Raw genomic sequence first — 235,733 nt, forward strand, 5'->3', positions numbered from 1 at the left:
GGAAAGACTAGCGGTTAGGCGTAGGTGTCATCAAATGGGAATAGAACGAGAATTAATCAGTAGTTGTAGTAAAGACAAACTTAATCCCTGTCCTAGCACTTAAGCAGGCCTAGCATTATTTCGTAGGATGATTTTGTCGTGTCCAATCAAATGTTAGAAAGACAAGGAGACATTGTTGGTTGAACATCCCGATCATGATGAACAGAAACTTATAAAAACCACGAATATAGGCACGGGCGAAGCGGCTGAAGGAGTGCCGTCGCACCTTCTACGAGGTTTTACCTGTTTCCGAAGGAGTTTGTTGCAATTAATTTCCATCAACCTCTAATCTTTAATTACGTCAAAAAAATCTTAAATTCATTACATTAATACCAATTCAATTCTAAATCTTTTCACGGTTTACTAATTGTGTCCATCAGACCAATTTAGATCGGAAATTACTGGATGTTGATGCCGATTATTCTATATGGCACGACTGACGTTAATGCGGACATTTTTTATAATTTTTTTCTTTTTTTCCTTTCTTTTCTTCCATGGCAGGCAAAGCCGACCCTTGCCGGGCTAGTGCGGCCTCGCTGGCACTTGCCCCGCTTGTGGCGGAGAGGATGACCCTCACTCAGGCGAGGCCAGCCCTTGTCAGCCTAGCACAGGCCGTAGAAGAAAAATAAAAGAAAAACCTTATAATAAAAATGTCAACATTAGCATCAGTCGTGCCGCGTAGGACAGTTGGCGTCCACGTTAGCAATTTCCGGCCTAAATTGGTTGGATTGACTCAATTGACAAAACGTGAAAATGTTAGGATTAAATTTGTCCAATTGAAAGGTTGAGGACCAATGCAATATGCTTAGAATTTTCTTTTTTTTGGGTACTTTTCCCTCCTATTATCTTGAATAATGATTGATGCAAGAAGCATCGACTTTATTTAGCGTTAGTTAGTCGATTGAATCTCTTATCTAGAAAACATAAATTTATCTTTTATAGAAAATGCTAAAGACTATGCTTAGACTCTTATTATAATTTATTAAATACACTTTGCCATATGAATTATTAGGAGTTATCGGTTCCCGGTCCAATGCGGTCCCATCCCGGAACCGGGAGGACCAGTTCCTAGTTTCTGGGATTGGGGATTGGACCGGCTGGTGTTGGGACCGGGAACTGAATCGGAACGCCGGTCCGGTTCGGTTCCAATTGAACCAATCACTTATTGTCATTACATTGAATAAAAATAAGTATTTAGAACCCACCCATGGATAGCTCAGTTGGTTAGGGCGTACTTGGGATTGTGTGGTTAGGCGTACTGGTCCCAGGTTCGATTCCCCAGCTGAGCACTTGTGATTTAAGTGGGGGGCCATGGCGGTGGGTTGCTGTGCTAGTCTCCCCGGAGGAATAGTCGATGTGCGCGCAAGCTGGCCCGGACACCTCAATTACCCAAAAAAAAAAGTATTTAGAGTAAAAATTCTAGTCACAATTTGGGACACTTTTTTGCTCTTAGAAGATTATTGGTCCCGCTTTATAAAATTATGGTCTGGGCATCCCCCCCATCAGGGCCATTACCACACTCCACACTTTCCCCCCCAGTCGAGATATTGCCTAGTGTCAGGTTTCTTCAACCAAGAGGAAGTCAGACATTACATTTGAGTAACCATGTATAAAGCCAAATTCATCTCATGAATAATCTGTGCCTTTTACCACGTGTAACTGCATCAGAGTCCACAGAACAATCCATCTCATTGGATTCCAAGCAAAGACATCGAGTTGTCGACGTCGAGCGAGGCCGTGAGAGGGAAAGACATTCGAGCAAGCGAGGGGTTAGGCAAGAGGGAAAGGCAAGAGCATTGAGAGGGAAAGGCGAGAGCATTGGGAGGGAATTGAGGAAATTGGAAAGGTAGATTAAGGTTTCAATTTCTGCTTTCTTCAAAAATTTAAAAAAAGTTAAAAATGTATATTCGGTCCGGTCCGGTCGGTCCGGTCCGGTCGGTCCGGTTCTCACCTTGGAATCAGGAACTGGACCGCTTGGACACCGGTTCCACTTTTAAGATCCGGGAACCGTACCGACACTTTCAGGAACATGATCAAACTGGCCGGTTTGGTCCGGTTTGGACAGTTCTCGATTTAGGCGGTCTATCTTGCTCACCCCTATGTATTATCATTTTGTTTCTATCTAAAGTGGGTAGATCATATTATAAATATTTATACTTTGTGAACTTCCAAAATATCTCCAAGAACGTTGTGGTTACTCCAATCTAACTATTGCCTCGAAATATTCGTCATGAATTACGTGATTTTATATATATTTCTTGATCAATTGATGCATGTAACTAAAGTTAATGCTGCAAACCCAGGAAAATAACAGGACCGACTGGTAATTAACGGCCCAACCTGTCCTTCTTAAATAATCCTAAGAAAGAAATAGAAAGAAGGATTAACGCCAAAAAAAAAATATTTAAACTGATACGGTTGTGACAAATTTATCTCGAACTAATTTTTTTACCACTAAAAATTTCAAACCGATACACTTGTGATAAATTTACCCCAAACTAATTTATCCTCAGTTAAATTGGATTACTACCACGAACAATCACAAATGGATAAACTCGTGACAAACGGAGGGGTGAAACTCAAACTGGTACACGCATCAATTGTCACGTATCATTCAACTCAGCAACTTGACGGTAAAATTTTACAAAAACTAACAAAGGATAAATCTGTGACGGGTGTATCAGTTTAGATTTTAATTTGAGGTAAATTTATCACAATTGTACTGATTTTGCAGTACTAATCCAAGAAAGAAAAAGAAAAAGCTAACTAACGAACGATGAAGAAGAAGAAGAAGAAGAACTGCCACCACTTCACGTCGGTCTTTATCTCCTGACGACAATGTCAAATGTCGAATGATAGACAAAGCAAAGCCGCCATTACAGCCCCGCACGCCCTCTCTCTCTCTCTCTCTTCATTTCATCCCCTCTCGATAAACCACGAGCACCACCCGAAGCACGCCTTCCGTTCCTCTTCATATCTTCCCAAAGCTTGATGACGACCCTCTCGATCCGCCGATCCTTCGAAGACCCCATGTTCATCCTTTACAGTAACGCTTGACACCCCACTTCGTCTTCTCGAATTCGACAGCCGAGCTCGAGCTTCTGGGAGATGGGCGGCAATGGCAAGTACAAGTGGCGGCTCTCGTTCTCTCGCTCGGCTTCCCCTTCGAAGCCCGATCCCCCGAAGGAGTTCCTGTGCTCCATCGCGGGCTCCCTGATGGCGGACCCCGTGGTCGTGTCCTCCGGTCAGACCTTCGACCGCGTCTCCGTCCAGGTGTGCCGGGACCTGAGCTTCGCGCCGGTTCTTGAAAATGGGTCGGAGCCCGACTTCGAGACGTTCTTCCCCAACTTGGCTATCAAGTCAACAATCCTCCGCTGGTGCGAGAAGTGGGGCGTCGAGCGCCCGCTCGCGCTGGATTACACCGCCGTGGAGAAGGCCGTCCGTGCGAAGATGGCGGCCCGGCAGCAAGAGGAAGGTGATGGCGGGGGGCTTATCAGGGTTTCGGAGAGGGAGCTGCTGAAGAACGTGGCGGGGAACCCGCCGTTGACGTACAAGCACGCGGCGAGCGAGTTGACTCGCCGGGTTGACCGGTTCTGCTCGAGCTCGTCGGAGGAGTCGGTGGTCATTGCGGCCAGCCCAGAGACTCCTCTGCCTCTCAAGACTCGCCCCTGTTGCTATTCCTCCTCCTCCTCCTCGTCCTCGGAATTTCAAGAAATCGAAAACCCTACGCAAACCCTAGCCCCGATTTTAAGCTCTCAAGAAGAGGAATTGTTGTTGAAGCTGAAGAGCAGCGACATCTTCGAGCAAGAACAGGCGGTTATTTCGCTGAGAAAGATCACTAGAACACAGGAACATAGGAGGTCCGCTCTTTGTACTCCAAGAGTGATCTCTGCCCTTAAGCCGCTTCTTGTTTCCAAGTACTGCAATGTACAGGTGAATGCTGTGGCTACGCTGGTCAATTTATCACTCGAGAATTCGAACAAGGTGAGATTTGTGAGGTCTGGTGTCGTCCCTCTTTTGATTGAGGTGTTGCAGGGCGGGTTTAATGAAGCCCAAGATCATGCTGCTGGTGCTCTATTTAGCTTGGCCATAGAGGAAGATAACAGGATGGCTATTGGGGCTTTAGGTGCTTTGCCGGCATTGTTAAATGCTTTGAGATCTGATAGCGAGCGAGCTAGGCATGATTCTGCTCTCGCTCTGTATAATTTGACTCTGGTTAATAGTAATAAGATGAAGTTAGTGAAGCTGAATTCCGTGCCGCGGCTGCTGGAAATGGTGAAAGCAGGAAATTTGGTGAGCCGGGTATTGCTTATCCTCTGCAATTTGGCTGCTTGTGTCGAGGGAAGGTCAGCTATGCTCGATGGTAATGCGGTTAGAGTTTTGGTTGGGCTTTTGAGAGGGAACGAGGCAAAGTCCGAGTTGGATAAGGAAAACTGTGTGGGCGCGCTTTATGCATTGAGTCATGGGAATTTTAGGTTTAGAGGGTTGATGAAAGAAGCGAGGGGAGAGGATGTATTGAGGGAGATCGAGAAGAGAGGGAGCGAGAGGGCGAGAGATAAGGCTAAGAGGTTGTTGGAGATGGTGAGAGAGAGGGATAATGGGGAGGAAGAGAATATGGCCTGGGAGGCGCTCCTGGAGTCTGCTCAACTTAGTGGAACTAGCTGCAGAGTTGGTGGGAGGAACGTCTATAGTGCAAATTCATCAGATTTCTGATTTTTGATCCTATGATCTATGTTATCTCTGAATTTCATGATGTGGATACGGTAATGACTGGTGTTAATGAAGGCCTGAGGGAGGAAATTCGGCGGCGATTGAGAAAATGATGTTGAAAAGGTATGGTGGTGATGAGCAGGCGAATCTACAGCATAAACGATCCCAGACTTTTACTCCTCATCGTGTGCATAATATTTTGGATCATGGCAATCTTAACTGGCATCCCTTTGCGCAATTGGTGGCTCGGGCTATGGACAGAGAGAAACCAGTGCCAAGCTTCTTTGGTTGGGGGAAAAACTATCGGTTTTGATGATTGTTCGTATTAGAATTGGAGGCAAGAAAAGTCACAATATCGGGATCCTGGCAAAGAACAATGCAGTGCATTTTCCTTTGTAATTTAACACACAGACGGCATAATTATCAAAAGGGGTCAAATGTATAATGATATTCTGCACATTTGTCTTGTCCATGTGTATTCTGCTTACGTTGTTGTTTATGGTGTTGTATCTGTGTAGTTGTACATAGAAAGGAAGAGTGATTTTGAAGAGCTTGTTGAGCTTACCTTTCCTTACTATTTTCACCAAGTTTATCTTACTGTTCTGTGCTAAGAGCCGTTTGACTCTTTCTTCTGTTGTTTTTTTTTTTTTTTTCATTTACCATTTCATGGCCCCTGTTTAAGTAAGCATGATGATGGCTGTTTTCTTATACATGCCAGCGCATTGGTTGTTGATTGTCCAAGTTGACCGAAGACTCGGTGTGACCTGCAAGTTGGAGATGGTGGTGTGAACAGATGGTGATGGGGTTGGACTGTCATTATATATTGTGGGACACTAAAAACTGCAAAACTATTACTAGTCAGCTGTCCCTTTGTGATTAATGCTGGCATTGAGTGCGACAGTATTCTTGCCTGCTTTTGCTCTCTGTTCCTTCTCCCCAACCTGCTCCAGATGCATCTTGATGATGTTATATAGAAAGCTTGCTTCGATTGCAATTTCCCAACATTCTTTTTTCGCTTCTGCCGAGCAGAGTCTTATTCTTTAGTCTCAGCAAGTTATGCATTGTATTAAGCTTTTGGCGTTTTCATGCCTCAGTTGTGGGCATTGGTGTTGAAGCATGTTGACCGCAAATCTAACATAGCAGACTAAGCCCTCCTATTGGTACTTAAAAGCTTCCAGCCTCCAATCGTCGTTCAATAGAAAAGGAAGAACAGAGGAGGGAGATTGGCCCCCGGGGATCGTGCTCATGAAGATGCTTTTTCGAGTTGCTTTTTCTTTCTTCCTTTTCAATTCACTCAAGTAAGTTCTGCTTTTTAGCTTTTTGAAAGAAATCGAACTTTACGTGTTATCCTGACAGGCTCACTCGCCTTTTGTTTTTCTCCGATGCTGAACTTGCCCTTTCTGTACCTAAATGCCTGAAACGAGAAAAGTTGGGAGGAAGTGGAGAGGATGAAAGTGAAATCACCAGCAGTTTCTATATGATTATTGTGCTGACCAAAGGCACGAGATAAACCATTCAATAGTCAAGTACACGATCCAATGATTGCATATAGTCCAATCGCGTGCCAACCTTTTCTTGGTTCTTCTAGCCAGTTTTTCCTTCTTGCCTAAGTTTTCGAGCGACGGACGAATTTGCGTTCTCGACGCCAATGGAGTTTATGAGCTGCACAGTGATTATTATGACTGAGGTTCGAGAGGTAAAAGATCGCTCGGGACACTCTATCAAATGACTTACAATGGTATGAACGAGATAAACAAATTCGGGAAAAAAAAGCAAATTTGAATCCGACAAAATTCGAACACCGTACGACGCGAATCACCTCCCTAGTGAATATGTGAGGTGACCCTCAAATCATTGCTTTTCATTTTCGTCTTTTTTTTTTTTTTTCGTCTTTCGCGGCGCGATTCAAACACTCTTTTGAGAGGAAGAGTTGGCCACCCATATAATTCAAAAAAAAAATCCTAAATTGCATTTGTTGTGACACCAATATCCGATATCCCTAACTTTTCTTGGATTTCCAAAAATCCTAAATTATATTCACCGTGATACTAATACCCTAAACTTTTTTTGCGTCACAAAAAATCATAAACTCTGTCGATTATGACACTCGATATCGCAAATTCTTTCTTGTGTCACAGAAAACCTCTAAACTCGTACCAGTGCAACAAAAATACCTTTCGTTAACCACCAAAAACCCTAATACAAGTTTGGGGTAATAGTGACACGAGAAAAGTTTTGGAGTATTAGCATGTGTCGGAAAAGTGGTAGACAAAGGATACTTTTTTGTCACACTGGCATAAATCTGAGGTATTCATGTTATAGTGGGCAAATTTTAGGGTTTTCGAGAGTAGACAAAAGGCATTTTTATTACACCGATACAAGTTCGGGATTTTCCCGGTCTTTTATTTATTTATTTATTTTGGGGGGGGGGGGGGGGTTCACACTTTGATCCTATTGAAATCGCGCGGTCTTGTTATTCTGTCACAAAAACGCGGGGACGATTACCAAAGTGTAGGCCCGCAGGCATTATTATTACGGCCCATTTGAGAAAGCCCACAAATCCGACCCGCAAGGCCCACGACAAAGTCCCGGCGTCTTACGAGATTGGTCCGTCGCGCATCGTCTCCTCCTCCTCCTCCTCCTCCTCCTCCGGCGGCGCTTCCCGGGCAAAAAAAATGCAGACGCAGCGAAAGAGGAAGCTCCAGGACCGCCGCCCGCGCTCAACCTCCCTCCCGAGCAAATCTCCAACACAATCCTCTAAACCCATCCACGACGGCGATCCGTACCAAACCCACCATCGACCCACGCCCGAGGAATGCCGGGCGGTCCGGGACGATCTCTTGGCCCTCCACGGCTTCCCGCGAGAGTTCTCCAGGTACCGAGAGCAGAGGCAACGGAAACTGGGTCTCGTCGTCGAGGACGAAGGCGAGGGTCGCGAACAGAGCGAGGCGGAGACGGCGCTCGCCGGTGAAGAGGAAGCGGAGGAGGAAGAGAGCGTCCTGGATGGTCTGGTGAAGACCGTGCTGTCGCAGAACACGACCGACGTCAACTCTCAGAGGGCTTTCGCTTCCCTCAAGTCTGCTTTTCCCTCCTGGGAAGATGTGAGCCTTTCTGGTTTCTCTTTGAACCCTTCTTTGGCGGTGATTAGCGCTGGAGTTGTCTGATCGGTGCTGTTGGCTTCATGGGTGCGTGTAAAGTTTCAACATTGAGGTGGATTTGATCCGTTGTTGTGTTGATCCAGCGACCGGACTGCTCGCTCAAGTGTTCTTGGGCATGAGCTTTTAAAAAATGGGGTTGAATTTGGACAGTGACCTAGGTTCATGTTTGGGGGTTCCAGTTTGTCCTGATTTTAGTACATGCATCTTTAGATTGCTCCTGAGTCATGTTTCTGAATAGTGATCGTTTTCTTTAAGGAGCGCGGAGTATTTGGATTGATTAGTTTCTCTCAGGAACTTAGTAGTCTCGGCAATTTGTTCAAGAAGAAAATCACTATTGTTCTATATGATTCCATCAGTTTCCCATGAATTTTCTTGTGGATTTTCCAAGGTTCTTGCTGCCGAATCAACATGTATAGAGGATGCCATAAGATGCGGAGGTCTAGCCCCAACAAAAGCAGCTTGCATTAAGAACATTTTGACTTGCTTGCTAGAGAAAAGGGGCAAACTATGCTTGGAATACTTGCGGGATCTCTCGGTTGGTGACATTAAGGCTGAGTTATCCCTTTTCAAAGGCATTGGTCCGAAGACGGTAATTATCCTTTCTTTGTCCATTCTTTAGCTTCTTATGATAATGTTGCTGAGCTCATAAGCGTGAAAAATTTCTGGTCAGCCCATCATAGGATGTCATGGATATTATACTTCAAGGACATGAATATGCCATTTTCAGTTTTTTGAAATGTCTTCATTTCTCCTCTAGCTTGAATTGTCTAACTATCCTATACTAGGAAAAGTGGTTGTAGCATGACCCCCTTCTCTTGGCTCTCGCTGGAAATGATATCAGAGTTTGAGGATGACAGATGTTGTAGTAGGGTTCTCGATTTGATTAATCGGAAATTACCCATTTTCAGTTTCCTGCATCTTATTGCTTTCAAATTTCTCAATGTCATTATTATCCCATTTGTATTACAGGTGGCTTGTGTCTTGATGTTCCATCTTCAGCAAGATGATTTCCCAGTGGATACACATGTGAGTACTTTACATTACACAAGGCAGTCGCTATTTTAGCATCACTATCAAATTTCAATGCTAGGCACACACGTTCAGGTCTTCGAGATTGCAAAGACTATTGGATGGATCCCAACTACAGCTGACAGAAACAAAGCGTATCTCCATCTCAACCAACGGATTCCAAGCGAGCTTAAATTTGATTTGAATTGCCTCTTGTTCACTCATGGTAAGATGTGCCACAGATGCGGCAAAAGAAAGGATAGCCAGCAATGTGGCAAAAGGAAGGATAGCCAGCACAGGGAGGAATCTCCCGGCAAAGCTTGTCCTCTACTGAACTACTGTAAGAATTCATAGCACAAGCCACTTTGCAAATGGCAATCATGGTTTTTCAATCTTTCAATTTCTGTATCTTATGTCTTCCTCTTCATTGACAATGCCTCTTTTGGTTTCACCATGGTTCTTCTTTTTCTCTGAAAGCATGTTTTAGGGCAACATGGTGCTGTTTGTTACTGGGTTTAGGTAGTTTACAAGATCGATTAATTTTCACAAGCATAAGCATGCGTCTTTCGCGAGTCTCCAGGATTTTATAGGTGAAGACTTCACCGTGAAGTAGATATACTACTAGTGGGGAAACAAAAGCAAAAACGCCATGGCTGATGGGTTGCCTGTGACTTTGGACCCGTTAAATTGGTTCAGTTACATACTATCCTCCTTTTTTCTTTTAATAGGAAAAAGGGAATGGATGGGTGGCCATCGCTGGGGACCCCTCTGGCCTCACCACAAGGGTCCTACACCCGTCACAAAATGTACGGATTGAGTCATAGATTCTCACCACCCATGACCCAAAGATCTGATGCCTCCTTTTGCTGAGTCAGTTTTTGGTATAATCTCACCTCCTTAGCTTTACGACTGGACCAGATTTAGACTGTTATGTATATAGCCCATCTATGACCCAAGTTGGCTCGCTCTGAAAGATGGACACATAAAGGCAAATCGGATCTGATCTTGTTCGTGAACGGGTCTGTGCAGCACTGTTCTGCTCTAAAAGTGTTGGTGTATTTTAGGAGAAAGATCTTATGCACTGGTGTGCTACATCTTGCCGATCAGAGTTAAGTTTGGAGAATGTAGAGTTTAAAAATAGATTCGTCATATTTGTAAAACACATTCATTTTACTGTGAGAGAAGTGTTTGGCTTTTTGCAGTGAAACCATTGCTTATAATACTTACTCAATGGGGAAAGCACTGTCGGTTTAAGATCTACCATTCTAGATAGTCGTATATATCACAAGATATATAAAGCCTTTTTGGAATGCTTAACAAATATCCCGATATCACTTTGTTGACAAACTCATTAGAGAAATTAGTCATTCACTCCTCAAATTTTTGTGCCGGTGCTTCACAAAATCTGGAGCTTAAATTGATTGACATCCCAGTGGGGAATTCTCCTTTTCTTTTGCTTCTCAATAGATTTGAATCGATCTGGGCCATGTTTGATGTTCTGTATTCGCTGCAAATCATCGACTCGCATAGAAAAGCCAAGCAAGGGTTAGAATCATGACACCTTTGCCAACTAGAGAACTTCGGAAAATGGATTTCGTTAAGACTGTTGTGAGAGCATTTGTTGAGAAACTAAATAAAAGAAAATCCCTAACTAAGATACTTTTCAACAGAATTATCACATTTGCCAACTAGAGAACTTGATGCAGCCCTTGAAAATTTGCAATCTCAACTTACCTTGTCACAAGTGAAATGAATAGATGTGATCACAGTATCAACCTAGCTTAAAGTTCATTTCTCTTGAATTACCCTTAGAGAAAACGGTTTGGTTTTTTCCTAGTTGGCTAGAATGCAATCTCATGGTTTATGCTAGTAGGTACAATGTCAGTTTTAAACACCGTGATTTATCAAAACCGACTGATAAATGAAGCACTCTGTTTTCTTGATCTTTATGCATTCACGGCTACTCAGAAAATATTCAGATACTCCCATGTATAACAGTGTGAAATCGGTCCCCTCTTTCCTCGGGCAACGCACGCTCCTCTTAACATGTTTTGGGGACCTTAATTGTGTTGCATTTCGTACCTATGTACTCGTGGTTGCAATGCATGCACCTAGACCATGCGACAACAAGGACTTCGCCGAGTTGGTGATGGCGCTCGCCTGCTGAAACTTGAAGAACGTGAAGTGCGCTACGCTGTTAATGGGAACACGGGGGTCCATATTCCGTGCGAAAGCGAAAACAAGCGCATGACATTTGAAGATTTGATTGAATTCTGAGGCAACATGATGAAGGACGCCTTTGTTTAACGGGTATCTTTGTGGCTTGAAATGCCTGAGGTTTCAATCACGTGCGGTCACGGTCGGAGGTTGCCTACTTTTTCAAGCCAAGTGGTCAAGATGTGGTCATGAAACGAGCAAGCAATAAAAAAAGATTCCTTCAAATCTTTTGAGCCGACAGCTCTTCAATGCCCTTTTTGTTTGCCCGAAGCATCAATGTGAAACACACACAGCTTGTACGGTTTCTTTCAATCATATGCTTATGTGGTTACTATTGCAGATGCACGGGAAAAAGAAAATCAAAAGAGGAAATTTTGAATTACTTTGAAAAAATTGAACTTAAAGGAAGGTAAATGCTAGATTTTCAAATTGAAGGGTGTGTTTGTTTGGAATAAAATCATTTCCAAGAAAATGTTTCTAGACTGTTAACTTGTTTGGGTACCAAAAAATGAATTGGACGCCAGAAAATGTTTTTCATCGACCAAAATTGGCATTTTTAAGACTTTGGAAAATGAATTTCCCTTCGAAGAAAGGGAGAATCAATGTCCCCAAAGAGACGCCGATGTGGTGCTGCCAATGCAACGCGACTAAGCCCCTCTCTTTTTCTCTCTACTACAATTACTACTACTTCTTCCCTCTTCGTTTTCATGCTCACAACCCAGTAAGGAAAAATCAATCGCTCGCTTTCCTTGAAAAATGAAGTTTGGGTAAAATCATTTCCTTCAACATAAAGTTTTTCATAAAGCAAAAACACCCAAAGTTAACATTGAGAAGGTGGAAGACATATACAATATTCATTTGATGGTTATTGTTAATCCGACCGTACTTTGAATTGTGATTCTCTTCATTAGGCCGAAGAAATGTACATTCATTATGACTAACAATCTAAGATTGAGAGCCATATCTAGATCATAATATAAAAACGAATGGTGGGCAGGACTACTTTGGAAGTATACTTAGATTTTCAGACTTTAGTGAGTCGAGGCTGTGGATTTGGTTTGACGGCTGGACGGAGGAAGATTCGAGGAAACCAGGGTGACAAGAGGGTGCACTTGCTGAATATGACATTCTACGTGACCCTTTCCTACCAATTGAGATAGTGACGAATTGTAATCTTTAACTAGTTAATTTGGCAACATAATATTTGTCTAGATCAATGACTTGTCAAGCTCATCCTTTCACCATTTTGTTCGAGCGAGATGTAACATGCTCTATGATTGATTTTTCTGGGGTCCTACCTCAATGATGAGAAATTGCTAGGACACCAATTATTGTAGGACCGATGATGTCGAGAACCCGCTAGCTCCTCCTTATAAACCCTTCGTTACAAACTCTTGAACCTGCAAAAATCACTCGAAAAGAACAAGAAAGGTAATATCTATGTTCTTTAATGTCATTTATCTAGCTGAGGATTGATTGATGCGAAGACACTACCATATGGTTCCAATTATATCATGTCATTGCTCCTCGTGACCTACATTCGTACATTTGTGTGGCTATGCTGGGACAAGATTCTTATCTCACGAAACATCCTCTGACACTAGTGTCACATGTGGTTAGGCGTGTGTGATGCAAAATTTCCATATTCTAACATCGTGTTTTCCTGCCGAAGCGTTGAACCCACTAATAATTCAGACTTTAACGGATCTTGCAAATACAGATTTTAAGGGAGCCCATGGCCGATGTTTTTCACGCTTTGATTGGACAATATCTCGATTACTTCTACTACCCGTTATACCATTCCATCACCTTCCAAGCTTGGTGAAAAATCGAACTGATTTATGCCGAGATGAGTGAATTTCAAGAATCACTTCTAAAATTCTTGAGATCTAAATCAAATGAATATGCAATTTCAATCTTCAAACTTGGCTAATTGTTGGGTCTTGACGGCGCATTAGTTCACACCTACAAAATAATAATTCTTTTTTGTAAAAAGAAAAAAAAAGGGGGGCGGATTATGAAATTATATTTCTCTAAACCGATCCATCAACGGATACTACCTACCTAATCTAGGTGATCAGATCAAAGAGTAGGCGGTCAAGAAATATGCAGTCACAGAAAGGTTTGTCCTGATTAGCAAATCCAGCCTCCCGCGCTGTTGAGCTTGACAGTTTCCCGGAAAGAGCAGTCGTGTTTTTAATTCGATTTGTCGTGATTAAGTTGTTAACCCCAAATTAGTGTTTGGTATACCGACTTCTTTTGATAGAGAGAATCTTCCAATTTTTATTCGCGATGTATTAATGGGAATCTTAATCAATGACAGTCTAATCGATAGGAGATGCACGCTTATATTAAGTTCTCTGAAGGCGAAAATGAATTTTGCTATGTGATCCGTTTGTTTAGTGGAAAAGGGACGATTTGAAAAAGATTTTCCAAAAAATGATTGGTTATTTCGCTTATAAATATGAATAAGCGAAAAATATTTTCATCGTCCACAAAAGTATTTATATGTAAATTGTTGTTGAAATTGGAAACATTTTTCATTGGCTATTTCTTTCAAGCAACACAAACGACCATTTTTTGGAAAATATTTTTCATATTTTTCATTTTCCACGAAACAAACGGAATCAAAAGTAACTTTGTATTTAAAAGTCGATAAACGAAAAAAATAATATTTCTTAACGTTCAAATTGACCAACGAAAGTCTCTAATTTACACGGTCCTGGGATTAGTCCAACACTCAAACCCCTCGGCACGCCTTATTTTAACGTGCCGGGGCTCGCACATCTCATACTCTCCAATTTTCTACCGATCTTTATCTTTTTGGGAGAGAGGAAATACCGTCTACTTGTTTTATATCTTGAGGACTTCGAGGCACGAGCTTACCTGAAGATGAAGCGTATTCAGGGGTTACGCAGTTACTGTAAAAAAGAAAGTTTTTGAATCGCTCTGCAGTTGTCCCCAAGGAGGCGTTTTGCTGGTCGGGCTATTTAGAAATGTTCTTTTTATTTTAAATCCTAAAAGACTACTAATTCTTTCTACTTTATGATTTTTTTCAAACTCAAAAGAGTAGTGGAAACAGTTACGTAAGCTTTTTAGATATCAATTGCAAATTGAAATACGTTTCTATAAGTTCCGTGCCAAAGTGCGTGATTCGTAGAGTTTTCAAAACAGAAAAAGCCGAAAATACAAGTCACTCAAAACATGTAAAATCATGCAATGATTACTTTTGTGCAACATAGTAGTCATTATTTTTGAAAAAAGTGAAATTAATTTCCGAATAAATATCCTTAAGAAGGGTTTCGGCAAACATAATCACATTTTACTAATTTTTGTCAATGAAGTTCACTTAGGTTTAATTCACATTTTACTAATTTTTATCAATGAATTTATGATAATGAAGTTCACTTAGAGTTTAGTTCACATTTTATTAATTTTTTTAAAGAAAAAAATAACAAAAATATATATTAAATAGTCGATCCGATCTGGTCGGTCCGGTTTCCCTTGGAACAGGGAACCGGACCGCCGGAATCGGTTTCGCTTTTAGGAACCGGAACCGGACCGATAGTTCCGAGAACCGGACAAACCCGCCATCGTGGTCCGGTCCCGGGTTTGGGCGGTCCAAGTTGTTCACCCCTAATACAAATCACTCAAAACATGTAAAATCATGCAATGATTATTTTTGCGCAACATAGTAGTCATTATTTTGAAAAAAGTGAAATTAATTTCCGAATAAATAACCTTAAGAAGGGTTTCGACAAACATAATCATATATTATTTATGTTTCATGGTATGTTAAAAAAAAATTCTTTCCTTTCAAAATCTTAAGGGATAATGACACGAACGGTTTATGAATTTTGGCTTAATGTGTAACATTTTTACATAGTGAATTTTGGCTTAATGTGTAACATTTTTACATGAGTCGGATGACACGTGACAACTAACGGGCATACCAGTTAAGGGTTTTACCCTCCGTCTGTCACATGTGCACCATTTTGTGATTTTTCGTGATATTAATCAAATTTAACGGAGAGTAAATTTGTCACAAACGTACCAGTTTGCGATTTTTGATAGTCAAAAAATTAATTTAATGTAAATCTGTCACATATGTACCGATTTGAGATTTTTTATGGCTAAAAAATTAGTCTTTGATAAATTTATTACACGCGTACCAATTTAGGATTTTTCTTGATATTAATTAATTTTCTTTCCAAATCTTAAAGAAGGGAAATGTACAAATGAGGGAAGGGAGGTTAGAACCACTCCCATCAATCTCACGTATCCGGGATTCCAGATGCAGTACGAAACTGCGAATCTCAAAGACCAAGGAACACGGTCGCGTAACACGCCAAGCAACGAAAACGAGAAATGGCATTTCCTCTCCCCCTTCGTCACCTGGCTCTCCACCCGGCGTCCTCCGAGGTCCCACCGCACGAAACCACCACCACAACCCACCACTTCTCTTCTCCGTAAGCAATCCATACCGTACGTGGCTCGGGAGACTCGCTGAGTCGCTGTACCCCATTAACGAATCCGTGCACTGCCTCGGGAGTGACGAGACGGAAAGCCTCTTCTTGCCTCCGCTGCGAAGCATCCCGCACCCGGCCAAAGCTCGGTTTACGGACGGTTGTACTAGTGGTAAGAGGAAGACGACGCGGGGCCCGTTGTTTTCTGTTTTTTGGAGCCTTGCCATTCATTGCCATTTATTGATATCTGTATATATAGGCCTCAAGATTTCGTCTTTTTTCCTCCCCTAATAAGTATTTGCTCTTGCCCGCGCGCTTGCAACGCGTGTGGGGCTCTTTAGATGATTTCTGTAGTCGAGATTGTCATCTATCACGGGTTTCTCGAACTGGGTTTTCTCGATCATGTCGCAGAAGAGGCAGCAGGAGGATGGCAAGGCTCGATCGGATGGGAATTGCCCCGATGATAAGCGAAGACGAATACCCACCTTGAAGAAGTGGGTGGGAATGTTTGAGATTTATTGGAAAGTGTTTTTTTTTTTAAAGCTGTTGACTGCGTTTTCTGGTCCTGTTTTGTGTTTAAAGTGTCAATCTTGATGAGAGAGTATATGGAAATTTTTGCGGATGATGAAATATTTGCTTGCATGTGTTGTTGGTAGTTCCATAATTTCCTATCCGAGTAACATTTGAGGGTGGGAGTTCCGTAGAGGAACGTAAGGAATCACTGTTGTTTGAACTGGAAATCGCGGGCCACAATTTTCCATGACTATGCTGAGTACGAAATTATGAATTGGTTTCACCGCGGGGTATTCAGAAGTGTGTCAAGTTTTGTCAAGTTTCGTATAGTTCGGCTTTCTAGACAGGTTTCTATTTCTCGAATTTGAATGAGTTGAGAAAGAACAACATGTGTAGTTCGAAATGTGTCATGCCGGGCATGCTCTTTTTCTACAGCTTATCTGTGAATGAGAGATATGCGGGTGCAAACACGCCATTAGATAAGCATGGCATGTTCTCGACCGAGAAATATTTGGCTGACCAAGCAAAAGCCAAGTTGTTGCTTCCCCATTTATGATTGGCTGCTACTTTGGGCAATTTTCCCATCCCGGTTTCAACTTACAAGTGTTGAACTTTTTTTCTATGTGATAGTCTTCGAATATGTTACTCCTTTTGAGGAGTCAGAAAAATGGAGTAGCCAATGAATTCTTCTGGTCCTCTAATGTTTACATGATGTAGTTTTTGTCCACCTTTCGTCCTTATATTGTTACGGAAGGATCAAATATTGTTTTCTGAGGCTTGCTGCATGGTACTCCATTCCTACTTATCTTGGGAATTAACATTGATATTTGCTATGTCCAGTGTGGTTCTTGAAGTGATGAAGATGCAACCTGTTCAGCATCTGCTGGAGCCAATTCTAGAGCCTTTAATTCGAAAAGTTGTAAGTTTATTCTTTTGGAAAGTAAACGACATCATTTGTTAGTCATTTCGAGGTAATTGTCTGATTTAATTTGCTATTGACCTTGCTTCAACTTAATGATGATGGAACATGCTGGTAACATTTAATATGTCTTTCCAACTACAGCAGTTCATGCTTACCTTTACTTGTGTTCTTTAGTGGGATCTTTATCTAACTACGTTAAGAATCTGTTTGTTTTTGCTTTCGGGTGTGTTTAGTTGCTTTGGTATTGTATTTCTTATCAGCACTTGTTGTAAGCTTCAGTATCGTTGGGCTTTTGAAACGATGGTTAGTACCTACATGAAAAGCTATTGATTCTTATTTTGGTGATTGTGGTTCTTTTAAATGCTTTTGTGCTTGAAGGAAACTTTTTCATCCTGTTTACCTAGAACAACGCATGATGCTTTAAGTTGTTCGTATAAAAATCATGTAGTTGTTTGCGCATATTAACATCAATTAGAGTTGACTTTGTTGAATACAGGTTAAAGAGGAAGTCGATATTGCCTTGAAAAAGTACATGAACTCCATGAAATGGTAAGCATAGTCAAATCCACTTAATCCAGGAGTTGTCTCACCTGGGGTTAAAACAACTTCTTTTCCGGGCCATTATTCATCAGTTTAAGCACCTTCTCGAATAAGTATATCTAACACAAGACACTTTCTGTCCAGGAGTCATGAGAAAGAGGTACCTCATTTCGAAACAAGAAGCTTACAATTGCAGTTTATGAGCAATCTCTCTCTGCCTGTCTTTACTGGTGCCAGAATTGAGGGGGAAGAATGTTTCACTCTTAAAGTAGCTCTAGTTGATGCTCTTAGTGGACAGATCGTTGATTCTGGGCCTGAGTCTTCGGCCAAGGTTGAAATTGTTGTTCTGGAGGGTGACTTTGACAGCGATGAGACCGATAATTGGACAGTTGAAGAATTCAAGAACAACATTGTCAGAGAAAGGGAAGGAAAGAAGCCTCTTCTTACAGGAGAAGCAATTCTCAATCTTAAAGATGGTGTGTGTTCTTTGGGTGAGATTGCTTTCACTGATAATTCAAGCTGGACTAGGAGCCGTAGATTCAGAATAGGGGTACGAGTTTTAGATAACTTTGATGGGATTAGAATAAGGGAAGCAAAGACAGAATCCTTCATCGTCAGGGATCACCGTGGAGAACGTAAGTGCATATAGTATGACATCTTTCTATGATTTGTAGAATATTGATTCACAGAATTTCCTAATACACCATTTCCGTAGATGAGAAAGTTATCGCTTGTATGCATATTTTCGTTTGGTTTTGTTTTATGCAACTTTTAGTATTAAATTGCCAAAGCGAAGAGATTAATCGAAATCTCTCCATGTCTGGTTCTGCTCGCAGTGTACAAGAAGCACCACCCTCCCTCCTTGCTTGATGAAGTATGGAGATTGGAAAAGATTGGGAAAGATGGAGCTTTCCACAAACGCCTCAGTCGGGAAAACATCCACTCTGTGAAGGATTTTCTGACATTGCTACACATTGACCCTTCAAGGCTCCGACACGTAATTAATTGATCTCTCCCAATTTAAGTTTTACTTGGAATTCTTGTGAGCAAAATTCATCTTCAAAAGATGCATGATGTTCCTAGTTGGCAAATGTGATGATTTAAGCATTAGTGCACATATATTGACATATGTGGGCACAATAATCATAGTTAATCAAGCATCTCCTTTCCTCTCTGGAAACTTATTGGTTTTGATCATGTATGTCCAGATTCTTGGCACTGGTATGTCTGCTAAGATGTGGGAAGTTACTGTAGAGCATGCGCGTACTTGTGTGATTGATAAGAGGGTGTATCTATACTGCCCTCCTACCTCTCAGCTGAAAACTGGTGTCGTCTTCAATCTTGTGGGACAAGTGATGGGATTACTTTCAGATTGTCAGTATGTTCCTATCGAAAAGCTCTCCGAAACCGAGAAGGCAAACCCTACTTTTCACCTTGGATGTGTTCCTTATACCTGTTATACTTTTTTAATTGCTTTTTTGAGTTAATGTTAGCGTGTCTTCTATCCAGGTTGATGCGCACAACTTGGCTATTTCTGCCTTTCAGCACTGGGAGGAGGTAGTTTCTTTTGACGAAGAAGCATATTTCATCGCTGGCTCTTCACATGTATCAAGCGCTCCATGCAACTCGAGCTCACCCAAGACCGAGGGTTCGAACACTTGTAGGTTGTTGTCTTGTGAAAGGATAGGTGGATATGACTATGCCCAACCAAATGCATCGTCCCCAGATATTATCTCATCCATCTATTCCACGGGGGTTGTTAGTAGCTTAGACGACTATACATTGCACGGTATAGAGAACATGGGCCTTGGATACGATCAAACTCTTAGTTTCCCCAGTCAAGTTGCCAATTCCATGATTTGTGATGCGAGGTCTATGAGCCAAGATTTCTTTGATGAGGATCATCTGCAATTTTTCGATTCTGATTGTCCCCTTCCGTCTCAGAGCACGAATTTCGAATCACAGGCTGATCTGCAATGTGCTGTGAATGAGTTTCTGCTGAAGCCTTCCAATGCACAGAAGAGATGGAAGAAATTATTTAGCGTGTTGAAGTGGTTCTGGGTTAGAAAGATTGTTGTCATGAGAAGAACTCGTCAGCGGGAAATTCAGAGATGGTAAAGTCTTAGTGAAGGGAGGTTGGTCATGTTTCAAGATATTGCGACACCGGCGTTGCCTCACTAAATATTTGTGCGCATTTTTTTTTTCTAAATGTTGTAGTTTCAAATCAATTTTGGTGCACTTTTAGGTAGTGGGAAAGTTAGGTCTCTCCATTAGCTGTACAGCTAATGGCCGAGTGGATAGCATCTATTTTCCATGAACTTAATTTACAAGAGCAACCGGCCTGCCCCCGGCGAGCGGTCGGCGAGCCATCGCCACCTCGATCACAAAATCGAACCAAACGCGCCTGATGTAGGTATTCTCTTAGAAGACTTATGCAAACTTGCAGTGGTTGGTTTCCACAGATCTTGTGAATGACAAAGTTTCTTGATATTTACTGGAAGTTATAAAATTTGTTACAAAAGTATAATTGAGTCCTAAAATTTGTAAAAAGTGCAATCAAATCCTAAAATGTGTCAAATTGGTGCAATTGAGTCTTCCTGTTGACTACGCCCAACTTGGTTTACGGAAAATGCAGACGTGCCTTTTATTTATTTATTATTTTCTCTATCAAATGTGGTGATGACGTTCTTGGCGATGGTGGGGAATGGTCGGTAGGAGTTACCGGGCCCCAGCTAAGGGTTGGCAACCCTTGCCGACCGCAGGCGACGGCTGCCACTAGCGATAGGGGTGAGGTTTCAAGTTTCGTACAAGTTTCACCTGGAATCTATCAATGGGAATAAGTTCCTCATTTTTTTGGAACCTGAAACCTACTCTACATACGTATCTTGTCACAGGTTCTAGGGTCTACATAGGTTATACTTGTATTATTAATTGAACAATTGCAGTGAATTATTACCTTTAATGACTATCACTTGATGCTACGATCTACTGAAAATAACTTTTATATATATATATATATAGACACACGAAAAATATGAAATATTCCTTACCAAAAAAAAATATGAAATATTAACAAGTCATAAAATGAAAGTTAAGACTAGTGGTTTCAGATTATACACTAATTATTTAAAGTCATGAGACACCGCAAGATCACTCGAAAACATAGACAAAGAATAAACGCAAAAAACTTGTTTAAGCTTCCAGGTTCCACCTATCTAGAACCTGGAACCTACTCGTTAGGTTCCTTAATTTTTGGAATCTAGAACCTACCCTGCTTAACTTGGACCGTAGTAACTACAGGTTCAGGTTCCAGATTCTACCCTAGAATCAGCTCACCCCTAACTGGTGGCCCCAACTAGGTGGCGTGTTGTCTAGTTCTAAATTCTTTTTGTTTTCTTTTAATTTTAGCTTATTTTTGCAATTTAAATTAAATAAAATTTGTATTAAAAATCATATAACGATGTCATTTTCGTTTTATCTTTCGTGTTTTAGCCACGTTATAGAGAAAATATTTAAAAAAGTCATGTCAGCATTTTCCGTTAGTTAAGTTGGATGAAGTTAACGGACGAACTCAATTGCACCAATTTGATAAGTTTTAAGACTTGATTAAGCTTTTGCAAGTTTTATGATTCAATTGCACTTTCGTGACAAGTTTTAGGACTTTCGGTGTATATATCCCTTCGCAATAAGACTCTTTTAGGGGAAAGAATAAGTTGGAGCCGGCTCTTTTACAATCAAAAGAAATCAACTTTGGATTCCCTAAAGAAGCATCACTAACTTGGTTTGCTAAATTGATTACCTTATCTTTGAACGAAATGCCAAGCCGTTTTCCGTTTTTTCATTTGCTAGGAAAAAATACAGATCATAAGCAGAACATATATTTGTGCATATCACCTTTTTTTGGATGCAGGTCTTCAACACGAGTCTTGACTTTTGACTTTTGAGCCAGGGATGCAAATACTTGCTGATCACGGTCAGATTAGTTTAAGAAGAAAATGCTTCTTTCTACGATCAAGTTACCTTTAAAAACCAAACAAAGCATAAAGTCCATCCTTGCATCTGGCAAGGTAAACCACTCGTAACAACAAAGAGGCGCACATGGAGAACCAGAAAGGTCATGTCCTCGTGCTCACATATCCTGCTCAGGGCCACATCAACCCGCTTCTCCAGTTCGCCAAGCGCTTGGCCTCCAAAGGCCTCAGGGCCACTCTAGCCACCACCCATTACACCATTGGCTCCATTAAAGCGGAGAGGGTGCATGTCGAGCCAATCTCCGATGGCTTTGACGAGGGTGGCTATAAGCAAGCTCCTAGCACACAAGCGTATGTAGAGTCGTTCAAGAGAGTCGGCTCGAGAACACTATCCGAGCTCATCTCCAAGTTCTCTAAAACGGACCACCCTGTGAACTGTATTGTGTATGATTCATTGCTTCCGTGGGCTCTTGATGTGGCGCAAAGCTTTGGGATATATGCAGCTGTTTTATTAACCAACTCAGCTTCTGTCTGCTCCTTTTACTGGTACATTCACCAGGGTCGGCTGACTTTGCCCCTGTGCCCCGATGCGCTGCCCATCGTGCTGCCCGGCCTTCCTCTGCTTGAATTCTCTGACTTACCGAGCTTTCTTGCGGATTCCAAGGGTCAGTCGGCTTATCTGGCTTTGATTATGGAGAAATTTGCTCGCCTGGAAGAAAATGACTGGGTGTTCTGCAATTCCTTTGAAGAGTTGGAGGCTGAGGTGAGCATGTACCTTTCTCGTCCGTGGAGCTTTTTAAGATCTTGAGAAGTAATTACCTATTTCTTCCAAGAAAGTTACCTGGTTGTCTGACGCTGATCACATGGAATGGAAACTTCAGTGCTTCTGTAAGGGCATAATTCAATCAAAATGATATACGCTATTTGTGTGCTCCATCATCAATATTGTCGAGATTATCAGACAAGAAGAGAGATAGTAGAGAAGAATTAGAGCAACAGGTCCTGATTGTGATATTATTTGAAAATGCCTAGGCAAGTTTACGAGGAGCTAGACATGCACCACACCTTTTCTGGTCTGAGATTAGGATTGTCTGAATTCCAATCATGCGCTTGGACAAAATATTTTGGTGGTCCTATTCATCTAGATTGGATTTGCAAATGAGTGATTGCTTTTGCAGCCCCTTTTCTTCAGTTAATTTTGTTACTTCGTTTCCATTCATCAGCTTGTGAATGCCTTATTTGGAATTTGGCCATTGGTGATGGTTGGCCCGTTGGTACCATCAGCTTATGTCGACCGGCAGATCGATGGGGACACATCATATGGAGGCAGTCTCTGGAACCCCACCGGTGACCAGTGCTCGAGATGGCTCGACAAAAGACCGCCGGGTTCAGTGATATACGTATCGTTCGGGAGCATGGGAAACATTTCTGCGGACCAAGTTGAAGAAATAGCATCTGGCTTGAAAGCAACCAACAAGCACTTCATTTGGGTATTGAAGGATTTCGAGCACAAGCTGAAATCGCCCGTCGAGTTCCTTGATTCGATCCAGCAAAGAGGGCTAGTTGTGGAATGGTGCAACCAATTGGAGGTGCTAGCTCATCGAGCAGTGGGCTGCTTCGTGACGCACTGCGGGTGGAACTCGACCCTGGAGGGATTGAGCCTGGGCGTGCCCATGGTGGGGGTCCCGCTGTGGAGCGACCAGCCGACCAATGCCGAGTTTCTGGAGGAGAAGTGGCGAGTCGGACTGAGAGCCAGAAAGGGCGAGCAAGGGATGGTGACCAGGGAAGAAGTAGAGAGGTGCGTGAGGGAAGTCGTGGAGGGAGAGAGGAGCGAAGAGTTCAAGAAGAACGCTTTGAAATGGAAAGACGAAGCTAAGAGAGCTGCGAGTAAAGGCGGGAGCTCGGACAAGCATCTCGATGAGTTTGTGGCGAAGATAAGGGAAGGAGGGGGAAGATGCATTGCAGAACCATGATCTGAGGGTTTTTTTTAACTTGCTTGCTTGTATCTACCAATAAGTGCATCTATTGTGCTTGAAACCAAGATCAAATGTCCTATGCAGCCTTTTATGGTAAAGTATTTGCCTAGCGTTTGCGACCCATAATAATTGTGCATGTTTACGGTAAAGCGAACCCACAGTTGCGAATGTTTCATGACTTGGAAAGCAATTGGGGTAAAGTCGACAGCTGCTTTGGCGACCCACCGTGAGAAAAAAAAGTAGTTTTCAGTGATTGAGTTTGTGGAATTTTTGTTCTTTGTATCACTTTTGGCAGTGCAAGATGCTTCTCTAGTCAGGTGGGCTTCCTGATTTTTTCCTATTTATAATACTAAGTTACTCTACCATGTGACATCGAGTAATACATATATAACATGAGAAAGTGTTCATTCGGAAGAAAGTAAAAAAATTTGTTAAAGGACATGAGGATGCGAAAGCTCAAAAAATATATCCTCAGAAGATTGATAGAATGGTTAAACGATTAATATGAATGCATCATATTTGAATATCGCCTCTTATTAAAAGTAGTCTCGGCAACCATAGCCATTTTCAATCGGTAAAATTTTACTTGATGCAAAGTGGATAGAGCGTTTTGGGTGTATCCATGAAAATTGATTGAGTAAAGAAAGTTTGGATTTTTAAATTATTTCAATGCCAATAAATGATAATGTGACTTGGGCGACCATGATGGCTTGCTCTATCTGTCTTTTCGTGCATCTTTTAGGCATAGGTATGTAGCAAAAGCAAATGTGGGCCATCTTTGGAGCCTTTACTTTCGGTTCAGGCTGCACAGAAAGTTGGTGTCTAATTCTTGAATTTCAAAACGACCCCACACGAGTTTTTCAGAAGAAATTGTTGTTACCTGTCATGGATGAGACCCTTTAGAGGAAAAATACAAAGAATACGTGTCAGTGTCATCCTGCCCTCTGAAGTTAACGATTAGATAATGTCTTACATTCGCACGCCAAAGGTTCCTTAGTTTCACCTGGATTGTGAAACTTATGGCTTTCAACCTAATTACACTTTCCGGCTTATGAAAAAGTTGTAAACTCGTGATGAGTTTAAGATTTAGATATCTACCAAATGGAACACAAACATAGTACAAACATCTGCATCAGTCTTTTTGGGTGATTACAAACATCAGATCAGAGGTTACCTCTTTTTACAGCTAGTTTGCAACAGATGCTAATTTTGCATGTTCTTTAATCAAGTGGCTTTGTTGTGCCATCATGGTTATAATGAGTAGGCATCATTACTAAAATTGCTCATACGAAGAAATTTTGATTTTTGTCGAAGAATGATTCATGTCGTGTTCGAGCGATGTTCACGCGACACAGTACAAGACGCCGACTCATTGGTGCCGTAATCCATTCTTCTTTCCTGACCCATAGAGTTACTCCTACGTGCTTCTTTAAGAATAATGTGCATAAAGAAATTGAACATAGGGAAGTAAATTTCAAAAAAAGAAAAAAAAAACAGGGAACTGCCCACGTTGGAACTTAGAATTCTGTGTTTGTAGTGGTCAGAGAAGGAATTTTCGTAGCAGTCAACTTTCGCCAGCGAATTTACAAAAGGACCCTCGTGAGTACACAACCTTCTTTTTGTTTTCATTTGTCAAAAAAATGAAAAAGTCTTAAACAAAGAATAGACTATGCTGCTAGGTTGCCACCATTTCTTTAATCTGTCTTGACTCTGTCTGAGCTGGTTCAAATCTCGTACTAATAATCTCTGACACAATCAGAGAGAGAGAGAAGAGAGAGAGAGAGAATTGGTCTCTGTCTCATCATCAAGAACCAAGAAAGCACTTCAAGATTTGTGTTCTTGAATCTTGACCTGTTTGTTGGGTCTGAGTTTGAGGATTGAGGTTTCTGCTGTTTCTTCTTGTGGGTGTGTCTGGAGTTTGAAAGATCTTCAGATAGATAGATGGCTACGTTTTCAGGGACCACACAAAAGTGCAAGGCATGTGAGAAGACCGTCTATTTTGTTGAACAGCTTACAGCTGACAACAAGGTCTATCACAGGACTTGCTTCAGATGCCACCACTGCAAGGGCACTCTAAAGGTATATGAACCAATCTCTAGTTCCTTTGCTTTCTTTTAGTTGATCACATCTACAGTGAACCTCTTTTGTTGGATTTTCTCAACTCTGGTTCATCTCAGTTTTGATGGAGAGGTGATGGATGGGGATCGAATTTGTCTTTACAACTTTCAGCTTGGTATTCGTGTGAAGGTTGGAGGATTGGCAGAGGTGGGAGCAATTAGAGATGCGTATTGATTTACACAATATTTAATTATTGAATCACCTTATCATCATAAAGCTTAAACTTTAGATCGGTTAGAGGAATGATTGCACAAAATTCTACTTGTTATCGAAGTGGGAGGCCCAGTGTTTGAATTTTTAAAGGCGCAGTAATCAAGACCCGTGTTTCATTTTTAGGTCGAATCCTAGCCTAGATGTAAGGAAAGTGTTATAACGTATGGTATTGAATCATGCCTTCGTTAACAGCTGAAGTTCTGTAGGTTGCTATCATTATTTATAGTGTGAACTAAAAATTGAGATTTCCCTTCTAATGAGGTACTGTGAATTAAAACCTGAGCTTCTCATGGAAGATCAAATAGAATTTGTCGATCCGAGGATTGGTAGATAGTGATCAGCAAATGGAGCTTTCTATTAACAGAATTATTTTCATCGATATGTCCGGGGCTTGTGGCTCGTGAGCAAGAAATGAGGTTGTTATCAGAGAATGCTGGAAGATTGTTGGGACTGGTGTTGTCTCAGTCATTGGAGTATTGCTAGGAGCTTCTTGACAGGGTCGAATGCTCTTCACCAAGTGATCAAATTGCCTATTCTTCAAGACCGCATCGAATGTCTTTTATCTCTTCCACTGTCCATGCCGAGATTTGACGCAAACATTTGATTGATCTCATTATCCTTTGCTTTCTAATGGAATTTGGTCTAGTTGGATCAAGTTCTGCTCATATTTATCTTGGTTTTGCTTCTGTGATGATTACCTCTCTAAATCTCTAATATTCTTCTTATTTCCTGCAGCTGAGTAACTACTCCTCCTTTGAGGGCGTATTATATTGCAAGCCCCACTTTGATCAACTGTTTAAGATGACTGGCAGCTTAAATAAAAGTTTTGAAGGTAATTGAAAGTCACTAACATAGACATTAATCTCTCAATGATTCACTTGTTGATCAGTTCATTTTTCATGTCTATGTAGGTACTCCGAGAACTGTTAATAAATCTGCTGATCAGGTAACCTTTATTTGCCAAGTCCCCATTCAACTAGCTTCACTATAAGAGCTAGATTTTGTTAAATCAGTTGCTTCTGCGATATATTGTGTTCTTAAGATTATGTTAAGATGCTTATAATGGTTGATTTTGGACAGGTACAAACAAACAGCAAAGTCTCAAGGTTCTTTTCTGGAACCCAAGAGAAGTGTGTTGCGTGCAAAAAGACTGTTTATCCAATTGAAAAGGTAAACATCAGAAACATGCTGGCAAGCTACTACTTTTTATGGAGTCATATTTTGGTATCAACCAAACACTAAGCCTGAATTCAAAAGTAATTGCTTGTGACTGAGGCTGGTCATCATGTTAATTGATGATTGATCTACCCTTGGTGGCCCAATGATATTCTCATTACCTTACTGAAATTGGAAGCCTGTGTGATCATTCACTTCTTCTGCAGCCTCTTCTGTCATGTTTTCTATTCTAAAGAAGTTTTATGTTAGAAAATTGTAAGCGATGTGGAATAAGTACAGCACAATCATCCACCAAATTCAGAGTAAACCCGAGTAATTTGGCAGCATAATTGATGTCGTTCACATTGTGATCACACAAAGTACAAAATGAAAAACTCCAGTGAATGACAGTCATTTTAGCATGAGTTTTTGTATTTCCTTTCCGTATGACTTCACCTTAGCTATCCTTCTTTCTATATATAATTGTTTTATAGGAGGATCGGTGATTTGATGCAATTTACATATGAGGATAATTTATCTCGGGAGTTCATTCTTATCCGTCTTGTAGCTTCTTAAATTTATCTGTTGGCTACTAATTTTTTCAGGTGGCAGTTGATGGAACATCATATCATAAAGCTTGTTTCAGATGCAGCCATGGAGGTTGTGTCATTAGCCCATCGAACTACATCACTCATCTGAATCGCCTCTTCTGTAAGCACCACCATAACCAACTTTTTAAGGTTAAGGGGAATTTTAGCCAGCTAGACAAGCATGCAAAGATAGAAGAGGTGCCTAAGTTGCCTGTTGCAGAAGTTGCAGAGTAAACTCCAATGATATTCTTTAATACGCTCCTCTAAGTGACTAAGTTGGATAGTATGTCTCAGTCAACGTGTGGATGATTAGTAAGGTGTCCTAGAGGAAACAATGAATGGCCATCGTTTCCTCCTAAAACACGAACCATTTCATTGTTTGTTTACTCACAGGTTTTACAGTTTGTGGCTTAATTTTTTGGTTTGAGAGTGTGGGCAAGGTCAAAGAGGTTTGGAAAAGACAATGATTAGGGAGACAGTATTGAGATTTTTATATTATAAATTTGAGGTTTTTGTATTATTGTAGTGTGAAGTCGTTTCGCTTTCTCCCAGTATGAAACCAACTCCCTGAGGCCAACACAGACTTATCTGGTTTGTTATTTTTGCTCTCCATTTTCGATGCTTGCTCTGATGTTTCCATGCAGTTATGGACATGATCTGATCTGATTAAAATGTAGAGAGTTGCATGGGACAGATTCTGATCAAATGTGACTAGTTCACAAGTTAGTGTACTTATGCATGTTAATGTCTTATAAACACACTCTTCTCCATCAGTTCGTAACAGTTTTTTCCTGCACAAAGTCAAACTCGTAATCGAGCTGATGAGAAGCAATCCTGCGTATAAAGATGCAGAAAATGAAATGTCGCGGAACATCAGAACTCAAAAGAACACGTGAGAGAAGTAAATAGCTTTATTGCCTTTTCAGTAGACCTCCCCTGCTGAATATTCATCATTTAGTCTCTAATAGAAGGGAAAGATAGTGGTTCTTACTTGTTATAAGCAAATAGACCAGTATCATGCTAAAGACAAACTAGAAATCAGTTGCTGAGTGCAGAACGATGATACAGCATGTGGTCAATCAGAGTGATGTAAGTTACACGGATGGGAAATATTTGTTTAGGTTGAAGGGCAGTGAGTAGAATTCTTCACTTCTTGTATCGCCTTTGAATGACTTGAATTTGTCCCACCACTCCTTGCCCCGGTCTTTTCTGATTGCACCATCCTTCTTATGCAATGTATTATCCAGGAAATATGCCAAACAGCCCGCGACAAATGGTTCCGAAGACAGAGGAACGTTGATCATGTCATTGAACTTGTAAAATTGAGAAAATAAGAGAACTTTAGTCAAAAGAGTAGTCATCCACAAATAAAGGCCTACCATTCAAACCGCATACACGACTATACAAAATGTAGAGATATATATGAAAAAGAAGTTTTGCATACCCATCGTGCTCCAGTGTGAACTGGACCATAACCATTGATTGCAGTGTATTCATTGAAGTACTGCGGCACAGACAATCCCATGAAGACAGAGAAACCTAATATGAACTTCGTCCGAAAGCTATTTAGATTGCAAAACTGAAGCAAGCTCAGACCGACAGACCCTGCACATATAGAGTAGATGATCATCACAAAAGAAGACTGATCAACTAACATAAGAGATTACATGCTTGCCATATCGTCAACCTGAGAAACTCACCCACGTATGCAAAGAAAAGACAATAAAGAGCAGCGACAATGGGTGCGGGGATGGAAGCAAAAACTGCTCCAAATTTTCCTGCACAAACATGAAAATGTAGTTGTTTGTAAATAGGATAAGTTCCTATTAAAGGAAAAGACTTGCTTTGTTTTGCATTTTCATTTCACTCTTGCAGAAATGTTGTTTTGAAATCCTTTATGTGTGCATGTGTAAACCAGATGTCATACGTGTAACACATACCCAGAACAGAGAAGAAAATCATAAATCCAGCCGCTATCTGCACAACCCTTCTACTGCCAACACGCGTTACAGCCAAGAGGCCGGCATTTTCTCTACATTAAGCAGAAGAGTTTCATGTTATGTTCTCTTCCTCGTCTTATCTGTATGCCATAGAGAAATGTTTCTCATAGTGAAGTTCTTACACTGATACAGAGGAACCATTTACTGTCCCAAACACGCCAGATAACAGGATGCCAAAACCCTGGAAAGGATATGAAAAATCGATTAGCATGTAAACGCCAGGATAAAGTAGTCATCAAAAGACTTATTCACCCAAAAAAATCCTTGAAAGCAATAACCAATTCCAATGCTGCTATTAGTCGGTGAGAAAACCTGATGTGTAATTACCTTTATGAGGATTGTTCACGCCAAGAGTAAAAAGGAAAACACCCAGATAGTTCGAGGAGTTCAGCTGAATTTAGGGACAATGGATATGAGAACAAGACAGCGCTATATATAGAGGGAAAGGACCGCGTATTTCCTTTCATGGTTTTACAGCTTTTGCCTTCTTTCTTTCGGATGTTCACATATTTTCAATCTTACTACTTAAGATAATTTTTCGTTTTCCTTGATCTAGCAGTTTCCAATTAGGTGGCTAGAGGTTATCATTCTCCATCCCGAAAATTATAGTTCCCACTGGACTCCAGGACAGCGGGAATAATAATATGCTTATTCTCATATAAGCTCGGTGTAGTCTTCCTATTTCTTTTTTTGCAGGTCAGAGTCTTGGATCTGCAGGGGTGTTGTACAGATCCCAAATGACACAAAGATGTGGAGACTTCATTCTCTTGAAAATCTAGCATTGTGCGGTAAAGACAAGCCATTGAGGTAACATGTCCCTATTCGCAGATCAGATGCGAAAACTTGAAATGTCCCTACTCCAAATTACCAGGTGTTGTAAATTTCACGTTAGTACATGTAAAAAGAGTTACAGTAAGGAAATCAGACGCCAAAAGTGCAATAAAGGGACCATCCCCAGTCCTTGGGGATTCCAAACTATGCATTTGTAAATCTATGATAAGGAGCAATTTCTTACCTGCCAGCCAACACCACGACTGAGAACGGACGGTGGTAAAGGAGTCGCGCTTGCATATCTTGAAACTGCCATGAATGCGCCAGTAGACTGTGCAGAGCCATGCATATATTTCTTTAACTAATTTAAAATATTGAAGCATATAAGTTCAAGAGAAACCAACAGTCAAAAGACATACCTCCACGAGAGCAACAAACGAAGCCATCATCATTGCAAAGGCTTCACCAGCATCGAAGGAAGGTGCTCCCCATTGAAAAGGATACGGAACTCTTATCCTACCAGCCCAAATTTCAGTCAGGATAGTAAACTTGAAATATAGATAGATAATTTACTTTTATTAGGTCCTGTTTTCTTTTCACACTTCTGTAGCAATGACCATATTCAGGTGAGTGGCAAAAGAAAAAAAGAAATTTCAAAATAGAAAGCACGTCAGTCAAGTTCGTAATGTTTCATCCACGTTATCGGTCAAAGATCATTTTCATGAGTTGAACTCGATAACATATCATGTCCACAACAGATGAAGTCCTCACCAATCTCTTATTGATGAACCAATATAATTATCAATAACTAGAAATGAAATAGTTTACAGCATCTCAAGGTTCTCCCAACTTGTCAATGTCAGCAATTTCATTAGTGTTACGTCCACAGTGGGCTTATGTGTAGAAGACAAGCATGATACATTGAAAAGAAGAAAAAGAAACTGACCATGGAGCAGCGTCTATGAGTCCAGAACGATCTGTGCGGCAGCTTAATTGCGTCTTTGGTGCAGCATTGTTATAAGCCCCACCAACAGTTAGTAGATGAGCATAGATCCACACAATTACCACCGAGAATATGACACAAAATCGATCGAACGCATGTTTTCCTGATTGTATAACATGAGGCATGTACTGCAAAGCCAAAATTTACAACACAACTTCAACTCTGTGAAGTCCCTCTCCCAACTCATATAACGATGAAATTGTAAGGATTTATTGGAAATTGAAGGTATAAATCTTGGCATGAACATTCGAACATGCCTTTCAAAGGACAAACCTGGGAAATGAATACTAAAATTATGAGCTCTGGAAGCCCAACTTCCACGCATTTGGCGACCTGAAAATACAAAGCTAATGAATGACGATGTCAAGGATATACTGTCTATAGGCATGCACAGCTTGCACGTAGCAAGAAAGAACATTTACCCCAGGAAAACCCAACTCATATAGCCCAAATCCTAGTACAGCCACCAATGGGACAGTTGAAAGTGGACTCAAGAACCTGAAAATTGAATAGCAATTGAGCAACCGTTGTTTTATGGACTACAATGGGAAGGCACTCATGGTCCTCCAAGTACTATGCCTGATCGTGCAAACTAATGCATCAGTACACGCACTTCAGAAATCATCTTCACTCAGACTACAGCAGAGATTACTCCCATTTCGAATTATGGTGCTAGAACTAAGTGAGTTTTTGTAGCTCAGAGAGATAGAGAGAGAGTACCTTGTAACATTCCGCCAGAGGCCACTGAATCCTAGGACAATCTGAAGAATGGAAGCAACAATAAGAGATCCCTGGATTGCCCTCATAATTCTCTTGAATCTCTGAATGCATCGTAACAGGATCACAATGTCATATCAAAGAAAAATCTAACAATAATGCTGACCTGTGCACTGAAATGATAAGCAACTTTAGTATAAAAACCATAATAAAAGAAGATGTGTTCAGATGGAAATACATCAACAGGGTCTGAATTATCACTGAATCGACCGGCAAGGATAATGGAGATTGTAGTAGGAACAAATGTATAAGACCCTCCGATCACAGCAGGCAATCGAGTCCCAAACAGAGTTTGCTGCAATGTGTTTATACCAGCCACGAAAAGTAGTGTCTGGATCACCTCCGCCTTCTCCTCCTATTAAATAGTGAGATCAATCACATAGTTAAACATTTTCTTGAGACAATTGGCGAATTTTAGCCATCATGTTTTCAAATGGAGCAACTCCTTACATTTCTACCTCCCATTTGCGGGACAAGGGCAGTAGGTATGAGCACAGTTGTACCCAGCATAACTAGAAAATGTTGGAAGCCAAGGAGAATAGCTTCAGCTGCATACATCCCAAACAATTCATACAATTAAATCAGAGCCTCTTCTAGAGCTGAATTCAAGATATAAAAGTTGGTACTAAGTAATAACAAAAGAAGAGACATTAAGTTTCAAAATAACAGATGAGAATGGAGATACAAAAATAACAGCAAAGTAGGATTGCAACGACTTCTGCAAATCAGCCTTCTATACCACCACAAATTCATCAACAGAAAAATCGTTCTTCCTGCCTAATAATAAAAAAAATGACAGGAGAAACAGGGGATTCTTACCAATAAAGTGACTCACTTGGCAAAAGCGACCATAGACTGGATAATTCGACAAACTTATAATCTATACACACGTGATGGAATTCACTTACGTGAAATTCCAACACATTAATTACCATCACCCGTGAAGAATTACCAATCACATATAAAAGTTTTGTGATCTCAGCTCATATATATATATATATATGAACACATAAAAAGAACTTACTCTGATGCATCACATGGAATCATATGAACCATACTTAAGAAAACTGGCAGAACTGGCCTGGAATAGTGAGCTTGAAAATGAGCTCCAGAAACCAATGGAAGAGGATAATCAGTGAAGGAAAAGAGTTACTCACGCCATGGAGGAGGACTTGTGATGCAGTATGAAACATTGGGCAGTTGATCCTTTGGTGGGTGTGGTGGCGGCTCATCAGCTTTTGCAGCCATTTTTCTTCTACTTCTCTACCCTCTCTCTCTCTCTCTCTCTCTCGCTCGCTCTGACACTGTTCTTGAAAGAACCAAGAACACACCCAGCCCGGATTTCAAGAAGCACACAACAATGCACGAAAAAAAAATGGACAAGCCTCAAGATTATTACAAAAGACTGAATCACTAGAATCAACCCGTCTGGAAAAAGATGGTAAACGGGAGGAATAAAGAGAAAGTAGGAGGATAAGAGGTTCGAAAACAAAAGTGAATCTCTAAAGGGTTGGAACAGGGACCAAAAAGACGGGAATCACTGGCTCGAAAAAGTTCGAGGAAAGAAGCTAGAGAGATAAAAAGTGGCCCCTTCACTCGCACAGCATTGGGAAGCCAGATCAAGAAGCGTTAAAGCTCAAAACTCTACTCGAGAAACCGAGCAGCCAAGAGGTTTTTCATTTTGACACAATGCGGGTGAGAGACACCGAGGACGTGAATGCACCTGAAGAACAGTCGAATGTGTGAGAAACGTGAAGTTGGTGGTAGAAACTAGAAAGAAGAAGCAAGCATGGAGCCAAAGACCATGCGAAACTTTCTTTATCCAAGTTCGAAATAATTTTCATTTGACAAGAAAGTCATGAACTAAATTAAAAAATAATAATAATTTTACGAAGTTCGCAAATCTCAGATCTGTAAATGAACAGTGGCATTTACTAGGCAACAGTCTCAGGTTTCCATAGTTGATAAAGCAAATCGTAGTTTTTTTATTAGAAACAAAAAGAGTAAATAAAAGGGCATTCTAATTTGTCCCCTTCTTAATAGCTTTCTTTTGTTTTCATTTTTTTTTAATTTTCCTGTCAATTTTATCCATGCCCTTCAAGCCATGCATGTCAAGATCATGGCGGTGAAACAGCCTCAACAAGATCTGCTCCTTATCAGTTGCCACCTAACCTTAAATTATTATTATGGTCTTGTTTCGTGTAAACGAGTCACCAGTAAGAACTGAGAATGGACAGCTGAGGGGGAGAAGGAAATGGAGTTGTCTTTCCCTGTCAATTTTATCCATGCCCTTCAAGCCATTTATGTCAAGATCATGGCGGTGAAGAAGCCTCAACAAGATCTGCTCCTTATCAGTCACCACCTAACCTTAAATTATTGTTAGGGTCCTGTTTCGGGTTAAAAAGTGACAAGAAAGAACTGAGAATTGACAGCTGATGGGGGGAAAGGAAATGGAGTTGTCTCTTTCGTTTTGGTCGCTCTACGAGTCAATCTCCTCCATGGTAGGACCACAGAGTTACCAGATTCTCTAGCCTTTCTTTTGGGCGCTTTTGGATGCTTCCATGGGATCTCAAATGGTGGTTTGGCACATCCATCTCTCTCTCTCTCTCTCTCTCTCTCTCTCCCTCCTTTCTTGGTTCGGTGGATGTTCAACTTCAATCCATTTTAGGGGGGAAGTGATAGGAATTGAATAATTTGCAGACATTGGACGTAATCAGACCCAGATGCTACAGCTAGCAAATAATGAAAGAGCCTAGTGCCGCTTCTAGCACCCAAAGAGCGCGACTAGGAGTAGGCATGTTTGGCAATGGAAAGCGGCAAGCATTTGCATCGTCTTTACTGACATTATTGGGGTTAATTCCAAAAAAAAGAACAAATTTTAGGTCGATGGATAATTCTGGCCCGAACTTTTTTTTGTCCGGTAAAAAAGCACTAACTTTAGGTCAATGGACAAATTTGGCCTAAACTTTTTTTTGTCTCGTAAAAAAGCATCAACTTTAGATCGAGGGATAATTTTGGCCCTAACTTTTTTTTGTCTAATAAAAAAGCATCAATTTTCACTTAAATCCAAAATCTGGCCCTCATTGACTTAGAACCATTGATTATCTAACTTGACTATTCCACCTTAGCAATAAATTCACGTGGCTTGCTGACTGGATTTAAAGCAATATTCATTGTCTTATTCTCTAAGTCACAATTTGAAGAATAACGGTGAAATTGTTTGTCTCATTTGCTTCACCGGCAAGTAAAAAATATCTCCAGATTGAATCTCTTTGGGCAAATGTAATCTGAAGCTGACCATTGCCTGTCGACGGACGCCATGGACAAGATTCGCCAAGCTCACCACTATAACCTTCTTTCTCAAACAATGGTGAAAGTCAATGGGGGGCCAGATTTGGGATCATGATGAAAGTTATTGATTTTTTATGAGACAAAAAAAAATTGGGGCTAGAATTGTCACTTGACCTAAAGTTTGTGTTTTTTTATGGGATAAATAAAAATTCGAGCCAAAATTGTCCATTGACCTAAAGTTAGTGCTTTTTTATGGGACAAAAAAAAGTTCGAGTCAGAATTGTCTCTCGACCTAAAGTTGATGCTTTTTTTTGGAATTAGGCCGACATTATTGTACCGAAGTTCAAAACACAATAAAGGGTTTTTCCAGAGGATTTTCATTATAAGCGGAAGTTATTCTTCTTTCCATAAAATAAAAAGTTAATATTACGAGAAACTCCAAATTAGTACACATATAATAAATTTACCTCATTAATTCTTTGATCATGAAATATCCCAAATTGGTATATCTGTGAAAAATTTATTCCAAACTAATTTTTTGACCACAAAAAACCTTAAACAGGTACGTTTGTGACAAATTTACCTCCGTTAGTTTCTATTAAATTGTATTAATACAATGAAAAATCACAAACTAGTATGTCCATGACAAACGGAGAGTAAAACCTCAAACCAATATACCCGTCAACTGTCAAGGGTCATTCAGTTTAGCAATTTGACGGTAAAATTTAACGAAAACTATCGAAGGGTAAAATTGTCACAGGTGTACCTTGTAGTAAAAAAATTAGTTTAGAGTGATCAATGCCAACAAAAGCTGCCAGTTATTGCACAAATGTATCAATTTGGAGTTTTTCGTGATATTAACCCTATAACAAAAGATCTTGTTCTTTTTACTGTGCATTGGAGACTTGGCAATATAACCTTGTGAAAAAAGAAGAAGAAATTCATAGAGATGGATTTGTTATTATTTTTTTGGTTAATACCATGAAAGACCTCAAACTGGTATGCCTGTGACAATTTTACCCCAAACTAATTTTTTGACCACCAAAAACCCCAAACTAGTATACATATGACAAATTTACTCCAAACTAATTTTTTGACCACTAAAAACCTCAAACTGGTATATTTGTGATAAATTTACTCTCCATTAGTTTCCATTAAATTGGATTAATACAAAAAAAAAATCACAAATTAGTACACCTGCGACAAACAGAAGGTAAAACATAAAACTGGTATATAAGTCAACTACCGAGTGTCATTTAACAAGCAATTTGACTGTAAAATTTAATAGAAACAAACTGAGGGTAAATTTGTCACAAATGTACCAGTTTGAAGTTTTTGGTAATCAAAAAATTAGTTTGGGATAAAATTGTCACGATTATATCAGTTTTTGGTTTTTCGTAGTATTAACCCTTTTTTTTTTTCAGCCTTCCTTTAAAGACTCAATACAGTGTAAGAGCACGTCAATTTTGAAGTGTAGTGACTATTCAAACATAATTTCAAATGTTACATCTCCTCAAAAGGTCGCAAGTGAAACATCTTCCGCGCATCATGCTTTTTGGAACAAAATGGTTCCTCGCACCATACTATCTAACAATGACATCATTGCCCTTTTACAGCCGATTGAGTCAATGGTCTTATTTTGACAACCCATTTTCTCTTTCTCCACCAAAATAAAATGCATACAAAGAACGACAATTCGAAACTATAAGTATGAAATCATAGTAAATATTATTAGAATATACATCATATAGGTTTATATATACACATACAATAAACCCATTCTTAGCTCCGATTTGAAATTGCTTCTGTAAGTGCCAACTCAATTGGATATAATAAAACCCTGTTGGTCCTAACACAAATATCTAGAAGTAATTTCGTATTCGACGTTGAAATAATACAGTTAATCGGATTCAGGTTCTAGGAGGCTTTCATACATACATATTTATGTAAATGATTTTGTATATCTACTTTTAATAGAACAATGACAGACTTTTGACATTTAATTATTTTGCAATGTTTCGGATTTAGCATGACGAGGTTTAGAAGACGTTCTATTTAACAACTATGAGGTAAAAACTTAAATAGTTAAGCTTAATAGAGGTGAAAATCATATGGTTCTCTTCTCTTTCATAGCATCGTTCTCATGGTAATGCGAGGAATCAAGTGAATTTAGAACGGCATGTACTTTTTGTATTTGGGATTGAGATTACTATCAAGCAAATTAGATTTTGAAAAGTATAAGCAAGATATTCAAAGTCATTTGAGTGAGATATCTTTATAATTTATTTGAAAAATTAAGATAACCTTTTCGTACTTTAACAGAAATATTATAGCATAAATGGTTCGTGAACTTTGATTCATTGTGTGATGTTGTCCATGAATTGTTAATTTGTGAAATGTGATCCCTAAGCTTTGGCCCAATGTGCAATATTGCTCCTAAACTTTTAATTTATTTGATGTGATTTATAAACTATTGATAAATGTTCAATGTAGTCCCTAAATTATATGGAAAATGTTTAAAAGTTCAGAGACCACATTAAACAAATTAAAAGTCTAGGGACAACATTGCACATTGGATCAAAGTTTAGTGACTGCATTGAACAAATTAAAAGTTCAGGGATGATATTGCACATAAATTAAAAGAAGGGAAAATTTCAAAAAGGGGCCCGAAGTGGAGTAATTTTCTCAAATAAGGGTCTAAAGTGAACATATTGCCTTCAACTAAGGCCTTTCGGTGACGGTCGCCTCGCCGGAGATGGGGTAGTTAGTATGTTCTTTGCCCTTCCATCCCGAGAGGGCACCCTCGGCTAGGCCGAGGTGAGGGCGGGCCTTGCTTGACACGCGGTGAGGTTAACCCGCCTCGCTCGCCCAAGTGAGGCAACCCACTGCGCGCGAGGGTCGGCAACCTGCCGGGTGGCGACGACCTCGGAGGGAAGAGAGGAAAAAAAAAAAGAAAAGGAAAAGAAAAAAACAGAAAAAGAAAAAAAGAAAAAAAAAAGTAAAAAGACAAAAATACCCCCTGCTCGACGGAGGGAAGAGAGGAAAAAAAAAAAAGGAAAAAAAAAAAACAGAAAAAGGAAAAAAAAAGAGACAAAAATACCCTTTACCCATGAGGTTAGGTCCTTATTTGAAACTAATATGGTTATTTCAAGTCCTTATTTGAGATAAGATTCACTTCAGACCCTCATTTAAGAAAATGAGGGCATTTTAGGTCCTTATTTGAGAAAATGTCCATTTCAGGCTCTTATTTGAGAAAATAACTCCACTTTGGGCTCCTTTTTATATTTTTCCCTTAAAAAAATTTACTATTTGTGTCATTTTCCCTAAAAGATATTATCTTTTAAATTTTTTTAGAATGTGAAGCGAATGGATGGACCCCTGCTAATATTCACATGGGCTTTAAGTAGCCAGTTCCATAGCCTTCAGAAGGCCCAATGAAAGCCCACTTAATTTATCATCCTCCGTTTCTCTTCCCTTCTTTGCTCGGGTAATTTCCCACGGTGATTTCATTTACTAAAGTTTTACTTGTGAATAATGACCACCAAATATTGGAATTAGGTCATTAAATATGATTTTCAATCACTAAAACAATTAAGGTAATATTATTAATTTTATGGGAATTCAGTAAGTGCTTTGTCGAAAAACTAGTGAATGGATAAACGGGCGGATGCAAAGCTTTAATTTGAATATCGCAAGCTAATAACTTTAGTAAAATCTCAATTAAAGACGAGATATATCGATATTACATGCAAAAATAGAATATTGCAAATATTACATCGAAGAAATAGCGGTGGGGAGAAACAATGACCGCTCTTAGCCCCTTTGATCTGTCCTTCAATGGACGTGTAGTCAATTTTTATGGTGGTAATGTCCTAAACAAATGAGGGTTTGTGATACGATACAATAATATGCCTCAAACACGACATAGAGTTAACGAGTCTAGGATGTAACCTTGTCAACTCATTCAACATGATTAATGAACGGGATATGTTTTAAGTTCAGCCCATGCAACTCGAATTTAACCCGTTGGAGTAAACGAGGCACGTCAACTTTATTAATGGAAAAATTTCTATTGACCTCTTTAATCTAAATTAGCTTTATATTTCTTTTTTTTAGTAGTAATGTTTATGATATAAAATAAGTTGACATTAATTATTGCTATAATCTGACTAAGTTAAATTTACAATGTTTTCCATATTCTAAGCAAAAAACAAAAAGACATTCATGATAGAGTGACCAAATTCGACCAGTGTAATTGAATTCGGGTCGAAATTTTTTTGACATGATTAATAAACGAGTCGTGTTCGAATTGACCCATTTATAGACTTATTTTTTAATCGAATAATAGCATTTTATTTTCAATCGAATATATAGTCGGTACTTTTCCTATGGCCGAAAAAAAAAAAGAAAAAAAGGAAAATACCGAAAAAGCCCCGGCCCGAGCCTCGACTTCCATTCGTCTTCTTCATCGTTCACGCGGCGACTTCGGACCAATCGGAACCGCTCCGATCCGATCCGATCCCATCCGATCATCCTCGAACCGATCGCGGACTCCAAACGCCTTCCACGCCGGCGATTCCGATGCTGTACGTCGCCGCAATCCTCTCTTTTGCTTCGCGCGTTGTTGCGGCCATTCGATGCTTCTTCTTCTGCCGATTTTTCTCCCAAGTCCTGGCTCGGCGATGGCCGTCGCTGCTTGTATCCGAGAAATCCGGAACCATCTCGCTCCCGTCGCCGTGTTTCCTTGTTGCAGCAGCTTAGGTTCGATCGATGTCGGAAAGGCGCGTTTGGCCGGAGAAACCGACACGCGCGCGCGACGAAAGTTGCATTTGCCCTACATAGATACTGTAATTCCCAGCTGCTGTTCAGGAGTTGTGCTGTAGCTTTGCGAGTTATCATCGGCGGTTGTAGAATCAAAGGTTGTCGGGCCTCTCTGGTCTGGACTTTGACTCATGGTTGTATTAAGATGACAGTTGCTCTTTTTCATGGTCAAGAGAATGGTAGGAAGGGCCGACCTGTGTGGCAAGCTTATCTGTCGGTGTTATCACGGGCGTGTCGGGTTGGTGCCATAGCTGCTTGACCCGGCAAGGACAATGACAGTTTGGACTTGAAGGGGCTTCTCTTTTTTTTCTTCAAAGAACAAAAATTTCTGCGACATATGGTTTTAGTTTGAGCTCCTTCTGCAAACTTGCAGTAGACGAGTTGCTTGTTCTGTCGGGGGCTCTGATCAGAGATGTTGGTTAAACAGGTGCAGTAGCTCAGTCTGTTTCTGCTCAAGGTGATGTCTAGCAATTTGCAGCTTGAACCTGAAAGTGAGTACCTGTGAATGTCATTTGCACTGTAGATCGAGCCCTATTTGGTAGGATGCGTTCTTGTTCGATGGTGTCATGCCCAGTGGGACCGTTTATAAGCGTTAAGTTTTTCTTTTTGGGTCTAGCATCTTTAGCGCAAGCCTAATGATTTCCCACATTTCGGAGAAATTTCCTGCATTTCAACGTGTTATAAAGATGTGCTCTATGCTTTGTCTGGAAATTGACTCGCGAAAGATTCTTATGACTTATTTTTACAGGGAATCTGCTTTTACTAACGAAACTGGAAACCGCTTCTTTTGCTGGATGTGGCTTAGGACTTCCAGAGGAGGTGGGAAAGTAGGTTGACTGAACCTGAGTCATGGGACAATCCTCATGTTTTAGTGCCATGTTCTTCTCGGGAGATAATCATTCCGACGACTCAGCAACACAGCGTATGTTTGCTTGAACTTTATGAGTAAGTGACTGCTGATCAATCTTTTCATCTAATGTGCGGTTCCTTACACAATTGGTAACCGATAGATTTTCCAGTTCTAGAAGTGCTCTTGGGAGATAGTGCATCAAAGCAATTAGTTAAATCAACAGTTCCGTTCTTTGAGGTGCTTATCCAATTAAACTGGCTTTGGAAACAACGAAAAGAACCAAACCGTATCATTTCATTCCGCCTTGTTGGGCTCCCATTTTTGTCTAGTTTTTGACTCGAAATTCATTGATATGCTCTTTGGCAGCTTCTTACTTTTCCTATATGTCTTGCTGGCAAATCATTGCCTAGTGAATTTTTTCTTTCCTCACCTTTGAGAACATTTTTTTGCTGAACCAACTTTCAGAACTCAACTGGAGACGTAGATATGTTGCACCAGGACATTACTTTTCGAAGAGCAACTACAAACCCAATGACTTCTTTGGGATGATTTATACTCGAGTGCTTGTATTCATAGTTCAAACTTCGATCTATTGTCACAATGGTCAATGGGTGAAAATGGAAAATTGCTCTGCATAAAATCAAGGTGATTTATGGAAGTTGAAGTATGTTGGAGCTGGTTACCGGTGAACAGCTACCAGCTTACGCCCCTTAAGAGTTCATATTGAGATCTTCTCCTGGTAGAATTGTCGGTATCGAAGCAGATTTCCATACAAAAGGTCCATAGATGCGCACAGCACAGCACGCTCACCCATGCCGTTTGATTCCACGTCCTTAAAACAGTTGCTTTGATTTTTTCCTTTTTATAGATCTATTCATCTGGTTATTCTGGCTAGGGGGTTCTTTTCTATTGCCTTGAGGGCTAGCGAATGCAAGATGATGTTTTGTCTTTATGATGCTCTGTCCGTTTGCTATCTGCAGGAGTTTTAATTGAAGTTGGCTTCTGGGGCAGGGGATGATGTCGGAGCACCGAAAGTGACGGCGGTTTTTCTTTTCCAACTTGCATTTCAGGTGGTTCACCACGCCGATCACTCAAATCTCATCAAGTCGCTATCGAGATTCGAGACAGAAGTCTGTCTTTCAAACTGCAGACTCGTGCAGCACAAGAAAAAAAGATCCTTCATCACACGGAGCTCAACCTTGCAAGTCATTCTAACCGGGAAGTGTTGTTGCGAGAAAAAGTTTTTTAAGTTCCGTTTCGTGGTGAAAGAAGAATGATAGGTAGAGATGGAGACACACTCGTTAAAAGACAGTCAGTGTGTCAATGTCTCAATAATTCCCCATCGCAGCAAATCGCCCACACAGGGGGCGATGATGTTAACGCGCGTGATTTAACCCCATCCCATCTCTCTCTCCCTCTCCCTCTCCCTCTCCCTCCTGCGCACACAGTTTTGCAGACACTACTACCCACATTTGGAAATCTCCATTGGCTCGACTTTCGGACAAAAGGGTCATATCCTGCGCGAGTGAATTCGACATCCCCTCTTGACCAAAAAAAAAAAAAAAGTCGACATCCCCTCAAAGGAGGAGCAACATCGCCACTTGCGTAGTTGGTCGTTTGCCCGGAGAGAAGCATCGTACTTTTCATTATCTGGGAAAAAGGGAAAGGCTTTTTTTTTCTTCCTCTTGTGGTTGAAAAGTACACCTGAATCTTTCTTCACTGAAACCCAAGGCCGCTTCTGAGGATGCTTACCGAAGCATGACCCCCTTCCCTGAATTCAATTTCTATTTATCCTTTTCCTCTTTCTTTTCTCTTTTTGTGTTTCCTCCTCCCTGCTATAAAACAGAGTGCATTTATGTTAGAGAAGCACCACAACTGTCTTGGCTTGGGTGGTGCATGTCGGGACAGCTCGGGACAACCTTAGCTGTCCTCCTTCGTTCCCTCTTCTTTTTGTCAAAGCGCCGCACCTCGCACCCTTTGACCATCGTACCCTCGGCCCCCAAGTACTGCTCCTCCTCCCTTCATCCATCTAGCCCTCCACTAACCCACACAATCTATGCTTGTGAATCGCGATGCTGCTGTGATGCTGCTGCTGCTGCTGCTGCCACCACCACCCCATATTGACACCAAGTAAGTTGAACTTGGTTGTCCTCTCAAGGAGCTTGAAGTATGAACGAGCGGCCTTTGATTAGGTCCGGAAAAGATTGACTTAGCTTGCTGGAAACAAGCTAGGTTAAGAGTTAGGATATGGTTTTGTCTGTATCGAAAAATCGAAATTGGATGGCCATAAATTGTTCCGAAATTGATGTCGTCTATGTGCACTAGGGATTGCGGGAAAACACCACATAAGAGCTATGCATCACACAAACATTGGATGTGATGGGGCTGGCATCGAATACTGTTGTGCCCTCCGTGTGCACCTCTTTAGAGATGATCGGTATCGATTCAAATCGTTCAAATGATAATCCCCGATTAGATGGTTGTTCATCACATCAGTCGATAAAAGAGAGGCGAGCGTCTTATCTTCTTGTCCTTGGGTACAGGCTTGAAGCCTTTTTGTTCGTACCGGACTTGCTTGGAGGGCGCGGGAGCGAACACTCTCGCAAGTAATCCTTATTCTCGCGAGACATTCAGGTACGCCAACAATGATAATGTGGGAGGAGCACTGCATGATCATCATCATCATACAAACAAAAACAAAAAACAAAACAAAAAACAAGAACACGGAAAAACAGTCGCTGAGCGATATGCTGCATTTTGCCTCGGGCCCCACCGCAACTTTTGCTTGTAATCTCGGACAGACAACAAAGTTGTCAAAATTTTTTTTTTTCCTTAGTTCATTTGTTTTGTTTTTTTTTTTTGCGGGGCTTAAAAAGAAAAGGCTTTCTTCATTAGAATAAGGAAAGTCAAATGGGCAGGGATCAGTCAACACCGGATCACACCAATCCAGTGCGGTCGCGGTCCATGATTACGCACGCGTCACCGCGCCCAAAGTCACCGCTCCGTCACGTTATCGCTCGCCCTCTGCCCGTGGCCCCCTGCCCGATCCGTCCGTGCCCCCCTCCCCCTCCTCCCCTGCCCGAGGCCCCTGCTAAGTACCAAGTACGCCTTTTCCTCCCCCTTGCCGTCTCTCCTTCTCTCTCTCTCTCTCTCTCTATATCCAATTTTTTTTCGCCCTTCGCACCAAATTCTCACGTTTCTCTCTCTATCTCTACCCCTCTCCCTCTGCCTCTCTCTCTCTCTCTCTCTAGATCGAAGGCCGTTTCAAATCGCTTCGGATTCGGCGGATCGGATGGCGAATTGATCGGTGGCCCGACGACCCTCTCCCGGAATCGCTAATTGGGATCGCTTCGAGGAGGGTAGGGTTTGCGGGATGGTGGCGCGGTGGCTAGGGTTTGCGGATGGTGGCGGGATTTAGGGCTCGGCATCGCGGCTGACGGAATTGACGGACGGGGGGGCAGGCAGCGGAGGATCTTCGTCGCGGATTAGGGGGGGGGGTTCTTTTCCGCCGCGGGCTTTTTAGGGAAGGGAAGGGAAGGAGGAAGAGGAGGAGGAGGAGGGATTTCTCGCCGGAGGGGTTATTGATGGTAGTCGCCGGAAGTGAAATAGGGATTGTTGTTGCCATCCAGGGGGCAGGAATAGGGGAAAATGCAAGGCTATGCATGGGAGAGAAGGTGAGGAGAGGAGGGGAAGGCGGAGTTGCAATTGGCACATGCGGACGGTCCCCACGCGTGTAGGCGTTGCTGTTGCACCCGATGCTGATGGTTCTTCTTCTTCTTCCGCCTCTTCGTCGCCTAATTTCTTTCACAAGGTATTGCGGCGTCCCGGGTCTCGATTCCCGTTTTTCTCGGATTTGGATTGGGGTTGTGTGCGCCGATGGGGGGGTTCTTGTCTTGGTCTTCGCCAATCGCCGGCCAATTAGTTCTGGTTAAGTTTTCCTGGTAGGGTAGATTGGTTGGGCTATTTCCTGTTTGTTGATTGATGATGAATTTGGAAAATGATGGGGACGCCGGTTTTTTTGGATTGGTGAATATGCAGTGAATTTTTGGCTCCGTCTTTGCTATGAATTAGTTCTCGTTGGCTTTCAGTTATAGGGAAGATTGGTTTATCTATATCTAGCTTCTCATTAATCTAATTGAGCAGACAATTGTAGGTTTGTTTTATGTTTAGGTGACTTTCATTTTTTTTCTTTTAGAAAATTGTGGGTTATGAGGATGTTTCGACGTCCATACCAGCAAAAACTGTGGGCCTATGCGATTTTGCTATCAGTTTTATTGAATCGTTATGGAGACTGTGGGATTGTGGAGTTTTGGTCTAAACGATCTTGAATTTAGATTTGGTGGCTTGAATTGAATTCGTTATTTGTCTTTCCGTTGTTATTGCTTATCAATTATAAGTGGTTATTGGCCATCATACTGGAAAGTGGATATTGGGTGCCCAGAACTTTGCTGGAGAGGTGTCTGTGATGCTTGGCTTTGTATCTGTCCTTCTAATTGTGAAACATATATGTAATTGAAAATGCACAGACATTTTCTGTATAGTCAGGATCTCTCCCCCCTCCCCCTTTCCCTTCCTGTCTTTCCACCTCCTCCGTCCTTCCTATTTTATTTTTTATTTTTTTTGTCTTGGGGGACCATCTGGATGATAATATTCTTGATGTCTAACTGCTTTTGTTTTAGCAACAAGCCTTTTCTTTTTCCGTTAGCCTTTTGCCAATTTTTTGGGTTTTGGTGGTAAATGGTCTGCGGCTTGTATATGTTGTTATGGTGGACATCATTGCTGTTTTGCCAATATATGGCCGCTCACCAATTGAACAGAAAAGCAGTTCTTTTACAATTTCACTGTTGTAGTCGAACAATGTTTGTTTCTGTCATTTTGTTGTCAAAACTCCGATTGTATCATGATGCCAATGTTAATCAATGTAAATCAGATTTTGAGTTGCTTGAAACAGTGAGGTTTTGGATTAGTTTTCAAGCTTCAGTGTGCCATTGCTGAATGCATCTTTTGGTACGGCTGAGATATATAAGGAAAAGACTTTCTGCTAAGATTGTTCTAGCTAAGATAGTGTTCGTTGAATATTTAATGTCAAGGTTGTAAAGTCCAGCGAGTTGAAGGAATTGTCTTCAGGGTTAGCAGTTCACCGGAAAAGATGCAATTGGATAACTTTTTAGCTTCCCAAATTGGTTTTATTTCATGCTCATGCCAGGTCACAATTCATAAAGTAATTGATGTTTGAGACAAATGTTCACTAGATGGGGCTCAGATTAAAGTTTTTTTGTAACTTTTGTTGGATTGGTCTTTTTACTTTTTTAAGCATTTTATAGTTTCCCTTTTCTGTTGTAGCTTGCTTTTATTGAATGCTCAATTTTTTACCTATTCTTTTCCTTTCAAGAGATTGGGAGAGTGCAGATTCTGTTTCTGTAGGTTTGCAAGTTTCTAATTTCCTCCCTCTCTTTGAAAAACTGCTAATGCTTCTGTAGAATGGTCATGGTACAGTTATGAAATGCTCAGTTCTGCTCTTCTACATCTCCACTTTTGCAAGATTCTGCATCTCCACTTTTGCAAGATTTAGTTGCTTGTATGGATGAATGAAGCTTCGAGCTTTCCTCTTTTGTAGGACGGACGCAAGATCAGTGTTGGTGATTGTGCCCTGTTTAAGCCACCCCAAGATTCTCCACCTTTTATCGGTATAATTCGTTCATTAACTTCAAGTAAAGACAACGAGTTGAAGTTGGGTGTAAATTGGCTCTATCGGCCTGCTGAAGTTAAGCTTAGCAGAGGCATCCTGCTAGAAGCTGCCCCAAACGAAATCTTTTATTCCTTTCATAGGGATGAGACTCTTGCAGCATCTTTACTCCATCCGTGTAAAGTTGCATTTCTTCCAAAAGGTGTTGAACTTCCATCGGGGATCTGTTCTTTTGTTTGTCGACGAGTTTATGACATTTCCAACAGTTGTCTTTGGTGGCTAACTGACCAAGACTATATTAATGTGAGCTTTCTTTCCGTGCAACTTCAGTTTGGTGCCCCTGAGTGTGTTTGTCTGACTAAATTTGACAATTTTTTGGCAGGAACATCAAGAAGAAGTAGATCAGCTATTATATAAGACTCGAATAGAAATGCATGCAACAGTGCAACCAAATGGTCGTTCTCCAAAACAAATGAATGGTCCGACATCAGCTTCACAACTAAAATCTGGTTCAGATTGTGTACAGAATAGTGCTTCGTCCTTTGCTTCTCAAAGTAAGGGAAAGAAAAGAGAGCGTGGAGATCAGGGCTCTGAGCCCATTAAACGTGAACGATCTATCAAAATGGAGGATGGGGATTCTGGTTACTCTAGATCAGAAAGCTTTTTGAGAAATGAAATTGCCAAAATAACAGATAAAGGAGGCCTTGTGAATTTGGAAGGGGTTGAGAAACTGGTGCAACTCATGCTGCCAGACAGGAGTGAGAAGAAAGTGGATTTAGCTGGCCGCTCGATGCTGACAGGTGTGATTGCAGGCACTGATAAAGTAGATAAAAGAGATTGCCTCAGCCAGTTTGTTCAACTGAAGGGTCTGTCTGTGTTGGATGAGTGGCTGCAGGAGGTTCATAAGGGGAAAGTTGGTGATGGCTGTAGCCTTAAAGATAATGATAAGTCAGTGGATGAATTTATTTTGGTATTACTTCGGGCGCTGGATAAATTACCTGTTAACCTTCATGCCTTACAGATGTGTAATATAGGCAAGTCGGTGAACAATTTGCGTTCTCACAAGAACTCAGAAATTCAAAAGAAGGCAAGAAGTCTGGTTGACACCTGGAAGAAAGGTGTTGAGGCCGAAATGAACATCAACGAGGTTGGTCATGGTGGGAACAGAAACGTAGGTGGCTCGTCTGAGGCTGCTACAAGGAGCTCTGTTAGTCTTCCTGCATCTAGAAGTCCTTCGGTAAAGCTTATTCAGGGGGAGAGTGCCTCTAAATCTGCTGTATCTCCTGGGTCATTAAAATCAGCTCCTTCACATGCATCAATTGGTGGCAACTTGAAAGATGGACAAGCCCGTAGTGCTGTGGTTAGCAGTGTTTCCGATCTTCCTATGACAACATCGAGAGACGAGAAGAGCAGCAGTTCTAGTCAGTCTCACAACAACAGCCAGTCTTGCTCAAGCGACCATGCAAAGACTGGGGGTCCTCCAGGAAAGGAAGATGCTAGGAGCTCCACGGCTGGTTCTGGCAGGGTCTCTAGTGGTCCTTCACGCCATAAGAAGTTGGTTAATTGCCTCCCTGGATCGAGTGCATCTGGAAGGGAAATGGGTTCTAGCAGAACTTCCTTGCATAGAAATGTGGCTCCAGAAAAAGTGTCTCAGTCTGGATTGACTAGTGAAAGGGCAGTTGATGTGCCTTTTGAGGTGAATAGTCACAAATTGATTGTTAAGATTCCAAACAGAGGCCGTAGTCCTGCTCAAAATGCCAGTGGTGGATCCTTCGATGATCCATCTGTCATGATCAGCAGAGCATCCTCTCCAATGCGCCCGGAAAGGCCTGATCAACTTGATCCTGCTCTGAAGGAGAAGACTGATGCATGCCAAGCTAATGTTTCGTCTGATGTGAATGCTGAATCATGGCAGAATAATGATTTGAAAGATTTGGTGACTGCTTGTGATGAGGGTGATGGGTCCCCAGGAACTGCTCCTCAGGATGACTGTCTCAAGACTGGTGAAAACACTAAGAAGGCATTGGAAACATCAAAAACTGCTATGTCATCATCAGGGAGTGAATTCAAATTGGGGAGATTGCCTGAGGCATCTCCTAGCTCCATGAAGGCTTTGGTGGAAAGTTGTGTCAAAGTCTTTGAACCTAGCGCTTCTGATTCTGTTGAAGATGATGTTGGAATGAACTTGCTTGCTAGTGTGGCAGCTGGAGAGATGTTAATGTCCGAAATGGTATCTCCTGTTGACTCTCCACAGCGAAACCCCTCTGCAGTCGGGCAGTCATGCGCAGGCAATGATTCCAAAATGAACTCATCACCTCGGAACCATTGTCAATCCAGCGGTGCTGCCAATGATTGTGTGCAGAAGGATATGGTTAATGATGGCGCACTACTGACCAGGAAAGCAGACAATAAGGTCTCTCCATTACCATCCGAAGATGTACTTTCGGAAGAGCAGAAGAGAAACCCGAATTCATCCTCTACCGAAATGCTACAGGCTGCAGAACCATGTCCAGAAAGCAACAAAAACGTAAACGACTTACCATTGGTCACTTCAGCGGCTAGATCCCCTGCAGTCAAACTTTATATGACTGTTGACAGTGGAAATGATGACGAGTCTAATACAGCAATTGACAGGGAAAATCAGGATGCTGTTCCTGATTCTAAAACGAAAGCCATTGTCTCTTTGTCATCTGGGAACAAAAAACCTGATGCTGTTTCTAGCGTTGAAGTAGCATCAGTAGCTGCCGAGTTGGGATCTTTCTCCAGCCAAAAGGATGGAAGACAAACAAATGAAGATTCAAAAGATGGCATGCAGGTGGACGAGAGGCCTACTGACACAGTGGTCTCTGAAGATATGAAGCCAAAAGAACAGGTAACGAAAAATGTTGATGCTGTGAAGGCTGAAAGGACTGATGGGACAGATGTTGGAAATCGAGATACCCACATGGAGCTGCGATCCGTTAGTCAGGAGGTTTCGGTAGCCACTTCTGGTGCAGGCTTTGCTAATTACAAGGGTGGGGGCATGGAGGAGAATAAGGAAAGTAGAGCAGATTGTGAGCGGAACTTGTCTTCATCTAAAGGGCTGTCTGACCTTCCTGTGCAAGTAAAAGACATGAGTGCAAAGTCTAGGCTGAGCAAGTTGACAGGCAGTGGAGCAGATGAGATCAAGGAATTTGCTTCATCGGAGGTTTCTTCTCTGGCTGTCACTGAGGGTGGTGCTGATAAGGATGCAAAAGTCAGGTTTGATTTGAATGAAGGACTCAATACGGATGACGTGAAATATGGTGAGCCAGCAAACTTGGCTGCACATGCAAGCGCAGCTGTTGTTCCTTTAGCTAATCGGTTGCCTTTTGCTACCTCTTCCGTGTCGACCAGTCTTAGTGCACCAATTCCAGTCGCTGCTGCTGCAAAGGGCCCCTTTGTTCCTCCTGATGATCTGTTGAGGACTAAAGTGGAACTTGGATGGAAGGGCTCTGCAGCCACGAGTGCATTTAGGCCAGCTGAACCCAGGAAACTTCTGGAGATGCCCCTGCTCGCAACAAATCCCCCTCCTAATCCTGATACTGCTTCTGCCAAACCCAGTCGCCCTCCATTGGATATTGACTTGAATGTCCCTGATGAAGGGATTGTTGAAGATGCAGTTTCTAGAAATTCCATTCTGGAGAGTACTTCTCTTCCAAGTTTTAAAAGTAATCGCGAGATCGGACGTGATGAGATGAGTAGTTCTGCCCCAACCCGTGGCTCTGGAGGTCTTGGTCTTGATTTAAATCAGATTGATGAAGCTACTGACTCATGGAGCTACTCGACGAGCAGTAAATGCAGACTAGATGTCAACTTTTCATTGGCCAAATCATCAGCTGGTAGTCTTCCCAATGGAACAGACACAGGTGCCCACAGAGACTTCGATTTGAATGATGGACCTGCTGTTGATGACTTGAGTGCTGAACCATCGATACCTAATCAGCATACAAGAAGCAGTGTGCCATCTCAGCAACCTGTTTCGGGCCTGAAGATGAACAATTTGGAGGTAGGGAATTTCTCGAGTTGGTTTCATCCTGGGAGCACATACTCAGCTGTCACTATTCCATCAATGTTGTCAAGAGGGGAGCAATCTCTACCTGTTGTTGCAACTGGAGGACAACCTAGGATGCTGGGGCCTTCTACTGGTGGAATTCCATTTAATACTGAAATCTACCGTACGCCAGTGTTGTCTTCTTCTCCTGCCGTGGCCTTTCCACCCCCTCCATTTCAGTACCCTGTCTTCTCTCCTTATGCTGCGAGCTTTCCTTTGCAGTCGGCAACCTTTTCAAATAGTTCAACGACGTATGTTGATCCATCATCAGGTGGCAGGCTTTGCTTTCCACCTGTCCATTCGCAGCTACTAGGTCTGCCTGGTGCAGTATCCACCAATATTTCCAGACCTTTTATTGTTAGCCTTCCAGATGGTGGTAATAGTTACGAGAACAATAAAAAATGGACCAGGCAAGTGTTGGACCTTAATACTGGGCCTGGAGGGCCCGACTTGGAAGGTAGAGATGAGACGTCGTCGCTTGCACCCAGACAACTCTCCGTAGTGAGTTCACAAGCGTTAGCAGAGGACCAAGCAAGGATGTACCAAGTTTCAAGCGGCGTTCTGAAAAGGAAAGAGCCTGACGGAGGGTGGGACAATTACAAGCAGTCCTCTTGGCAGTAGGAATGCACAATAGTACAGTTTGGTGACCTGTAGATGCTTGTAAGTTTTCATGATGCATTATCGAGGTTATAAGTCTTTGTTTTCAGTGGAATTGCTACTGTATATTTGAGGAGCATGCATTCTGGGCATTTGCTTTTGTCATTTTTGTGTAAATTTACCGTAGAGTCAATCCTAAGAAAGATATCTGAAAGAATGATGTAGGATAAGATGGAGTTGATGGGTGATTGAAGTATGTTTATCCGTGTTTTACCTTAAAGGTAGATAAGAATAATGATGCCAAGTACAGTGCAGGACCTGCGGATCTGATATGTATCAAAAGTAATGAAGTAGAACTGCAGGTTTGCACAATTGTATCAATGATTGCAAAAAGACGGCGCATGAAAGGAAGCCTACTTTTATAAAATGCCTTTGCATTACTGTCTGTCATTCCTCCCTTTTGGTGCTGTTGATAGTAGAGATGGGCTTTCTTTGGAGAGAAGGAACACTTTGAGGTCATTTCTTGATGATGTTGGTTTTGATAACCGAGGCAAGGAAATGGAGACACTTTATCAGAGGGCGAGGTGTGACCGAGATCTTGTCACTTTACTTTTCTAGAAATTCACTTGGGCATCGAAGGTGGATGAGTTAGCATTAAAACCATTGAAAGTGGATTATGTTGCATGTTCACTGGTTGATGTAAGCGCCTCACTACATCCTCTTGTTTGCCTCTTTAAAATCAACATGATTTCAGGCGTACTTTATAATGGGGCCTGAGTTTTTGTGGCTATTATGCTGCGCCTCTCTCTGTCTCTGTCTCTGTCTCTGTCTCTGTCTCTGTCTGTCTGTCTCTCTCTCTCTCTGCCTTTGCTCTTTGGTGTTGCTATTCTCATTAGCAAACATCTAAGTTTGATGTCTAGATTATTCACATGTTTCTTTTATGTGCAGTTTTTTGAGGGTGGGCATTGGCCACCTTCCGGAGGTCGTCATCTAACCTGGGATCCTCATTGATGGGTGGTGCAATTTACGTTGTTCATGGTCTCCAAACCCCCGCTTCTTTGCTGTATCCACTCTAAAGGAAGAGACAGTGTCCGAGATCTGAAGACCATTGGCTGAATATGCTCTCTGGGTGGCTGCGGATCCATTCCCCCGATGTAGATATTTTGACTGACGGAAAGCATGTCATTTGCGTCATCGAAAAAGTTGGAGAATTGGTTCGGTACTGGTGTTGGGTGAATCAACTCTGCGAAAAAAAAAAATGGACCCCAAAGATCATCCATGCTTATCCGGCTTCTGATAATGGCAAAATTGGTTTTGAGCTGCTTTATACAGAAGCTTTTGTATTGTGGTTTAATTTATCCTTTTTAAACTCTCTTCAGTCGCATATATGATCAAAATTTCACCTTATTGGGGTATTGTGAGCTTGTCTTAATCTGATGTGGGTTAGTTACTGCATCTTTTTTTGCATCTCTCTTAGTTGAGGCTTCGAAGCCTCGTGAAAAAAGGTCGTTTACTCTGGTCCTGCCGATTCTATTGCATCCTCTACATTCTGATCTGTCTTTGCTTTCCGTTCCAGAAATTGCGGTTATCCAGTTGCCGCGGAAGGGAGCTCTCTTCACTTCCAATGTCTGCTTTTAGGAAAGTCTAAGAGGGGGAGGGAGAGAGAGCTTCATGTATGATTCATTGATTCCTATTCTCCCTGAAACAAAGGCGTATTTGTATTATAATGAGGCTGTTTGTTTCGCTACTTTGTTCTGTACGCGTCCTCGCTGTTTCACTTTTTCTAGAGTTATCAGATAATTTCTTCAAGGGGATTGGAAACTACACATATTCTCAATACCATGGTTTAGAAGAATCAGGACAGGGGTTTTCTATCGTACTTTGAAGGAATGATCTGTCGTTCTGAATGAAATGACAGATCTATTCTTCTGTGGTCTAACTATCGTTGATATCCGAGGGCCAGATCTTCGGGAATTTGTAGAAACCCTTGGTGAATTGCCATGTGATTCATGCAATCCCAAGGTAAACAGTTCAGTCAAGACTTAACCAAGCAGGTTCTTACCATGACCGTCTTGAATTTGGTCATGCCAGAGCTTCCGATCCAGAGGTTAACGCTCTCAAGTGGAAAAGATGAAGTACCGTTTTTTTATCTGAGAATGGTGGCGTGCTTACTCAATTAAAACTAAATACACTGAAAAACAATCCGAATCGATGTCTCATAGAGAAGAGAGACGATGAACAAAGAGATGTGAAACATTATACCAAGCAGTTCTCCTTTCAGGGACATGCTAAAAATGAAGAGAACTGAGACAAACAGATGCAAATCATTGTCAGGTAGAACCGAGGCGGCTCACTATACAACGAATCCTATGCAGAAGTTCAAAAACCATTAATGTCCTGTCCATCAGATCTGATCATATGGGAGATTGAGGATCTGGCATGCCTGCGAGAGTTGAATTGCAAATCCCACACCGTCGTGGTTCACATGAGACACACAAGGCTCCTCCCAGAAAAGATGTTTCTGCAGTTAACACAAAACAGATTATGCACCAAAAACATCTGGTCTTGATGATGAGCAAAGGTGCTTGTAATTTTCACACTGAAATATCTGTACTCTTATGAGGAAGGGTTGATGATTAGGAACAGTCTGATAAAAGGGTATGGAGAAGTACATCTAATTATGCCATGTCTGCGAGCTAAGAACAGATTGACAATTCTATCAAGAACAAGTGCACCTAAGCGTTGAGTTTAAGACCCAGCAGATTTAAATGGTACCAGTAGAGAGTTTTATAGTTCACAGAACAGAAGTTCAACAAAGGATTTTATAATCAGGGACAAGATCAAAGGCCTACTTTCTCAAAATGAAGAATGAGCAAAAGCATGACTTTTGCAGACAGTGATCTACTACCAGGCATTACAGACATTTACGCAGCACATGAACCAACGTGAATTAGAAAAAAAAAAAGGCCGAATAAAGGATAAACCTTAAAACTGGCAGGATTTGATACGTTTTCATCTTTTTTACCACGAAACCAACTTCTTATTATATTAGTTAAGAAACAGGCCATTTTGACAATGAGACGACATGACACATTGCTTAACAGACCACGACAAGAGCACATACAGCACCTCTTATATGAACAGAAGCATCTAACTTCAGCTCTTGCGTTATCACCCTCACAATTTTCCAGTTTAAGTCTCTTAAAACAGTCATCATTACATTTGTAACTGCTTTTCATTGAATAGATGCTATTTGCAATGAACTTAACCAAAAGTCATTTGGCAATGACTCAGTGCCTCAGCTAATATCATCACCCAACTGGATGAGGAAAAATCAATGTATGCACTCTTCAAAAAAGTAGAGAAGGATTATTAGAAATGAAGGTACTGACTGGAGGCATCCTCGGCGGGGCTTTTTCTTCTCCTTTTGTTTCTGCGGTGGTTTAATAACTACCTTGATTGCTGCATCAAAGACTGCTTTTACATTCTGCAATTCAATAGAGCAGTTATTAGAGTGATGACCAAGAATCATGAGGTAATAATGAAAAAACCACAGGAAACAGAACCGCCAAGCCAGATAAAATATGTTTAGCAGTAAGGGAGAAAGAACACTCGTTTTTTCTTATTACGTGTTGGAATCCAGTTATAACTCTTAGTCAGGTCAACTTGGGAGCTTCTTGTTTATGAGAGTACCGCACAATCAAGTGCAGAATTATCAGATACATTTTGCTGCAGGAAAATTATTATTAAGCCAGTTAAAGCTGATTGAAGTGGATAAAAGCAAGAAAAGATGGCCGAGCGAACATAATAAATGTTGATAAACCACCACAAATTCAATGTTTGTAGCTTTTGTATTTTCGCAATAGAATTCTAAGTCCTCAGCCATATCAGTGCTTATAGTATGTCTAGTATTGTTTGAAGTATAATCACTCACGTATCAGTCAGGGACTGTACTAAAGGTTATCTGGCACTTCATTATTCGTGACTTTCTAATCTGTTCGGGAACAAAGCTTATCATTCAGAAAGATAAAGCAGTTGTGTAAGTTTGCCAGGATCCACGATCCAGAATCAGAACTTACTACCTTCTAAATGAGAAAGTTGAAACATACAATGGGAAGGTAAAACTTCCATCTCATATTGCTCGAACAGCTGTGCTGATTGAAGAAGGATAGCAAGAAATGGAATATCCTGCTTGGAGAGACTTCTTTTGTTTGTCTAAAATCAGTAGGACTAGCCTAATTTGCTTAGACACATAATTACATGAGAGGCTATTTAACCTTAGGGAAATTCTCACGTATTATCAATGAGGTCTAGACTTGTTGAAAGTTTGGACTCCAAAGAAGAAGATATTAATTAGTTGACTGGAGAGGGGGAAGAAAGAGGCAAAACAAGAGATCTAAACCAAGTAATGCACTACACATATAAATGAAGTTGATGGTTTGGACAATAAAGTTAAGAACAAGAGTGTATAAATTATTGAAAGAAACTCTTAATTAGGACAACCAAGTTCATTTTGTGCCAGAAAAGTCAGCCATGAAAAAAACTTGTTGCATAAGTTTGAAGAACAACATAAGGACGAACAATTTGCATATGATTTTTATTGAGGGGCGGAAGCCATATGACAAGATCTTTCAGAAGCCGCTTAAGGGTTTCCTTGACGTTGTTGCATATAAGCTAAAGAATACATGCATGCCAGCAAAGTTGTAAGTCACGATTTCAGTAAGGAAACTTTCCAGGAGCAACGGATGATGCCCCAATAACAAGAAGTTACATCAAGATATGGCTTGTACTACTCATCTCTTTGCTTTATACAGCACATGCCTTTTGCTGACACTATGATACTAGCTGAGGATTTGAGCAAATAGAAACTGGGAAGATTAAAGTCTGCCAAAGACGGACCATTATAAGGTGCAAATTCAGCAAATGAAAGGTTCCACACGAAAGAGGGATGAGTATTCATAAGAAGTATTAGAAAGAGTGGTAGCAGTATCTTGGATCTACTAGGCAAAAGGAAAGAGGATTTGTGGGAGATGGTTTGCACATCTGCAAGGATAGCCTATGGAAGCTTTGATGATGTGGATGCAGGTGAAATACACTCAGAGAAGGCTTAAGAAGACAGTGGAAGGAAATTTCAAAGAGAGATGTTTGTACTTGAATATTACAGAAAACTTGAAATTATACGAAACAAAATAGCGTAAGACGATCCATGCAGCGGCCTCTTTTGGCGGGAAAAGAACTTGATTATGTCTGGTTCTTTCAGTGAATCACATGTCCATGATCCATTAATATCCCAACAGAAAACTTAAGTGATATGCCTTGTTTCATATAGGTTAAAAGGTTTAATTACGTCTCCACTGTGGCATTTGAAGTTTTTCGCAGTATAGTGGCATGATTCAAAATGTTGGAAGTATAATGCAACAAATGAAACGAACTGGAGTTCAGTGTTCAGTGTGAAGTACTCCAAAACTGACACCTTCCCTTTAAATTAGCATTACCCGGATAGACATGCTTGTTATTCAAAGAGCCACAAATCCATTTGTTGCCATGGCGGTTACGAGGTAGTGTACCTCTACTAAGGACATTTGTTGATTCCTATTGCACAAATTAAATGGGTGATTTTAAGCACCTGTTGTGTCTTGGAGCTGCACTCAATGTAATATGCAGCACCAATTTGTTTGCGAAGCTCCTCACCCTGAAAGCATAGATCCACCACTTTAGTAGACTAAGTCTTATTCACTGTTGATGCATGATGAGGTGCTGAATAGAGACCAAACCTGTGCAGTGGTAACTGGCACTAGACCAGGATGATCGGCTAAATAGTGCTCGTCCTCGCGAAGATCTACATATTTCAGATAATTCATTAAAATGGAAATAACCATTGCCTAGTAAGACTGTATTACCATGAAAAAAAAACTCTGGATTCCCTAGAATTTAACAGAAGCAATGAAAGTTTTAACCCTCTAGATTGAGTCTCTTGTTAGAATCACTTCATAAGCAAAGAGAAGGACAAAAGAGTTAAAGAACTCAACAATGAACGGAGGTACTGGAAAGGGAAATTTATGCAAAATTCTCTATAAATAAGACATGCTGTTTGTGAATGACTCATTTGGTGACTAATGATACAAATAACTGGAAGTCAGAACAGGAAAGGAAGGATGAACGTTCTCTACGTACTGATCATTAGAAAAACCTCTTTGCATGACACTGAAAAGTAGACCTGTTTCAGAAGTCGTTCACAGAGAATCTGTTTAAAAGTCAGTGTTTTTACTTCGATAACCCTAGCCTAGTAAGTGTAATAAAATATTCAACAATCTTATGGTAAAGACGGTTCAATCGATGCCAACTCCTACAAGATTTTTATATCATCTAGATCCAACAACCAGTTCCCTACGGTGATGCCATTAAGATTTTCTATATCCCGATCACTTTTATATAAACTTAATGCTACTATCCATTATCCATAGAAGGTGCAACGTGTCAGCACTCCAGAAACCAGATGGTAATTTTTTTAATGGCCAGGGGTGCCATCAGTATACAATGCACAGCACAAATGTGCACCAATGCCACAGCAAACAGCCGCAACAACCAAAGTTAGATGAAAAATCGATTAACAAGTTTCTGAGTCCTCAATATAGAAAGTCTTTAGCAAATTGATTTACTGGCATTCTCTTAGTCATCTCTAAGCAATACAGCACTCCAAGAAACGCTATTAGACCAATTATGCTTCACAGAGCCTAACACAAGAGCAAGTGATCTCCCATACTAAGTTAGTTGAAGTCAAGCCTGTTGCATAAAGGCATGATATCTACGAACAGGTTGACTTAAAGGAGTCGCACTTCAGGACAGGTTCAGAGAGACAAAACTAAGATGGTTTTGCCAAAATTAGAATAACAACAAGCCTGGAAATAATTTGAGACTGCCTGAACCAAAATGAAAGGTACAGCAAGGGCAGAAGAAGGCTACATCTACTAGGTTCTCGAAGCAAATATGTGATCATTTTAGAGTATTGAACATTATTGCATTACAAAGAGCCGAAAAAGTTGAAAACGATTGTGCACCAGAACGCCATTCTGTGAACTTAAGGCTTCAAGAGTCAAGTCAACTTGAGAAGCTCACAATCTTAGGTGACATGGGAATATACAAGCTCTGCTTGACATCACTCCAAGCTCTCACAAAGAAATTGTCACTAAACCCGACTTAAAGGGTTGCTCCTCTATGGTGCTTGCATAAAAATGCTATTCCGAGCAACTAGCAGTCAGACACTGAAAGGAGTCCACTTAGTCAAGTCAACCGCCCGCTTAGAATATCACAAAGAACCAGAAAAATATCAACAACCAAGACAAGGATTCTGGGAGAATTGAAGCCTTCTCAGTATAGATAAGTTGTTTAACTTACCTAATTTGGTACCCACAAGGACCAGAGGGATTCCAGGCGCATAATGCTGGAGTTCAGGGATCCACTGGCCAACAGATGATCGTCAGAAACTCAAAACTTAACCATTGTGTAGTGCAACAGAAAGTTATGGAAATAACAATTTGGAAGTGGAACCTTTTTAAATATGTTCTCGTAGCTAGCTCGACTAACTAAAGAGAAAGCCAAGACAAAGACATCTGCTCCTCTGTAGCTCAGGGGTCTTAATCTATTGTAATCTTCTTGCCCTGGCATCCAAAAGCATATGCAGCGCAACAAAACAATGCACACAGCAAAATGATTACAACAAGCAAATCGAATAGGCCCACTAGATCCAAGTACGATGGCCTTTCAAAGCTGTAAACATCAATGAAAGCACCGAATTCTTACCAGCGGTATCCCAGAGTCCCAGGTTCACAGTGGTACCTTCAACTACTACATTTGCACTGAAGTTATCGAATACTGTTGGTATGTAATCCTGATCAAATTACAGATAACCGGCAAGATTTAGATGCAACAAAGATATAAGAAAAGTAAAAAGCCGATAATGCAAGATATATTCCATCTCTTCCAATGAGCATGTAAGATAAAGAACCACCACTTACAGGAGTAAGAAACGCAATTTTGAGGGGTTATAAAATACTGGCCATAAAGCAAAAACTCTGCACAGGAATCTTGATGAGACAAAAAAAGGCACTAACTCTTGTAAGGGTATCACCAAAAAGCAACAAAAACAAAAAAGGAGGCGAAACCTAGAATCAGGAAAACACAGACAGTACAAAAATCAAAAAAGGCAAACAATTTATCTGTGCCTGGGATACCCAAGAAGTCCCAATGAGTCAACAAACCATTTACTCTCTGTTTTTTTTATTTCCTGCTGTACTTTTTGGATAAAAAGGGGAAGAACATACAGTTGGAAACTTGTTGCTGGTGTAGCAGATGAGCATGCAAGTCTTGCCCACAGCCCCATCGCCAACCGTCACACATTTGATGAATCTTGACGCACTCGCAGCCATTGAAGAAACACCCCCAGGAAGAAAGGAACAAAGAAGCTACCTTTGAATCTAAAATGCAGAAATTCTGGAATTCTGGGTATTGTGAACTCGTTTTTTTTTTTCTGCTTTTGGGGCTATGTTTCGTCGCTGTTGGAGTAGAACCTTTTTATGATTCCAGCAAGCGTCTGTTATGGCGGTGGATCACATGATTCTCACTCATTAGCTGTTCTTTATACTTTATTGTGCTGTTGATATCTGCTTGGCTTGGCTTGGCTAAACATTGCGGGGTTTATTACATCTGTGACATCAAGAACAGGAAACTTTATTGGCCTGGTTCAAGGAGACAACAACTTGGGAATTTTATGAACCAGCTGATAATCCCCGAAAGATATAAAGGAGACATTTTTCTGTCGACATTTTGCATTGAATAATGGACTTAGTTTTGACGGTCTTCTTGGACCCCGGCGTGGACGGCCCGCGGTCAACGGTTCACTAAATTTCACAGCCCTCACGCAGCTAAACCAATTAAACAATTGGGGTTGGGCAATTCTTGGAAACTTATATCTGTCTTTATCATATCTGAAATATAGCTTATGTTAAAAGAATTCTTTAGTGCATTTACTACATAGTGGTAAATCAAAATGGGAGTGCTTTGAACGTGTAAAATATGGCGATCCAGAAAAAATTCTTCGAATGTTGGATTGAAAGAAATTGTTCTTTTGTAACTTTTCATGTCGAGGATTTCTTGGCTAATGTATTGAGTTTGCTTAACAAACTTCTTGGCATTGAATTTATGAAACGGTAGGTTTCTGATTTCTTTTTTCACATGGTTTTGATGGAAAAGAAAGAAAAAGAGAAGTGGGGATTCATGCTAGCTAGTGTAGCAGCTATATTTTACTCTTGAAGTGGGTTGGTTGAAGACATGAGTAAAGATGAAGCAAGAATGACAAAATGATAGAATTGCATACACATAAGTTAAAAGGAAAGTCATAGGAAAGGAGATTCACTTGTTTAGTGAAACTTTGAAAGAAGGTAAGTTTTTGTGAATAGAATATAAATATATTTTATAAATATATCTGTAATCGGTAATACTTATTAGTAGATTTTCATAATAAAAGGACTTTTATTATATTTACCGGTAGTAATTTGGATACAAGAATGAACACTTTTCGACCGAGCTACTAATTACTTGAGAAGCAATAATTTATTTTTATGCAATTTTCAGCTTAAGGTATTATGGAACCACCATTTTTCATTTCCCTTCTTCTTCTTCTTACGCGAATAGCTGCCGGAGTAGTCATTCCGATTTCCATCATAGACTAAAAAAAAATAAAAATTGTCGCTTAAAGGTATGTTATTGAGCTTATATTGTGCTCTTGGTCCATCATGAATGTAATCTTTCTCTGTGCAAGATTGCTTAGCCTTCAATGCTGATCGCCATGATGGTTGTTTAAGAAAATGGCACTTTTGATTTGATGGGGGTATAATCCATTGTGTTGGTGAATTTGAATTGTGGGACAACTTTTTCATCTGTTTAACTTCTGTTTCAAGTTTGTCTTGACTAGGGTTAAAAGAGCTGTGCCTTGGGCATTGTCTTGAGCTTCCCCGCCAACGGCCTACTGATTTCAAGTTTTTTTTTTTTTCATTTTGTCCTATTTATGGCACGCTACGCAAACTCTTGCTCTAAACTCGTCTTTTTGACTTCCTTCGGCTTGAACGGTCCATATTATTGTCTGCAGCCACATCGACGTCGATTCCTCTACATGAAATTTGTTTCCTAGAGCATCCCTTTTGGTCGTGATAAGACTTTATTCGAATGACCCGAGGGCATAAGTGCAAAGGCCTAACTACCTAGAGGTCTCGGGAACACTCTGCAAGCTCATGAATGGAATAAGTTGACCCTGCAAGTAGCATTGACCTAGGGTATATTTCTTAAGATCCTTTTGGCAAGATATTTCATGGTATATATTTCATAGTCTCATATTATGAGACTGTCACACACATTGGATCATGAGATTAGTGCAAGATGCATCGATCTACCTCACAAGGAGGTATATCATTTCATTGATTAGGTGACTAACGTGGCGACACGAGCTAACCGCAACACCTCGATACATGTGAATTAGCTTTTCGTCCTTTACTTTTTTTTTTATTAAAAAAGTCATTCATTACTTGAAGAGTAAATGGAATCTCTAAGTCTAAGATAAGAGATCATCTTACCACTTAATCTGGTATGAACAAAATAATTTGAATTTAAGATGAGTACAAAATAATTATGTAAATTATATGAGTAAATGCACCATATTTCCTATTATGATATGCCGGTGAAAACCATTGAACAATGTTGCATAAGATTATTCACTTAAATGCAAGTATAAACATAATATTTTGCGATGCACAACTACCACATAGTAATGCACCAACATACACAAGTGACTATACATATATATTGTCATAATTGTTACTAGGAATTCATCTCGACTAACGAGGTATCCCGACTAATGAGGTATCATCACTGCTGATATAAGGGAGACGTGATTATAACATGATAATTTCCATATTCAATCATATAATAACAATATAAATAACATCACTATAATCTTTTGGTATTCCTTGTATCAACAAATAACCCAACACCCATTTACTGTCTCTTGCACATCCATTCTCAAAAATCAACATTCTATATTTAACATTATCTTATGCAATCCGTTATTGAAATACAATTGCCACGCCCTTTTCGATAATCACATACACAAGCAATAATAACATACTTACCGCATTTCCCATGTAAACAATGATAATTTGGTCAAAAGAATCAGTAAGTTCGTCAGAAATCAACAACGTAGAAAAATCGACAACTTAGAAATGGGCAACTTTATTTAGGATCGGCAACTTAGATATCGACGGCTTTGGTCAAAATCGATAAGTGAGAAAATCGACAATGTGATTAGTCAACCAACACTTAGTCAATAGATTGGTAACTTAGTCAGAATTACGAAAAATATCACTTTCCAGTTTAGTTTCATCATCTCGACATTTTTTACACCTAAAATGCCACCAAATCTTATGGAAATCAAGTAATCATATCCTAGGTATGTAAAAACTCATCGATTCAAGTCAAGTAAACACAATGATTCAACATGCTATTATTGAACTTTCTCACACTTAACGTCAAAATTTAAACAAATTAACAAATATCAACCAACCGAGTTAAGAGTACTAAGTAAATCAATATAATTTAGTCCCTTCCCTAGATTTTTCACTTATCTTATATAAAAGACTTGAACAACTCCAAGGTTTAATTACTTTCGAGGCAATATATTCAAAAACAAAAATTAACAACTCTCAATTTTTTCTAAAAAACAACAAATTTAGTTTAATAAATGAAAATAAAGTCAATAAAGTCACATTTTAAAATCTTGGGATGGAATTAGAAGTTTCAACTACACAAGTGTGAAACCTTTAGTTTCACTCAAAAGGGTTGAAAAGTGAGATTGAAAAAAGAAAATTAAAGGCTCGAAGAATTTTGGGATGGGATTATACGGTCAAGATGGGAATGTATTTGGAAGGTTTGCAAAGAGTTATAAAGAGATAACAACTAAAAAGTAATGATGATATTGGGTTTAAATTTTGTGGTAGGAGATGTGGTCAAGTAATAATGCTCATATGATTTCAAAGTAGATATTTTATTAAATTATTTTGATATATTGCATTTCGGTACATAAATAAGAAAATCGGTGTTTGTTTTGAACATCAATAATTCATATAAATATTTTGAACCCACTGAGATGTTTAGGCAAAGTTGCTGATACTAGGCAATTCTCAACTCAGTAAATTTTGACTTTGAAAATTATCTGAAACGTACTTCGGATCATATCAATTCCCGTCAACAAAAAATGACAATACGTGTTTCCCCATCACTCTATATAATCAACTTATGTATAAATTCCCATTAATTTAATCCTAACGGAATCGCATTCGGGAAAACCACGGATACAAATAATATCTTTTGGATTTTCTAGGCTTCACAAAGTCACTAATCCAACTAAGATTTCACACGTGACATTTACTACCTTTATATCTTATATATTATTAATTAATGTAGAAAATCCCGGGAGACAGTGCGAAATCAAATAAAAGGATTATATTGAACATTTAAGCATAGTTTAAGGATCACATCGAGCATTAAAAGTCTGAGGATAAAATTATGCTTTGGACAAAAGTTTAAAGACCATGAGCTATTTTACTTTCTTTACGAAAACTCATCTAAGTTGCAATCCATGTGAACATGCCACGGTCATGTCATAACAGCGAATCAGTATCCAACTCTAGAAGCTCACATTTGTCCGAATTATACCATAGAGAGATAAAATTGCACAACAAAAATCATTCCCACGTCGATCGACATTCAAAATGGTCCGATCCAAGTCTTAACTTATTATACTGTCAATGTTTTCAACCGCACTATGAGCCATTTTACTTTCTTTACAAAAGCTCATTTAGGTCGAATAGCTAAGTTGCCATCCATGTGAACGTGCCACAGTCAAGTCACATCAGCGAACCAATGTCCAACTCTAGATGCTCACATTTGTCCAAATATCATACCGAAGAGAGATAAAATTGCACATGACAAAAATCATTTATATGTCAACCCACATAAAAAATGGTCCGACCCAAGTCTTAATTTATTATACAGTCAATGTTTTCAACTGCACTGTGAGCCATTTTACTTTCTTTACAAAAATTCACCTAAGTGGAATAGTTAAGTTGCAATTCATGTGAACGTGCTGCACTCAAGTCACGACAGCGAATCAATATCCAACTCTAGAACCTCACCTTTGTCCAAATATTATACCAAAGAGAGATAAAATTGCACATGACAAAAATCATTACCATGCCGACCCGCATCCAAAATGGTTCGACCCAAGTCTTAATTTATTATACTGTCAATGTTTCCAACCGCACTTAAATCATTTAATATAAGATACTTCTCCTCTCGAATCCGAAAAGGAGTAAAGCCAGTAGCCACCAATAATTCAAATTCAGATTATTTTAAGGGAAAATTTCATTTTGGTACTCAAAGTGGGGCCTTTTTCTCAATTTGGTACCCAAAATGCCCATTCAGTCTCAATTTGGTACCTAAGTTCGCCGGCCGGTCAAATGCTCACGGGCAAGAAATTTATTGTCCTCTCTTGGAACAATATTTTTTTACTTTTTTTCCTTTTTCTTTTTTTCTTTTCATTTTTTTTTTTTCCTTCTTCCTTTCTTCCCCCTAGGAGTCGGCGTTGGCCTCGCCGGGTTGGCCCGCCCGCGGCGGGCGACCCCTCCGGCCGGCGGCCGGCGCGGCAGGGTCGTCCCCTCGCCCTCGCGGGATCGGTGAGGTTGGCCTCGCCGGCGAGTCGACCCTCGCCCGGCAGCGAGCGCCGCACGGCGAGGCCGCCCGCCGACGCCGGCGAGGCCGCCTCGCCCGCCGGATCGCGAGGTCACCCCCGCGGCGACCTCACGCCGGCCATGGTGTGGCCAGACGGAGGGAAGAAGGAAAAAAAGAAAAGGAAAAGGAAAAAGAAAAAAAAAAAAGGAAAAAAGAAAAAAAAAAAAAAAAAAAAAATCTTGTTCCGAAAGTAAATTTCTTGTCGGCCGGTGAGCATTTGACCGGCTGGCGAACTCAGGTACCAAATTGAGACTGAATGGGCACTTTGGGTATCAAATTGAGATTGAATGGGCACTTTGGGTACCAATTTGGGACTATATCCATTTTGGGTACCAAATTAAGAAAAAGACCCCACTTTGGGTACCAAAATGAAATTTTCCCTTATTTTAATTTAACAACATAGCTTAGTGCCCAAATAAAGCATTAGCTTCTACAAACTATCGACCGGTTCTTTGTCGTCGCTACTACCACGATACAACCGTCGGTTGTCTCCCACGCATTCGATTTCTTATTTCAGTCTGAACCTGGGAATTTTTTTATTTTTAAAAATGGATAAACGAACGGAAAGTCTTAAAACTTGTCACCAATATGTAATCGAATTCTAAAATTTTCAAAAAGTGCAATCAAGTCCTAAAACTTATCACGAAGGTGCAATCGAGTCCTAAAACTTTCAAAAAGTGCAATCAACTGCACTTTAATAAGTTGTCACGAAAGAATTTGATTAGATCAATTTGATAAATTTTGGGATTCAATTAAAATTTTAAAATTGATTGTACTTTCGTGATAAGTATATGACTTTACTTTTTCAAAGTTTTATGCTTTGATTGCCCGTTCCGATAAGTTTTAGCACTGTTAACGCATTTAGCCCTGAAAGGAAAAACAAGAAAGAAAAACAAAGTCATCGCTTTTTCCTGTGTGCGTCTCTGCAACTACCGTGGACGAGGGGACAAAGGAAGATTCAACGAAAGATCCACGTCATTTCCCTCCATTTTCCACCTCCGCCGTCGCCGCTCTTTAAATCCGCCGCCCGCCGCCGCCGCCGCCGCCGCCGCTCGTTCCGATCGATCGCATTAGGAATCGGAGACTACCGCCGACCGAGAGAAGACCCTCTACTGGTCTGCCTTCTGCTTCGTTAGCACGGAATCGGATGGGCGAGACCAAACGCAAGAGGGGCCGCAAATCGAAACCCGCCTCCCAAGCGGCCGCCGCCACCACCGCCGAAGCCGCTGGCTTCCACCCGGCCGCCGCCGCCGACGGCGGCGACGCGGAGATGATGATCGAGCCCGCCAGCAGCGCCGCTGGGCGCCGCCGCCGCCGCAGCAGGAATCGCCACAAGGCGTCGGAGATGCCCGAGGCCTCCTTGCCGGCCATCGTGCCCGCGCGGAGCGTCCCCGCGGCATCGAGAGCGGCGACTTCGCCGCGGCCCCGAGCGATTCGCTGCGGCGCGCGGCGGCGGCGGCGGCGGAGATGGCGGAGGAGGCTGTGGCGAGGGTGGTCCCGGCGATGGAGTCGGTGGTGAAGGTGTTCTGTGTGCACACGGAGCCGAATTTCTCGCTCCCGTGGCAGAAGAAGAGGCAATACAGCAGTAACAGCAGCGGGTTTGTGATTGAGGGGAGGAGAGTGTTGACGAATGCTCATTCGGTGGAGCATCACACGCAGGTGAAGGTGAAGAAGCGGGGGTCGGATACCAAGTACGTGGCCAAGGTGTTGGCAATTGGGACTGAGTGTGACATTGGTATGTCCTCATTGAACTTAGTCTACTATGTTCTCCTTATCAATATTTTGAAATCTTTAAAGGTAGGCTGTCCGCGCCTCGGTGATCGTTTGTTATGATACGTTTTGTGGTGATTATGATTAGGCCGGCTTGCTAGCATTCTCGACATCTAGAAACAGGTCTTGGGTACTCATTGCTTAAGAAAATACCTTGAGATTATAGAAGTTCGTCAAATAAAGTTTCTAGACTACTTGTAAGCGCGCATGCTGCGTGGTAAAATGATGCTGGTTATCAGCAGAAGTATCTTTTTTTAGGGACATTAGGTGATATCATGCTCGTGGGGTGAAATGAAATTGAAATATGGCAGTCCTTGCATTTTGGAGTCTTATGTTCGCTCTGTGGTATGCAGCTATGCTTACAGTTGATGATGATGAGTTTTGGGAAGGAGTGTCGTCCGTGGAACTTGGGGATTTGCCGGCACTTCAGGATGCTGTGACTGTTGTGGGCTATCCTATTGGTGGAGATACAGTATCTGTGACTAGTGGCGTGGTATCACGTATTGAGATCCTGTCATATGTCCATGGTTCCACTGAGCTGCTCGGACTGCAGGTTTTCGTTTAATATGTTATCGGTCTTATGATTTTTTAAACATTTCTGGCGGGCAGTAGTTTCTGACACATTAAACATTACCTGATACCTTTCTATGGTCATGGTTCAAGATTGATGCAGCTATAAATTCTGGCAATTCGGGTGGCCCTGCCTTTAATAATAAGGGCAAATGTGTTGGTATTGCGTTTCAGTCCCTTAAACAAGAAGATGTGGAGAACATTGGTTATGTCATACCAACACCAGTAATAATGCATTTTATTCAAGACTACGAGAAGAATGGAGCATATACGGGTACTTTTCAAACCCCCCCACGCATGCAAACCCGAAAAAAAGAAAACCCAAATCCCTCAAAAAACATTCATGGGCCTTCTCTGATGTGATTTCCTATCTTCTTGACTTTTTCTCTTGACAGGGTTTCCTATTCTTGGGATTGAGTGGCAGAAGATGGAAAATCCCGATTTACGTATGGCAATGGGTATGAACACTGATAAAAAGGGTGTGCGCATTAGAAGAATCGATCCTACCTCTCCAGAATCTGCAGTCTTGAAGCCATCAGATGTCATTCTCAGCTTCGATAGGGTTGATATTGCCAATGATGGAACTGGTAAGCCTAGAGCATCTCTAAGAGCTAAGCATCTAAAAGAAGCTTTTGAATGCTATATGCTGTATTTTAAAAAATTATATATGGTCTTACTCTGTTAGATTATAGTTCTGACAATATAGTAGTATTAACAACCGACGAATCTGTTAATTATTTATCATCTATTTTGTCTTTTGCTGTTTAAAAGGACATGTTTAACTTCTATTTTATCATATGCATGATTGTACTTGAAAAAGTAAGTAGTTTAAGAGAATGATTATGAAGTTGAAGAATCCTGCTTCTTTTAGGGGACATGTTGAGCTTTCAATACGAGGCTTTGTTGCTACAACTTGCAACCTTGCAATGGGGGATCATGATGAGTTTCAGGTTGTGAAAAAAAAAAATGCACACACACACACACACACACACATTTGAGTCTTGTTAACGAGTGCTCGCGGGACACATGTTAAGCATTTTTAATGAGGAAATATTCGAATTTCAAAAAACCAATTGTGCATATTACGGGACTATTAGTGCATTGGAAATTGCAATATCTTCTTATTTGATTGCTTAACAAGTGCCCTATTGACAAAACCCATTTTTTTTGTCCCTCTTTACAATGACTTGGATTTGATGTATGCTTCGTGTGATCTGACCCTTTACTACTTGTTCTGGTTGTTCTGTAGTTCCTTCTCGTCATGGAGAGCGTATTGGCTTTAGTTACCTTGTCTCGCAGAAGTACACTGGGGATAATTCAGTGATCAAAGTCCTGCGCGACTCCAAAATCTTTATATTTAATGTGAAACTCGCTACTCACAAGAGGGTCATCCCATTGCACAGTGAAGGCAGACCACCCTCCTACTATATAATTGCTGGATTCGTTTTTAGCACCGTCTCTGTTCAATATCTTCGTTCTGAGGTGCGTTTTTGACTTGGAGCCCTTCTATGTATAAATAAGTCCCGTGTGTAACTAGCTATGATAACATATATATTCATGGATGTTATCATCATTATCTACTTGTTGTGTAACGAGTACCCCTCTGTTTTTCGTTGGAATTGAGTCTGATCTATGTTAAGATTGCCACCTTTTCATCAGGGATTTTAAATTTCTTGTTTATTTATCACGTCTCTTACTAATGCCTGCAATCCCAGTCATATATTTTCAGACTATTAGATCTCTTGACCTGCTATCCACATTTTAGCCTTATAGATTCAGTGGTAGATTTTACAAGGTATGAACATTATGCGCATTAATTTGTTCATGCTTTTGGTGTGTTTCAGTATAAGGATAAATCTGAAACTCCTGTGAAGCTTTTGGACAAACTCTGGCATTCAATGCCACGGTCACCAGATGAGCAGCTTGTTGTGGTTTCTCAGGTACTCTCCCCGTAAACATCCACTGTATCCTCCTTTATCCATTCAACTATCAACCCATGAAGCTTGAGAGCCAAATTGGGGAAAAAAGTTGTAAATAAAATAGAGAAAAGATGGAAAAAGCTGTGGACGAAGCATCATTGGCATCGTCATTGCTATACTTATGTATGAGTCTATACACCGTAGGATCTGATTCATTATTCTGTCCAACACGTGGTAGGTTCTTGCGGCTGATATCAACATTGGGTACGAAGGCATTGTAAACACTGAGGTTAGCTTTATTACTTTTTTTTTTTTCTGGAAAGTGGAAATGAAATGCTTTAGTATGCCAAGTTTTGAAGCCATCTTATTGGGCGTGTTTAGGTTCTTGCTTTCAATGGTAAACCTGTGAAAAACTTGAAGAGCTTAGCCAGCATGGTGGAGAGCTGTGAGGAAGAATTTCTGAAATTTGATCTTGAATATCAACAGGTCTGTCTGTCTGTCTGTCTCTCTCTCTCTCTCTCTCTCGCACACACGCACGCTTGCACGCACGCACGCAGGCATGCACACACACACAGATGCACATTTGTCTGCTCTCTAAACAGGCATGCCAGTGTGATTTAACGACATAGCTTACAGATAGCGGTAGTCCATTATTATGTCTGTATAATTGTGCATGTGTAGCATGTTTAATGACTGGCATCATGTCCTCACGCTGGTTTGTTTTGTTCTCTTTATATGCATCCTTTTTTTGCAGATTGTAGTTCTTCGAATGGAGACTGCAAAAGCAGCTACTCTGGACATACTCAAAACCCACTGCATACCATCAGCAATGTCTGATGATCTGAAGAGCTGAAGCCCATATATGGTTGCATGGTATTGTTTTTGTGTCTTCCAGATTCATTGCACTGCTTCTGGCGGCCGTGAACCGATATCAAAAAAAGGGTCAGGTCTTACACGTGGGAATGCTCCTATTTGATAGTAGGAAAGTGTTTTTCATTTTTATCTGGACTGCTGTAGGGACATATTTCGGGCTGGGAATGGGATGTCAGCATGATCTCTTATTGTACTGCAGAAACCATAGGATGCATTTTTGCTTATGATCTTCACCTCTGTGATTGTTTCATTCTTGTGTACAGATGTACACTGCCCGCTGTTAGAGAATTCTCCAACGTGATGGGTGACTATGCTTCTGTAATTTACTTATTCTTTTACGAGTTATCCGTTGCTTTCAATGACATACACGAGGATTGGAGAAGGGCTTCGCAGCACCATGCTTCTCCTTGCTGAGTTTTCTCAATATGGATTGGGTTTCAATGTTTGAAACTGAAAGTTCTCCTTTCGTGTGTCTCTTATCTCAAGCTGAGGCCGCTATATCTAACTAGACCGGTTTTGGGATTGTTTCCATTAGCTAGCTTTCGTCATGCGATCTTTTTGCAGCTTCGAGTCCTCCTCCACCTACGAATGCATGGTCGCAAGATTGGTCGTGTCTGGAGATGCGCCGAATGAATGAGAGCATAGACATTGATGTTTATAAGGAATCACAGTCGAGATGTCTGCGATGATCTATCATGTCATGATAGTACCAAATGAGGATGTTTTTTCTTCCTCCCCACAATCTTCTCTCTAACCTCTTACCATCAATTCCATTACGGGCTACATTTTTTTCAATTACAACTAGAAATGACTTACAAGTATCAAATGACAAAAAAGAGGATGTTTAAATTGAAAAAATATGTCATCGTATTTAATATACTTGATTAATGGTAATGGACACCTTTTAACTTTGTTGTGTATGGTACAGTAGAATAATAATATCGAATTCCACACTATCAATTCGATGTGCTTTATGTTAGCACATTATTTTTTCTTGAATATGTAAAAGACATTCGAATATACGAGTTTTTTTGCAGGTGGTTATAAAAAGACATTCGAATTACAAATTTTTTTCCCTTCAAATCTGTCAACATCGCGCTCGCTAAATTATCTATCATTTATGGGAACTAAGGTTTTACATAAATCAAGGGTCTCTTGTGGATTATTGGTGTTTGGTTAGAGATTAACCTCATATCATAAAAAGAGCCTAAACCCCCATAGGGGCCACTGTGGCCTATCTGTTTGATAAACAGTGACGGTGGACTCCATGGATACGATCCTTACACGGGACGCTCTGTGTCCCTAATTCTCTCCATATCTTTTTCTTCCTCGGAGAGAGAAATATCCTCCGAATTTTTCACATCCCGGGAATCTCGAGATCCATGAATGAATCCTTTTTAAGGACATGCTTAGATATGTGGGAATTTAGGTTTTATTCAAAATCAAAGGAAGGATGCTATGAATTGTTAAGTTTGTCAAATTTATGCTTTCATTTTCTTGTTGAAGGTGATAACATTCAAGCATATGTAAGAGGAAAACTAAATGGTGAAAAAGGGAAAAACATAGAGACCCCTTATTTAAAGAGGTCCTCCGCACGATACAAAGTCGCGCTTCTCCTTCTCGCTCGCTTCTCGGTCATTCTCCGATTTCACAGAAAGAAGAAGAAAGAAGAGGAGGAGGAGGAGGAGGAGGAGGATGGGTTCGACGGAAGACGACTTGGAAGAGTTCTTGCAACAGAAGCAGCGCGTCAGGAACCCTCTCGTACCAGTAGGCAAGTCTCCTCCCCCGCTTCGTTTCTCGCGAATGGTTTGTTTGTCCTTTAATTTTTGCTCCTTGGTCGATTTTTAGCGTACGTGAATTGTATAGTTGCTCGTCGATTTGTGGGGGACATTTTCCCTCTTCTTGAAATCGGCGAGCGAGTCGGAGGAACTGAGGTTGAGGTTTAATCAGGGGGCGATTTCGCAATGCCAATGAACGGGGGATTCTCCATTTGGGCATGTGTTTGCGTGCTTTTTCCAGGGATCTTTCTCGAATTCGATTTTGGTCTAGGAAGCAGTGGGACTCTGCTTTGTGTTTATATGCAGTGTGAGAATCTGAACAGGTGTGTTCTGCCTCTTTTTGGTCGAAACGAAAGATGGGTTTTTCCTCTTGAAGTGCCGTGGACGCACATCGGAATTAACTTCGTTGTGAAAATGTAGCAACTTGTTAGAAAGATTGCTTCTTGGCATGCCATGTTATACCAATGAAGCAACTTGATCTAAAAGCTGCAAACTGGCTTGCCCATTACCCTGGTTTGTTAGTATATATGCTCTTGCGAATCTGTCCAAGATTTGCAGTCGCACTTTGATTAAGAAAAACTGTTTCCTCGGACCAATGACTTTGTAGATCTTCATGTTTATCAGGAGAGTTGGTCTCTCCTTCTTTTCTGCATTGCAGTTGTGCTTCAAGTGAGATTAGTAATCGATCTAGTTCAATGCATCAGCGGTGAAAGCTGATAATGTTGGCTTTTACTAGTTGAGACCGAAAATGGTTGTGGTTTGGTTTGGCCTTAGAACTTTAAGACTGAATAAAGGTGCAGCTCTAGACATTTGTTTGAAGATGATGGTTCCTTAGATCATCTGGTGTCACATGGTTGCTCTTTTTGTATTGAGCATGATGGGATTTAGATAATAACTGAATTGACCAAAGTCTGTCGTCAAACTGTTTATTATCGGAATTTAAATGCTCGGTTTTTCCATAATTACTGGTTTACTTCCTAGCGGACTATCTAACCCCCTCGTGTTGAGTTATGGAAATTTCTCTCAGTTTTCTGCAGTTGAATTGCTGTTGCTGTCCTACTGTGCTTTTGTTTAGCTTGTGTACTGGTTATTCTGTCTGTTTTAGGTTATTGATTTTAGGACTTCTTTCGATTGTTTTAGGTAACTCCATGTTACGTTTACTCTCGCAAAGTCATCTATATATGATTAGAAATGGGGCATTTAAAATTTAAGCCCATTCAAAACAGGAGTAGATGCATGGAGAAGAGTGATTCCGGACTACTTTGTAAACTGATCGTGCCTTTAATTTATGGATCACTTCAGCGTTCACTTTTTTACTTTCAGTGCCCTAGGATGAAAAGATTATCGGTTTCTTCGTTACTTTTCCTTCTTAATGTTAACTAGTCTTGTCTAACACAACAAACTTTAAATAGGTGCTCTCATGACTGCTGGAGTGCTCACAGCGGGTTTGATAAGTTTCAGACGAGGGAACTCTCAGTTGGGACAGATGCTAATGAGAGCTCGTGTGGTGGTCCAGGGTGCAACAGTTGCGCTTATGGTTGGCACTGCCTATTACTATGGAGGAAATCCCTGGAAATCACATTAAAACATGAAAAATTTAGTCTCTCTTACCTCATGATTTTTTTGTATCAATGAGGGGCTACTTCATTAATCTGAATCAGCTTTATGGCCACAATCAGTGTCATTTGTTAATGTAATAACATTCGGAATGTGGTGAATAAGCTGACTTGCAAAGTGAAATATTGATTCATAAATAACTTTTATGCAACTTCTTTTCCTACTATTCTTTCCCAACCCCCTGTGGATAACTGGATCCGTAAAGTACCTGTTCGGGTTCTCTTTGGTTTTTGGATCTGGAAATTATTTGGATTGAGTTTGTTCTTTTCTTTGTAAGCTGGGAAGAGTTGAAATCAGGTGAGAACATGAAAAAGAGTGTTTTTTTCCCTCTTTTGTGCAAAGATGAATCAGAAAGATGAAAGGGAAAAAAGGTACGGTTTGGATGAGTGGTATGGATAATCGTCTAACGAAACTTGATGACTTGTGGTGTTTCTTTTTATCTTCCTGTAGTGTTTCCTTCTTCTTCTTCTTGTCGGTTGAAGTCAATCATGCAGGAATTCAGAAGAAAGAACCCGGATGAGTTCTTGAGCTTCAAGCCATATTATAGTGAGTTTTCAGACAGTCTTTGCAAGTTAGACGCCCTTGCGAGAACATAGCCTATTTGATGTTCATTTACCCTCCTTTGTGTGTCGATATCAACGGAGTGCTCTGATTCTACAGAAGCTAGAGTGCGGGTTGGTGAGTTTGGCATTATGATTCTTCGGCTATATCCTAAGATACGTTGGTTTACAAGGCATTTTGAGAACAATGCGGAAAGTGAACTTGACATCAAGTAACCACGGGGCGGCATTATGTATGGGTTAGAATCATGCAATACTTTGCTTCTGTGCAGGGATTCATGAGTAGGAGGCCCTCTCTTTTGAAACTGGATCAGTTTGCACCTTGTGCCTGCTCATGTGTAAACCCCCTTCTGATCCGATCAATGATTTGGGTGCCGTATATGGCTTGAGTGCTTGTGAATTTTCAGGCCGCGAGTTGCCTAGGGCAATCGCATGGGTCGATAGCTCACGGAGATGATGGTGGCGGCACAAATCTATGCACGCGAGAGAGGGACGGGTGTCAGAATTCTGGGATTTGTGATGACAGATGCGTTGCCTATCGCCCTCTCGGAAGAACTTGTGGCCTTTAGATGGTGCGTGCTAGAGTTGCGAAAGCACCACGCGAATTGCCAATGGCCCCTTCATAACTCCAAGATGGCCATATCTCTCTCTCTCTCTATTTCTATTGAAGCAAGGTTCATAAGAAAGAACTGAGGAGGCATATTGTATATCCACATGAGCACGAAAGAGGAAGTGGAGACGCGATTGGCAAAAGCAAGTCATGTCATGACCAGCAGCAAGAAGATGCAGAGGCTTCAAGAGGGTGGTGGTGGTGGTCCCAGGTGCGGCCATGGATTGGGAGCAGAGAAGCCTCACCTCCACCACACAGCCCCATTTCATCAACCACCTGACATTGTAACTCCCATCTCTAACTCCAAGCCATTGTCATCTTGTATTTATGGGATCACCACACATCAATCCGAATCCCCCCATGCATCTCTCCTGTACATCAGCCGCGAAATCGCCCTTCGCTTGCTTCTTCCCAGCTTCTGGTGCTTTAGCTTTCTCATCACAAATATCATGATTATACACGATGACTTCCGACCGTGGAAAGCTGGAAACTAAAGAAAGGGCCTTGAGCTCTTGGTCATTACGTACCCGTGCATTGCCTTGGCAAAAAAATAAGATTTTACTTCTACGACCATTTTCTGTACACGTATGCTCTATTCGTACCAAACTCAAATTGCATCCCTTTTATTTTATATATATACAATGACCGATGGGACGACGAATCTTGTTTAGATTACAGTTGTAGAGCGCTCAGCTGTGAATTTCTAAACAGAATAAGGGCGCCCGTTGAATAATTATGATAAAATGCGAATTAGCTCGTAACTAAATCGAGACGAAAATGGAAAAAGGTAAGTGAAAAGAGTAACGAGCAAAATTAATATATATATATATATATATATATATATATATATATATATATATATATAATGGGGAGGTTCATAAAGCATTGATTCGTCCTTGTGCAAGAACAGGGGATCGCTGATTATGTCGACATGCAGGAACGCGCACCTCTCTCTTTCTCTCTGTGCCTCCCCCCAAAAAGGTTAGCTATAAATTCTCTCCTCTCACCTTCCTCGTCGAATTCTCTCTCTCTAATCTCTCTCCATTCTCTCTGAGTCGCATCTCTTCGTGCCTCTCGCCTCTCTCTCTCTCTCTCTCCCCGATCACTCCCACCCACCCACCCACCCACCCACCACTCTCAAGTGCTTCGATTCGAGTGCTTGCCGATTCATCTCGTAAGATCTCCATCTCCCATCTCCATCTCGTTCCCTTTCTCCGCTTATAGGATCGTCGTCGGACGGCGTTTGTGACGGGAATTCCGGGCGGGGGGGCGATCGATCCGGTCCTGCCTTGTCTCTTTTGGTTTTCGCCGCTGCTGCTGTTAATCTATCGTTCTCGGTGATGAATAGAGAGAGCTTGGTGCTGCGAATCGAGCGGCAGTGGCATTGTCGATGCCGAATCGTGCGCGCCAGCGCGCTCGCGCTTTGATGAGAGCAAACGTGTCCGGAAGTCGATAGTCGAGGATAACGTCCGCGGAAATTCTTAGTGCGTCCAGCTCAATCTAGGGGGTGGAAGGGTTCTTTTGACCACCAAATGACGGCTAAAATGGCGTTTTCGAAATCAATGTGTCGGCTGCAGGACTTTCTCGTATGTTGTTTCGAATTGATCGCGTCGGACGGAGTGACTGTCGAATCTGTCCACGGGGTGATAGCAAATGCTGTCATCAACCTGGGATCGGCTAATTGGGCAAGTTAGCACTGCCGCGCGGCGGCGCTTGAGATAATGACATGCTCGACGAACTATGGTCGCTTGATTGGAGAATATTGTTATGTTTGTGCCCTGTTTTGCATTTGCGTATGATTGGGCTTCTATAGTGCTTTCCTAGCTTACCACTTTGCAACTGTTGATGCTAACATCTCCAGTCCGACTATTGCAGGCTTCGAGTAATAAGGACTGAAAATGTCTTCTCCTAGTAAGAGGAGAGAGATGGATGTTATGAAGCTGTAAGTCCTTAGTCTGTACTACACATACTGACTGATGTGCTCTATCTTAATCTTTCGCTTCTTCTTTACATGGCATGGTACACGTGTTGCCATTTGGGTCTTAGAAATGAAAAGGCAATCCTGTTTTTGTTTTGCATCCTGATCCAACATGAATTGCATAAGTATGTCACGGAACGTGATATGAATAGAATGGAGGAGATGTTATCATCTGTACATCAACCGTTTGGTTCCTTGATATGATCTCTTTGATAAAAGTGGTGATATCATGTTTGCAAATGGTTTTACGTTTTTTGGGTTTTTGATCATGTTTATTGGGGGAAAAATTCACAACGAAAGTTTAGAAATTTCCAGCCTCTTCTTCTGAAGGTGCACTTGACTAGAAGTTGTTTGCATTTGCTAATTGGTTCCCATGGGATCTTACAGAAGTAAGCCCAGATAATTGAGTCTTTCATGAGATTGGGCAACCTTGAAAATGCAGTGAAGATCCGATACGATGACATTAATTAACAGTGGGGAAAAGAAAAAAGGTAAAAGTGGCATGTTGCCTCATTCTCAGAGAAATTGTTGTATTATCCTTCTTTGAGGAACTAGATATAACCCCAGGGCATGAACATGAGTTAGAGAGGACATAGCTATTACCATGTGATGGTAAACTTTAGAGGTGATGGTAAACTTTAGAGGCAATGGAAATATTTACAAACAAAATGATGAAGCTGTTGCACTAAAGTTACAGATATTATCAAATTCCATGTACGTCAGTATGTGGTTGTTGATGCGATTTTTTCATCTGAAGCATGGTTATGCATTATATGTATGGAAATTATTGTCAGTCATGACTGTAAGCTGTTTGCTTAGATTATGTTTTTGTCAATCCTAGGATTGGCTCAATCTAATTGAATAAAAAGGTACTAGGTCTATGCACTGCAATCGATGATATTCAATTGTCTTTCTGGCTCCTCAAAAGTTTGTTTGTAGGCACCACATAGCTATCTGGTGGATTAGTTTTCTAGGGTACATCTGTACTCGGTGCAGTTAACAATGCCTTTTGATATTCTTTTGCTTCATGTTTATGTTATCCAGGATGATGAGTGATTATACTGTGGAGACAATCAACGACGGACTTAATGAATTCAATGTGGAATTTCATGGGCCAAAAGAAAGTACTGTCTCTCTTCCCTCTCTCCCTCCATCACCCCCCCCCCCCTCTCGTTCTCTCTCTCTCTCTCTCTCTGAGGTGAAAATATGATTAATTCTAATATATCGAAGCATGTTAGGATGCAGAAAGAACTGTTCTGCTTAGGAAAATAGCTAAAAGAATCAATCAGCATATAATCGTAGCATAACGTTGCATATTCTGCAGCTCAATAAACTGATAAAAATTCTTGTGCCACGGGCCCGAGGTCTTTTGAACCGCTAACTTTACAGGGTAACACTTTAAGTCTTAATGTTAGTGCAGAGGTGCAATTTTAACAAAGTCAGTAAAAAAATGATTGTTCAGCTTTTTCTCCCTAGCATAGTGACAATTAGACGAAAAAGTCTCTTGCCTTTAGACTAACTTCTCTGCCATACTGGGAATAATTTCTGGCATACTTCTGATGATACATGGATGAGATGCGGCTGGATGATTTATTCATACCAACGCTGTGGTGCATGACTTCTCCTCAAAAGATGCTTACTTTTCCATATGTCCTCGCTCCCTCCCCCTTCTCTCTCTGTGTGGAGAAGTAAGGGAAAAAAATGCGGGCAGGGGGGTTGGGTCTCTTCATATGATTTTCGAGTTATTCACGAATGTTTATGTTTCATTGCTGTAGCTAATTAAGGAAGTTATCATATATTAGAGTAGTTACCCAAAACTTCAAAGAGCTGCCTTTGAGGAATTCGACTAGTTCTCGGAATTCTGTTGTTCAGCAAGCTTTACTTAATAAAATGATTCCAGGTCTATACGAAGGTGGTGTTTGGAAGATCCGAGTGGAACTTCCTGATGCGTATCCCTACAAGTCTCCTTCCATTGGATTTGTGAACAAGATATATCACCCAAATGTTGATGAGATGTGAGTAATTTTATACCTGTTAAAGGGAACATCTATGTTCTTGTACTACTTGTGTCTTGAATGGTTCGACTACTTTAAGTGAGTGAGTGCCACAGTTGATAATGAATGACTGACATTTTCGTTATACCAATGTAGACTGCAGTATAGTTTATGACGTGACTATTTCATGTTGGTTGAAATTGCAGGTCGGGGTCTGTATGCCTGGACGTTATCAACCAATCATGGAGTCCAATGTTTGGTTAGTACAGAGCGATACTATGATTTTCTGCTTTAAGATCGTTCCTCTTCTTTGCATCTTTTATTACTCCTTTTTGTTATGCTCATCCAGTTTCTTTCATCTCCACATGTCCTTCAATTGGCCATAATGTGCACGAAGTCAGTATATGCGCATTTTTTTACTTTCTGCGTCTTGGTTTGTTGCCTTGCATTGGGTTTAAACATGATCCCTTCTATTCTGCTATTGTAGATCTTTTGAACGTATTTGAGGTGTTTCTTCCTCAACTCTTGCTTTATCCCAACCCTTCAGACCCTCTTAACGGTGATGCTGCTTCACTAATGATGAAAGACAAGAAGCAATACGATCAAAAAGTAAAAGGTGACTTTCGTCTGCCCTTTTTACTTTTACGGCGTTGAAATGCGATGAATTGAGTTCTAGATCGAGAGACATGCTTCTGAAAATGCTCTATAGAGCTGAAGTATCTCGAGACTTGCGCTGTTTAGATAATTTGCATTCCAAAATTTTAGTTAGCTTTTCATAGTATTTACTGGCAGTGCATTATTCATTGTATTTTTTCGTTGCGGATATAGAGTATTGTGAGCGATATGCAAAGAAGGAACATATCAGCAACTCCAGAGCAGAAGAAGACAGCGACGATGAGGAAATCAGCGTCGAGGGAAGCGAATCGAGTGACGACGAGATAGCTGGACATGCAGACCCATAAATAAGTGTAGGATCAATAACTATTCAAATTATTCCATAATTGAAGGCGCAACCCCCATTCTTCATGTCCACCTGTCCAAATTATATTTAATTCAGAGTTGTATGCTTGTAATATCATGAGACTGGCCATTGTTGTGAGGAAGCCCAGAAGAACTTTGTAGTGAACATTTTCATTGGAAGATAAATGGGATTGTCACTCAAGGTGGAGCAATTCTTTCACTTGATATTGAATTTCTGGTTCATAAAAGTTTTGGCTAAGATCGGTAAAAGCAGAGGACTAGATAAACATGCCCTGAGAATGTAGGCTTGCATGTCTACCGATCGCAATACATGTTGCGGAATAGTGCATACTCCTCATCGGCAGGAATGCACGAGGGTCCCGCTCTTTGCTGAGCGGGCGGGGTTCGGGGGCTGTCCCCGGGGGTCGCGGGGTTTTATAGTTCGAGCCCGAAGTTTCGGCTTGGGTCCATAAATAGATGTTGCATATATATAATGTCTTTATCTTATAATTGAAAGTTGCAACAGAAATAATGAAAGTCTTTGCTGGATTTAGCCTTAGTTTAAAGGTGAATTATGATAAATCTTTTGTTTCGATTTCACTTTCTTGCATTTACTTTCTATTTGTTGTGTTTATGCGCCTAATTAAAACAATATACATCGAATTTTCAGATCTTGTATGCACGGTCCATCAGATTACCAATACTTTTCACCGTGGCTTCTCTGTCAGTCACTTCTCTCTCACGGTGGACACAAGTTTCTTACATCGGTACGCGGATTCTCTCCGACCTGTCTTTAACTTTTATGAATTTTGAAGAGGCTTCGGTACCAAAAATTTACCACATGGAAGACTTATTCGTCGCATGAGGTTTCTCAGTGTCCCCCTTCAGACAGATTCGATAGGAATAACTGAACCCAACTTACTATGCTTTTTCTTATTATTTACCAGGAATTTTCCTTATCGTTGTTGCCCCAGTCCTGTACGGTTACGCCATTCACAGGTCTCCAAATTGTGCCATAGTAACAGTGGATGGTTAAATTAATGCCCCATTTGGACCTTTAAAGACCAGTTATTGCGCAGAGGACAACTGATAAAAGGACATTTGGCCGTTTACTCCTGACCTCTTCAAATTGCCGGCATCCAATTTTTAAAGAAGAGAGGAGGACACAACGGCTTGTTGAGCTTTTTGGCTCATTACGAAGCACTTAGTGACAATCCCGGCCACAATGTCTTCAGAACTATTGCCATTGTAAGTTCAGCCAATTGTCATTCACAGCTGATTCAAACACACATCATCACCAACCTTCTTACCACCCAAGATCACACTACCTTCATTGTATTATAAACATAGCTCAAGCAATTATTAGGTCCATTGGTTTCTCCTAGTCTCACCTCGATTCCCCGAAAATGCATCGAGCGCCTGTCCGGGTGCTCACCATTCTGATGTTTCTCGTCTTTCCAGTGGCGAATTCGGTTGATGAGGGTACCAAGCAGTCGATGATTCAGTTCATGGACAAAGTTTCTCCTGGGAGTGATCAAGGTTGGAGCTTGTCCACGGATCCCTGCACCGATAATTGGAAGGGCGTGGCATGTGAGTCACAGTCGGTGAAGAGGATTGTTCTCGAGGGGCTCAACTTCTCGGGGACTCTCGATGCCAGTCCTCTCTGCAGGGTACAGTCTCTCGCTGTTCTTAGCCTCAAGGGCAACAATGTGGTGGGAGGGATTCCGGAAGAGATTGCTAACTGCAAGCATTTGACACACTTGTACTTAGGCGGGAACCGGTTCTCGGGACAACTCCCCGACGCCATCTCGAAATTAAATAACTTGAAAAGGCTTGACGTATCTGATAACAACTTCACCGGTCCATTGCCGAATCTTGTTCGGATCTCGGGCATGATTACCTTCTTTGCTCAGGACAACAATTTCACTGGAGAACTGCCCCAGTTCGACTTTGCCAACTTCGACCACTTTAATGTCTCGAACAACAATTTCACTGGTCAGATTCCTGATGGCGGAGGCCGTTTCCAGGAGAACAGCTTTCTGGGGAATCCGGGATTGTGCGGAAGTCCGCTGCCGAATTCATGTCCGCCCCCTCAACCAGCCAAGAAGAAACATAAAGACGTATCGCTTGAGAAGATTCTTATCTATTTGGGCTATATAATTCTTGGCCTGATCGTTGTGCTCTTCTTGGTCTACAAAATAGCAAGAAGATCCAACAAAAAAGCAGATGGGGGGGTTGATGGTGGTAAGGATAGGAGATCTGGTACTAGCAGCAGCAAGGCTATTGGGGCGTCGAGTGAACCAAAGACTAGCGAGAACAGGTCGGAGTACTCGATAACTTCAGTGGAGAGTGGAATGACCACGTCGTCACTTGTGGTACTATCGAATGCTCCTGCGCTGAAGGATTTGAAGTTCGAGGACTTGCTTAGAGCGCCGGCCGAACTGCTTGGAAGAGGAAAGCATGGAAGTCTTTACAAAGTTGTGCTCAGCAACGGCCTTGTTCTGGCCACGAAGAGAATCAAGGATTGGGGGATATCTGGCGAGGACTTCAAGAACAGGATGCAGAAGATGGATCGAGCAAAGCATCCTAATGTTCTGCCGCCTGTCGCGTTTTATTGCTCCAAGCAAGAGAAGCTCCTGGTGTATGAATATCAACCAAACGGAAGTCTCTTCAATCTTCTCCATGGTAAGTGGGTAGTTATACTGATTACTTCAAGTTTCCAGTTTCTATAGATATGCTTCCCTAAAGGGTTTATGTTGTCGCGACATAGGACAATAAAAGCAGCAATACACGACAACGAAAAAGCAATCTCTAAATTTAGTTTTCCTAGACCGAATTGAATGGAAGTCTGAATGGGACAATGTCTTGTTCTTGCCCCTTATTTGGGATGCCACAAATGTAAAAGACATGTCATCCCATCTCTTCTGATCAAGAAGCTGAAGTTATTTGGTATACATTTTACTCTCTTGAAGTGATGATGGACTGGAGAGGAGAAGCTTGATCCAAGTTCTTGTGCATCATTTCCATCGCAGGAATGCAGGATGTGCAAATATTTGATTGGGGAAGCAGGCTAAGCGTCGCAGCCACGATAGCCAAAGCTTTGGCCTTTATGCACTCAGAGCTTCGTGAAGACGTGATAGCTCACGGCAATCTAAAGACTACAAACATCTTGCTCGACAAAGACATGGATCCGTGCATCAGCGAATATGGCCTAATGGTGGTGGAAAGCTACTCTCAAATTTCCGAGATAAGAAGCGATTCTGCTTCTCCGCACGACGCCTTCAAGGACGACGTATACGGCCTCGGGCTAATGCTTCTCGAGCTCCTGACAGGCAAGATGGTCCAGAACAACGGGCACGATCTGGCCAAGTGGGTGCACTCCGTGGTCAGAGAGGAATGGACCGGGGAAGTCTTCGACAGCGTCCTGATATCCGAAGGCGCGGACGAGGAAAGGATGGTGAGACTGCTGCAAGTAGCTCTCCAGTGCATAAACCCTTCTCCCGCCGAAAGGCCGAGCTCGAGCCAAGCCGCGGCGCTGATAGGCTCGATCAAAGACGAAGAGGAGCGATCCGTGTCGTCGGATTCCTGATGGAAAAACTTGCTCTTCTGGGAAGGGGAATGTGAACAGTGAGAGCTTTTGCCAGAGCAAAATTTGTTCTATGGTTTGGTCGTTTTGGTCCAGTCAATTTGACGCAGTAAGTTTCTGAACAGTGAACAGCAGACTACTTATTTGTTATTTGTATGTATGGAGAAATAATTCTTTGCTTCAACGGTACGATTGAATAATTCGATTACTTTTCCAGGAGGATTATGCACAGAAAATGCGTCTATTATTCACATGACTTCCACACAAAACTCTTTTTTTTTTTCAGGAAAGTACTATAAAAATCCAAAATTATATCCGCACTGCCACATCGATATCATTAATTTTTTTGTTGTCATTAAAACTCCAAACTTGTACCGATGTGATAAGCATGTCCTCTCTTTAACACAGAAAATCCTAAGTTGTTTTGCTCGCGTCGATACTAAGGCTTCATTTATTTTGCGGAAAATGAATGATTTGAAAAATATTTTCATAAGAATGATCATTTGAAATAATTAGTTTATAAAAAATATTTTCATTATTGACAACAATTTATGTCAAAATATTTTCGTAGATAATTAAAAATACTTTCGTTCATTTATTTTTGCGAGTTATATAGAGGATCATTTTTTGAAAAATATTTTTCAAATCATTCATTTTCTGTAAAACAAACAGAGCCTGACGTTTCAAACTTTTTTCATGTAACGGATACCCTAAGCTTGTACCATTGTGATGAGAATATAGGATTTTTTATCACATTGGTACGAGTTTGAGAGCCTTGGCACTAAAAAAGTTTTTGGGCATCATAGTTAGTACAATTCAATATAATTTTTTGTGATATTGAAATTATTTTTTTTATATACGTGGCGCTATTCTCCATGCTAGACTTAATTTAATCTTAATTTCACGAGCGGCGAGTTTCTAGAATAGTAGGTGCTTTTTGGAATGCTCATAATATTTAATACAGTACTTTCTTTTTCTTTTTTTTATCGTGATTCTCACTTTAGACTTTTGTTTTTGTCTCCTTTTGTGTCATATATCAGCGTAGGAGCTTCTTTAAATTGATTTACGATAATAATACTGAATACCTTTTCAATTATTTAATTTTCACAATAATAATAAAAATATCGAGATAATAGCCATACCTGATCAGTCTTTCCTAATTGATGTCGGGCAATCAAATCAACGGTGCAAAAAAAAAAACGAAAGAATAAAAAGAAAAAGCAAAAACGAATAAGATAGACGCAGTGCGTACGAATAGAGCAAAGAAAAAGGGAATAATGACACCGATAGTTATCAAACTTTGATCTAAAATGCAATTCGATCCATGAACTTTAATTTGTTCAATGCACTTTCTAAATTGTAGCCTAATAATTGATATTGTCGCTGAACTTTTAATTTATTCAATATGATCTACGGATTTTTGATACATATTTAATGTTGTCTTTGAACTATATAATAAAGTTCAATGTAATCCTTAAACTTAAATTAATAGAATGACTATAAAATATTCAGGGATGATATTGAATAAAGGGAAAATACCACAAAAGACTACAAATTATGCCACTTGTGATAAATTTACCCTTAACTTTTTTATTGACACGAAAAACCTCAAATTATGCTACTTGTGACACATTTACCCCATAATACTTTAGCCCATGAGCGATGCCTTGCCCAACCCAACGCTAGCAAGGGCCGCCCTCGCCGACTTCCCTCCATCATGGCCAGCGGAGGGAAGAGAGAAGAAAAGAAAAAAAAAAGAAAAGAAAAAAGAAAAAGTAAAAAGACGAAAATGCCTATATGCTAAAGTATTGTGAGGTAAATGTGTCATAAGTGGCGTAGTTTAGAATTTTTCGTGTAAAAAAAAAGTTCAGGGTAAATTTATCACAAATAATATAGTTTGAGATTTTTCGTGTCACAAAAAAAGTTCAGAATAAATTTGTCATAAATAATATAATTTAGAATTTTTTATAGTATTTTTTCTCAAATAAATTAAAAGTTATCATGTTTAACAAATTAAAAGTTAGGAAACCAAAATTCAATTCCTGTTTGTGTCGTCTTCCCAAGAAATTAAAGACCGGTTGACCCTGTCGTCTTCCTCGCGACGCTCCGAGAGTAGGAGCGAGAGCAGAAACCAGTCTCGCGCTCTCTCGGTGCATGCAACAATGGTGGGTCTCGCGGTGGAGAGGCCCACCCTGCGGGTCGCCAACATCCCGCTGACCGTCACGGCCCACGACCTCCTCCGCTTCCTCGAGTCCGCCCTCGGCCCGGGCTCCGTCTACGCCATCGACATCTTCACCGACCGCAAGAACTGGAAGCCCCGCGGGTTCGGCCGCGTCCAGTTCGCCTCCCTCCGCCACCGGGACCTCGCCCGTTCCCTCTCTGACCGCCTCGTGCTCAGGTCCCAAACCCTAGCGCTCTCCGACGCCTTCGATGACATCGTCCCGAGGCCCGTCCACGAGTGGCACCGCGTCGAGGGCGGGGGCCTCCACGCCGGGTTCATGGTGGAAGGGGACTGCCTCTGCGAGCTGGAGTGCTGGAGGAGGCTCAAGGTTTGGTTTATGCCCGAGAGGAGGAGGGTTGAGTTCTGGGTCTGGGTCGAGGAGGAGTGTTATAAGCTCGAGGTTGGGTTTGATGATGTGGTGGAGAGTGTCGGGTGTTGCTTGGGCGGCAGGGGCAGCGGCGACGGCGACGGCGACGGCGACAAAAGAGTCAATGCACTTCTCTTGACGGTATATGCTTTACATCTCTTTTGTGGTGTTTTGGGAGTTAACTCATTGATGTGGTGGAATTTCTTTGGAATCAAAGAAGGGTTTATTTATTTGTGGGTGTTTACCATGCTTTTTCCATTGATCTGGCGAACTGATGGCTTGTTGGTCTTGTGGTTGGTTATAATTATAATAGCTAGTTCTTGAACCCGTGTTGCCATGGAAAGTATAATGTCACTTAAATTTTGAGCGCAATTTCTTGGTTTGGCATTGTTCAGGCAGTCTAATCCAATGTTAATCCGAGTAAAGGAAGGTGGCCTGATGTTTCTGAACCTTTCCAGAACAAGGAAAATCTCGCCAAATTTACCATCATATAAACTAAAAGACTTTCACATGCCGTATGTTGTTAATATTGTGATCGAGAACGAATAAGGTTTTGATAATCTACCGCAATCCTCGGCAAAAAAAAAAAAATTAATCTGGAGAATTTCTAGTTTTCAACGAGCTTACTCTTTTCGTAAACGAGTGTGTATTGGAATCAAACTCTTCTAGAAAATTTAACTTCAGTTATTAACAGTACATATCTAGGCGAGTGAAGACTTGATTCTAAGCACTCCAATTTTTCCCTTGCTTGTGCACGCCCACAATTTCATTTACCGATTATGCTCCGTGTATGACTTCACCTTTTGGAAGGATAATCGTGAAATAGTTTTATAAATGTTGTTTGAGCTCAAATTACAATAGATTTAGACAGGCTACGAGGTCTATGAATGAAGTTTGTTTATGAAACGGTATCCATAGTTGACTGGCTTTACTTAATACAGGGAAATGTTTATGCTTTTGGCAAATCATAAATTTTATAGAAACAGTCTAATGTAGGTTAGGTAGCGATTCTAGATGATCCCGGCAATTTCTGAACAATTGATTGTGTAAACATGATTTGCATTATGCATTCGCCTCCAAGTTTCTGCCTCAATATTCATCTCTTTGACTTAGATTGGTTCGGATCAATGCTGGAAGGTGACGGATCACTGTGGTAGACAAACATTTTTCGGAAATATATCTTGAAACACTGCATGCATCTATATCTAATTTATAGGTGCTAGATAATTATGTTAGTCCATATGTTTAATTAATTTATCAGGAAAATCATATGCATCAAATGCTCCGTTTGTTTCGGGAAAAATGATTGATTTGGAAAATATTTTCCTAAAAATGATCACTTGTACTGCTTGAAATAATTAGCCAATGAAAAATGTTTTCATTATTGATAATAATTTATGTTTGAACATTTTCATAGATGGTAAGAGTATTTTTCGTTCAGTCATTTTTGTAAGCATTATAAGTGATCACTTTCTGGAAAATATTTTCCAAATCATTCATTTTCCACGAAACAAACGGAGCCAAAGCGTATCTATCCCACTATACTACGGGGAGTATACCCTATTTTTCTTTTCAGTTGATTCCACTCAGATCGAGTTCTGCATTTCTTTGTTGGTCTATACCCCGTTAGTTCGTTTTGAGAAAATGGTCATTGTCACAGGATAGTGGTCCATTATTATGGTGCTTGAACGTTGTTTTCTCCTATCACAGGTTAAACACGGGCCAAGGATCTACAAGAGAATTTCCGGATCTGATGTAACCTCGAAGTTTAGTCCTGATCGATACCATATCTACAAAGAAGATTTCAATTTTCTTTGGGTCCGCACAACAGACTTTTCTCATGTGAAGGCAGTCAGTCAATCAACTACTTTCTGTTGGGAAGTTGATGAAGGGCTACAGGTACCAGCTGCAGATGTATTTGCAAGTTTTCCGTATTATAAAGAAGGAGCAATTGATCTTACTCTAGGAGAAGGGGAGGAATTTCATTCTGCATCTGAGATAGTTCCACTCCTGGAGTGTAACCATGGTCCTAGGTTAGACTACGAGATCGTATTCCAACTTAATGCTCTTGTTCATACCCAGAAAATAAGTCTGGCTGCTGCGTATGAGCTAACAGACATCCTTAGCACTTTGGATGTTGACACTGCTGTCTCGGTTCTCCAGAAGCTGCACAAGCTTACATCCACTTGTTATGATCCCGTGCCATTTGTGAAGACCCAGTTACATGTCCTTAAGAGAGACAGCAAAAATCTTCCTTCGTCCGCTCTCAGTAGGTTAAGAGACAGTAATCTAATGTTTTGTCACAGAGCTTTTATTACTCCAACAAAGATTTATTGCTTAGGTCCTGAGCTGGAGACCTCTAACTACGTGGTGAAGAACTTCGCATCACATTCTTCTGATTTTCTAAGAGTTTCTTTCGTCGAAGAAGATTGGAGCAAAATTCCCCCGAATGCCTTATCTACCAGTACTCAGCAAGGCATTTTTTCAAAACCTCTGAGGACTGGAATATATCACCGTATATTGACTGTTCTTCGTGAAGGTATTGTGATTGGCGAGAAGAAGTTTCAGTTTCTTGCTTTCTCAGCTAGTCAACTTCGGTCAAACTCCGTCTGGATGTTTGCTTCCAACGACGAGGTGACTGCAGAACAGATCAGAGAATGGATGGGCTGCTTCAAAGATATTAAAAGCGTGTCCAAGTGTGCAGCGAGGATGGGTCAAATGTTTAGCTCTTCTGTACAGACTATAGTTGTCCCTAGACAAGATGTGGAGATCATTCCTGATATTGAGGTCAACACCAGAGGATTTGACTACTGTTTCTCAGATGGGATTGGAAAGATATCTCAATCGTTTGCTAGGCAAGTTGCTCAGAAGTGTGGCTTGACTGACAGTCCTTCAGCCTTTCAAATCCGATATGGTGGCTATAAAGGTGTTATTGCTGTTGACCGCCGTTCCTTCCGTAAGCTCTCTCTTCGTGAGAGCATGTGTAAGTTTGAGTCATTTAACAGGATGCTTAATGTTACAAAGTGGAGCGACTCGATGCCGTGCTATCTTAACAGGGAGATCATTTCTCTTCTTTCCACTCTTGGAGTGGAAGATGAAAAATTTGAGGCTATGCAACAGAAACAGTTGCTTATTCTCGGGAAAATGCTAACTGACAGGGAGGCTGCTTTAAGTGTGTTGGAGAGTTTGAGCGGTGCAGACCGCAGAAACATTATAACGAAAATGTTACTCGCGGGATATGAACCAACTGCGGATCCTTACCTTCTGATGATGCTTCGAGCGCATCACGAGATTCAGCTGTCTGAATTGAAGAGCAGGTGTCGCATTCATGTTCCAAAGGGTCGGATCTTGCTTGGCTGTTTGGACGAGGCCGGAATACTCGACTATGGCCAAGTTTTTGTCCGAGTTACCATGACAAAAGCAGAGCTAGAAAGTGGGGAGCAAAGATTTTTCCGGAAGGTCGATGAGACAACAGCAGCAGTAATAGGGAAGGTAGTTGTCACCAAAAACCCTTGTCTTCACCCTGGGGATATCAGAGTCCTCGAGGCTGTTTTTGAGGTGGAATTAGAAGAAACGGGGTTGGTCGATTGCATTGTCTTTCCTCGGAAAGGAGAAAGGTCTGAGTCGCTGCATATCTATGTTATACTCTTCTGCTTAGATAATTGTAATTTTGCTCACCGTGCATGTTTATATATGGGCTTATAACGTATTTTGACAGGCCTCATCCTAATGAGTGCTCTGGTGGTGATCTGGATGGAGACCTGTTCTTTATCAGTTGGGATGAAGATATCATCCCGTTGCGAACTGATGCTCCGATGGATTATACCGGGAGGAGACCACGCATAATGGATCACGAAGTGACACCGGAGGTGAGTATCTCAGACTTTGTTTTATCATAGGGTTGTAGTATCCTTTCTTTAACATTGCGAAATATTCTTCAGGAAATTCATAAATTCTTTGTCGACTACATGATCAACGACACGCTGGGTGCCATCTCAACTGCACATTTGGTTCATGCGGACCGTGAACCAGAAAAGGCCCGGAGTGAAAAGTGTCTACAGTTGGCGACTCTCCACTCTATGGCTGTGGACTTTGCAAAGACTGGCGCACCGGCTGAGATGCCGAGGGTTTTGAAGCCAAGAGAATTTCCAGATTTTATGGAGAGAGTAGACAAACCAAGGTACACATCTAGTGGCGTGCTTGGAAAGCTCTATCGAGCGACGCTCGAGTCATCACTAGAGAAGTCGAAAGTCGTCTGGTCGAAGGATATCGCTCGAGAGTACTATGATCATGATCTGGAAGTCGACGGTTATGAGGCATCCGTCGACATGGCAGTCACTCACAGGAACAAGTACATAGAGAAACTGAGCGAGCTGATGCATTTCTACGGGGCGAAGAGCGAGGATGAAATCTTGACCGGCAATCTGCGGAACCGCGCCATATATCTGCAGAGGGACAACAGGAAATACGGAGATATGAAGGACCGGATCTCGCTGTCGGTGAAGGCCCTGCACAACGAGGCCAAAGGATGGTTCGAGAGCGGGTGCGAGGCGAACGAGAGGGAGCGCCTGGCCTCTGCCTGGTATCACGTGGCTTACCATCCATCTTTCGTTCACCAAAGCTTCAATTTCCTGAGCTTCCCGTGGATCGTGGGGGATGTTTTGCTCAGCATAAGATCAGTGAACAGGAAGAAATCCCTCCTCACTTAGCATTTGCTGCGTGTATCAGAGTTACCATTCACTTGCCTGATTGTTATGGTCAAGGGATCGTTCGTTTCCCGTATATAATCCGGAATGAAACGCCGTATCTTGTTCATACTTATTATGCTTATGCCATCGCATGGATGCGATTAGAATTCAATCTTGGTAAGTTTTGAGTTGTTAGGACTGATTGGGTCGCCAATTCGTCGGCTAGATGAACCAAATGGGGAAAAAGGGAAATAAAAATAAATAGAGTATGTGCTCCTCCATTTCAGTCCCACACAACTAAGAATTTTTTATATGATTTTTTCTCAAAATATTTTAAAAAAAAATACCCCTCTTTGCTCAAGACAAGAAGGAACGATTAAGTAAATCGTGCACGGAATTGTTTCCAATCGAATGCCACGGATGACGCAACTTCACTCCTTCGTGCAATCTGCCATTTACACACTTATCCGTACGTTGTAAACAAAAACGACAACACTGACCCACTCAAAACGACGATGACTTTACAATCCCACAAAAGGTATATAAATTATAAATATTAAAAAAAAATTATAAATATCAAGCCGCCACGTGACGTCATAGAGTCCAACTCCCCACGACGGCGAGTCGTGGGGAGTTGGACTCTGATCATGCGACCGCCACCGCCATCGCGTCCTTACCCTTCCCGGCCACATCCTCCTCCGCCGCCGAGTGCCCGCCGCCGGGGACCGACGCGTGCCGGACGGAGAAGCTCCGGTACCGGCGGAAGTAGTCCTCGTCGTCGAGATGGGGGTCGTGCCCCGGCCCCTCGTCGAAGTTGAGGGCGTAGCTCATGGGGTCGTAGTTGAACCTGCCGGGCCTGCTCTGGTCGTGCGCCCCTCCCCCCGCGCCGGCCGCCGAGCCGATGCTCCGGCTCCGGCTGAACCGCCGGATGAAGGTCTTCCACCTCGGGCCCGCGACGACCTCCGACAACTCCCGGAGCTTCTTCAGGACCCTGACCCCCGGGGCCCACCACCGGCGGTCAAAGTGCGAGGACCCGATCCGCTCCCAGAAGCTGGACGAGGAGAAGGGCCGGGGGGCGCGGCGCGGGCGGCGGAGGCCGAAGCAGTGGCTGCAGCAGAGGGAGAGGGAGAAGGAGGCGGCGGCGGGGGCGGGGGCGGGGCGCGGGGACGACCCGTCTTCGATGATCATCGGATCCGCTTCCTTGTTGCGCCGCGACGAAGCGGGCGATTCCAACTCCTCCACTTCCATGGCTTAGCTCTCTCTCTCTCTCTCTCTCTCCGGTAGGTGAGACGTGAGAGCTCTGATCTGTACTGCTTTTTGGGTGAGGTTTGAGAGACGAAAGGTTGCGTCTTTGTGGCTCAACTGAAAACAGGGGATGGAATGATATTTCACCCGAGGTGAGTGATGAGGAGTGCATGGTGGAGGGCGACTCGGTAATTTCGCAAGCGAGTGTCGGAGGATATGCTTACGAAGACCGAAACTGGGGGATCAGGATCTGCTGCGCCGCGACACATCGTAGTGATCTGCGGCGGTTCGAGCTCAATACGAAGTTTCACTATTGAAAAGAGGAAAGAGACGCTATCTCTATCGGGGATAAGCGTGGTTTTAGGGTAATAATTGGACCGGTGAGAATACTAAGGATGGATTCCAGATTTTAGATAGGTAAAATCTCGAATTTGGGACTTGAAATAAATTTTTATGTTTTACTTGATTTATATTTTCGCATGATCTCTATTTTGTCCAATGATGAGTGTATTGATTTATATTTTCGCATGATCTCTATTTTGTCCAATGATGAGTGTACGATATGGAAATATTAGCCCGAACTTCCATTTTATGATCGAGACTTTAACTTTATTGGTGTTTCGTATTCTTCATTCTGTTCAGTGAATTGTAGAAGCAAGTGATGATCATTGAATGTAATATTGTTCAATTAATAATACAGATCGAACTGAATAGACTCTTGAAGCAATCCTGAAACCTGTGATAGAGCAGTTTTTAGTTTCGAGATATACATGATAAGTTCTAGTAGACTTTGAAGCTGATCTTGAAATCTTTGACAGAGTAATTTTCAGTTTGGAGATATACACGATAAGTTCCAGTAGAATACCGCGCACCCTCGCTCTTGGTCTAAGTCAACTCAAGCCATCGGCACCCACAGGAATTTCGAAGACTGGGGAAGAAGCCAAATCTTGACGCACAAAAAAATCCCGCAATACCCTCTCGTTCCATTCTCTCTCTCTCTCTCTCTCTCTCTCTCTTTCTATGTTTGGGTGAGAATGCCTGGCCCAGGGCCTCACCTGATGTACGCCATGGGCTCCGGGATCGCCCTCACGTCCCTCTCCGGCGGCAGGTTCGCTCCCCACCACACCCTCGCCTACACCCTCAACGCCTTCTTCGGCCCCGACATCGGCTCCTTCTCCGAGTGGCTGGGCTCCACCCTCTCCGTCCTCCCGGGCTTCGGCCCCGCCGGATCCCTCGGCTCCCTCCTCGCCGACGCCGTCCACGACCCGTTCTACTACGTCCTCATCCTGGGCTTGCCTCTCTCGGTCCTCTATTCTTGGGTCTCCAAGGTCTTGCTCCGAAAGGGCCTCCTTGATTCTGTTTCCGGGGTGAGTTTCTATTTTTTGTCCCGAGTGTTTCTTGATTGCTCGGTTCCTTGAGAAGAGTGGTGAAGGGAGATGGGTTGTTTGATTCGTTGAGGAATTTTGTGTAATTTCATTGGGTTTGTTTGGGGGGCGTAATTTGGGCAAACAGGGGAAGAGCCAGTTTCATATTGGTTATGAAGATCATGATGAGTCGAGTTTAGTCATATCAAGGTTGCAAAGTCAGTGGCCTCATAGAGTTTTGATCTCGTTAAGCGCCGAGGTGGCTTTGTGAGTCCAACTATAGTGTAGTGCTGTTCAGTGATCAGTCAGTCTCTGTCCGGTTTTCTCGGCATGATTGCGCCCTCATGTCCTCGACTTGGTATGATTTCGTGCAGGTCCCCCTTACTAGAAGGCAATGTCTGCTGTTGGTAGCTGCCGGTTCTTTATCCCATTTTTTCCTAGACCATTTGTTCGAGGTATTAATTTCGCCCCTGAGGTGTTATTGAGTATGTTATAGCAAATACAACATCCTCTTCATACATCCTCCTTTGTGGAGATGGCGGTGGAGTTATATGAAAAACTTCAAGCTGCTTTACCATGTAATTTGTACGATATGATGCTTACAGGATCTTAGAACTAGGTCGTGTTTTGGCCCTTCTCATTGATGTTGCTGAAGCTAATTGGTTTTCTTCAAATGTTGCCGACCATGTAAATGTGAATGAGTTTTAAGGTTTCATTCTGCACAAGATATGGTGAATGCCGTGTCGACCATTTCAAACATTAGTTTTGCTAGCACTTTTATATGTACTAACATGCATGCATGCATGCAGACATACATATCCAATCTTTCCGTTTTTAGTATCAGCTGCATGATGAAGACTCGGTTTGAAAGAAGAATGAGATACTTCTTGGAAAATGAGAGAAGCGTTTTCACTAGTTTGCTTGCATTTTGCACTTATTCATTGGTGAAGGTGGATTTCAAATCATGAAAGTTTTTATATCATAAATTGAAATGTTCATTGTTGACTGTGTGTTCCTCTAGATGCTGGACTCTTACTTTAATATCCAGCCCTGTAGTAAATCAGGGGGTAACATTTCTCCACTTTGCAGGAAAATGGCCATTCATCTATGTATACTTGGATATTGAGCACTGGTTGGTGGAAAAACCGAGCACCTGTCAACCCTGATGCTGTTGTTGTAGTCGGTTTCTTATGCATTTGCTTAATTTGTGGTTTTATTTACATCAACAGGTTCTATCCCCACCAAGATCCATTTGACTAAGTTTTCTTGTAGCATCATTATGGACACTTATTGGTTCTTGTTGCTTAAATGCGATTGTTTTGCAGATCGAAGTCCTTTAAGTCCATTAGGAAGAGATCCTATCAATCTCTGACACTTATTGGGATTATCGGAAGCCTGTACTGTGTGTGGTGTGCGAGCCAGATATACTGGGTTAATCCTCGTCGGGCAGCAGTGGGGGAAGAAGCTGACCTTGGTATTCTTGTATTTATGGCTACTTATTTCTTTCTTCCTCATGGTCTGTGTATACTCTCCATGAATCCAAAAGATAATGAAACAGAGCTTCCACTTTAAAGAACATTGTGCATCTGGCTGGTAAGTTTTATGTGCAATTTTACGCAAAAGCTACAATGTTATTGGAGTTTTTACTTGAGACCATTAATACTAATTAAATGTTGTGAGACAAATGGCAAAACTTGTCTGTGATCTCAGTAGAATGGTAATTTTCTGAAAATTTATAGATTAATTCGATAAATTCTATATGATGGAGAACTGTAGGGTTGGTGTTTATCTCCATTGTTGTGTTCTATGGTTCTCTTGAACTTTGTGTCCCTGTCATACCAGCTCTTCTGTAGTTGCATTTCATTGCTGAATAGTCAGGAATTAGTCTCTGTTAAATTGGCTGGTAAAATCGACCTAAAGATTTATTTATTCCTCTCTCTCTCTCTCTCTCACACACACGCACGCACGCGCACACGCACACGCACGCATGCATCTGTGTGCGCATTTTTTGTGTAGCAATACTATTTTTACCATTCGTGTATAGAGTGTTCATTCTTAGTATAGGTACTTAGTGAAAAAACACAATAGAACACTCAAATAATAACTTGAAAACGACTGTCTGGATTGTTTTAGGTATTGAATATAAACTTAAGCACTTGAAAAGCCCCATAAAGAAAAGTTCATTCACCGGTTTCTTGAAGTCGACAATGGGCCCTTGATGGAGCACAGCGTAAACCCGATCGTACCACTCAGAAAATTTGCAAATTTACCAAGAATTTAGATAGGTAAATCTCATCATAACCCTAGAAGATACATATTGCGTGAAATCTTATCAGAGAGGTTGGAATTGCGTCTTGTGTATGAAGGAACTGTGCTTCAAGCATAGCAGACAGAGCCTTTGAAGAATTGGCTACATTTCGCGATGGCCTCTTTGACAAATAAATTGCTCAGCCAAAAGCCGTCGGCAAGAGTCGACACACGACCCCGGGGTTGGACTGCCTGAACCACCCATTCTAGGAAGTTCCGATCGTCAAGTTCAATTGCAGCTGTTCCTGCACAGTGCTCAATGCAGTGGCGCGTATGAGCAGGTATAACCTTTTCCTTTTTTTTTTGGAAGAGTCATAGATCACGGACTGTGTGATGCATGTATCTTTCTGATTAATTTGCTTCGTTCTGAAAACAAATTATCACAAGTGAAAGATAATGAGTAGTAATTGAGAACTAGTTAAAAAGTGCTGTAAAGCAGGTGATTACTTTAGGTAGGAAACGAAGTTGATCAATAGATGAGAACTTAGTCTATACTGGGTTGCAGTTGCAGGTACACACCATTGCCAATAGCTGGTACACTAAAGTTCAAAGAGGGTGAAATGTATCCAAAATGATTGCATCATAAGTCCCTTGAGTAGGGACAGCCTTCAGGAGATCAATTCCTGCAATTTCATCCGAAATAAGGTAAGAACAAACGATAAAACTAGACGTAGTTACTCCATCTTCGGCATTCCGTACGATCGGGGATCGGTGCATCCAATCATCGCAATCCATTTGGCCGTATGGTTTCACCCATCTAGCAACGGAATGGTTGCTATAACATGTAGATCAAGAAGATAGATTGAGAGAATAAGATGTCACTAAAGTCAAAAAACATGGGCCCAATAGAGACGTTAGGAAAGTTTTCATGCCAGTATTTGATCGGGAGCTAGTGCAAGTTGATCCTCACGATTTTTCATGAGAATCTTTTCTAGGGCAACGAAAAACCATGAAAGGAAAACACACATTTTTCTAACCCTAGATTGCGCAATATCTCGCACAAAAATCTAGTTTGGCGGTTTTTTTTTGTCGAAAATAAATATTTCATTCATATCTGAAAATTATATTAAAGGTTCAAAATAAAGCAAATCACAAACAGTAGAGTAGAACGATAGAGCACAAATTGTTATGATAAGCACACACTCATTCTATAGGAACTCCTAAAATTAAATCTAGATAGGGAGAGAAGAGCTTTCAAAACTAGATTTAGATTGGGAGATGAGAACTTCCAAAATTCAAAAAAGTCGTATAGTTGCTTCGAGTGCAGCATAAACTCATCGTATTCCTCCTCGATCCTGTCTAATTTCTTGGCCCGGAGGATTTGAAGTGGCGGGTTGATTCCTAACGATTGAAGCGAAAAATAAGATCAACGAGCAAAGAAGAGCATCACAACGAACAAAGAAAAAAAAAAATAGATGAAAATAATAAAATATTCCCGTATTAAATCGGGAGAAGATAATCTCAATTCATATTGAGAGGAGCTTGGAGTGGAAGAGAAAAAAAAAAAAAAGCAGCTGGTCATGCGTCCAATTCGTATGGTAGAATGAAACTTGATCATTAGTAAAATGAAACTTAACGATTAGTTATTCGTGAGGTTCTCTTTAAGTCAGGAATGATCATAAAAATACAACGATTGGCTCATAAAAGGGCGCGGCAAATTAACAAATGGACTATTTAAATAGCCGAGTCGTACTTGAGCGTACTAAAGGAACTCCTCTACATTATTTTGTAAATCAATTCTGTAATTGCTATCGTGGTCCTTACATTAAAGCATCATCGTGGTGCAATTACCCCACGCGCATAAAAAAAAAAAAGATTGGTATTATTTAACGAATGGTTTTGGTACACAATTGTCCTAAGGTTTGGGAGACATGACACCATCTTCCAAAAATTTATATTATTATAATCGTCGGGCGTGATTAATTAATCGAGATTAGTGGAGGAAATCGTGTTGTTCTCATTGTTAATTATTTTATTTTCCCATTTTTAATTCCTATCCTTAGCCAAATGCCCTATAGTGGAATGATGAGATGTCACAAAGCCCGCACAGTAAAGATGCTTCAAGAGCATTTCTTCTCCACACACCCTTCTCCACTTGCTCTTAATTCCCTGCACCATGATATTTTGAGATAAATGCACTGAAAATCATAAAATTTATCATAAAATATAATTGAATTCTAAAACTTTCAAAAAATGAAATAAAGTCCTAAAATTTATTACGAAAGTACAATTGAGTCGTAAAACTTTAAAAAAAAAATGCAATCAACGAAAGGATTCGATTGAATCGATTTGACAAGTTTAAGTACTTGATCATACTTTTTGAAAGTTTTAGGATTCAATTGCACTTTTTAACAAGTTTTAGGACTTAACTGCACTTTTTGAAAGTTTTATGACTCAGTTATACTTTCATGACAAGTTTTAAGACTTGTAATGCACTTTTCCCTAATATATTCTTTGATTAACTATTACTGCCCCTTCAATATGCTTCTTCTCAAATAATTCTGGATAAATTCAAGCATGTCAATTTCTAGACTTTATTTTCGTGGACCGTGACTTTAACTCTTATATTTTATTATATATGTTTGATTGTATATGCTTTTCCTTTCTTCATGATTAGCTTTTTATATGATTGTCTTTTCGCGTGCGGTCCCTGAATTTGTTTTATTAGGTGGCATGTTGCTATCATCACATCTCAAGTGCTGTCGTCTCTTCACGTTCACCCTCCTCAGGTGTCCACTTCCTTTTATTTTGCACACCTAATTACTACACAAAAGCCATGGCCTACATCCTAATCGCATCTTCGTTTACCTAACAAGGCTTGCTCCAACTTGAAGCCTAATTATTGGAACGTAGGTCAGTCCATCAGTCAAATCAAAGGGCAATTTCTTGGCATATGTAATGATGGCGGCCACCCTCGATTCTTTTAACCACCTTGGCTGAAAAGAGCAGAAGATGAAGGAACGATGGCCCCTTTCCAGCACAAATATGTGGTGCAAATAATAAGCATTATAAGAAGAAAAGCATTAGAAATCACGGGAATATACATCGCGGCCATCGCTACGAGCTTAGTCTTTGCATACACGGCTGCGTGTAAACCCAACACATGTGAGCCATTAGATCATAACGGGCCCATGTAAGTTTTGCCAAACTTGTTAGCCGGTATATGTTGGGTTCATTATGTAAAAAGGTCACATGCAAACGAAAAAAAATACCTTATACCCTCGGACGAAAATATCCATGAATTATACCTATTGGACATGTACAATCTTACTTTTCAAACGATCTAAAAAAGTATGAAACTTTTCTCGAGGGATATAAGTATCTATTGCCGACTTTTCCATCCAAAGAAGTTTATTTGGTAAGATGCGGTTGATGGCAGTGGCATGATATGTCAGTTGGGAGACATTGTCTAATCAGTCATAAACCTATTCTACGAATGTCAATTCAGCTATGGACTTTCCAATTTTGATAATTTAGTCGTAAATCTTTGCACGAAATTTTAATATAATTATTCCGATCAATTTTCGCCGGAAAATTACTGATATGGTGGTATGCCACGTAGGACGACAAACAATAATTGAACCGCCATGTATGCGATTTCCAATTAAAATTAATCAGAAGGACCACATTAAAATTTTGCGAAAAGATTTGGGAATAAATTTGCAAGATTGAAAAGTTTAGTACTGAAATTGACATCCGTATAATAGATTTAGAACTAATTGGACACTTTTCCCTATTAATTGAGTCAAAATGACGCTAGTTTGCTTCTATTATAATGGATTAGTTGCTCCATTCGTTATGAAATCAATTATTTGAAACCTCAATTTGCAAACTCGAAACGCACATGGAACTTTATGATTCGCTCTAATTCCATAAATTAGCTCACAATTGATGGCATGAAATCCTAATTTGCGAACTCGGTTGTACGCATCACCACCGTTAGCCACACTAGATACTGCATAAGCACTTTCGTCGAAAGAGATAACGTTGAATATTTTCGTCTATAGATTAAAAGTTTGTGCTTTCTTTCGGAGTTACCCAAAAAGGATATAAGGTGGTAAATTATTTTTCTTTGTTTTCTTTTTTTGGCATTTGAGCTATGTAAAAATCTCGTATTAGCGGGTAACCCAATGCCGGGCTCTTGCTCTTCCTCGATTCTTGAAATCGCATGGACTAGTGAAAGTTGTTTAGTGGTCTGGCAAAAGAATACTTGGTCTTTGCAATTCGTACATTATTCATAACAAGTGTCGAGGGCACGCGCTACTCATTTGCGTGATCGTGAATGTGGGATACATGAAAACGAAGAAATCATCTTTTGGCAAAAAAAAAAAAAAACTCGGACGATTATTTAACCGAGTAACTGTAATGGGTTGTCATTAAACATGTATGAAGAAGATCATTTTACATTAGCAAAAAATATATGTTTTAAGCTATTGACCATGGAAAGGAGGTGAAGAAAAAGAAGGCCACTTCAGATGTGAAGGAGTTCTATAATATTATCCGCCCTCCATCCGTCAACTTTTGTATGTATTTTCTATGCATGAAGTAGACATCTGTTGTCCTCACTCATCCACCTTCCACGTCACAGTCTCGATGTGCGCAAATTTCCTCGAATTAGCACCAAAATTGGGAAACGGATCAATAATTAAGCTTCTCCTCTCTGGGTTTTGGGAGTGTCGTAGTTGTAGCAGGAGTAGCTTGTCCACTGAGGAGAGAGGAGAGAGAGAGAGAGAGAGAGAGAGAGAGAGAGAGAGGAAAGTGTGACGTGAAGGAGTTTGGTGGGGAGCTCGTGCTGCGTGTTCTCTGTGCCTGCTGTGAGAACTTGGGCTTGAGTTCAAGAACTCTGAAAAGAAGGAAAACAAAAACTTCGGGTGCTTCTGTTTGTGCGGTAATGGCGGCTCGCAGGATATCATCGTTGCTCTCTCGCTCCCTCTCTGCTGCTCCTGGGTGTTCTTCTCTGCTGCTCTCCCGAGGTGTTGACCGAACCTGTCTTTCTTTCTTTTTACATGTACACTTGTTATTCTTGAATCTCTCGATCTTGAAAAATGGTTATGGTGCTCGGTCTGTTGGTCTCGGGCTTGGAATCAGAAGATTGATGTTGATCGTATATTCATGCATATATCCCGAGCTGATGGATTCCTATCCTACTATTTTGGAAACTTACTGCTACAAGACCTGTTTTCTGGCAACTTTCACTGGACCAACAAACAAAAAGCAGAGAAAGATAAAAGGGGGATACTCAGCTCACTGATCTTGATCAGCCTGTTCATTTTCATGTGTCTTTGCTTCCAATATTTTTTCTCAGTTCTGATAAATCTGTAAATCCCTCCAAAGTTTTGAATCTCTTAAGAAAGGATGACTCAAACTGATCATAGATGAGAATTTTTTTATCCCCTGAACTTAATCAATGGATTTCAACCTCCAGGGAAAAATCCTGGCTCGAGAAGGAGTATCAACAGGTTCAGCACGGCTGCGGCTGCGGCTGCGCTTGAGGAGCTAGTCACCCCGCCTGTTCAAGTCTGTTACACACAGCATTTGATCGATGGTCAATTTGTTGATTCAGCCTCAGGTGATCCTTTACTTTATCGTCAAACAAATGGAAGTTGAAATCTCTGGGCTCATCTGATCATCACTGTGAACTAATTTGTTCTCTGTTTTCTATAGGGAAAACATTCCCGGCCTATGACCCGCGAACTGCGGAGGTGATTGCCCACGTCGCCGAGGGCGATGCTGAGGATATTGACAGGGCGGTGGCTGCCGCTCGGAAAGCCTTCGATGAGGGGCCGTGGCCGAAGATGACTCCTTATGTTAGAATCTAAACCTTTTCCTTGCGCCTAATTGAGTTGAATCGGCACAGTTGGAAATAAAAATGTGGATCCCTTACATTACGAGTTGTATCTGCTATTTGCTACCTTTCTGTATTCAGGAAAGGTGTAAGATCCTGCTGCGCTTCGCCGATTTGGTCGAGAAACATAGCGAGGAGCTTGCTTTGCTGGAGACATGGAACAATGGAAAGCTTTATGAGCAGGCTCTTCACTCGGAAATCCCATCGCTGGCACGTCTCTTTCGTTATTATGCCGGTACTAAAATGAATTCTCTCGTCGTTTACTAGGCATGTACTGTTAGTGTTCGAAATGGCTAACGCATCTCGATCCAATTTCTCAGGATGGGCTGACAAAATACACGGACTAACTGTTCCGGCTGATGGGAATTATCACTTGCAGACACTGCATGAACCGATCGGTGTTGCAGGACAGATTATTCCGTGGAACTTTCCGCTGATCCTGTTTGCTTGGAAAGTCGGGCCTGCTCTTGCTTGTGGTAATACTGTCGTCCTTAAATCCGCCGAGCAGACGCCTTTGACTGCTCTATATGCTGCAAAGCTTTTTCATGAGGTAAAATTCTCGCGCTCCCCGCCTTTTCACATCATCCACACTGACGTAAGCAATCGATTACTTTCTAATTTGAGTTTTCTGAATGATGATGGTTCAGTCATGTGGAGGCCTTTTATGTCCTAATGACTCAGAATAGGTTACAAACTGATGGTCCCTTTTGTCAAATCAAACGTAAACCTGCTTCATATGTAGACTCGAACAACATGTTTTCCTCTGTATGCGAAAGTTCCTTTTTCGGTTCTTACAATGTAAGACTGAAGTTTAATCAACATGTGTTCGTATAACATAGAGAGAACATAAGACAATGCTATCTCCCTCTCTTGTCCAAGGTAATGCTGGTGTAATAATCCATTTCCTTCATGTCAGGCTGGTCTTCCGCCGGGCGTCCTGAATGTCGTTTCTGGCTACGGTACAACTGCGGGTGCTGCCCTCGCAAGCCATATGAAAGTGGACAAGGTACATTAGGATTATCATTTCGGGCTTGACTTTAAATTTCAGTACATATGATGATGGTGGCATTCGTGGACCTAAAACATTCTCATGACATGTCGATTTTTAACAACCACTTGCTATGTTGTTTCGGCAGCTCTCCTTCACAGGATCAACTCAAACCGGTAAAATCATCCTTGAACTGGCTGCGAGGAGCAATCTTAAGCCGGTGACTTTGGAGCTCGGAGGAAAGTCGCCTTTCATCATATGTGAAGACGCCGACATCGATGAGGCCGTTGAGGCTGCGCACTTTGCTATTTTCTTTAATCAGGTTACTCATGGCATGACCTTATATCATTGCCCTGGACTCGTGATTTATATGAAACTTCTCGATAGTGAATGAGAACAATGTGTCCCTACAGGGGCAATGTTGTTGTGCCGGGTCACGTACCTATGTGCATGAACGAATCTACGATGAGTTCTTGGAGAAAGCAAAAGCTCGTGCTATGAAACGTGTGGTGGGCGATCCCTTCAAAAAGGGTGTCGAGCAAGGTCCCCAGGTACATGATTTTAGGTTTCCTAGTATATATTATGAACATGCACACCGTGAATGGGATTCTTGAATAGTTTTGAAGAGTGGACTTCCAAGAAAAACCTTTAGCAGAGTATGCGTAGAAGTAAAACAAGATGAAGCAAGAAAACATTGAACAAGTTCAGGCTTTGCCAAAATAGGAAATCATATATAATTCAAGTTGACGTTGAGGGAATGCAGGTCAGTTTTCTTTGTAAATAACCTGTTTTTACAATTGGCGACGGGGTTCTCTACAACGATGTGATCCGTCGGTCATGATCTCATAACAGAATATGGTGCTTGTAAATGGTAGTAACACTTGCTAGGACCTCACGTCATTCTTTCAGATTGATGCGGCGCAATTCGAGAAAATCCTAAGATACATAAGATTAGGCGTCGAAAGCAACGCGACCCTCGAGTGCGGAGGTGACAGATTCGGGTCCAAAGGCTTCTTTATACAGCCAACAGTTTTCTCCAATGTCCAGGTTTTGCTTATTGCCTTTCTAACTTAATCTCCTCAAAGGGAGCTTGATGTTCTGTTTCTTTTCGTTTTATGGTTATGCAACTAAATCTCCTTGCATCAGGATGATATGCCAATAGCACAGGACGAGATCTTCGGCCCTGTTCAATCGATCCTGAAATTTAAGTGAGTAAAATGACCAGTAACATCATATCCATCTCTCTTTAGGACAAGATTCTCTGAATCTGGCAGTTAAATACCTCAGTCAGGGAATGAAACATAGGCTTTGTTATCATAATCTATTTGCGACTCTCGACTGATAACTTCTGTTTGAGAGTAAAACAAGAACGTGGAATGGTAGGAAAAGATGATAAGTCCATTACAAGCTTCACAGAAACCAGTAATTTATTATCGCGTATTGATTGAATCATGCATTGATCATATCATGCTGTGAAATGCTAACCTTGTCCTTGAACTCAGGGACCTCAATGAAGTGATACGGAGGGCGAATGCGACGTCATATGGTCTCGCTGCGGGAGTCTACACCAAGAACATCGACACGGCCAACACACTGACTCGGGCGCTGAGGGCCGGGACCGTGTGGGTCAACTGCTACGACGTGTTTGACGCTGCCATCCCGTTCGGTGGGTACAAGATGAGCGGAATCGGCAGGGAGAAGGGGATCTACAGCCTCAACGGCTACTTGCAGGTGAAGGCTGTGGTGACTCCTCTCAAGAACCCGGCATGGCTATAGAAATGTGAAATCATAAAGATAATCCTTAACCATGTTCAGGTGTGCTTTTACAGAGACTCTCTCTCCGTGCTGAGATAGAACACCTTGCGATCTGTGTTATGATAGCGTATTGAAGCAACATGATGAACTTCTATAATAGGGTCCTTGTTACCTATTGATGGTTCGTGCTGAGTAGTGTTCTTTGTCCTCATGGCCAATCTTTTGAAGGGGCACTTACCTTTTTTGTCCATTTTGATCAAATTTCCACAGCAATTTCGGGTAGCTGGTGTGAATAGATTCGACTCCGCTCACGATACGAGTGACTGGTTTTCTCAAATGATACGTCGAACAAAACGAAATGGTTAAGGAAGAACCATTTACGGTGTACATGTTGATCGGTCCCCCTCAATCAATTGTTAATCCAAATGCTATCCATCATTGTAGACCTCGGCAGATCGACGAATTCGATTAATGAAAAGAATGATTCCATAACGTTTGTCACGGCAACAAGTGAACTAGAGATGCAGTTGGTATCGCTAGTGATTCTGTCATTTTGAGGAATCATTTTCTCGGAAACAAGACTACGTAAAACACACGCTCGAGTTCTTGCTCATTGGAGTAATTGTTTTTCTCAAGAGTTTGACATGTCCTTCATAAGGAAAAATACCAATTCGCAAAATAATACGCAATCTTTTACCATTATTGGTAAATTGATAGGAATTTTCAAACGTCGATAAATTTAGCAATTGCCATATTCCTTCCATTCGCACCGTCATCTCTTTCATGTGTGGGACGACATGAAATTAGGATAGTAGAAGATAAGAAATTGTGGATGCTGACGGTTCGAAGTTGCTATGAGTCAGGGTTACCCTCCATAATCGCCACTCGGGGTTTTTCAAGCTTGATGAAGGGTATCGAGCCATCATCAACAGCTTCCGTGGCACTAGTTTCCAATTAATTTCGTTTGGGAAGGAGTTGCACGAGGTCGCTTTGAAGGGATAACATCGCCGGTGTGCTCGTCGGCACTGTGCACGTGAAAGGAATGACGTTCCGGAATATTAATCGATGCTAATAAGTCTGCAACAATGTATCTACAGTTCTCGAGATGTCTAATTTGCAAAGGGTTATGCATTTCACTAAGATTTTCCAAAAGTTTGTGTCTAGTATTTGCAGCAATGGCAATAGGAGGAGAGTATTCTGTTGCCAAATTGGTGCAAGACGCTTACTTCTCGCACAAGCAACGTGAGCAGTTTAAAACACTCAAAACGGCGTCGTCCCGTAGCATCTTCACCACCTCTGCGAACAGAGAAAATAACTGGCATAGCTTCCATTAGCGACGACGCACCGGGAGATTCCACGAAGAAAATCGCGAGTGAAGGTCGAGATCGCGATCGAATGCGGCGATTCGTTGCCTAGTTCCTCGTTTCCCTTCTGTTGATTTTTTTGATCCTAATTTCTTCGCGGCGTCGCTAGGGTTTTGCGGTTGTGCTTGTTCCGGAAGTGGGTGCGGAATCTGAAAAGTTTTCGGATTTGGCGAATGTTTGGCAGCAGGTGCGATTTCCGTGAGCTGCTTCCGGGGGATTCGAGATGGCGGCGGAGCCGAAAGCGGCGGCGGAGGACGCGAAGAACGATCTGTTCGAGGACGACGACGAGTTCGAGGAGTTCGAGATCAATGAAGGTGCGGTTCGTCCTATTTTTCCCTCGGATTTGAACCTGAAACGGTGCCAAATGAGCAAGCTTTTTGCGAGACTTGCGTTGTTTGGTTTCCTTATATGGAGTCTCTGCGGGAAAAATTGTACCTTTGTTCCGTTAGGTATCAGAATTTGGCCACTCGGTCATCCGTCGACTTTCTAGGATTCTTGATCAGGCATTTCTTGGGCAGAAATAGTGTCTGTCGCCGCAGGTTTCTGGAATCCGGATGTTGTTTTGTCTGCTGAATCGATGCTGGTGAGCGCGATCGGGTAAATGGGTCTGAGGAATGTTGAACGCTTCTAGGAGTTAGTTCTGCGTTTTGCGATGAGGGGGCGTATAGCTAGACTGACCTGTTTCTGTTGTCGTGTTTCTTCGATGTGAATGCATTTCTTCCGGCGATACCACGAGGTAATACAGACGATCTACTAGAATGTGAGCTTCCAGGGAAGAGCTTTACTTCTGATTATCGATAAAGGTGATCAGAGAGCTGGCTAGACAAAATAGCTGCATGGAAGAATTAGGAAATTCTGTCGTAAGATGTGACTATATTTCTCCATGCCTTGTTAGCTCTTCAAGGTGGGTGCTTTGTTCTTAATCTGGTGTTCTCTGTCTTGCCAGTCTAGTTGTTCCATAATATTGGTCACATACTAAATTTTGCTGGCGGCATGTTGATAGAATTGTCATGCTTATAGGGTTCTTTGCTTGCTTGCTTGCTTCTTATGTGCCTTATTGTGAGAATTTAGATTGTTGGTACTGAACTTATAAGCGCGTGTCATCCTTCTTGTAGTGTCAAGAGGGTTTTACTTCGTCTAACCGCTGGGAAGGTCCATGTATTCTGAAAACTTGGACCAGTCGTTCTTCTTGGATAGAGATGCTGTTTGTTATCTCCTCCTTTTGTTTGCTGAAATGTATCTTCATGGCAGAGTGGGATGCTCAGGAAGAGGTAACAGAAGCGCCCCAGCAGTGGGAGGATGATTGGGACGATGACGATGTGAGCGATGATTTTTCTCTGCAGCTAAGGAGAGAACTGGAAAATGCTGCCAAGAGCTGAAGATTGACCTAGGAATTCTGGATTGTCGCTCCTAGTTTGTTTTTTTTTTTGGTCGGAATGTCGCTCCTAGTTTAAGGTGTTGGTTTAGTAATCATCTTTAACTTAGTTTCCCTCGCAAAACAAACTCTGTACCTTCGCGTGTTTAGCTAGAATCTTCCGCATCCCCTCTTGTTAAGAGATTGAAATTCTGAATTTTAGCTCTTTTGCTGCTCGCTCCGCCCCTGCCCCTGCCCTCCTCCCTTCTCTAATTCACTTGGAAATGCAAGTATAGAATAAGGATACATCGAATGCCAATTCTGCTAAGTGATATCAAACGACAGAGCAAGATGTAATTTCTTTCTTCCACAGAGTACATGATTCTTCCTTCGGGTTCGTGAACACCTATTGTTGGCTTATCCGCTGAAGGTGGCATAATTATCTAGTGAATACATAGGAAAGTCTTTCCTATTGTTATATGGATTCTTCGAATTTGAGAACTAATCGTATGTTTTCCTTATCAGATCATTTTTTCTAGGCCCCACGTTGACAGTTAGTTCTTTGACATCCCTGTACCTAGTTTGAAAGAGGTTTTTGCGGAGTGCCTCTAATATTCAAATCTGCAGCTTCAGTAGATCTTGTACCCCAAAATCCTTCAGTTAACAAAATGGCTCACTAACATGAAGATTCTTATAAAAATAAGACAAACACTGCGTTTGGCAAATGTTTGGTAAATGCCATCGACCGTGGTACTTGTCACAGAGAAGAAAATAGACGAGCCAAAGAGTATCTACTACGGCGATCATGTACCTGTCTTAGGGCACAGCCATGAAAAATTGAAACCCTGATCACAATGAGATCCCTGAAAACACTATGGCTTTGTTTGTGGCTTTCGAAGTTCAAACCAGGAATCTCGGATGGTCGAGCTCTCGGCATTCTATGTGAGTTCGACGAGAGCATTCTGCTCTATTCGACCATCCTCTATCAAACCGGCGCTGCTTTCTGGAGGAGCTATGCCGGTCCTACAAATGGGACAAATGGGCGTCTTCAACAACCATGAATCTATACATTGAGCATGGAAGCAGTGCTTGCAGTTAGGCAATAGCCTGCACTTCTCGCCCGCTTTGAAATTCTCCAAGCACACCGCACAGTCCACGTCCCTGCTGAAAGCCTTCTCCTCGGAACCGTACTCGAAGCAAGGAAGCTTCTTTAAGTCCTCGGTTGACAATTTCACGGTCGTGGAGTTGCCATTTCTCTGCACCAGACCTCCCCTGAATCCTCCTTCCCGGAATGCTCTCCCTACTATGCACACATGTATCACCACCAAGACCGCGATGCCCACAAACAGCAACACCACAGAGACGATTATTTCCATCACCATACTAGACTTCCATAGCAGAACAGCACGAAAACAGAGGAGTTCTCATCTCCTCCATTCTTCTTCTTCCGGTAGTTGGTTCTCTTGATGTCGACTGGATCGGGTTGTGCTCATCAGAAACAGAAGCAGAAGAGGAAACTCCCTTGCAGGGTCAAAGTCTCATTCAAAAATCACAGCAAAGATCTTTAATTTTTATCCGCACCCCAGTTCTTTTCAGAAACTCTGCAGTTTACGTGAAGAGGAGGCAGAGACTGAGCAGCCTTGAGGAAGCAAGTGAGCACCACAAGTGTTGTGCGTGAGATCTGTGGAGTTAGGTGGGCGAAAGCAGCAACCTGAAGGTGGCTCTTTGTTACAAGTGTTGTTTCCGTCTCCCGTGCCATTAAATAATAAAAGAGAATCTGAAGCAAGACAACAGGAAAATCATCCCTAATTTCTCTTGAAAAGTCCAAGATCTATAGTGGGGGTCAAATCTATCCCAAACCAGAGTGGACCCAGTTCTTCTCAGAGCGGACCCATGCACCCTCTAAAACAAGTCACTAATTATCATTAGCTACCTAAACATATCATAGCACCCTTCTCTAATCCAATAATTAGGAGGATTTTATCGGATAGATTTAGCGGGTACCGCCCGAGATTAGGTATTTTTAGAAATGACAACTCCGTTGTAGCCTCCAATTAGTCAGGCTCTCCAGACTCAAACCCCGGAGACGCAAAACATATGAAAAGATGTACTTGATCTGCTTTGCAACTGAATTTAGACGGGATAACGAGAAACCAATCAAGAAAACAAAAAGAAAAAAAAATGATTCATGAAATGGATTTTTCGGTTTCTTTCCCTGAGCAAGCATGATAAACTTCAACCTCCAGGATCAAGAAATCCACGATTGAAGCAAATTCTTGAAAATTGAAATGTTAGGATTGAAAATAATCCACTTGGGTTCCCTATGGGGTTAAACTGATGAATTGCCACAAGAATCTCCAATATAATATAAGGGTAGTGCAAACGTATTCCAAACTCAATTTGCTGTTCAGCTATGCACTCAATTGCCAAGATTTACTCAACACGAGTAATGGCGACAGGATTGATGGTGCCAACACGCCTATAATTGGCCGATATATATAAATTATCGATGACAATGACTTGTTCCTATCTTCCTTCTCAAAGCCCCTCTCGCCACTCATCACAGAGAGTTTGCATTAACTCAAGTTGTCGATTCCTGATTAGCTGTCTCCATCCACATTGAATCAATAGGAATGATCGGGCCGAAGGCAATTCGGCCACATAAGGGCCCTAAATATCGGGCCGGCGCCCGACACGGCCGACCGTTTGAGGCGTTGGACCGGCACGGCATGGACCATTGGTTGTAGTCGTGGCCAGCCCGACCTAGTTTGACACCTCTATTTCTCGCCCTTCGTTGCCTTTCTTCTCGGCTAACATAATTCGCGCCCTTGTTACTATTTCCGTAATCATGTAAAGGCATGATGCATTTGGAAGACATGTTCAGTCAAAGAGCACCGTTAGATTTTCAAAATATATATACTAAGCGACGCGACAAGATTGCAAGTGGACATTTAAAGAAATGGGTCATGTTCAACACTCATTTATTTTGATCTAAATACATCACGTTGTTTGGGGACGGAGATGGAGCGTGAAGACTTTGTTGGCGGGGTCAATAGGCAAAGCCAAAGACTCTTAATTGCGCTCAGTTTTGTATCTATCATACTAAAGATAAATTATAACTTAAATAGAACCTTTAAAACACAAGAAGGACTATATAAATAATAGACAAAAAAATTCCTTTTATATATTTGAAAGATTGTAATAGTTGTATTTCGCAATGATAAAGATGTGATTTTCTATTTGAAAAGCACTTCATTATTGTCCTATGTGATTGAATGCATATTTCCTAAGATACCCGATTTGATAGTTATATATTAATTAATGGATGCAGATGAAATACAATGGACAATATCTGCTAACTTTACAAGCAAATCAAGTGATGAATAATTTTTCTTTTGTTGTCTAAATTAACTTTCACAAAACTCCATTAACCATTCCGATAAAAACTCAAAAGTCTTTTTTCGCTAATAATGGAATGTTCGAAACTCTTTCAGCACTTGACTTATCTCCGTTGAGTTTAGCAATCCTCTCGTCCAACGCACACCGAGTAACTAGTACAGACACGCCGAATTATACCACCGGGGATGAGCCCGAAAGAATACAGAAACATAATGATTCTAGCCTAACCCTTGAATGGAGGAGGACATACACAATTGTCACTCGAGTAATCACATGAGTTTTAAAAGATCAAAGTTATAGCATATTTCAAGGGTATAAATATCAGATTAACGCTCTAGTGTCTCACGCTCCATATAAGTTCCCACATGAGAAATTGGAGGAGGTGATTTTATGGGGTTTCCCCTCCTCCGGATAAGGGGGTTTTATGGGGTTTCCCCAGATGAACCCACTAAGGGTCCGCCAAGCTCTACAGTTTAGGAATACACCTAGCCGACCCTAAAAAAAAGAAAAAAAAAACTCTGGCGGATAAAACTGAGCAACAAGAAAAGTCCTATATATACCTTGTTTTCCTCTAAATCTAAGTTTGCCATAAGCCGAAAAAAAAAAAATGGCCCCGTTAGAAAGTTAAGAGTAAGCTCTTAAATTACGTGTCAAGTTTGGGTCGGGGCCGAAACCCGACTTGACTGGGATGGTTTGATTTGTTCAAACTCGGTGTGAACGGAATCGGATTTGGAATATTAGGCGGAGGAACACGATTTTGTATTCCGTGGAAGGAAATTATCCAAGTTTTGATCGGTTTGACTTCTTGGACTCTTTCTTTACATTTTACATGTTCGGAAGGAGAGGAGAGGGACGTCTTTTGGCCGGGGTGCTCGTATTATTCTTCTTCTTCTTCTACACAAAAATCTGCATGCGGGACCAGGATATGGTCTGTGAGAGAGGAAGAAAAGGCAAAAGGCACATGGGGCTTTTTCCTTCCTTGTACCAGCCGCAAAAAGAATACTACTCTTTTATTTCGGTCGGGTACAGTAGCGGCCGCGTGGCAAAAGCACACATGTTTCAGTCACACGAAGGAACGCTCTGCACAGAAAGGAGCGCCGAACCCGTGGAGGATTTGGAATTCAGCGTTCCGATCGAGTTGTTTTATTTGTAAACCGATCGTGGGGTCTGGACGTAACCTGGGTGTGGGAAACACTCCGGCGCGCGAGCCATTGTAAGGCCGTGATTCTCCGATCATTAGTGAGTTGTTTGCTGCTAGAATAGGCTAAGTACCGATGCTCGCATCGAACCAGATAGATCTCTGGCGTTCTTTGTCATTCGTCATTTATTTCTCCAGTGATTTGGTGTTGATTCGATTGTTATATCCTGTTAATATCTGGAATTATTTCTTGTCAAATGACTTTATTACTGCTGTTAAGGGTGGAGATTGCCTCCCTCTGGAGTTCTGTTCCTTCTCTTTCTCGGTTTTCCAGTCGTGAGTTCTCTTTTTCAAGTGTTGCGATGGTCAGTGTGTAGTTGTTCAGTTTCATGCAGTTCACCGGTTTCATTTTCTCCCAAAAGATTGATAGAGAGAAAATGACACGGTCAATCGAGTTTGACGCGAAATCTATCGGATTTAGCAATTCAAATGGAGTTAATATCTGTCGAGAACTATCCATTCATGTCGTGAATACAAAATTAGGACCAAACCCCCCGTCAAAGTTCTACAAATTATGGTGCCAGACCAGTCCATTAGCTCTGTCCAAAACCCTAAAACTCACATGTATGTAGCTCTACAATAGCACAACAACATCAACAAGAGCCATAACTCTTTAGGAAGAATGCTAAAGCAGTACAAATTGAGATAGTTTCACTGAAACACATCATATGACCTTACCATAAAATCTGCTTAGAAATTAAGTTTTGGCCTCTTCTCTCCAGCATCTCTACAGGTATACTCCTTGAAGTTTTACTTCGACCGCAACTCAAGGTTTATAACCACTCGCATGGATATCAATGTAGGATTTCCAGAACAACCACGACCTTGATACAGAACCTTAATCCTTATGATCTCAGTGAACTACCTTAGGGTTTTCTAACAGAGCAAGATGCCTTGCCAAAGCTACATCTTATGCAAAGAAATAATGACACAAATGGTTCATGAACTTTGCCCAATGTACAAGGCAGTCCTTGAACTTTTGATTTGTTCAATGTGATCATTGAACTTTTGGTACATTTTTAATTTAATCCATGAACTATATGAAAATGTTCAATATATTGTACCTGATCATGAATTAATGGAAGGACAATATTGAACTTTTTCATATAGTTAATGGACTATATTAAATGTGTACTAAAAGTTCAGGGACTAAATTGAACAAATCAAAAGTTCAGAGATCGCATTGCACATTGGGCTAAATTTCATGGAACATTTGTGTCATTATCTCTTATGCAAAAGATCAATTTATTTCTCGAAGTGAATCGACATGATGTAAATCGTAACTCCCTGATGAGTGGTACAAAAAGGATATTTTAGAGATCCACAATCGCTTCAGAATTGGTATATAGTTGTATCGGTATACAAACAGCACATAATAACCGTATGTAACCCTTTCACACATATCATTCTCTGTTGGCCTCTTATATTGCTAAGGTTACTTCTTCAACATTTGCTACAAATAACTATATTGCCCGCTGGTCGTGGCTACTTTAGTTCTACAACAGACATAAAATATACGTCGATTATTAATTTCGTTCCATCTCCAATCTGCTTCTGCTGATTACCATTTTTCCAGGCACAAGTTCATGTCTTTTCTCGTACTGTTTGTTGTTGCAACATTATAAGATCGATCTCTAGAGAGAGAATCAGCGGATCAATTCTTTCAATCTCTCATATGCCCTCGTGGTCTCTACTCCAACTCTACATAGTCTCACCTGCAATTCCATCACAAACAATAAAATGAGAGCTAGACATTTAATCATGGGCACGGACGAAACGCTTACAACAAAGAACTTAAGAGAGGAACCAAAAGAAAATAAAACTTAGCGATGGAAATTGTCATCCTAAATAGCAACGCACCAAGAACGAAGCGTAGTGAAGTTTTTAATAACCACTTAAAAGTAAACACCCGAACCTAGTTACGCTTCAAAGTATATGTATTTAGCCTCTACCTTCAAGACTAACTTATTATGTGGTATTTATAACTTTTGACTTGCCAAAATCAGTTATACAACACCATTTCTCTACTTTAAATTTCCTCAATAGCTTGGCTGCTCCAAGAGGCATGTACTTAAGGAACCCTAGTTTCCATTCTTTTCTTCTTCTTTTTTGTCAAAAGTTTCCATTCTTTAATTAAGGATTATGGTCTTTTTTCTGCTAAAGCAAAATTATTACATCCTTGATGAAATAATTATAGATAATGAGTTACCTGAGCATGGAGTGTGTGGAAGATCTTATCACCGATAACAGAAAAGCTGGCACTGACAACCTCAGCTCCTTCTTCCTCAAGAATGCTGATCACTTCAGACAACATGAAGTTCTTCCTCCTCCCACTGATCAAGATCACTTCCAGACATAAACCGTGGTCTCTCAGTTCAAACACTGGAGGCACGAACCCTAGTTTAGCCTCCTGATCATTCGATGAAGTCAAAGAGCTGCTTGGGTCAATCCCTACGGACTGCAGTATTGCTTGTTCCTTCCTCAGTTTCAACCCATCAATATTTTCTTTCAACTGCTTTATGTGTGACGTAGCTTGATCCAGCTGATCTTGCTGCGACAGCAATTCCTGAAATGCAAAAAAAGAGAAAGGGAAATTAAGTAAATTTTCACTATTTCTTGATTGTTGAAGTTGATATGCATGACCCGGATTTATGTACATATTTTTCTAGTTGTACACAACAAAATTTTGATAGATCAATTCCATCCATTTCCAAGAAAACTTAAGATTTCAAGAGACAGTTTATTTTCAAGAACTTCTTGTTAAGAAGCCAACAAGAAAAAAGGGAAATTCTGGCGTTATCAAACCGTTTAAGCTCGGAAAGAAGGTTAGGCACTTTACTTGATCACTTCTAGTAAACCCAGAGGGAGAGAGAGAGAGAGAGAAACCATAGAAGTGGTGAAATGGTGTTGACGAATGAGGGAAGAAAGCTTGGAGCAGAGATTTTTCATGTGGATTCTTCGGTGTTTCTCCACGGTTTTGCGCTCGACTTTGGGCGAGTGATTGTTGCTTGTGCTTTTCTTCATCTTTGAGATCCAGATTTGATCTGCTATAGTATCATTCACGTACAGAATAGAAGCTTATTGTGTCTGAACTAGAGCAAAAGGAATAGTTGAAAAGAGTGTGCGTCTTGAGAGACTCCCGAGAGTTGAGAGAGAGAGAGAGAGATTATAAATGAAAAGAGTGTGCGTCTTGAGAGACTCCCGAGAGTTGAGAGAGAGAGAGAGAGAGATTATAAATTATTGATGAAGAGCAAAGAAAAGTCAAAGTAAATGGAGAGACCACTCTGTAAGCAGCACAAAAAGCGGTCGGGTACAATGGCGGCCGCACAGTGAAGCACTTCCTTTCAGTCCTACGATGGAACGCTCCGAACAGAAGGAGCACGGAACACGTGGGGGAACTTGTTCTGTGAATTTTACATTCAATGAATTTAGATGTAATTTAAGTGTGGAAATCAATTGAGTAGACATGTTAAACGGGTGGATCAAGCCGGGTTTGGGTCGGATCATAAATGGTCCGATCTAATTTGACCCATTTAACCCGATTATGACCCATTTATCGCAAGATAAAAATCTTGACTCATACCGACCTGACTCATACACATCCCATACTCGACCCGACCCATTTAACTAAATATAGAAAAGCTTATTTTTGATAATTATTTTAAAAATTTGCATTGCTAAAACATCGATCTTCATGCAATATAAATCTTTTAAAAAAAATGGAAACTCCATTTGTTTTGTGGAAAATATAACATTTCTGAAAAATCTTTTTAGGAAAATGACAATATTTTTCGATATTTAGCTGAAACCTAGAAATGAACTAGAAAATATTTTTCATCGTTTGATATGAAAAATCATATTTTCCCTATGCACTCATTTTAATATTTATTTTTAAAAAAATGATATTTTAATCCTTTTTCTTTTTCTTTTTTTCTTTTTTCTTTTTTCTTCTTCCCCCGCCAGTGGCCGAGCACAGGCGAGGACGAGCTCGTCGATCGGGCGAGGCCAAGGCCAGCACCGGCCTCAGGCGAGCCTCGAGCCTCGCCGATCTAGCTCGCCCCAGGCCGGCGAGCTCGTCCCTCGCCTGTGGCCGGCCACTGGCGAGGGAAGAAGAAAAAAGAAAAAAAGAAAAGGAAAAAGGAAAAGAAAAAAAATATAAAAATTAGAAAAAATTAGAAAGTTGAAAATTGAAAAGTTTACTTAAGCTTATTGGATAACCCATTTATGAACCATTTAATGCCTATTTAAGACCTATTAAGTTAATAAGCAACCCATTAATGACCCATTTAAGTCTATTTTTAAAACTAAACCTGACCCATTTATAATCCACAATCATTATATATGGGTTAATATATTGACCCATTTACCACCTCTACACTTGAGCGAATAAACGTTTGTAACACTCGATTCTCCAATTATTAGTGGACCGGGCTCTCTCCGTGGAGTAGGTACCGATACTCGGTCCAAATCACGTATTCTTTTTGTTTCTTGTTCATTTCTCTGGTGATTTCGTGTCAATTTAATTACAAGATCCGGTCAGTTTATGCGTTATATTACAACAATTGATACTATAGAAAATGTTAGGGTTTCTAAAGTTGATTTGGGGTTTTTGCTTGTCTAATCACTGTTTGGAAATTTTTCTATTGCAATTATGTCCGAAACGAAAGTAGAAATTGAGAAGTTCAACAAAAGGAACAATTTGAGTTATGGAGCATTAATATACCTGCCATGTTAACAACCTAAGATTTGGAAAAAGTGTTGGATGGCAATAATAAATTGCCAAAAATAATGAAAGAGGCTGATAAGGTAGAGTTGATAGAGAAGACGAAAAGTATAATCTTGTTGAATCTATCAAATGAGGTATTGATTGAAGTAGCCGAAGAGAAGGATACTGCAGCTTTTTGTGGGCAAAACTTGAGTCACTTTATCTAAATGAATGGTTTTGAACAATTGCTCGTATACGTTGAAAATGATGTTTTTACATTTCGAATGTTTGAAGCCCATCCACCAGAGCCCACTTAGATGAGTTTATGGACTTGAAGAACGTCAATGAGGACTTGCCTAACGAAAAACAAGGTATAATATTGCCGGCATCTTTATCAAATTCTTTTGAGCACTTTACTGATTCGCTGTTATAGGGGTGCACCATGATTACCTTGGAAGATGTAAAGTCCGCATCGTTTTCAAAAGAATAGGAAAAGAAGTTACGATAAGATAACTTAGCGCAAAATTCGGTGCAAAGATTGGTTATTCGTGGTAGACACGAAAAAAGAGAATTTGTAGGTAGCAGATGGAAGGGCTATTCTAGATCGAGGTCCAACATTCGGAACCATCGATGTTATCACCGCAATGAGGTAAGGCACTATAGGAGAGATTGTCCAAAGTACATGGGTAAAAGAGTTAAGGTGAAGTCTACAAACAATGATAATATTGTTATCATAGCAGATAACAGTTCCAATGATGCTGATGATGACTGAGTTCATCGGGTGATCATTGGGTGCTTGACTCTAGATATTCTTATTATATGACCTCTCATACACACTAATTTACTACCTATCTGTAGACAAAGTGTGTGCTTGTGAAGTAGTAGGGATTAGAACAGTTCAGATTAAGATGCACGATGGAGTGATGAGAACGTTAATTGACGTAAGATAGGTATCAATCTAAGAAAGAACCTTGTCTCACTAAGTGCGCCGCTGAATGTGGAGTTTCAAATGTCTCTCGAAATGTGCTTACTTTGATGCGAGGGAAGGTAGATTGCGAGTTGTATCTCCTCCGGGGAGCTATGGTGATTGGCTTGCTAGATTCTCCGATCCTTTTGGTCAAGACACGATGCAGTTGTGACACGTGAGACTTGGACACACAAGTGAGAAAGAGATAATTGTTTTGAGTTAGGGGGTCTACTAGGAGGCCATCAAATTGAGAAGCTGAACTTTTGTGAATACTGTGCCGCAGGGAGTCCCACATCACCTGGGAGAAGCCAAGCTCCTTTGTTAAAAAGCCTTCGAGGCTACCCTCACCCTAAAAGAGCTCTTTTGGGGATGAGAACCTTAGTTGGTATCAGAGCCAGGTTTCTGTGGATCTGGGTGTGTTATTCCCCGGCGGAAGGGAGTCCCACATCGCTTGGGGATGAGAACCTTAGTTGGTATCAGAGCCAAGTTTCAGTGGACCGGGGTGTATGTTAAGCCCCTGTGGAAGGGAGTCCCACATCGCTTGGGAGAAGCCAAGCTCCGCTGTTAAAAAGCCTCCGGGGCTGCCCTCACCCTACAAGAGCTCAATGGAGGGTAAAGTTTAGTATGACAGTTCAGTAGACTTCAAAGATTGTAGGTTGCATACACTCGGTGGTGCCCGACATGTGTTGCCCTTTGTTGATGATGTTTCAAAGAAAGTACGGAATTGTCTTTTTAATCGCAAATGCGAGGTGCTTGGTTGGTCCAAGTCGTTCAAAGCAATGATAAAGTAAATAGGAAGAAAAATCATGTGCTTGAAAACTAATAAAGGACTGGAATTCGGTTTTGAGGAGCTTAGTCGATTTTGCGTAGAGGAAGGCATGGTAAAATACCACACCGTTGCCGACACACCATAGCTAATGGAGTCGCAAAACCGATAAATATAATTATATTGGAAGGAGCTCGCTTTTTACTCTCCAATGCTGGATTGGATGGAGATTTTTAGGTTGAAACAGTAAATACTAGTTGTTGGTTAGTGAATAGATGTGACGTCCCACTACGTCACATGCGACATGTATTTTTTTCCTATTATATCTCATACTTATTATTAGCACGCGGAAGCACAATAAGACAATATACATATCTTCATCTTTATACAAACATTAGTGGTTACTATCTTAATACAACATCCAAGCAAAACACAAATACATAATGTTGACACCTAAATTTTGGTGCTCCATTTAATAATTCATTGCATAGAAAAATTAGGGATCGACACCGGCCCCTAGATAAGATAATAATTAAATTGCATATAGATATTAGTTGCATTTGCATATGGGTTGGACTGGCGGTGGATGAATCTAAATAAATGTTCTGAGTTGAACTAGGCCCATGATGATGAAAATTTGGCCGAACCTATCATTCTTTTGCTCTGCACATGTGACACTTCAAGTTAACAAATATGGAGAGCAATATTACCACGATCTCGAGGATTCGGCCGCAAAAGGGCAAATATCCTGGGCATATATATTCAGCCGAGTGCAGCTTGCAATGAATAAAATGAAGGAGGGAAAGAAATAATGAAAGATCATTAAAAAATGGGAAGTTAATTGCACTCATGGGAAATATATCTTTGGCCGTGTGTAGAATGAGAAGGGATATACTAATATTTCAAAAAGAGGAAAGAGATATTGCTTCTTTCCCTGAGCAGATCCCATTGCTTTGCATATGAAAGGGGGGCTTCATTCACATTAAAATGAGGCCACACAATTCGTAATTCGAGGCCACACATATTGAAAGACCCGGCCATTACGGAGGGGAGGACGGTCTTGCGTGAAAAAGCGTGAGAGAGAGAGAGAGAAAAAGAAGAAGAATTCTCTCTCCCGACCGTTCCTCGTGAGGTCGGGAGTCACGTTGCTACTCCGGTTCTTGTCTGCACAGCCTCATATCCACCTCTCGCCGGTACGTCCAGTCCGATCGCTCGTGTCTCCAACCAGCAAGCATCATCGTAGCATCATTCGGGAAACCGATTTATCCAAGTTGAAGGTTGAAGATTGAAGGCCGTGAGTCCAAGAGGTGGAATTTGTTCCATTGTCACCACCTGTCGGCCAAGGTCAGGAGCATCAAGCCAAAGAAATTCATGGCCACGTGATCTGAAGCAGAGAATTCCAAAGAAGAAAAGACGACAAAAAGGAAGGCGGCAATTGGAGATTTCAGTTGGAGTAAGCAACGTGACAACTGCAAATCAAGAACGCGTCCATCGCTCTCCATCATCAAGTTCCATCAGCAAGCCCAAATCCCCACGTCGGCGGTTCTCTCTCCTCGACGACAACGAAGTGACATCCCTGTTGGAGTTGGCGAATACTTCGGGGACCCTTGTTTCTCACACCGGGTATGTCCACGTGAGCTTAGGGAAACCGAAGTGTTATCCGACGATATGTGATCCCCGCGTGCGAATGCGGGGGTTCTGGGGCGCGCCCGACACGGTGTCCTGGCCGTCTTGGCCAAGAGCGGGGGTTCGGGAGCAGCGCCCCCGGCGGGGGTTCCGCTACCCGATCAGCGGACCGCTGCCCCGCTCGCCGGTGAGCGGGCGGGGGCAGCGCCCCCAAAACCTCAACGGGTTTGGGCTGACCCGTATGGTGCGAGATTAAGAGATTTCGTATAGGTTTAGGTTTTGGGCCCGTTTGGGGCACATATATATTTTGCTCGTTTTTCTGATCATTGTAACGAGTTGAGTGGCTGTAAACCTAAAATATAGTGAAATCTCTTTGCAGGACGTAGCCCTATTCGAGGGTGAACCTGGGTAAGTTCGTGCATTGTCTATTTTTCTCTGATTTTCTGCGTGATCGTTCTGTTTCGATTCTCGATACATCCCTTCAATCCCCTTCGCACCCGATCCTGGCCGTGACGCCTCTAGCCGCGATTTTTGCTGCACCGCCGCGATAACCTGCTGCTGTTTTCCCTGCATCGCGACGCCACAAAGTTTTGCCAAGCCTTGCCGATTCCTCACCGAACATAGCGATTTTTAAATTCCGTTTTGCAGGTTGTTTAACGGTCAGCCTTTATCGAGAAGCTTGAGCAGCTACCGAGAGCAACATGTCGGCCAACATACAAGCACTCCGTAGGCCAGCCCCTTCCTTGCCCGTGATCCACCTCGAGCCCGACGCCGGCCGAGCCTCCTCACCGTGAGCCACCAATCGTCGAGTACCACCGTTGGCCAATTCCCGTTATCCGCAATCCCGATCCGAGTCAATTTCAAATTTGGAAGTTATCTGCAAATTAGGTAAGACTATTATCCAACATCGTTTAAATATTTAAATGCCTAATGTGGATGACATGTTATCTTTTGTGGATTCTTTGACATATTTGCGTAAACGCATGATATCCACAAGATTTTAAAATACCCAAAGTTAGAAAACTTTCTTAACTTAACAACGTATCGGGACGACTATCTGATCTCAACCATGAGATATGATTCTCGGCGGCACGGGAAATCTTTATTCTATCCATAACTATTTGGATACGATAATAGATTTTATTTTGTTCCCAAATTTAAACGAATAGCCTTCCATCAATATCCATAACCACATGGATGTGATCGTTGGTTTATATCTTTTCCTTAATTCAAAGGTGATAAAACAAATTTTGCTGATCATGTGGATTAATTTAGATCGTGGTGGTTATCTGTCCGTTTGATTTTATTTCCTTTAAAAGAAAATGTCAAAAAGATAAGTTAGGATTTGAATCATTTTTTTTTTTTGGATTATTATGTATGCTTGCGATGTGTTTAGATAACTTGCTTTGAATAAAATAGAATAACCTAGCTAGATTTGCTAGAAAGATGGGATAATTTTCCAATGTAAATTAGGATTTAAAGTAATTTATTTCCTAGTTTAAGTTAGATATTATCTTAATCTTGATGGTTAATTTAAGGTGATTTCTAATTTCGAATTTTCATTAAAAAAACCCAAAAAAGAGTCACTTTAGGATAGATTAAATTATCTATTCTAAAATAGATTGCATGTTAATTTCTACAATTTTGTATTCCGAATTTTATTGGAAAAATACAAAAAAATACTTTCCCGTCATTAGAGTTAGGTCATATCGTCGCATGACATATAGTTTGCATGCTAGGTTTAATTAATCGCATGTCATATTTTGCACGTCATTGCATTTAGGTTAGTTTTTATTTTAATAAAGAGAAAACCCAAAAAAATACGTTGAGTGAATTGCTTGTTAATTAGAAGTCATATTAGGATTGTTGATGTGATTTTCTAGCTAACAATGCAGATTCTTACGTTGCTTCGAGGTACGTTATTCTCCTAATCTAGCAATTTATTTACTGCTTTCTATATTGGATGTTAAATTGGTGGATTGCGCACCCGTATGATCACCCCACATGTTATGAAATAATAAAATGGATTCAACCTGTCTGCTCAAACATTGTTATGAAAAGAAAAGGTACCGAAAGGACGTTAGAGTAATCTAGCGTAACCAAGTCCCCGTACTCATAATCTTTGGTTTGTAGGAATAAAGTATATCTCCTTATACTTTACTTGAGTTTCTAATTGACCCACCGTAAATAGATTAGTAACGACTCCGAAATGAAAATCAGCACATTAAAAACTTGAACCTGAAGTCGCGAATTGGTAGGACATGGGAGAGCCCGAGTTAGGCTTAGACTTAATAATCTATTAGCCGACCTCCTAGGTGGTGCACCCATGGGAGATGAGGTCGCGACACATAAGTCCTAAGAAGGGTCAAGGTCACTTATCACCAACACCGTTCCCTAGACCAGAAACTTGCTTGTAGAAAAGTCAAGTTATTCACTATGGATCGACAACCTTGCCTATTGACAAGCCATAATCTTCGAAAACATGGAGCTATTTTAACCCCTAAGTGGTCCAACAAACTTCTTGTCTACCCAACGAGTAGAACTACACTTAGTATATACTACCGCCGATTCAGGTACGAACACATCTGCAAGAATTCCAAATTGCAATAGGGGAGGTGATCCATCCTATAAATTTGTAAAATAAGGGGTGAGATGTAGCCCAGTAAATGAAGTCCCTAAGTCTAAGCCAGGAGATTATCTCATCAGTCAACCTAGCGAAGGCGATACAAAATAATTATGTATGACAAATGCAGAAGTAGATGGTGCACTCCCTTTTCTATCATTTTATGTCGATGGAAACTACTAACAACATTACATAAGATTATTTACTCAAATGCAAGTAGATGACATATTATTTTATGATGCGCATATACCACACAATAGCTTACCAATATATACAGGTGAGTTCATACTCTTCCTTGGCCCATCTTGATTCATGAGTCATCTCCACTAACGAAGCATCCTCACCACCAACTCATGGGGGACTAAATCATACATACCATTTGCCACGCCTCTTAACCCATTCATCACAGGTGTCCTCTACATGAGCGAGGATAGATACATAACTATACATCCGCATGATGATAGCTATTTCTTAACATCATACCTTGGCTACACGAGCCATGTCATACCATGACTACACGAGCCATATCATCATAGAATTTTATGTTATCTTAACCTTGTAGAGAACCATCTCATACGGTAGAACATCTAGCTAACTCCAGAGTCTCATCCACATACTGAATTAGCTTGATGACGAATAGGTCGTGGCAAAGTTTTTAATCACATGGCATCAAAAACATACACATCACTATAACACAACAATTGCTATATGCATTGCAATAATTTGTCCTTTCTCATGCAATTAATGATAAATAAATAATTACATGCACTTCAACACATATATCTTCCTTCTCTGTCCGTGCTAAGCCATCATCATTTAATCGAAAGCCATAAATAGGTAACCAATAACTTAAGACACATACTTATAAATCGACAACTTCAGAATATACAACTTTATTTAGAAATCAACAAGTTCGAGGGTCAGCAACTTTAATCGATAATTTCATTAGTCAAACAACACTTGGCCAGTAATTTGGTAAGTTGGTCCGAATTAGGACAATATCACTTCCAAATCTAGTTTTGCCATTTTCACATTTTTCACACTTAGAATGCCACCAAATCTTATGGAAATCAATCAATCACATACTAAGCGTGAGAAAAATAAACTTCTTGATTCAAACATGCTGTTATTCTCCAAAGTTACATAATTGCCCCAATAAAATTTTTCAATTTACAATTTTCTTTACTCCCCCAACTTACAATTTTCACTTAATCAAGCCATAGTAATTAAACACAAAAGCCCATTCATTTGTTATATTAGACATATGAGTATTTTATTTATTCTATGGGCATGCCACAAATTTTATAAAATTACCTAAACAACTCACTTCCAAATTAATTACACAATTAGGTCCAATTTTGCATAGTTAGAAACTTTGTCTAGATTAAGCAATTATCTCTAAACATAACTTAACCCCTTGTGATAATAAGGTTCCTCAACTGTGAATAGTCCCCAAAACTTTAAGAATTTACAGATTTGTCCCTCAATTTGATGAAATTACCAATTTACACAATTAGGTCTAGTTTGGTTGAGGGCGAGGCCTCCGCCAATGGTCACCGGCAACCCTCGCCAACCTTGAAAAAAAAAGAAGGAAAAATAAGAAAGAAAAAGAAAAATTAAAAAGATAAAAAAATTAAAAAATCAATAAAATAAAATAAAATAACATTAAAAAAATCTTCGTCTGATGAAAAATTAATTAAAAAAATCCACGTAAGATGATTTGCCGAAAATGGCACTCAAATGATCCATTTTACTTCAATGTGGCACTCAAGTGAGCGAAAAAAAAAAGTTATGGCGCTCAAGTGAGCGCCGTTTGAAAGTTATGGCACTCCTAGTGTTCTTATCCCCTAAGTTCAATATCACCATTTACAAGCATGTGAGTTATTATATGAGTGACAAATGTCATGATTTTGGATGGAAAGATAAAAATATTTGATTGGAGAGAGAGAGAGAGAGAGAGAGAGAGAGAGAGAGAGAGAGAGCACATCATTGGCCAAGTAAAATGCATGAATTAGGACACATTATTTGAGTTATAATCATTTCAAGCATTAATGAAAGATAGAGAAGACCCTAACTTGTGTTTCTCATGAGTTAAAAACAAAACATTTTAGTTAACTAAGGTTAAAAGTCGTGATGACATTATTAGGGTTAAAAAACACTTGGTGGAGAATGCGAAAGATGTATACAAATTAAAAGATTACAAGTGGCACAAATTGAGGAGCTAAATGAAAATAATGATCGGAGAGAGCATAAGATCGCCCAGGTAAAGATGGATGAATAAGAATCATTATTTGATTTGTAATCATTGAAGCAAAGGGTGAGGTCACATATAATGTAATTCTATAGGTGAAACTTATGGTTGAAAATGAGGGAGATGTGGACAATGAATGAGGACTCTTGGCTTGCAAGCTTAAAGAGCATTAATGGGCTAAAGTTAAAAGAAATGTTGTAATTTGCGGGTAAGAAACTAGGTGATAAACTAAGAAATGTAGTAACTCAATTAGTGACAAGTGGCTAATAAATTATGCTTAGTAGAGACAGAGAGAATCATATGATATTACCAATCCCCGTATGGAGATATATGAATCTTATTTCTATATAACACAATATACATAATAAATACAATGAAAATTTATAATGTCACAATAGATCACCATCGCCAACAATTAATTGGAAAGCTTATGAGGAAACGTGGTCAAGTAAGCCTCCTCATTAGTATTGTTGGTTGCATGAGTTATGCCATGGATAGTACTAGGCTTGATCTATTATATGCAATTAGGAAAACGTACGCGATTAATTCACGTGTACATTGTGATGTTGTGAAGTGGATTCTCCTTATTTTATTGGGGACGACAAATGCTGGGGTATGTTTCGAAAGATATAGTTCAAGTATTGTGGCAGTAACTGGGCTTGTGAACCCCGGTCACATAAGAAACTTGAAAGATGGTCGATTTATAAGTGGCTGTGCATTTGCTTCCATTAGTTGTGCTGTGATTTGGAAGATATCATTAAGAGACATGGAGGTATTGTGGTCTAATGACTTGGTTAGTGATGTTGGCGTGGGACATCTAGTTGATGTGGTGTTTGGTGGAAGCCAGAGATACCACTAGAGAATCAAGTTCATTGATGGCTGAAATTCCTGAATCAGATACTGCATGCCAGGAGAGGAGGTGACCATAAAAAGTGTGTGCAGCAGAGAATACTGCATACATGCGAACCAAATTCATTCCTTTCTTCAAGTCCGAGCTCAACTTGGGCTTAATATACACATCTATGATGGTTGAGCGCGCCTGTCCGGAAATTGAAAGAATTAGCGTGGATGATGAGCACCGTGACTCGATTGTAAAAATCAAGTCGAGGTGGAGAACAATATGAAATCGAAACCTGACCTGTTTGGACTTGTTTGGAGGATTTTGATTTTGTTCAAACTTCAGTGGGCCCTTTAATTCGAATCAGATTTGGAATTCCTGGGCGGTGGAACTCGATTTTACATTCTGTCGAAGAAGACTATACAAGCTCTGATGGGATTGACTTTTTGGACTCTTTCTTTATATCGTGTACAGCGGAGCGACTTCTTTTGGCCGTAGAAATAGTGGGGCTCATATAATCTAAATAAATATCTGCATGAGGGGCCAGGAGATTGTAGGGGGGAAGAAATTAAGAAAAGGCACATGGGGTTTTGCTTTCTGATTCCCTTCCTTCTGTAAGCCGCGCAGAAAGGAAATATAAAGTGGAATTTCATTTCGGTCGGGTACAGTAGCAGCCGGAAAATGAACAGCACTCCCCTGGAGTCATTCCAAGGAACGTTCTGAACAAAACGAGCACCGACCAGATGGCGGATTTCGCGCCGTGAATTTTACTTCCAATTGAATAGTTTTATCTATAAGTATTAAGGAAACGGGCAAGCGATTGTAATTAAGGGTGAGCGATCCCCGATTCCTTACAGATTTCGCCTCAAACCTACCATCGGGTACAGGTTCCTCATTTTTTGGAGCCTGAAACCTACCCATTGAAACGTGAAACCTAGAACCTACCTTGTCACAGGTTCCAGGGTCGGTTCTAGGTTCTAACAAGTTATTTTTTTTTTCTTGTTTCATTTTTAATTAAACAAAATGAAAGACTAGTTATTGGACAAACCACGAAAATTGTAAAGGTGTAAAGAATAAAAAGTGGCCTATTACATAATGGATTTGTTTATCATTTGCAACTAAGGATGAAAACTCTCATCAAAATCAAGATGGATCTCACAAAAAAAGAACATGACATCATTTGTGGTATATGTAAAAAATACCAATAATAACAGCCATATATGTTGAGCAAGATTGAAAATGATGGCCTGAGATAGATGTCATCATCCGTTTTAGCATAGAACTCAGCATCAAAAAGTGCATCAGTGGTTTTGAAGAAAGCTAACCTACAGTTTAAAGCGGATCAGAGAGAGAGAATGGTGCTCACGTTTTGTAGGGGAGTTTGCTGTACTCCTCTTCTATATCCAATAGTAAGAAGTCATCATACTGTGCCACTTCCGTTTTCAATTCCATCATTTTTGCCCTATCATTAGTCCTACCAATGAAAAATCTAAAAACTAACCCAGTGTCTTCCTCCAAGCTGCAATTTTGTCCACATACTCACAATCAAATCAGATTTTTCATAAATACCACAAATGATAAAGCATAAATGAGCCGAGATCAATTAGCACAACCATATTCGTAGTAATAACAATTCCTAAATATTCTACATTAAAGCCATCGGAGAAAGACCAAACGAGATAAATTCTTGACAGTAGCAAGTTTCCCGGTGACATAAGCTATACTCATGATTTCAAGTTTGATTGCATCGACCCCAATTGGATCTAAAAAGATCACCCTTTCCCTCATAATCACATCCCAAACCTACCCATAAGAAAATTCTCAACAAAAGAAGTAGACACAACACAAGGGCAAAATAACATAACCCATATTCCCCTCCAAGCTCCTTTAGACTAGAAAAGTTTTTGTTTATAGATAGAAATGCTTTATCTATACTAATACGAATTCGGAAAAATTAGCTAAAAGCAAAGAGATCTCGCCATGGCTATATCTATACCCATTTAGATGCCCTTTTGCCGCAAACGAAAAATCAACTCAGCCATTACAACAATTTTAGCAAACAAACAAGCAGGAACAAAACTCCAACTTCAAAGTGCTCTAACAACCGCACGAGCCAAATTGACAAAAACCCTATAGTCGTCAACAACGTAACACCAAATCGACCACTGCCGTCACCTCATCTACAACAACGAACCAGAAGGAGACGAAGAAGAAATTTGGTTATCTGATTCTTGAAGGTAGCAGAAGACGAGGTAAGCAAAGTGATGGAAGGAGCTCAGCGTCGCAATGGCGGAAGGGGTTCAGCATCGCTGCAGAACGCGGAAGGCTCAGTGTCACGACGGAAGGGGCTTAGCATCGCGGCGGTGGAAGAGGCTCAGCGTCGCAGTGGAACGTGGAAGGTTCAATGTGATGCCGTCGATGAGAATTTGAGAGCTGAGACCGAGAGTGAAAAGTGAAAAGTGAGAAGAAAATTGGGGATTTTACAATTATGGTACCCAGAGAACCAGGAATCGAACCGAACCCGCTGGTCCGGTTCTTCAATTCCCGATTTTACCTTGGAATTGTGCTCACCCCTAATTGTAACATCGTAATTCTCCGATTATTAGTAAATTATTTACTGCCGACTCTCTCCGTGAAGTAGGTACCGATACTCGAATCGAACAGTGTAAATCCCTAAGGATCTTTATTGTTCATCGTTTATTTCACTAGTGATTTCGAGTTTATTTAATTGTAAGATCCGGTAAGCTTCCTTGTTATATTACAACATAATTGTCGGTTCACATTATCTTAGATTTATCTTCTTAATGTTTTCGTGAATAGTACAAAATTACTAAACTTTTATTGAACAGATAAAAGCGAAGGATATCTCCAATTATTTCTTGTCAGCGAAGAATAGTACAAAATTGCTGAACTGTTGTTAATGATGGAGATTGCTGTCCACGGCAATTTATACATCATCCTCATCTCCGGAGTTCGGAGCCTTCTCTTTCTCGTTTTGTGATTGGTGTTGTTATGAATTATCTTTGTCAAGTGTTGCGATGATCAGTATTTTGTCGTTCAGTTTCATGCATTTCACCGTTTTCATTTTCTCCCAAAAGATTGATAGAGAGAAAATGATACTGTCCATTGAATTTGACTTGAATTTATTGGATTAAGCTATTCAAACGGAGTTAATATCCGTCAAGAACTATCGATTCATGTCGCGAGTATGAAAGTAGGAAAGCCCCCGTTAAAGTTCTCCAAATTATGGTGCCAGACCAGTCCATTAGCTCTGTCCAAAACCCTAAAACTCACATGTAGGTAGCTCTACGATAGCACCACAACATCAACAAGAGCCGTAACTCTTTAGGAAGAATGCCAAAGCAGTACTAATTGAGACAGTATCACTGAAAATCATCATATGGCCTGACCATAAAAACTGCTTTGAAATCAAAGTTTTGGCCTCTTCTCTCCAGCATCTGTACAGGTGTACTCCTCGAAGTTTTATTTCGACAGCAACTCAAGGTTTATTACCACTCGCATGGATAGCAATGGAGGATTTTCAGAACAACCATGACCTTGATAGAACTTTAACTCTTGTGATTTCAGTTAACTACCTTAGGGTTTTCCAACAGAGCAGGATGCCTTGCCAAAGCTCCATCCTATGCAAAAGATCAAATTATTTTTTGAAGTGAATTGACAGGATGTAAATCGTAACCCCCCACGAGCAGTACAAAAAGGATATTTTAGAGATCCAAAAATTGCTTCACGACTGTTATTTATTTGTATGGGTATGCAAACGGTACATGATAACCGTATGTAAGCTTTTTATACATTTCACTCTCTGTTGGCCTTCTATATTACTAAGATTACTTCTTCAACATTTGCTACTAGTAGCTATATTGCTCGCTGGTCGTGGCTACTTTAGTTCTGCAACAGACATAGAACATACGTGGATTATGAATTTCGTTTCGTCTGCAATCTGGTTCGGCTGATTACCATTTTTTCAGCAAAAAGTTCTTGTCTTTTCTCGTACCGTTTGTTGTTGCAACATTAGAAGATCGATCTCCAGAGAGAGAATCAGCGGATCAATTCTTTCAACCTGTTGTATACCCTTGTTGTCTCGACTCCAACTCTAGATAGTCTCACCTGCAATTCCATCACCAACTATTAAATGAGACCTAGACATCTAATCATGGGGCAGACAAAAACGCTTACAACGAATTACTTAAGAGAGGAACAAAAGAAAAATAAAACTTAGCGACGGAAATTATCATCCTAAATTTCAACGCACCTAGAACGAAGCGTAGTGAAGTTTGTAGTAGTCATATAACCTCTTAAAAGTAGACTCCCGAACTTATGCTTCAAAGTATATGTAGTCAGCCTCTACCTTAAAGACTAACTTATTATGTGGTATTTATAACTTTTGCTCAGTCAAAACAACAGCATCTCTCTAATTCAAATTTCCTCAAGAGCTTGGCTGCTCCAAGACGCGTCAACTTAAGGAACCCTAGTTTCCATTCTTTAATTAAGTGAGGATAACATCAAGATTATATGATCTTTTTCTCTACTAAACCAAAATTATTACATCCTTGATGAAATAATTGTAGATAATGAGTTACCTGAGCATGGAGTGTGTGGAAGATCTTATCACCGATAACAGAAAAGCTGGCACTGACAACCTCAGCTCCTTCTTCCTCGAGAATGCTGATCACTTCATACAACATGAAGTTCTTCCTCCTCCCACTGATCAAGATCACTTCTAGACCTAATCCGTGGTCTCTCAGTTCAAACACCGGAAGCGTGAACCCTAGGTTGGCCTCCTGATCATTCGATGAAGTCAACGAGCTGCTTGGGTCAATCCCTTCGGACAGCAGTATTGCTTGTTCCTTCCTCAGTTTCAACCCATCGATCTTTTCTTTCAACTGCTTTATGTATGATGCAGCTTGATCCAGTTGATCTTGCTGCGACAACAATTCCTGAAATCCAAAAAAGAGAAAGGGAGATTACGTAAATTTTCTCTATTTCTTGATTGTTGAAGTTGATACACATAACCCGGATTTATGTACATATTTTTCTAATTATAAACTACAAAATTTTGAAAGATCAATTCCATCCATTTCCAAGAAAACTTAGGATTTCAAAAGACAGTTTATTTTCAAGAACTTCTTGTTAAGAAGCCAATAAGAAAAAAAGGAAATTCTGGTGTTATCTAACGGTTTAAGCTCGGAAAGAAGGTTAGGCACTTTACTCGATCACTTCTAGTAAACCGAGAGAGAGAGAGAGAGAGAGAGAGAGAGAGAGAGAGAGAGAGAGAGAGAGAGAGAGAGAGAGAGAAACCTTAGAAGTAGTGATATTGTGTTGAGGAATGAGGGAAGCAAGCTCGGAGCAGAGATTTTTCATGTGGATTCTTCGGTTTTTCTCCACGGTTTTGCGCTCGACTTTCGGTGACTGATTGTTGCTTGTGCTTTTGTTCATCTTTGCGTTCCAGATTTGATCTGCTGTAGTAGCATTCACCTACAGAATACAAGATTATTGTGCCTGAAAAAGAGCAGAAGGCAATAGTTGAAAAGAGAGTGCGTCTTGAAAGACTCCTGAGACTTTCGAGAGAGAGAGAGAGAGAGTATTTGGAAAGTGAAGAGGTCTGATGTTTGTGTGCATGCGTGCCTTTAAATGGAGAGATTACTGATGAAGAGCAAGGAAAAGTAAAAATAAACGGAGAGATTGCTGAACCCCACCGAACCTAGCTTTCTACAGCGACGCGAATGGAAGTTGGGAACTTTAAAGGCAACTGGTAATTATAAAAGTTGCTGCTTGACTTGTATTCCAATAGTCAAATATTTTGCGCATGGTATTACGTGTGTAATGTGGTCAAAGTCTTGCTTTGGAATTTCAACCTAAGCTTCTGTAGTAAATCACCATGGCATGTCATCTAACTCTTACACCGTTCGTACACGGAGTAACTGTCAATCATTTTTTAAGAGAGTGATTTCGCTCGCTAGAAGAAGAAGTTTTTGTGCTTCTTCAATGGACAAAATAGCCCGTGTTCATACAAAATTACGAAGGTTATGCTTTAATTGCGAGGGGATTAGGAACGACACAGAGCGTGGGCCGCACACGCGAAATAAATTGAAACAAAACCTGGCTTTGATATCACATTAGAAAGTCTGACCCAAAAAGTTTAAGTCCACGAGTAAATGGAGACCACGTGCAAAGAATATATAAATCCCATAAACAAGCAATGTATGACACTTTAATAGAGCTTGTTGCTAAGTATTAAATGCCTTTCACTCCAAAGTGTTTTCCACCCAACATTATATCTTATATGATCATTTAGGAGGATGAATGACACCATTTATGAGAATCTAAAACCTTCTCGTTAAATTCATATGTGATGTCGACCGCACTCACATTGGATCCACAATCATGTCATAGGAGGGTGTGTACACCAAAATAGGTAAAAGCCCCTTCAAAAGGCGGCTTAAGGCCACACGAAAAGTCATGGCGAGAAGCATTCCAAGTGAACTTAGTTTCTGTGTTTTCTTTTCATTTATTGGTCAACAAAATCTGAGATAAACTTTGAATTTTGAGCTTTATTTGTTGTAAATTTGGGGTTTACAAATTATAACGAGTTCAAATTTGTGCTCACATATATATATGTATGTATATATAATATAGTGGGGTCAAAAAGTTCACAAAACAGTAGGGTCAAATGTGCTCCACACATAATAAATAAATTAATTAATTACACTAATAGAGACTAGTTAGTTTGTATTGCTTGGGATTGCCTATGTTGACTCCTGACCCTTGACCCTTTCTTTTTGAAGAAACCGCGCTCTCACCGACCACACCGTCGTACCAGTCCCTCTCATCCAGCTGGCTTGGACCCATCAACGTTTGACGAAGTGCCATGTTTTTTAATAAAGGTCGTCGTTAGGTATAATTTCTTCTTTATCACAGTGAAAAAAGGGGGTCTTTTTGACCATCCCAGATGATGCTCGATCGGAAGATTGGACGAAGACCAAGAACGATTTTCGGGACGGGACGTTTGACATTCTAATCAAGGACCACAGCAATCGATTTGACCTTCTCGATCGGGGCCAGCCGCCATGCCCGTGTCGTGACATTATCGTGAGAGACCTGACCAATTCTAATCATGGGTTGGTACTGCTTTAATCAGCAGTTCTGGCTCCCCCAGTCCATGTCGACCGGAACATATGTCGCTCGTCCAGGGTTTCCCGCATTGGGCTTGCGAACTATTTCGCAAACCATCACGCAAGCCGTAAATTATCTTGCCACCTCTTACGCAGAGTCGTAATCGATGTCCATAAGTGTCGCGGCGAAATCTGTATATACATCTCCATAAGTCTGTGGTGTAATTGATATTTAAAAGCGAGCATTGCTTGCATTTGAGTGCTTCGAGATTGAACGAAAATATCATTTGGAAAAATTATCAAAAATGTCATAAACCTATTACAATTGTGCCAATTGAATCCTAAATTTTATTTTACTAATTGAGTCCTAAACTTTTATATTTGTGTCATTTCGATCTATTTGGCCAAGGCCAAGACTAACATGGACACCAGTCATTCTACACGGCACGGCCAACGCTGGCATGGATAATTTTAATAATATTTTAATAGGTTTTTCGAATTTTTTAAATTTTTAAATTTTTACTTTTTTTTTCTTTTCTAACTCTTTTTTTTTCTCTTCCCTCTTCCTCTGGCCGGTTGCTGGATTGAGGTAATCGACCAAAGGCGAGGGCCGGCGAGGTCGATCTCCCCGACCCCTGGCGAGCCCTCGATGGCCAGAGGAAGAAGGAAGAAAAAAAAGAGAAAGAAAAAAAAATAATTAAAAATTAGAAAAAAATATTATTAAAAAATATTCACGTCAGCGCCGACCATGCCACATCAACGCCGGCCAGCCAAAATTTGCCAGATGAACTAAATTGGCACAAATACAAACTGTTTAGGACTAAATCGGCAAAATATCAATAGGTTTATGGCATTTTTTGATAATTCCCCCGATGTCATAGTCCCCCTAAAAGTAGCAATATAATTCAAACCCGTCTTTTCTAATTTATTCTATGTGGTACATGTAATTCCTTTTAATTGATTAGGTGGTATGTCTTTTCATGCGAACCCCACTCGTGTGTTTGGAACGTTTCCCATGTTGGCCGTGAGCGAGAGGTGTGCACCTAAACTGCCTGTCTTCCTGCTATTTTGGGAATCACGCTCGGCTGACAAATAAAAAAAATCATTTTCCGAGCGGTTTCGTGTGTATGAATAAGAGAAACAAAGAGTCCCTTCGTTGACTTCGACCCGAACGAATGCTTCTGCGAGCAGACCGTTTTACATGCCCTCTTTAGGCATCAGTGGTCTGGTGCCTTCTGCGAACTAGCTAGAGGTCTCCTCATTGTCGTTGATTGCCGCAATCCGATGTAAACTCAACGACGAAAATCTCCTCCCTTTGTTCTTTGCCGACATGTTCTTCAGTTAATTTGTCTAGGGAAACCCGATGAGGAAAGATGAAAGGGACCGTGCACGTTAGAGGATACCGAGGGAGAATTACCAAAAAAGTCATATACCTATTGTAATTGTGTCGATTCAATCCTAAATCTTTTTTTTTTCGGGCCAGTTGAGTCATAAAATTTTCGTATTTGTGCCAATTCAGTTCATCCGGCCAAATTTTGCCGAAAATCTCTGACATGGACACAGGGAGTCCTGCTTGGTGCGATTGGCGCTGACGTAGATAATTTTTAATAATATTTTAATATTTTTTCGAAATTTTTTTATTTTCTTTTTCTTTGTTTCCCTTTTTTTACTTTTCTTTCTCTTTCTCTTTCTTTTTCTTTTCTCGCCCTCGTCGCCCACTGGCGAGGTCAAGCTTGACCTTGCCAAAGGCTCTCCCTCATCGGCCAGAGGAAGAAGGAAAGAAATAAAATGAAAGAGAAAGAATAGAAAAAATACAAAATTGAAAAACAAAATGAATAATATTAAAATATTAATAGAAATTGTCCACGCCAGCACTGGCTGGGCCAAGTAGGACGGCCGACGTCCATATCAGCGATTTTCAATCAAAATTAGCTAGATGGACTGAATTGGCACAAATCCAAAATGTTTTGGAATTCAATTGGCAAAAAATTTAAGACTTTTGATGATTTTCCTGTATATCTAAGATTGGAAATTTATTCTCTTTTAGCACATCGTGAATGAAAACACGAGTTTCGAAGCACAGTTAACACTTCCTATCGAGTATCCCACCAAATCTTATCGTTGATTAACCGGCTACAAACATACTTTTCGGCATTTTCCAGCACTTTTCTCTCGTGTTAGGTCATCGTTTTTAGGCACGAACTCTTGATGCAGTCGCGCCCGCAAAAAACTACGCTACCCTCGGGAGCATGCGTTCAACATATTGAATGAGAGAGAATACTTAGGTTTTCAAAGTGTTGACCGTGCGTATCGCGATAATAATTCGTACATTGAAAATCGTATTATTTCCTTACTCGATTGCTTGACAAGCGCGAACAGACCAGAAGCTTCTTCTTTTTTTTTTCATGGCCTGAAAAAAAAGAAAAAGAAGAAGAAGAAGCTTGACAAGCGCTCCGTAGCACCTTTTAACGAAATTCTACACGTAATACTCGAGACGAAATGTGTTGTTATTTAAAGCTTTAATCTGAATATTATAAGCTTCGAAACGATTTTGTGCCCTAGGAGACTAGATATCCAAAAGTGAATAGTGTGTATATATATGTACAAATCAATCATCTTATCGATTTTGCCAAGAGTAAAAGATATTCCGCATACGGAATAATTTTCATAATTAGGAACTCTATCAAATTAGTTAAATATTAAGTTACGCCATCTTTTAACGGCTTACATTTTAGGGTGAATGTTGGGATATGTAGATATATAACCGCGTTTTCATTTAACAACTCAAGCTTTTATGGTAGTTGACCACGGAATTTCACAAATTCGACCGTGGCGATTCTAGTCGAGTCATCACAGTCGTACGGTAGTTAATTGTGTCAATTTGGGTCGCGAGAAAATATTCCGGCATGATTAAGATTTATTTTTTAATTTTACTAAAAATTAGCGACAAGATTTCGAGTCTAAGTTTCTTTCTGTAAATGTTTGTCATGAATCGTAGTGTCGCATAGCGAACAATCGTCATAGATGGCGTCGAAAGCAAAGCATTTGTGACAAAACTGAGGTTCCATGCTAGCAAGCGGCATGTCCGAGAATGAAGTTTCCATGCAAAGCTAGTGTTGAATTTCCTTAGCCGTTATTAATATCCTCCACTGTTTTTTTTTTCCTTCTTGTTTGTCTTTGTCGTGATTTATGTCAACAAAAAAGATGAACACACAAAATCAATGAGAAAATTATCCAAAAAATCATAAACATATTGCACTTTTAATTTGCTAATTCAGTATTAAACCTTTCAACTTTGCCTATTGAGTCCAAAATCTTTTCACTTCTTGCCAATTAAGTTCATCCGATCAATTTTAGCCGGAAACTATTGACGTGAACATTTTTAAATAATATTTTAATAATTTTCTAAAGAAATTTTATGATTTTTTCTTCTTTTTTTCCTTTTCTCTATTTTTTTTTTGTTTTGAAGTTAGGGCCAGCAAGAGTGGTCAACTGACCCTCACCGATCACAGGCGAGGGCCACGATGCCCTAGCTAGATTTGGCTAGGCGAGGGCCGCCCTACACCCTCACCCCCTTAAATGCTTGCTCTTTTGTGGCTTCTCTCCTCCCTATATATTGCCCCACCTTTATATAATTTAATTATTTGTTTATTTGCCTTGATATATCTATATATTTTGACCTAGACCAAAGTACCTCTTTTATCTCATTTCTAGATTTCTTAAGGGTTAACACTACAAAAAACCTCAAACTGGTACACCAGTGATAAATTTACCCCAAACTAATTTTTTGATAACGCGAATGTCATGGTTGATGTGATAACCTAGTCAACTATTATCACGAAATGTCCATCGGTGGTGGTACTAGTGATTTTTGGATTGACGGAGACTAAGAGCATCTCCACGATATAACTCGTGGATAAAGGACCGAGAGTTGAAGAGCTTGTAACCGAGTCAAGAGCAAAGACACAACTTTTGGAAAAGCAGAGGGAGGAGTTGGGGCGACCCACGCCAACTCAATGTGGTATGCCAATCCATGTGCTTTTTTCGGAAGTGGAGAACTTGCGGAGCAACATAGAAATGGCCGAACCAAAAAAGGAGTCGCTTGTAGAATGGGCTGGGATTCAAGAGCCATGTAGCCATCAAGTTGAGAAAGGAAAAACCAAGCAACATCAAAAACGAAAGAATTGCCAACATTCGAGCAAACCGACGATCTAAAAAGCTAAAGACTCTGAGATGAGAGCGCTGAAGGTGTCACTCGATTGGGTGGGGGAGAATGTCACGATCCTAAGGTTCTCAAGACTCGATGTACCGAGAAATAATCCTAGGGAATGTAATAAGCCTTGAACTACTTCTTGAAAATGTATATTTGTATTTAAGATATTTAATGGGATAGATGGTAGTCTTATATTTAATAAGGTAGAGGTAGTTGAGAATAGTAGATCTCCACATGTATAAATAGGGGTGTCTTTCCCCTCATTTGGAGGGAAAATTATCAAAGCAGTCATAAACCTATTGCAATTGTACCAATTCAATCATAAACCTTTTTTTTTTGCTAATTTAGTACTAAACATTTTGCAATTGTGTTGTTTTAATCCATCCGGACAATTTTGGCTGGCCAGCACTGGCGGCGGCCTGCTAGAGGAAGAAGAAGAAGGGAAGGAAAAAAAAGAAAACGAAAATAAAAAAATCGAGAAAAATAAAATATTATAAAAAAATTATCCACGTCAGTGCTGGCCAACCAAAATTGGCCGGATGGACTCCAACAACACAATTGCAAAATATTTATGACTGAATTGGCAAAAAAAAAAAAATTAAGAACTGGATTGACATAATTGCAGTATGTTTAGGACTATTTTGGTAATATTACCCTCATTTGGAACACCAAACATTTGAGCAATAGAAATACATTCTCTCACAAAATAATCTTTTCTCTCTAAACACTTTCTCTCTTTCTACCATTCGAACGAGTTTGTAAGCGAGCAATCGATCCTTGGAAAAAAAGGCTTGACTTAGGCAACTCAACAAATCTAAATGAAGCCTAAGTTGCCACACGATCTCAATCTCAAGCGTCAGCTCATGACATTTGTGTGTTTCATTTGTGTGTTTCTTCGGGTAATTTTTCCTATGTAAGCCCGAATGCCAACAAATCATCACAAAGATATAGAAGTTGACCGTGAAATTTCCCAAAATCGACCATGGCAATTCCTATTGAGTCATCACGGCCATATTGTAGTTAATTGTATCAATTTGGGTAGGAAGAAAATATTTCGGCGGGATGGAGATTCATGTTTTAATTTTACTAAAAACTAGTGACGAGATTTCGAGTCTAATAAGTTTCTCTCTGCAAATGTTAGTCATGAGTCTTAGGGTGCGCATGGCAACGATTCTGTGCTCGGGAACTGATTCTGCTAAAAAATGATTCTTTTTGATTTTGTGCCCGGAAACAATTTCTAAGCATTTGAAAGTGTTTGATAACTGCCCAAAATTTCTATTCTTAGAATAGAAAAAGAACAGAAATGCGTTTGGTAACTACACAAAATTTCTTTTTATTAATAATATTTTAATAATATTTCTTTCTCTCTTTTTCCTTTTTTTTTCTTTTTTTTCCTTCCCTTCCTTGGCCATGGCCGGTCGCCGGCAAAGGCGTCGCAGCCCTCGCCGCCGGCCTTGCCGGTGGCCTGCGGCTGGCGACAGACCGGGAAGAAGAACAACAACAAATCAAAAAGGAAGAAGAAAACCAAGAAGAATCAGAAATGGAAAAATTATTTCAGAATCGAGAAACTACTTTTTTTTTGCTTCTTGATTCTGTTCTAAAACTGATTCCGGGAATAATTTTTTGTAAATTTGTGCCCTGGCATAAAAATTTTAACAAACGGATTTCTATTTCCAAACTGATTCTGAGAATAAAAAAATAGAAATTTTTGCTATTTGACAACTTGCCCGGACGCCCCCTTACTGTCGCATAGCAAACAATCGCCTTGGATGGCGTGGAAAGCAAAGCTTCTGGTGACAAAAGTCAGGTCCCACCGTCCTATATGCCTGGCCAGTGTTGTGTCCTAGGATAAGGCTTCCATGCATAGCTAGTGTTGAATTGTCTTCGCCGTTTTCTATATCCTCCGCTGTTTTTTTCTTTTTCTTGATCTTTGTCGTGATTCATGCCAACAAAAAGAAAAACACACTAACCAATCCTAGACCCATGTACCGATGTCAATCCGGGTCCAAACTTTTCAATTTCGCCAACGTGGTTGCGCATTTTTCCGGGGGCAATTTTTTCTTATGTAAACCCGAATGCCAGCAAGACGTCTCTCTTTTTTCTCTCAGTTGGCACCTGCAATAGGCGAAATTCGGAGCCTCATTTCATCCTTGTTGACCATTCAATGCGTCAAAACCAAAGTAAAAGTGTGTACTGCATTGGCACCGATCCAAGGGTTTACGAAACCGCAAGAGACTTAAGAGGTACTGGGAAATGAGCGTGGGGTGGGGTGGGGTGGTGCGGTCAACGAGAATGATGTCGCGGGTGATGCAAAACACACGCCGGCTGCTGCGGTTCTTTTGTAGCATGCGGAGGAGGGCCTTGACTCGGGCAAATTGTACGACCGAGAGGCAGGACGTTTTGGGCACGAGTGTCTTGAGATGAGAAGAGGAAAGGCAAAACCGAAAGAAGGGAGCGCACCCGCAGAGGACGTTTGACCCTTTTCCCGAAAGATGGAATGACCCCCCCCCCCAAGAGAGAGTCCATCCTTGAATCCCCCCTCCCCATTTCCCATTCCGCGGTTTGACTGGCAGTTTTGGGGGGCTCTTGAGTCCGTGTGGAATGTGGTTGTTCGAGCGATGAACGCGTCCGTCCTCTTCTCGTGTGTGAGGCCCGGATTCGAATCACCACGCACGCTTGCGTGGTCTCTCGGGAGCGCAGACACGCATGCATCTCTGGTAAATTGGTCGGTGTGTGTGGGACGGGGGGAGGGACCGCCGCCGGTGGTGGGGATTGGTCGGGCGGTCGAGGAGCCCCGGACACTCCCCATCGGTGTTCGAGCGATGAACATGTTCGTCCTTCTCATTCAAGGCCCGTGTTCGAATGATCGCACCTAGAGCCTGAGCCAACTTGCCCCACTAGTACGGGATCCAGTCTATAATCTCAAGGATAAAACCTTTTTTCTTACACTCGAGTTATCAGATCGCTATGGAGTGGGAAAAAGAAAAGGGATAATAAGATGTATATTCGCTGTTATTATTATTTTTATTCACATTTAAATTAACGTTGGAATGTGCGTAGGATGGTAATTTCAATTTGTTCCTAAAACACGATCATAAAATATCCATGGTAAGTATAGTTGCGAAGAATGAAACTTTATTAACGGAAGGGTCTAGGTGGGCCACGGATAGGCCCGGCCCAAAACAACAGGCTCAATGGTTGAGTTTCATTATTGGGCCAAAAGTCATACCCGATTTGGTCCTTGCTCAGAACGGATTTTATCTTAGCCTATCCGAACCCTTTCGTGTCCGATCAATTTCATAATCAGGCTGTCGTATGTGTTCGAGGAAAATAAATAATTTAAAAAATATTCTCATAAAAATGACCGCTCGTATCGTTTGAGGTTTTTTTATCATCGATAATAATTTATGTCTAAATACTTTTTATGAACGATGAAAGCATTTTTGGTTCATTCATTTTTGTAAGACATACAAGCGATCAATATTAGGAAATTATTTTTCAAATAATTTATTTTCTCCGGATCTTAAATCCGCCCTGCCATTATTAATCAAAACTTACCAACCAACAACGCAGGCCAAAAAGAACAAAAAAGAGAAAAGAAAAGGAAGAGAAGAAAAAACGAGGGAGGGCCCGGTCCGGATATTCCGTTTTTTTTATGTGGCGATGCTATCGCATCATCCATACCACCAAACGTCCCTCCGCTAGCACAAAAGCCTCCCGAGATCGATCGAGCAGCACTCGCAGAGAGAGAGAGACAGAAGGAGATGGCGGTGACCAATGCATCGTGGGTCGCCGGCAGTTCAATCCGGGCCTCTCGCCCGACACCCTTCTGCCTTCTCGATCCGTCGCCGGCCAAGAAACCGGCCAACCCTCCCGGCTTCTCCTTCACCGCCCTCGGCTGCGGGGGCCCGGCCGCCCGCTGCAAGAACCCCAACGCCGGCGTCTCCTCCGCCAGGCCCCGCAGGGCCCCGGCCCCGCTCTGCCGCTGCGGCGTCGGCGTCGGCGTCGACGGCGCCCCGAGCAGTTCTTGCGCCGGTTGGGACTGGAGCCGGTGGAGCCGCCACTTCTCCGAGGTTGAACAGGCCGAGAGCTTCGCCTCTGTTCTCAAGGTATGTACCTCGTGCTCGTTTTCTTGGGTTTGGCGTGCAAGTTTCTGAGCTCGGGCTTGAATAATTCTGAATTGGGTGTCTTTTATTGATGATTTCTTGGCGATTTAGTTATTCTCCCATTCTACTTCTTGTGGCTGTCGGGTAAGATTTTGAATTGGAGTGTAGTTTCTGAGTAGCTTAGTCAGTGCCCTTGCTTTTAATTATTACGTTTATATAATGTGCTCTGTGTGCAACGTGATATGATGAACCATAGGTGCCTTTCTTTCTAGATTGATGTAGGAGATGTTCCTTGTCTCTTTTATCAGAATATTATTGGCCGATGTTTTAAACTGCTGAAGAATGCTAATTCGCAGGATTTAATATTCTTTAGGAAGACTGTCAGTGTTGATTTTACTTCTGGTCATTGGAAATTTATTCACAGTCACTTCAGTCTCCCCTGCAAAAGCTAAAGAATGATGTAGTATTGAAATATCTGAATCTCTTTCCTCTTCACGATGCTAATCGTGCTTTACAGTTCCAACTCGAAGAAGCAATCGAGAAGGAAGATTTCCATGAGGCTGCCAAACTGAAGATGGCTATTTCTGAAAGTAGATCAAAGGATACCGTTGCTGACATCATGTCTCAGTTGAAGGTTGGGCCAGAGCTTGGTTTGCTAGAAGCATTTACTTGCTCATTAACCAGTTCGCCTTTTTGTTAATCTCCTGTTTACATGCAGAATGCAATAGAGGAAGAGCGTTATCAAGAGGCATCAAGGTTATGTAAACATACGGGAAGTGGTCTGGTAATTTTCATCATATGGCATTACTTTGTTCATCTTTATCTACCTGTTTTCCCTGTTTATGTGACTCTTATGACAATTTATTATCTTTTCGGTTGCTGGGTACCCTTCAAATTTTTTTTGATCTTTTCTCTTTTCGAACATCTTTGTGTGAGGCCCAACATAACTCAGTTTCGGTCATCTTATTCCTGTTTGGTTGCATCTTTGATTGTCTTATTTTCATTTACTTCTTTGTGTTCGTGTCATAGGGTATGTATTGGTTTGATTTTGGTTCAAGTTCTTGTAGACTGTCATTAGATACTATGCTGAGGGCCATTGCAAAAGGAGGGCGTTCTGCTGAAACAGTAGGATTTGCAGTATGAAAGAATTTACTATTCCAAAGTTTTGCTCCCTTTCATGATATCCGCATTTTGCCAGGTGCCAATGTTTGTTGTGGGCCACCATGTCGTTGTTGTTTATCCTGAATTAATTTTATATTTGACCCGTTATTGGTCATCATTGAGTTAATAATATGCTTTTCATGTTGTCAAATTAGCGTGGGCAATAGATAGTAAGATGCAATAACAGTGAAATGTCCTATCCTCTGAAGAATGTAGTGGAATTAATTAGGTTTTTGTCTGTTTATATTGCCAAGCCTATTTCCTAAAACTGGTAGAATGAAGAGTTGCAGCCATTCCGAAATGTTTGATTTCCACTAACAATATCACCACCTGTTGTGGGCAGGTGGGCTGGTGGGTTGGTTACTCAAAAGACTCTGATGATCCCTTTGGCCGACTTATACGCATAACTCCCAGTGTGGGCAGATTTGTTGGAAGAAGTTACAGCCCAAGGTTAATTTCTTCTGACTATAGTTTATGCAGCATTTATCTGGAATGGGCAGTGATTAATATATTTGTTACAGGCAGTTGGTCACTGCGTCTCCTGGAATTCCAATATTTGAAATTTTTGTTGTCAAAGATGCTGATGACACGTATCAAATGCAGGTGATGTACTGATGATTTATCTTGGGTTGCAACTTAAGCTTCAAATGTTTGTGCCTTAAGCCTACAACTGGCCGTACATGTGTGATTATGCTTTTCGATTTCTTTGACATGATGGCTACCGTGCACGGCTTTTAGTAATTCTTTTGTACTGAAACATGATTGAAGTTCAATTTCTCTGAGATGTGAGTCTTTAATATGAGACCGCCCTGTTTCTGGTAGTACAAATCCGTACATTCTAGTCAACATGTTGGTTAGGACATTGTTCTTTAGTCGTCATATTTTTTCTTTCCTTACATATGGACCCTTTGTGTTATCTCAGAGTTGCGGACTGAGTTACTTGTTTCTATCATCCATAAAGTTGTTTCTAGTATTTTTCTACCCCAAAATCATTCTCATTGCACTTGTAAAGTAAGCAGAAACTGCTCCTTTGTGATTCCCCTAGTTCTGTTGAAGTTTTCGCGAAATGCATCTGATGTCACGATGTTGTTAGGTAGTGTATTTGCATCGAACCAAAGGGAACTCAATGGCCTCCACAAGCTCCTCATCAAAATCCTCAAAAAGCCAATCTTCTAAAGTTGATGAAACATCAGTTGTAGATGTACCAGAAAATGAGTTGAAGACAGAGACGAATGATGATAAGGGCTTGAATATTGAGGGAGCAACTGAGGAAGGGATAAAAAGTGTAATAAACTTTTTGAAAGATAGAATTCCTGGACTGAAAGTGAAAGTCATGAATGTTGATGTAGCTGAGGAAGTGATTGAGGACAGCGATTCCGTCAAGCAGTTAATGCAGGAAGATGATGAGGACGCAGTTCCTCTGGAGAATTCAGAAGATGAAGATGGTGATGTGGAAAATTTCCAGTCTGATGAAATCGGTTTAGGTGAAGATAGCAGTGTCAAAGAGGATGAAAAGGATTTGGATATGAAGTTTTATATTGGTGGGGTAGTGCATAATGAGGACACAACTTCAAAGGATGAGCATACACGTCTTCCAGCTGAATTAAAGGATATAGAAAGAGATTCTTTTGTGCTACACGTTCCTAGTAAAGGCCTTGGGCATGATGGTGGAAATAACAAAGTATCCAAATTGAAAGTTGCAGCAATAGCAGCTCAAGGTGTATCTGAATTGATGCCCCCTGATGTTGCAAAGGCATTCTGGGCTGCAGACAAAGTTTCGCCAAAGGTGAGATTAAGGATTAAAGCTTTGATCCTAGAATATAGGATGAAAAGAGTGTACATCAAAAAATTTGAAATTTTCTGTACTCTTCAGTAAATGTTGTACCAGTTAATATTCTAAAAAAATCTCTTAGTTAGCACAAAAGTTGTATTTAGCTGAACAAACACAAATGTTGCCAACGAAATTTTATCAACAGCAGCATATTTACTTCTGTTCAGTGTCTTTGCATTCTGGTCATAGAGAATGAAAAATACTTGAATTCATTTTCTGAATATGATTGGCTTTCACATAAAACGGAATATTATGGTATTGGAGCCATGCATGCGTCTTATACTTTTCAAAAATAGTTGCGTGAAAAAATTCATTTTGTTTTCATTATCTGCACTCATGTTTCAAACATTCCTTCACTTTTGTGTTGTAGGTTTCAAGAGATGTTCGGGAAATCGTCAAACTCGCAGTTACTCAGGCAGAGAAAAGGAATAGACTATCTGAATTTACGAATTTCAGTCGAATCACCACTTCCAAAGGCGATTTAGATCCCTTTGATGGTGCGCTTTAGATTATCGATTTTTCCTTTCTCGTCTTCTTTTTTCTTTACTATGAGAAACCTGGCATTAAAGGACATTTGCTTCCTAAATTCTAGGCTTATATGTCGGTGCATTTGGCCCTTATGGTACTGAGGTGGTTCAACTGAGACGCAAGTTCGGACATTGGAATGGCTCCGATATTAGTTCATCGGATGTGGAATTCTTTGAATATGTTGAAGCGGTGAAGTTGACTGGGGATCTTAATGTTCCTGCTGGCCAGGTCTTTTATATTCACGTCTTTGGGATGATCACAAAGGATTACATATTTGCTTGTTTGTATTTATCTATTATGCGAGGATGCATCTAAGTTTGAGCTAACCAAAAGTATGATTTTATAGGTTACATTTCGTGCCAAAATTGGGAAAAGGGGACGAGCTTCTAATCGAGGGATGTTTCCAGATGAATTAGGCGTGGTAATCTCTCTCTCTCTCTCTCTCTCTCATTGAGGATGTGCATCCTGATGTTTTGGATTGCTTCTTTTTTTAGGGTTACCGTGTAATTTCTCTGGGTTTTCTTCTCTGTAATTTGGCTGGATGGTACAGTAATACAAGTCTTTGTTTCTAGCTGCTGCTAAATTCTCAGAGCATAAAGTTTCCATTCACACCTCTGTCTCGTGTACTTGAAATGACAATTTTGGCATCTCAACAAACAACATGAAGATATTTCTTTTTTCTTGCTGTGATATCATTTCTGGTCAGTATAGGTGCCAGAAAATTGCCAGATTTTGTGGACTGTTCCCCTCCATGCCGGATTAGTAAAATCCTTTTGATGTTTTCTTTGCATTATTGCCCATGATGGGTAGATATATTAAATTGCGGAATGCTTTTCTTTTAGGCTGCCAGTCACAAAGGTCAAGGAAGGATAGCTGAGTTCGGATTTCGCAACCCAAAATGGGTTGATGGTGAGCTTCTTCAATTAAATGGCAAGGTAACACCACTCCCAAGACTGTCTGCCGTCACAAATTGTGTATAGCAGGTCATTTACGTCAGTTATATGTTTTCTTGTTATAATTTCAAATTATAGGGCATGGGTCCATACTTGAAGGGAGCTGATCTTGGATTCCTATATGTGGTACCTGAGCGGAGTTTCCTTGTCTTATTCAACCGTCTGAAATTACCTGAATGAGCTCGTAGGTATCGAGTATTTCTCGTTACCCTTTTTGATGTGGTAGAGAAAAGAGATATCTACTTTAAAGGCGGAGCATAGAGGTTTTTGTCCATAGCATGTTGGATTCATATGGAGTATCACCTGCCATTACTTATCTCGTCTTGAGAGGAAAGTTTTGATAGTATATGTTTATGCTTTCTTTGTTTTCAGCCTTTTCTTGTAGTGTTTATGTCTTATATGTATAGTTTTTTCGCCAACCAATATAAGGACCGTCTCTGCTTTAATCCAATGAGTTGTTGAGTGCATATTAGTTTGTTTTGTTAAAATTTAGTCATGGATTTCCTCCAGCTAAAGGAGGATGACCAGTGACCGAATTGGCATGTAATGAGATGCTTTGAGATATACATGATAGTGACACATTCTACTTCGACTCCTTCCTGGGGTTTCCGTTCATTGGGATATGACTCATGAATATATCTGATGTTGTTTGATTGTCTAAACTGTTTTTTATGGTTTCAGAGAAGAATGTGAATCTTGCTGTGGTTTTGTTAATTTGGTGGATACGTTCTCATTCTTCTGAACTAAAGTTCATGCAATTGACGCTGTGCCATCGTATTGCTGGCAGATATATGCTAATAGTAGGATGGGTGGCTCATGATGATATGTGATTGCTGCCTGGGAATATTTATAGTTGTGTCCTTTAGTTCTTGAGCTGCTGTTGTGCTAAAATTTGATGTTGACAACTCGTGCACATGATTTGGGCATTGGGGAGGGGGGGTGGTGGGGGATGGCGGGGGTGTTTTCTTATTGTTATTCAAGGCATTAGGAGTGAGGTGATGCTTTCCTTGATTCATTTCAATCGTTCGCATTCTTCTGTCGTCTTTTCTGTTTCCCTTTTCCTTTTTGCCTGTGGAGGATGTTGTTGGAACCGGGTGTCTCGCCGGCATCGCTTTGAGGTGAATTATATGACGTTTCTTTTCCGTGTCTTCTTGTTGATCCATCTTTTGATTGAACCTAGAAAAGGCAAGACCAGCAGAAAAAGGGGGGGAAAAGAAAAAGAAGGCATCTGTTTTTAAGGAAGATAAATGAAAAAGCTTGTGAAGTATTTTATTTTTTTGCTTTTTTCCCCACACAAAAGCATAAGGCACTCCTAAAAGCACAAAGAACCTAATAAAGCATCACTTTTGGACGTGTTGAAATGTCCATGGCCAGCTTGTTTGGACTTTGGATCCAACCAAGGCCAATTTGAGTTTGTTTGCTAGCCCTTTTCTGAAAGGAAAAGATTAAAGAGTGCTCTTAGTGCCCTCCACTCGTTAGCCCTTATAATTATGTTTTGGAAAATGTAAAAATCTTCCATTTCAAGCAAGTAGCTTCCTCCTTGATGTATGTATGTACTTATTCAATTTTCGAAACCTCTCAAAAAGTATAATTTCTTTAAAGTTTAGTTAAATTAATCAGTGCCTTAAGGGCAGTTGTTGACGAGACCTTCTGATCGAATTATAATTTGATAAAAATCGCAAAAAGCATTCTTCTCCATTAAAAAGGAAACAAATAATCAAAAAAAAAAAAAAAGAGAAGAAGATGGCATTGAATTAAAAGCCGAGAAATGATGACACAAAAAATTTCTGGTGAAGTAATTATTCATGTTTTTGACCTACCTCAATGAGGCCAATTTCAATTGCGCGTGCCATCACTTGTCGGCTTTCGATTTGCTACCTCCTTCTTCTTTTTTTATAGCGTGCCATCACTTGTCGGCTTTCGATTTGCTACCTCCTTCTTCTTCTTTTTTTATAGCGGAGGAGAATGTAATATGCCATATTTATGCAATTATAACTTGGTCGTGTATGTAGTAGTATTGAGATTTACTTAATGAAGAAATTTTTAAAAGGCAATTCAAAGTTTAAATTAAGTATTAAATTACCATCACCGCCAAGGTGGCTTTAGAGCTTTCCTCACTTCTTTCGGTGTTGTGGGGTTAGGTGCGTCTTGATATAGACAGCGTGACTTTAAGGTGCTCCAAATTCTCGTATCATACATACTGTATAAACAAACAAATACTTTGGCTTGTCGAATGAGCGCCTACCGATCAATCCATGGGACTGAGAAATCTTCTTCAAGATTCAATGATCGTCGTACCATAATTATCGCCATAGATTTTATGGTTGATTGGTGGTGCTGCTCTACCTAAAGGGGTCAGGCTTAGATGATGAACCATGAAATAAATTTTTTGTGCGTATGGTAAAGAGTTGATTTAGTCCTATTTGGGGGTGAAATCTACTTTTATAGTTTAGTTTTTTTTTTTTAAATCTGGGTTTTATTTATCGGGACACTATTGTCTGAAATTAATTTTCGTTCTCCAAGTCTGTAAGGAAAGTCACGGGTGGAAGTAATGAGTAGTCTTTCTATGCTTTGCAAATAGATAATTACGGCATTACTTATTGAAGTTACCGAAGCACATCAAACCCATTGCCTCTCCAAGCAAATTGAACTCACAATGTTAAAGGCAAAACCTAATAAGTTTTTAAGGACAAACAAACTGCAAACGAGATTTATGGAGGTTGACTTTGTGTGTGCCCTATTCCTCTCTTAAGTTCTAGCAGCCCAAGATGCAAAAATTGTCCAAAAATATTAATTTTACCGATTCAATCCTAAACATTTTTCATATTTTGCCAATTGAGTCAATCTAGCCAATTTTAGCTAGAATTTGTTGACGTGGATCCCGGTAGTACCACGTAGGATGACCAGTGCTAACGTGGATAATTTTTCTTATTTTTGTACTTTTCTTTTTTTTTTCCCTTTCTTTCTTTTCCTTTTTTTTCTTCTATCAAGTTCGGCGAGGGCCCTCGCCTGTACTGGTGAGGGTTGGCCAACAGCCCCGGCCGGGTTTGGAAGAAGAAAAGGAAATTGAGAGAAAGAAAAAGAAGGAAAAAATAATTCGAAATTCAAAAATATGAAAAATATTATTAAAAATTATCCACGTCGGGTAATTTCCGGCTAAAATTGGCCTGACGAAATCAATCGGAAAAAATTTGTAAAATATTTAGGATCGGGTCGATACAATTAAAAAGATTTAAAATTTAATTAATAAAAATACAATAAATTTACGACCCTTGGGCCACTTTTTTCCCGGCACAGAATAGTCTTATAGTCTTATGGACCCCTAGTCATCGTCGTCACAATCCTGTACACGCATAGCACCGTAGGCTAGCCATCCGTTTTTTGAAAGCGAAGCTTTACGTGGCAGCGAGTGGGCCCCACTTCAAAACCGGTGTGGATATGTGTTGTGTTGTGTTGTGCTGTGTGTGTGTGGAGTGTCTCTCTCTCTCTTTCACTCTCAGAGCGTGGAAAACTGAAAGCTCTCTCTCTCTCTCTCTATCTCTTGCTTTCCCTCTCTCCTTAAAGAAACCCCACCACCACCGATTCAGTAGTCCCCAAGCCCATGGAATCCAACCCCAACTCCTCCGACCCTCAAAACCACCACCACCACTACCGCCACCACCACCTCCTCCTCCCCCGCCCGCAGCCCCGCGGCGGCGGCGCCATGAAGAAGTCGTCGTCCCGGAACTCCGAGTCCTCCACCATCCACGACTCCCCCAGCCTCTACCACTCCCCCCTCAGATCCGACGAGTTCGGCGACCCCGCCGAATCGCCGCCCTACTCCTCCCCGGCCGGGACCCTCGACAAGCCGCCGCCTCCGCCTCCGCCTCCGCCTCCCCGCGCCAACAACTCCAAGGCCATCGTCGCCGTCGACAAGCTGCCCCGCTGCTCCCCGCTCCACTCCCGCCTCCCCCTGGCCCAGAAGCCCCTCGAGAGCTCGAACCGCAAGCCCCCGCCGCCGCCGCCGCTTCCGCGGGGGACGGCGGTGAGCAGGGCGGCGAAGGAGGAGGACGCGGCCCCCGAACAGCCGGCGGCGGCGGCGGCGAAGGGCGGCGGGAGGGGGGGCAGGGAGGAGGGGCGGTCGGCGGCGGTGTCGACGATACTGAGGAGGTCGAGGAGCAGGGAGATGGTGCAGCGGGCGGGGCTAGGGTTTAGGATGAGCGAGATGATACTGTGCCTGATTTCGTTCTCGGTCATGGCTGCTGATAAGACCCAGGGATGGAGTGGCGATTCGTTTGATCGCTACAAGGAGTACAGGTGCGCCTCCGCTGCGTATCTTCTTCTTTAAATTTAGCTTCTGATCGAGAACCATCGTTGCGTCCATTCTCACATCGCCAAAAAAAAATGCATGCTTTATCGTCCCGAGCTTACCAAAAAGCTTGTTGTCCGCAACAACTGGCGCCTCAATAATATGGAGGAAGTCGCACGGATAATACTCTTCTTGCGTAGGCAGAAAGGGAGGAAAAAATCTATTGACTTTGTCTCCTTCTGAATCTCTTTTGAATTTGCAGAATCAGATTCAGTGATGCTTCACGCTACGAAGCTCTACTTTAATTTGCGGGTTCATGCTGGAGGTTGTAGGTTCAGTATTATCGTGTTGCTTCTTATGGAAACTGGATGCTGGCACTAACAGAATCATTGTTATCTCTTGCTTTAGATGTTCTGTTCCTTCTCTAGCTCTTAAGTTTCACGGGGTTCTTCTTCTCCTTCTCGTTATCCTAACGAGAAAGCTGGTTTGATGGCAGGTTCTGTCTATCCGTGAATGTCATTGGATTTGCATATTCAGGGTTTCAAGCATATGATCTGACTTACCATTTCATCACTGGGAAGCATGTCATCGGCCACCACCTCCGTTGTCATTTCGATTTCTTCATGGATCAGGCAAGTCAAGCAAGTATATATTCCCTTTCCGTTCTTACATTTAGCATGCGGTCGAATTATTCTTTGCTCCTTTGCTTTTGGAAAATTTTGATGTATACAAGTGTAGAATCGCAGAGTATTCGTTACACTCATACCCTCTATATCAGAACTCGTGATATTGAGTTTGTCTTCTAATGCTCTTGAGGAGAGGAAAGATTAATTGCTGTATGGAGAACTTAAACGTGGCTGTTGTTAATTTAGTAGAGGCATTCAGGGAGTCTGTATTTACTCTTTATGTCTGCAGTCTCATGCTCAGATTGAACTCAGGCTTTGCTCAGGCTCTTGTTTGAAGCCTCTTCTTTATAATGATACACGTGTTTAGACCTTCCCATTTTAAGATGATGGGCATTCATACTGAGTGGCAAGGTTCTTCTGATTCAATTTCAGATTCTGGCATATCTCTTGATAGCAGCATCAACCGCAGCAGCAACCCGAGTTGTTGACTGGGAAACAAACTGGGGCAAGGATCAGTTTACGGAAATGGCGAGCGCTTCAATAGGGATGGCCTTCCTGGCTTTTGTATCCTTTGCCTTTAGTTCCCTTATCTCTGGTTACGACATGTGTACTCGTGATTTTGCTTGAGGATAAATCTGTTTAGCCGGTAGAATGTAGAATGTCAGGAAGTCCTGGTTCTTCTCCGCTTACTTTGTTGCTTAAGTTGAACAGGGCGCCAGATTCGTTCCCAATATTGTGGTTAAATAATCAGATGAACGCAAATGCATGGGTATGTCATTTTGCACTACAATTTGCTTGTAGGTTGTTGGGAATGCTTATTATCTAAGATAAAGAATTCATGTGGTGCTTGTGTTTATTTGACGACGCGAGAGGTAGCGCCACTATTTCGTGAGATAAGAGAAGTGATGAAACCATAGGAGCTGGAGCTTCATGTATTCTAGAGAAGCAAAAAGTAGGCTGAGCCCAGAAGAGGGATAGATTGCTGCTAGCGTAGGGGGCACAACACAAGGTCTGTCTCTCAGCTTGTGTTACATTAGATTACCAGCTATCATCATAGGCTTGATGAGATAGGTAGCTTTAGTTAAATTACACTTATAATCTGGATTTGATTTGCGACGTGGAACTTACGGGGGCGATACATAGATATATAGCTTCTTTCTGTCTGCATCTTTGGCGTGGTCGATGGGCAACTAGTGTCTTGGCGACTCGTGTTGAGGTCCTATAACACGTACAATGACCACCAAATTCAGAGTTGGTCCTCGTCGTTCGTGATTAGGAGGGAAATGTCCAATACGATATAGATGTTCTGTTCTCGCAATGATCCGCTCGTTCTCGCACGGCAGCACCGTAATGAAAAACCACATCTTGTTAGATTTCTACGTGCATTGGAAATGGGCCCCTGGTCCACTTTGTTCAGCAACCAGGCCCTTTTCTTGGGCGGTCGTCTTTCTACTCCTTTTCGAGAGCGATTAGCACGAACTACGCACCAAGTGATTTCTGGTGGGAAAATGTTAGATATAATGAAAAGTAAGAATGGTTGGAAATCTGTTAAAAAAATGTAAAAATAAAATCAATTGTCCCGGGCTACCTCGGACAATCTGGGACAATTGATTTTAAGGATAAAAACGTGCAATTAATGTCTTTAAGGATAACTCTGCCTCTCGAGTACGAAATTCTATGTGATAAGCTTAAGAAGCTATTCTTCCAAAATACAATAGAACTTTTAGGAACAAGACTAACGTAATGTGTACAAGTCGGTAAGGAAAGGAAAGGAAAGGAAAACTATGAGAAGAAAAGTAAATTCTCTTCTATTTAGGTGTTTCCCACTTTTGATTGTGGTTCGAAGTTTTAATCTTATATTCAAAATAAAAGAGAGAATAGTTGGGAAATTGTTATGAATAAATTGGTAATTATTAAAGGAGAAGATGACCATTGAGGGTTTAAGAAGAAATAAAGAGAAAATTACCAAAACAGTCATAAACCTATTGCAATTATAACAATTCAGTCCTAAACCATTTTTTGTGCCAATTCAGTCCTAAACCTTTTGTATTTGTGCCAATTCAGTCCATCCGGGCAATTTTGGCTGGCCGGCGTTGACGTGGACGCTCGCCGGCCAGCCGACGCTGACGTGGCAATTTTTTAATAATATTTTTTATTTTTTCGAATTTTTTTATTTTTTCTTTCCTTTTATTTTTCCTTTCCTTTTATTTTTTTTTCCTTCATCTTCATCTTAAACCTCTGGTCAGTTGCCGGTGGGGGTTGCCGAGGTCGACCTTGCTGGTCACTGGCGAAGCTCGACCTCGCCGGCGTTAGGTGAAGCCGACCTCGCCGTTGCTGGGCGAGGCCGACCTCACCAGTTGCTGACGAGTTTGAGCCTCGCCAGATTTGGCGAGGGGTCATCCTTGTCGGCAACTAGCAAGGTCAGTAGAGGCTCGACCTCGCCAGTTGCCGGCGAGTTCAAGCCTCGCCAGATCTGGCAAGGGGTCATCCTCGCCGTCGCTCTGGCAAGGGCTCGGCCCAACCGGCAATTGGCGAGGTCGACCTTGCCCAGCATCGGCGAGGTTCATCCTTGCCGTTGCTAGCGAGGCTCGGCCCCGCCAACAACTAGCGAGGTCGAGCCTCGCCGTTGCTGAGGCCGACCTCGCCAATTGCCGGTGGAGCCGAGCCCTTGCCAGAGCGACGGCGAGGATGATCCCTCGCCAGATCTGGCAAGGCTTGAACTCGCCGGCAACTGGCGAGGTCAGCCCCAGTTGTTGGCGGGGCCAAGCCTCGCCAGCGACGGCGAGGATGACCCCTCGCCAGATCTGGCGAGGCTTGAACTCGCCGGCGACTGGCTAGGTCGGCCTCGCCAAGCAACGGCGAGGTTGGCCTCACCAGCCAGAGGTTGAAGATGAAGATGAAGGAAAATAAAAAAATTCGAAAAAATAATATTAAAAAATTATCACTTCAGCGTCGGCTGGCCAAAATTGGCCGGATTGACTGAATTAGTACAAATGCAAAAGGTTTAAGACTGAATTGGCACAAAAAAAATAGGTTTAGGACTGAATTGGCACAAATGCAATAGATTTAGGACTGTTTTGGTAATTTTCCCAATAAATAAATCAAATGTTACAAAACCGTTATAAAGTCGTTACAGGACTACTGCTATACAACTGTTATAAAATGGTGACTTTTATGGCAGTCATAATTTCAGTTAAATATAAGAATTGCGGAAGAGAGAAATATGAGAAATTGTATATATTTCGATATATTGAAAAGAGTACATAAAGAGCCTATTTATAGGCTTAGATAGAGAAAATCAAATGAAATCAAATCCCATATACATAATCAAAAGAGATCTAGAAAATCAGAGGAAATATCCTAAATATTCCCAGAAAATTTCTAAATATCTTCAACATCCCCCCTCAAACTTTCAGTGACCGAGTTTGAATCATTGTCGAACAATGCCACGAAAACTTGTTTTTCCAACGATGCTGCATGGCATCGGGCTTGGTGAATCTGGGACGGGGCGGTGAGTGAGGCAGCATCTGGCTCATCTGAAGTTGAGCGAGTCTGGTGGTGGTTTCGGCTTCTCGAAACGATGCGTGAAAGGTCGAGAATCAGAGGGGAAACAGCAAGCGGCCGATACGGCTGGCTTGCGAAATAGTAACTAAGCGACGCGGCCTATATGGCTGGCGTCGTAACATCAAGCGGCCTATACGGCAGGCTTGGAAAAGAGTTACTGGGATGCGGCCTGTGCGGCTAGCATCGAAAAAAAGCCACCTCCATGAAAAAGGCTCGACGGGTGACACGATCAGTGCGATTAGCATCGAAACATTATGCGCACTCGATTAAGTGCTTCTTCATATGAGACTTGTGGGCACCAAGTGAACACAGTTGAACAGCAATCCTGCGTTGAGAATGATAAAACGGAAAAAAAAAGGATTGGGGAAATTTCTGGGGTGCGTGAGGTGCACCGGGTGCGAAGTACACCCGGTGCACTAAGTTGCCTCAGGAAAAGGAGACTCTGATACCAAGTAAAATATAAGAATTGCGGAAGAAAGAAATATGAGAAATTGTATATATTTCAATATATTGAAAAGAGTACATAAAGAGCTTATTTATAGGCTTGGATAGAGAAAATCAAATTAAATCAAATCACATATACATAATCAAAAGAGATATAGAAAATCAGAGGAAATATCCTAAATATTCCTAGAAAATTTCTAAATATCTTCAACAATTTCTATCAAAGCAATTACTTTCAAAAATACAATTTCAAATTCCGAAACATACGACATTGGCGAAACGACACCTAAATCTCGAGGCCATGGTAGAGCACATCAAATCGACGTTGTTAATCATGCAAAAAACATCACCACAAGTTTAAGAATAGACATCAACCGTCGTGCATCGAGTGTTATGAAAGTTATCCTCTCCTGATTACCTACGAAAATCTCTTCGGCCAGCAATTTTTGGAATGCGCTTTGAAGCATTTTGAATATCAAAACAGTTCTCCAACGAAAACAAAAGGGAACCATTCTCGGCATTTGGAATTATGGACCAAACGCAACTCTTCGGCAGTGTTATCAATTCGGTTCAAAACAAAAAAACAACGATGGATCGGAAAACCCAATGAAAAGAAAAGAACGAAAACTCAAAATTGAAAATCATGTTCGAAAACAAATTAGGGAATCGCGGATCATACGGTACTTACAAAATCACGCTGAATGCGACTCCTATGTTGCAGAGGCATATGGGGGGGGGGGGGGTCAACAACGACTTCCCCATTAGTTTATAGGGGGGGGGCACGTCCAAGCTATTTCGATGCAAATTACGTTGCATCGGGATCAACAACAACAACACTATCGTATCATAGAAATCGAGATATTCATGGCATATCCTTGATATTATTCTCATTCGTCGTGCTTAACTCGTGTCCTGAAGGGCAAAAACGGAAGGCGTACGTTGTTCAACGGGTAAGTTTCCTCGTATATACCGTCGTCCAAATTTATAAATTCAAAGTAAGGTCAACTGACGTTGATCCATCACCATGTACCTCTGTTCCCTTGTCCTGGCCCCCCCAAGGGTCCATATCCTCCACTTTTCGACAGACTTTGGAATTATAACTGTACATATATATTGGATATGTGATGATCTTTACATAAATCTCAAGCATGACTTGTCTTTTCAGCTTTGAGCTTGCACTTTTAATATTTGTAATTCGGCCCTTATTTGTGTATATTACCTTCGAGTCTTTGAAGTCACGTCCTTGCGCTTCGTGTTTATGGGGATAGGACAGAAGAAAATTACCAAAGAAGACCCGTCAAAATGGTTATAAATTCATTTATTAACTCATATATGATGACTGAGTTGTTATATAAGTTAGTTATATTCATTAAATGGGTCATAAATGAGTTTAAACATGATACGAGTGTTAGATGGGTCATAAATGGGTTTACAACTTATGTAGATCTAACCTACCTCTATAACTTTTTTTCTCATTCTCTCTTGCGCTCGCTCGCTCGCTCCACACTCTCATTTCGGTTTGAGTATGAATTTTGGTAAATTAGGCTGAATATGGAAGTCTTTTAGCAATATTGATCATATCGGGTATGGACCGGATCGGGTATGATTCACTGGATTTGCATTGCCTGGAAATGAGTCAACATGGGTTAAATGAGTCTATTTGGGTCAGACAATATCCAACTCGTGTCCTGAAGGGCAAAAACGGAAGGCGTACGTTGTTCAATGGGTAAGTTTCCTCGTATATACCGTCGTCTAAATTTATAAATTCAAAGTAAGGTCAACTGACGTTGATCCATCACCATGTACCTCTGTTCCCTTGTCCTGGCCCCCCCAAGGGTCCATATCCTCCACTTTTCGACAGACTTTGGAATTATAACTGTACATATATATTGGATATGTGATGATCTTTACATAAATCTCAAGCATGACTTGTCTTTTCAGCTTTGAGCTTGCACTTTTAATATTTGTAATTCGGCCCTTATTTGTGTATATTACCTTCGAGTCTTTGAAGTCACGTCCTTGCGCTTCGTGTTTATGGGGATAGGACAAAAGAAAATTACCAAAGAAGACCCGTCAAAATGGTTATAAATTCATTTATTAACTCATATATGATGACTGAGTTGTTATATAAGTTAGTTATATTCATTAAATGGGTCATAAATGAGTTTAAACATGATACGAGTGTTAGATGGGTCATAAATGGGGTTTACAACTTATGTAGATCTAACCTACCTCTATAACTTTTTTTCTCATTCTTCTCTGCGCCGCTCGCTCGCTCCACACTCTCATTTCGGTTTGAGTATGAATTTTGGTAAATTTTGAATATGGAAGTCTTTTAGCAATATTGATCATATCGGGTATGGACCGGACGGGTATGATTCACCTGATTTGCATTGCCTGGAAATGAGTCAACATGGGTTAAATGAGTCTTTTTGGGTCGACAATATCCAACCCGATCCACCCGTCTGACGGTTCGATCGCAATACTTAGCCCTTGAATATCGAATTTTCGATCCTTTCATAAAGATAATTTGAAACATTTGAATTTCGAGTCATTTCAAAAACAAATAAGGTAAAAGAAAAAAAAACTTAAAATGACAGATTAGATAAGTAGGAGCAACTTTTTTCGAAGTTGCTGCTTTATTGATCTTTCTTCCTTATCCATTTATCCTTTCCTTGATTATAATAGGGTTAATACCACGAAAAACCCTAAACTGGTACACTTGTGACACATTTACCCCAAACTATTTTTTTGACCATAAAAACCTCAAACCTGCACACACGTGACAATTTTACTCCCGAACTATTTTTTTGACCACCAAAACCCAACCGGTACACCCTGACAATTTTACCCGAACTTACCACAAAAACCTCAAACCTGGTACATATGTGACAATTTTACCCTGAATTAAAATTTTAATATTATTTTTTTATTTTTTTCGAATTTTTATTTATTTTTTATTCTTTTCTTTTCTTTTTTTTTTCATCTTCGACCGCCGGTGCCCTGCCCGGCTGACCGGCCAGGGGAAGCCGGCGAGGCCACCTGCGGCGCCGGCGAGGGCCCCTCCTCGCCCAGTGGCAAGGCGACCCTCACCCGACGCAGCGAGGTCGTCCTTGCCAGATCCCAGTGAGGCGACCATCGCTCAGATCGGCGAGGCCGCCTCGCCGGATTTGGCGGGAGACCCTCGCTGCGCCGGCGAGGGCCGCCTCGCTGCGTCGGGCGAGGTCGCCTTGCCCCGGGCGAGAGAGGACGGCCTCGCGACGCAGCGAGGTCGCCTCGCGTATCCGGTGTCGCGAGGGCCGCCGACGCATGAGCGAGACCGCCCGACGCCGGCGAGGCCGCCTCGCCCGACGCAGCGAGGTCGCCGTCACAGATCCGGTGTCGGGCGAGGGCCGCCCGACGCAGCGAGGACCGCCCGACGCGGCGAGGCCGCCTCGCCCGACGCAGCGAGGGTCGCCGTCACCGATCCGGTGTCGGGCGAGGGCCGCTGACGCCGCGAGGGCGGCCTCGTCGCTCCGCCTCTGGCCGTCGCCGGGCCTGACGGCCGACGCCGAGGTTGAAGGTGAAGGAAAAAAAAGAAAAGAAAATATTCAAAAATATTCAAAAAAATAATATTAAAAATTAGTTCGGGTAAAATCTGTACACGGTATCATTTAGTAGTTTTTATGCAAAAAAATAGTTTGGGGTAAATGTGTCAGCTAGTTTGGTTTTTTCTGATATAACCCATTATAATATATACGACAATAGGAATTTTGATTGCTACCGAGTACCACCCACCCACCAACCCCAATTATCACCCCCAAGACAGCATTACCAATAATTGCGAAAATTCAGATTAAAGGGGGGAAAAAAGCCATGAGAATATTCTCTCTTTTCTTTTTAATCATGAATATTGTAATTATAACTGTTATTTATTTTTTCATGGAGGAGTTGTAAAGGCTAGATACACCCAGGCGATCTGGGCCCTACATCTCCGGCCATTTGGCTGATCGTCATCGCGTACGGAGAGACCCACCGGCAGTTCACGTGGGCCTTCGCGAGCTCGTCGCCGCACACACGTCGAGAGATTTATTACGCTCTGCCTCTATTTTATTGTTTTTTTAAATGAACGAATAAATGAATGAAAGGGACGGCGATGATATATTTATATTAATGAGAATAATAATAATTGAAAAAAAAGGAAGGGATAAAAAGGGATTGGGAAAAGACAGGATGACCGTATACGGAAGAGGACCATACGGCCTCGCCCGACACGCTCCCCGTGGGCGTGGTCCCCATGTGGCCCCCCCCTTTTTAACTGCTCCCTAACTGCAAAGCCCATTCCCCCACGGCCCCACACCTCCCCCCAAATGACCGTATTGCCCCCCCTTACCCCGCGCGATCGCAACTTCGGAGGACAACGCTAGCCTTCCCCGATAACCGTGGCAAGAGAAAAATTTCAAATAAAGATTTAAATTAAATATTATGTCAAATAAATATTTGAAATGCTCTCGTTTTTTTGATAAATAAAGATTTGAAGTGGCCATAATAATCTTTCAAAGAAGGGCCCGACCTTACCGGTCGAAGGACATTTTCGTCTTTTGCCTTTTAAAATTTTTTTCTTTTTTTTTTCTTTTTTGTTTTTCCTTTTCCTTTTTATTTTACTTTTCTTTTTTTTTCTTCCCTCTTCCCTTCGCTCGACTCAGGCGAGAGCCGCCCTTGCTGGCATTGACCGAGAGTCATCTTGGGCTGGGCGGGCGAGGGTCTCCCTCGCTGGCGTCGGGCAAGGGTCGCCTTGCCTAGGTCTCGCCCTTATTTGAGAAAATGAGGGCACTTAATGCCATATTTGAAATTTTCCCCGGTGGCAATGTCAAAACTAAATTTGAATCCATCGAAACACATGATAAACATTTACATAAAAAGAAAAACATGCATACATATGCATATATATATATATATATATATATATATATATATATATATATATATATATATATATATATATATATATATATATATACACACACACAAGTATCTAAGATGGGGTTGTGGAGGTGCCGTTCAAATTCTGGCAAGACAAATTGGCTTTCGCTAATAGTTAAAAATCATAATGTATTTCCTTTGAGCAGGTGGAAAATTCAACTTTTGAAAGAACACGGTGACGAATGATTTGAATCGCACGGTTTGTATAATAAAGTAGTTGATATTGTATACATGTCATCGGATTAAGTTTATCTCCCGAAATGGGCTACCACATCATAAAAGATTCTTATGATAAATTGCGAGTTTTATCTATCTAATCTGATCGAAGCGATTCCTAAACGAGTAAACCCCGTGATTAAGCCGGTCGTGTTCCACGAACTTTGGAGATAAATATACGAGTTTAAGGAAAACTCCTGCTGCTATTTCGACTTCGGAGTGTAGATCATCCCTTTTCCTCTTTACATGCTAATCCTAGATAGATAAAGGTTTGTAGGTGAGTTTTCAAAGTGTCATCGTCATAAATATCGACACCGATTACTTTTTTCTCGTTCAACGTGCATCTTGGCAATATTTTGCCAATAATCACGATACAATCGGAAAATTAAATTAAATTAAAAAGGGAATGGCAGTTTTGTAAAATAAAGGGAAAAGGGAGGGGCAAAATGGGAAGAGGGACTGGTAGTGGTCGGTGTCACGAGACCCAGTCGGTCCGCTCGGGGGTGGATCTTCGCACGTTACTCATGTTTGTCGTACTAGCGCCAGTTATGGTGTCCACTTTCCCTATTTTTTTTTATTCTTTTTCTTTTTCCAAAATTGATATAACTATAATTTTACCATTTATTCTTAATTGAATCTTCAACAAGTGTCCTTAAATTACCAATTAACAAAAAAAATTAAAATAATAAGAGTCGTTAGCTCACGCCGGACATCCTTCAAATGTGCGGCCGCCGTGCCGCCGCCGTGCGAATGGCGTACGGCCGACCACTGTTTGAGATTTTTTATAATAAAAAATTGACAAAATTAATTTATAGGGTATAATTTTTTCTAAGCGATATTTATATCAAAATTGCTTTCGAACGTATTTTTAGAATGCACCTTGCGAAACGCTTGTTCCATTTCGAAAAACTAAAAATATTTTCGCTCCACCACCTCAACCGACTCTCTCTGTCTCTCTCTCCAATCTCCATCGTTAGCTTCAAAAACCTAACTTCTTCTTCTTCTTCTCTCTCTCTCTGCAATTGCCAATGTCGTTGCGTTATCCATGTGAGATCAAGAAAGACTGTATCTTTCTTTCCTTCAATCATGTATTGGGAAATGGCTGTCATTCCCTGATTTCCCTTGTTTTTTTCTTTTCTTTTATTTGATGTCATCTTGATCGTTACGTCCGATATATATATATAATATTTGAGGGGGCGAGAAAAAACAGATCACGTTTTTTGCTGTAAAAAGTGACGTGTCCCCTTTCTTGTAAATGGAGTTCCATTGTGGTTCCTGATTCCAAGGCCGTGCCTTTTGCTTTGATTCAGCGGCTCGTGCGCTATATTGATTCCGCATAATGGAGCTTAGCGTTGATGGGTCTTCGATTCTAGTGAAAATGTAGGTGGGTATGAGGAGGTTTGAGCTTTGACAATGCAGCTTCCTTGATGGTGCAAGCTTTTTTCGTTGGGTTTTGAAGGGGGCCAAGAAAGGAGGGATTTTTTCTTTTTATGTTTTCCCTTTCTTCTTTCTGGGTTTGATGATTTTTGCAAGATTTGGCATTTACCCATGAATTTCCAGTGGCTGAAACAAATATCAAACAATGGGAAGTCGGAGAGGAGGCTTTCGCTTGGGGAATACAAGAGGGCTGTCTCTTGGTCCAAGTACTTGGTTTCTTCTGGTGCGGAGATTAAAGGCGAGGGAGAAGAAGAGTGGAGTGCTGACATGTCTCAGCTCTTGATTGGGAGCAAGTTTGCTTCAGGGAGGCATAGCAGGATATACAGAGGGATTTACAAGCAGAGGGATGTTGCTATCAAGATGATCAGTCAGCCTGAGGAGGATGAGGACCTGGTCTCTTTGCTCGAGAAGCAGTTCGCTTCCGAGGTCGCATTGCTGCTCCGGCTACGGCATACGAATATCATAACAGTAAGGGCCTTAGTCATCAACCTTTGTATGTTACCGCGTTTTGGTTTGCGTATGTGGTTTGGTTGTTAAGAGAATCTCTAGTGTGCTATAGGGGTTTACCCTTTTGCATTTCGTTGCTTAAATGAAAACATGCTGTTAGAGAAGCATCGATAGGACAGTGGTTGAATAATCGCATGGTAAAGTAACTAGCTGCTGTGGTTGGTAGAATCTATTTTAATCAACTGCCCTTTGAAAACACGGATCGTGAAGCATCTGAAGATGCATTTTACTGGGTTAAAGGGCGGTATTGTCCGTGAGAATATGAACCACCAATGACTTCTATTATGTTAGAGAAATTGCATCTAAGTAACTGCGATCTGTTTCTTTCTGCTGAGCTACTTTATTTGTCAGTTTGGCGAATGCTGTTTGATCTTGTCAAATGCTACCCATTCGCGATCCCCTCTGTAATCTTGCTATGCGCACATGATGGATGAATGCCCATCGAAATGGATTTTGAAATCAGTTTAGGATTTATCTAGGCAAAATGCAGATATTATGGTATTGCAGATCTTGCTCTCTCTACGATAATGCATTGTGGTGCCAAGTACAGGAAAAACACCTTATGCTCTACACGCGTAGTCTAGATGGCATTTTAAGCCTTCTACTTTCCTGGCCTTCATTCCTCAACTGTGTTTATTTATCTGTGAGAGCTGCATTGAACAGTTCAATTGTGATTGAATAGAACTATTCCATTGGAAATAATTCCTACCAACGATCACCTTCTTTAAATGTAAAGTAAGTGCCAGATGTGTTGAGATTGAGAACTCTCGAGATACTCTATAAGTTAGAATGACTGTCTATGCCTATTTTTTGGAGCGGTTTCTTCTATAAGCGGTTGCCCTAAGTCCCGAGTGGAATCGTTGCAATTGTTGTATGCATATTTCTGAATATTATCCATCATCTAGTAGATAGACTAAAATAACGGTACGGCCATTTATTTAATCTTCGGTACTTATGCAGTTTGTTGCAGCTTGTAAAAAACCACCTGTGTTCTGCATCATCACTGAGTATGTGCCTGGCGGATCGTTGAGGAAATACCTCCACCACCAGGAGCCGCATTCTGTTCCTCTTAACTTAGTTCTGAAGTTAGCTCTGGAGATTGCACTTGGAATGAAATACCTTCATTCTGAAGGGATTCTCCATAGAGATCTCAAATCTGAGAATGTGCTTCTCGGAGACGACATGTCTGTGAAGGTAGCCGATTTCGGTATCTCATGTTCAGAATCTCAGTGTGGAAGCACTAAAGGGTTTACGGGAACTTACCGTTGGATGGCACCTGAAATGATCAAAGAGAAGCACCATACTAAGAAAGTTGATGTTTACAGTTTTGGCATAGTCATGTGGGAGCTCTTGACAGCATTGACACCTTTTGAGGATATGACTCCAGAGCAGGCCGCGTTTGCTGTTTCCCAGAAGGTATTATCGAGTTATTTGAAATCACAAATCTTCTGATGCGTTTCGTTAATTTGTTGGAATTGTTGAGTATCATACTGTTTTGCTGGTTCCGCGCAGAACGCTAGACCACCACTGCCTCCAGAGTGTCCTCCGGCATTTAGACACCTCATCAGCCGATGCTGGTCGAGCAATCCAGACAAACGTCCCCATTTCGATGAGATTGTCTCGATACTGGAGAGATATACAGAATCTCTCAAGCGGGATCCGGAATTTTTCTCATCGTTTGTACCGTCGCCCAATCACTCTCTTTTTGGATGCCTACCAATATGTATTGCTGGTCAGAGGTCTGCTTCCATAAGGGCTTAGCGACCTTCGGCACATAATTTATGATGCTGATAGTGGTTTTATAGACCAGATTACTGACTTGTTTGATTATGATCAAGAGCCTTATAGTAGCAACTCACTGTCCTCATCCATTTTCCCAGACCAAACATGTGGGAGTGACAGAAAGTTTGTCGTCTCCCCTTCTTTGATGTACTCGGTTGTTGTACTACCTAATCTTGGATTATGAGTTGAAGAATAGTCATCTTTCTTGTCCTGGCAATCGTTGGACAAATCCAGCCATCTTGCTTTGATGGATGCTCTTAAAGAGCCGTGAGAATCTACGTCTGTTTGCAATGGACCGAGTGCTGAAAGATCAGTCACTTTTAACTTCTAGGTTTTTTTTTTCCCTTCTTGTTATGCACGTACAAAGCGACGGAGTAGTGTTGCCACCTCTCTCGAGATGAGCCACTTTAGGAAAGCTGACGAATTATTAGGTGGGAACGAAAGCTTCTCTCACGAGCACGCTTGGCATGGACTCTCCCAGATCCTTTCAACCGCAACTAAGTCCTTAATTCAATCATGTAATTCATCTCATCTTGGATCTGTCGTCATTTAATTATGGATCGATTTGAAACCCAAGTAAAACAAGAGGGTCTGCCTTATTCATGCAAACTAGAGATTTTGAATTTGGAGACTTGATTATGTTAGACTAATATAATACTTTTTGGTGCCATTTCTCCTTTATGAAAATGATTTGCATGCAGTGTTTGCCAATTTTATTATCAAAAACCACTAAAATATGAAAATGACTAACCCCAATAATCCAAGCGGCAAATAGATAGTAGAAAAGTTAAAGAACTTGAAATGCACCAAGCAAGTAAAAGCTCAGCCTCGTCGTTGAGCCTCAACACGAGATCCTATCAAACAAATTATTAAAAAAAATTATTCAAATTAGCGCCAATCATGTCACGTAGAATAACTGGTATCCACGTCAATGATATTCGGCCAAAATTGACTGGAAGGATTCAATGATATTCCTCACCTTCTCAGGGGAGGGCTATGAGGTGGGGACGTATAGTTTCAGATGTGGGTTTCGACTCTTACGCCCTGCAAAAGATAGGACAAAAGTCCGAGATTGAGTTGAGGGTTAGAGTAAGACAGACAAAAAAAAAATCCAAGACTCATTAATGCTCATCAAGATTTGCCAATATTAATCAAGATAATTCAAAATTGTTCAAGATTATCCTATAGGCATGCAAGATCGTCAATATTACTCAAGAACCACCCAATATCACCAAGATTTAACATTATCAACATTCTTGACATTAAATGCACACAACTATATGCTATGAATGGAAAATATTATTGATGGTTCGATCTTTTGGCTCATAGATTCAATTCCCCAATAGAGTATGCAGTATATGTTGCCAGGCAAACCTAGAGAAATTGAATTAAACCTAAGGCATGGACTGTTCATTGAAAAAAAATGACATGACATAAAAACTAAAGTCGAAGCATTGAAGTCAATTGCAGACAATATTAATCCTACTACGACTAGGATAATATTTGAATCCTACCTTGGTTAGGACTATGGGCGCTGGGTTATCAAGGCAAGAGAGGGACTGCTGGTGATAGTGCAACGCCTAGACAACGAAGGAGATGCCGGAACTCGGATGGGGGCTCGTTGAAGGACGTCAAAGGAGATTGGCCGTAAGGGCGGAACCCGGATCACCAAAGTAGAGTCACGAACCAAGGCTTGGCTGAGATGAATGAGCCGCAACCAAGAGAGAGACCACCAGCGGAGAGTGCTCACGGACAGCACAATGGGATGCCAATTTAGGGTACTAGTACTACTGGTAGTGCTCACGATACTTGAAGGACGTTGGGCGAAGATGGAGGCCATCCGGAATGAAAAACTTCTGAGGGAACACCGGAAAAGGGACTTCGCCAAGAGCGCTTGCGCGGGAGAGCGACCGCGAGAGATACTAATGGAGTGAGTGAATTGTGTTCTCCCCCTTGAACGGCCGACCGTGCACTCCTATGTGTAGGCGCTAGTCTTGAGCTCTCAAAAGCAAGAGAAAGTACATCACTGTCCCTTTTTGGGGATTAAGTGAAATTATGACCCTCAGAGTAAGAAATAATAAATATACCCTCTTATTTTCACATGTGGCCGAAAGTCGTAGAGGAAATATGCATCTTTGCTTACCAAGTTTTAGAACATCATGTAGATTTCAGCTATAGGAGATGGGAATATGGGCTGGCCGAATTTCAATGTGGGTTGGATCAAATGGACTTAGCTTTAGAAATCCACATGAGATTAGGGCCTCTCTCCTCTTCTATATTGAAGTCCTATTCAATATTTTGAGCTAATTCCAATGCAATTCATGACCGGGCCAACTTGAATACAATTCATTTGATATGAGCATGTTACGACCGAATAAAAATGTTCCTAATGTCTCGATGCAAAGTAAATGCAACATCATGCGTTATCGATATTTTTGTTTAGGGATCAAATTTTATCATAATCGACGAATCCAATCCCTAATTTTCTGTAAAGCTCGATGTAGCTTTGATCGCAAGCTCAGGACAACCATAATACCGAATATTTCGCAACTGACGCACAAAAGCCTGACAGTGCTTTTACTCGTAAATGGAAAGAGTCTGGATGAAACAATGTCATCTGCAACGATAGAGCACTCTCTAGCAAAAACACTCATTATAGAAATCAGTTTCCAGAACCAATTACCGGCGCCTTCAGTCTCATTTCCACATGTTTTTGCTGTGCAGGTACCTCTTTTCATAGTTTGAGTGCCACAAGCAACACATGGAAAAAGCAAGTGAAAACTTCTCCACCTGCCCACAGAGTATCTCGATCATTTCCATTTGCAAAGACCAGTACATTTACATCAGGAAGGCTTGCTCACAAATAGTCACCGAATTCTGACTAATTCTGCTGCCAATGTTTGATGTAAGGTGCCTCTTTCCCGGAGAAATAGTATGTCAGAGACAGCATTGGTAGTACTTACACAGCATGTCTCATCTCTTCGAGGACGCCACATGTATGAGCATCTAGTGAAGAAAACTCCGTATTCCATTCAACCGAATCACTTGGAGCATGCATGCCAGTTAACCTTTGCATTCAGAGAATCCAGACACTATCTTGAAAAAATTGTCTTGCCACCTTCTCCAAATTTATTTCTCCAGTGAAAAACTTGTGACTCTTAAAGAAAACTCACCGAGATCAGTGGTGGTTTAGTTCTGTTAATGCCTTTGACCTGATATTGCTGAAAGTTCAGCAACCTAGAGCTTCTTCCTACAAATCACTTAAAAAATGACAGAACCTAGGATCCAATTGTTTCTGAAGGATGCCATAACTCTTCATATAATTGCCCACAATAGTGGTGGCGCTTGTCTCTCAACGTTACTGGTGGATTTTCCACATCCCTGAAATATCGAAATTATGAATGACAGAAGAAACTTCCATTAGCTTACACATGAACATAATAGAAACCACCCAATTCCAGAATACTGAATCCTCACATAAACTCCGATAGATGGCTCATGATTATGCATCAAAGATGAGAATAAAATTATTACGACGCGAAATTACACTAATCCTGTGGTTTAATACGAGGTAATAGTTGGAAGTTAAAATGAGAAAATAACCAAAAATTGTGTTGGAGATTTGGGTAACAACCTCTCGTATCTGCTGCAGGAGAAACAGAGATGGAGGAGTCTGTAGATTGTCTTGGTATCGTCACGCTTCTCCAACTCTCAAATTCAGTTGCTGCACGTCACTCATTTTTTGCAGAGCCATGGCAGAACTTCTCTGGAAACTGTTATATTATAGTTTCCTCCATCACGTTACAATAAACAAACGATTGTTGTCACATGGTAAAAGCTTCTCTGGCCTGGCCACATCAAACTCAGTATCTTCTTCATTTGACCGATTTGTATGAGATAATCTTAAAATCTCTCTTGTCAAGCAATCCAGAGTGGCATAAACTTCTTGTGACTGACGGTGTGAATGGTCCCCTGCAATAAAAGCATGCATCTTGCTATCAATTTCAATCCAACTGCAACCAGGTTGCTTCTTCAGTCCTTTGTCCTGTATATCTGATCTAATATTAGCAACCAAACTATGCTTCCCATTAAACTCATGTAATTTGGCAAGGAGGACACGATAACCGATACTATCTGGATCAATTTCAAAAATATGACCAGCCACGACATCTGCCAGCCTACCATCACCATGAGTTTTGCAAGATCCAAGCAATGATCCCCAGATCCTATCATCCGGAGCAAAAGGCATGGACATGATCAGGTCATATGCATGGTCCAAATGACCAGTGCGGCCCAGAAGATCAACCATGCAAGTGTACTGTTCAAGTTGAGGCTCAAGTTTGTGGTCTTCGGCCATACTTTTGAAGTACTCCCATCCCCGATCAACCCTACCTGAATGGCTACATGCAGAAAGAAGAGCTGTGAAAGTGGCACGGTCCGGCATCACACCAGTTGACTTCATTATTTCAAATAGAGCAAACATTTCATCTGTGCGGCCATGCATTCCTAATCCCAATATAATAGAATTCCACGATATTTGGTTTTTTCCCTGAATGCTGTCGAATATAATGCGAGCACTGCATATGTCCCCACATTTTGCATATGTGGAAATTAATGAATTGCTCACGAGAACACTGGATTCAAACCCTTGCCTCAATGTGTAACCATGGACCTCCCTGCACATGCTAAATGCTGATATTTGAGCACAAACAGAAAGAATGGATGCTATGGTAACGGTGTTTGGTCTGATGTTTTCCAACTGCATATCACGAAATGACTTCAAGGCTTCATCTGGAAGGTCATTTTGCGTATATCCAGATATTAAAGCATTCCATGGTACCAAATCTCTCAACGGTAGTCCATGCAAAACAATTTGAGCAGACTCGATATCTGTGCATTTTGCATAAAGGTCAACCAATGCACCTCCAACAAAAACATCACCAGTAAGCCCTACTTTTATTGCTAATCCATGGAACTCCCTCCCCTTTGCTATAAGAGTCAAAGATGAACATGCGCGCAATGCAGTTAAAACTACAACTGAATCTGCAAATCCATATTCATCTATAAATTTATGACATAGATCCAATGCCTCAGTGGGGAGATCACTTTTGACATAATTTGAGATTAAGGTTCCCCACATCACTATATTACGAGTTTGACACTTACTGAAGATATTTTGACCAGCTTCAGCCTTACCGCATTTTAAATACATATCCATTAGAGCAGTAGCTACTCTTATTTCTTTTTCCATTCCAAATTTGCAAACAAGTCCATGGATTTTTTCTCCAAGGACAGAATCCAAGGAATGCGAACAAAAAACCAAAGCAGCAACAATGATTGAAGAATCATCTTCTACACCCAACCCAAACATTTCAGCCAACAGCACTGAAGCCTCTGATAGACAACCATTAGTTAAATAGCCAAGCACCATTGCATTCCATATCGCTGAATTTCCAATCACAGACTCTTTTTCCACAACGCTCATGACGACATTTTCAGCACTCCTTATGTCCCTGCATTTCATGTACATATCAATAATCCCACAAGCCAAAGACCGATCAAATGAAAAATGATTTTTCACGACAAAACTGTGGAGTTCTCGCCCATGGATCAAGCTACTAACTGAAGCACATGCCGAGAGAGCAGAAAGACAAGCCACTCTATTTGGGTACACACCAAAGTCCCCTACCATTTGGCTGAAAACCCCCAATGAACCACTGAAATCCCCAGACCGGCGGGCCCCCGAAACCATTGTGTTCCAAGTAACCGAATCCCGGTCGAGCATTTTCCCAAACATGCGGACAGCGTGATCAACAGCCCCGCATTTCCAATACATCCCTAAGACCGAATTGGCAACCTCCACAGCATCCAAAGTTCCCAGCTTCAACACATGGCCATGTATCTGTTTCGCCCTCTCCACATCGGACATCCACCCAAAAGCCTTAATCAAACGTGGAAAGAACTGGAATTCCTCAACAGGTAAAACATACTCAAGCATCTGAATATAAGATCTTACAGCATCTTCGAACAACCCTCGGTCCACGAAATCATTAATTCTCTCGCTAAACATGTGAACATCAACTGCAGGTTCACTGCTCAATAACAACAGCTCAGAGTCTGATCTTTCCGGTGGGTTTTGGCGACGGAGCGGCGGGGAAGTGCTAGGAAATGGCTGGACAAAACTACGTGGCGCTAAAGCTGACGTTTTGCTGCAACAAAGCTGCTTAATTTCGAGTTGGGGTGGCTTGAGCGATTGAAATTTGAGACCTTTCTGGTGGGTCGAACGACATGGGAGACGAGAGGAGGCGCACGAGAGCAACGGGTGAAGCACTGCCATTTCCCTCGGGCGCTCCGCCGCATCACTGCCTCTCTTGTCGGTTATTTACCGACAGGAGCTCGTGAAATAGAACACGAACGATGAGAGGTGTCGGAAAAGCTTCATGATTCTCATGAATGTTCTTGATCTTCGTCGCCGTCGGACGAGGTCGCGCGAAACCTCAGTGTTTCTGGGGCGGTCGGGGGTGTGGTTCATATTTGGGGAGGAGAGAGAACGCTGCGAGTCTTGAAGTAGGCATTTTTTTTTTTTTTGGATAAGTGCACTACAAGTCCTAAAACTTATCACAAAAGTCCATTTGAGTCCTAAAACTTGCAAAAAGTTCATTTAAGTCCTAAAACTTGTCAACATGGTTCATTTGAGTCCTAAAGTTAACACCGTTAGATTTACTAACGGAAAACGCTGACGTGTCATTTTTAATTATTTTTCTTGAGACACGTGGCGCCACGTCAGCAAAAATTAAAATAGAAAAAGCTGTAAAAAAACAAAAACAAAACCAAAAAAAGGAAAAAAAAAAACAAAGCCGGCGGTGGCCAAGCCCGGCGGCCACCGCTGGTGGCCGCCGCCACAGCCACCGGGAAGGACCGGCGGAGGTCGCCTGGGCCTTCCCGAAGCCTGGCGACCCTCGCCGGCCCCGAGCGAGTCCCCGGCGAGGGCCGGCGACCCTCGCTCAGATCTGGGGCGAGGGTCGCGCTCTCCCCCAGATCGAGGGTCACGGCGGAGGTCACTTGGGCCTTCCCGAAGCCCGGCGACCCTCGCCGGTCCCGGGCGAGTCCCCGGCGAGGGCCGGCGACCCTCGCTCAGATCTGGGGCAAGGGTCGCGCCACTCCCCCGAGATCGAGGGTGTAGGCCCTTGCCCGCTGTGGACTCGCATGGGGCCTGGGCGGCGAAGGTCGCTGTGGGCATTCCCTGGCCCGGCGACCCTCGCCGGCCCCCGGCGAGTCCCGGCGAGTGGCCGACGACCATCGGCCAGGAGATGGGCGAGGGTCGCGCCTCCCCAAGATCGAGGGTCGTCGGCCCCGCCGGATCTCGCAGACGGGCGCGAGTCGCATGCAGGGTCGCCGGCCGGAAGGCCTGGGCGACTCCCGCCGCCCCGTGCGAGTCCCGGCGAGGGCCGACGACCCTCGATCTTGGGGAGGGCGCGACCTCGCCCCGAGATCTCGAGCGAGGGTCGCCGGCCCTCACCGGGGCCTGCGAGGGTCGCCGGGCTTCGGGAAGGCCCAAGCGACCTCCGCCGGTCCTTCCCGGTGGCTGTGGCGGCGGTGGCCGCCGGGCTTGGCTACCGCCGGTTCTGTTTTTTTTTTTTTTCCTTTTTTTGGTTTTTTTACAGCTTTTTCTATTTTTATTTTTATTTTTATTTTTGCTGACGTGGCGCCACGTGTCTCAAGAAAAATAATTAAAAATGACACGTCAGCTCCACGTCAGCATTTTCCGTTAGTAAATCTAACGGTGTTAACTTTAGGACTCAAATGAACCATTTTGACAAGTTTTAGGACTCAAATGAACTTTTTGCAAGTTTTAGGACTCAAATGTACTTTTGTGACAAGTTTTAGGACTTGTGGTGCATTTGTCTCCTTTTTTTTTTTGGGATAAGTGCATTCAAAGTCCTAAAACTTGTCACGAAAGTGCAATTGAGTCATAAAACTTTCAAAAAGTGCAAACAAGCCCTAAAACTTGTCACAAAAATACACTTGAGTCCTAAAACTTTAAAAAAGTGCAAACAAGTCCTAAAACTTGTCACGAAAGTGCAAACAAGTCCTAAAACTTATCAAATTGGTTCAATCAAGTCCTTCCATTGATTGTACTTTTTGAAAGTTTTAGGACTTGTTTGCACTTTCGTGACAAGTTTTAGGACTTGTTTGCACTTTTTGAAAGTTTTAGAACTCAATTGCACTTTCGTGACAAGTTTTAGGGCTTGTTTGCACTTTTTGAAAGTTTTAGGACTCAATTGCACTTTCGTAACAAGTTTTAGGACTTCTAGTGCACTTATTCCTTTTTTTTTTATTGTAAGAAGAAAGCCAAATTGCTAATTTATCTGTAGGGAAAATGACGCAAAAAGTCCATGAACTTTGACTCAATGTGCAATATGACCCATGAACTTTCAATTTGTTCAATTTCGTTCCTAAACTTTTAATACATGTTCAATTTAGTCCCTGAACTACATAAAAATGTTCCATATAATCCTTCAATTAATTCAAGTTCAGAGATTACATTGAACATTTTTATATACTTCAGAGACTACATTGGACATGTACCAAAAGTTCAAGAATCATATTGAACAAATTAAAAGTTCAGAAACCACACTGAACATTAGGCTAAAATTCAAGGACTACATTAAACAAATTAAAAGTTCAAGGATCACATTGCACATTTAGACCAAAGTTCATTGACTATTTGTATCATTATCCCTTTATAGGAATTTTCAATGGATCAAGTAAACGATGGGATATATTTATTGAAATTAATTGATAAATTAAAAAATTGTTGGTAATCTAATCAAAGAAAAGTTCGTAAATTTGTGATGTCTGTAAGCTACCTAAGTATAAGTTGGTAATTTATTTGCAAAAGTTGGGAATTTTCAAACAAATAAATAAAAATCGATATGTTAATTGAGAACGCTATGTTAAGGCTAGTTCTTAACTCAATCAGAGAAATATTGGGAAATAACTGAAGTTCCACACCGGTAATTTAGCTCAAGATTTACTTGTCTTCATATATTTGTAACTTGCACAAATACGGAAGATAGTTTATCGGAAATAGTTAAATATTCACAAAAATAAATACATGTTTGGTAAGTGAATCGAATACCAGTTGTTAAAATAAAATTAACTGGTTAATTGGTGAAAATATGGTAAATAACTCAAATTGAGGTTGCTAATTTTGTATACGAGTTAATAAATTCAAAACACAGATAAGTTACACAAAACAAGGTTTATAATTTAATGAAAACATTGGTAATTTCCAAACAAACAAGTAAATATTGATAATTTTATATAAGAGTTGGTAACTTAATAGATGTTGTAGGGGGGTTGCTTGATAACTTTGTTGGGAAAATGTTGGTAAATAGTTGAAACAAAAGTTGATATATTTATCCAAGAGTCGATAAATTTAAACGGTTGGTAACTTATGCTACTAAGAGTTAGGTACTCATTAAAGAAGTTAGTAATTTTCAATAAACAAAAAAAAATTGGTAAGTAGTCAAATAAGAGTTGATACCATAAACTTAGTAACTTAATCACAAAAAAAGGCTGATAACTAATTCAAATAAATATTATACTTTTGTATAAGAATAAAGTTTGTACATAACCTAAACGGGTTGATAAATTTCCATAAAAGCCGGTATAAGTGTACGACGTTGAAATGTTACGCCAACAAATTTTGGTAATTTATTGGAAAAATTGGCAATTCCCAAACTAGTTCCATGCTCAATCTCAAGGTCGCAGCACAAAGTTTCCGCAATAAACTCTCATGTCCATTGCAGGTTGTGAGACCAAAGGGATCCCCATTGAGTTGCATCCAACTTGAATAAATTGAATTTGGATACATAATAATAACACGTTATATGGCAAAAACCAAAAGAAGACGTTATACATATCCATCATTCCTCTGGCCGATGTAATTTCAATAATTCTCTCAACATGACGCCTTCATACACCTCCCATGTGCTGTCCATATCTCTCCATATTCAATCAGAGAGCATATCTTTGAGTTTCCACCTTTTTGAATGATGAGCAGAATTGCTCTTGCTTTCAGGGCGTGTCGGAGGTGCTCCTGGTGATCTAGGCGTCCACGCACAGTACATTTCTGGAGCTATCCCGTCGAGTTCATCCGCTTCCGAGGAAGAACAGGACGCGAACGAGTCTCGTTCTTCGCTCATGAGCTTCTTAAGCGGCACCCGCAAAGTCCTTTTCCTCAAGTTCCTTGAATTAAGGCCATTCTCATCCATGTTTTGGATCGCAATATTGGACATCACAGCTTCATGGATGACGGGGCACAGAGGCCTTATCCGACCATTGTAGAAGATCTCATCAGCGGCTACCATCGCAGGCAACTCTGAACCCTCATCCACAAATGTGAACTCAAAATTGCTTGCCTCACCCTCTTCGTCTTGCTCGGCGGCTGGCACTTCGCATTCTGGCTGTCCTCGAGCAGGTTCTTCCTCGAGCGAGTTATCCATGGCCATCGCTTCCATAACTCTGGAAGCAATTTCTGCTATCTCGTTTGGACAGTAGCTACCGAAGCTTGGACAGAGAGCTAGCAATGCCGATGCTTGCATTCGAGAACCAGTGCATAAACGTTGCATCATAAGGGATGTCTAAACTCGAATTCAGAGCGAGAGAGAAAAGAAGTGTTCAAGAGTTCAAAGGGCAGATGCAATTTATACAGGGTGGAGGACTTGCAGTTGAAGCATCTATCAATGCGTTGGCGGTGGCCGGTTGTGGGCCAGGACCACATGCGTGGCTTAGAAAAAAGGCAAGTTTTGTCATTATTATCATTGGAGACACGAGTGCTTTTCCTTCGTTCACATTACCCGCCACATACAATAGTAACACGCAGGTTTCACCATCTCTACGAGCGGTGATAGTGATGCTTCCTCGCAATATGTCCGCAGGCATCCGTGAGCAATTCAAACTGAAAAGGCAACGACATTAACTATGCCTATAGAAACTTCGTTTTGGACGAAGTAATGATGTCCAGCTTTAGTTTAGGTGACAAAGGGGTTGACCCAACGGGGAGGTGGAAACTGGGTACCGACCAGACCGCGTGCTATCTGACTTTCATTTGTTAGAGAGAGGTTTTCACACTGCAAGCTCGTAGAGAGTCTCTCTATGTGCCCGAGATAGCTGTCCCTAACTCTGTTACTGCCCATTACTTTCTGCCACGTAATTTTGATGAATATAGACGATAGAAAAATGCAAAAAGAAACCAAATATGCTTGCTAGCGCAACACAAAAAGGAGCCATTACCAACACCACGAAATGTGACATTGAGAACTATATGTTCGGATGTCGGCTCTCAGGATGGATATCCCAGAGCAAGCAGACCATATAATTGAATGAGCTTGAATTAGGAAGGGCACCCAAAAAAAAAAGCAGTAAGAACAAAAAGTTTGAAATTATATGACTGTGGGATCCTCTTCTCATTCTTACGAACACCTGCTTCACCCAATACATGACTCAACCAATAAGAATACTATACACAGCCACGCCTGTACAGGATGACTGGGTGGTGGGTGCCTTCAGAAGTCAGGAGGATAAAGTTGTGTTCGCATCACAACCAGGCTCCCCATCCGGCATACAGTTGACATAAACGGTCGGGATCGATGGCATCCTGTATGAGTTGTTGGACCTAGAAGAATATCACAAATCAATGTTACTGTACTCTCGCTAAAGCACTGTAAGCCCTCTCATGAGCCTTATCACCAAACAATTGTTTCCTACTAGAGTCGCTCCAGCACATTCATTTCTAGGATCACTTAAATGCACCTAAAAGCCGGCTTTGCATTTGAGCTAGAAAAGCGAACTTGATAAATAGCGACGGGAGAATGCTTAGCAGAGATACGTCTTTCTTTGTTCAGTTAACATTGGCTATTTAAAAATGAGCCTGAGAGACCATGCTCAGGATCACATTTGAATGGTTGGATCAATGGGAATGGAAAAGGAGGGATTACCTGACCATGCACGCTTCTCCTTTCTCCCTCTTCATATCCATCCAGCTTTTGCTTGACCCGCATCAGTGCCCTTGTAGCATCCTTATTCCCTTCATATTCATCTTGAGAGTCTTCAAAGCATGTCTCCAAGTCATCATACGTTTCCTGTCAAGTCGAGATCGATACTTAGCATGCAAATCTCTACAACAACATGGAGCAAGTAAATGGCAAAAAGAATCGAGTGTAGATGATGTTCATTGACTTCGATAACATCATGTTTCCATTGTGGGATACTTGAACAAATGATCGTGTTAAATATGCCAACACGGTTCTTACGCTTTCCGGAATTTCCATTGACAGAAAATCTATCGCCATTAGGCAGCACAATTTTGGCAACTCTCAAATCTCTTCTATGAATCCTAGAATAAGCCCCATAGTGCAAAGTTGACCATCCACTCGTGGCTATCGAAGAATCGGAAAAAGGGTTCCGAGTTTTCTATTCCCTAGCGAAATTCTAGATAAATCTGCTCAACACTTGAAAATACCTTTTGACGCTGCAAAGCCTTCAATGGAGATAAAGCCCATTTATAAAGTGGATCATGGATGAAAACCTGCAAAAGATTATCTTTCAGTCTTCATACGGAAACATAAAACTTCAAACAACTTCTCAAGACAATCTGTGAAAGCTAGTCCTACTTCAACAATCGTCAGCAGTGCTTCTTTATTTGTCCTCATCACAGAAATAGTCTCTTCACAACATCTTCTGAACACTCCCTCTACTCCTGTAACTCCCATACCATCAATGATGTCTCTTGTTAGCCTGAAAGGGATCTGCAGAATTCAATTGGCGAGACTGCTGAGTGGAATTTTGGTTATATAATTGCACTCTACCCTGAAATTCTTTCCTAGGGAAGTAGTACCCCCATTGTAACCTTTTAACGAATTTCTCTTTAATATTTCCAAAATAATCTTTTTTTAAAATTCTTCCAAGAGGAAGACAAAATATTGAAAGTTTTATAATTAACGAACCCGCTCTGGGGTCTTCAGCATCAACCCTTGCTCAAAGGCAACACCAAGATCGATGTGAACAACCTCTGCAGTGGCCTGATCAATTAGAATGTTCATGGAATGTCGATCTCCTAGACCGACTATATAGCCAACCTGAATAAGAAACAAATTCATTAGCATCTCTCACATCTTCTGCATAAACAATTAACTACAAGAATTTCCCAAGAGAAGTGGAAAAAGGACAGGCATAAATGTCATAATCACTGAGCAAAATCTTATTTAACTTCTTTGGAATGTGTTCACCCATCACTGGCTCACGTTTCTATCTGAAATTTCTAAAGATAAATTTCTGCATAGGTCAAATCAACACTAACGGGAAAATGTTAAAGTACCTCATCTGTCTATAGGATTTCAATGGACCTTATTTCACGTAGCATCCCTTAGCCTTAAGCTTTTAGGTTAGACTTTCTAACATGATATCAAAGTTAGGTTCCGTCTAGTATATCGCGTCTGAGGCTCCCTATGCGTCAAATCCATATGCCGTTATCAATCCGGTTTGCACATATATAGGGGATGTTAAGGTATTCCACATCTCTAGTCTATGGGGCTTCAATAAGCTTTATATTCATGTAATCCCCTTCCACCTATCAACGTCAGCTTCTAGGATAGACTTTCTAACACTAAAGCCTTTCAGTTTCTTTCACATTGGGCCATCTGCTCTGTGGCATCAAGCTTAAGGTACTCCTTATATTAAGCAACAATGTGCTAAAATAATATAACGCAACAATGTGCTAAAAGAATATGGAGAAAAAACGTATCATCTCTACTAGAAATATCAGAGAAGATATATATAGAAAAACCATTGAACTAGCAGCCACGCTTCTCGTGTAAGCAAGCCTTCTCTCAAACCAATCAGCTGGCAATGAGTATCTCTCCAGGAAAAAGTGATGCATGACTGGCCTGTGTCAAGTGTCAAATATGAGTTCAAGGTAGTTTGCTTTGATCTTCACTAAAGTATGCATTTCTATCTCCAAGCAGAGGCAGTAACCTGAAGTTCTTGCAGACTTCTTGGAATGCTTTGCGCTTGTCCTTTTCCTATTAATACAGACAGGTCCAATCATTATTCATTAAAAGAAATGGAAAATAGTCACTTATCTGATACTTATCAACAGCGAAGCAGCAGGGATAATATTCCTAGTTTTAACTTTAGCATCTATCCTCTTTTGGCCCCCTTTTGAATTACTGATTCAGAAAGTCAAATTACTCCCTCGACACTCATTGAATTTGTCAAAATTTGTCAATTATCCAACTCATCACGATAAATTACAGCATGTGTCACTGTCTACATGTTAATAACTTGCTGAAAGATATGAGACTTACATTAGTCATGCGCTCTCGGCATCTATGAAATGACCAATCTCCTCTCCCGTACTGACCATGTGCACCTCCATTTCTCATGCTGAAATTAGATTGACAACAATAGCTATATAAAGATTCGCATAACAATAGAAGTCAAGTTACTAGGAGACTGCATCTTTTATTTATACTGACCTTCCAATAAGGTATTCACCTAGAGGAAGAGTACCATTAACCCATTCAAGCACACCAGCACTAGGAGTAAAAGGGATGACCTATTCAGAAGAAAACCGGTATGAAATCTACCACAGTTATATCATGTCATTCAAGTAAGGTATATAAAACAAATAACAGAAAATAAAAAAACAGAAACCCTTTGCTCCAATGATGCTGTCTAGGATCATATAAACAGAAGTTCTAGAAATTCATCAAGCTCAGTCCAAATTAAGAGTACTAAAATCGATGGAAGCATGATTACCATTAGAAATGTATTAAAGAAAGGTGTTTGTTGTAAATCCAACATCGATCGATAACGGGCTTTAAATGCTCTTTATATTCATGTGGTCTCCTCCAACTATCAGCTTAAGCTTTTGGGTTAGACTTTCTAATATGGTATCAGAGCCAGTGCTATCTCTTTCGCGGATGTGCGTGGTAAAAATTCCATGTGAATGTGCGCAGTATTATCCCACATCGATTGACAACAAATCCTCAATGCTCTTTATATTCATGTGGTCTCCTCCACTATCAACTTAAGCTTTTGGGTTAGACTTTCTAACGATATTAATTAGTCTGCTTTCTACCTAGCCTCCACATCTGAGGTGTAAACATAAAACGCTAGCATACAGCAACTCATTTGGATAACTTTCACCCAGGAGAGGCATCCGACGCTGTTTTAGAGAGTCACGAGGAATAATTACAAACATGCTCAGATGCATTCAGCACAAAATAAAAGCTGTATATCGTGTGATGGAGAACACAAAATGCAGTGCATCCGTCAAAGATTGTCTCCTTGGTAGAAAGGAGGGAAGAGAGGGACCTTGAGGCACCACACAAGCACAGCAGATTCAATCATTAAGAATTGAGTTAAGCTGTTTATGGATGCAGGGGGCGGAATTCTGGGTAACCACCGGTAGAGAGCAATCCACTTGTAAGACTTAGAGTTAAGCACGACGAGACTACTGTGAAACTCTATGATATCACTACTACTTAACAATGAATTTGGGCAGCAGTCAGTGTTTACTAAAGCACTTCAAAAAGGACGGAAGTTCACAAGCAAGTGAATGAAGGCTACATAAATATAATTTTAAAATGGGTGGAAGATTCTAAAGCTTGTCTAGTTGTGATAACAAGATTTTATCACTATTATACTGTTATATGAGAAAGAAACTGTCATCAGATATAAATTGATCAATAGGATACAATTCTGAAATAATATGCAATACTCTTACATAATCCTATATGTCAACGAGAAAACCATTTTACAGGATTGCGATTACATGCTAACATTTGAGTGGGAAGGGTACCTTGTAGGTTCGTACACCTAATCTTCTCTTTCGTGTATCTCGGTGATTATGCAAAAAGGTGTTCACTAAACCAAAAAATTGTTCCATCACCTGCAAAGGATTGGCAAAATCTATCTTCAGCATAAGGATCAAAGTACCATTTCTTGCAAACCTAGATGCGACAATCCACTCTGACAATACACTTGAACATCGCAAATTTTGGAATATGCTGAAGAAACAGAAACTTCCGTTCATGCCCAGAGGAGAATATCAAAAAATTCAAAGTTTGTGCACCCAAAACAACAACAACCATTGCCGAAGTAGATGTCTACTGATGTCTATGTGTGCTTCTCAAAGAAGGTATGGCAGCTTGCAATAGAGAGAAAAAAATAAATTTAAAGAGAACTATTCACTCTGAAACTGCTGAAGAATGATATAAAAAACAATATACCAAGATTGCCAGGCCTTTGATATATTTCAGCATGAAATAGTAGCATGAACTTTTCTACGAAAGAATACATTGGAAGTCTGTGATCATTCTGTGCTAAAAATTTTTTTTATAGAAGAGTCAAACTGGGGTGAGGTCTAGTCCTTATCTCCTCAGTTCAGCATTGATAGATATGACTTTGGCATTTAACAAATTAAAAAATGTAAAAGCTACACCATAGCCAGAAGAATCATCTAAGTGAACAAAACATCAAAGACATCTTTACAGAATGAAATTTTATTTAGCACAAACCTTTATATGCTTAAGAAGACAAAACCACAAAAATTGCAAAGCTGTAAACAAACTTAAAACAACAATCAGTAGCCTTTTATGCAAAATACAGAAGGGCTTAGAAATCTCACAGCATCTTGTCTTAAATCATCATTTCCAGATTTTGCTAGTTGCCGATATTTGTGACCATCAGAACCAAAGCATTCAACTACTTTTGGAGCATTTATTCCATTCATTACCCTATACATCACAAAGAAGAAAGTTAAAGTTGGCATTCAGTGGCATGGGGTTGAAGGAAGAGTATTGAATTTTTCAAATGATGATGACATACGTGATGGTATCTTCTAATCCCTTGAAATACGGGAAGGAGCCCTCCTTATACTGACAACTTCGGTCAATTGGAAAGGTAGCTGTCACAACTGGCACCTAAAAAGTCAATCGTGCATGAAAAGGTGAATACTATGCTTTGTTTTAAAGGACATAACGAAAAGTGGCAGAAAAAAAGTGGATGTTTACAAAAGAGCATAGAAAAATGATGAACTTCTGTGATATAAATGGAGCGGCTGAAAAGTATACACATTACTTATCATTATACATTTATCTGGGCTTACAAGTAAAACAATAGAAAATGACTTACAAGTTCTAGCTCTCTAAGACTCCGGATTTCTCGCGGTAGGGATATTTTTCTGTTGGTGTCCTGTAGATACCACATATTAGTAGTTCCAGTAATGTTGTACGAACATTTAAATTCCTCGATGACTTAACATTTTCATTTTCAAAGATATAAACAGATGAAAAAATTAAGCAATTAAAAACATATGATAAACCTCTCTCCTTGTTTCCAGTTCTGCAAGTTTGATGTAGATCTCCACCATTTGTTTCATCTGCAAACAAAAGTATATCTCATCAATAACTTACGTTGGAGTGGCAAATCCAAATACAAATTAAATTATCGAACAGTAACCCAATTTACTTGTCTGATGATAGCTCCGTGATATGATGACAACTCCTCTAAAAGGTTTTCTGCTGCGAGCTTCTTATCCATATCCACTACAAACGAGTTTCTACTGTGCTGTTTGTCCTTGATTCGGTCACCGTTAGCCAGAGCTAGAAGCTAGACAAAGAGTAAACGAGTTAAAACAAGGGGAGAAGAAAGAAACAAGAAGACCACATCACGGATAGATTAAAAATCCTCCATACATGGGATTTCCGGAAATGACCAATATCACTCTTAAAATCATTTTATATTGTTTGTTTGAGGGATGTGTTTAAGTCTTATGTGCATGTACTCTCCCTCCATCCCATAGATTAAGTTTTTCCATTGGACATTGAAACCTGGTACTAGAGCCAAGTTTCAATTCTTCATATGTAATTAATTATTCATTTGACATATGGTTCTAGTTTGTCTTATTACCCGTAAGTCACATGTCGTTCTTGGCCTGGTTTGCATGTGAGTAGGTGTGTTAAAGTATCCATATTGCTTGACTATGAGGTTTTTGTTCTTTTTCATCCAATTTGCAAGTGAAAGGGTAGTTAATGTATCCCACATCACTTGTCCACGGATTTGTCTGGGTCCAATATACATTTCGTCTCCCTCCACCTAATATCTTAAGCTTTAAGATTGGACTTCTACCAATTATATTTGCTATCTTGCACATTAAAAGTACTACCCTCCTTTCTCCTCAGTCCACAGAGACAAAATGTAGGACAAAGCCATTTTACATGTTAAACCAACCCATATCTTCATATTTAGCCTAAATGATTAGGTAGCCGATTCCCCAGGTGAATTCCTGATATTATTTTCTAACTTACATTTTTTTCAGCCTTCTTGCACCATATTCGCAAGAAGGTTCTCATTCTGGATGCTGAAAAGCTTACAAGCAGAAGTCATTAAGGCAGCATTATCACAAGATAGATAACGGGAATTGAAAATTTTCAACTTATATTTTCTATCCATACAGTCTGCTTAATTGCCGATGGCCTTACATCTTTCTCGAGATACTAAATATATTGTTACATCAGACAATTGCTTTTCAAAGGGTGACAATGATAAAAGGTGAGTATCAATGTCAAAGAGACATTTTGCATACTCCTGTACAAGAAGTAAACCCTTGCTAGCATGTGATGCCAACTATTTGTGAACCTTATTACCTGAAAGACAGTATGATATGGATGGTCCATGGCCATCTTCTTGACAAGAGAGATCAAAGCAAACTGCAATATGAAATTATTATTTTTTAATCAAGACAGCATCTTTACAAGATCTACAGTAATACAATTTTCAATAACCTGAAAGCCATGAGGTCCTTGAGAATCTTTTGAACTTCCCATTCTAGAAGCAATTTGGTAAACTAGTGGTACAAATTTGTAAGACTGAACCTGCAAGCACATTAGTAAAGGAAATATATTGAAAATAATGACGAGGATGGACTAATTTTTAAATAATGACAAAAGGATGGACTAATTTTGGTAATAAAATATAAATCATTATATGAATTGGAAATTAATTCAATAGCTTAGTCTGTACCTCGTCAATTGTGCTGAGCATGCTATTGATGATATTTTGTCTGGAAGAGAGACTGAACCACAAGGAAACCAGACGGAAGACCTGGAAGCAAATAGGTCAGCTTCTTCAATAAATAGAACAAAATTCTCAGATCAAGTGGAGGACACTAGGTCCACGCTAACATTTTAAAGCACTACTGTAGATTCTGGAAACCTAAAAAAATGTAAAATTCATGCCAGTGCAATTTACAAATTACAGTTCTTTAAATCATATGCAGTTAGATTTGAATCACTAAAAAGGAGTGTATCAACTCTCAGATAAAGAAGTATTTATTCAAGCCACACAGTCCAAATTTCATAATTCTAGTCTTGGAAGCACCACAGAAAAAATTTCTAAAACTCTTTAAATCAAAAGATACTCACCACCCTCACATCATATTTGTCTGCTATGACCAAACAACGCTTGTATCCCTCCAAAGCCAGGTTGAGAAAGTTGTCTCTGTCATCCTGATAGGTTGAAAAACAATTAAGCAATCTTGGACTAACATTAAACAGGTTACACCTTAAGCAAATGAAAAATGAGGTAATCAAAATTTAGGTGCAATGTACAAAGATGTCTAAGAAAAGCCTATTCTTAAAGTTAGGGAATAATTGCATCAATCAGATTTATATTTGGAATGTTGAAGATCACAGATCCCTGAATGCCTTAAAGAAGTACAATTGAGAGCATATTCCACAAGGTCTCCACTACAAGAAAATAATATTCCAGTGAAATTCTAGGAGACCAGTGTTAATTGCTCTAAAAGCTTAGCTATTACATGAAGGCGTGATTTAATGATTAAAAATTCTAATATTAGCCCCACGTGTAGGCTGGACTTTAGCCTAAAACTAAAGTATATAAAAGGCCTAAAAAGATTTGCACTCAACACCTCCTGCTTACCATGTGAAATTTCATAGGACCACTGCCAACATCTCTGATGGTTTAAGCTATTAGATCCAGGTGGGGTTCAATATGGAAATATTCTAACAGTCCCTTTAGGGGCATCTCAAGTACAACTATCAACATGGTCAAAAAGAGGGGGTCCTGAGGTACAGCGCTCCACACACTGCCGGGGTTGATGTATACAGCCTTAACCCTGGTTTACCAAAAAGGCCGTTTCCATGATTTGAACCGGTGATCTCAGGCCACAATGGAGTGACCATTTGCTGCTACACCAACGTTAGCCCTCTACATTTATTAATTTGGTAAAAGAAAAGAAAATGCAATGATGGATAGAGAGGGACAGTCAAAGCTTCAAAGGCAGCGCAGCAGCATCTCTGCATAAGGTAAAGCAGTATTTTACAGACACCTGTAATTTCTCAGCTTCTTCCTTATCCATCGCAAGCTGCTTTTGCAACTCTTGTATTTTCGCCGAGTAGTCTGTCTTCTCCCCCTAAATATGAATAGAGGACTGTCCATCAGAACTTTTAAAGCAGATATATGAATATCAGTACCTGATGTGTAGAAACAGTTGCGTCAAACTACCAAAGTAAGGTCATTGATTAATCGAATACTTGGACTTGCCTTCGTTGAACTCTTCAGTCTCCTTACAAGTGCTTCTAATTCCAGGGTCTGTAGAATGAACATGCAAATACAACGGTCACAACAACCATCAATTAGCCCCAAGAGTTCACACTCAAAGAGTTACCTTGTGCTTCCTTAACCGCATCGCTGCTTGCCATTCATTTGAGGTAAGTCTCTCCTCACAACTCCTAAAAAGAGCATCTGCATAGTGTGCAAGATGAAAATGGGTCTGGCCTTGTCTTTCTATGGATTTCTTATCTGTACTTTTACGATCCGCAGCTAGTGAAACTGCAGGTTTCAGGTATTTCTCCAAAATAGTTCTCGAGCTGCATTTCACACAAAAAGTGGGAAAAATTAACATTTCCTGAAAGTTCTAACTGAAAGCAAACTAAGTTTCACTACTTCTAGATGTGGACCATTACTTGCTGGATCTGGTTTCTGCCAGCCACTTTCCAATCAAGCGATATACGTCTGAAGACTTTTCTTCCAGAGGGAAATTTTCTGAAATATACTTGGCAAGGCTGATGGCCATCTCATTCTGACCCTGAGCACGCAGAAGCTTTGCTTCTTCTAGCTGCAAATACAGCATATTGAAATGTTAAGATACGAACTATATTCAGCATTGTTCTCCAAAGTCTCAAGTTTGGTTCCCCAAACCCCCTTTCACTCATTTATGGTGTATTCCCTTCTTTATTCTATAAAATACATTCTGTGCAGCTCTGTGACTGCTTAAGCTTTTAGAGGAAATCATTGTGCACTCATCTTTAACACTCGTAATGAAATTTTCCTGCATTTCTACTTTCATAAGAATTTGATTGGGTCTAAAACCATATATAAGCTACTGCAAGTAATTCCTATTTGTAATTATTCTAGGATCTTCAAGAGAGAGGGAAAGAGAAATAATCGAAGGCTACATCTTTAATCAATAACTTAATGAAAGTGTTCATAAGACGGTTCAATTTATTGAGCATGAGAGACACTAACAAAATCCTATCACAGACTGCATGGAGAAGATCTATCTCTGAGATGAAACAACAGTTACAAGAAGATGAACCGACAACAGAAAAAGGCAGCACAGTCAAAGTTCATGTTAGCATGTCCATTTGATATTCAGTCCACACAAATCTCAACTAAACCAGACAATCTTACCCTTCCAGTCCAATATAATGTAGAGCCTGGCTCCCCGCTCCCAACCGCGAGGTACTTAAACTCATGTAAAGATGCAGCTGCTTGAGAAAACCTAGAACCCTGTAGAAAGGCATGTACGAGAGATAGCACTAAAAAGTGCAAAAGCCTTTTGACTTACTAAGTGAAACTAGTCACTTTAAGTTATACCTTCCGAAGGGTGGAGGCAGACTGCAAAAGATGTTGCACCATGCAGTCCTTGCAACTCAAAATCTTGAGCAAAACCCCCCTGAAGGCAATGAAAGGCTCTAAAAGATTCATGTGCAGCTCTGTTCGTTTCACAATCCATTCCCAATCAGAATTCAGCCAAACCATCTAAATTGTAGTCAAATGGAATAGATCAGTAGGTCTGATAGAAATTAGAGAAACACATACAAGCTAACATATAATAGTAGTAAATGTTGAGATAGTAGTCTGCATTCAAAAGCTTTAGACACAGAGAGAATAACTACGGGCATACTTCGACCAAAAAAAAAAAACTACAGGCATACACTAAGGAAAGACTTAAATTATCAAGTATATGGTGGAGTCAACTCCTAATATGAGAAAGTAAGAATAGTCCTAATTAGACTTTGGTCCTTAACCGACTCTGGTAGAAAAAAAATAAAATCACTGACTTCAACCTTTAAGACAAACAAAGTCCAGGTCGCATCTTGAAGAAAGTAGTGTCCAACTTGGAATTCCTTTCATTGACTGACTTCATTAAATGACCAACTCAAAGTTTGTTGATTAAAGTGGAGCAAAGACCAAGTCAAAGTTTGATTCTTCAAGGCGGTGAAACTTGATCCTATAAATAAGGCTTAGAATGAAGCATTTAAAGATAGGACACAGAAAGTCTCTAGCAGTGAGAGCCTCATAATAAGAGAGGAAGAGAGTTGGCCTCGTGAGAGAGAGCCAGGAGAGAGCCTCCGAATAGAGAAATAGAATAGCTGAGTGTGTGCTTGTATAAGCTAGTTTGCTTCGAGTGTTTTGAGTGTGGTGTGAGAAAATAAATTGTAATAGTTGTGTGAGATAATATTTGAGTGTTATACTTGTCCTGCAGTTTGGTATAACGAGTGTGTCTCGAGTTGTCTATTACAATTCTCTCATATTACTACCACAAAGCTTCTGCAAACCTAACAAGTGGTATCAGAGTTGTATTTCCGAATACCCTACAATTGGTATCAGAGCAAGGTCGCACTCTACAGTACAATGAACAGATTTCTCATCAAATGACAACATCATTGAATAAATGGGCAATTGGCTACATTAGTTTGAGCTCTCAACTAGGTTTGACTGGACATCTTCAAAACGCTTACAGTCCACAAGGAAGAATCCAATAGTTATGCCAAGCATACCAAGACTCTGATGAAAGAAATATAGGATTTCGATGTTGACTTCACACGAAAAAAACCAGTATGCCCAGAAAACAATTTCCTTATACTACGTTCTTTACATACAAGCAATTAATTAGGAGCTTATAGAATATAGACTTGGATTAAAAAGGGCAAGAAAAGACCTAAAAAGATGTGGACAGAAACAACAAGAAAATATAAACTATGGTCTTAGATCTTACAGAAGACTAGATATGTGTTGAAAACCAGATCCGGATATTTTAGTTAGCAGTAGAAGTTCGATTATTTTGTTTCCAGATTTTCAGGATTTTGTTTGTTAGCTTTTAGGAATTTGTTTCCTAAGTTTTAGGGTGCTGATAATTTTTTTAAACCAGCAGATACTAACCAGATTTATGGCTAGTATATCTGGCTTTTTGCTTCGGTAGTTAGCACAAAATAATTAGCTGGACGAGCAGCTATAAAAGGCCAGAGGCCTCTTGTAATTTCGTAGCCCTTTTCTGGAGAAAAAAACTTAGAACAATTTCTCCTAAATTTCTACGAATTGAGGACAAGAACATAAAAGTGTTAGTATAGTTGATCCACATAGTAGTATCTCCGTTGACCCATATAAACCAAGAAGAGGTCGAATCATAGTTTTGGTAACATAGTTTCTATAGACCTATTGGCTAATGAGCCATTATTACTTTAGCACACGAGCTACAAATCCTTGTCTCAGCCTAAACCTGTTCAAAGGCTTTCATAAATTGGATGTTGACACCGTGAAAGATTGCAAAATATGGATCAACATTAAGCAAATAGAAAAGTTCCATCAGATATACAAGTCGACCAACATTCCACACCTCACAACATCAGTCGAAACACTGTTCTGAAGTGAATGGAAGCATCTATGAAACAATGACATGACACGGAAGCTCTCAGGCTTGATCACCACTATCATAATAAGCAGATAAAAGCCAAGTAACTACCTGGTCCATTGTAGGAATTGAAGGTTCAGAAAATAGTTTCTGCTTCCATGGATACAATTTCACTTTATTGGATGAGAAGGATCTCCAACGCATATCCCAAGCTTTGCCAAGATGGTACAATATCTGCAGAAAAATAATAATAATGGCCAAAAGAATGAAAAGGATAACTAAATATAGCTGATGAAATTTTAATTTGAAGAATTACAATTTTTCTAGAGATCACGAAAAAAAATAACTTTTGCTTTAACTTTTGAAGAATGACATAAACTAGTAAGAGAATATAAAGGCAATGAAAGACACTATAGATCCCGTATCATGCAAATAAGGGGTATTATGGGCACCAAGATTCCCTTTTGTAACTAAAATCGTTACATTTAAAATTTCTTATGTGCCTACATTACAACTTTAGAATATTTATGTACAATCAAAGCAAAACTTCGAGGCGTTATAAAGAAAAGGGCACACCACTAGCTACATATACTGAATCTCACAGAAAACCATATTACAAAGCCTCTGTTATAGATGCATAGCCTTAGCTAGTTGGACTAAGAGCAATTGTGATAAAGGCTTTGTACTGTAATGCTAATGTCTTGCGATGTCTTTTGCACAAATACTATGTCCAGAAGGTGTGTTGAAAGTACTTGGCTAATAGGGGTATATTTGTCTATTTTTTTTATTATTTTTATGTATTGCAGCAATAAGGGTAATATTGTAATTTTGCCTTTTGGCATTATTATAAATAGATAGCTTCGGGTCACATAGACCTGACCAAGCATTTAGTTCAGTCTTTTTCTCTCAACATGGTATCAGAGCCAGATCTAAATTGAAACCCTAACCCTAATCTCTCCTCTGCGCAAACTTTCTTTTTTCCCTCTTCACGCCTTCACTCTCTACCACTGCAGTTCCTGCTCATCTTCTCCTTTACTTTTTTCACAGTGTAGGGCGGCACTAATGAGGTGATTCTTTGAATCTAGTGTCTGCCCTAAACTTCACCTCTATGAGATAAACTAAAACTTCTTGCAGTCCGCGATAGGTGGTTCAATCTCTTCTGCGTTTTTTTGGATCTTCTTGTCTGGAATTGTTTCTACCTTGCCACTAGCCTACAATTCTCTCGTGTGTGAAGACCAAAGCACTGCAGTTCGTGGACCACCATATTTTGTTCAGATTCTTTGGGAAAAATTAGAATTATCGATTTTTTTTCAGGTTTTCAAAACCTTGAAAAATCGATTTTTTTTTCCTTCCCTCGATCTAAGCTAATTTTTTGGAGGATAATTCCAGCCTACTACTAGAGACACAATGTCTGACGGTTCAATTGAGAACCCTCCATCGACAAGAGATGGCCGTACAGATTATCACTTTCGCTATTGTCTCTGTGAAGCTTGACGGCACAAATTATTTGATATGATCTCGACCTATATTCTTGACCATTGCAGGCTGTGGGCTTAGAGGACATATCAATAGCACTTCTGTGAAGCCGGATACATCAGGTGCTACTCAGGACAAGTGGATCTCGAATGACTCTTTGGTAATGTCTTTTTTGCTTAACACGATGCAGTCACATATTGCAAAAGGATATTTGATTCTTGATACTGCGGCAAAGATTTGGTCAGCTCCTAGGGATACTTATGGTCAAATCGGGAATGATGCACAAGTGTATGAACTTCGAAAAAGGGTTCATGATACCGCTCAGGAGATGACTATATCTCGATATTATGCTGAGCTTCGGAGTTTGTGGCAAGAGCTTGATCATTATACTGATTATCACCCAACCAATGCTACAGACATTGCTACCTACAAGAACCATGTGAACAAGATAAGAGTTTATGATTTCTTAGCAGGAATGAATGTTGAATATGATCAAATACGTGTTCAAGTCCTTAGCCGGTCTCCATTTCCTACTCTGGAACAGTCCTATACCCTAGTTCACTCAGAAGAAAGCCGTAGGACAGCAATGCTCTACCCGTCTACTATTGATCGATCTGCTCCACAAATCAGTGCTGGCACTATTACTAAATCTAGTTTGTTCTCGATTTAATGATACCTCTAAGGAGGCTATGAAGTGTGAACATTGTCATAGGCCGTATCACACCAAGGCTACCTGCTAGAAGTTACATGGAAAACCTGAAGATTTTGAGGAAAAAAAGGCACAAAGAAAGACAAAAAACAAAGCAAACCATATTGAAACTGTTTTTGCTACACCTAATACTGATATCGATTTATCCCAAGAACTTCAGACATTTCGACGTCTACTGAAAACTTCTGCTACTGCTTCCTCCACGGTTGCCAATTGGTTTTCCCTGTTTGCTTCAAATCTAGCAACTTCAGGTATCTTCTTTGGGGGCTTTAATACATATGTTGTTTCCAGTCCATAGATCATTGATACAGGGGCTACAAATCATATGACAAGTTCTTCTAGTCTCTTTCATCGATACACCCCTACTTTCAGTAGAGACAGTTCGTGTAGCTAATGGAACACTTTCTTCCATCGCTGGAAAAAGGTCTATCAATTGTTCCTCCATTCTCCCCTTGTCTTCCGTTTTACATATTCCATCATTCTCTACTAATCTCCTTTTTATTAGTAGTCTGACTCGAGACTTAAATTGCAAAGTAACTTTTTTTCCTTATTATTGTATTTTTCAGGATATGGTAGATCAGATGGTGGTCTTTATCTGCTCGAGGGCAGTGGGGTTTCTACTTCTATTTCGTCTACTACGCCTCATCAAGTTAATTTAGCATTGACAGATCTCCATCAATGGCACTGCAAATTAGGTCATCCGCCTTTCGGAACTTTAGAAAAAGTTTTTCCTAGTCTCGTTTCAACTTGTAATAAAGATGAGTTTTTTTGTGAAGCCTGTGTTTTGGCTAAACAAACTCGTTAAATATATTCATCTTCAAATAATAAAAGTCGTTTCCCTTTTCATGTGATTCATATCGATGTATGGGGTCCTTTCCGACGTACTTCTATTTCTGGTCATCAATGGTTTGTCACTTTTATCAATTGTCGTACAACTTGGGTTTACTTGTTGAAACATAAAAGTGACGTTTTTCGTTGTTTTCAAATTTTTCACAAAATGATTCAAACTCAATTCAACGCCACTGTGAAAATTCTTCGCAGTGACAATGGCACTGAATACACTGAAGGTCAGTTTCAACAGTCTCTCTGATCATTACATTATTCATCAGACCAGTTGTGTTGATACCCCAACACAAAATGGTGTTGCCGAAAGAAAGAACCGACATTTGTTAGAGGTCGCCAGGTCTCTTATGTTTGCACGTCATGTCCCCTCTCAGTATTGGAGTGATGGTATCTTAACCGCTGCCTATTTAATCAATCGGATGCCAACTAGAATTCTTGATTTCCACACACCTACTGATTTTTTGGAGTGTTCGACTTTTATTCTTCCCCCAAAAATTTTTGGTTGTGTTTGTTATGCCCATAACACTATCTCTAAGAGTAAGTTGGAACCCCGTGGTCTCCGCTGCATATTTCTTGGGTATTCAGCTACTCAGAAGGGTTATAAGTATTATCATCCTCCTTCTAGGCACAGTATTATATCTATGGATGTATTATTCCGCTCCACCTCTTCAAGGGAAGTGTCCTAGGGTAGAGGTGTTGCCAATTCTAAATGTTCCTGAGGATATTACTTACCCTCCTCCTCCTCCTCCAATAGTCTCTAATGGTTCTTCTCCTTCCCAAGAGGAGAACGATGCAACACAAGCAAAGGAAAGAACAATACCTCAAGGGGAGATATTAGAGGGGGAGACGACACCTGTTAGGCAAAATATCGTTATCTTTCAAGGGCGGATTGATAGTGGGGAAACATTGAAGATATATCGTCGTAGGGATCCCACTACCAACACGCAGGTTAAGACCATTGATACATTGCCTATTCAGTCATCATCTCCGGATCCGGATTCTACTACTCCTTCTGGTGAGGTTTCTCCTTCTGATCTTCCTATTGCACTCCAAAAGCGTATTAGAACTTGTACTCAACACCTTATATCTAATGTTGTCTTGTATGACTCTTTGTCCAACTTTTATCGTACTTTTGTATATTCTCTATCTTCTGTTTCTATTCCACGGAATTGGCAAGAAGCTTTTGCAAATAAGTGGAAGGTAGCAATGGTGGAGGAAATGCATGCTTTGAAGAAAAATGACACGTGGGATCTTATTGTTCTTCCTCCTGGGAAACAACCGATAGGATGTAAGTGGGTGTTTGTAGTCAAACAAAAGATGGATGGTATTGTGGATAGATATAAAGCACGATTGGTGACGAAAGGATTTACTCAAACTTATGGGATTCACTATCAAGAAACCTTTGCTCCTGTTGCCAAGTTGAATACTGTTCGAGTGTTACTTTCGTGTGCTGTAAATCAGGGATGTGATCCTCAGCATTTAGATATGAAAAATGCCTTTCTTCATGGAGAGTTAGAAGAGGTGTGCATGGAGATTCCTCCAGGTTTTTCTTGCGACAAAACTCAAGGTAAAGTGTGTAAGTTGAAACGTGCACTTTATGGTTTAAAGCAATCACCTCGAGCTTGGCTTGGTAGGTTTCAAAAAGCTATGATCTTTGTTGGTACAAAGAGAGTAATGCTGATCATAATTTGTTTGTGAAGAGATCAGGTGCTAAGGTCACTATTCTCATTGTCTATGTAGATGACATTATTGTCACAGGGAATGATACTGATGAGATAAGCCGGTTGAAGAAGTTTCTTGGACAAGAGTTCGAAATAAAGGATCTTGGAAAGCTCCGATACTTTCTTGGCATTGAAGTTGCTAGATCTTCAAAAGGTATCTTTCTATCCCAAAGGAAGTATGTCCTTGATCTTTTAACAGAAGTTGGGTTATTGGGATCTCGTCCCTCTGATACACCTATTGAAGTCAATACTCGTCTTCGAGAAAAGGATGGTGATCCAATGGATAAGGATCGTTATCAACGGTAGTAGGCAAGATGATTTATTTATTCCACACCAGATCTGATATTGCTTTTGCTGTGAGCCTAGTGAGTCAGTTTATGCATGACCCATACTCTACTCATATGTATGTTGTTCTTCGAATCCTTCAATATTTGAAGTCAGATCCCAGAAAAGAGATTCTTTTGTCTCCTCATGATGGCTTGAAAGTTGAAGCCTATACAGATGCGGATTGGGCTGTATCTCCTGACCGGAAGTCTATTTCTGGGTATTGTACTTTCTTAGGAAGGAATCTTGTGACTTGACGCAACAAAAAGCAAAATGTGATTGCTCGATCTAGTGCTGAAGCAGAGTTTCGTGCAATGACACAAGGAGTTTGTGAGCTGTTATGGCTTAAAGGATTACTTGAATATCTTGGTGTATCTGTTCCTGTTCCTATGATGCTATATTGTGATAATAAGACCGCTATTAGCATTGCTCACAATCCTGTACAACATGACCATACGAAACATGTGAAAATTGACAGGCACTTTATCAAAGAGAAGTTGGAGAGTGGTTTAATTTATATGCCCTTTGCTCAATCAGGTAATCAACTTGCTAATGTGTTGACTAAAGGATTATGGGGTAAATCGTTTCATCCTGTTTTAGTCAAGTTGGGCATATGTGATATCTATGCTCCAACTTGAGAGAGAGTGTTGAGAGTACTTGGTTAATAGGGGTATATTTGTCTATTTCCTTTATTATTTTTATGTATTGCAGCAATAAAGGTAATATTGTAATTTTGGCTTTTTGGCTTTATTATAAATAGATAGCTTGGGATCACATAGACCTAACCAAGCATTCAGTTCAGTCTTTTCTCTCAACAGTTATGTAGCGAATTCAAGGTGAGGAAAAGAGTAGGTAGCTGAAACAGGTCCATGAAAGAGACTGTAATCGACATTGTTTATCTTATTTCCTGAGTACAAGAAATATGGATGATTACCTGTAGTTTGATGATTGTTGAATAGATATGTTCAGTACTTTCCACACTTGCATGAGAGACAGACCATACAAGCTCCTGAAACAAAGATAAAGTAAAGAAACATAGTGAAATTTTGTAATAACATTGAGAAATTTTGTAGAAGCGCTACCAACTGTACCAAAAGCTCAAGTTATTAAATGAAGATGTGACTTAATCTTTAAGTATCGTGACACTCCACCTCACACATAGGATGGTATGACCTAATACTAAATTGTACAAATTGACAATAGGTTAAATAAATAAGGGCCCTAGAAGGAATTGAAAAGCATCACTAGAAAGAACAAAAGGGATCTATTATACCAATTATTAAATCTTGGATGGAAATTTCTTTTACCCATTTCTCTCGATAATCTATTATTAACTTCTTTCCAACTCAAGACCTCTTGGCTCTTGCTCTTATACCATGTCAAATTTTATCGGAACACTGCCAGCTATTCTAAAAGCTTAAGCTGTTTAATGAATGCGTGCTTTAATATTTAAGTATTGTAACAAAGATAATGACATCCCCTTGATGTAGCTGAGAGGTAATCACCTGCTTTGAGTCCTTGAGTTTTCCATGAAATTCCTCATGATCCCCTTCTTGCAGTGCCCTCAAACAACTGCTTTCCATGATGTAGAGAAGGGGAAAAATATAAGCACGCAAAGGTGAATAACATTGTTCTTTAACTAGAAAGCAAATGCAAGATACTATGTGCTGCATGAAGACTAGCCAGTTAATTCATCATCTAGATTGGAGGACAACGTCAAAGTTTCAAATCATTTGGTATACATGGCATTGATAAAATAGCTTCAGATGCAACTCCTCCTTTTTCTACCAATAATCCATAAATTGTCTAGCATAGCAGCACTATCATTTAAGTAGTTGCTAAAAAGTTCTAGCATTTAATTACTTGTTAAGTTTCAACTAATAACTCAGACCAAAAAAAAAAGTTTCAACTAATAACATAGACAACTCTCCAGAAGAAACTTTTCAAGCAGATAAATGACCTCCCCATTCGAGAATAGCACTATTCTTCAAGTAACCATCCATTGAACTAATGTGCTCAAGATAGAGCTAACTATAGTCAAAATTATTGATGAACCAAAAAATCAATCTCATAACATGATGAAGAATCTGGTTCATAATTTCTAAAAGTATGAAGACCCCAAGTCTATAATGTTGGTCAAAATAAGAAAATATAAAATGAAAAGAACTGAGTTGACACATCAGTTTCTGAAATATAAGCATCACACAAATGATAACAGTATAATACCTAATATGTGTATTCAATGTTTCTGAAACTCTTTTATTACTCTAATCATGGCTGTATGAAGATATTAAAATTAGATGGTTAACATCTAGACTTTATTCATTTGTATTCTTTTATGTTCATCTCCTACTCCACCCCCACCTACCTCGTTGAAGTTGGTTCAACCAATCTGGCTGATTTTTTCCTATTTTGACTTTTTATCGACCTCCAATTAAGGGTTTTTAACAACAATCGACAAACAAATGATTTGCTGAGGAACCTGCCAATTAGATCTAGTGTTCAAAGCATTGATGTTGGTTAGCTCATAGATCATGAGCTTATGATAACATCCATCAGATACTAGATATTTTCTTTCACTGTTTAATATTTCCAGAATATTTTCCACAAAAATATGTTTCTTTCTTTAAAAATGCGAGCCTATATACATACTGATATGCGAGTAGCTTTCACTAAGATGGACATTGTGAGATGTTCAATAAAATCTCTGCATCTATCAATACATCACTACAATACCTTCTCCTGTCTCTTTCCTTCCTTCCATATTAGACAATGGACATAGCCCAATCAAGAGAGAGTAGAGGGGACAGAAATTTCTGAGTTAGAATGTCCATCCTAAAAGTTTTAGCTATTATATTGGGGAAGACTATATGCATATCAAACTCAGTCAAATCTCGTAGGCAAGCATTGTGGCATAATTTTGACACCACCTTTTATGTGCAAACTGAACGAAGAACAACGCGTTCAATTGACCAACAATAATATAAGACAGACAAGAATCACACTTGAAATGAATTATTGAATAGGGCATGAAGAATTGAGACCTGACTTTTATATTATGCCAAAATGTCCAACCTAGAAGCTCAAGCTATAGAGTGAAGGAAGACAACACGGATGTAAGGTCTAGTCAAACCCTATAGACAAGTGATATAAGACAATTTTAACACTCCACGTATCTTCATTCTTTTTCTTTTAGCTCAATTTTCAATTTTTTCCTTTGATCTCCCTACTAATAAACCTCGCGTTTTAGGTGTGCAAAAACGGAAAAATGCCAAGCATAAAGTATAAGACCACTATTAACAATCATGAGAACTCCAATCTCCCAACTGACCACCTATACTGGCAAGCTTGCTGTGAATGCACGTGCAGGCACTTGTTTGTGTGTGTGTGTGTGTGTGTGTGTGTGTGTGTGTGTGAGAGAGAGAGAGAGAGAGAGATTACTCATCAATGAATAGAAATTCACATGGTCTGCATTCAATATCTAAAAACAGAGAGGCATGACTCATATATGGGGGTGAAGGAAAAGAATTATTAGCCATCAGTTAGGGTAAATTCACATGGTTCACATTTTATGGTTTTAAAAAGATGTGTGATTCACATATGTAGGAATCAAACACTCTCATAATTACTACTTAAATATAACTAAAGGAAAAGTTACTTGGTAACTATCGTCTCCTATTCCTTTGTTTGCGTCCTTCTAGTAATTTCACTGGAAAGATATAAAGCAACTAGAAGTTTTAATAATCGAAGTGAAAAATAAGGGTTATTTGTATATTAAAAACATTACCAGTGGAGGCTCTCATTGAAACGATCACATCTAATTTGTTGACCATAAGAAAGAGCAGCAGATCTGTAAAGTGAGGAGAAATCCCAGTTCCCAGCACGCCAAGCAGCCTCATACTGTGGACCATGAAATCATAATCATCCCGATCAGTATGCTTTCTCTAGTTGGCCAAAAATCAATGCGAAAGGGCAAATCCTCAAAAGGTGGATATATATCGCAAAAAAAATTATCTTTCCATTTAAGGAAATGAACAAATTGTACCTGCAATTCATAAAGTTCTTCATCATACTGGAACTGTCCTCTACGAGAAGTCAATCCTTGGAAATACAAATCCAGCACATGACTACAACCAGTTTTCTGCAAAGATCTAATAATCCCTTTGTAAGGTTTTCCCAGCCTAGTCACACTGTCAAATGCAGAAGAAGATGGATGAGCTGTTGAAGGAAGGGTCTCTGCTAACACTGTCCTGGAACATTTGCCATCCACCACCATGGCTTTTGACCTAACTTGTAAGTCATAATATTCAAGGGCCTTGCTCCAATTTCCCTCATGCTCAAAGGTGATGATTTGAGAGGTCAACTGTCAACAGTAATATCCCATTTGTTGATTTAATACAGAACAACTTTATAAGAATTGAAAAGGACTACAGCATGCTATAATACATACATAACTTTTGAAGAGAATTGAGCATTCATTTGTTCATACTACTGTATTGACTTGATTACACTAGCATATTCACCGACCATACATAATTATGCCACAAAGCCAAGATCTAAGATGAAAAAAGCAGACTACAGCACATGCATGCTAAGTAGAGATTCCAATCTGAAGTAATATGACTCCGCCATCCCGAACTCAAAGTTTAGCTTCAACTGTGCTAGCAGGTCATAATAACTTTCGTGCAGACAGCAGGAGGCATGTAAGCATATTAATAATGTCATCTGCACTCAAGGCAAGGATCAGGTGTTGCGAATCCACACGTCTGACTAGTCCTTTGAGAAAATATGAGACTTTGGAACTCGTTTAAAAAGGATCCGAGAAATGGGACACAAGCAGGGGGACAAGTCATGCAGTTCACCTTAAATATAAATTCAGTTGATTAATGCTATTTTTGGGAAAATAGAAAATGGGGGAGTGGAAGAAAATTTCAAAACTTTCCCTCTTCTTCTCACAAAAATATTAAAATTTTACCCATTTTCCTCACCTCCCCCTCTTAGCCTACCTACTAATACATCAAAGTCATAGCAGCACAATTTTCAGCTCAATTTTCAATTATTTTCTTGACATAAGCGTGTTTTTAGCCTGATTTCTTAAATTCATCTTTAAAAATAATTATATTTTCTAAAATGTCATATGTGAATACAACCTAGGCAAGAAAACTTATTTCTAAACTCATTAATCAAAAACTTAAGTGAGTTCACCCCTTTCCACTAGGCATTTTCATTATTTATGTGTTGGCCCAAATGGATCAAGGATCTCGGTCCCTCAGCCTTCATCACTCCATCCCTTTCATCACCCCCCCCCCCCCCAGCTCACTCTCCTTCCCTTCACCCTCATCTTCTTCTATACGAAATGTATACCAGTTTCTACTGAGAAAAGAGAGGATCAGAATTCAAAGTGATCGCAAGCCGTGTCCACAGCTCAGATGTGTGTCCCCACACAAATCTCATGTCCACATCTGTTTCGTGTCGCACGGGTACTTTGGCCCAAAGTGTTGAGTCCGAGTAACACTGCATATTAAAAACTTATGACTTGCAAACAGGAAAATATAAATGACAACTAGAAGAGGAGACAAGTGAGCCTGGATTTAAACCAGTTAATATCCTTATGGATCCTAACATGAATCTAGTCCAAGATGAAGGGGAATGTATTCCAAACCCTGCACATAATGGCAGATTGGTTGGAACACAGAACTACCTTTAACATTACTCATCCTGATACAGTTCTCCTAGTGAGTAAGTCAGTTCATTGATTCATTACGACAGAGCCATTGGGATGCAGTGTATCATATACTTCAGTATATAGAGGTGCTCAAGTTAAAGTAGAGTCACATCACGATCATGGGTGTATTTGTACTATCAGATGCAAATGCCTACCGGGGTGGTGCTCTATTTGATAGACAATCTACATCAGGATACCATATGTTCAATGGACAAAATCTCATCTCGTGGAAGAGCAAGAAGTGAAATGTCATAATTATGTCGATGTAGAAGCAGAAAATAGAGCCATGTTTCGAACCATCTAACACATTTAGCTGAGGTGTAGGATTCACACAGACAGTCTATACAACTATGATCAGGCTGCATTGCACTCCAATGTTCCACAAAAAAACTAGACATGTTGAAACTGACTATTCATTGATTAGAGAAGGTGGTTTCTGGTGAAATCAAAACAGCCTTTGGGAGTTCGAGTAATCAACTTAACAATTGTTCACTAAATCTCTATGCAGTCCTCATGTGAATTGCATAGGTAACAAGCTCGGGACATATGTTACACATGCTTCGGCTTGAGGCTTAGTGTTTTGATAAATTTTATATTTGGTAGAAAATCCAACTGCAATACGTAGCTATTAGGCTGAGGAAGACTATATGTATACAGGGCCTTCATAAACCCTGTAAACAATCAATGTGAAGTATCACCTTCAAAACCCCCTTTCACGTGCAAACTGGACGAATAACGACACATGGAATTCAGACAAGAACCATGGGACCCAGCTTTTAATAAGTGACTTGATGATCGTTTTGGGCTTAGAAATCTGCAAGTGGGTTAAAGGAAAAAGAAAAGAATTGAGGAGCTTAGGCCAAGGTTAGCATAAAACGAGCACGTGTGACATGACGTGGCTATGTTGGTTTATTAAAATAGTTGTATATGAGGTGGCTATAACAACAGACTGGATGAATAACGACACATGGAATTCAGACAAGAACCATGGGATGACCCAGCTTTTAATAAGTGACTTGATGGTCGTTTTGGGCTTAGAAATCTGTAAGTGGGTTAAAGGAAAAAGAAAAGAATTGAGGAGCTTAGGCCAAGGTTAGCATAAAATGAGCAAGTATGATATGAGGTGGCTATGTTGGTTTATTAAAATAGTGACACTTGTAGGCCATGCATGTGTAGCATGCAATCTCTCAGCATTTGTATGTGTTAAAGGGTAAAAAAGGGTATAATGGTCTTTGGGATTTTGATGTGTATATATACCGTACTTTCTGATCAATAAAAGAGATTAATCATTCTGCTAACATGGTATCAGAGCCTAAACCCTAAAATTACCGTCGTCCACCACCAACCACCGTAGAACCCAAGGCCGGCGACCTCATCCACCATAGAACCCAAGACCGGCGACCTCATACAAGGCCGGCGACCTCATCCCGGCGTCCCGCCGGAGCTCCGACGAGCCAGATCTGAGGTCGTCCAGGGCCGCCGAAGCTCCGACGAGCCAGATCTGAGGTTGTCCAAGCCCGGCGACCCCATTTCCGGCGCCGATTTAAGTCCTCCAGGCGTCGATCGAAGGTTTCCAGGCCAGGCGACCCACTTCGACGTCTTCTGACGTCACTAGATGAGGAGCGGCCCCCTTCTGATGGCTGCTGATTGAAGTGGAATCTCGAAAAAAAAAAAAAAGTGTTCTAAAGTTTGACTTGGTTGCTGATATGCTTGAGGGAAGGGAGATTATTGCTGTGTATGTTGGTTTGGATGATTGGATGTGATGTTGGTTTGGCTAATTGGCTGATTACGTGTGGTGCTATACATGTAGATTGAGAGGGGGGCCTGAGTACTGTTGCGTATAACTACTGATGTGCCGAACTGATGTGTTGATTGGGTCGGATTTGGTCGATCATTTTGAAGTGTATGGTTTGATTCGACTGGTGTCGGTTTTCTGATTTACGTAAGGTTGAACGTTTTTTTTTATTTGGTTGGTGATCAGTGGTGTGATAGGTTGTGGAGCTTTGTTCCTGGTTTAGTGTGAGTGTTTGATTATGGCAGATAAGAACAAAGGAGTATTGACTGAAGTCGTATCTACATCTTCTAATCGTTTGACTGAGGAAAAATTAGCTGGGGTCACCAACTTTCAGCATTGGAAGAGAATTGTGGTGATAGTATTGACCGGAAGAGAGCAAAATCACCATTTGACAGGTGCACGAACTGCTGCTGATACTAAATGTGATACCATGGATGCCAGAATTCTTGGACAAATGTGGAATTCTATGGAATCTCATGTGGCTGCCTAATGTCAGAAGAGGAACTTGGTAGGTACAATCAGTTCCAGATTTTTCAGCCAGTTTCCTCTTCCACAGCTACTTTTGCTCAGACAGGTAATGCAACAGCATGTCTTTCATCTACCTCTCGCCCCTAGGTCATTGATTCAGGTGCTACCGATCATATGACTGGATCTTCAGGTATCTTTTCTGTTTTTCACAAGTCTTCGTCTAGTGTTACATTAGCTGATGGCTCTCTGTCCACAGTAAAAGGGATAGGCACAGTACCACTGACATCCTCCATATCTTTATCCTCTGTCATGTACCTCCCAAATTTTCCATTTAACCTTATGTTTGTTGGTCATCTTACCAAAGAATATAACTGTTTTATAACCTTCTATCCTGATTCCTGTGTTTTTTAGGATTTGAAGACGAAGAAGACGATTGGTAAAGGACATATGTCAGGGGGACTATATGTGTTTGATAATGCTACCAGTGTCGCTTGTTCAGCAGTTTCTCCACATCAAGTTCACTGTCGCTTGGGACATCCCTCTTTAGCAAGTTTGAAGAAACTTGATTCTTGGTTTCATTCTTTATCTAGTTTTGAGTGCGAGTCGTGTCAGTTTGGAAAATTGCATCGTATTAGTTATAGTCCAAGAGTCAATAAACAGGCTTCTCGGCCGTTTTCTTTAGTTCATTCGATGTTTGGGGTCCATGTCCTACTGCTTCAAAGTTGGGTTTCAAGTACTTCGTGACTTTTGTAGATGACTATTCAAGAGCCACTTGGCTATATCTAATGAAAAGTCGTTCTGAATTATTCTCTATTTTTTGTGCGTTTGTTAATGAAGTACATACTCAATTTTCTGCTTCTGTCTGCATTCTTCGAAGTGATAATGCCAAGGAGTATTTTTCTAGAACATTCTCTGAATTCATGTCCCAACGGGGCATTCTTCATCAATCTTCTTGTTCGGATACACCACAACAAAACGGTGTAACCGAAAGGAAGAACCGTCACTTGTTAGAAATTACTCGTTGTTTGATGTTTGAAATGAAGGTACATAAATCCTTTTGGGCTGATGCTGTTATGACAGCATGTTATCTTATCAATCGCATGCCGTCCTCTGTTCTTAAGGGTGCCACTCCTCACTCTCTTCTTTTTCCTTCTGACCCTTTTTTTCATTTGCCACCTCGTATATTTGGTTGTGTTTGTTATATTCGTGATCATCGTCCAGGACTTTCCAAACTTGATCCTCGATCTCTTAAATGCATTTTTGTTGGGTATTCTCGTACACAGAAAGGTTACCGTTGTTATTGTCCTTCTTTGCATAAGTACTTCACCACTGCAGATGTTTCCTTTTTCGAGTCTACTGTCTATTTTGATAATTCGATGGAGACTCCTACAGTGGATGATGATTCCTTAACATATGTTATTATGGAATCAACACCCACTTCGGACTCTCCAGTTATTCCTCCACTTGTCCAGTATGTTTATAGTAGACGTCCTCGTCATCATGTGGAGCCCCCTGCAGATGTACCTCAGCCTATCTCATCTACTTCATCTTCTCAACCTGAGGTAAGTCAGTCACATCTTGATCTCGATATTCCTATTGCTCATCGCAAAGGAGTTCGTAGTTGTACCAAACACCCTATTGCCCAGTTTGTCTCATATTCTGATTTATCTGCCTCTTGTCGAGCTAGTCTAATGACCATTGATAATCATCCTATTCCTAAAACTGTTGCTGAAGCATTATCTAGTCCAGGCTGGAGGGCAGCTATGGAAGAGGAATTACAGGCACTGGACCAAAATCAAACTTGGGATCTTGTTCCTTTGCCTGCAGGGAAAACAGCCATTGGATGTAAGTGGGTATATACTGTTAAGGTTAACCCTGATGGTTCTCTTGCTCGTCTCAAAGCTAGACTGGTTGCTAAAGGGTATGCACAAGTTTATGGGGTTGATTATGGTGATACTTTTTCTCCGGTGGCTAAGATGACCTCTGTTCGTCTTTTGTTTTCTTTGGCTGCTTCTGCTTGTTGGCCTATGTTTCAGCTCGATGTAAAGAATGCCTTTCTTCATGGAGATTTACAGGAAGAGGTGTATATAGAGCAACCATCAGGGTTTGTTGCTCAGGGGGAGTCTGGTCATGTTTGTCGCTTAAATAAATCTTTATATGGCTTGAAACAGTCTCCCAGAGCCTGGTTTGGGAAGTTTACTGAGGCGGTACTCCAGTTTGGGTTGTGTAGATGTACTGGAGATTATTCTATGTTTTATCGAGTTTCTGGAGCTGGTCGGATATTCCTTGTAGTTTATGTGGATGATATTGTCATAACTGGAGATGATTCTACAGGGATTAAAGAGTTGAAAAGGTATTTGCAACAGCAATTTCATACAAAGGATTTGGGTCTTCTTAGATATTTTCTAGGTATCGAAGTAGCACGGGCGAAGAAAGGTATTTATATCTCACAACGAAAATATGTTCTGGATTTGCTTACAGAAACAGGTATGCTAGGTGCTAAACCACTGGATACACCAATGGAAGTGGGCTCTAAATTGACGGCAGAGGATGGTGAGCTGTTGGATGATCCGGAGAGGTATCGAAGACTTGTTGGAAAGCTAAATTATCTGACTATCACTCGACCTGATGTTTCTTTTCCGGTGAGTGTTGTGAGTCAGTTTATGTCTTCTCCCCGTACCTCACATTGGGCTGCTGTAATCAAAATTTTGAGATACTTGAAGAAAGCTCCCGGTCGTGGTCTCATTTATCAGGATCATGGTCACAGAAGGGTGGAAGCCTTCTCAGATGCTGATTGGGCAGGATCTCCTATAGATAGGAGGTCTACGTCAGGGTATTGTACCTTTGTAGGAGGAAACCTAGTATCTTGGAAGAGTAAGAAGCAAAGTGTTGTGGCTAGATCAAGTGCAGAATCAGAATACAGAGCTATGGCTCAAGCTACCTGTGAGCTAGTTTGGATGCGTCAATTATTAGTTGAACTTGGATTCGAAGACCCTGCGCCAATGGAGTTGTGGTGTGATAATCGAGCAGCTGTCCATATTGCCTCAAATCCAGTTTTCCATGAGCGTACCAAGCATATCGAAGTTGATTGCCACTTTGTCCGTGAGAAACTTCAAGCTAGAGTTATTTCTACTAGTCATGTTAGGACCGGTGAACAACTAGCTGATATTTTCACCAAATCTCTAGGGGGAAGTAGGATTGAGTATATCTGTAACAAGCTGGGCATGCTTGATATCCATGCTCCAGCTTGAAGGGGAGTGTTAAAGGGTAAAAAAGGGTATAATGGTCTTTGGGATTTTGATGTGTATATATACCGTACTTTCTGATCAATAAAAGAGATTAATCATTCTGCTAACAGTATGCATTGGGGGAGAGATCACTACAAGAGTTCCTGAATGAATCGAACAAGAAACTCTATCACGAAAATGAGAGAGAGGGAGATCATATTTGGATAAAGAGAAATGGAGCTTCCATTATTTAGTTTTTGGGAGTTGAATTTGCAAATTGATAGTGTAAGTTGTTCACCCCCTCTAGCATTTTTGCAACGTGTGTATTATGTTCTATATGTAAAGTGGATCGGTAATGTTAATATGTGTTCATCATGTGATATAAAATATAAGATATGCAAATGGGCGACGTCATGTTTACAGGACAGTTTACAGAAATCTGTGCACAGTATAAACTAAGTGCCATGGGGGACAAAGTGCTACGCCATGGGAGCCACCTCTTGAACCTTGTAAGGCAGAGTGTGACATACACCTCTTGAACCCATGGGGCCTAGCTCTAGAATCCTACTAGTGCGATCACCTCTGTATATCGGTGGGGTTAGCTATATTGTATCATCAAATAGCATCTGTCTGATCATTCTGATCCCTTGGAGAGGTGGTATATTATTAGCTCGATCGATGAAGTGTCTATTTAGCATTGAGGCTGACTCATCAACAGTGTTTGCAGGTTAGCCTAAATTGGAAAAATAGGAATATTGAGGTCCTGGGATAAAAGAGTACGGAGCGAAAACTGAGTGGATTTTGGGCATTACAAACCATATGAGAAACGAACAACTGAATTTGGCTCTATTACCATGATAGAAAGTTCAGCCCAACAGATTAAGCTATCGGTTGGAGAGAAACTACATGTAAATAAGGCCATAATAAAAGCCATAAACAAGAGACGTGGAGAACACTTTTGACAATACTTAATCTCAAATTCTCTCGTGTTTTTTTACTTTCACACCGATTCAGCACTTGCACTTCTCTAGTCAACAATCATAGGAGCGTGGGATAAGTTATAATAAATGACAAGCCAAAGCTAACTGCAAAGGAAAAGAAAAGAAATAGAAAAGGATGTGGAAATTTAGTTCTTACTAGATTTCCTTCTCTGAACAATATCCATGTCACCCCTGTGGTTTCTCTAGGTTAGCTCTTTTTATACATGAAACAGAAATTAAAAGCCAATCGCTAAAATTTTGGTTCCTTCCAAGAATGAACTCATAGTTTCAACTATGTTACTAAGTCGAAGTAAACTACATTAGTTGCACCATTTTAAACAGCAAAGAACACAATGACAATGACATTCAGTTATGACAAATGCAATGTCAAGAAGGAAACACTGACTATATCTACTTGAAAATGAATAAAATCTAACCTTGTGTGACTGAATTATCCCATATAAACTATCAGGTTCATTGACTTGAGTAATTGCCGATACCAGTATCTCAATGTGGCAGGGAAGCTGGTGATGGAAAACAACAAAGCAAATGTAAAGGTACCCATTTGGATGCACTTCACAACACCAAAGTAACAAATCCATAGAAATATCAGAGAAATAGTAAAAGATAATGCAGTAAAAGAGCCTGCAATCCCAACAATTTGCATTACCTTCTCAGAATAGGAGAAATCAGGCCTCCCCAATGTGAGGCTCTTAAAATTCTCCTCACACCAATGCTCTACGTACATAATGGAGGTGAAGTATGATCCACAAGACTGAAATGGGGGAAACAAAACTTAGTTATATTGATCTGGCAAAAAATGAAAAACTCAGCAAAAGAAATAATATAGGAAGAGGAGCCACTGCAGCTGCCTCATGCCCCATAATATTGACAATTCCCCCCCCCCCCCCCCCCCCCCTTTTCCTTTAGTTAAAAAAAAAAAAGTCCAAAACACAGAGGGAGAGAGAGAGAGAGAGAGAGAGATGGTTTGACACTCACAGCAGCTGACCTTGCCACAATAAGGTAATCAATGGACATCCAATAGACCTGGAAAATGTTGGAGAAACAACCAAATTAGTATTTAAGAAGCAAGAAAATTCAAATTCGACAACTTCCAGTGATTTGTTTAGTCTTCCTTCACTACCCCACTCTACCAAGTGCCACGCCAATTTTCTGCTCTCCCTCAAATTCCTCCACCAAACTCTTAACCTTTTCCTGTGCTTTCAGATTGATCAAAAAGTCTCTTCACCAAATGATAGTGATACAACAGAATAAAAGACCTTATCGAGCTTTATTATTCTCTGCTCTGTCTATTATTTTTCCCACGAGTGAACTTTTGTTTGATTAATTTTTCCCGGAATTATTAATTAAATTCAAATCATGCACTTATCTTCTCAATAAGAAAATCTACAGATGCTTCCTATTCTTGTGCAAAAAGAAAGTATTCGACTATTTGCACCTATATCTGAATTCTACGGAGATCTTGGGAATCTCGTCATCTTCTTGAGGCAATTATGAGATTACACAGCTGATATTACAGATTAGTAGACTGCGGGGTTAAGTGATAAAGTTTGGTGTGGAGGAAATTTCAGGGTAGTCTATAATGTTCACGAGGGCCATCAAAGACCACAATATGGACCGGGTAATAAGGAGATATTCACTGAAGGAAATCTTTCAATTTGTGAACAAGGGCAAGGAGGGGGATCTTTTCAATTCATAAAACAGGGTAATAAGGAGATATTCTTGTGAGGACAAATTAATGAATGCTAACATAATATGGACAGACATGAGCTTGGAAGCATTGACAGATGATGGATCTTTTGTTTTTCCCATTCAGACATGACACAAAGGGAAGAAGGCTCTCAATTAGAAAGTAAAAGAGTTGGAAATATAATTGATATACACTGCAAGTCAGTTTCCGACAGCTTAAACTTTCGGGTCAAATAATTACTAACATGAGATCTCAGAGCACAAGAATCCCAAACACTTTCTTATTGTAAATCTACCTATTTTCTGTTATATATTTATATATATATATATATATATATATATATATAAAATTCCTGTCTCTACTTGTCTACTTGTCTATTTGAAACTGCGTCAAAATCTAGTGAGCGTAAGCACAAACTACAGCTAGAATTGGGGGTTTAAACCTTCACATGGAAGCCTAGGACAATAAGGAGAGTATTGAGATGTATGCTTGATTTATATTCTCAGTCCATTCTTTGGTAACAAGCTTTTGGAATAAATATTTACTTAACCAAAGAGATCTTACATGGTGAGTTCGTGGCAACGGACAAGCAAAGAGTGACCAATTTACTTATCATATATTCCAACCAATAAAGCTCCATACCCCCCCTCCCCCCCACCCCACAAAACGATCAGTTCTCAATTCATGATAACCCAGGAAGAAGGGAAGAAACCAGAAGAAGGTTGCATGGGAAATAGATGAAAGATCTTCATTAAAAGTGCCAAATACTCTTGAGCTTTCTCTAAGCACCTTCAATTGAATTTGACAGTAAAAAATGAATTTCAAAAAATTCTCTCGAATCAGCTTTAATTGACAGACCTCCTCTCCATCACTGTAGGCAGTTGTGGAACTGTTCAAGGTGAAAAAGAGGGGATTGGGCAGATATTACATCTTCTGAAGAAAAGAAAGCGAAAGACTGTTTGCTATCTTTTCTCCCCCTTTCAGATACCAGTAAAAGAGCACCTGAGTATGCATGTGGAGAGAAGGAAAAAAAAGATTTTACATGTTTGAGACTGGAAAGAAAATGTTTAAAGATTTGAACAAGTTCAGGAATAAGTTATATCTTTATCAGGAGGTGGTCTTTTTACAACTGTAAGTTTTTTTCCATGTCTAGCCTCCACACACTTCTTTCCCCCAAAAAAATAATAGTAAAATAAGACTGTGATAATGGCTTTGTTCCACTTACATTTTCAGCAAGCAGATGTGAAAATTATGTATTCTGCTCCCATTTTCCTACGGTTAACTCATATGCATTTCATAAGTATCGGGGCAGGTACCTGGATCTACATTCTGTTACACTCTCTCCCCTTGGTTACCACCAAATGACTAGTTTGCACTTACAAAGCTATAATTTATTCTGCATTAAGAAAAGGAAGACATCTTTACACAAAAAATCCTTTTTTTTATGGTCAGGATATCATCTTTCCTTTGCACCTGAAGCTAGCAGAGAAGTCTACAAGTCAACCATCATTTACCAGTAAAAGCTAGTCAGACAAGGAAGACATCTTTAAGTAAAAAATCCAACCATTTTTTTTTTTTTGGGGGGGGCGGTGGGGGGTGTCAGGATATCATCTTTACATCTTTCCTATGCACATGAAGCTAGCAAAGAAGGATAAAATCAACCACCATTTACCAGTAAAAGCTATTAAGAAAATTTTTAGATGGCTTAATAGCTTCAGTCCAGACCATAGATTCAGTCCAGATAGAATGTCTTCCAGTTGTGAGGAAAGGAAATTGTACAAATAAACCCAAACTATTTAAGATAAATGATAACATTCTCAGGAAACCGCTCTTCTACAGCTTTCTATACAAATCCACTTTTCTTGAGTTAGTCTCAGATAGTACAAAGCAAATAAAGAGATCCTAAGAAAAGCAAGCACAGAAGCAAACCCCACCTTTTCCCATGAATATGATGATGCAGAAGAAGGCAATTTAGAAGTTGAATCTCTAGCTGTTGTTGAGGAAGAACGCTTTTTTGATCCATGACTGGAGATCGTAGCATACTGAAGAGCCAGTTTCCCAAGAAAATCAGGATAAAGATATTAAAACCACATTGATGCAAAGCAAGTCACGAAAAATAAAAAACTAGAGAACACATTTAATACAGAGAGACATAGCATCTTCAGAACTATGTGAGGTGTTATTGCACTGATCTAGGCCTAAATATCAAACATAAATAAGCCAGTTGGAGTCCTGACAGTAGAATATGGAAAATGATGCTGATTACCCAGAATCAATTTAAATCCTGATTCTACTCGGGGAGTAATGCTTCAACTACCAACCCTAAGTTCATTACAGTCCAAGTACTTTTATCGCTGGTTGCAGGAACCAACAGCCTTTCATGAATGGCAAGAGCCATGAAGGGGCTAAAAACTAGAAATGCACAAGTGGTTGTGTGATCAAAGTAACCAAAAAAAAACTGCTGGATAGCATTCTTGAACAAAAACCGATTGTTATTGACAATAAACAGATGGCCAAAAACTTAAACAAATGAGACATGGGCTGTTCAACAGACTTACCTTAGAACATTCTCGTTTCGATAATACTGAAGCAGAAGCAGACCCTTCCAGGATGTAGTAGAGACGAAGCTCATTTAAAACATCCAAAAATATTTGGATTGATTTGGTTAACCTATTTGTCTCAGCAAATATGTGCTCTTGAACCTGGCAATTTAATACAGAAGGCCTCAAAATCCAAAGCAAAATAAATGATCCACCATCAAATGACATCTAATTTTTTAATAGATGAAAAATAAGCTACTACAGGACACCAAGGGAGTGAAAACGCATATATAAAAAGAGCTCAAAACGAAAAGGAGCTCAGTTATGAATATAAGAATTATAGCATTTACAAAAAGTACACCATTAAGTGGGATCTAATTAAGCTGAAGTTAAAGCATATACCAAAAGTGAAAGCAAAAATAAAAACAAAACTACAAAATTTGCACAAGGTATAGAGAGAAACATTACTATAGTCTCTACATCTCATCCTTACGTCGTCTACTGCAAACATCCAAATTTTGTGTTCAACTCCAGTTGGTAATAAAACTACCATTCTGAGTTCTAAAGTATATCTTGCAAGCCATTTTACAATAAAGATGAAAATTAAGCTATGCAGGTATCACAAATACATGCTCATGTAAAACTCCAATATATTCCACAATCTATTACTGCAGCCGCAGAACTCCTCTCTCTCAAGGTTCTTAAAGTCCATATCATTCGTTTACAGGATATACGGTGGCTTTATATACACGAAGAGTCAGGTTAAGCTTTACATACATCCCTCCAAATAGTAGCTCACACTATTGGTTTCACAAACTCTAAAAGAGCCAGGTTCTAAAACCTCACGCACTATTTAATATTTCACTTCGTATGTGGCTTCTCGTTGAGGTTATTTCCTATTCATTTACTCCACATATCTTCTTTATATGGTTTCATTCCTGTGCATGTGAGGTAGGTATTAAATATCTCACATCGCTTGCTGACATGGTTCACAGGGCCTTATATACATGTAATCTCCCTCTGCTTAAGATTTTGGGTTGTAAAAGAAAGGTGCATAAAGGCCTCACAATTGTCCTTCCTATTAGTATGGTCCAGAATGAGGACTTTCCAAAAAGTCACGGCCTCATCATATTAACTAAGTACCCTCGCCAGCTGTCAATGAACTATTAGCTTTATGTCAACAGTAGGATCCAACAACATATACATTTTGTAAGGAAAAACCAAAACGACGTAAAAGAAGTAGAATGATGAATAAAACTACTCATTAAGGACATATTACATATCTCACAGCAAGAAGAAAGAAACCTGTGAGGAGATCATCTTGGAAAAATCATTATCCAAACCCTTCCTTCCCGCTAGGTTGACCATAATATACGGAAGCAGGAACTCAGCCACTTCTACTTTTAGCAAAACAACATCTTGACATAGTCTGAAACAAGCATGGAAACTTAATAATTTAGTGCTTCCTAGGAGTTAGCTAGGTACCCAGCACATATGAACCAAGAACTTTTCCACAGAGGACAACAGCATTACCTTAGAAAAACATCATCGCAATGTCCAATCAGAGAGAAAACAAGTGGACAGATCCACGTATCAAAAGTTTTACCAAATGTTTCCCATACTTCAGAATTCTCCAGTGGTATTGCCTCGACTGAGATATCGATATTAAGATAATAAACAACCACTCAGAATTGCAGCTAAGACACAAAAGTAACCAAAGCCAACACACAGTACATCGGCACATCCTATATACTCCAAAGATCTGGACATGAAACTATAAAATTTATAGACATATACAAACCCGAGGCTTCAAGTTTCAGAGAAATCATTGAAAGTTTGCTTTGTGCTTACCATGTTTTATAGTATTCACTGTAAGACAAATTCTATGTACATTCAGCTTTTCCTGGGCAAGCACTACGGCCTAATCAGCATATTAAATTGGAACTGATGACAGATTACATCCACCAATTACAATGCTGCAATACCCTGTCAGCCCTTCAATTTTAATTTACAGGATCTAACATATATGCCAAAAATAGCGAATGATCCACTGTATTCGAATAACCTTGAATGTTACTTGTCAGCATGTCAATCCAGCTACAGTTTCTTCCGGTTATGGCCATCACATCAATACCATGCTAATCCAGTAATACCATACTCATAACAATCAAATTTTAGATTAACCCTCGAGTACCCAGGAGTCCTTCCATTATCGATTGAAAAATGCCTGTATTATTAATTAATCACAGCTAATAGCCAAATACATGCCTTAAACTAAACTAAATGGAAGAACAAATTAAATAGCATTTCTTCCACCAGCTGACAGAGGTCACACAAGAACATGGACTTTAAGCCTGCTTTATATAGGGTTCAGGATAACCAAAGGAGCTGCACATTCTGAAATCATAAACAAAAACAATGATACAGCAAAACCAAAGGGGAAAAGGCGCAAAAGGCATGATTTACCATTAAACTTCTGTTCCATATCCAAAAGAAGCTTCTCCACCAGTTCCATGTTAACCCCCCTTGAGTGAATCTATCCAAGGAAAACATAAAATGAACTCAAAGCATGAAGATTCACAAAGCCCAGAGTCACGATAATGTACAAAAACTTAAATTCAAAACAATTTGGAATTTTTAGTAGAAACTAGTCAGATATGACAGCTTGATTAAACACAGCAAGTGATGGAATCGGAATAAGCATGAATTAGGAATTTTATCCCAAAAGCTTAAGTTAGGTTAAAGGAGATTACAAATATTAGGCCGAGACAAATCCCGTAGATAAGCAAGGTGCGATAATTTAACAACATGCATCAAAGCCGAATCCTAAGGATTTGAATGACTGCAAGTATTAAAATTCACTAGTCCTTTGGATTCCATTCTATAAATAAACCACATGGAATGCATTTCTAGGGTAGGAAATTCATCTTTCGACATATTTTATTCCCAGGATGTAACGTGTGAGCAAGTAGTGCAAGATATATTTTAGTTGTCATTATATATGAAGACATGATGCCCAGACCATACACTAATTCCCACAAAATACCTCACCACCTGGGGCTTATCATTCCAATACAACAGTAAACAGTTCCTCTTTTTTAATTCTAATAATTTTAGAATTGCATAAAGAAAAGCTGACCTCCACAAGAGACCTTTCATAGGAATCAAACGTTGATAAAGCACTTTGACCCCTTTCAGTTGAAAGAATTCCCTGGTTGAAACAAACTTACGTCATGCATGATTCCAAATTCTGAAAATGTGTCTAAACAAAGAACTAATGCAATAAAGCCAAACTCAAACTGGGAGAACACCATTCCAGAGCTATCAAGAAGAAAAGCCATGAGAAAAAAATTCTTTCCTTGAGAAAAAAAGGATAGGAAGGACAACTGTGCAACATAAGGATTGTGACTTCAGTACAATCAAATTCTTGAAGTCAAAATTAACACTCAGTTAACTTGCTGCAAACCTGAACTATCCTCTGTAAGTTTATTCGTCAAACTATGTAATGGTAAATGAATGTCTACATAGGTATTGTAAGGCTCTTCAATAGTAAGGTGTTCCTAAGTCCTACGTGAACATCCTCTTTCCCGTTACAGTTCAATTTATAAATTATTCAGTTGTTTCCACCCTCTATGCTCCACGTAGCTTTTTCTTAGCAATTAGTCCTTGGCAGCCCAAAACTAATTACCATAGCATTTATTAAACTAAGAATCCTACTACTAGAGGAATAATTTGACATCAAGCTTAGATGGTAGTGTGCTCATCATTCACGCATACAACAGCATTATACTTGATAATTTATAATAAGATAATGCTCGCAAAGCGTTCCTCGGTCCTAAGTCCTAATCAACATCTTCTCCTTCTACGATTCAATTGTAAAAAGTTTCAGCTGTTTCAACCCACTAAACTCCAAATACATTCTTTTAGCAATTAGTCATTGATAGCCCAAAACCAACTTAAAGAATACTGATCAAAATAAGAATCCTACTACAAAAAAAATAATAATTTGATATCAAGCCTAGGAGAAAGTATTTTGTGCGTCGGATGCTCCGCGTCAGTCATGTAACCAATAGATTAGATACTTTTTTTCCAAGCTTAGAGAATAGAGTGATAGTTATTATGCATACAATGCCATTTCACTTTGTAATTATTCATAACAATTAATAACATAGACTGTTTCACGATCAACCTTTATTCTGTCCAAATTATCAACTTTAAAACACTCCAAAATGCACTTCACAAGAACCACTCCAAAAACTCGTGTGAATAGCTTTAACTTTAAATCATGCAGCACTCCAAAAACTCACCCTGAGAGCCTGCGATGTCATTTCAACAATTACAACAGAATCGTCCATCAAATACTTCTTCAAAAGTCTCAAAACTGCCAATAGAAGTTCTTCAGGTATGCCTGCTTGGAGTTTTAACTTCATTTCTGAAGCCCCCCCAGAGCATATGGGTTGGCAAACATATGCACGATTAGAATCTCCAGGACGATGAAAGACAACACAAAGCGAATCCCCAATACCAACCTTGACATAATCAGGAAAAAGGATGCGGTAATCAAAATTGTGAAGTACCTTACAAAGTGACAACATTGAGGAAGAAAAACTTAGTGAGCATACCCTAGACAAAAGATCCGACACCAATGCTCCAACACTGTCAATATTCTCAGAGCCACACATGTGAACTAGCGTCCAAACTGCATCTCTCATTTCAGGATCATCATGCCATTGCGTATTCCTCGCATCAAAATGCAGTTCGTTTGCAGATGATTCTCCCATTAGTAACTTCTTATGAAGTGCTTGGAGACTGCAAAGATAGTCAAACAGTGAGCATCTTGCTAGGAATAATAGAACCGCTCCAGCTGCAGAACTCTTAATAATAAATTCAGGACCATCTGTCTGTTAGGAGATTGAGTAATAGAGATAAAATACTACAGAAATTGAGCAAATTAACTACTTGCACCCTTATTTCGGTAAAAACACATCTTTCAAGAGGAAAATAAAATTGAATGCACCACATGTGGAATTGAGACTGTAATGGAAGAGATGACCACCTCCAGAGAAATAGCCTTGGTGGAAGATAGCACGATTTCTTTGCAAACTGATGAAAGGACATGAGGAATGTAAGAATAAAATAGAAAAGCTGTATTAGAACAGTTTGAAGTAAGCAACTATAGAATTGTCCCCAATATTGAGACTGCGTACTTTCAACAGGTGATCCCTCGGAGAGTACTCCCTGCATAGATCCTCATGAAACTCCCGCAGCTCATCAAATATTTTGATTTCAGGAAAAGGTTCCAATTCCTGGCCAGCAAAGGTCATGCTTTATGTGTAGATAAAAGAAGGCCTTTGTTAAAAGGTAAAATCTTATCACTTTTCATTTTAAGCGACAACTGACTAGAATATCACAGGAATCAGGCAGAAAGCTCACTCTAATATAATCATGAAGCGATGGGCCAGAATGCAAAACTAGCTGATGAAGCAAAGATAAAACTCGGGATGATCCGCTAGTAGGGTGTTCTCCATTAGCATTGGATGGTATGCAACATGTAACCAACTTTGATACCAGAAACTGCAGGACAAGCAAAAAGCAGTGAGCTACTCAATATCACAAAATTAAGCAGAAACGTTGCTAAATAAATTTAGTAATAGATTATCCACCTGAAGTTGCTCTCCCAACACACTGGTGATTTCTTTGGATGGATCATTCTCAAAAGTCTTTAGCAAAGTGCCTATTATGCGACAACACTGATCTTGCAGAGCATGGCAGTCGATATATTGCCCAACCAAATTGAAAAGGTAACTGCAAACAACATACTTGGCTTATAAACTTGGATAGATAACCAAAGCAAACTATCCATTGATCATATTGGTGCATTGTAAACAGATCCGACGGACTAGCTTTAGGTTTTGAACCTTCACCATCTTTCCAAGCAACAACCCTAAATATTTTTTTATGACAATTTAAAATACGGTCATTTCACAAACACCCCATATGTCCAATAAAATTTTATGGTCATTCCCATCTTTCCATAATCTTCTTTGACACCGTTGAAACCCCAAGTTCCTCCGATTTATACCAACAATTTGGGTGAGGGGTTCTATGCCTTGTAATAGGAGCCAACACCACTTAGTGAGATAGAGGTTTAGTTTGTTGTTTTATCATAATCCTCATGTTTCACATGGAATGGTCAACTCTTTGACAGGTTCCACTGCTATATTGGGGTTTCGGTCTCTCTTCCCTGGTATTGTCACAAATTTACTCCTACATGAAGAGGTAGAGAGGCTCAATAAAATCGACCTCCTCTTCATTTAAAAAATTCCAAAAGACCAAACAATATGTAGACGGTTTGACACCCTTACCCCCAACATTTTCTAATCTTGTTAAAACGGGGAATACACCTAGTTTCACTGTGTTCTCATCAACACAAAAGAAAGGCTCAATTTAAATAATATTCTCACCAACACACAGGTGCTTGTGGACTTGTATAGACCAATTTAACAGGCATTAATCCATTAGAGCCACAATGCAAAGGCAGATAAATGATGGTGGTGAGGAATTAGGGGACAAAAATTACAAAGCCATGCATAAAATTAAAGATCAGATTTTGATTGATGTCGTAGGGACTAGAATAGATTGGGGAAATAGGAATGTGAATATTGGGGCTTATTATCAGCAAGGGCAAATGATAGGTTGATACACCTGAGTTGATTAAACAACCGACCTAACACAATTACTCGGATGATGTACAAATCTCTGATAACTTTTTTGGTTAAATAGACTTGATCTTGCCAGAAAGAGATGGCCATGTAATAAATAAAAAAATGAATAATTGGCCAAGTTAGGAACGGCTTTGATAGGTCAGAGGAGGTTTCGAGGAGCAGGAGGTATCCGTTCAGTTTCATTAAAATATAGGTGTCAGTAAAACATTTCTTTCCAAACAATACAACATGAGATCCTACTTACCAATCTCTTCTTCTTTATAAAGATCTTTGGAATTCAAACAATGCCATAACTTTATACAGTTCATCAATGTTTACTCGACTTCTATCATTTCACTTGTCTGTTATGTGCTTCCTTCCCCTTATTAAAGGGTTTCGGCACTCAATTTCAAGTTGGTATCTAAGTCAAAGGTCTCGAGTTTCATTCCTTCCACTCCCCTATCACCCAGTTCCCCTTTCATTATACGTATAGGACTTTGACAACTATTTCACCCCAAACATCAGATTCACACGCTTAAGGCCTTCAACAACAAATCAGCCTTTGTCTAAGGGGAAGTGTTAGATGAAAAATATATTTCATGCCATTCTATAACAGCTTAAGCTTTTGAAGCAAACGATTATGCACTCAATTATAAGTATACTAAATATAAATGCCAAATTCAAATCTAAGGTGGTGAGAAAAATGGAGCTTGTAGAAATATTGACTTTAAAAAAGGTTCATTAATGCAGGACAGAGTGCAAGCCACGCAGGCAAGCCTCTTCCTTCCATAGTTCCTGAGACCAAGAATGCACAAACATCCTGAGCATCGACCCCTATAAAAGGATAAACACATGCACACTAATGTCCAGCCCTACAAGAAGCTTTCTCTTACTGATTATGACACTATCTAGGATAGGAGATCCCCCAGTCATCAATATAGTCAGTGCAAAAGTGTAGAAAAGAAATTACATAATGAGTAAACTCACTTTGAAGTGCTTGCTCTTGCAGCTCTATTCTCCAGTATATTTACAAGAACTTCGATTTCAGTCAACCTATGACATCTGTGCCTGTGATGACTCGCTGATGCAACCTTGTGATGAATTTCAACTATGAACTGCAGACCATAAGATAAGTTCACTAAGAAATGTAAACAATGTTAATTCATAAGAAAATTAGTTGAAGTGCAAGAAAATAAGAACAACCATAAAAACTCTATCAGAGCGGAAAATGTTAATCTTATCCACGACACCAATTACTGAAGGACAGTCTCCCCTGTGACAATCAAATGTGAGAACATATTTACCAAGATGATGCAGAAAGGACTAAGCAAAAAAGTATAGAGAAAGCCATGTACTGATCCAGGAACCCATCGACAACCATTCGGATTGCACAGGATATATTATCCTTGGAAAAGAAAGGAAGCGGATAATCTGACCCATCATAGGCAAGGGACAACAGGTGGCTAACTATGGACACCTAGAAAAGAAAACAAGAGAGAGTCCTCATCAAGACGCTTCATTAATCTCCAGAGCAAAATGATGCAGGTAAACAAAGAACTGACCAGATAAACAATTCATGACATCAGTGGAAATATTTTTTGCTGGCATGAAGCATTTATCAGTAAACAGTTCTGAAGCATCAAAGAAGTTATTCCCTTGCTGGTAACGTCTTAGGTAAAAAGTGATCGAGGTGATATAAGAGTACAATATAGGAAGATGCATGATATGAAATTTGCCAAGCCTTCACCGAATCAGAATTCAAACAGAACCAATACTTCAGTTGCTAAGCTTAATGACCTAACTAAAAGAGGCAATGCCCACATATAGCATATGACATAAAAAGATTTGGCACAAAAAAAGTACTCCTGACAATTCAACAGAAATGGTAGGGTATGAAAAGATCAAACATTTCATTATCAATTTCTCTCTTCTTTCATTCTATTCAGTTATTCCCCATCTAAATCATGAATACATTAGTTGATGAGTTATGGTAAATGTAAAAGAAAATTAAGTCCTAATATGAATGTTACTACACTAAGTGCTAAAAAGACCTAAATACGATAACAATTACAAATATCAAAGGACCAAAGATAGTATGGCTAACTGATTCAAAATTCCACCACTAAAATTGTATGGGAAAGGAACAAACAAACCATGTGCTTCTTAATAAGATTGTCCCTTGCAGTCTCTGACATCTCAGCAATCTGAAGAATAGAACTCTGGAGCACCATTGATCCTTTCTCCCATCCCGAGCTTTTACTGCAGTGCAGAGCCATACAAACTGCAAAAATTGGGACGAAGTGATTTTGAACCAACACTGCCAAAGGTTGACCAGAAATCTGGAATCAAAATGATCAAGTCAGCTAAGACGTAAAACACCCAGGTATTAGAAGTATAGCAGCATTGGCGAATGTGATTATCAAAGTAAAACATAACCATGCAAATAAAGAAAAACATATGCAGCTGACTTCAGATGTACGACCGTTTCAAACATTTGTCCTTCATTGTATCGCACAAAAGTAAGTCTCACTAATTGAAAAATCCTCACTGTCAACCCCAGATAAAAGGATGTCAGAATGAAATCATACCTGTGCAAGCCAGGTGAGATGAGATTTGCTGTCTTCATGCAGAATGAATGCTGGAAGAAGCCAATCGCAACAATACTGCACAAAGTAACTAGGTTCCACCTCTGAAACAAAAAAATTTCTCACCTGCAATAAAATAATTGAAATGATAATGACGATTCCAAAATGCATGCAAAGCACAAGCTCCTACAGGAACAGAAAACTTTACTTATAACAAAATATTCTTGATATACATTTTAGGCCCATCTCTTGACCGCTTAAACTTTTCAGACAAAGTGTTTTCTAACATCGTATCAGACCACATGTATATAAGATAATGAAAACCCTGTGAACGGTGATGTTGGATTAACTTCTACAGCATTAAATCACTTTAAGAGGAGATTTTAAATACATTCCAAACAAGGAACTCTAGGGAGATCATTAGGGTCACCACAAAGGACCAGAGGACGTAAAAGGTAAAATGCTTCGAGTAGTGTACACTCAATAAGACACATAATAAGCAGTATAGCAAACACAAGAACATTAAAGAGAGTTTGTAAAGTGTCGTCAAGGCATGAAGCCTCTGTAGAACAAATTAAGTGCATTCAATCAATATTTGCAGCAAAAGTAAAGTGCATCACCTCAACAAGGGCAGCCAAGCTTACACCACAAGTAACCCAGCAGAAGATGATAGGGCCCATGAGTTCCTCCAGATACTGCAAAAGTTCAAGATGTTTATGTAATTAACGACATTAAAGAAATCATTAATAAATTCAAGATGAATACATATAACATTAATAGCAATAATTAACTGATCGTATACACCATTGCATTCATAATGTGCTTCAGATTTCATATTAAAAGTGGGATAAAAAAAAGCAATGTCCATCACCTTCAACCTGGTACTGTATTGAAGCATTCTAGACAAATTGTCAAGCACTGCATTTGCCAACGCCCTGCAGGGAGCAAAGCTTCTGAGCAAAAATGAGGGTGGAAATAGAGACTGTCAGGCCCTAAAAAATAAGGAATAGAGAATGCTTGTACCTGTGACAAGGATCAATTGCAGAAATTACGCATATCATAAAGACGGCCTGCAAAGTTTCTAATTTAGATCGACTCAGAACTGGAAAAAGGGGGGAAAAAGGAGGCAAGCAATCCCAAGACAGATGAGGGATGGAAATCAGAAGACAAGTCCAAAAGAAGCATAGAAACTAGAGCAAGAGACCAATTGAACTTAATTATTATTGCATTGATTTTGTTAAATAGAGTCCAGTACATGAATGCGCTCTAGAAATGCAAAAATTTACATGTCTAAATGTCTTGTGCCGTGTACATTATGGCAATTAACTCATTTTGTATGTCATAGATTTATAATTACTTAGGGCGCGTTTGGCAACCGGTCAAATAGTAATTATTTCTATATTTTTGTTCCCAGAATCAAATTTTGGAACAGAAATCCGTTTGGTAAATTTTTTGTTCCCAGGCACAAATTTGCAAAAATTTGTTCCCAGAATCAGTTTTGGAACAGAATCAATAAGCAAAAAAAAGTTGCTTCTTGATTCTAGGAACAAGAATCAGAAATGGAAAAGAAATTTTTTTTTCTTCTTCTTCTTGGTTTTCTTCTTCTTTTTCTTCCTGGCCTGTGGCCGGTCACCGGCCGCCGGCAAGGGCAGCGGCGAGGGCCATGATGCCCTCGTCGGCCCTAGCCATGGCCAAGGAAGGGGAAGAAGAAGAAAAAAAAAGAGAGAAATATTAAAAAATTCAAAATATTATTAAAATATTATTAATAAAAAGAAATTTTGTGCAGTTACCAAACACATTTTTATTATTTTTCTATTCCAAGAATAGAAATTTTTTGCAGTTACCAAACACCTTCAAATGCTTAGAAATTGTTCTCGGGCAAGGAATAAAAAAGAATCATTTCTGAACAGAAATTGTTTCCGAAAACAGAATGGTTGCCAAACGTACCCTTAATACATTTGTCTTAGCAAGAGTGCTATGACTACTTGTCAACAATATCCTTATTTCACTGAAGTAATGAGCTTTTTTGTAATAGGTACAGTGAAGTAATGAATTTTCAACGGGAAACTTGTCCAGTTCATACATAACAAAAAGCTGTTGATGATAAACTTTTGGAAACTGAACACCAAAAGGTGTACAGATTTCCGAGGTTAGGAACAAGAATTCTTCAATTCCTTGAACACCTTTTCTATTCACCTTCAATTAGTCGAGACAAAACTACCGCATTGATCAGATTATCTTGACCACAAATTCATCCTTCAGTTTTTAAGCCAAGTCATCAAACTACCCAGACCAACTGAAAAAGAAACCAGATAATTCATTTGAAAAATACAGATGTGACAACCATCTGAGTTCTAGGGATTCCTCTACCAGACCTGCAGCTCTATTTTTTCGCTGTGCAAGGCAAGATGACACAGAGTAAGGATGATAGTTTCCATCACAGGCCGAGGCTGTGGACCAGCTGCTAATACGTCCCTTGCAGGGACAATCTTTCCTTTCAAGTGAACTACCAATGGAACATCAAAGTTGGAGCTGGACATACCAAGAGCATTATTCAAATTAAAGTTACTTGTTTCAGCATAAATGAAGATGAAGAAAAAAATTCACCTGAAGTGGAAACTGTTATTGTAACAAAATAAAATGAAGAATAAAGATTGTTACTCCCAAGTCTACTGAACAATTAATCCACACCCTACTCTTGTAACTTCCATAAATTAAGCCTTTCTGATACCAAACCTTGCATCTATATCTGCTTGGGGACATGCAAAATATTCAGTCATCTTGGCTTTCCACTACAAAAGAAAAATAACCGCCTCTAGACCTGTTAATGAGTTCAACAACAACTGCCACAAGCACAGCACAGGGGGTGGGAGTTGACAACATCGGAGAAATTACAAGAAATTACTTAAGAATGTACAGATAAAACAGTGTTAAAGACCTTACATCTGCTAAAATTCTTCTTCAGAAAAAGAAAAAAGGAAGATGTACTAGAAGTAATTTTTATATAATCTACACTGTGTTCTAAGATTTGCAAGATGGCAAAGGCTTCTGAGATCAGTCCAACGAAATTTCCATTCATTGGAGTGGTGACTTTAAGAGAACCTTGGCAATAGTGTAAGTAGACTATCAAAGAAAGGACGATGTCCGATAGCAGCAATTTGAGGCACTTGGTTATGAGGAGAGAGCGAAGAGGGTGAGAAAGTAGTAGGCGGAGGAGAAGCTTGTCGCTTATGAACTTAGCGAAGGTCCAAGTAGGTGGATAGAGTACCCCAACAAAGGCTGGAGGTAGAAAATTCCACAATCATCAGATCAACCAAATCTCTGCCCATAATTGATATGTCAAATTTTCAGACCAAGACAGGTCAAATAAAAAGCATATATGCATATCTCATTGACAAAATTGTCCACAACATTCAATAATTTTAACGACTAATCAGAGATTTGCTAGTACCAAAAATAATGGATATACAGTCCACATTTGCATACGAAGATGCACCTACAGGACCAAAAGGTTTACAATTGTGTATGTTATGCTAACATGTAATGTCATGTAGTCTTCGTTTTAAATGGATATTAAGCAATATAAGGCCCTTGTCAAGTAAAATTAAACTCAACAAAAGTGATCTGGTCAACAATAAAACACATAAAACTAGGTAATTACAAAAAGATTCGTTGTTGTTCTCCATGTTTCCTAACAAAAGTTAAACATCAAAGAGAATAAAGCATTGGAATCCACTATCCAATAACATGCATTGCGATATCCAGCCATATATTTTGTCCAAGAATTCTAAATAAAATACCACATAACACAGTAAAACTGACCATATATCCTCAAACAGCTCTTCATGACCTTCCCATGTCTGAAAAAGAACACCAATACGTCTAGCCAAAAACAGCCTTACTCTATAGTCAGAATCTTGGAGCATTGTGAGCAATCTCTCAATCAACATCTGTAGTAATGTTAATATAGCAGGTTAAGCAAGAAAATGGTCGAATGAACAAGAAAGAGGTCCTTTAAGTAAATGTAAGATTCAGGCCAACATATGTAATGGTTAATGCCGTAAGAGGATTGTTAGAGTATTTGAACATAAATAATGCATTCATCTACCAGCTTGCGTTTTTAGAACAATTAGCAGTAGTCCCACAAAATCTCACTAGAATTAGAGCAAGAGGTCCTGAGTTCAAATCTTTCCAAGCCCCTTAATTGCCTTACCATTATAAAATTCCATGCTTTAGTGTTAGGCCAAAATTCAGCCTACATGTGAGGGCGAATGCTAGGGTATTTAAATATTAAACCGCACCTTCATCTACCAACTTAAGCTTTTGGAACAGTTGGTAGTGGTCCCACAACTTGAAGGATTCTACAGTTCATTATACTCATTCAACTTCCTTAGTCTCGTATAACTGATGCCTATACAAGCTGCAATTACCTGACCCACTTTAGGAGATATTAGGACCAAATTGCATATGCTGTCAACAAGCTTTAGACGTCCTAACCAATCAAGAAGTTCAACTTCTGCAATTTCAGACACCATATCTCCAAGTCGTGCCAAACTCTGCAAAAGATGAAGACATCACTAACAAAATAATGTAAGATTCAGCAAAGACCACATGACAATAGACACCATGTCAGCCAATGCTATACTTTTTTCTTTTTCCAATTTTGGATAACATATACAGAGCACCATATCTTCGTGCCATTATTATCTCTCTCTTTATTACAAAAAATGTTCTGTTTGGGGTGACTGGTATTTTTTTATTTTTGCAGATTTTGCACCTCTCACACCTTAATTTTCATGTAATGCAAAACACCAGAAACATTTTAAAATATGCAAACATTGAAATGCAAATCATATATTATCTATTCTTATTTTTTCTGAAACTTTTAGTATATCTTCATTTATTTCAAATTTTGGAGGAAAGTCATAAGTAAAATAAGAGTAGTTGCTCTAAATGATTAATTAGATTTTACAAGTTATGACCTCACATTTAAAATCCAGAGTGCAGAGGAGAAGTTTCCACCTGATCAAATTCTTCATCTCCAAAAAATACAATAGAGTCTCTATATTTTCTGACACTGTCTAGACGCAACAAAGTTCCTGTGAAGGTACAAACAGCAGCTACTATATTGCCACAATCCAGCTTGAGATTGACTTGCATCTTCATCATGCCATTCAGGAGATTCACCTGTGACATAAAACAAACAAGAGTTTTAGAACTACAAAGATAAAAATCTGCAGACAGCTTATTAAAACTCAATGAAGAAAAGTTCCTCGAGGAAAATGACCAGTATCTTTGAACAAATACTCAAGGAACTCTAGGGATTAAGAGCCTAGCATCCTCTCACCACATCCGAAACATTTACTGCAGAAGACCAATATGGATACAAGAAAACGTTGTGCAAAATATTCTCTGACACCTGAAGCAAAATTGGGGAAAAATTGAAAGAAAATTTATTAGTTTAAAGGAAACATGTGAACATTAGAAATAAGAAAAAAGCAAGCTAGCCATTTACCTTCCTATCACACTCTATTTTCAGTAAACCGCATAAAATTTCCCACGTCATTTCAGGTACCACGGAGAAAAAGCATGATATCAGCGATATCATGCCCAGCTTCCAACTTTTAACAGAAAACAATACTCCACAAGCAATTTCCCCCCCATCTGGAGAAATATCTACATCTTTAGAATCCTTGCCCACATCCAATTCCATGTCCACAATCCGACTCTTATCTCCACCACTTTGGCAAGAATATTGATCAAGCATCACATCAACAGCAGATGAGCCCACATCAGACTGAGGGTTTCTTTCATACCTTCTACTTTCATAGAGACCAACCAGCACTCTTAAGAGCCTCTGCATGGACTGGCTTATTGCCCTATGAGACACAGCATCTAGAGCATTTCCATTTCTCCACTCTATGAAAATAGGCGAGGAAACAAAGCTTCTTAAGGAAATTAAAACAGCACTAGTTCCATCGCACAACACGTTAGGACCCAAACAACCTTGAGAATGAGCATCATTCTGGCCTTCTTCAATGACAGCAGCAGCATTATCCAACAGCTCTGACAAGAATTTGGCCATTTTTGATAGGACTACTACTTCTTCCCTTTGTCTGAAGGAAAACAAGAATTAGCAAATAAAAGAAACAAGAAATAAAACAGAAGTGAGTGAAAATATCAAACAAGATCAACATTCGAGTTTGACAGAAACAAGTTAAAGATCAATAGTCCCTGATGATTATACTCCAAGGAAGCACAAGGACAAAATAAAAGAACTCGGTACTTTTGAACTAAGCATATGAGTGTATTCAAGGGAAAACGTTACTCAAAGTCCAAGACAGTAAAAAAACACAGAGTCTAAAACAATAAAGCAAGCCAAGAGAAAACAAAGTAAAACACTACTCAATAGGCAGGCACCTTAAAGAATGAAAATTACTAACATAAACTTCAAAAAAATTGCTACTGTAAAATGTAGAGAGAAAGGGTCTAACCTGGTGCAAATTAAGGCGTATATTAAGTTAGCCAAGTGAGCACATACAAAGAAAATATCTGACAGAGGCTTGCTTTTAGGATCCTCCAACACCAAAGCTCCTTCAATACGAACTTCCAAGTCATGCAACAGCGGTTCTCTTAACTGCCGAGGAAGACGTACTTCTTGATGGAGATGGACAAGGGAAACCTAAAATTTGTAGACTTTAACAAAAGCCCTGGAACGATGCCAACCAAAACCATTAGAGAGAAAGAGACCAGAGTTTTGCACCTCCTTCTTGCAACACAGGTCAAGTTTTGTCAGAGCTTCCACAGAGCAGTCAAAAATGTCAGGCAGATTGTCACGTTGATCTTCTCTCTAAAACGAAGTCAAGTTTAAAAAAAGGAACAAGAGGATCGTGAAAGAAAGCCTGATAAGAAAGGAAGGAGAGAAAAACACAGACAAGAACATTAATACCTACCTTGATTCCACTGGCAACAGCATCAGCATCACTTAGAGGACAGTTTGATGAAGGAGTCCCTTTGTAACAATGCTTAAATGGATCATAACCAGAACAAAGGGCAGAAATGGATGCAGGAAACAACAGCACAATTTTCTCATCGAACAGGGTTGAATCCTGGTAAGTTACCAAAAAAGCTTTAGATAAATCCATAATAAGTGTGCTAAGTGAAAAAAAGATTAAGAGGTGTTAGCAAAGACAAATACAGGTGTCTTATCCAAAATTTAAAAGTTCAAAGATCTCAAAATACTCCAGAAATTTCTATCACCCATAAGCATTGGTATCTGTATGTATAAGTACATTATTACCTATGAATACCAGCATATTAAGCTTAACGAAATAAGGCCCTAAAATGGCTAACATATACAATTCTGGAAACTTCAGGCACACAAACCTTCCATCTTAAACTATCTAAGACTGTTCTCAACAGATTTTTCCTCAGATGTAACATGTCTCGGGTGTCAACCTGCATAATCAAGCAGAAAGAGACACTGATTCAATAAAAAAAATAATCAATCAGTTTGACCATGTATAGTGAAATCCAATCTAAACTTAGTACATTCAACCAGGGAAAATGTGGGCTAAAATAACCTTAATGCAGCTTATATGAAGGCAGGGAAAGAGCCAGACAAGGAAAACAAGTAAATTCCCCCACCCCAGAGGAAAAACATCAGGTGAAGGCAAAATATTTCAGTTCAACGTGTGAAAAGATGAGATCCAAGAAGCAAGAATTATGAAGTCTAACAATCATATTTGAAGAAAGGATAATTATGAAAAAAAATCATAACCAAGAACATGCCAAAATACAAAGGAGAAGCAGCCTTAGGAAAAGTAATCTAGCAGATACATGTAAAATAGTGAATTAACTAAGGGGGATGGCAATACACTATTATGTAAGAACTGCAAAATCTTGTCAGTTTAAGACACTTACTTGAGAACCTTTCCTGCAGAAGTAACTGGAAATAAAATACAAGACAGACCTATATGAAAGTAGCAATCACACAATTAGATGTGCAAAAGAATGAAAGACACTCAAGGATCCAATACTTATAACTGAAACCCCAAACATTCTTATGATAGGATGTTAGTATATACAGGTGCTTTTTGAAGCTGGCTCAGGTACTTTATTGCCCTTATTTGCCTTGTTCATTACATGAAGGGGGGAATAAAAAAACAGCTTGATGAACTTACACACTGTCAGGTATATAAGAATATTGTACTTACTCCGACGTTGTTCGTGTGAATAACCTTAGATCCCATATATCTTCAGGTATTAAGTAGGTAATAACTAGATCCTGGAACCAGAAAAGGACATGAAAGAGCATTTGAATTCAATCCATATGTAAAAATGGTCAGCGTAACGAAGATCCATCATCAAGTAAAGTATCACCCATACTAACCCTTGAAATCAGGTTTCCAAGTAGCACGAGAGCAGCATCAGCCTGCATAATAGAATTCAAAAAAATGCAAACAAGTGCTAAATAAAAGCTTTAGATAACAAAATCAAATAAAAAATAAAAGAAAAAGAAAACTCAAGTCGTCACCAAGGTTTTGAATTTAATTGAAAAAATTATTGTTCAGGTGCAAAAATCATCAACAACATACAGATTCTGAAGAGTAGACTTCATAGAATATGGATGAACTGCAACCAGCATTCAAGAAAAGGATATATGCTCTCATGAGGAATCTATTCAACACAAATAAAGAATCTATGGTGCACACTTACCAAATGAAATTCTGGTCAAACATGACAAAAGAATTAAAGATACAATATAATTAGAACGCTCGCTGAAGTAGCAATAAAATCCATGGGTCACAAGGTAACATATCTCATCCTTCATTAATATAAGTAGATTGTGTCATTGTGAAACTCATGAATATGACATCATTATTGGAATCACTTCTATAAACCCAAGCAAATTTAATGAGCAAAGCTTACCACCATGGTTATATTACTGAACAGTGGCAAACCATGCATCAGACTGTTCCATATCAACTGCCAGCCCGAGTCAAACTGCAAAAGTTTCATCCTGGAGCTGAGTGCATTTTCCAGTCTAGACATGCTTACAGGGGGAAAGAGAGGTAATAAACCCCCAAGAACCTCGCTTTAATTGTCAACACTTATCATTCCATGCAATAAATTCTGAACTATGTCTGAAATACTTTGATTAGCAAAAGAAGATAGCCACTTTAATTCGCATAAATACAATGCCATGTAGTAACCGCCTAGTTAACGCCCACATGAAATTCTGAACAAAGCACCGGACAAATCTCGCAGAGAGACACGGGCACTCACACCGGTTGGAGTTCGGAACAAAGGTGAAGGATTCAAAATCCTAACATAGTCAGCCAAGCAAAAGAAAAAGGGAAAAAACAAATCTTGCAGTGTGCATTAAATCCCTTTAAATGGTAACAAATTAGAAAAAAGAATGCTGCAAGAACCAAGATTATCAGATTTTGGACAGCCAGTGCCTCACTTCAGTACATTGAAAAAGAGAAAGCAACATCCTGTCTAGTCAATGGTTTTATTTGCTAACATAAAGTCTTTGTCTGAGCAGGATTTAACAGAAGTTAATTTATCACTGATGTATCCAAAATTAAAAAATTTCACATGATATGACAAAGTAGTTTCCACATGAGATGATAAAATAGTAACTTAGTCAATGAGTTGTGACCAAGGTTCCAGAATTACCTCCTTGAGGGAATCTGAGAGAGAGAGCAGTGAAGATAGCCTCTGCAAACTCCTTGAGTTACAAAGGAATATTATTCATCAAAACATATAAAGATAAACATTTAGAAGTTTTCTACCCATATAATTTGATTTCACGTGCAGCTAACAAGATTATGTAGCTCTAGAGAGCCATATATAGCATCTAATGCTGAACCTGTAGAACCAAGTCCTCAATTTTTCTGAGAACCCAATTTTGGACAACTACAATTCTAATGAGGATATGCGCAAGTACATCAGTCACTCCTATATTCCACACTAGCCAAATTTATTAAAAATAAATAATTAAAAAACCCTTTTCACCTCCAAGTAGAGAGGTGAATCATATCCTAATGAAAGGACATGTCAGATCACATCAGTCAAACCATATACCTCACTGGTCAATTAAAAAAAAACTCATACCTCAAAGTCCACAAAAAACCTTCATAACTCTGCTCTGTGTTGGCATCATTCATAATCCTATTACACAGTAAAAGTCATCAGTTTGCAATTAATAGAAACCCTTCGAAAATGCTAAGATGCTTTATGCCAATACCCCATATATAAGAAAAATTTAGGCCAAAATTGATTCAGACCATGAAAAGCATAAAGAATGCTATCCCATTATTGGAATATAATAATATTCATCCTCCAGCAAGTCCTTTAACCCTCTGATTGATCCTATAAAGTACTTGAATGACCTCAAATCATTCAAAATTACTTAAATTCGCATGAAATGGCTTAAAGAAATCATACACCCATGGCCCCAATCTTACCTGCACCACAAAGAAGCATCTATCCATGTTACAGAGCATAAAAGTATTCTACTCATATATGTCATTTTGAATGTCCCAGACATGCATGAGAGATGTGCATGTGAAGAATACTACTTCCAAATGAAAGATGAGAATTGCCTTTTCAACATTAATATATTTCAAATCCACATGATTGGTTATTCTTTGGCTCAAGCCTTTATAAGGTGTGGTAAAGTCCTGAAGCTTTATCATGCACACAAAAAGAGTTATTAGTGTTGCAATATCAACAGAAATTTAAGCAGTGATGCCAACCATACATGATAATTCTCCACAACATCCACATTAAATTAATGCACCAAGAACAATGTTAAGAGCAAGCGAGGTGACTCAGGACTCAAGAGATTACCAAATTATGGCTTAAACATTCTACAGACAGAAGAAAGAATAGGCACCATTCACCATATAACTGTTCAAATCATCTCAAAAGAATGTGCCAAAGATGAAATGACAACATATCAGTCAAAAAAGATGATAGACAAAGGTTGCCTTAGAAGTAATATTGCTATAATGTGGTGTATGACAATGAATTGCATTCAAACATGCAGAATAGTAGGGCAAGTAAGCAAAATAAACATTGCCAATGATGACAACAACAGCAACAGCAAATATGGGGGGAAAAGAACATTATAAATACCTTTCAAAGTTGGTGTATATGCCCTCGAACCAGTAGGTGAAAAGGTCTGTGCAAATACAACTCTGGTATCTAAGAAGAAGACAACAGAATGCAGCATGCCTGTGATACGGCAAATCAGTATCAGTACAAGCAACAAAAACTACAAATGACAAATCAGATTGATTATAGATCAAATCAAATGCAGAAATAATATAATATTCACAAGTCTCTGGGGGGAAATCTTAAAGAAACTTATAACAAAGTACTGCTTCAATCTGCCAGTGATGTATCTGACCAAAAAAAAAAATCTACCAGCAATGTAAGTCAAAATTCTTAATTACTTGGGCCCAACTTATTATCATTGGCACAATGTTTTTCTGAAAATACCTCGATGTTCCTTGCATTGAAAATTAAAGTACCTACGGTTAGAAAGTCCAACCCAAAAGCTTAAGCTAACAGGTGGAGGAGACCATATGAATATAAAGAGCATTTAGCACCCGTTGTCAATCGATGTGGGATAATACTTCCAACACCTACATATCCCACAAGGTCATCTACATGGATCCTAGTAGGACCCGGTGATAGAACCCTTCTAGAATTACTAGATGTCGTGTGTTTTACTCTGGCTTTACGCCTTTAAAGTGGTTATTGAAAAAAAAACAGCTAGGAACTTCCTCATGAACTTTATCCTATTCAAAATTTAAATTTAAGAAGAAGAAGAAGAGTTGTTTCAGAAACAAAATGTCATGTTACACCAACTAGTTGACAATTACCAAGGGATTATGGATCAAACTTCTGATGCTAATACCATTTGTACTTTTGTTTATAAGTGGGTAGTAGCACCTCCCAAATTTTTTTAACGCGATTTTATCAACTTAGCAAGGAAAAGAAATATTTTCAATTAATTAAGGAGCTCAAACAAGATGCATAATTTTGAAGATTATGAACTGATAAGTTTAGCATGTCAGAGAAAACGTGGTTATTGGACCCTATCATGCCCCCAAAAGTTAGACTCCACCACAAAAAGTTGATACATAACGCACCATGACCACTTTCCTCCCATTAGTGCCTCTTTCAGAAGGATGGCTGCATGTTCCCTTTTAATCCGTTTTCCAAGAGATGGTGCTTTGCTTGTGCTGATGCATTCCTAGAAGAGCAATAAATTGTAATAATCATCAGCTGAAAAAAGCATTCAGGCTTAACAGTATAATCATCATATGAGACGTTCTAAGTCAAAAACAGGACCGAATTCATATATCAATAAATTGACTAATGCATCTTCCTACATGTGCACTGAAACTATAGCGGCTTATATGTACATCAATGCCTTTATCATCCTAAAGATATAAGAAGCATCTTAATGTGTTAAAAACAGAAGACAAAGACAGCATCTGTCTCAGAAGTTAATCATAATTGCACCAGTCTAGGAAATTCTTCTCAAAATCTTCCGACAGACTCTCAAACCTTGACAACAAAGAAAATCAAAGTCCAGGGCACAGCAATTACGGCAAGATGATTGGAGATACAAAAATAAGATGACCAAGAAGTAAGTACCTTATAGAATACAAGAGCAGCCAGTTCCACCAAACCACAATGAGAACCACCAAGAATACCGAATTTATCATCCTTGACCACTTCACTCCTGAGTGTAGATCCCATTTAATAAAGCAATTTTTTGAAAGCACTACCCTGAAAAAATAATTTGAAGGGGGTGGGCGGGGAAGGCGGGAGAGAGAGAGAGATTTTCACCAAGGGACGCCACTGGTAGAGATAGTGCTTTGATCGAGATCCTTACAAACAACATCCAAAAGTTGTTCAACCATACCCCTCCCATCATCTTCTTTAGTCAAATTTAGCTGTAACCTTGCATACAAAATAAGTGCATCCTGCAAGACAATATTCAGTGGATATCAAATTCGAGAAGGAAAAAAGCAGAAGCCTCTAAGATGGCGGGGCAGCGCACCTTCAGACCTCGATCCCGTGAAGCCAGCCAAGTACGTAACATAAATTGCTGTACTGTGTCGTGAATTTTCAACGCCTGACAACCTAAATTTGGACCATCCTTCAGCAAGAACGTGTTAATACACCCAAGAAGTTTGCGTGAAATCTTTCCCTCTTCCCTAGAATGAGAAACAAAAATTCAAGTAAATTTATGCCCAGAGTTTGTTATAGGAAGCTACAACTAAGCAAGGCAAGAGAGAAATGTTGTAGCAGACCTAATAAAAGAGAATATCCTAACAAAACCATCGATAATGTCTTCTCGAATATTATCTGGGAAGTCCCCAGGAGGACTTTCCAGCATACACTGCAGCAGCAAAATGCAGCGAAAAACCTCCTCTTTGAGATTGGATTGATTATGACCACTCAAGCTTGTCTCGACCTTCTCCATGAACAGAAGCACCATGTCTAGCCATTATGTATATGAAAGTGGAAAGCAAACCAATCAGCAACCATTCGCTATGCCAAAAAGACGAAAATGATATACAAATCAAAAAAGTGGAACTCACTGCCATATATTCTTTTCCTCATGTGAAATTGATAATCTCTGACAACCAAGAGATGCCGTAGGATCAAGCCGTATTCTGATTGAAAGCTTGGAACATTGCTTAAGACATCCCATATGTGATTAAACAGCACTTTCACCACAGATATCAATGGCGAATCATTGCCTGGTAAAAGAAAGATGTTGCGTCATAGACTGACCAAGTGGAAAACGAAAATTTGATGTAGACTGGAAAATGAAAGCTACCGCTCGACTGCGAAAGAAGCAGAGCAAGGGGGGACAAGTATGAAAGAAGCACTTATCATTGGCTTTCGCCAGAAAAAAATAATTAAAGTACAAAAAAAAATCCAGAAAAGTAGTGATGTCATGTAAGCATAGAGCTGGGAACACATGCCAACGAAAACTACGAACTTAAGGGCTAACAATCAACCTTCTCAATTTAACTTATTCTTGAAAGAAGTGATTGCAGATAGCAGTCTGTAAAGAAGCACACTTTTACACCTGAACTTTCCCTCTCCTAATACTACCAACACCTGCATCCACTAGCCCTTGGAATGAAGTTTTAACACAACTTTCAGCAAAATCTCCCGCTTTTTAATCATTCACTTCCTGACCATCAGAATGAACTTTTAGGAAAAGAAAAGCAAGCTCATTTATTGTGTCGAATCAGGTTACCGAAAGAAAAACCTGAAAACTTGGTATCATGCGCTCTTTGGACCACGATTCTCAGAGATTTTGCATATGTTGACTTGGGCAACCTCCTTTTGCTGGATGATACCTCCAATGACACGCACTGGATGAGCAATTTGACAAGAAATGGCCATGTTTCAGCTGCACAAACAATTTCGAGCCTTTTCAGTTTCGCTCATTATTCGATTAAGGCGGCGCCATGCGATAGAGGGCAAAAGGAAGACCCAGAAAGTCCAATAGCTTACGGTGAGGTACTTCGTTCGGTCTAAGCTTTGCAGTGTTTTGCCCAAGATATTTACAGAAGCCGAAGGATCTCTCCCCATCCAACCATATGTTCAACAACTTGATTCCCTCCTATCAACACAACACGCGTCAAAGAAAATCAATCGAAAGGGAACCCAAATGACCAGCGAACAACCAATCAACAACGCGAGACGTATGCTAACTCATTCGCTTAGTACGAAGACTGTGCAACTAATATAACATGGTTCTTGAAAATTAACTCGGGTCTCCCCGAGAACTTTTAGACAATTTAAAGAACGGGACTGTCGAGATTTCGTGGGGAACTTCAAAGGACTCGTCCTTCGGAGCCTCCACAGAATCAGACAAACACCCGATTCTCCATATCTTCTCCTGTTCGGTTACAGAAAGTGTTTAACATTCCTCCATTTTCCCGAGAGAAAAAGAAACAGGGAAAGGTAGGCGACGGTACTTCTCGGGTCTTGGCCTTGTCGGAAGACAGCTTCGAGATGACCTCCTGAACGTCCCTCGACGCGACCGTCGCGGCCATCGCGGCCGATCGCCGGAGCGTTTCGCGTGGGCTTCGCCTCTCGCTGTCGGAAAGATCGAGAGCGTTGGCGGGAAGGGGGGAAGGGAAAGGGTTTAGCCAATTATGACGTAAGACGAGAGTGCATTGTTATATATATAGCAGATTAATTTGGAAAAGTAAATCCAATAAAGTATCATGTAAATTAATGGGATAAGGCCATTGAAAATCCTAAAACCTGTAACTAAAATCTAATTAAGTCCTAAAAATTTCAAAAAATGCAATTAAGTCTTAAAACTTATCACGAAAATGCAGTTGAGTCATAAAACTTTCGAAGAGTGCAATCAAATCCTAAAACTTGTCAAATTTATCTAATCAAGTCATTCCGTTGATTACACTTTGAAATTTTTAGGACTCGATTATATATTCATAACAAGTTTTAGGACTTGATTATACTTTTTGAAAGTTTTAGAACTCAATTGCACTTTCACAACAAGTTTTAAAAATGGATTACACTTTTTAAAAGTTTTAGGACTCAATTGCACTTTCACGATAAATTTTAATTAGGGGTGATCGGTTCCCGGTCCGATTCGGTTCCAAGGTGGAACCAAGAACCGGAGATAGGACCGGGAATCAAATCGGTCCAATGGAACTGATTACTTAAGGTTTATTTCACATTTTACTATTTTTTATCAATGAATTTAAGTTAATGAATTTCACTTAGGGTTTAGTTCACATTTTACTGATTTTTAAAAAAATAAAAAAAGTATACGCAATCGATCCGATTTCTCCTTGGAACAGGGAACCGGACTGCCCGAATACCAAGAGACCGGGAACTGGATTGACACTCCTGGGAACCAAACCACACCGGCCAGTCTAGTCCGGGTAGTTCTCGGTTTGGACTACCCGTTTGGCACACCCCTAATTTTAGGACTTCCTGTGCACTTATCCATTCTTAGTCCGATTCTTACAAGCCATCTTTGCCCGACCTGATTACTAGCTTTTTTTGAAAATGTCAAAATCGAAAGGTAATTCTTGGACTTCAAACATCATCACCCGTTGGTTCAAGTCTTGCCAACAGACCTAGACTATAATTGTCTAATTCAATGTGAACCGTTGACGGGTGTACCTTGTTCATAAACCGTGCAATACGAGGCTTGCAATGCGAGGAAGTTCATAATGATTGTGATAGAGATTTTCGCTACTTATTATTGTGCTGAGTTTTCTCATTCTACATTAAGATAAAAAGAAGTTGATAACACTTGAGAGTTAAGACTCGACAATTAGGTAAACAAAATGGTTACATATTGTGCTCTCTCGGAACAACTAAATTCTATCACGATAATCTTATATACACGACAAAATTAATCGAAAATCTTGATTTTCGGTGTCAAAACAATATGGCATTCCTATAAAATTCTACCAAAGAGAATAGTAGAGAAGTACTTACAAGATCACATGTCGAACTCATCAACTTAAACTCAACATAGTACGAGTAGTGCCTAAAGACTAACGATGGGACATGTTTAATCCAATCTACCATCAAATCCTGGTGGTTAGTTATGCTGGCGAGGCAATTGCGATCGTGCACCCAGCCTTGTAAGGTTTTAAGCCCGATCCTCACGGGACCTAACTTTTAGGGGCATTCCACAAAATGTTGATCCTTAGCAAGTCCCTTAGATCTAGACTTGATGATTACTTTGGAGACCCAATATTATTGCCCACAATAAAAGATTTTTGGTCCGTCGAGGAGAGGCTAATGCCTCTTACAATGGCAAGACTATGCAAGCAATTCTCTTATTGTGCCAACTCATTTAGATGCAACCCATCTTACGAGGAAATTGATTGCGTGACTCAATATGATTATTGGACATTCAAATCCCAATAGACCAACTAATGCTCACCTAAACACCTGCTGCCCTGCTTAATTAGGTTCACCAAGATCCAATGCGTTCGATCGGATTGAAGAGTTGAATTTCGGTATGTACTGCACGACATTTAAGCGAAAACAAATTTGTAGACAGCCGGCTAAATTGATTTGAAAAAACACTTTAGGAGTTCTCGTCTAACGCACGTGAACTCAACAAGTTTTTATTGCTAGATGCTAAGAGAACGTATGGTCATTTCCAATATGGAAACTCTAAACAGTGCATCAGAGCGAGTCAACAGAGGATCCCCATCCGATGATGCTGGTTCTCCAATGATCAAATCAATTCAATGTAACGTCCCACTCGATGACGAGAGCCACGCTGCGATGCTAACACGAGTTCATACGATAAGGACAGAAAGGAGCGGCGCGAATGTGCAGCCATCGAGCTCCAGTTGGCCCAACTTGCAAAAAATGGTCATGGGTTTGCACAGCAAATTAGGCTCTATTGTCGAGCCCAATTTAGCCCGGATTCGCGCAATGATCACATCCCAAGTCAAATTGACGGGACTCCCGGGTTTGCTAAATTGGGAAAAAAACACGTATGGAAAAAGAGAGTGTACCCGCAGGACCCCAAGCCACTTTAGCACTGTTCCGACCTGTTGTGTGATGAGCCCGAGAAAGTCGCCGCCGTCGGATCGTGAGACGGTGGGCATTTATTCCCTACTTTGGGAGGGGGCTGTTTGTCTGATCGCATCATTACCGTTCATGTGCCCCCCACAAAAGCAAATGTTGATTGAATCCGGCGTCCCCCCTACGCGGGAC

The 235,733-nt window shown here is 40.3% G+C and overlaps 24 protein-coding genes, 1 long non-coding RNA gene and 1 pseudogene across 39 annotated transcripts; 18 read left to right on the forward strand and 8 right to left on the reverse strand.

Moving 5' to 3' along the window:
- The first annotated feature begins 2,861 nt into the window (after positions 1 to 2,861).
- On the forward strand, positions 2,862 to 5,299 carry LOC115694007 (U-box domain-containing protein 38-like). The gene has a single exon (XM_030621107.2). The coding sequence runs from the start codon at positions 3,148 to 3,150 to the stop codon at positions 4,750 to 4,752; it is 1,605 nt and encodes a 534-aa protein (XP_030476967.2). The 5' UTR covers positions 2,862 to 3,147; the 3' UTR covers positions 4,753 to 5,299.
- Positions 5,300 to 7,386: 2,087 nt separating this feature from the next.
- On the forward strand, positions 7,387 to 9,366 carry LOC115694634 (putative DNA glycosylase At3g47830). Its single transcript, XM_056315017.1, has 4 exons — positions 7,387 to 7,850; positions 8,296 to 8,496; positions 8,877 to 8,933; positions 9,012 to 9,366. Exons 1-4 carry the CDS (start codon positions 7,425 to 7,427, stop codon positions 9,267 to 9,269), a joined length of 942 nt encoding a protein of 313 aa, XP_056170992.1. The 5' UTR covers positions 7,387 to 7,424; the 3' UTR covers positions 9,270 to 9,366.
- A 6,049-nt stretch (positions 9,367 to 15,415) lies between these two features.
- On the forward strand, positions 15,416 to 20,073 carry LOC115694600 (calmodulin-binding protein 60 A). The gene is made up of 7 exons (XM_030621688.2): positions 15,416 to 16,092; positions 16,952 to 17,030; positions 17,530 to 17,582; positions 17,718 to 18,208; positions 18,410 to 18,570; positions 18,782 to 18,988; positions 19,083 to 20,073. Exons 1-7 carry the CDS (start codon positions 16,001 to 16,003, stop codon positions 19,689 to 19,691), a joined length of 1,692 nt encoding a protein of 563 aa, XP_030477548.2. The 5' UTR covers positions 15,416 to 16,000; the 3' UTR covers positions 19,692 to 20,073.
- A 1,414-nt stretch (positions 20,074 to 21,487) lies between these two features.
- On the forward strand, positions 21,488 to 23,860 carry LOC115694623 (flavonol 7-O-beta-glucosyltransferase UGT74F1-like). The gene is made up of 2 exons (XM_030621717.2): positions 21,488 to 22,307; positions 22,768 to 23,860. The coding sequence occupies exons 1-2, from the start codon at positions 21,672 to 21,674 to the stop codon at positions 23,515 to 23,517; spliced, it is 1,386 nt and encodes a 461-aa protein (XP_030477577.2). The 5' UTR covers positions 21,488 to 21,671; the 3' UTR covers positions 23,518 to 23,860.
- A 1,411-nt stretch (positions 23,861 to 25,271) lies between these two features.
- Positions 25,272 to 28,116, forward strand: LOC115694654 (LIM domain-containing protein WLIM1-like). 2 transcript variants are annotated; one of them, XM_030583605.2, is made up of 6 exons: positions 25,460 to 25,599; positions 25,698 to 25,785; positions 26,587 to 26,683; positions 26,763 to 26,797; positions 26,932 to 27,021; positions 27,612 to 28,116. In XM_030583605.2, exons 2-6 carry the CDS (start codon positions 25,714 to 25,716, stop codon positions 27,828 to 27,830), a joined length of 513 nt encoding a protein of 170 aa, XP_030439465.1. In that variant the 5' UTR covers positions 25,460 to 25,599; positions 25,698 to 25,713; the 3' UTR covers positions 27,831 to 28,116. The 2 variants fall into 2 exon arrangements, with proteins under 2 accessions (XP_030477613.1, XP_030439465.1); XM_030621753.2 differs by lacking the exon at positions 25,698 to 25,785 and having other exon boundaries at positions 25,272 to 25,599.
- Positions 28,117 to 28,489: 373 nt separating this feature from the next.
- LOC115694615 (nucleobase-ascorbate transporter 6-like) lies at positions 28,490 to 33,980 on the reverse strand. The gene is made up of 14 exons (XM_056315002.1): positions 33,305 to 33,980; positions 32,598 to 32,695; positions 32,326 to 32,502; positions 32,091 to 32,191; positions 31,793 to 31,868; positions 31,644 to 31,703; positions 31,314 to 31,498; positions 30,787 to 30,883; positions 30,612 to 30,698; positions 29,719 to 29,777; positions 29,537 to 29,628; positions 29,297 to 29,374; positions 29,041 to 29,201; positions 28,490 to 28,909 (listed from the first exon to the last, which is right to left on the reverse strand). Exons 1-14 carry the CDS (start codon positions 33,393 to 33,395, stop codon positions 28,691 to 28,693), a joined length of 1,581 nt encoding a protein of 526 aa, XP_056170977.1. The 5' UTR covers positions 33,396 to 33,980; the 3' UTR covers positions 28,490 to 28,690.
- A 5,623-nt stretch (positions 33,981 to 39,603) lies between these two features.
- Positions 39,604 to 42,511, forward strand: LOC115692612 (uncharacterized). 4 transcript variants are annotated; one of them, XR_008817270.1, is made up of 4 exons: positions 39,832 to 40,686; positions 40,783 to 40,850; positions 41,008 to 41,185; positions 42,093 to 42,511. It is a non-coding gene; the product is annotated as an uncharacterized LOC115692612 (long non-coding RNA). The 4 variants fall into 4 exon arrangements; XR_008817271.1 differs by having other exon boundaries at positions 39,824 to 40,497; positions 40,633 to 41,185; XR_008817269.1 differs by having other exon boundaries at positions 39,831 to 40,686; positions 40,783 to 41,185.
- Positions 42,512 to 44,613: 2,102 nt separating this feature from the next.
- On the forward strand, positions 44,614 to 52,919 carry LOC115692587 (uncharacterized). Its single transcript, XM_030619499.2, has 4 exons — positions 44,614 to 44,920; positions 46,727 to 47,098; positions 47,178 to 51,527; positions 52,413 to 52,919. The coding sequence occupies exons 1-3, from the start codon at positions 44,768 to 44,770 to the stop codon at positions 51,486 to 51,488; spliced, it is 4,836 nt and encodes a 1,611-aa protein (XP_030475359.1). The 5' UTR covers positions 44,614 to 44,767; the 3' UTR covers positions 51,489 to 51,527; positions 52,413 to 52,919.
- Positions 52,920 to 53,621: 702 nt separating this feature from the next.
- On the reverse strand, positions 53,622 to 60,250 carry LOC115692596 (rac-like GTP-binding protein 3). Its single transcript, XM_030619506.2, has 8 exons — positions 59,786 to 60,250; positions 59,265 to 59,352; positions 59,013 to 59,122; positions 58,860 to 58,923; positions 57,239 to 57,303; positions 57,091 to 57,156; positions 54,857 to 54,951; positions 53,622 to 53,985 (listed from the first exon to the last, which is right to left on the reverse strand). The coding sequence occupies exons 1-8, from the start codon at positions 59,888 to 59,890 to the stop codon at positions 53,946 to 53,948; spliced, it is 633 nt and encodes a 210-aa protein (XP_030475366.1). The 5' UTR covers positions 59,891 to 60,250; the 3' UTR covers positions 53,622 to 53,945.
- Positions 60,251 to 66,253: 6,003 nt separating this feature from the next.
- Positions 66,254 to 70,791, forward strand: LOC115662260 (protease Do-like 9; annotated as a pseudogene).
- Positions 70,792 to 71,824: 1,033 nt separating this feature from the next.
- Positions 71,825 to 73,978, forward strand: LOC130138874 (uncharacterized). Its single transcript, XM_056314307.1, has 2 exons — positions 71,825 to 72,203; positions 73,623 to 73,978. Exons 1-2 carry the CDS (start codon positions 71,848 to 71,850, stop codon positions 73,843 to 73,845), a joined length of 579 nt encoding a protein of 192 aa, XP_056170282.1. The 5' UTR covers positions 71,825 to 71,847; the 3' UTR covers positions 73,846 to 73,978.
- Positions 73,979 to 76,078: 2,100 nt separating this feature from the next.
- On the forward strand, positions 76,079 to 80,149 carry LOC115661794 (ubiquitin-conjugating enzyme E2-23 kDa-like). 2 transcript variants are annotated; one of them, XM_030583997.2, is made up of 7 exons: positions 76,079 to 76,171; positions 76,873 to 76,939; positions 78,020 to 78,099; positions 78,876 to 78,990; positions 79,176 to 79,228; positions 79,457 to 79,585; positions 79,798 to 80,149. In XM_030583997.2, the coding sequence occupies exons 2-7, from the start codon at positions 76,896 to 76,898 to the stop codon at positions 79,929 to 79,931; spliced, it is 555 nt and encodes a 184-aa protein (XP_030439857.1). In that variant the 5' UTR covers positions 76,079 to 76,171; positions 76,873 to 76,895; the 3' UTR covers positions 79,932 to 80,149. The 2 variants fall into 2 exon arrangements, with proteins under 2 accessions (XP_030439857.1, XP_056170959.1); XM_056314984.1 differs by lacking the exon at positions 76,079 to 76,171 and having other exon boundaries at positions 76,936 to 76,954.
- A 399-nt stretch (positions 80,150 to 80,548) lies between these two features.
- Positions 80,549 to 83,723, forward strand: LOC115691228 (probable inactive receptor kinase At2g26730). 2 transcript variants are annotated; one of them, XM_056314356.1, is made up of 4 exons: positions 80,549 to 80,696; positions 80,877 to 81,177; positions 81,391 to 82,614; positions 82,962 to 83,723. In XM_056314356.1, exons 3-4 carry the CDS (start codon positions 81,426 to 81,428, stop codon positions 83,516 to 83,518), a joined length of 1,746 nt encoding a protein of 581 aa, XP_056170331.1. In that variant the 5' UTR covers positions 80,549 to 80,696; positions 80,877 to 81,177; positions 81,391 to 81,425; the 3' UTR covers positions 83,519 to 83,723. The 2 variants fall into 2 exon arrangements, with proteins under 2 accessions (XP_056170331.1, XP_056170330.1); XM_056314355.1 differs by having other exon boundaries at positions 80,877 to 82,614.
- Positions 83,724 to 85,579: 1,856 nt separating this feature from the next.
- LOC115691732 (RNA-dependent RNA polymerase 2) lies at positions 85,580 to 90,918 on the forward strand. The gene is made up of 4 exons (XM_030618443.2): positions 85,580 to 86,244; positions 87,814 to 89,720; positions 89,822 to 89,972; positions 90,045 to 90,918. The coding sequence occupies exons 1-4, from the start codon at positions 85,678 to 85,680 to the stop codon at positions 90,810 to 90,812; spliced, it is 3,393 nt and encodes a 1,130-aa protein (XP_030474303.2). The 5' UTR covers positions 85,580 to 85,677; the 3' UTR covers positions 90,813 to 90,918.
- A 249-nt stretch (positions 90,919 to 91,167) lies between these two features.
- On the reverse strand, positions 91,168 to 92,167 carry LOC115691748 (uncharacterized). The gene has a single exon (XM_030618468.2). The coding sequence runs from the start codon at positions 92,037 to 92,039 to the stop codon at positions 91,437 to 91,439; it is 603 nt and encodes a 200-aa protein (XP_030474328.2). The 5' UTR covers positions 92,040 to 92,167; the 3' UTR covers positions 91,168 to 91,436.
- Positions 92,168 to 92,992: 825 nt separating this feature from the next.
- Positions 92,993 to 95,085, forward strand: LOC115691740 (uncharacterized). 2 transcript variants are annotated; one of them, XM_030618455.2, is made up of 4 exons: positions 92,993 to 93,403; positions 93,775 to 93,855; positions 94,490 to 94,629; positions 94,726 to 95,085. In XM_030618455.2, exons 1-4 carry the CDS (start codon positions 93,071 to 93,073, stop codon positions 94,970 to 94,972), a joined length of 801 nt encoding a protein of 266 aa, XP_030474315.1. In that variant the 5' UTR covers positions 92,993 to 93,070; the 3' UTR covers positions 94,973 to 95,085. The 2 variants fall into 2 exon arrangements, with proteins under 2 accessions (XP_030474315.1, XP_056170236.1); XM_056314261.1 differs by lacking the exon at positions 93,775 to 93,855.
- Positions 95,086 to 100,271: 5,186 nt separating this feature from the next.
- Positions 100,272 to 104,484, forward strand: LOC115692729 (aldehyde dehydrogenase family 2 member B4, mitochondrial-like). Its single transcript, XM_030619690.2, has 11 exons — positions 100,272 to 100,680; positions 101,133 to 101,276; positions 101,372 to 101,514; positions 101,634 to 101,787; positions 101,873 to 102,102; positions 102,469 to 102,558; positions 102,689 to 102,862; positions 102,954 to 103,091; positions 103,450 to 103,587; positions 103,687 to 103,748; positions 104,043 to 104,484. The coding sequence occupies exons 1-11, from the start codon at positions 100,599 to 100,601 to the stop codon at positions 104,314 to 104,316; spliced, it is 1,629 nt and encodes a 542-aa protein (XP_030475550.1). The 5' UTR covers positions 100,272 to 100,598; the 3' UTR covers positions 104,317 to 104,484.
- A 1,075-nt stretch (positions 104,485 to 105,559) lies between these two features.
- Positions 105,560 to 107,249, forward strand: LOC115692779 (protein DSS1 HOMOLOG ON CHROMOSOME V-like). Of its 3 annotated transcripts, none has more exons than XM_056314624.1 (3): positions 105,560 to 105,673; positions 105,844 to 105,973; positions 106,911 to 107,249. In XM_056314624.1, exons 2-3 carry the CDS (start codon positions 105,883 to 105,885, stop codon positions 107,036 to 107,038), a joined length of 219 nt encoding a protein of 72 aa, XP_056170599.1. In that variant the 5' UTR covers positions 105,560 to 105,673; positions 105,844 to 105,882; the 3' UTR covers positions 107,039 to 107,249. The 3 variants fall into 3 exon arrangements, with proteins under 3 accessions (XP_056170599.1, XP_056170600.1, XP_056170598.1); XM_056314625.1 differs by having other exon boundaries at positions 105,572 to 105,673; positions 105,847 to 105,973; XM_056314623.1 differs by lacking the exon at positions 105,560 to 105,673 and having other exon boundaries at positions 105,693 to 105,973.
- Positions 107,250 to 107,686: 437 nt separating this feature from the next.
- On the reverse strand, positions 107,687 to 108,810 carry LOC115692766 (RING-H2 finger protein ATL56-like). Its single transcript, XM_030619727.2, has one exon. The coding sequence runs from the start codon at positions 108,393 to 108,395 to the stop codon at positions 107,952 to 107,954; it is 444 nt and encodes a 147-aa protein (XP_030475587.1). The 5' UTR covers positions 108,396 to 108,810; the 3' UTR covers positions 107,687 to 107,951.
- Positions 108,811 to 112,806: 3,996 nt separating this feature from the next.
- LOC115680532 (transcription factor bHLH162-like) lies at positions 112,807 to 131,042 on the reverse strand. 4 transcript variants are annotated; one of them, XM_056314401.1, is made up of 3 exons: positions 130,706 to 131,042; positions 113,820 to 114,161; positions 112,807 to 113,325 (listed from the first exon to the last, which is right to left on the reverse strand). In XM_056314401.1, the coding sequence occupies exons 1-3, from the start codon at positions 130,841 to 130,843 to the stop codon at positions 113,257 to 113,259; spliced, it is 549 nt and encodes a 182-aa protein (XP_056170376.1). In that variant the 5' UTR covers positions 130,844 to 131,042; the 3' UTR covers positions 112,807 to 113,256. The 4 variants fall into 4 exon arrangements, with proteins under 4 accessions (XP_056170376.1, XP_056170375.1, XP_056170373.1 ...); XM_056314400.1 differs by lacking the exon at positions 130,706 to 131,042 and adding an exon at positions 114,497 to 114,756; XM_056314398.1 differs by lacking the exons at positions 112,807 to 113,325; positions 113,820 to 114,161 and adding exons at positions 129,110 to 129,514; positions 129,988 to 130,329 and having other exon boundaries at positions 130,706 to 131,024.
- Positions 131,043 to 140,442: 9,400 nt separating this feature from the next.
- Positions 140,443 to 145,906, forward strand: LOC115665890 (protein EXECUTER 2, chloroplastic). Its single transcript, XM_030587707.2, has 11 exons — positions 140,443 to 140,841; positions 141,356 to 141,472; positions 141,557 to 141,622; positions 142,343 to 142,449; positions 142,521 to 142,602; positions 143,093 to 143,785; positions 144,201 to 144,327; positions 144,423 to 144,586; positions 144,705 to 144,779; positions 145,201 to 145,293; positions 145,390 to 145,906. The coding sequence occupies exons 1-11, from the start codon at positions 140,497 to 140,499 to the stop codon at positions 145,489 to 145,491; spliced, it is 1,971 nt and encodes a 656-aa protein (XP_030443567.2). The 5' UTR covers positions 140,443 to 140,496; the 3' UTR covers positions 145,492 to 145,906.
- A 3,002-nt stretch (positions 145,907 to 148,908) lies between these two features.
- Positions 148,909 to 151,015, forward strand: LOC115667463 (CASP-like protein 4A3). The gene is made up of 3 exons (XM_030589039.2): positions 148,909 to 149,607; positions 150,096 to 150,231; positions 150,658 to 151,015. The coding sequence occupies exons 1-3, from the start codon at positions 148,913 to 148,915 to the stop codon at positions 150,850 to 150,852; spliced, it is 1,026 nt and encodes a 341-aa protein (XP_030444899.2). The 5' UTR covers positions 148,909 to 148,912; the 3' UTR covers positions 150,853 to 151,015.
- Positions 151,016 to 160,406: 9,391 nt separating this feature from the next.
- LOC115661768 (serine/threonine/tyrosine-protein kinase HT1-like) lies at positions 160,407 to 163,330 on the forward strand. The gene is made up of 3 exons (XM_030583971.2): positions 160,407 to 161,316; positions 162,316 to 162,771; positions 162,868 to 163,330. Exons 1-3 carry the CDS (start codon positions 160,960 to 160,962, stop codon positions 163,114 to 163,116), a joined length of 1,062 nt encoding a protein of 353 aa, XP_030439831.2. The 5' UTR covers positions 160,407 to 160,959; the 3' UTR covers positions 163,117 to 163,330.
- Positions 163,331 to 165,642: 2,312 nt separating this feature from the next.
- On the reverse strand, positions 165,643 to 169,704 carry LOC115661440 (putative pentatricopeptide repeat-containing protein At3g11460, mitochondrial). The gene is made up of 2 exons (XM_030583718.2): positions 166,772 to 169,704; positions 165,643 to 166,518 (listed from the first exon to the last, which is right to left on the reverse strand). Exon 1 carries the CDS (start codon positions 169,472 to 169,474, stop codon positions 166,934 to 166,936), a length of 2,541 nt encoding a protein of 846 aa, XP_030439578.2. The 5' UTR covers positions 169,475 to 169,704; the 3' UTR covers positions 165,643 to 166,518; positions 166,772 to 166,933.
- Positions 169,705 to 172,921: 3,217 nt separating this feature from the next.
- On the reverse strand, positions 172,922 to 173,836 carry LOC115691189 (uncharacterized). The gene has a single exon (XM_030617768.2). The coding sequence runs from the start codon at positions 173,775 to 173,777 to the stop codon at positions 173,157 to 173,159; it is 621 nt and encodes a 206-aa protein (XP_030473628.2). The 5' UTR covers positions 173,778 to 173,836; the 3' UTR covers positions 172,922 to 173,156.
- A 571-nt stretch (positions 173,837 to 174,407) lies between these two features.
- LOC115691131 (serine/threonine-protein kinase ATM) lies at positions 174,408 to 233,150 on the reverse strand. Of its 3 annotated transcripts, XM_030617717.2 has the most exons (79): positions 232,988 to 233,150; positions 232,521 to 232,629; positions 232,273 to 232,416; positions 231,590 to 231,751; positions 231,299 to 231,488; positions 231,046 to 231,202; positions 230,832 to 230,968; positions 230,637 to 230,724; positions 230,126 to 230,229; positions 229,104 to 229,202; positions 228,078 to 228,134; positions 227,640 to 227,691; positions 226,887 to 226,961; positions 226,348 to 226,389; positions 226,172 to 226,242; positions 225,879 to 225,927; positions 225,342 to 225,413; positions 224,909 to 225,064; positions 224,719 to 224,805; positions 224,450 to 224,637; positions 223,471 to 224,071; positions 223,303 to 223,374; positions 222,978 to 223,142; positions 222,386 to 222,511; positions 221,778 to 221,905; positions 220,331 to 220,487; positions 218,979 to 219,025; positions 218,827 to 218,890; positions 218,576 to 218,650; positions 217,959 to 218,081; positions 217,524 to 217,709; positions 216,726 to 216,847; positions 216,574 to 216,643; positions 216,358 to 216,485; positions 214,330 to 214,471; positions 214,100 to 214,240; positions 213,874 to 213,972; positions 213,723 to 213,769; positions 213,289 to 213,475; positions 212,974 to 213,195; positions 211,806 to 211,877; positions 211,133 to 211,202; positions 210,200 to 210,317; positions 209,972 to 210,095; positions 208,685 to 208,828; positions 208,061 to 208,168; positions 205,415 to 205,462; positions 205,086 to 205,190; positions 204,853 to 204,939; positions 196,266 to 196,583; positions 196,008 to 196,120; positions 193,726 to 193,792; positions 193,155 to 193,229; positions 187,259 to 187,381; positions 185,110 to 185,274; positions 184,924 to 185,022; positions 184,197 to 184,348; positions 183,899 to 184,100; positions 183,775 to 183,822; positions 183,560 to 183,643; positions 182,634 to 182,717; positions 182,233 to 182,313; positions 181,995 to 182,084; positions 181,857 to 181,919; positions 180,679 to 180,819; positions 180,533 to 180,589; positions 180,343 to 180,402; positions 180,037 to 180,131; positions 179,837 to 179,945; positions 179,009 to 179,098; positions 177,681 to 177,760; positions 177,510 to 177,588; positions 177,178 to 177,224; positions 176,990 to 177,089; positions 176,151 to 176,282; positions 175,818 to 175,952; positions 175,667 to 175,732; positions 175,143 to 175,286; positions 174,408 to 174,820 (listed from the first exon to the last, which is right to left on the reverse strand). In XM_030617717.2, the coding sequence occupies exons 1-79, from the start codon at positions 233,063 to 233,065 to the stop codon at positions 174,743 to 174,745; spliced, it is 9,072 nt and encodes a 3,023-aa protein (XP_030473577.2). In that variant the 5' UTR covers positions 233,066 to 233,150; the 3' UTR covers positions 174,408 to 174,742. The 3 variants fall into 3 exon arrangements, 2 of the variants coding, with proteins under 2 accessions (XP_030473577.2, XP_056170390.1); XM_056314415.1 differs by lacking the exons at positions 216,574 to 216,643; positions 216,726 to 216,847; XR_008817175.1 differs by lacking the exons at positions 174,408 to 174,820; positions 175,143 to 175,286 and having other exon boundaries at positions 175,666 to 175,732; positions 175,818 to 175,941.
- Positions 233,151 to 235,733: the final 2,583 nt, after the last annotated feature.

Source organism: Syzygium oleosum, unplaced genomic scaffold (genome assembly GCF_021117445.2).
Source record: "Syzygium oleosum isolate NSW1041296 unplaced genomic scaffold, Sole_v2.1 Sole_v2.09, whole genome shotgun sequence".
Taxonomy (NCBI): Eukaryota; Viridiplantae; Streptophyta; class Magnoliopsida; order Myrtales; family Myrtaceae; genus Syzygium; species Syzygium oleosum.

What these genes read in the sequence shown, in the direction of transcription:
- LOC115661794 (XM_030583997.2), top strand. Translation starts at nt 76,896, where the DNA reads ATGTCTTCTCCTAGTAAGAGGAGAGAGATGGATGTTATGAAGCT. An exon ending in GAGATGGATGTTATGAAGCT is followed by an intron (nt 76,940 to 78,019) that starts GTAAGTCCTTAG and finishes TATGTTATCCAG; the next exon opens with GATGATGAGTGATTATACTG. An exon ending in CACCCAAATGTTGATGAGAT is followed by an intron (nt 78,991 to 79,175) that starts GTGAGTAATTTT and finishes TTGAAATTGCAG; the next exon opens with GTCGGGGTCTGTATGCCTGG.
- LOC115692729 (XM_030619690.2), top strand. Translation starts at nt 100,599, where the DNA reads ATGGCGGCTCGCAGGATATCATCGTTGCTCTCTCGCTCCCTCTCTGCT. An exon ending in CTGCAAAGCTTTTTCATGAG is followed by an intron (nt 102,103 to 102,468) that starts GTAAAATTCTCG and finishes CCTTCATGTCAG; the next exon opens with GCTGGTCTTCCGCCGGGCGT. An exon ending in GCCATATGAAAGTGGACAAG is followed by an intron (nt 102,559 to 102,688) that starts GTACATTAGGAT and finishes TTGTTTCGGCAG; the next exon opens with CTCTCCTTCACAGGATCAAC.
- LOC115694600 (XM_030621688.2), top strand. Translation starts at nt 16,001, where the DNA reads ATGTCGCAGAAGAGGCAGCAGGAGGATGGCAAGGCTCGATCGGATGGG. An exon ending in TACATGAACTCCATGAAATG is followed by an intron (nt 17,583 to 17,717) that starts GTAAGCATAGTC and finishes CTTTCTGTCCAG; the next exon opens with GAGTCATGAGAAAGAGGTAC. An exon ending in ACCCTTCAAGGCTCCGACAC is followed by an intron (nt 18,571 to 18,781) that starts GTAATTAATTGA and finishes ATGTATGTCCAG; the next exon opens with ATTCTTGGCACTGGTATGTC.
- LOC115691740 (XM_030618455.2), top strand. Translation starts at nt 93,071, where the DNA reads ATGCCTGGCCCAGGGCCTCACCTGATGTACGCCATGGGCTCCGGGATC. An exon ending in TCCTTGATTCTGTTTCCGGG is followed by an intron (nt 93,404 to 93,774) that starts GTGAGTTTCTAT and finishes GATTTCGTGCAG; the next exon opens with GTCCCCCTTACTAGAAGGCA. An exon ending in TCCTAGACCATTTGTTCGAG is followed by an intron (nt 93,856 to 94,489) that starts GTATTAATTTCG and finishes TCCACTTTGCAG; the next exon opens with GAAAATGGCCATTCATCTAT.
- LOC115694007 (XM_030621107.2), top strand. Translation starts at nt 3,148, where the DNA reads ATGGGCGGCAATGGCAAGTACAAGTGGCGGCTCTCGTTCTCTCGCTCG.
- LOC115667463 (XM_030589039.2), top strand. Translation starts at nt 148,913, where the DNA reads ATGGAATCCAACCCCAACTCCTCCGACCCTCAAAACCACCACCACCAC. An exon ending in GATCGCTACAAGGAGTACAG is followed by an intron (nt 149,608 to 150,095) that starts GTGCGCCTCCGC and finishes GTTTGATGGCAG; the next exon opens with GTTCTGTCTATCCGTGAATG. An exon ending in TCGATTTCTTCATGGATCAG is followed by an intron (nt 150,232 to 150,657) that starts GCAAGTCAAGCA and finishes ATTCAATTTCAG; the next exon opens with ATTCTGGCATATCTCTTGAT.
- LOC115691189 (XM_030617768.2), bottom strand. Translation starts at nt 173,777, where the DNA reads ATGATGCAACGTTTATGCACTGGTTCTCGAATGCAAGCATCGGCATTG.
- LOC115665890 (XM_030587707.2), top strand. Translation starts at nt 140,497, where the DNA reads ATGGCGGTGACCAATGCATCGTGGGTCGCCGGCAGTTCAATCCGGGCC. An exon ending in ATGACACGTATCAAATGCAG is followed by an intron (nt 142,603 to 143,092) that starts GTGATGTACTGA and finishes CGATGTTGTTAG; the next exon opens with GTAGTGTATTTGCATCGAAC. An exon ending in CGATTTAGATCCCTTTGATG is followed by an intron (nt 144,328 to 144,422) that starts GTGCGCTTTAGA and finishes CCTAAATTCTAG; the next exon opens with GCTTATATGTCGGTGCATTT.
- LOC115694654 (XM_030621753.2), top strand. Translation starts at nt 25,462, where the DNA reads ATGGCTACGTTTTCAGGGACCACACAAAAGTGCAAGGCATGTGAGAAG. An exon ending in ACTGCAAGGGCACTCTAAAG is followed by an intron (nt 25,600 to 26,586) that starts GTATATGAACCA and finishes TATTTCCTGCAG; the next exon opens with CTGAGTAACTACTCCTCCTT. An exon ending in TTAATAAATCTGCTGATCAG is followed by an intron (nt 26,798 to 26,931) that starts GTAACCTTTATT and finishes GATTTTGGACAG; the next exon opens with GTACAAACAAACAGCAAAGT.
- LOC115692779 (XM_056314624.1), top strand. Translation starts at nt 105,883, where the DNA reads ATGGCGGCGGAGCCGAAAGCGGCGGCGGAGGACGCGAAGAACGATCTG. An exon ending in GGAGTTCGAGATCAATGAAG is followed by an intron (nt 105,974 to 106,910) that starts GTGCGGTTCGTC and finishes TCTTCATGGCAG; the next exon opens with AGTGGGATGCTCAGGAAGAG.
- LOC115694634 (XM_056315017.1), top strand. Translation starts at nt 7,425, where the DNA reads ATGCAGACGCAGCGAAAGAGGAAGCTCCAGGACCGCCGCCCGCGCTCA. An exon ending in CTTTTCCCTCCTGGGAAGAT is followed by an intron (nt 7,851 to 8,295) that starts GTGAGCCTTTCT and finishes GGATTTTCCAAG; the next exon opens with GTTCTTGCTGCCGAATCAAC. An exon ending in AAGGCATTGGTCCGAAGACG is followed by an intron (nt 8,497 to 8,876) that starts GTAATTATCCTT and finishes TTTGTATTACAG; the next exon opens with GTGGCTTGTGTCTTGATGTT.
- LOC115694615 (XM_056315002.1), bottom strand. Translation starts at nt 33,395, where the DNA reads ATGGCTGCAAAAGCTGATGAGCCGCCACCACACCCACCAAAGGATCAA. An exon ending in ATAATTCAGACCCTGTTGAT is followed by an intron (nt 32,192 to 32,325) that starts GTATTTCCATCT and finishes CGATGCATTCAG; the next exon opens with AGATTCAAGAGAATTATGAG. An exon ending in CTCATAGACGCTGCTCCATG is followed by an intron (nt 30,884 to 31,313) that starts GTCAGTTTCTTT and finishes TTGGGCTGGTAG; the next exon opens with GATAAGAGTTCCGTATCCTT.
- LOC115691131 (XM_030617717.2), bottom strand. Translation starts at nt 233,065, where the DNA reads ATGGCCGCGACGGTCGCGTCGAGGGACGTTCAGGAGGTCATCTCGAAG. An exon ending in TTCACACGAACAACGTCGGA is followed by an intron (nt 225,928 to 226,171) that starts GTAAGTACAATA and finishes ACTTTCATATAG; the next exon opens with GTCTGTCTTGTATTTTATTT. An exon ending in TGTTGGGAGAGCAACTTCAG is followed by an intron (nt 214,241 to 214,329) that starts GTGGATAATCTA and finishes CTTGTCCTGCAG; the next exon opens with TTTCTGGTATCAAAGTTGGT.
- LOC115691228 (XM_056314355.1), top strand. Translation starts at nt 81,336, where the DNA reads ATGCATCGAGCGCCTGTCCGGGTGCTCACCATTCTGATGTTTCTCGTC. An exon ending in TCTCTTCAATCTTCTCCATG is followed by an intron (nt 82,615 to 82,961) that starts GTAAGTGGGTAG and finishes TTTCCATCGCAG; the next exon opens with GAATGCAGGATGTGCAAATA.
- LOC115692596 (XM_030619506.2), bottom strand. Translation starts at nt 59,890, where the DNA reads ATGGCTGCGAGTGCGTCAAGATTCATCAAATGTGTGACGGTTGGCGAT. An exon ending in CCAGCAACAAGTTTCCAACT is followed by an intron (nt 59,353 to 59,785) that starts GTATGTTCTTCC and finishes TAATTTGATCAG; the next exon opens with GATTACATACCAACAGTATT. An exon ending in CCTTGTGGGTACCAAATTAG is followed by an intron (nt 57,304 to 58,859) that starts GTAAGTTAAACA and finishes TGAAATATGTAG; the next exon opens with ATCTTCGCGAGGACGAGCAC.
- LOC115694623 (XM_030621717.2), top strand. Translation starts at nt 21,672, where the DNA reads ATGGAGAACCAGAAAGGTCATGTCCTCGTGCTCACATATCCTGCTCAG. An exon ending in TTGAAGAGTTGGAGGCTGAG is followed by an intron (nt 22,308 to 22,767) that starts GTGAGCATGTAC and finishes TCCATTCATCAG; the next exon opens with CTTGTGAATGCCTTATTTGG.
- LOC115692587 (XM_030619499.2), top strand. Translation starts at nt 44,768, where the DNA reads ATGCATGGGAGAGAAGGTGAGGAGAGGAGGGGAAGGCGGAGTTGCAAT. An exon ending in CGCCTAATTTCTTTCACAAG is followed by an intron (nt 44,921 to 46,726) that starts GTATTGCGGCGT and finishes CCTCTTTTGTAG; the next exon opens with GACGGACGCAAGATCAGTGT. An exon ending in CTGACCAAGACTATATTAAT is followed by an intron (nt 47,099 to 47,177) that starts GTGAGCTTTCTT and finishes ATTTTTTGGCAG; the next exon opens with GAACATCAAGAAGAAGTAGA.
- LOC115691748 (XM_030618468.2), bottom strand. Translation starts at nt 92,039, where the DNA reads ATGGAAGTGGAGGAGTTGGAATCGCCCGCTTCGTCGCGGCGCAACAAG.
- LOC115691732 (XM_030618443.2), top strand. Translation starts at nt 85,678, where the DNA reads ATGGTGGGTCTCGCGGTGGAGAGGCCCACCCTGCGGGTCGCCAACATC. An exon ending in TCAATGCACTTCTCTTGACG is followed by an intron (nt 86,245 to 87,813) that starts GTATATGCTTTA and finishes CTCCTATCACAG; the next exon opens with GTTAAACACGGGCCAAGGAT. An exon ending in TTTCCTCGGAAAGGAGAAAG is followed by an intron (nt 89,721 to 89,821) that starts GTCTGAGTCGCT and finishes GTATTTTGACAG; the next exon opens with GCCTCATCCTAATGAGTGCT.
- LOC115661768 (XM_030583971.2), top strand. Translation starts at nt 160,960, where the DNA reads ATGAATTTCCAGTGGCTGAAACAAATATCAAACAATGGGAAGTCGGAG. An exon ending in GGCATACGAATATCATAACA is followed by an intron (nt 161,317 to 162,315) that starts GTAAGGGCCTTA and finishes GTACTTATGCAG; the next exon opens with TTTGTTGCAGCTTGTAAAAA. An exon ending in CGTTTGCTGTTTCCCAGAAG is followed by an intron (nt 162,772 to 162,867) that starts GTATTATCGAGT and finishes GGTTCCGCGCAG; the next exon opens with AACGCTAGACCACCACTGCC.
- LOC115661440 (XM_030583718.2), bottom strand. Translation starts at nt 169,474, where the DNA reads ATGGCAGTGCTTCACCCGTTGCTCTCGTGCGCCTCCTCTCGTCTCCCA.
- LOC115692766 (XM_030619727.2), bottom strand. Translation starts at nt 108,395, where the DNA reads ATGGTGATGGAAATAATCGTCTCTGTGGTGTTGCTGTTTGTGGGCATC.
- LOC130138874 (XM_056314307.1), top strand. Translation starts at nt 71,848, where the DNA reads ATGTGGGAATTTAGGTTTTATTCAAAATCAAAGGAAGGATGCTATGAA. An exon ending in GAACCCTCTCGTACCAGTAG is followed by an intron (nt 72,204 to 73,622) that starts GCAAGTCTCCTC and finishes AACTTTAAATAG; the next exon opens with GTGCTCTCATGACTGCTGGA.
- LOC115680532 (XM_030619708.2), bottom strand. Translation starts at nt 130,843, where the DNA reads ATGAACAAAAGCACAAGCAACAATCAGTCACCGAAAGTCGAGCGCAAA. An exon ending in ACAATATCACTACTTCTAAG is followed by an intron (nt 130,345 to 130,705) that starts GTTTCTCTCTCT and finishes TTTGGATTTCAG; the next exon opens with GAATTGTTGTCGCAGCAAGA. An exon ending in TCCACACACTCCATGCTCAG is followed by an intron (nt 129,515 to 129,987) that starts GTAACTCATTAT and finishes ATGGAATTGCAG; the next exon opens with GTGAGACTATCTAGAGTTGG.